This window comes from Heterocephalus glaber, unplaced genomic scaffold, assembly GCF_053883595.1.
Source record: "Heterocephalus glaber isolate CG9 unplaced genomic scaffold, H.glaber_assembly_v1.0 deba00001561, whole genome shotgun sequence".
NCBI classification, from domain to species: Eukaryota; Metazoa; Chordata; class Mammalia; order Rodentia; family Bathyergidae; genus Heterocephalus; species Heterocephalus glaber.
The window spans coordinates 9362144-9650501 of NW_028258349.1; the positions used below are offsets into that span (position 1 = coordinate 9362144).

Consider the following 288358-nt stretch of genomic DNA (forward strand, 5'->3'; position numbering starts at 1 on the left):
GCAACTTAGGGAGACTCGGTCTCAAAATAAAAATTTAATAAAGGGCTGGAGAGGTAACTCAGTGCAAAGGCCCTGGGTTCAATATTCTATTAAAAAAAATCTCTGCTCATTGAGAGCATAGATAATCCTAAATTTTTTTTTTTTTTTGTACCAGGGATCAAACTCGGGTCCTTGTGCTTGCGAGGCAGGCAGCAGAACCACTGAGCTAAATCTCCAGCCCCCTAAAATTTTTTTTAAAACAACCCAACCTAGATGCAGCCTACCACCCTGACTGGCCCAGATAACAGCCCACCCTAGGAAAAGGGGTCAGAAGCACATTCTCCTCATCCTGCCTATGCTGTGTGTCAGTTCTCCCCTTTCTGCACTTCCACCACCTGCTTTGTGGTCTAAGAAGAAATATGAGGAGCTGCTTTTTAAAAATGAAAATGCACTTGTCTGACCAATAAAAAGCATTCCTTTATGGAATCCCAGCAATAGATTTTTTAATCCTCTGCACTGACACGCTGTTATGTGTTCACGGTTATTATCTGTCCACTTCCCAACCTTAAGAGGTTAGATTGTTTAAAGATTTGTTAGCTATGAACTGCTTAAAGAAGGCCAAGTATAAACTCCCAGCTAATTGAAAAACAGCATTTTATCAGATTCTCCTCTGATATTATATTATAATGGTTGTACTTAGAGTACTCTCAATACTTCAATAAGTGGTGAAATTAAAAAAATCACATCTTCAGGGCTTTGCAGAAAATGTGGCTGTTACCAATTTATACTGCTTTTTTAACCATTATTTTCTTATATTTCCCACAATGCCTCAGATCAGAAGCAAACAGAAACTGAGTGATTACCCCAAAGTGTGCTAGATGAACTGGAAAAAGTCTATTCAAACAAAGCTCATTAGTTCTGATACCTCCAGGGCTATGACAAATTAAGCTGCTGGTGTGTGTGCTTGCAGACAAAAGGGGGATGCCGAAAACTAGGGCTGAGCTAGGCACTGTGTCAATAAATTCCACTGAAAAAGGTAAAAATTACAATTGGAGCTAAAATGGAATCCCTTTAAGGAGCATGTACAAAATACATCATCCCTTCTTTCTTAAGTACATTTGTGAACCCGCCTGTGATGAATTATTGCAGTGGGAAGTGGCCACTCCAGAGGGGCTGCTTGGCCAGGTACACATAGAAGGTGCTGGCTGCATCCACCCTCAGTCCTCTCCAAAGACTTGGCCCTGCCCAGATAGAAGTGATTCCCAACCCAGCAGGCAGTGCACATACTTTCAGAGCCGAAAGTCCAGAGCTCTGAAATTGCCTCTGAGATCCCCAGTGAAAGGATGTGTGATTCTCAAAGCCAGACCGGCAGCCTTCCAGCTTTGAAGAGTTCCAGGCCTTAAGATAGCCTTCCCAGCGAAAAGAGTACTAAGCACTAAGCACTATAGCCATGGGCTTTCTTTTTCCAGGTTTGTGAGTCAATTTTGAAAAGGAAGCTTTGAAAATTATCAAAAGTAGTTGTAAGAAATCAAGCACATGGGCTTTCATAAATATTTGTTGAATAAATGAAGGAAGGTGAATGAGAGAGGTAATTGGGTAGGACCACATGTTGAAAGAGAAGGCCTAGATTCTCAAGACTGTTCTTGGATTTTTCTAGAACACACTGTGGCCACATAGTCCCAATGACTAAGGGATTTTTGGATCCCTCGCAATGCTTTTCTTTTTTTTGGTACCAGGGATCAAACTCAGGACCTCACACTTGCCAGGCAGGGGCTGTGCCAATGAATTACATCTCTGGCCCTCTCACAGTGCTTTTTGACCTCAATGGCAGAATTTCTGTGCCACAAAGAATCATACCTTAGTAATTCCCAGACTGTCAAAGTGATAAAAACCCTGAGAACCCAATCCCTAGGAGAACATGGACCAAGTTCTTTTTGCCCCCTACTGTGTTGCTTTTTCATTTGATCTGCAATATTTGCCACATAAAATTTTGGATATTTCCCATCTATATCCAATGTCCTCGCTCTTACGGAAATTTAAAAGATCTGGTCGAAAGGGGCTGATTTTGCCACATGGCACAAATATCCAGGACAGAACTGCAGATCCCCCATGCAACAAGCATGTGCACCCCAGTTTGCCAGGGGGCCCCTCACAGCCCTCTGCATCCATGTTACCAACCTCATCCCTGTAGCTCTCTCAATCCATAGCCTCTGGAGTATTTGACCACCAGTCTAACAGACGTGGGGAAAATAAGTCCCTGAAAGTAGGGTGGCTTGCAGGGGCCACAGTGTGAGTGTGGCAGCTCTAGAATTAGACTCCATTTTCTCAGGGCCCTGGTCACTGAAGCCAGTGAATTCGGTGAATTCAGTGAATTCTTCTCTCTTTTGTTTTTACTTCCATGCCTTGTTCATATTTCTCTCAATCCCACTGTCTAGCCATCAACCCACCCAGGCTAGGCACGAGTCTGTGGGCCACAGGATATCATGTAATCATCTGTTTACAGTTCTGATTCTACCGCTAGAATATGAGCTCTCTGAAGGCGGAGGGCTGTGGTAATTATTTATGTGCAATGCCTAGCACACAGTAGGTCTCAGTGATATCTTGTTTCCCTTTTATCACACTGTTGTGGGATATCCTTCAGGCTCTGGATCCTTGTAGTAACTAAGCCCAGCACCACTGTGACCACCAGTCTCATCAACATTTAATTAAACATCCACTTTGGGCCACACTTTGGACACACAGACCACCATATTCTGACCCTCTCTAGGTCCACCAGAGTCACCAGGAGAAGCACCAGGGGTGTCTCAGAAGGTTCATTCCACCCAGGTAAACAGGAAGTTAGTGCCTTCTTTATCCATCCTACCACCAGAAAGCATGTCCAGGACTGCAGGCACACATGGGGAAACAGCAACACTATGAAATCTGGACCCCTTTGTACACACACACACATATACACATGCACGCATGCACACATGCACCATCTTCTACTGTGCAGGCAGCGCCAGGCAAACCACCCACGGAAAAGTTCCAAGCAAGAGCACTGTGTCAGGTTTCTGACTTTTCTCAAGTTGAGAAATAGCAGCAAGGAAATGTGAAGTCATGTGCAATCTGAGTGTTCCCATCACCCCTTCCAAACTGGCCTGTGGGAGAGGAGGGAGTCAAGGGGAGAACACCGAAAAGTGTGTGTTGGCAAGAGTATCTGAGAATGCCAGGGTCTCTCCACAACACCTAGCTTAGCAGGATCCAAGGTTCTGCAGGGGAATGAGCCTTTCGCTGCTAATGTTCTGATGTTTCTTCAGCAGATTGTCACCATTTCAACATGGCACCCTTGAGCAGCCCATAAATGGGGGTCTCTACTGGAGGATGGGCACAAGGAGAACATTACTCCCTCAAGGCTGTGCTTCTATGACCCACCACACTCTACCCATGCTTTCTTCTTCTGTGTCTGTTCACATGTCACTTTCCCCAGGGCAGGCTGCCCTGAGTGCTAGGACTAGGTGAGTCTCCTACTGTATACTATCTTTCTTCAAAATATTTACCATGATTCTGAGAAAGCAATGATGTGTGCAATGATGAGTCAAATGTATTCCCTCCTCCTGCTGAACTGCAAAGTTCTCAGCAGCAGCAGTTTGTGCTCTCTGGCTAGCGCAGTGTCCACACAGAGTGAGCACTCAACAAATGCTGGAAATGAGAGGGTATATGTATTCATCCAAGACGGGTAGAAACTGGCCACAGGTATATTGGAATTTTTATTATACTGTGTGAAAAACTTGTATTCAAGTCATCTATTTGGGAATATAGCAGACTAGACATATAGGCCCCAGATCTTCTAAAAAGACAACCATGTCTCCCACCAAGCAATTCTGTTAAGCTCTCTGCCTGTTCAACCCACACCCTCAAAGAAGAGCTCACCAAGGACCATATTTCCTACTCCAGTTTTAAGGTTTAGACCCCGAGGCAAACACTAATGAGCAGCCCAGAACCAACACCCCTGGATTCAAAATAGCTGGGGGCTCCAGAAATATGGCAGACCTGCCTTTGTACCCATCAGTGACAAAACTCAGCAGGGGAATGGCCTTGCTGTGCCTAGGAGCACCCCGGTGTGGCCAGCAATGAGCACCTCTTAAGAAGCCATTTCTTTCCTCTGATCAGTTCTTTGTCCGCATATTCACCCATCAACATGACAGTATCTTTGAAAAGTGGACAGGTTTTTCATTGCACAAATAATAGGCTCATTCTTCAGACATGTGTATATATGAATAAGCAAAATGAAGCCACCCATAATTCCAGGTGTACCCACTTAAGCCACCAGCACTGTGGACATTTGTGTTCAACACTTCTACAACTGCACAGTGGTAGTCCTTCAGTTTGGCTTCCCTCTCCATAAACTCTACATCTGGGAGGTGCATGAGTATATTAGTCCATTTTCTATTGCTCCAATAAAATACCCAAATCTGAGTTAATTTAGCTCACAATTTTGGAGGATGAAGGTCCAAATAGCATACCACAAGCTCTGCCAAGGACCCTACAACTTCATTATGGGGGGTGGTATCCTGTCAGGAAAGCTTGTAAGAGACAGCAATCAGCTAGGAAGACAGGAAGACAGAGAGTAACACAAGCATCGGCCCACTATACCAATTCACTCTCTCAAGAACTGATCCTTGAAGGCCGGGGATTTAGCTCAGTGGTTTCGTCACCTGCTGCTCAAGAACTGATTCTCAGAATCCCAGGAGAATTCCTTTCATTCCCTCTGAGAGCAGCTCCCCCAGTGACATAACCAACTCCCACTAAGCCCCACCACCTCTTAACATCACCGCTGAAAACCCAGCTTCCAACACATAAGCCTCCGGGGGACACAGGCAGATCTGAGCCAAAGCAGTGAGGCTCGGTCTTTGGACTCGTTTCCAGCTGTACATCCACCCTTGATGCTTTCTCAGCCCCACAGCTTTGTTCCATCTGCTCCCTGGTGTGCATCTCAGCCCAGCCTTTCCCACCCAGCTCCAGATGCTATGCTCCTGCTGACCGGAATAAACAAAATATCAACATTTTAAATGAAGACAGGACCCAGACCTGCACTGGCACCTTGCCTGCTTCATCTTAATCTCTTCCCTTAAGTAAAGATCTTATCTTCACTTAAAATGATATTTTGTTCATCACTAATTTTTACTTTATTTTCGACTTGATAAAATATTGCATTAAAATATGATGTTGCTTGGTGGCTGAGTTTTTTGGCACTTCCATAAATTTTGCCCTGGAGGTACACACATCGCTCCTTTCACCCTCTTGGCCATGCCTGTACAACCAGCAGCCCCACCAGGCTCCTAGCCTTCCTGGCACCTCCAGTGACTTCCAGACTTGCAGGGAACCTCACCTCGGTACAGAGCTGATGTCATGAGGAGCTGCCTGAGATGCAGGCCAGAAAACGCAGTGAGGAAATGGGAGAGAGACCCCTACAGAAAGAACTTGGACCAGTGGGAAATGAGAAACAAGGGGGGAGACATGAACACAAGTTCCTCTTCCCTCTCACCTACTGACCACTCTGAGACAAATTCTGATACACAGCCCATGTGGAAACGAAGGTCTGTTAGGGTTTAAGTCTGGAGAACCCCAAAGCCTCATGTGTTTGGAAGGTGAATGGATTATGGGGAAGCTCTATCTGACTTACTGTTAGGAGGTGGGGTTGCAGCAGGAGAGGTGGTCACTGGGCCTGCTACCTGAAAGGGTGCTCTTCCCTCCTTGGCTCCTCCTTTCTCTCTGTGCTTCCGGCCGCCATGATGTCAGCAGCTTTCCTCCACCCAGATCACTCCACCACCATGCTATTTCTGTGTTTGAGCCTGCAAACTATGGACTGAAACTGTGAGCCAAAATTAACTCATCCTCCTTCAAGTTGCGGGTATCATGTGTTGTGTCCCAGTGAAGAAAAAAGTAACGATGACAAAGTGACATGAAGCATAGACACCTACAGGGCAACCTCCTGTGTCTCTCCCCAGACAGCAGAGCCCATGTCTCTTTGCTTTGCTTCCCTTTTCCCTCCATCTCTCTGCTTATAGCTTTCACTTCCTAAATGAAGCATCTGCACTTTAATCCTTGCCTCAAGCTCTGCTTTCCAGAGAGCCGGGGCTATGGCAGTTTTGCTTCTGGATTTTGTGTTTTATCATCTTGAGCTATTTTGTGTCCATAAAAGGTATTTTAATATCTGATACAAATTTTTTCTTGCTCTTATTGTTTCCCAAAAATTTCTTTATTGCTGACATGTATGAGCATCCTAATGGACTTACCTAGAAGGTAAATTCTGAGTAAAAGAGATGACTTTGTATCTTTCGAATCATCTTCACCTTTACTCTCTTTTTCCAATACAAAACGAATATCAGTTAACAGCTTAGACATAAGCATAGTTCTGGGCTCTACATGACTCCAAGGAAACTGGACTCTAGCTGAGAAATGAAAGAGAATAGCAGACGCCCTTTATGTAAGCCCTCAGTGTAGGTGGCAGCATCTCCAGTTGGCACAGAGCTCAAATCCAAAAGTCTCATAATGGCTTCAGCCTGGGAGGAGGCTGAGTGGAGATTATAAAGTCCCGGTCTCCCTGACCTGAAAGCCTATCCTCTGTCTGCTCCCAGCCTGGGACACTGATGACCACAAAGATGTGAGCACCAGAAGAGCTCAGAAAAGAAAGAAAGCTCATGGAGGTAGAGAGGTACCATGCCAGAGGAGGCTCCAAGAAGCTTTCGGCTTCTGGGTAACCCTTAAAGAAATGAGTCAAAGGGACATCATTCCAAGGAGAGAGAAAACATCTACAGAAGATCACAGAGGTGACTGGAATTGAATCCCAGAAAGAACCCCGATGCATCCAGACCTAGCAAGCAGGGAAAGTATACACCAGGCACTCATAAGTGCTTGAGGTACGCATCTGGCAGTCAGCTGTGGCTTCCTCCTGCCTCTGAGTACTCACTTTTGCACTCTGAAAATGTTACTCTACACACCCCTATGTTGCATGGAGTGGGCAGAGCCTTCAGCTTACCCCCACTGCTTGGTGCCTTATGCCTTCTTTCCAAAGGGATCTGGGGACATGGCCTGAGGCCAGGCCCATGGAGCCCCACCCTTGTTTTGTAGGGTTTTTTAAATTGTCTTCAAATGTTCTGTTCTCTCAAATCTTTCAAAACAAATTTTGACTTGAAAATAACATCCCTGACGGTGGTGGTGGTCTTTGTGCTTTTCAAAATTACTCCAATCAAAATCAAGGCACGCGATCATAACGTGTCACCTACTAAGCACAGGACACCTTGTGAGATCCCTGCCTTTGAGAAGTTCATTGCCTGCCTCCCTTTCTAAGCAGAGGTGTCCTCTCTCGCTTGGGGCTACATCCTGAGCAGGTATCACAGTACCACTGTGATTAAAGCGGATACTTCATGGAAAAAAGGAATGGAGAGCGGAAGGGAGGGAATGCAGAGGGAGGGGGGACTTTGACACCACGATGGCCGCATCAAGAAAGTGTTACAGAAATTCAGGACATGGAACATCTACTTGGAGGAGTTGAGGGGTGGCACTGTTGAATTACCAACCACCCAATTTCTGCTCAGCTGCCTGGATCCTGGGATTGCCCGTATTGCCCAAGGAGCAGGAAGAATGATTGAACAATTCTTTCTTTTTTAGCATCTGCTTGTACAATGCTCAGTCAGCATTTGAGGCAAGTATGTGTGTCACTCAGAAAAGAAATGCAACTTAGCAGTGGTGGGTATGTATTTAGGGGTGAGGGGATGGTTGTTGTTGTTGCTGCTACTGCTGCTGCTGTTGTCATTGTTGTTGCTGTTGTTATTTTGCAGTACTAGAGATTGAACCCAGGGCCTTCACACTGAGCTACATCCCCAGCCCTTTTTAAATTTATTTTGATACAGGTTCTCACTAAGTCACTATGTTGCCCAAGCTGGGTTCAAACTTGCAATCTACCTGCCTCAACTTCCCAGGGCGTGCTGGGATTACCAGCATGAGCCACCATGCCCAGGTAGAAGGCAGGTACTTGAAAGAACATTTTTAGAGCCCTCTGATAGACCCTGATCTTCATATCATGCAGGTGAGAAGTGTGTTTACAACTGCATGGGACTAAAGCTCTGGGGATGTTTTGTGCTTGAAAAGGAGTCTGTCATATGGTGCAGGGAGGGGGAGCCAGGAGGAAGGCATGGGGGCTCTGGCACAATCTTCACGCCACCCAATCTATGGCATTTTGTTATGGCAGCCTGAGATAACTATGACAGAAAGACAACGTTGCAGCCTGCCATGGGGAAAGGGTACTCTGAAGATATTCTGAGCATCTCTGTGTCTTTGAAGTCCCTGATATTCCTGAGAAAGACTCAAAGAGTTACATTCATTCAACAAATACTGAGGGTGCACTTCCAAAAGCCCAGCTCTGCTTTGGATGCTGCGGCCACAATAACGAACAAGATAGACAAGGTCCCTGCCTTTGTGGAGCTGACATCCTAACAGGGAAGACAAAGCTTTCTGGTGATAAGTGTTATGGAGAAATACACCACTGTGATGTGACGCGGTGACGTCAGGAGCCAAGGAAGCTGTGTGATCAGAAAGCCCAGACCCAAATGACAAAATGCATTGCAAGTAGAGGGTGTAGGATAAAGCCTGAATTGAGGAATCAAAACAATGCCAGTATCTGGGGAGTTCTGAGCATCGGGGAAAGTAACATGAGGTCAGAAGTCAGGTAGGTTCCAATGCAATGTGGAGCCACTGAAGGGTTTCAAGAAGGGCAGAAGCAGGACCAGAACCAGATTTCTATTTAAAAGATCACTCTAGTTGCTGTCTGCAAAATTCTGTAGCGGTGGCAGGGAGATGCACAAGGAAGTTACAGGTGAGAAATGATGGTGGTGGCTCAGACCAAGGGGCAGTGGAGGTGCAGCAGTTAGCCCATTCGGGGTCTGTTTTGGAGGAAGAGCCAATGCCATCTGGGGTTGCACAGATTTGGAAAGGGAGCAAAGGAAGGAAATTGAGAATGATGCCTGGTTCAACCTCCTCCAGTACCCCAAGTGCAGGGCACACAGCCACTCAATACCCGCCTATGCTCTAATAGTACTGGCTCTGGGGCTGCTGTAAACTGATTTTGTCCCTCACCCCCTATAATTTATATATTGAAGTCCTGGCTCCCAAAGTGACTGTCTCAGGAGATAGAGTCCTGATATAGAGTCCTGAGATAGAGGTAAATAAAATTAAATGAGGTCAGGAGAGGGGAGCCCTAATTCAACAGAATAGAAATAGCCATGTGCTAGTCAGGAATGAGTCTTCATTGGTACTTGGTCAGCTGACACCCTGACCTTGGAATTCCCAGCCTGAAAACTGAGAAAATAAATTTCCATTGTTCAAACCATCCAATCTGTGTGTTTTGTTATGGAACCCTGAGCTAAAACAGGGCTTTCACTGCCAAACTGAGCTTTGTCCTGGTCTCCTGTCTCCCAGAGTATGCCACGGAGTGCTAGGGGCTGAAAGGAGAAAATCTGGAGAGTGTAGACTTCCCAGAAGCCAGCAGCCCTGACCTATACTTAATACTCTGAAGGCCAGGGCTTCTTACCCTTCCTGGCTCTACCAGCTCATTCCTATCACTTACGGTCACAAAGCATCAAAAGCTCTCACAAGTGTCTGCTCTAAACATAAGAAAAGCATTTCAGATAAAGGGATAATTGGTCTCTAATACTCCAGCAGGCTCATGTAGAGCAGTGTCAAGACCATGACTCTTGCCACTTTAAGTCATCACGTAATCTGACCGTGCACACTAGGCACGTACATGGTTGGAGCGCTGCTCTTGTCTGGTGATGTGGGAATCCACCCATGTTCATATGCATGGCATCAAAGTGCAGGAATAAACCACATAGGACTGCAAATCTGCCTCAGCCCTCTAGACACTAGAAGTGGTCAGATAATACCCATAATCCTTGTGCAAGACCCCCAAATTTCCTCACTGTTACTCAAGATGAAGAACTTTCCTTTATCCTCCACTCCCCAACCCCCATATGCACCAGTACTGGTGCTGGGGACTGAACCTAAGGCCTTTTCCCTGAGCTAAACCACAACCTTTTCTTTTTTTAGACAGGATCTTGCTAAGTTACAAAGCTATCCAGGCTGGACTGGAACTTGGAATCCTCCTGCTTCAGCCTCCCAGAGTCCTGGGCTTACAGGTAAGTGCTACCTGTGCAGAAGAGGCAGGCAGATGTTGGCACCAGGCTGAATTTACCACTGCTCTCCCTTCAAGTGCTCAAAGGACAGCACCACAGTTCCAAAGCCTGTAGTAAGGGGAAAAAGACCCACGCTGTCCACAACACTTTGTTTGCTATGAGAGACCTGACCAGCGCCAAAAGGCTTTATCCCAGGATCTGCGAGGGAAGGCCCCAGGTCCTGCTGGCTGGCATCTTAAGGACAATGCATGTCCTTCCCTGCAGGCTGTTTGCCACTTCCTAGATCCGAAGGACCTCCATGTAGAATGGCTTTTAATGTCAGCCCAGTTTTCCAGATGCCATCCTTTCCAAACACCAGGAAAGATTTTCTGAAAGAAGTGATGTAATAAAACAGGATTTCTCCTTGGTGAGCCAAATGTTTAACTCTCCCTTCCAGCTGAGGATCCTGAGAGCTTCTGTGGTATATGCATGATGACACAGCAAGTCGATGAGTGAAGCCCATTTTTGGGTAACGCTGATACTCCTCACACGTTGCACTACCTCTCCTGGAAATCCTTGTCAAAGCAATCCTTGAAGCTAGCTTTGTAATCCCAGAACTCTGGGAAGCTGAGGCAGGAGAATCACAAGTTCAAGCCCAGCCTCAAGAAGACCTTGTCTTAAAATAGAATATAAAAAGGGCTAGGGGCGTAGCTCAGTCCAAAGGCCCTGGGTTCAATCACCAGTACTGCAAAAAACAATCAAACAAACAAGGAACCTTGGGATCTCGTGTGTCACATCTCCAGTACACCACACCAGCCAGGGGTCTTTCTGGAAAAAGTGACATCCACTGGCTGCACATAAAGCAATGTCCACCCTGATGTTTAAGGATACCACATTCTCCCGGCTATGGGCACTGCCTTTTATTTCACCCACCAGGACCCCAAACTTCTAATGGGCAATCAGTTAGCAAGGCAGCACTTGAAAAGCAGTTTCTTAGTCTGACACTGTAGTAGCGAGTTCTTGGTCCTTACATTGACCATTTTTCCACTACTAAGACCACTAAGGAGAAAATTCTAACATGCGTCCTCTTTTACAGGGGCCCAAGGACAAGAGGCAACACAGCTCTGCCAGGAGGCTCTTGTAGCCTTAACTTTGGTTTCTAACTCTGAGGCCTGTGATGTGCAAGACAAAGAGGAAGAGTGGGAGCAAAAGGCACAGGTTTGGTTTGGGGAAACCCCAATGGCCAGCTCAGTTGACCTTCCCCAATGAAGGTCACTCAGAAAACATCCTACCCTGCTGCCTCCAGGACAGCCAGGGACACCTCTGCCCTTCCAGCCTTTCTGCAGCCAAAGAGGCAAGTTCTGGTTTAGGCAGAGCATGAATTGGGCCCCAGGAAATTGGTCACCATGCAGAGGCTGGGGCCCTGTCCTTTTTACAAGCTGTTCCTGCTCTCAGTGAGCGGTCCTGGGACACGGGCTTCCCAGAGGAGAGAGATGAGTCCAGGGAATGTCATTTTCCAATGTGAAGTCATTGCATTGCCAATTCATGTTTCAGCAAGTAGGGCCTGAAAACAGTTGGCTAAACACTCAGGACAGCCGTATGTGCTCTTTCTGCCTGCACCCAGTCCTCTGGCCCCACTCCCCCTCTCTCTGCCCAGAGTGAGACAATACTCCCCCATTGCTAGGAAAAATGCAGTGAAAAATCTCTGGTCCAAAACTGGATCATCTGGATAAATCAAGTACATTCACAGAGTTCAAGGACTGAAGTGGAGCTGGGCTTAGCAGCATGTGCCTGTAATCCCAACGCTCTGGGAGGCTGAGGCAGGAAGGTGCCAAGTCTGAGCCCAAATTGGACAACTTCATGATTTAACAAGATGCTGTCACAAAATAGAAAATTTAAAAGACAGGCTGGGATGTTAATCAATGTGAAGGCTCTAGATTCAATCTCCAGTACCACCACCAACACCTCCCCCCAAAAGGAAAGAAATATGACAGTGCAAAGTGCAAATAAAAAAATCTATAGTGACAACCACTCAAAGCAGGGTTGGGGACAGAGCAAGGGGGATGCAGCCAACTAAAAAGCACCCCCTTCAGTCATGGTCATGTAGAAATGTCCAGATTTCCCTAAAAGATGCCAGAAATGTGGTTGTTCATGGGTAATCTGATTTTCAAATGCTAACCTCTAATTTCTGTTCTGTTAAAACACCACACGGAACTGAAGACAGCCCCTGGTCCACCTGCTGCTTCTGTTCCAAGGAAAGCTGGCCTGGCTGAAGGGGTCCCAGGCAAGCTCAGGCTGGCCCAGCCCGGGGGTTCCCTGCGGTGAGCATGGCTCCCCTTCAGCCCTGGTGGTAGCTTATCCACGTGCAGCACAAGCAGGAGGGAGAGGGTGCAGGGCTCCTGCTGCCTGTCACCCTGGTGGAAAAAGGTGTTTGCACAAATTAAACTCCCCACCGAAGTTCTGTTTCCCTGTCAAGTCAGCACCTAATTCGCAGTGTCTATGATTGACATGACTCTTAATGTGTATTTCTAAATGTGAAACCATTTTGTGTGCAAATATTGCAGGAACAAGAATTCCTTGCTCCAGTGATCCCAAGGCTTCCTCTCTTGGTTAGACGCCCAGAGATGAAATTGCCCTTGAATATTATCCTCTTCTATTATTTTTATCTTGGGTTCCAAATGAAGCACATTGGGAAAATAAGATTCTGCACAGCTTCTGGGCCAGAGGCCCCATCAGATGGCCTGAATTCTCACCGAGAGGCATTTGGATGAGGAGTCATGGAGCACTTTGGTCACAGGCAGAGACTGCAAATGGTTTGTAATGAATGAAATGGCTTTAATTTAGTGCAGAGGTTAGGACGGCCTTTTAGGTAGGGGGTGCTGGCCTCCTAAGGCACCCAGCCAGGCCCGCTGACTGGGTAGGGAGGGAGCAGCAAGGTGACGTTGAGTACGACAGCTCCCTGAGCTCAGTGACAACCTAGGACCACAGCTGAGTGACAGGATGAAGGGCCCAGGAGAGAGGCAGAGCCTGCAGTGGAGCGGCACCGGATCCACCCAGCACCAATCGGCACTGTTGCCAGCTCGTAGAGAACCCAGTGCAGTCACCAGGGGGCGTCTTCTTTCTGGCCTTCCAGCAGGCCAGCTTTATGCACCCATGACTGGTGACATGCTCTGCCTGCTCAGGACCCACACTCCAAAGGGCCCTGCTCTGGGTTTAATGCTCTGCTGCCATGACTTGAAAATCCTTTTTTTTTTTCAGCACTGAGGATTGAACCCAGGCCCTTAACGCTGAGCTACATCCCCAGCCCTTTTTATTTTTTATTTTGACACAGGGTCTCATTAAGTGGCTACATTGCTGAGGCTGGGCTCAAACCTGTGATCCTCCTACTCAGCTTCTTCACTTCTTCACTTAGCACTGGGTGCTACAAATCATGTAGCCAGCCCTACCCCAGAGTGATCAAACTCTGACTTCTGTACTGCCACAGGGCTCATTTCTTCAGGGAATTCTTCACTAAGGGAAGGTGAGCTGACTTGAACTTGGGGCCACCTTTATGGTCAAAAAAGTCTCATCTAAAGCTGTTCACACATGGCCTCAGAGTGCCCCGCCAAAGCTCAGGCAGGGCTAGGAGGCTGGCAGGAAGCCCAGAGCACGCAGGGAGGGAGAACAGCAGACACAGAGCTGGAAGAGCAGAGAATGGGTGCTGGGTGGTACAGGCTTTTGGAGGACAGCCTCAAACTGGGACTGGACTGAACACTTTGAAGAAGCCACTGGCAGGGTGGATATGTGGAACCCAGTCAGCAGAAATGGGATTGGAGGAAGGGGGTCCCAGGGCTACTTGGCCACTGCAGAAACAACCTCACTCACCCACCAGGGTCACAGCACCTGCTACCTCCTGGGTACCCCAGCCCACATCTCCCAACACAAAGGCCGCTTGAATTCTCCTTGCAGCCTTGGTGAGAGGCAGTCAGCAAACAATGCTATCTGCTCCTGGTGGTGCCCAAAATATGACTGTCATTTATTTTGTTCTATGAAATTAGAGTGCACCTTGTAGCCATAATGAATCATTTCCTTCCTGCCTCAGCCACGGTGTCAGGCAGGGGCTCAGCACCCCCCATTCAGGGCCTTTCACTCCATTGCAGGCTAATAATAACCCACCCGGGTGAGCAGATGTTGTCCCCAGACAATGCAGGTCATGGACGGACATCGTGGGCCAAAGAACAGAGTCCTCAGGGTCAGGGCCAGGGCCAGGCAGTGTGGCAGGAGAAAGACAATGCCCTTGTGGCAAGAGGGGCAATGTCCTTCGGGGTGGGAGCCCAGTGGGAACGGGGGATGCCAGGCCCCTTTTCCACCTGATGGGGGAGGAAAACAGTCCCATTTTAGGCTGCTCTTCTGCTGGACCTTCTTGCAAGTCACTGCCAAGTCCAGCCCAGAAGCCATAGCCACAGATCTCCTGACACAATCTCATCATCCCTACAGGGGGCCTCACTCTCTGCTCAATGCACAACTTTCCAGGTCCTGGTAATTTGCACAGCCTCATGGTAGCCTCCACCTGAACTAGAGCTCCCAGGAGCCAGCTTCATTCCCTCTTCTGGCTCTACCCTCTGTAGACTCTGCAGTAGCAGCTGCTCAGCAAATGAATAAATGTGTCCTAATAGCTATGGTTTAGATCTAAAATGTCCCCCCAAAGTTTCATATGTCAGAAGCGGGGCTTTTGGACAGTGATTGGAGCACGGAGGACTTCTACTTACTATATTCATCAGTGGATTGATCAATCCATCGATCAGTTCATAGCTTAATGTGCTGTTAGGAGGTGGAGGCTGGTTGGAGGAGATAGGTCACTGGGGTGTGACTCAGAACTGTGTATTTTTGTCTTCAACTCCTCCCTTCTCTCTGGCTCTTGCTGCTTTCTCTGCTTCCTGGATGCCATGGGTTGAGCATCTTTCCTCCATCAACTTTTTCCACCAGGCACTTTCTGCCTTGGAGCCAGCTGACCATGGACTGAACCCTCTGAAATCATGAGCCAAAAAACACCTCTTCTCTTTAAGTTGCAGGCATCAGGTATTTTGTACCAGTAATGGGAATGTGACTAATTCATGGATGGAGCCAATCCTTAGATGTCTTCTTCTGGAGCTATCACCTAGGAGCCTCATCTAGCCCTGCACAGGGGAAGCCAACACCAGACCCTGTCCTTAAGAATCTCACCATCAGGCAAGAGGCAAAGCCAGCCCAGAAGAAAACTAGCCTGTGAGGCTGTTCCCTGCCTGGAGCTGCTTTCTCTCACACTTTTCCCATGATCCTCACCACCCAGCTCATGTCATCCCTCAGGGAGCCTCCTAATGTTCCAGTCTACTTAATCCACCCTACCTCAATGACCTCATGGCTCCCGCACTTAACATCAGCACTTGATTACACACTCCAGCCAGTGTGTGTAGTCACTGCTGGGAGACTCCATCTCACCAATCTCCCCAGCCATAAGCTTTGGGAAGTAGACCCTGTGTCTATTTTACTTCCACTGTATCTCTTACAACTACCACAATATCAGCCACACAGACGGCCCTTCTGAAATGCCTTCTGATTGAGTGAATGAATGAATGAAACCATTCTGTTTTGTTACTTTATAAGTTAACACCAAAAAATGAAAACATTAAAATTAATCCATAATTTTTTAAAAATAAAATTAAAATGTAGATAAATAATATTGATATTTTTTACATTGCCTTTCAGTTTTCTCTAGAAAATTCTAACATTATTCATATCCTGCATGAGATGGAGCTTTCTATCTTCTTTATTCTACAACATAATACCATAAGTGTTTCTAAAGTCAACACAACTTAATAAGTATTATTTTAATGACTATATCACTTTTGTTTTGGAGAATTGGGGATTGAATCCAAAATCTTCACACTAACCTGCATCCATGGCTCATTTTTTATTTTGTTTTGAAACAGAGCCTCACTAAGTGACTAAATTGCCCAGGCTGTGGTTGAATTTGTAATTCTCCTACCTCAGCCTCCCAGAGAACTGGGATTAAAAGCCTGCACTACCAGACCCAGTTATTTTTTCTTAATGGCTCCCTTATTTACCATGCAAGTTGTTTGCAGTATTTTAGTGTATTAAACAATATTTCAACTAGCATCTTTTATTTTTCCAGTGCTAAAGATCAAACCCAAGGCTTCATGCATGCTAAGCAAGCTTTACCACTGTGCTACATTGCTAGCCCCTTCTGTGTTTTTAATTATATTATTCTGTTACATTTTTGAAGCGGATATCCTGGGTCAAAGCTGATAAACACATCAAAATGTATTTATAACTATTTCTAAAGCACATTTTTGGAAACTTTGGGCCAATATACAATCCCATCCACAAAGTGCAGGCACCCAGTTCATCACAGGCCTGCCAACACTGTTTATGACTTTTAATGTTTCCTAATCAGTCAGGGAAATGAAGAAACATAACTTTGTATCACATACCTTTATTGTATGTGTTTCTGAATTATCTCTACACATATTTTTCCCATCCTAATTGAATGAGCCATTCCCTGGCATGCAGCTCTTTCTGAAGAGATTCACCCTGGACCATGAAGCAAGTGAAGCATCCCCCACAGCTCCCAAGTCCACAGGGCCTATGCAGGCCAAGCTGCTCACCTTTCCAGGGTGAGACTAATTGCTCAGCCCTGGTCTCAGATGACATCCTGGAAGATGCTAATTGCTGTTCCTTCCAGCTGTCTTCTACCTCAACATCTGCATGGGACACCGGAGAGGTCCATTCCATGGGTAGAGAATATCAGTACAGGGGCAGGTACAGGGACAGATATTCCAAGGGTCCAGACCTCACTCTGTGCATTTAGGCTGATTCACCTCAAGTCATCCCACAGAGAGATGCAAAAAGTCTCATTTCCACATTCTCAATATCTATTTTTGCTTTTGTTCTTATTGCAAAAATAGTACACACTATTGGCAGAAACTCTAGATAATACACCAAAGGAAGAAAATTTAAATAATCCCTAATTCCAGTCTTTTTACTAGGTAGATTTAACAGAGATGATATTTTTAAAATTACTTTCAATACATTTCCATTCTCTATAAGCCATGACTTATGCAGCATGGAGATTGATGTTTTAAGAGGTGGACAGACCCCACTAGAACTGGTCCTCAAAACATGTGCAGGGTCCTGGGGTACCATGGTGAGCTCAAGGATACAACAGGAAGTTTTAAATTTTTAAGAGAAACATAGCAACATCTGGTATACAGCACACAAACTTCCTTCTTTAAGTTGTTTTCACCCATGGTAGCTATCTGATGAACTGCTGCGTGTTTGCTTAGTTTGTTTGTTGTTTGTTTGGCCTAAGAATGCTATTTCAAAAGACTACTGGGACATTGAAAGTAGAGGGATCCCAGAAAGTTGGGGGACTTTTGCATCACAATAGCGCTCAGCAGTGACTTCCATGTTTTTAAAGTCAGCATATTTGATTTCAGGACGTGTGAGAAAAGAATATAAATTCTTTCTAGAATTCTTTTTTAGAACTTTTGGAAAAAGTTCTAAATTCCTTTTAATAAATCTAGAGCATACAGTTGTATCCAAGAAGGAAACTGGAGAAGACAAAACTCATTTCTGGCCTTAAGGACTGTGGGAAGGAAAAGAGACCCAAAGGAAGGAGAACAAAGGTGATCTACATGTTCTATTTGCTCCTCTCCACACTTGACCCAGAATGGGAAACACACAAGCCACGCCTGAGGACTCAGGGAGGCTTGTGTTTTCTTCCTAGGAACTGGAAACAGCCTCATGGGCTTGTCCCACAGACCTACAGGTGGCGCCACACCCGTGCAAACTCAGTGGCACCTTATGGGTAGGCTGACATGGATGAGAATTTTGTTTTCCCAAACCACACTCAGTTCTCACATGGCTTGAGAGAGCAAAACAGTTCCTGACAAAGGACAGAAAGGTGGCCAAGCTGAATTCCAGAGACCTTCATGGAGATGTTTGTGACAAGGACCAAAATCCAAGATCCAGTGGTAGCACATTAAGGGCACAATATATTATGTGGGCACCAACAGAAACAAAACACAACCAGAGAAACTGAACATTTCAAAAGAGGGGACTTTGAATGCTCCCAACACAAAGAAATGACAAATGTCTGAGGTGACAGTTATATCAAGTATCCCAGTCTGGTCATTACACATTACATACATGTATTGAAATGTCACACTGTACCACATAAATACACGCTATTTCTATGTGTCCGTTAAAAACAAAAATACATTATAAAACAAAAAACAAGAGCAGATCAGCCAAAGAATATTGATGGTCCCCGCCCCACCAGTAAGTTCAGATCAAAAATGTCTAGTCTTCGTTAGGCTACAGTGAAAAAAACCCAAATCCAAGAGGGTCAAAACAACAAAGATCTGTCTATCATTCCCACTGAGAGTGGCTGGAGGCTCTACCCTCTGTTGTTCTCACTCAGGGACACAGGCATAAACCCCATCTATGTCTCAACTGGTCACCATGGCAGGAGAATTGTGGGCACACAAAAGCTTCCACAAAAGTGTCAGTCATCATGTCAGCTCATATTTATGGCCAACGTATGTCACATTGCCTAACACCACAAGGGGGAGATGCATAGTGCTACCATGTGGCTAGAAGAAAGGAACTAGAAATATTAGTGAACACTAAGTTGTGGTAGATGTCAGCCAATCCTGGAAGGGACACTCATGTTTGGAGTCCTCTGGTGGGGCATTTTAGCCAGTCACTCTGCCCCAGAGAACAAGGAGGATTCTGAGGTTCCATTTTTCTCCCTTTGTCACCATGTCCTGTGAACTCCTCACCCCATTTCCTGAGTCGCCATCTTGAAAAGGACTAGAATGAGGAGATTCAAGAGCCTGCCCTGTAATCTTCTTCAAATTGTACTAAAATTTAGAGATTTTGTACCCATGGGGCTTGTGGAAAACAAATCAGTTTGTAAAATGAAGCAACTGTTTCTTACACATTTGAGTAGAGAATTAGTAAATTTGTCCTTTCATTACACACAGACTTTTTGTGTTTTTACAAAATGGGATCATACTATATGTACTACTTATTAATTAACCTGGGTTTTTTTTCTTGCTTGTAGACAGGAAACTTTTCTGCTAATGTTCTTAAACATTCCCAGAGCTGAGTGTAGACTGGTGCAACCTCTGTGGAAATCAGTATGGAGATACCTCAAAGAACTAGGACTGGAAGTCCCATTTGACCCAGCTATTCCCCTGCTAGGTATCTTCCCCAAAGAATTAAAAGAATCGTACCACAGTGATATATGTGCACCCATGTTCATAGCAGCACAATTTGTAATAGCTAAAACTTGGAAGCAGCCCAAATGCCCATCAATTGGAGACTGGATAAAGAAAATGTGGGGTTTTTTATAAAATGGAGTACTACTCAGCCATAAAAAATGAGAAATTAGAGACATTTATAGCTAAATGGATGCACATTGAGGCAATACTCTTGAGTGAAACAAATAGGACACACATGTAAATACTGAATAGTTTCTCTAGTGTGACAAACTGAAAGTGTAAATAAAGACTAAAAGGTATAATAGATAATGTGAAATAGGAAGAAAAGGGGCAAAAGGAAAGAGGAAGTGGGAGGGGTAGGGGAAAGGAAAGAAGGGAATGGAATTAATATGAGAAAATGAAAAAATGGAAACAAAGTCTTTGTAAATAGGGAGGGATAGTGGGGTTGAAGGGAGGGCAGGGGAAGGGGGAAAAATAAGAACCAAGAGAGATTATGTAAAGGTGAAAATTTCCAATGATGAATGTCATTATATTGTAGACCTAAAATATACCAATGATTAAAATGAATAACTGATAATGTGAAATAGGAAGAAAAGGTCCAAAGAGGTAGGGGAAGTGGGAGGGGTAGGGGAAAGGAAAGAAGGGAAAGGAAAAATTATGAAAAATGGAAACAAAGTATTTGTAAATACGGAAAGGTGGAGGGGGTGAATGGAGGGCAGGGGGATGGGGAAAAAATAAGAACCAAGATACATCATGTAAAGGTACAAGTTCCCAATGAGAAATGTAAATGTGTTGTATACCTAAAAGGTACCAATAAAAGAATTTAAGGGGAAGAAAAAGATTCCCAGAGCTCCCCATTTCATAAGAGATCCAGGGGTCTCTAGCCCTTTCCCTCCTGTTCACAGCAAAAAAATTAAATTCCAGCTGTGTGTGGTGGTGCACACCTGTGATCCCAGCACTCTGAAAGACTGAGGCAGAAAGATTCCAAGTTTGAGCCCCACCTGGAAAATTTAGCAACCTAGTGAGACCCTCTTGTCTCACAATTTTAAAAACAAAATAAAAAGAGTCAGAGATGTAGCTCAGTTGAAAGACTTGGGTTCAATCTCCAGAATTAAGAAAAAAACCAAAGAAAAAACTTAAATTCCACTGGCTCTTATGCCCATCTGCTTTTAACTATCATTTTAACTTAATATTTAATATTTGAGTACTTTCCAGTTTTTATGTTAAAAATAATGTCTGGTAAATTTATGTATACATTTATGTCTGACCCAGTAAGCCTAATTCTAAGGTGATAACAAAATATAGCAAAACATGCAAAACTTAATAAGTTAAATCCTCTTCATTGAAGTGTTATTTCTACAAGCAAAAGACTAGAAACAACCTAAGTGTCTTTCAATAATAAACTAGTTGAACAAACAAGTAAGTGATCCACATCTCAAAAAGTGGATTACTACATGGCTTTGAAAGTACAACTTAACAAGAACCTGTCTCAAAAAAAATGGGGGCTGGGGAATGTTGTGGTTTTGTTTTTGTTTGCTTGCTTGTTTGTTTGTTGTTTTGGCAAAGACCCTGGGTTCAGTCCCCAGTATCACAGAAGAGGAGGAGAAAGAAGAGGCAGAGGAAGAAAAACAAAGTGGAGGAGGAAGAGCTCTGCCTGCTCAGAGGAAGTTACCTCCAAGATATATTAAGTAAAGAGCAAGGCAGCAAAAAAGTAAGTTTATATAATATCACCGATCTAAGAAATTAAGAGATGCAAACAGACAGTGTAGATACTTATTTTTAAAATTTAAAAAATAAACCACAACTTTAAAAATAATTAACTATTGATGCAGAAGGAGAGAACAGTAGAGAACAAAGGGGTAAAAGCTAGATTTCTCTTAATATAACTTGTGTTATAGATTTTACTTTGAGCCCATAAAATATTTTACACAATTATAAAACAAAAACTTAGTCCCCTCTGGGAAGATGGAATAGACAATACTTTTCCCTGTTCTTTGTGTTGAGTACAACTAAAATTCCTGGATGTGTTTATCAAACGAACATAAGAATTCTCTGAAAGCTGGAGGCACGTGGCAGACTGGCTAGGGGCACAGATGTCCAAGGGGTGACATGGTGATGAGTTCCTGGGAGTCTCTTTCTACTTCACATATGCCAGGCTTAAGACTAAAGAAACCTACAATGGGCATAGACAGAACAGATCCCAACAAAATCCTTTTCTCTCTAGCCAAAGGAGCAGCAAAAGGGCAGCCTAGTAAAACAGAACATTTTTAGACAATAATGACTCTACTCTAGCCAAACACCATAGGGAAATAACCATGGCCCAACCCACACCCACACCAGCAAAAGTCAGGTGGAAAGTCTAGACATCCACCCTCAGGAGGCTGTAACAAGAAGCACAACATTCCTGCCTTGGTGATGTCAGGGAAGGTCAGGTTCAGAGACTCCATCCCCCTGGGCTCCCACAGCGTCAGTGGTGCAAGCACTGAGGTCTTCTTCCTGAGGTGCCAGCAGAGGCTGAGTGGGGAACCTGGAGGTTGATGACATTCTTTTGAGATAAAATTGACTTCAGAAAAAAAAGACCGTTACCAGATGCAGAGAAGGATACGGTGGTAATGAGAAAAGGGTTAATCCAATAACAGGAAGAACTAATCCCAAATTTGTGTACACCAAATAAGAGAGTAAAATGCATGAGGAAAACTGATAAGCAGTCTCTCTCATCCCCTACTGGAGCAATGTCAGAGAAAAGGGACATACACAGCTTACATAGATCTATAATATAAAACAAGGTCCCAGGTTTCAATTTTTTAAAAACCACTTATCATACCATTAAAAAGTAAGGTTGCAAGGTGGATTTTAAAAGACAACCATATTTCAACACCAATATGACAGAGGTGATAGACTAGTCCAAGAAAGTATTTAAGGCAACCATCATTAAAATGCTTCAGTGAGCAATTACAAACACCTTTGAAAAAATGGAGGAGAATTCTCGACAAAGAAATCAAAAATGTAAAGAAAAATCAAATACAAATTTTAGAGCTCAAAAATACAAAAACGAAAAAAGCCCTCAGTGGATGGACTTAAGAGCAGAATGAAGAGGACAGAGAAAATAATCAGTGAGCTAGAAGAGAGAACAATAGAAACAATCCAATTACAACAAGAGAGAGAGAAAATAGACTAAAACATGACACAGACTCAGGGAACTGTGGGACTATTTTTGAAGTAAAAGGTGTAACATTTGTTTCATCAGAGTCTTGTCATGAGAGAAGAAAGAGGCTGGGAATGAAAAGTACTCAAGAAAACACTGAAAATGTCTCAGATTGGGCAAGAAATATAAACCTACAGATTTAGGGAACTGAGTTTATCCAAACAGGACAAATACAAAAAAAATTCATACCAGGACGTATCATTATTAAGCTTCTGAAAACCAAAAACAGAATCTTAAAAACAAAGAAAAGCAATTAGAATAACAGTAGATTTCTTATTTATGGAGGCCATGGGAAGTAGCACAGTGTGTTGCCAGTGTTGAAAAAACTGCCTACCCAGAATGCTATACCCAGCCAAACTCTCCTTCCATAATTAAAGAGAAATTAAGACATCTCCAATTAATGAAAACAGAGAATTTGTACATAACAGACTTACTCTAAAATAATCTCTAAAGGAATTCCTAATAGAAAGGCTGTTAGGAAAAAAAACTTGGAACATTAGAAAGGAGGAAAGAAAACAATAAGCACAAATGTGGTAAATACAACAGGATCATTTTCTCTTGAGTAATCTAAATTATGTTTGATGGTTGAAATAAATTATACATTTTCATGTGGTTCTAAATATATGTAGAGAAAATAAGACAATGACACTGAAAGTAGAGAAAATAATGGTACTTAAATAGATACAATGTTGTTCTTCATTCAAATTTGTGAAATCACAACACCAGAACTCTGACAAACTATGTAAAAATAATGTAATATCTAGAGTAACCACTAGAAAATTATACAAAAATATACAATCAAAAGCAGTACAGATCAATAAAAAACAGAATTCTAAAAAATATTCCAAAAAACTATCAAGAGATGGGAAACAAATTATAGAAAGAAAACAAAAACAATAGCAGAGTTAATCTCTAACATGTTAATAATTATATTAAATGTAAATGTTTAAACTGTACCAATTAAAAGACATAGCAGAGATGGATTCAAAACCATGGCTCAACTATATGGTGTCTAAAAGAAACTCACTGAAAGGTAACAAATGGATAGATTGCAAGCAAATGAATGGAAAAGATACACCACACAAACATTATCAAGGGAAAGCAGTACTTATTTATTAATGTTAGATAAAATAGACTTCAGAGCACAGAAAATTACCATATAAAAAGAAAGACAATGTATAATAATAAATGTGTGTAAGCCAAACAAAACAGCTGAATAATATGACAAGCAAAAACTGACAGAATTGAAAAGATAAAAAGATAGATCCACAGTTATATTTGGGTACTTTAAGTCCCCTCACTCAGCAGCTTGATAAAAAGTCATCAAAGATACAAAAGAATTTAATAACACTATTAACCAACAATAATTAATTGACATTTATAAAACAATCCGCCTGACAAGGTAAGAATATACATTTTTTCAACTGCCTATGGAATATATACAAAAATAGATTATATCTTGGTCCATAAAACAAACCTCTAAAGCATGAAAGAACTCAAATCATACAATGTGTTCTCCAACTGCAATTGAATCAAATAAAAGTCAATAACAGAAGGATAACAGAAGAATCTACAAACACTTGGAAACTCAAGTACATACTTCTAAATAACCATGACCTAAGAAGAAAATCTCAAGAGAAATAAAAACAAAACTATATTGAATGAATTAAAATGAAAATACAATATATTGAAAGTTGTGGAAGACAGCTGACACAGTGCTGAAAGAAATTTACACTAGCAAGTGCATAGATAAAAAGAGAAAAGACTCCACTTCAAAAACATAAGCAAGGAAAGCAAAATAAACACAAAGTCAGTGGAAGAAAAGAAATAATAAGGAGCATAAATAAATTAAATTGAAAAGAGAAAAATCAATAAAACAAAGAATTCACTCTTGGGAATTGTCAATAAAATTGACAAATTTCTGGCAAAACTGACCAAATAAAAAAGAGAAAACACAAATTTCAATATCATGAAATGAAACAGAAGACATCATTACAAACTGCAGATATCAAAAAGATGATATGGTAATACAATGAAAAACTCTATACATACAAATTTGACAACTGAAACAAAATGGACCAATTCTCCAAAAAACACAAGCTACCACAATTCAACTAGTATGAAAAAGATAATGTGAATTGTCCTATAGTGGTTGAGAAACTTGAATTTATACTTTTTAAACTTTTAAAGAGGACATTTCTAGGCCCAGATGATGTCACTGAAATAAAATTTACAACTCATATTATGAAGCTAGTATTACTCTAATACCAAAACCAGATTATTATGAAAAAAAAGAAGAAAGATTTAAAAGGAGGGAAGGAAGACAAATGCAAAAATCCTTCACAAATATTAGCAAATAGAATTCAACAACATATAAAAAGAACTACATGTGAAGGCAGCATAACTACCTATGTAGAAGATCCAAAAAATTCTCCAACTAACAAGCAAATTCAACACAGTTGCATGATACAGTATAAGCATACAAAAGTAAGTTTTATGTCTATATACAAGGTGTGAACACGTGAATATATACATATATAAATGCTAAAAAATGAAACACTAAAGTGTAAAGCTAATAAAACATGTACAAAAGTTGTCCAAACAACCACACAATGCTGACAAAAGAAATCAAACAGGATCTATATAAATGGGGAGAGATATTATGTAAATAGATTAGAAGATTCAGTATAGAAAAGAAGTCATTTCTCTTCAAATTGATATAGACGTTTATTAGAATTCCTATCAGAAAAGCTTTTCCCCATATGTACAAATGATACTATTCTAAAATGTACTTGAGAAGCAAATAACTAGCATAGATTCTCTTGGGAAAAGAGGAATAAAATGGAAGGGTTAAGTTTATCCGGTGTTAAAACTTAGTATGTAACTGCAGTACTCGAGACCATGAGGTGCCGGTGGAGAGATCTCAGCATGCAGACCAAGGCAGCCAAACAAATAACCCAGAAATAGACAGCCACACAAAACGCCTCAGTCAATGTTTGACAAGGCACAAAGGCAATTTAAAGAAGAAAAGACACAGGCTTTTCAGTCATGGTGTTGAAGCAATTGTACCTCCACAGACCCAAAAAAAAAGAACCTTGATCTAAGCCATGCACTTTATTTTTAAAATTGCTGCAAAGTGATCACAGATTTAAATATAAAAGTCTCAGTAGAAAACACAAGAGCATGACTGGGGATTTAGCTCAGTGGCACAGCGTCTGCCTGGCAAGCGCGATGTCCTGAGTTTGATCCCTGGTACAGAAAGAAAAGAAAAGGAGAGGGAGGGAGGGAGGAAGAGAGAGAGAGAAAGAAAGAGAGGAGGAAGGAAGGAAGGAAGGAAGGAAGGAAGGAAGGAAGGAAGGAAGGAAGGCAGAAAGAAAGACAGACAGAAAGAAAGAAAAGAAGGAAGGAAAGAAAGAGAAAAGAAGGAAGGAAAGAAAGAGAGAAAGAAAAGAAAACATAAGGGCAAATCTTCAAAATATAGAACAAGGCAAAGAGTCCCTAGACTTGGTACCAAAAGCAGGATCCAACAACAGAAAAAATTGATAAGTGTACTTTATGAAAATTTAAAAATTTTGCTCTGCAAATGACCATGTTAAGAGGATGAAAAGCAAGCTGCAAACTAAGCAAATATTTGCAATCATGTATCTGACAAAGAGCCAGCATCTAGACTAGAAAGAACAATTCATAATAGCTAAATCTTGGCAGCAGCCTGTATGCCCATCCAAAGATGACTGGATAAAGAAAATATATTTACAAAGAATGGAGTACTGCTCAGCCATAAAGAAGAATAAACTGGGGTTATTTATAGGAAAATGGATGCACCTTGAGACCAAAATGTTAAATGAAATAAATCAGATGCAGAAGGTTAAATATTGCATGATTCCTCTTACAGAAGAAACCAAAAATATAAATAAAGAGAAAAATAAAAGATAGATAACAGGAAGTAGGGAGATAGATCTTACTCAAATGGAAAAGGGATCGAGAGATGGGGGGAAGAGGAGGGAGAGAAGGGGAAAGGGATTAAAAAAAAGAATAAAGATGTATTATGTACATGTACCAATTGCTCACAAGAAACATAATCCTTATGTATGGCAAATATATATTAATAAAAATTAGAAAGGAAAAAATTTACACAACAATCCAATTAGAAAATGGGCAAAAAACACTGTCTTAGTTACTTTTCTTGTCACTGAGACAAAATACCAGACACCCAGAGTTAAAGGAGGAACGGTTTATTTAGCTCACAGCTTGTAGAGGTTTAAATCCCTATTCAGCTGGCTTCAAGGCAGGGTGGCATGGCAGAGGAGAACAGTTCATGGTAGACATAAGGTAGCAAAGCAACAACCAAGGACAACCACAGCTCTTTCTACCCCTTATCTCTTACTGAGACTACTTAGGGTGGGTCACACGCACATCTGTAACCCTAGTGCCTTTGATCCGAGCATTGCACCATGAATCAATCCCAGTCTCACACACTCTAGGTTCAGACACCTCTGAAAAGTCCCAACTATAACTGCATGAGGCTTTGGGAGGACATCTAGACACAAACAATAACAAACATGAAGAGATCTTTCACCAAAGAGGAACTTAGATGGTAAGTAAACATAAGAAAAGATGTTGACCATCATTATCCACTAGGGAAATGCAAATAAAAAACACAGTGAATAATGTTACACATGTGTCAGAATGTCTTTTGAGTGATAAACACCAAATATTGTGAAGATGCAGAGAAACTGGATCAACCTACTCTGTTGGAGAAAAGGAATCCAGTAGACCACTTGGAAATTTCTTAAAAAGCTAAATAATGAAATATAAAATTACCATACAACCCTTATTTCCTTTCTGGGCACTTATCTCAGAGGATTAAAGTCTTAAATTCACACACACACACACACACACAAAAAAAAAAAAAAAACCTGTACATAAATGTGTGAGGTTGTGTATAAGAGCCCCAAACTGGAAAAAGCCAGATGTCCTTCAATAGATGAATCACTAGACAAACTGTGCTACATCTGTATTACAGAGTCCTACTCAGCAAAACGGCGCAACAACCCAGATGAATCTCCGGAGAATTATGCTGCCTTTAAAATGCCAGTTCCAAAAGTTCATACTGTAGGATTCCATTTACACAACATTCTTGAAATGACAAAATTGTAGAAATGAAGAGCAGATTAATGGCTGCCAGGAGTTAAGAAGGCAGAAGGTAGAGGGAAAGAGTGTGGCTCTAAAAAGGCAACACAAAGGGCCGAGGATGTAGCTCAGTGGTTCCGCCGCCTGCATCGCAAGCGCAAGGTCCCAAGTTTGAAGCGCAAGGTCCCAAGTTTGATCCGCAGTACCAAAAAAAAAAAAAAAGGCAACACAAGATGCCCTGTGGAGATATGTTGACTTCTCTGAGTCTATAACCTAACTCTGACACTGTGCTTCCTCTTGCAAGGTGTTACCATTGAGAGAAACTAGATACAAAGAATCCAGTAACTCTCTATACTATTTCTTATAAATGCACAGGAATTTACTATTATTTTACAATAAAAGGACATTATTTTAATCCTTAAAAATCAAGGTAACCAAATAGTTGATGATGGGAAACTTCCTCTTATAGGAGCAACCTAGCTAATGAATGTAAAAGGAGTGATAGAATTAGAATATAACCATTTTGCAGCCCTAATAAAAGTCTTATTATAAGATAAGTGGGAGAAACTGATCCACATCAGAAGATTGGCCTCGCTAACGATCTGAAAGGTTTGGACACCTCTCAGAATAAAGAAATGAAATGCATAGGCTACAAACTGTTAAAATATAGCTATCAAAACATTGTATGGTCCTGAGGAATGAACCCAGGGCCTCCGCACTGAGGTATGTCCCCAATCCTTTATGTTTTTACTCTGAGACCGAGTCTCACCAAGTCTCTAAGTTACCCAGGCCAGGCTCAAACTTGAGATTCTCCTGCCTCAGCCTCCCAGAGTTCTGGGATCAAAGTATTTTATACAAATAAATTTGCACCTGTTCGGCTTGGCCTCTCCCCTCTATCTCCTTGCCCTTTCCGGTCACTGTTAACCACTGCTCTATTCTCTGCTTCTATGAGATCAACTGTTTTAAACTCCACATATGAATGAAATCACATGGTACTTGACTGTGTCGGGCTTATTTTATTCAACATAATGTCTTCCAGATAGACCGACCCACCCATGTTATTGTGAGTGGTAGTTCTTTTTGTAGCTAAATAGTATTCCACTATGCATATATACCACATTTTCTTTCCCCATTCCTTCTATGGTCAACGATAATGCTTTGCATACTTCTAAATAGCTGCAAGTCTGGATTTTGAATATTCTCCCCACAAATAATAAATATTTGAGGTGATGTATATGCTAATTACCTCATGTACACACGTATCAAAGCATCACACAGTACTCCATAAATGTGTAAATTATTCTGTGCTAACTCAAATTTTTTAATAAAATACAAATTTGTGCCAATACATGTGTCTTTATTTACTTATTAAATAACAAGCAGAGGGTTAATAATTTTGAAGTGGACATGATCACAAATTCTAATTCAAGATATCTGCAATCGCTCTAATGGTTTGTGGAAATAGAGTGACAAAGTCATAGTACATACAAGATGCCGAGCAGCATGACAATGTAGCCTGTGGGAAATTCAATGGTGTTTGGAATGGAACCCAGTTCCTTCAACAAATTCCAAGAGAAAAAGAAGATTTGAGTGGGAAACTTGAATTTAAAAGCAATGTGCCGCCAGGTACAGGGATGCATACCTGTAATCCCAACACTCTGGGAGGCTGAGGCAGGAGAACCACAAATTCAAGTCTTACTTGGGCAATTTAGGAATTTATCAAGACCTTGTCTCAAAATAAAAAATTTTTAGGGGCAGGGATTTAGCTCAGTGTTTCTGCCACCTGCCTCATAAGCACAAGGACCTGAGTTTGATCACTGGTACCAAAAAAAAAAAGAGAATAAAAAATTTTTAAAAGGGCTGGGCACACACATAGCTCAGTGGGAAGTTTCTGGGTTCAATCCTCAGTACCAAAAGGAAAAAAAAAAACCAAATGAGCCAAGTCAACCAAATGCAATAAATAGACCTTAACTGGTTCTAACAATGACATAGTTTAAAAGAGAAAATAAAGATTATAAGATATGCAGGATATTTGAATATTGACAAAATTTAACAATATTAAGAAGTTTCTGTTCATTTTAAAGTGAGATAAAGCTATTGTGCATATGATTTCTTAAGAAGTCCTCATCTTTCAGAGATCCATTCTGAATTACTGATAGGTGAAATAACATGATAGCAGGAATTTGCTTCAAATAATCCAGGGGAGGGGTGGGCACCCAGGAAGTGAGAGATATGGGAGATGGAAGTTCTGTCTGTGGAGGTCCATTTTTCTGTCCAGACTACTGTGGTACATTTTTAAGTACGCCATACTAAAAAGGCAAAAATAAAGCTGTGATAAACATCATTGTATGGGATCCTTTGTTTTCTTCTAGGAGTATTTCCTGAAGATGATTCTTAAAAGTGGAGTTGTGGGATTAAAGGATGCGCATACTGTACAATTTTTTTTTGGTACCAGGAATCAAACTCAGGTCCTTGCGCTTGCACAGCAGGTGGTGAAACCACTGAGCTAAATCCCCGGCCCTGTACAATTTTTAAATGCGTTGCTCAAGTGAGCTGATGGAACAGGAAGAATAGTCACCGCTTCTGGCGGCTCCCAGTAGGGAGCTGAGGGCCTTTCAGAGTGAGCCTTCCCAGCTCTCCTGCACGCTGTCTACACTCGTCCTTCCACAGGACAAACCGGAGCCTCCAGACCCCAGCGCTCACTAGTCAAGCTGCCCTGGTCCTCCCACCTCTCTGCTGGATGAAAAATCGTTTATTCATCTAAACTCAGTGTCTGGGTGTGGACATCGTGTCTCTTTCTTCAATGCCATGTTGTTACACATGCCTGTAGTAAACTGCTGTGGTCACTGTCGTTTATTATTATGGCATAAATGCCTAGGAGGGTCTACCTAGGTCAGAAGAAAGTGGCCTTTGTGCAAGGGGTACTGGCTCTCACCTGTGATCCCAGCGATTAAGGAAGCTGAGGCAGGAGGTTGGCAAGTTTGAGGTCAGCCTGGGCAACTCAGAGAGACTGTGTCTCAAAAGCAGATAATTTTTTTAAAAGACAAAGAATGTCAGTGATAGAGCACTTGCATGGCATGAGTAAGGTCCTAGTTTCCTTCCTCAGTATTTCAGGGAGAGAGAGAGAGAAAGAGAGGGAGAGAGGAAGGAGAGGGAGAGGGAGGGAAGGGGGAGAGGGAGGAGAAGAGAGAAAGAGAAAAGGAGGGAGGGAGAGAGGAGGAGGAGGGAGAGAAAGGGAGGAAAGGGAGGGAAGGAAAGGAGGAAGGGAGGAAGAGAGGGAAGAAATGAAGGAGGGAGGGAGGGGGAGAGGGAGAAAAAAATGCAAGGAAAAAAAAGAAAAGAAAAGAGAACTTGATCCTCCTGGAAACTGTCTCCAGTTAGTCCAGTCAGCAACCACTGGGCTACTGCCTGCCTCTAACCAGATATCATCCAAGTTACAAACGCCAACCAATTTGGCGAGTTAGCATAAGGTCACTTTGCTGGTAACACGAGCATCTTTTCTTAATAGGAGGTCGAATGCTCTAATCTGATCAACTCTCAATTCCTTGAACTCCCTGGAAAAACAAGGCCTGGCCCTCAGCCTCCCATGGGAGAGGAAGTTTCCAGCCATCAACCCCTCCGCAGCAGAGATTCCCAGGGTGCGACCCCCACACCGAGGGTCAGGCCACCTGAAAGATGCCAGCTCACAGGCCCCGACCCAAATCTACAGCAGGAATCAGTCTCCAGTAGTGGAGGGGGGCATCGTGTGGCCGCCTGTTCAGATCCCTGACCTAGGTAGAACCATCCCATCTCTCAGCCTTAAAAACTAGGATGGATGATTCACAAGAGCCAAGATGTGGAAGCAACCCAAGTGTCTCTCAACAGATACATGGATAAAGAAAGTGTGGCAATGCACACCATGGAATACTATGCAGCCATAAAGAGCTAAAAACCGTATCATTTGCAATAGCACCTTTCATGAACCTGAGGGACATTACACTAAGCGAAAGAAACCAGACACAGAGTGACAAATTCTCATAATCTTATTTACATGCGGGATCCAAAAAAGTGAAAGTCAAAGGACCAGAGAGTAAAGTCGTGATTTGCCAGATGCTGGAGGATGGGCAAATTAGGAAAATGGTGGCCACAGGATACAAAACTTGAGATCCATTGTTCAAGATATCCATTTATATCATGATGACCATGGTTGATAACAATACACTGTGTGCTTAAAAATTAGTAAAAGAGTAGATTTAAAGTTTTCTCACCACACTGAAACAGTAGATATGGGAGGTAATGCATATGGTAATTAGCTTGATGCAAACTGGACAGGGTGCCACACACCCATAATCTCAGCACTCTGGGAGGCTGAGGCAGGAACATCATTTATTTGAGCTGAGCCTGGGTAACTTAGAAACTCAGAGAGACTCTGTTTCAAAATAAAGAGGGCTGGGGAGTGTAGCTCAAGACGAAGGCCTTGGGTTCAATCCACGGTACCATACCAAAAGAAAACTGTTTTAGCTTGATGTAGCCATTCACAGTGTTTACATGCAAGACATCATATTGTATATCATAAATAAAGACAATTTTTATTTGTCAATTAGAAGACAAAACAGAAAAACTGAGCTGGGACAGCAGTTGGAGATTTTTTTTTCCCCAGGAGACAACCATAAACAACTACTGAATGAACCCACAGTGGATGGATGGATGGATGGATGGATGGATGGATGGATGGATGGATGGATGAATGAATGACTTAAGTAACTGGCTAATTCATGAATGAACAAATGAGTTAATTCATTATCAAGTGAGGAAATTAGTAAGTGGGTTAACACATGAATATCTGTGAGGACAGACAGAGCTGGTTCTGTGCAGGGGGTGTGGGGACAACAGAGGACACCTACCAGCCTGCCTGCTGTCCTCCTGCCAACCCAGGCTGCATGAAGCCTTCGGAGGAGGCAGACTCCACATCCTGCGCCCACCTCCCCGTGGCCTCTTGGGGAAGGTGACCTGTGTACTCCAGGACAGGAGCACCCACAGCACCTCCAGACACAAAGTAAGTTTTGTGGCTCATCCACATTTTACAAGGAATGTTTGCATGCGTCCTGCACTTACAAATAAAATAATTATTTGCAGGGACGTGAAAGCCTTCAGCATGTGAAATAAAATGATCCAAGCTGCTGAGCCAGCTTGTCTTCCGGGTAAGCTGCCTGCCTTCGTGGGGTCTCCGCAATCAGAGATGTGTGTGCTTTGAAATGTGGAAGTCTCTTTCTTCCTCTTTTCTCTCCACTTCCTCCCCTTTCACCTTTCCTTCTTGGCCTCTGGAGTCCTTTTCCTGAAGAGGGTTTAGAGTCGCAGGAAGCCACTGAGAAGATGAAAGCTGACCACCGCCCCTACAATCCCCTCCCCTCTCCACTGGCCCTGTCCCTGCCACGACTCTGAAGGAGCCAGCCCTGCAGATCGTTGCCTGGCGATCAGAGGGCCCAGGACAAGCTGTGGTCCCCGGGCAGCTGCACAATGACCTCAGTGCTGGCGCAATGCTGTCCATCCTGGAAAGGGTGCTCTAACCTGATCCTCAGCTTCCTCAGGGTCCCCTGGGCAAGTGAGACCTCAGACTCAGGACTCAGGGCTCAGCTGGTAAAGAAAATGCCCTTTGCAGGACGTCGGGTTTGGGCCGCTGGCCACAGGCACACAGGAGCACAGCGCTCCACAGCAGTGAGGCCCAGCTTCTCAGCCACACACCAGCCCTTGGCTGTGGAGACTTTGCCATAGGAAACCCAGGAATGATTCACTTTCATTGTCAGTTCTTACGGTCCGAGTGGAAGCGGGTTCCCAGATGTTGGGCAGCCTTTCCCAAGGGTTTCTTGGTTCCTCTACTGGAACACCCCTCACAGCCGGGCATAGCTTCTGCGGGCTCTAAATCCCAGGAGAGGCAGGAAATGCCCAAGACTAGTGACTCTTGGAGTTTTATTTCTAGTGTACTGGCCGGAGCAGCACCACCTTCGAGCATTTTCTCATTCTGTGACCCTTGCTTGTCTCCCCACCTTAGAAGGCCAACAGGGTGGCAAAGCTCAGGTTGTCCTCAAGCCCTGAGAGTCACATGTCGTCTCGGCTGAGTTACCACCAGCCCTGGGGTCTGCCTTGCCTCCCGCCGGTCCTGCCTCCCCTTTCCTGGGACTCTCCAACTCCCTTCCTCTTCTCTCCGATGTTCTTCTTCAGGTCTCGGCATAAAATGGAATGATGCAGTGTTAACGCTTCAGCTACATTTATCTTTAAGAGCAGGATGTTGAGTGTAGTTTTAATGGTGAAAAAAGCCTTCCAAAGGATAACTTACTGAAACTCATTATGTACTATAAAGGCCACTATTTAAAGATTTGGTAATTTCAGTGATAATCTTTTTAAAGCAGATTTATAGCAGAAAATAGTTAGATTCTTTGACTTCAGTGATAATTTTCCATTTTGTAATTTAATACTCCTTTAGTTTATATTCGCACATTAAAAATATAGCATCTAAAAGTCCATCATTAAATACTTTTAATAAGTGCAATAAATAAGTTTTACAGTGTGCATAAATCTAAAAACAAAACCCAGCATAAATTGTTAATCTTACACTTTTTCTCATTAATTGCAATACATAAACATATGTTTTATACAAAGATATTTGCTACAAAATAAGTATAATAAATACAGTTTACCACGTGTATTAATCTTAATAGTTACAAGCTGTTAATCTTATATATTAGGTAATAATTTGCAATAAATAATTGTTTATTATCTTGATGTTTGCTTGTCTTGGGTTTTAGCAATATGCAATAAAGAAATGCAATTTTGAATAATTTGATTGTAAGACTGCTGGGAAAATACTGTATGTTATAATTAGCTAGGAGAAGATTCTGTTCACGAGAAGAGCCATAGAAAAGGGGTTCAATAACCCAAACATATGTTATTGAGTCCATAAATAATTTTAAAAGTTAAGTTCAGTTTCAAACAAAACAAGAATTTTGAAACTTAAATACAAATGCAATTAGTGAAACATTTCGCATTCTTGAGTGCTTTCGTCTGTTTATATCCAAAGGAGAGGAAGAAAACCGGAAGCCCCCGCTCTGAGCTGTGATAGGAACATGGCCATCCTGGAAGGAAGCGTGGATGCCCAGTCCCCAGACACCCTCGGCAGCCAGTGGCAGCCCCTCCAGAGCCACCCTCAGCTGCCACTTGTTAAACTGCACACACATGCTTCAGGGAGGGGTTGTCACCTTTTCTAAGCCTAATAGAAGCCACTAATCTTATATGTAAAGGTAATAATTTGTCATAAATAATTGTTCGTTATCTGGGCATTTGTTTGTCTTGAAATTCGGCGGTATGCAATAAAACTGTGCAATTTTGAGTAATTTTATTAAGGCTGCTGGGGAAATACACTGGATTATAATGAGCCGAGGGAGGGTCCTGTGGGCCAGAGACACTGCAGAACCACACCACTGTCTCCAGCAAAGATAAAGCAGGGACCCCTGCCCCAGGTACCATGGAGTCTTTATATAGTCACTCAAAGCCAGACAGAATCAGTTTACCTGGTCAGGTTTCTGGGGGAGGAAACCTTGCAGGGAAAAAAACAGCTCTGGCTAAACTGAGACCCAGTCCCTTTGTGAGACTGAGGTGGCCCCCAGGAAGCTCAGTCCTACACGTGGGTGCTGGGGGCACAGCTGCCAAGCAGGGTCTCAGCTGACACCCACCTGCAGGCCAGGTGGCACCAAAGACTCTCCTATCTGCCTGGGAAATGCAGCACAGAAGGGGTCACTTCCTCCACAGAGTGCCCAACCTTCTCACCATGTGGAGTCCCCTCCCTGCAGGCAGGGACAGTGGGACAGTTGCAGCCAGGAGAGGCTGCAGAGGGCCCCCGGCCACTGTCTTCATGGAATGGCAGGAGCATAAAGACCCACTTTCGGAAAGACTCCTCCAGCCAAGAATGGAAGGAAAGGAAGCAGAAAAAGAAAAAGGAGAAAGAAGAAAAAGAGAGAGGGAGGAGAAGGAAGTGGGAGAGAAGGAAAGAAGGAAGAAAGGATGAGGGAGGGAGACAAAGAACGAGAAGGGAGGGAAGGAAGGGGGAAGGAGAGGCACAGGGAGGGAAGGGAGGGGAAGAGGGAGAAGACAGAACACAGCTCTTCTCCATGGAGATAACAGCCACTCCCCACAACACAAGCACACACACTGATGTGCACCAAGAGCTGTGAGGTCTCCACATGGGCAATGTGTCCATGTTGCACGGCCTGTGGTGTTGTTAGCATCCCATTTTACCCATCTTCTGGTGTCAGGTGCACCTGTGGAGAAGTCCGGCTGTCCCTCCTTTCAGGTGGCCCCTTCCACGACTCCACTCAGGGCACAAGCCCCTGGCACCCCCTCCGCCCAGCCTCAGCATAACACAACTTCCAGCTTGCAAGGGGGGCTGTTCAGCAGGGAACTGAACCACTCTGGTTCCTGGAGGAAGTTCTTGCCTAGGGCTGGGCTTCAGGCAGACCTGGATCCGGTCCCCGAGAACAAGTTCTGGGAGCCTGAGGCCCAAGGGATCTGAAGACACAACAGGGTTTCCATCCTCTCCTCTGTCAAGGCAACCCCTCCCGCATCATCAGGCCTCAGACAGGGGCCCTGCTCTCAGGCAGGCCGGACAGGGACAGAAGCCTCCCTCATTTCCTGCCTCTCCCACAAAGCAGGGTCTCCTAAGAAGTCCTCGGCCCCTGGTTTCCCCTTCCTGGGCTGGGAGACAACAGGCACAGGAAGCAGCTGGGGTCTCAGCATTAGGAACTCGCTCCCCCCACTCACACTGGCCATAGCGTGACCTTGGTGAGGGCTCCCTCAAGGTCAAGAGGGTCCCCAGAGCCGGGCCCCCACCCTGGTGACTGAGGGCAGGATTGTCACTCAGCACAGCCCGGCCCAGACTCCTGGAGGTGGCTTTGGGAGCCTCTCAAATTCAAGAGGAAGAAAAGGGACCTGGAAAATCTGCGGCCCCAAGGTTACTGCCACACCGAAGCCCAGCACGATCAGCGTCTGAGAGCCGCTGCTCCCGGCAGATGGAAAGCGCCTTCTTCCTCACCGGAAGATGCAAGGAGCAATCGGAGTCCCTGGGCAGCGTCGGGGCAACTGCGGAAATCACGCAGCCAGATGAAGCTCATAAATTTCCCCTATGAACAATTGTTTTCATTTCCCTCCCATGCCACTAGATATTATAAGTGGAAAGCAAAACACAAGTAAATATGTTCATTCCACTCTTGTGATCAGTGATAAACGACAGGCTGCGGATGCTGACAAAGGTCAGCGGGCTGCGCGCGGCGGGTCTGCGAGCGGACACTGCCACCCTCCGGCCCCGCGCGGGACTGCACCGGCCGGCGCCGCCTGACTCCGTCTTACCCACCCAGGGGCTGCAGATTCATCTGCCCCCAACCCCACACCCACCCCGAAATGCTACCAGGCTCCAGTTAGGACATCGATGCCTGTAAATTGCAGAAAAATTTAAAAGTACAAAAAACTCAAATTAAAAATAACTATCATCCATAATCACCTCCGTCCCAAAGATAACCACTCGTAACATTTCAGTACATTTTTCCCCAGTCTGACTCCCCGTGCATTCTCTAATGGGTCTAGGCACCCTCTCACGGGCTCTACACACAGGAAACAAAGCTGTTGAAAGTGTCAAGCCCTGATCTTTGCATGTAGCATCTCAAGAAAGGTAATTTCCATAAATATCTCATCAGCATCTTTTTAAGGGCTGCATAATATTTCAATTTGGGACTATGATCAAAAGATAGTTAATCATCCCGCAAAGTTTTTCTTCATTTTGAGTGTTTCTAATGAATGCATCATGGTAGATCAAACTTTACCAAAAAATCTTATGAATAAGGGGCCAGGGATTTAACTCAGTGGTTTCGCCATCAGCTGCACAAGCGCAAGGACCTGAGTTCGATGCCCAGTACAAAAAGAAAAAAATCTTATGAATAAACTTTTGTTCACATTGTTTAAAATATCACTAAATGGAATTACTAAATGAAGGAGAATCAGCATAGTCATGGCTCAATAACATTGTTATTTAGATGTATAATATGTACATGAACACTATTACAAGAACTGATGGAAGAACTGAAAATAGTGCTCAAATGAATAATGACAGGCTACTGGCAACTGGACAGGAAGATTCTGTATTGTCAACATATCAATTCCCATGTATCCAATCTTTCAACTTAAGTGCAATTCCAATCAAAATTCCATCAAGACCTTTTAGATACTTTGTTACATTGATTCCAAATTTCCTTTTATTTATTTTTTTATTAGTACATGTTCGCAGTTCATAATCATTACATTTATCATGGGGAATTGGTACACATACATAACACATCTTAAGTCTTCTGTTTTACCCCTTACCCCCTCCCTCACTGATCTTTCCAACTCTTAAACAAATTTTATTTTATAAATATAAGTAATAAATTCCAAGAAATATTTTTGCTTTAAAAAGAAAGGGAAGAAAAAAGAAGAGATGGAAATTTGCTCAACCAGACTTTAAAATATATCAAAGAAAGCAATAATAATTAAAATAGTGAGTTACAAAATAGTGCAAGAATAGGCCCAAATAGACATCTATATTTTAATGCAAAGGCATTAAAATAGCAGATAAAAGAAACCAATCAAAAAAGATATAGGTGTAATCTGCCATTCATCCGAAAAACAAGTAAAATTAGTACACTACCTCATATCACTTATTTTTAAATTGATAGGATTTAAAATTTTTAAATTTAAGTGAAATGTAATGATATTATTTGCATCACTTTTAATAAGGAAGCTCTTTCTATGCCAATTCCAAAGGCAGAAACTGGAAATAAAAGATAGCTAGATTTGAGTTGTACAAATTAGAAGATTCATATGTGAAAAATATAGTTTTAAAATTGAAAAGCAAACCAAAAGCAGGAAAAAAATATTTTCCACACATAACTAAAAGAAGATTAATGCCCCTACTGTATCAAGCTTTCTTACAAATAAGAGACAAATATTTCAGTAAGAGAAAAAAATGGCATGAAGTCATGAACAGCAATTCACAAAAGAATAAATACAAGTGATAAATACTCATGAAATATGCTCAACTTTATTAGTAATCAAAAGATATGCAAATTAGGGCCAAGGAATTAGTTCAGTGGTTCCAGTGCCTGCCTTGCAAGCGCAAGGTCCCAAGTTCAATCCCCATACCAAAAAAAAAAAATTTTTACATCAAAAGATATGCAAATTTAAAAACAAATGAGAGATCACGTGTGTCACTCTATCGCTAAAGACAAAAACAATGACACAGAATGTTGCACAGAATGAGGAAATGAACCCTTTCGACACCACTGATGACAGGGCAAATTGAGTAACCTATATCAAGGATAATTTGGAAATCTTATCAAAAATCCTTAAAAATGAACGATCCAAAGATTCCACTTCCAAATGAATCAATCTCAGATGCATGTAAAGATTCAGCTGGGTGGCTGTTCATTGCTATGGAAAACAAATGAAATGTTCAACAAGCTAAGAATATGTATGCATATATATGTGATGGATAAATAGACATGTTGTTAAAATGTACTTGATAACAGTTAAAGATTTTTATAACATATCACTTTGTAACAAAAAGCAAGTTACAAGCAGTGTAACCTTTCCATGCACACAGAAAAAAAAGGACTGTAAGATATTCCTCCAAATAAGAATAATTGCAGATGAAATTACAAGTCATTTCTAATTTTTTTTTCCTGATTGGTATTTTTTTAACTTTTAACAATTTCCTATTAATGGTTAATGAGAAAAATAGCTCTTAGTGGTGTTTTCGAAGCATCCTACTGAGTCTGCCACCACCAGCAGAGCGGGGTCGTATTTGCTGTTCCTTCTTCATCCATCAGACCCTCTCGGAGCAAGGAACATTCTAGAAGCCTGGCGAGCGCTGTGAACTGGACAAAGCCCATCCTCATGAGTGCCTCCAAGGTTAGGGAGACAGGGAAGAAAAGTAAGAAGCAGCGATCGGGTGCTGTTCTGAGGCCTGCTGCAAAGTAGGGTTGGAGAAGGGAGCTCTCCTAGGAGACATTCAGGGAAGGTCACCTTGAGGAGGTGACACTGAGGAACCTGAGTGAGGGGAGGTGACCTGTAAGGAGCAGGAATAGGGTGAAGGTCCAAGGAGAGAATGAGCTGAGTGTGTGTGAGAAACGCCAAGGATACCTGTGCTGCTGGAAGGGACAGAGCAAAGGTGTGGTGTGGTGGGAGGCAGGGACAAAGCAAAGATGTGGGGAAGGAGTGGACACCTCCTGGGCCACCAGGGAGGGGATGGATTTTCTTCTGAGCATGATGGGAGCCATCAGAGGATTTTGTGCAGGGGAATGAAGTGCTCTGATGTCACCGTCCCAGCATGCCAGTAGCTCGAGGTTGAGAACAGAGTACAGTGGACAAGGAGAGCAGTGGAGAGGTCACCGCATGCGCTGGGCCTGGACCTGAGGGTCCAGGTTCGAGGAAACCTGGCAGCGCTGGCTGTGCACACTGGCTGATGTAGTCAGCACTACGAGTACACCATGAGGCAGAATCTTGATGCTTTTCTCCTTGAGCCCTGGGCAGCAGGGATGTCCAGACAACTATCAGTAGATCTGGACATTCCTGAGGGGCTGGCCATGTGCTGTGTCCTCCCTCGTGCCTCCCAAACCCCCAAAACATGGAGAGTTAGCAGCCAAAAGGAGAACATTCTGCTTAGTGATGATCGTCCTCACATGGCCACATGTGCACTCACAGAAGTCACATTTGTCTCTGGAAAATGGACCCCAGATGTTCCTGTGTCCACTCCCCCAGTTATAGAAGGGAGCATAAAATACGTGTAATCAAATACATTCTGTTCAGGATTAGGAAATGACTCGCAGATTTCCGAGGCTTGTTGCTCTTGGATTCCAATTCTTTATATGGAGAAGAAGAAAACTATGTTTTTCCTACTAAATAATGTTTAATCATTTGCCTTTTCCAGCTCCATATCCTCATTTACTCATGCACTGGGTCCTGTTTATGAAGAGACCTGTGCCTGCCCTATCCCTGTCACCTCTCTTGAGGAAGCTGCTTCTTTGTACTCATAAGGACCCTATGGGTCACTGGAGGACAGAGGAATAGAGCCAGACCCTGGGGTGCAGTCTAAGGTGCGTCCCGCGGCTTCCAGGGGCTGAGACCCTGGAGTCCACACCACTGTGAAAACATGTCAGGGATGAGTTTGAGACTTCTGTCATCCTCACCCAAATCAGGATCTGGCTGCTCTGTGTGTACGTAGAGGACCATGTGCTCAGGACAGTGGAACAAGACCAGTTGGGAGCCCATCCAGTGTGCTAATGACCAGGGCCACCCCCCGCTGAGCAGACCCAAAGGCACCAGAGAAGGAGGCACCTGTGTGACACAGGTAGCAGGGACTGCAGACCGCGGTCCTCTCAGCATCTATCTGTCCCGAGTAATGTATGTGATCAGAGAAGGAAATCCCCCAATGAGGACGCCGGGCACTATGCTACCTTCAAAACCATAGGGCCACTGGAAGTGACATCCAAAGCTGACCAAGGATATCTTAGTAGCAGCAATCTCTGAGGTCCCCGAGGTATTCATGGCCCAGTCCAGAGGCAGCATCACAAACCCAAGACAGCCACAGCATCAAGGCAAGTGGCTCTTCTGGTGTGACCACTCCGGCAAGGCAGCTTGTCTAAAGAAAGCAGTGAGGATGCACATCTGTGAGCACTGCTCCTCTGGACTTGAACTCCTTTGCTTCACCCTGGCACTGAGTGTGATGCTTAGCACAGCATAGGCACATAGCAAGTGTCTGTTACGTACAGCAAGGAACAGGGGAGGGAAGGATGTGTGGACACAATGTAGTGGCCACGCAGAAGTAACGCATTTCTGGGTAAAGCTGAGATCCTATCACTAAGGCCACACCGAGAATCAGCTATGGGAGAGAAGAAGGACATGCCCAGAGCCTGGATAGCTTCTACCTGCCAGGAAACACTCCCCAACTGCTGCCAAGGAGGATACAGTAGGAAGAAATGACACCACCCTGAGACAGCCTGCAGCATCGTTACCAGTAGGCTTGAAGTGAAGTCTTTGCTACCAGCTCACAGTCAGGTGACACTGGACCAAACCAGGTCTCTGTTGCCCCATAGGGAAGAGGGTGCTAATCACCCAGGCTCTAATGAAATATTGAGCACAGAGGGTCCCAGGAGCCGGGGGCTAGAGGCACCATGATGCCATGTTCAAGGAAGGCAGAGTTTGCTGCTGGCAAGAACAGGGGAGGGACCAGAAGCCTACTGCCTTGGCCGCATGAGACTGCACCTTCACCCTGGGCCTCCTGCCCCTCCTCTTGGGGCTCTGGAACCCCGAGGTGAGTGACATCCTCTGAGTGCACTGGTGTCAGCAGCTCTGCTGAGCCAAGGAGCGGCCACTGTGGGGTGGCAGTAAGACAGCTCATGGCTATGAGGACGAGGGCAGACGGCCCCCAGTTTAAGGGTCTACACAGAGTGATCTCCGTGTGCAGGAAAATTTGGCCTGTCAGACACCATGAGACGTCCTGCACCCTGGAGAGGAGCATTTCATCAGGGGTCGACATCACCGCCACCTCTGGGCATGGACGTGGTCTTCGGCAAGGGATGGAGGCAAAATAGTTAGGAGGCAGAGGACCGTTCCTAACCAACACAGACACAAGCTACTCACTTTGGGATTCCCCCATTAGATTCCTAACACATGCTCTGCCACGCCAACCCCACAGTCAGTGTGGGACATAGCAGGAAGGAAGGGATCCCCCACAATGACCCTCTTTCTCCCACCAGGCTGACACTCTAGGGACTGTCCGTGTCACCGCGCCCGTCACTAGGGAAAGCCCCTGAGTGGGTTGTGAAGAGGAAACAGAGGTGACACCCTGTGTAGGAGCCAGAGCTTCCCCAGATCACGGCTGCCTCCTACACCCCACTGGCATGTTGTGGGGCTGGCTGTCCCTGTCAAAGGTACCCCTCAGTCACCTTCACTGCACTCAGTCTCCCCAAAAAGAGACACTTTTTTTGTTGTTGTACTAGAATGGAGCCCAAGGTCTTCAAGGGCCACGTGTCCAGGCCTTTTTTAATTTTTCAGTTTGAGACAGGGTCTTGATCAGTTGGCCAGGTTGCATTTAAACTTGCAATCCCCCTGCCTCGGCCTCCCAGAGTGCTAGGATTACAGGCACATGTCACCACCCCCCAGTGGAGATGACACATTTTCAACCAAGGGTGCTGCTTCCCCTCAGGCTAGTCATTTAAGGGACCCAGAAAGAACCACACAGTTGGAATGGGCAGCTGTTTCCTGAGAGCCTGGCCCACTGCCAGCCTGCTCAGGGCTGAGGAGATCATCCAAACCAAAAGACAGAGGAAGCTCCAGGAAGTCTGGAGAACTAAGAAAAAAGACAGCAAGAAAATACTATACTGGAAGTGGCCAGTGTGGAATAAAATCCCTGCACCATGTGGCCCCCACAGAGCCCTGGGGAGCTGAGCAGAGGGTCACGTGGCTGGGCAGGCAGTGAATCAATCCTCTGGGAGCAGGGCTTAAACTTCCACAGTGTAGAACATGCCCTTTACCGAGTGAAGCTTCACATTCAAGGGTGCCCCCAGAGGGATCAGCATGTAGCACCTCCTGACCCAGCCTATGCCTGATGGCCTAGGGGAGAAGGCTGAACCTTCTGAGTGTCTCCTCAGAGAGGGACATGAGAACTGCAGAGCTGGAGCTTCTTCCACCCTGGGAACGCCGTGAGGAGTGCAGGCCTGGGACTATCCCCGAGTCCCTCCTGCAAAGCTGAGCCTGAGCCCTGCTTGTGTGCTCTGGCCTCTGGAAACCCAGCCAGAGGCACAGGAGACAGACATGGAGCTGCTTTGCAGGAAGCTGCAGGTAGCAGTAAAGGAGCGTTTTGGGCTCGGAGTAATAAGTTAATTATCCTGAAGGTCTAGGGTAGACTTTCACACTGCTCCCAAAGAAACTCAACAATCAAGGTGAATACAATCTTTTAAAGATCAAAATGAATGCATGTTTTAAAACTCATAATGAGTAAAATTATCAAAATATTAAATCAAGGCAGACTCAGACCATGCAAGGCACAATCTGGCTGTTTCATTCGCTGTGGCCCCGAGCACGCTGTCCCCCTTGCACTGATCACTGCTGTCATTAAATATTCACTGGGGCGTTGGCTGGATTAGTCTCTGACCCACAAGAGTGCGGGCAGTGTGCTTGGTGGCCTTTGAGCGCCTGGCCCTAGCTCAGAGCATGGCTCAAGGAAAAGAAGCACCAGAGCGAGCGTCAGGGCTGGAGGCAGACACCTCTCTAGGCTTCTGGCCCAGCCTGGAGACTCCTCACCAGCCTCCATCACTGCCACCTGCCAGCCCTTACCTTCCCACGGGCAAGGGCCAGACCTGGGTTCCAGTGACCCCGCGTTGCCATTTGTGAAAAGATGGATGACATGCCAAGCTGACAACGCAGTGGAGACTCACAGAACAATCAGGTCCAGCGACAGTGACAGACGGATTTCCCGTGGTTCTGTGACTGTTCTCCACACGCTCCAAGGGCCGTTGGGCAGTTGCAGGGTGTGTCCTGCTGTTCCACACACTTGGGTGTCTGGGCTTCCGCCCCTTGGGAGCCAGGTTGGATCCATTCCAAGACAGTTGTTCTCTGTCCATTTCTTCCCAGAGAGCACTTCTATTTTGAGGAAGTTTAATTTGGGGCCAGTCGGAATCACAGTGTATGGGTTTGCCTGAAACATGCTAAGATGCAGGCAGCTGCTAAATAAAAATCCCCAAATAGCCACACTCTATTTCTGCATTCTTATAAGTTCTTTGAAAGGAAAAAGAGAAAAAAAGAGATTAGGAAATACAGAATTTCTCCCTTTGCCACTTACCCTCCCAGGGGCAAGAGAAATAGGAAGAGGGCAAGGGCAGGTTGGGGGATCTCCACGGACAGCCCAGTCCAGCCCAGGCTCTGCCTCCTCTGCAGGTGGGCACTGCCCCTCCTCCATATGCTCCTGTCTTGTCCCCTGTGGTGTGCAGGAGAGGTGGCTGTGCTTTCCTGCCTCAGGGGAGGGCAGAAGGGAGAAGTATCCCAAGTCCTCACCATCTACTCCCCCAGCTCCTGGAAAGATGCACTGTGGCAAAGTGCCCACAAACAACCCCAGTGCCAGCAGGCCCAGCGTGGCAGGCTCTGGGGGACCCAGGCCAGACTGGAGACCACTTGGGCTCATTGTTAAGGGGATGAGGATGGAGGCGGTAGCAGCATGCTGTTTTGATTCTTTGTTAAAAACTCACAAGCCACAAAGGCTCTGGGTTTAATTCCTAGGACAGGAAAAAATAAATAAATAAACCTCACACCCCTGCCACTGAGGTCAGTCTCCCTTCTGGAATGGACATGAGGTGCTATGTTCCCCCCAGCAGCTCTGTAAATCCCCACATCACCTCCATATACAATTCAAAAGAGGCCTGCAAATTGCCACTGCTGCCAGGCTAAGCATTGGAAAGTTCTGCTTGACCTTTTATTAACATTTTTCTAAACCAATATGTTTGTTGGTTTTCTTTTTTTTTTTGCTACAAGCACCCTGAGGAATTATGAAAAATACTTTTTTCTGTAGTTTATCCCATATGCACTTAATAGGCTCACAAATATAATACCATTATAAAAAAGAAAAACTGCCAACTCTGCTAAAAAAATTGTCATAACACTAAATTATTATATAAATATAAAAGGAGTGTGTCTGTAAAATATTCACTCAATGAACATCCCAAGGTGACGGTTTTGCTATGTTGTTTTTATTCCTGAGAGATCCATAACACATTTGGATATGCCACATGTCACCACATGAATCAGGCAGTTAATGCATGTGCTTTTTAGAAGCAGGGATGTCTTCCCAATAGAATGTGCTATAAAAAAATGTGGAGATCTGGCTGCTTTGTCTGATAGGCATAATTTAATGTCTTGCTTATAATACTGCATCTTAAGGAAAAATATACACTGTCCTATGTAGTTATTTACAATATATTGCTAAGTCTATGCAAATATGTTTCCCGGAGCCCAGGATTATATAACAAAGGTCAACAATGTTTGAAATATTTTGAAGCAAATTCCCAATATGCTTAGTGTATGGTGCTAATGTCCAATATATGCACATATATCTTAATATATTTCTGTTATATTTCTGTTCATTGTTCTCTCCAAAGCTTCCCACAGAATGCTATTAGGGGAATGTTTTCTTCTGAAGAAAGCCAAACATTGCCTATTCATCTTGGAAAAATTTATTAAGGTGGCTAATTATGCGGTCCTTAATATTGCATTAGTATGGAGGTTGCTCAAAGCCAATGCAAAGAGAAAAAGATAGAGCCAGCTCAGTAATCCTGGAAGCAGAGATTCAACATCTGCAAAAACAAGTGCACACCTATGTGATCGTATTTTTCTGTGACAGATTTCCAAATCAGGCCATTATACTCAGACACTTGTAGGCCTGCGTACACACACATGCACACATACACAAGTGTTTGTACACACGTGGTATACACAAAACCAAAACTACAAACCACACATTCTACTTCTCCCTTCCAAATCCTGAAAATTTTGCCCTTATTTTACTGAGGGCAATTTTCTGATCATACGTGAGTTCTACTCAGATTACTAAACTTTGGCTAATTGCAAAAAAGATTGGAGGAAAAGGTTGTAAAACCCAGACCTTCAGTATCCAAGCCATGCCCAGGAAAGAAGGTGAAAGACAGGTTTGTATGTATCAAAGGTATCTGGAAGCTGAGTCTTCAGTCCTTCCCCCATTCGAAATCTCACTATTCTCTTCTCTTTCCCCAGTCACTAGGCTGGACAAGATTAAAGAAGACTACACACCCATTCAGACACAAAACAAGCAGCCGAGGTCATTACCAAAAGGGCAATTCCAGGAAAAGGCATTCACTCCCAGTGTGTGGACCAGCCTGGACTGGTCAGCTGGCTTCTCATTTCTATGCTGCTGTGATGCTGGAACTGTCACAAATGCTGGGCCACAGTGTCACTCTAGAGGTTCACTCTGCCATCTTTAGGCCACCCTGGTTTTTAGGGTCCTCAAAACTCCAAGGCAAAATCCTGCTGACCAGTATGGTTTTTAAGACACTGCCAAAATCACCCCCTTTCAAGGGCTAGGAAGTATGTCTAGGTGTGACTGAGGAACTAGTGCCATTAATTCAAACCTTTTTCCATGTTATTGGTTCAGCCCAACACAGACTGACTGAGGAGGGCTTTGAAAAGGACCAAAGCTGTGAAATAGGCTTTTCTCCAACTGATGCTTTGCAGCCCTGTTCCCACAGGAATGGAGGGTAACCATGGACACAAAGGCAGGTGTCCTGTTGAGAAGTCCAGCTCCCCTCTTCCTCCAGGAAGGAACATCATTACTGGACAGTGCTCCAGATGCCTTCCTTGCTTTCTCTGGCTTGGGGTTTCCTGAGCCCCAGGAATGACCGCCCCCCATCTGTGGGAAGAGGGGATGATGGAACAGTACACAGGTACACTGCACACAGCCCCTATTTCCTCCTAAACCACAAACCACTTCATAGAGCATTCCAGAAAATTTTGAAAAAGGGTTTTCATGAGAGCCAAGAGAGCTATGAGTATCTTTGTTCTCCCACTGGAAACTCAACGGTATATATAAGAGAGAGCAAATGTTAAATCATTTAAAGAGAGCTATTTTTCATAGTTTCCAGTACATAAATGTGTTTCAGTACATGTTATTGTAAAATAGTGTTTCTACTTATGTTCTTATACATCTGTTGTTGTGTTTACTCATCTCTAGTTCTGACTTTTAGAAATAGCAATAAATCTATTTTTTAATCCCCTGTCCTGATGACTGATTATTCATCGCTAAAAGGGATGGAGGGAAGTCCATGTGAGGAGTGATCCACCCTCCTGAACAAGCTCCACTTTTACAAGATAAACAGGGTCCAGGGAGATTCCTCTCCTGTCCTGGCTAGTTTATGCAAACTAAATAAGGAGTTGGTGGCAGCTCAAATAAATGTGAATTACCCTCCTGTGGAAAATCTAACCACTTGTTACAGTCAATTTCAGCAAGGAGGAGCCAACAGTGACATCTACAAAAACAATACAATTCATTTTTATACTGTGTCTCTAATACAAAGATCACAAATGGCTTTATGGAGAGTCAGTCATCACCAAGCTAAACCAAAGAAGATGGGAAGCCAAAAAGGCAGAGGAAGAAGGGAATAGAGTTGCTACTTCTAGACCCTGGCAAGAGCATAGGAGTTGCCAAAGCAAGGGTTTAACGAAGTGTGTGAGTCAGGAGAAGTTAGGCTTACTCTGCTGTCACAAACAACTGCAAAATTGTAGCAGTTTGACAGAGCAAATGTTACTCTCTTGCTCCCAAGAAACCAAACTCACAAGGGCAGCTGTCTGTCCTACATTCTCTGGGTCCCAATGGCCAGGTTGTACCGATCGTGTAGCTCCTGCATCTCACTGCAAGGCCTCTGTGATTGCCTGGGCAGAGGAAGTGAAAAAGAGCCATGGTTCGCCACACAATGGCCCTGGGAGCATCTCTTTGAACAGAGTAAGACATCACTTCCCTTTCTAAGAGATCTAAGCAATTTTGGAGAATAGAAGGAAATGTTTGGTGAACATCTCTGCCTCTGTCATGAGCAACAAATCATTCCACAGTGAGTCAATAATTGCATGGCCAAAGTGAAAAGGAAGACAATCCCCAAGCAAAATGCATAATAAAGGGCCTTCTAAGTATTTTTCCTAAATGCTTTGTGTTACATGTTTGTTCTCTTTGTCTACAACTAACTGCATTTTAACTGGCCTCCTCAAGCTATTTCCTCATCTCTAAAATGGGGCAACAATGTCAGTCTAACAGCTTACCTTCAAGATCCAAGACTGTGTTTTTGTAAATGCACATCCTCAGCGCAGAAATATGGGTTGGTGCGGATAATAACCACAGCTATCTGGTCAGCATCTCAGCATGCTGGGTCAGGGATGGTCTTGGTTCCAGGGCTAGAACTATAGTGCCCAGAGCAGTCACCCAAAGGTGAGGCCCACCAGTTCTATCATGTCCAGCTGATTGCTTTGGAGTCACTTCTGCTTTTAGTGCCTTTCAAATTTACATTTGCTTTAGCATATCTGCTGGTGATATAGACTTGCCTGTTTCATATCTACTAGATATCTACTTAGACCATTGGATAGAAATTTTTTAATGAATTCCAACTCTATCCCAGGATACTTTACAGCTGGAGTCCCTAGAATATTTGCACTTAGCACATGGCTCATCCTGTTTCTTTTCCTACATTCAAAGGTGAATTATAATGTATCTACGAGAGGGCCGCCACAGGGTCCAGTTATTTTTCTGTGGTGTAATGCTGATTTTCTTATTTGGGTCCTAGCTGTGTATTGGAAACTATTCTTTCTAAAGCTTCTTGATACCTTACCATCTCTGGGTCACAAGAGAAATGATGAGTTGCAAACAAACTGAAAGTTGATGAAAGGAAAAGAATGAGTTGGAACCTTTCTCAGGTTCACTTGGAGAGGTATTGCATGGCAGAGTGGAAGACTCTTGGCTCTGAAATTGAGTTCCAATCTCAACTCTGCCCTTTCCATCCTTGGCCATGAACAGATGGCATCTTCTCTTTGGGCCTCTCCTGGCAAGAGAAGACAGCAAAGCAAAGAGGTTGCAATAAGACAACACAGAAGGACTGTAGCTTGGTGCATACTGGGCATGTCAGTGAATTTTAATTCTTCTAAGTTTCAGTTTCCTAACTGTTTCAATTTAAGTCTCCCAAGTTTCAGGTGACACACTTGTTACTGGACACCCAGGGCAGGACTGTGCCCCAAAAAGTGCTGTATGCAAGTTGGAACAAGGTGTGCTTGTGACTTATCTCCACTTTATCACTTTCTGTTGATAAAATAGAGCCAGCTCCAGACATGAGGCTATAAGACACTCTTTGTGGTGTAAACTATGATCTCCAAAACATCTGACAACAAAGCTATCTGACTGTAGGTTTTCCTCCCCAATACTCCGAGTTAGAGCCTGGCTTTGTTCATTGCTGCCTCCTCCAACACTATGGTAAGTGACCTTAGGAACGGGATTAGAATCATTCCTGAAATCACTGCTCCATTCTCAACTATGTCGACCAATGCCCACTGTAGCTTTCTTAACCAGCTATTGGCTATTTCAATCAAATAACAAAAACACAAAGACAAAATAATTAGAAATGCTAATTTGTCACTGAAAATCTGGCAAGCAGAGCCCATATTTTGCAAGAAGTTTTAATATTATACTTTTGTTCTTTCCTAAACTAATTTAGCCTACTAATTTTCTATAATTACCTGAATGCTCTTAGCTTCCTCTGGTCAGCTGAATTCCGAGACACTTACATAACCAGCATTAAAAAGATGCATTTAGCAGCTTAGTGTTAGAGTAACAAAGCCTATAGAATCCGGAGGTTATTGTATTCTCCCAAAAGTACTTAAATAATAGCCTAAAATCTGAAGAATTACTTTAATACTTCAATAAAAATAACCCAATTCAAAACATTTTCAAGGAAACATAGTTCTTTGCTCTAGGCTACCGAGTAATGGCTGAGAGAAAGTATATAGCCTGTCACTTCTGATTAGAGGACTGTGCCTCTGTGCTTTGAATGAGGGGCATGTCTGGTAATAGGAAGTGCAGATATTAAAGTTAATAAAATAATGTGGAATACGATATATATGAAACTTGACCAAGTATAGCACAGAATATAACATACATTACCCTGTTCAGTCAACTCCTGTGGCCCAGCATCTAATGACAAGCTTAATTTCTGTTTCCAATGAGAGTACAGCTAAAAATACAATTTCCAGATTAGACAAATATTTTATCCGACTCCCTAACAAATGTAACCAAGAATGGCTGACACGTCTCCATAGATGCCCAGCGACCATGAGAGAGAATTATTAGGATTGCAAACTGCTCAGCCTGAAAAGTCCATGAAACGCCATCATCTTTGAGGTCATTATAAATAATTAGTTGCAAACATGGCAATGTTGAGGCTTCACAACTGGAAAGGGACAAGGGCAGATCCATTTCTCTCCTGCCCTCAGAGGCTTTCGGTTCCCTCTCGGCACAATTAGGCCTCCCCAAACAACTGGGCACAGAGGCCCCTGCACACCCATTATTGCCTCTTTAATCTAAAACCCCAACACCAACCATAATGGTTTTGTTTTTCAATACATTAACCTTCAACTTGTATTTTCACTATTAAATAACCAGCTTGAGAACCTCCTAGAATTTTTTTTCCCAGTCACCTACAGGAAACCATGCAGTACCCATGATGTGACCCTCTTAAGGGATTTAAAAGCAATTCAATGAGCTAATCTCAGTAAACCTAGAATTAAAGTTCTTGTTTCCATATTTCACTTTCAAAATATTTAGAACTTTGACAGATATGACATTATGTTTTCATTAAAACAGCTGATTTCAAAATGCTGCACTGTGCAGAAACGCCATAAACAGTTTATGATGAACTGCCACACTCTTAATTAAAACAATAAATCCACCACACAATATTTGCGCAGCCTCCAGTCTGACCTTTGCCTCTTGCTATCCACCACCAAGCCGCGGCTGCGTTCCCAACGCCAGACGTGGAAGGTTTTAAAACATGATCTGAAAGGCACTAAAGATAAAATAAGAGAAAACGTACCATTAGTCTTCGCAGTTATGATTAATTCAGTTCATATTTTACAATCTGGTTATGGAGTAAAACTGCAGACTTTACATCAAGTATTTGCCATTCACTATACCTAATGTATAAAAATGCTTGATATTTTAGAAAATGGCACTGAGCTAATTCACCACAACCCCATGAAGGACAGGAATTGAAATAATAAAAACAGAGAGTGATTCCCTATCCATCTGAAGTGACAAACGGAGCTCACTCATTGGACAGTCAGCTTCGGACAATAAATATATCGATTGCAGCAGCCCAACCTTGCCATGCCACTCACAGCTCTGTGCTGCTGGATTTCAGATTCAAATACTCCCTAAATTTCTCTCATCTGCTCCTAGATGTTAATTACTAAGCAGTAATGAAAAAAAAAAAATTGTTCCAATGGACCAGAATCAGCAGGCTAACCTTGGGTCCAACCAGCTCCAGAGCAAAAAACTATTCTGAATTGGGTCTTTAATGGACTCCTCAAAGAGAAGATAGTAGATCACTGGGGAAGCTCATGCTGCAGCTTCTCCCTGGGTGGCTGGACAACAGCATCTGGATTCCGGGAGAAAATGACCCAGCTGGGGTTGGAGCAGAGACTTGTATCAGGAAGGGGAGGGAATGTCCAGTCTCCTTAGTGGGTATGGAGACTAACATCGTAGTACCTGCAGCAGGGTGACCTCCAGCCACCTCCACATTACCTGACATGAGCCTCTGTCTCTGATTCCTTCTTCTGCACCCCCCTCTGTCCTTCTTCCATCCTTCTGCACCAATCCTCTGTCCTTCAAACCCTCCCCACCACTGAAACCCATTCCACATCCACATGACAATCACACGCTCAACTGTATGTGGACACGAGCAGAGCTGGATAGAGCACATGGACATAAACACAGCAAAGTCTTTGAGACTGAAGGACCAGAAGGTGACAGTGAGCTGGCCCCGCACTGCAGATCTTTGTCCAAGTTATGATTAAAGCCATTCAGAGTTCTAGAAAGAGAGAGGAGAGGGAAGCAATCCTGGCCAACAAGGACATGTGAGCTCTCAGTGGAGGACCTAGGTCCACTCTGCCCACTCAGAGAGGAGTGGAACCCCCGGTGGGCTACCTCCCACTGTGAGGACAAGACTCCCACCTTAGCTTACATAGTTCTCATCTTCACACACCTCCAAAGCCTCATCAGGTCTAATCTCCTCTCCAGGCACCTGAGTTCCCGCCAATGGCTCCTCTCAGCCACCTAGCATATGGATGTACAGCTCTCACCCAACCCCTCAAGGGCACCAATGCTACTCACTCCTGGGCATGGGGTCCCCCAAGGTGGTCTCCAGGGAGGGATGCTAGGCTGAGCTCTCAGGGCCTCTTTCCCATGTGGGCCCATGCATGTCTCAACCCTTATTTGGTTGGGGGAATCTGTCCCATGCATCCTAGCAGAGGAAGAGTCCTGCAGGAAGGCTGGACTCTGAGGTTCTTAAGCAGCATGCAGGGTGCCTGTGCCCACCCAGCCCTGCCCCAGGGCCACCATGGTCCTCTGCAGAAACTGTCACTCAGTGTTTTCATCCTTTGGATCAAGGATGAGAGTCAGGACAGGCCCTGTGTATCTCTCCATCTTCACAAAAGAGCAGAATGCCCTACAGGACTCAAGTCCTCTGCTTTCAACCAGCCACTCTCATACTTGGACACTTGGACCAGGAGGAGTAGCCCAGACAATGGGCACCCGGCTCCCTCCACTGGCCATGCCCCACACCAGCGTTTTGTGTAGCCCACCCTGGTTGACAAAGGTCACAGTGCTTGTGTCTTTGTGGTCACATTTGGCCCCACCATCTTGTTGTTTGTTGTTGTTGTTGTTGTTGTTGTTGTTTTCTTGGTACAGGGGAATGAACTCAGGACCCCCATCATCTTGTGAACACTATTTTTTTTTTTAGAAAACTGAGGGCCTAGAGGAATAAAATCTCCATTCTGAAGTCGTCTGGCTAGTGGTGGCACCACAGAACGCAAATCATTACCCTCTGCTTTGGAAGCTAGTGCACCTTTGTGGCAGCACTTTGCTATCATAACAGGCACCACCTCCTCTGGGAAGACTGTCTGTCTGTCACAGGGTTTCACTATGCAATTTAGACTGTATTTGAACTCACTATGTAGCTCAAGGTGGCCTCACACTCAGAATCCTCCAGCCTGCTAGCACTGGGACTATAGGTGTGTACCACCACACCCAGCTTTGAGCAGACTCTTGAGTTTCTCAAACCAAGAACCATAGATGTATATATTCTCAGGGGGTTACAACTCATCTGCTAATTTTTAATGTATCAAGAGTTCTCACGTCATGAAAACCTATCTAAAAGATTCAGTGAGTTGGGCACATGCCAGGTATTTAAGAGTAGTCTGGGCAACATAGCAAGACCCAGTCTTAAATTTAAAAAAAAAAGTTAAAGACAGAGTGAATATAAAATCTAGAGCACCTGGGTATCTGATCATTGTGTGATTTTCATGCCAAGTTTGTGTTTTCCATCATGAGAGCGGCAAAATTCACTCTTCTCATGAGGGACGAAAGTGGGCAGAATATGCAACCAATGCACGAAGGCTGAGGAAATATCACATGGTGCTATGGAATTCTGTTCATGGACCTACAAGACCTGGTTCACAGCAACCTCAGGATGAGGATACAATGGCATATTCTCCAAAAGACTGGCCTGGGATATATGAGGGTGTGATCAAAATATATGGGGAATGTTTAAATTCTTTAAAATTTATTACAGTAAATGACACATTGCCATTAATCCTCTTCAAAATACTCACCCTCATTTCAAACACACTTCTCCCATCATTCTTGCCAATTTCTGAAGCAATTCTGGAAGTCTTCTTTCATAAGTGTCTTTAAAGTTGTATTAAAAATATATAATGAATGCTGCTGCTGGGTGCTATTCAAAGGAAAGGCAGGTTTAGAAAAACTTTATGGAGTGTCCTTGTCCACCTTATTCACTGGATCTGGCACCATGTGATTTCTGGCACTTCCCCAAAGTCAAAATGTCCATGAAAGGGAAATATTTTGAATTGATTCAGGATATTGTGGCAGCCACAAGAGCATAACCAAAAACACTCACAAAAGAGGACTTCCAGAACTGCTTCCAAGAGTGATAAGATAAGTGTGTTCAAAGAGAGGAGGGGTATTTTAGCAGGATTAATGGCTATGTGTCTTTTACTGTCATAATTTTTTAATTTAAACATTCACCACAGTTTTTAATCACACCTCATATAACACATCTATACTCTCCTCCAATTTTTTCCCATTGTGTGGACTTTCAGGACATGCAGGACCCACCAACGACACCCAGAACATTCTCTTTCTGGTCTCTCTCATCCTCTCAGTTTCTTGCCATCCCTATGGTCTCCCTCTGGATGCACGCCCCAGACAAGGGTCAAATCTTTTAGAGCCAGTATGGAGATTTTTAGACACGTCAAATTCTTTATGCTCTGCCAGTGACTTTATCTAGATAATCTCGACAGCACTCATAGCATAACTTTATGTGCTGATAAATTATCTTCCCTTTATTATTGGCTCTTCAGCAAGGAATGAGAGAGGTAAAGAAAGAAGAGGGCGAGGAAAGACAACATCCCTCTCCTGCCACCACTGATAGTAACAAGAGAACAAAGAAATGAAAGAATTGAGTCAGCCTTCCCCAACTTGACCCCTAAGAAATGTAATCGCACCAATCTGGAGAGAACCTGGGATGTATTTGTAAGTTCTGGATTCGTGCTGTATGTCGTGACTAAGTTTCAGCAAAATAACATCATCCTTTCCATTAAACGAATGATGCTATTTTAAATTGTATTGGTTTTATAATTTTGTTTGTGTTTAATTTGCAAATGTGGCTTGGTTTTATAGTTGTATAAAGGCTATAAAAAAGGAGCTTAAATTTACTTTTGTATGATCTGCAGTCAGGAATGTTACTATCTTCTTTATTGAGTGGTTATGAGGATTTAATGAAATAATGCAGGGGAAAGTGCTAACACAGTGCCAGGCACATGGGAAGAACTCAATAAATGTTATTGAACTTTGATATCATTTTATACTAATAAAACAAAAATAATTTAAATTATTATTGAGGATTTGCAATATTTTTTTCTTAATAAACAACGTTAATCAAGATACTGGAATACTGGGTGAGCCATTGGGTCTTCTGGAGCCCCAGGGAGGGGAGAAGTTTTTGACTTCTCCTAGAGAGAAGTATCCTTTAACTCTTGAATGCCCACTACACATTGGGACCACATGGAAAGTGCAAGAGAATGGAAAGAGATGATAAAAGCAAGTTGGGTGAGGCAGGAGCTTTCTCACTGCTTCTCATTGCTTAGACATGGCTGGAACTCCTTTTCTGGGAACTGATGAACCTTTACATTCAAAACTAGACTTACCCTGAACTGCTCTCAGCCTGGAGATATTATTAGGAGAACACATCTCCTGGAGTATTGGGATAGGAAAGCAGGGTTTTCATCTCCACCAGCCAGAAACTCTACCTCTATTTCCCATCCCCACATTCCAGATTAAATATTACCCATCTTCCCAGATACTTCACATGGGCAGAAAACAGTTAGATGGACTTGCAGCTGGTGTGGAAATCTCCCCAGGCTGGTGGTTGGTGGATTATTATTACCGTTTTCCACTCTCCCCTTCCTGGTTAATGTAACAGATTATACGTTGGAGGGCTAACACCCCAAAGGATGCAATCTTCAGAGTGGAGGACTAGAATCTGCAGGAGCCAGGGCAGAATCTGGCTCCATGAAGAGCTCACTACACTCAACCATGGACTTGCCATGCACTGAAGGCTTTGAAAGAAGCAGAAGGAGGGAGAAATGGAGATGAGAGCAGAGGGGCACTGGAAGAAAGTGGCGATCGCTAAGGGACAGCTAGGCTCCCACTTTCCCCTGACTCCATCCTACCTCCCCTCCTGCCAGGGGAATCTTTAGTTTCAGAGTGAAGGGAGTGAAAGTTGAAAGTCTTTTCCCTTATTTTGGATGTCTTCTAAATCTTTTGTTTATGTCTTCTTTTCTGAGCTAAATTGCTCCCTATCACTGCCAGATAAATTCATATGTTGAAATCCTACCCCTGACACCTCATACTATGACTCTATTTGGAGACAGCATCTTTAGAGGGGTAATTAGGCTGAAATGAGGTCACTAGAATGGGTCTTAATCCAGTATGACTGGTCTCCTTAAAAGGAAAGGCTGAGACACAGACGCAGGGAGAAGACAGCCATCTACCAGCCAAGGAGGAAGGTCTCAAAGGAAACCAGCCTGTCAACCCCTTGATCTCAGACTTCCAGCCTCTAGAAATATGAGAAAATAAATTTCTGTGATAAGCTGCCCTGACTGTGGCACTTGGTTATGGTAGCCCTAGCAGACAAATGCGCCTTTGAACACCAAAAGCCAAGAGCTAACTGATCTGCACTTCCCTGTGGTCAGCAGTGCCATGCCTTCTACCGGGCCAGTCTGTGAGGAAGGTGGAGAAATGATGAATGAGAGAGTTTCAGCCCATGTGGCAGCCTCCTTCCCCCACTTTGGGCTTTCCCGCCAGGCCTCCAGGCCCCCGACCTGTACCACCTTTTGTCCTCCTGAGACCTCCACTCAGGGCTGCAAGGGGGACCAGGGGCAGCACGCACACCTCTGTACCACGTTGCACACTCCCAAGTTGGAAGTTGACATTTTCCCACTGTAGCTGTACTACTGACTGGCGCCCTGGTGGGTGTGAACGCCAGTCTCCAGAGCCCCCGAGCAGCCTGCCATGACCCCACTACTGCCACCCTTCCCTGGACCACCTGGCTTCATGACTGCTGCTCCACAGCTGAACCCAGCTCTTGGGGGCAGGGGGACTAGCAGCACCAGCAGGAGAGCAGCCCGGCTTTACAAGGGGACAAACAGACCATTTCATTTCCCAAAATAGCCTTCCAGGAGCACTCCCATACGAGGCCATAAAAGAAGGTTTAGAACCAAGAACTTTTAGAGGGGTTTTTATCTCTGTGCGTGTCTATTGAGTTTTATGCCCCTTCAGGGCATCCGTCGACTGTGGGCAGAATAGGAAAAGGCCTTTCATTAAATGCAGGAAGGAAGGAACGGCCAGAAATGAGTTGGACTCTTCCCACTCTGGTTTTAAGGTACTGGTTCTTAAGCAGTTTTTAAAATACGAAACTGTAGATCAGGCAGCAAACTGAACGGCGGCGCCCCCTGGTGGTTGATAGTGATCTGAGTCATAGCCAGAGGCCCAGCCAGAGCCTGAAGCCCCAGACTCTGCCCAAAGGCCCCTGAGGGACGCACACGCGCGCGCACACACACACACACACACACAGACAAGGTTGTTGCCAGCCTCTGAGGATCAGGGTCACCCACAGGGGCCCAAAAAACAAGCTTCTCCTTACATTGGACCTTTCCTCCCCAGCCTCCGGGCCTGATGGCCGATTCCACTGTAGTCCCTCCTGTCACTCTTCACTTTGACTCTCGTCCTTGCCTTATGCTCACAAGTGCCTCTTTTAGCAAAGGCACTGCACTGAGCACACATGAACAAAGCCCCCCCAGGCACAAAACCCCAGATGTTGGTTTTCCCCGGGGCGGGTCCTGACTGTGGTGGGCAGGTGAGGCGTGCCTCTCCTGAGAGAGACATCCAGCGGAACCCGCCCATACCTCCCTGCCTGCCAGCCACACCTCTGATGCCCCAGAAGATGTGGGAGGGAGCAGAGGGGTAGCAGTTCCAGGACACATGCCAGGAGGCCCCCCAACCTGCCATCTGTGCATTAAAGCCACACTGTGAACCTCCAGGCCACAGGAGTAGACACAAGGCAGAGCTTAAAGAGGCAGAGGCAGGTCGAGGGGTCTTGCTCCATATGCAGGCCATACCACCAGCATCTGTGACAGCACATAGAACAGGTGCTTCTGGAAACACAGCTTGAGAATTCTGACTCCAGCTGCTGCCTGACTCATTCAGTTGATCCAAACTTCAGCTTCCTCATCTGTATAATGGGAGACCATCGCAGAGGGTGTTTCACAGGACTGTTGTAAGAGCAAACTGTTCACTATGGAGACCACTGAGCAACATGCCTGGCCTGTGATGTGGCTCTAAATGTTAACCAGCATCTTTACCAGCATCATCCTGCCTGTTCCTTCCTCACAGACAGTGCGTAACCAAGCCAACAGCTCAGAAACCCACAAAGGGCCCGAATTTTCTCAAGAACCAAACAATCTACATTTTCCCACCAGCCCTGGGAGGAGGAAGCAAAAGCACTGGTCTGGGATAGCTTGCACACCCCTACCACAGGATCCTAGCGGCATCAGGCCCCAGGCCTGGCTGGCCCCCATCTGTCTGCAAGACTTATCAGGTTCTTTCTCCCGCTCTGAGGTCCCTGCTGTCCAGCTTCACTGTCACATAATCATGGAGGCCAAGACAGCCAGAGCTGAGCTCGAGGAATAGTTCCAGCCGGTGTAGAAAGGACCTTGGTGTCCCCAAGCTTTTTCCATCTCAAGGTACAAAACTTCTCTGGAGACCCCTTGGCTCTGCGATGAAGGCAGGTCACTGCCAGAATAGCACCCACACCCTTCCCCAAGCCCCGTATCCAGAGCGCCCAGCAAACACAGGTTGTAACTTTTAAAGTATGAAAATCAGGAAACAGAACGTTGCTAATTCTCACGGCAGCATTAACTCATTCGCTTGCACATATGGGGTATTTGGATCCCAGTAGGTCTTCTATATATATAACTTATTATACAGTAGGTGCAACTTGGGAGAATTAATGTTGCTATAGGAACATTCGGATCAAGGCTGGCTTCCAGAGGGAAGAGAGAAAAAATAAGTTTTCCTCCTCAGTGCACTTCTCTGTTTTGAGTTGCAAAGAGGAAGAAGCAATGTAATCTAGTCAAATGAGGCAAGGAGGGGCTTCCCCTAGTGGTTTGGGGAAGGTGAGAATTCCTGGAAACCACTCACTAGGGAAAGAAGACAGAAGCTCAAAGCCTGAACCAGATGCCTGTGTGGCAGAGAGGCCCAGAGAAGAGACTGTGGGTGGGGGTGGTCAGGAGCCAAAGATGGAGCCTTGCCTGGGCCAGGCTGAAAGCCCCCTAAACTCTAAATGCCCTGTGTTCACTTCCCCAAACCCACACTCTGTGTCTTAGTCCCCGAATGTTTCATCCTTCCCAGGGACAAGGTAAAGACAAAGAGGAAATCAAGGGGGAGTTAGTCATCCACACTGGTTCCTGGGGAGACACGCCACAGGGACCCATCTCAGGCCAAAGAGCTGGAGCAGAAAATGGGTTGGAAGTTTGCTCCAACCTTGGTGTGCCTAACAGCTCTCCTATATACAACAGTGACCCTGTGTCCACCCATGAATCCCCCATTTAAACCAAACTATTTATTAATAATCCAAACATTTGGCTCACCCATTAGTTTTCCTGATTAATAAATGTGGATATCCATGGAATTCTCCATGTGGTCCAAAATGCATAAGCCTACTGTCTCCTTTTGGGAAAGCAGGGCTCCTGTATCTCCCATCTCACTCTCTTTCTTGGGACACCTGGGGACCCTAACAGGCCACAGATGCTGAGATGGCCATAGCACAATCAGACATCCTGCCCACGATGAGGGAAGCCCCATAACACCCAAGACACACGCCCCAGGTGGACTAAATCACACAGGCAGCTGCATCAGCTCTTACTGGCAGCCTTCAAATGTAGCCATGTGCCAGGTATGAAGAGATGGCTCAGAAAAAGCTCACTAAAAGAATGGATAGGGATAGTGAGCCCAAGATGGATGCAAAGCCAACAGGTTCAAAGGAGAGAAGAAAGATTAGCATTCCTAACATTATTCTCCAACTCAGCATTCAACAGATGCCCACTTTGTACCAGGTGCTCTATCATGCCCAAGGGGATATGAAGATAAGTAAGATGTTACCTCTGTCCTCAACATGCTCACAGTCCACCTAGAGGAGGAAGAAGGAGAGGCATGGGAATAAATCACCAAGGATGGTGTATGACTCTGGCGTCCCCATGAACCAAGCTGAGGTATGTCCAGAATAGGCACCTGCATGCGTCTATGGGATGAACAACAAGATGGCAGAGGGCAGGGACCTGCCCAAGGGGCGTGGGAAGCATCAGAAGAAGCACAGCCTTAGAGGATATTAATTCTGCATCACCCCGCAGGCTGTGGCCCACACGCCCACTCTCAAGGCCACCAGATGGCCAAAGCCTCCCTCGCCATTAGGTATTTCTGACACGTTCCAAATACTGTGACAGGGAAAGGGGCTGCTGCTCCCCAGAGCTGTTGTTTTGCATTTCATTTGAAGCTGTGTCTACTTTTAAAAACATATATAATAGTGAAATGGAATATCTAAGTGCTTCCCAGACCACTCAGCGATCTGCAGTGTGCTGCGCATCCTAACCACTTGGAGGGCTGAGCCCTATGCAGGGAGGGCATTAGCATTCCCCCTTCACCCCTCAGATCTCCTACACGGTTAAAGTAAAGGTGCATCTGTCACATCCTTGAGCCAACAATTTGCCAAATTTCATATGACAGACCAGCAAGGGAGAACCCGAGCCTAATATACTCATAGATATTGGTTATTTTCAGATAAGGACAGGCAGGTGCTTAAGGGTTATCTGTTTGTTTAGTCATCAAAAGTCCAATGGGCCCCCTGGGCATCTCTGAGCGAGACCCTTTTCTCCATCCAGCACATTATCACTCTGCTCTGTGTCAGAAATTTTTCTCTTTGTTCCTTTCGCTCACTTTAACTCAAGTGTGGTGTTTTTAATTCTGTCTGTGGCATGATTTTGAAACTAAGGAGTTTGTGCACCGACAGCTGGTGTTACAACTGGCCTATTCCCTTCCGCCCCCACAAAGAGGCAACTTGGTGGGTGCGCAGCCTCAATGGAACTCCTGCAGGTCCCCAACATCCATCTCCTCCACATGGGGGTAAGGGGGCGCTGCCAAAGCATGGAGAGTTGGCCTGGAGCTGGCAGAGGCCAGGTACAGGACAGAAAGCACCCATGAAACCTTATCCTCCACTTCCCAATACACCTTTCCAGGACACAGTCCAGATCTTCAATATACCTTCACGCACACCTTACAGGTCAGGCCACGGGCTCCAGCTAAATGTCGTCCAGTGCGTGTGTCCCATGAGTATCAAAAATGAGAATTCTGAGCACATGAGATACACTTGGAAAGGCCTGTTTCTCTTATTCTTTTTTTTTGCTTGTCCTTTTGTCTCCCCACAGGCAGGACCACTATTAGCCTGACCCCCTAGATAAGGGAGGGGAAGGGATTTCCCAAGCAATGGGCATTTCCAAATTCTTGCACAGACCAAGGTATGAAGAAATAGGTCGGAAACACAGAAGCAAATCTGGAAAGGCAATGCCACAGAGACTGATTTTATGGCACACTGAAATAATCATGTACACTTCCTGATGCTTATGCCCGCCATACCTCAGGCCTCTGGCAACCCTAGGCATTACCTGTCATATCTGATGGTGTCATGATTATTTTCTCCCTGAGGCATTTGTATCTCTCTAATTTAGGCCAGTTTTTGAAACCAAGCATGTTTCACGTATCCTAGACATAAAATGGAAATCTTGAAAATGATATTTTTCCAGTGTTGGGGAACTGAACCCAGAGCTTTGAGCATGCCAGGCAAGTGCCTTGACTCTTAGCTACACCCACAGCCCCTTGAAAAGGATTTTTAAGTGAAAAGTATTCCAGACCTCAATCTGTAAATAAATCAACCACTAATCTAGGTATCTAATTCCTTATTCATATGCACGCAGAATTGATATTTCTGTGTAAGAAAAAGTATGACGTTATTCTTTTTGTAAAGTTCAGTAAATTGTTCACAAAGGCCTTCATCCAATGAAACTTTTCCTTGGTGCCTATTGCTCTAGGGATAACACTTCAGCTCCCACCAAAATCTCCAGAGCCTGCCGCTGGCTGTGCATCCCATCAGCGCCTGTGCCCCATCCCACCCAGCTTTCCCACACCTCATCCATGCCAAGTTCTCCTGCCTCTCTTGGTGGTCTTTGCATCCACTCCCCTTTCACTGTTCGGCCAGCTCTTCTTCATTCTTCTCATTCAACATAAACAATGCTCCTTCAGGCCTTTTTAGACGCTGCCATAATTTGGATCCTAAATGTTCCTGAAGGGCCATGTGTTGAGGGTTTTGTCCCCAGGTTGGTGCCATCGCCATCGGGAGATAGTACAACCTTTAACAGGTGGGGCCCAGTGGGAGGTCTTAAGTCATTGGGGGCACTGCCCTTAAAGGGATATTGGCCCTTCTCTCTCTCATCGTGACCATGAGGTGAATGGCTTTGCCACCTATGCCTGCTCCTTTTCTGGAGAGCATTTTTCTCCACTGCAATTATATAAGTGAAATTATGTCTTTATTCTCTGTCTAAGTCCATACAGGCAAGAATTGCACATTTTCTCACCATGGCCTCTCCCATCCAAAATAAATCCCTTGCACTTAGTGAGAAATATGTATTTTTAAGAGGACTTTGGTTCTCATTACTGTTTAAAAGTCAAGTTTAAAAGTTTGGTTTAAAAGTCAAGTGGATGACATTGACAAATTTGGCCTCACCAAAATTAAAAACTTTGCTCTGCAAACTCCTTCTGAAGAAAATAGATAAGCTATGGATCAGGAGAAAATAGTTGCAAACCACACAGACCACAGAGGCCTAATATCTGGAATATATAAAGAGTTCTCAAAACTCAACAGTGGAAAAAAAAAAAAGCAATTAGAAAGTAAGTAAAAGGCCAGGGATTTAGCTCAGTGGTTTCGCCGCCTGCTGCGCAAGCGCAAGGACCCGAGTTCGACCCCCGGTACCAAAACAAAAAAAAAAATTAGAAAGTGAGCAAAAAACAAAAACTCACAGACACCTCATGGACAAGAATGTACAAATGACAAATCATTGTACGAAAAGTAAAGTAGATCTTGCCATAAGCTTTGAAAAGTTTATATCTTTATAGCCAGAGAATCTACTTCCACAGATTTCTCTGAAGGAAATAGAAATGTGCAAAAGATTTCAGGATGCAGAATGTCAGTTGCAGCATTATTTACTTATGGTATTGAACCTTCTAAATCTACAACTATCAGGCACTGGTTGAGCAAATTGGGTTTCAGCCAAAAGTACCCAGAATTAAACTCCTTGGGGCAAGCATTTTTGTTTGGGCACCGGTGCATCCCAAATGCCTACAATGTACTTTAATAAATATTATCAGATTGATTTGAATTGAATGATCAAATACTGGGCTCCACAAAAAAATCATGACATGGGGAAATGTTCACAGTTCAAGTGAAAAACAAGGAACAGATCTTAAAGTTATATGTACATTGTAACCACAGTTTTGTTTAAAGGAGAAGAAATGTATGTATTATTGCATATTAAAGGACTAATGCAAAATAAACCAAGACATTAGCAATGGTTATCTCTAATGGATGAGATCTTAGAGCATTCTATATCCTTCTTTCATTTTCTTTATTGTGCGTGTGCGGTGTGCAGGTGGATGTGTGTGTGTGTTCTATTATTTCAAATTTTACACAAAGAATATTCCTTTTACAAACAAAAAATACACTTTAGTTATGGTGGGGTGTTTTGTTTATTTCTATTTTGGGTTTGTTTTGTTTTGTTTTGTTTTTGAGGTAATGGGGATTGTCCGTCCCTAGGGCCTTCACATTGAGCTATATCTATAGCTCTTTTTTTTAAATTTTTTTATTTTGAGACAGAGTCTCTCTTTGTTACTAAGTTGCTGAGGCTGGGCTAGAGCTTGTTATCCTCCTGCCTCAGCCTCCCAGAATGCTGGAATTACAGGCATGCTCCCAGCTAGAACAAAGGTATTTTTAATGTACCCATAATAATTGTTCATAATTACAGATCTCAGTTTGATACTTAAGAACATGTATGTATTATAGAATGATCAAACCAAGATAATTAACATATACATCTCTTCAAATATATTTACCTTTTTTTAGCTTTTGTTTTTTGGAGTTTTTTTAATTGACCCATAATAATTGTTTTTCAAGTGTTTTTTGTTTGTTTATTCCTGTTTTTGTTTTGTTTTGTTGTACCAGGGATCGAACTCGGGACCTTGCACTTGCAAGGCAGGCAGTGGAACCACTGAGCTAAATCCCTGGCCCCTATTTTTAAAATAGTTCAGAATTCAGGCAGAGTTAGTGATTTCTAAAGCAATGAAGGAGTTCCAGGGAGAGGGGATCAGCCCTGGACCAACAGCCCCTCCCAGCAACCGGGCCGCTTCCTTGGCTACAGTGATCACCACGTCAGCCTCAGGATCCATCACAGGAGACAGCATGACTTGTGCTTCTGCTTAGTCAACATTTTCCTTTAAGTTGAGTCTTTTTATTTAAAGAAATGTATTTAACAGGAATCTTTATCTCAACCATAAAGAGAAATCAGTATCATTTGTCATAAATAAAATGCATCTGTACCGTAAATTTCATTATTTTAAAGTGGCATTATTTAGCTCTAGCTGAATACTGTTGCTTGAAGAAGGTTCTGAATCCGAGGCTTGCTTTCCCTTTTCTTTTTTTTTAATAAAAAAAAGTAATAAGGAGGCAGGTGTTAAAGTCATACTTGCACCAAATAAGCCTTTCTTCTGACAATCAGAAGGCTTGAAAGTGGATTGAAGGAGGAATGGCATTTGACTCAGTATCATTTATTCCCATGTACTCACCAAAGGTATTTCCCAAGACACCAGAGGGGCACATCTCCTGCTCTGGGGCTTACTGGGTTTCCAGCACAAAGCTTAAAAAAGCCAAGGGTGTACAGTGCAGAGGTGGGCGGTGGGGGACACAGAGGCTCAAAAGGGCCCTTGACCTTCATCAATCCCTACAAGTCTCCACAGGGCCCTGTGAGGCTGTAGAAGGGTCTTCTTCCACTCCACAGAGGAGTCGTATGTGAGTGCCCCTCTTGCTAATCCATTAAAGGTATGTGATGTACAGTTCTGGGGTGCTGGACAGGGAGAACTGGGGTGAATGATCTGCAGTCATGTTTGCTAGATACTGAATTAGGAAAAGTGGTCCTTTCTGCCCAGAGCATTATCAAGCACAATGCAGCGGTTCCATTAGCGCTGGAAGCATCCACATGAAATTATGGAACTTGTGATAGCTTTATCTGGGAAACTGTTCATTTCTGATTGGAAGTTCTATTACACATGAATTTAATTCTAAACAGTGTTACCAACAGACCCAAATGATTTACATTTAAGCAATCTTCTTTCATTATCTCATATCTTGTCAGGTACCATAAGATGGGTTTTTATGGACTTCGATGATGAGAAATGGTTAATGTTCCTAAATGAGGGCCTATCCCTACTCCAGTCACTCTGGCATGGGGTCCTATCCCTCAGTCTTGCTTCAGTGGGCACATGTGAGCTCTGAGATCAAAGAGAAAGCATGCAGAAAGAGCATTCTTAAATTGAACAGAAGGAGGGTAAATGTTACCAGTTAGGGCACGAAACACCACTTGGTACCCAACATTCTCTTTCATTCAGGGAAAGAATGAGAGAGAAAGAAGAGAAAAATATGTGAGAGAAATGACCTGATTTTAACCTTGTAAAATGAGACAGAAGTTGAGGGGCCAGGCTTTGGAGAAAGAGACACTCAGCTCCAGGCAGCAGCAAATACGAAATTTTTTAACAAGTCGTCTCAAAGATGGGGTCAATGAGAAAAGCCGGGTTTCTAATTCACTTTGCGTTTGCTTTTGGGTTTCCATGGGGACAACCAGCCCAGAAATACCGTGAAGATAAGATTGTCAGATGAACAGCTAAGAGGCTACTTTTCCGAAAACCTGTCCACACTATAGAATCCAACAAAACAGTTCTCACTGGGCAGACGATCTTCTCCAGTTTCTTACAGTGAATTTCTTCTCCACCTTCCGCCAAGAGAAGACACTTCTGTTTGAGAAGGTGGCTTGAAGGAGCCCTGGGATGGAATGGTTGGGTTAGAGGTTGGGTCAACAGCAGTGAAAACAGAATGACCTGTGCCTGCGGCTCTGCCCCACAGATGGCAAGCAGCAACTTAATCGCCACTTAAATCATAGAACAAGTTCCAAACGCAAAAGTTAACGAAGCAAACAAAATAAAACGCACAAAAGTCCTCTGATTTGAGAAAAGATGCAAAAGAGGCTCAGAAAAAAATCATCTCTGCAGCTTCAGGGATTCTGCTCTCCTTTATGACTGTATGGCTGGGGTAGCCTTGGAGACACTACCCAAAGTAACCTGCAGCAAGGCCAGGAGCCAGACAGCAAACTGAGCTGCCGAATGTGAAGTGCCCCCACTCAGGGAAGGGGGGGCATGTCCTTGAAACAGGGCCCATGGTTACCCTGAGCCCCGTAGAATGTTCCTCCCCCCCCCACACAGTGCATGGTATCTTTAGAATCAAGGCTACAAACTGCATGAATGGCGAGTAATTCAATTAACTCTATAGTCTGTGATGAAAAAAAGAGCCATTTTGCTAGCTCTAGTGGAGCACTAGTTTAACCCTGGTGCTCAGGAAATTCCCAGGCCAGACAGCATATTAAACCGGCTCTTCAACTTAAGAACAATTACTGTCATTTATCAGCCTGAATAGCAATAATGCACAAATCGACAGCTTTCAGGAGGCAAAAAGCTAGCTAGGTGTAATGATATGCAAAGCCACAGCACTCTACATTTTGAACTGTCTCTATCCCATCAATACATCTCCCACTACCTACAATTTATCAATACAAATGTGGTACCCAATGAAGGCAAGACCAAGAAGATAAATATGAATGGGGTGAGGGGAAAAAAGGCTCAGGAATGTTTGAATTTTAAAATGATGAAGTACAGATCACATTCTTAAAGCATTTTACATGCAATGACCTGATCACATCAAGTTCTCTCCAGAAAGAGGAAACAGAATAAGGGGATTTTTCTATCCCAAGGTTGCAGTCAGATGCAAATCTTATTTCTTTTCCTGTCTCAGACCATGTCTTTAGCAGAAGCGTGTGATTACGGAGGGCTCTAACAAAAGTAATAACGATCGTGCGTAGAGCTTTTCTCCTAATTATTTTCACATCTATAATTCCATTTGAATTTTACCATGTCTGCAAGAGGTAAGGAGACAAATATTATTATACCCATGTTGAATGAAGGGGAAACTGAGGCATGCTGTGATTGAGATACCTGCTACATCAGTCAGGCACTGCAAAGCCAAGGCTAGAATCTGAGTCCACACCCTCAGCCTGTCTCTCCAAAGTTGCAGCACACCCAGGGGTGAAACAAAAGCTGCCCAGAAGTCTTCAGAAAGGATTAGGAGAGGTGGAGGAGGGCAAGACAGGAACAGAGAGAATTTCACGTTTCAAACCCAGATAAATAGAATTTAGAGTCTGCAGCACACACCGATTGAGCCCCTAGTGTGGGCCAGATGCTGGGAGGGAGGAGGGACGCACCTGCCCAGACCCAGGCTCGTGGTCCTGTCCTGCCAGCCCTCCCCACCACACACTGACATTTTGCTGGGCAGCACCACTCAGCCTGAAAGAATAAATTTACTTTCTGTGGAGGGAAGCCAGGGAGGGTAGTACCCAAGATAGAAAATATTCCTACAAAGACAACAGGGATGGAGTCCCACGGGGGCTCTTGATACAAGCCAGGCAAACAAGGGGCTCTCAGCCTGCTGCCTCAGGGAGCGTGGGGATTGCTTACCACTGTAGCCATTTTTATTCGGCACCTTCCAACTATTTCCACAGACCTATTCAGGCCTTCCCAGCTGTTTCAGGCCCTGAATTTTGCAACGTCCACCAGCTCTGGCGGACAAACTTATGCTCCCCTATAAGACATATTTTTAAGCCATTTAAAAAAGAAAAATCGTGATTGGTCTAAAATTGAAGGGCTATGTTTGTTTGAAAGATTATGGGGTTTTTCCCATTCTTCTTATCTTTGTTTTAATACCTACCAAATTTAAAAATCACACCTACAAAAATACGATGATCATGTCTCATAAAAGCACTGAGATATTCATTTGGTGAAATGACATCCTATGTCTTAATGTTTAAATGGGTGGAGAAAGCCCTGAACAGATTCTCATTTTCTGACATCAACTAAAGATGTGGGTGTACTTCCCTCCATTTATAAGAAATTACACCTTGCTCTTACTATTAAATTAGAATATCCTCTCCTCTTCTCTGAAATTTGGCTGCTTTACAATAAATACATAAATCAAAGAGGCAAGGAATCCAGACGCCAATTGGCAGACAGCATGATGAAATAAGCACCAGGACACAGGCATGCGGAAGTGTTACAACCTGTTTCAATCTGCTCCCTGTTCTCTCCCATAACAAAAGAGGAAGAGAGTCCAAGCCCTCCTACACACGTGCGTGTGCACATGCACACTCACATACACACAGAAAAGTTTGAGAGGTTTAAATAGAGCTAAAGCTGCTAGGAAGAAGAGCCACCCAACTGCTTGGGACATGGGTTTCTCACTCTTACCGCTGAGCTACAATATTTGCCACATCTTGCCAACAGAAGATGGTGTGAACTTGCCATACAACTGCTGAGAAGTTTGGAAAAGCCTGGGGTTTTGCCAGTATTGTTATCATCATCATTACCAACATTATCATCAAGCCAAAGAAATTTTCCCAGCATTTGAGCTATTAAGATTTTTCTCAACAGCCACAGGAGGGTGGTCATTACAATTCACACCATCATTCATGTAATGAAGTAAATCTGGTGATACAGAGGAGGCAGAAAATAGGTGGGCATAACAGTTAGCACAGTTTTGTTTGCAAATAACAGAAAATCCAACCTAAAAAAGGCTTGAAGAGAAAGAGAATATATTGGCTCATATAAATGAAAGGTCCAAAGGTCGAGCTGATTTGGGGCAGAAATGAATCAGAATCTTCTATGCCATCCCCTCTCACACTATCTTCTGAGATAAACTTCTTCTCCAGCAAAACATTTGGACTAGCAGGAGACAGTCCAAACCCAAGTTCAGAACTGAGACTGATTGGTCCAGATTGCCTTGACTTAGGTCATGAGTACTTGCCTGAACCAATCACTGCAGTCAAAGAAGAGAGTACAGTGATTGACTGAGACTAAGTCACATGTCCTTCCCTGGAGCATAAGGGCAAAATCTTCACCAAAGCAGACGGGTGGAGAAGAGTAACCTGTGAGTGCCACTCAGCTAAACTCAGAGGAGCAGATGTTAGAAAGTAAAACTCAACCAATATCCTCTTCAAAGAATCACAAGGCCTAACAAAAAAACCTGTCCATTCCATCAACCAAGAAAGCATGCTCAAAGTTCACTCATAGTTTGATTAAAGAATCTAGCTATTTCTTGTGTCAAGTGTCCTGTACCTTTCATATTCAGACTTTGTATCACCACTGTGTTACCAGAATCTGATGGATTTACAGAGATGACTCCTGGAGATGAGCTTTTCAAGCTTGAATTATAAAGCTCAAGCCAGAAGATCAGGCACCTCTTAGTGAAGAATAAAGGCAATGAGCTGAACTGCAGGACCACAGTGTACTTTATATGTTTTTTTTAAACTTTGGATGAACCTCACAAAGCAGATTAAGTAATTGCTATCTATAAGACACAGATAAACACAGACAACTACATCAATTTGGTAAGAAAATAATTTTTCATTTAGTTTTGTTCTCTTTTTCTCTTCATTAAACTTAATTTGTTAAAATATAACATGCCTATGGGAAGATGCACAAGTCATAAATGTTTACCTCAATTCATTATCCCACAGTAAACACATTTGAGTAACTACTATTGAGGTCAACAAATAGACCCAAAACTCCATTTGTACCCCCTGCTAATCAGTCCCCTCACTCATCCACCTACAGGTAATTGATTTCCTGACTTATAACAAGAAGTGGAATCTTTCCTATTTGGGGAACTTTATGTAAATGAAGTTACAGGGTGTATTCTTTTGTGCTTGGATTCCTTCTTCCAGAGTCACCCAAGTTGCTACATGGAGTATAGTTCTTTAATTTCTTTCTGCTTAATGGATCTTTACTGAATATACTGCAATCTATATATTTGATCTATTCACAGTGATCATTTGGATTATCGTGTAAGCACTCTGGTACATATGCAGACACTTCTGTTGGGTTTATATCTCGGAGGAAAACTGTACTAAATAAAGGCAAATAGTCTTCAAAATGGATACATCAATTGTGCTCCAAGCAACAGTAACACCTTCCTGAATACTGCCTTGATCACTTTTGTTCTGTTCCTAACCTTGACTCAACTAAAGTAGTCCATATGTAGAGCTTTGAAAGCAGCCAGAGATAAGTTTAAATCCTGGCTTCACCACTTACCAGCTGTGTTTCTTTGGAGAATTTCACTTAGCCTCAGATGCCTGACCTGTGAAGGACCCATAATCATAATGCTCTTGTAAGAATCAAGTATATAAAAAATTACAACAATGTTACAGATGAGGGGAGAGAAAAGTGGGTCCCTTTGAGTAAAATCACAGTCACCTAATGTTGGGATAGAATTCTCCGAAAAGCATTAGAAATGTAAACAATAGCAATTTACAATGACCTAGTTTACTAAATTACCTTTGAAGAGTCACTTAATCTCACTGATCCTCAATTTTTTTCAATCTGTGAAACGAGAATAGTAGGACTCCTTTGAGATAATTGTGAGAATAAAAAGACATAATGTGTGAAAAAGACTGGGAGTAGCAGCAAAAATTGGGAGGGGGAGAGAGAGAGAGAGCGAGAGAGAGAGAGAGAGAGAGAGAGAATGAATTGTCAGTTCTAGTACCAGGATGACAATGATAGACATCATTAGTAAAAATCCAGAAAATATAGTAAACATCTGGTTTTGTAAATTCTTTTTGTTGATAGTTTTAGCTTTCATAATGAAAGTTGGTTATGTGTAAAATTATCAGTTAATGAAATTTGGCTTTTCTACCTCAAGATCCCCTTTTTTGTTTTCTGCCTATTCCAGTAGTTCAGAAGTTCAGCATGCCCAGGACCTCTGTCATTTACTCCCCTAAGAAAAGCTTGCTGTCAAGAAGATTAAATGTCACCACTACATATGACAGTCCGAAAATGTCAAAGCAAAAAGGGATAAGGACACACAACCCATTCAGCTTATTTTACAGACAGTGAAACTGAGGTCAGAAATCTAAGGTAACACTGCTGGTTAGTGGCAGAGCCAAGGCCAGGGCCAGCTCTCCAGACAACCAGCCCAGAGCTCATTTGTCTTAGTTACTTTTCTCGTTGCTGGGACAAAATACTCAACACATAAAAGAGGAAAGGTTTATCTAGCTTACAAGTTGTAGAGGTTTCCATCCATAATCAGCTGGCTCCAAGGCAGCATGGCTTAGCAGAGGGGCAATGCAGAGGAGAAGTTCACGGTAAACAGATGACAGCAAAAGCAAGAAGGGACCTTAATAGCATCTTTCTCCCCTTTTTCTTATCCAGACTACATATGACAGGCAGCACTCACACTCTTAACCCTAGTGCCCTTAAGCCTAACATCGCACCATGAATCAATTCCAGCATCACACACTCTAGATCCAGCCACCTCTGAAAAAGCCCCACCTATGACTTCATAAGGTTTTGGGAGCACATCTAAACACAGCCATAACATCACTATTTAGTAGCTTGTATAAATGTTAATCTGTGTCTCCAATTGTAACCAAAATACTTAGTTCTTTATTAAAGGCCTTTCAAGAATCAGAGAAAGTTAAAATACATCTAATCTATCCATAAATTAAGGAAATACTGATAAAATTTAAATCACAATCCAAACCCAAAAACAAATCAGTTTTCATGGTTTAAATAACATTTTTCCCTTTTAAAAAGATACTTGGGAGAGTAGCCAGGTCCAGCACTCTGGGAGGCTGAGGCAGGAAGATCACCAAATCAAGCCCATCCTGAGCAATTTTGCAGTTTAATGAGACCCTATCTCAAAAAATTAAAAAAGTCCCCTGCTGGGTATCTTCCCCAAAGAATTAAAAGAATCATACCACAGCGATATATGTGCACCCATGTTTATAGTGGCACAGTTTGTAATAGCTAAAGCTTGGAAACAGCCCAAATTTATAGCTAAATGGATGCATATTGAGGCCATCCTTTTAAGTGAAATAAATAGGACACACATGTGTAAATACCAAATCATTTCTCTGGTGCAAGAAACTGAAAGTGTAAATAAGGATTAAAATGATTAAAACGAATAATTGATAATTTGAAATAGGAAGAAAAGGTCCAAAGGGGTAGGGGAAGTGGGAGAGGAAGGGGAAAGGAAAGAAGGGAAAGGAAAAATTATGAGAAAAGGAAAAAATGGAAACAAAGTCTTTGTAAATAGGGAAGGGTGGAGGGGGTGAAGGGAGGACAGGGAATGGGGAAAAATAAGAACCAAAATACATCATGTATAGGTACAAGCACCCAATGATAAATGCAAACTTAATTGTATACCTAAAATGTACCAATAAAAGAATTTAAGCCAAAAAAAAAAAATAGAACCCTGAAGGACCAGGGATTTAGCTCAGTGGTTCTGCCACTGCCTCACAAGCGCAAGGTCCTGAGTTTGATCACCAGTACCAAAAAAAAAAAAAAAAAAACAGAACCCTGAAAATAATGCAAAAGTATTCAGGAGAGGAAGAACAGATAAAAACAAATAAGATGGAGCAATTAGAAAAAGAAATTGCAAGGTGGTAGATTTTGAGACTATCAATCATTACATTAAATATAATGGACTAAACTCTCCAATCCAAAGTCACAAATTGTCAAATGGGATTCAAAAGCTATGTCCAACAGGGGGCCAGGATTTAGCTCAGTGGCACAGCACCTACCTTGCAAACGCAACGTCATGAGTTCAATTCCTGGTACCAAAAAAACCCAAAAAAAACAAAAAAAGAAAGGCTATGTCTGACTATACACAATCTCCAAGAGATATTTTATATGAAAATAGATTAATTTAAAAGAACAAAAATGCAATAAGAAAACTATTTCGGCTATATTAATATCAGAAGTCAGAATAAAAATATGTATTTCACAGTGATAGTGATTTCATAGTGAAAAAAAGATAATTTATTAAGAAAACATGACAACCCAAAATATGTATGCACAAAATGACAGAAATATTTTTTGGTACCCCGGATCGAACTCAGATCCTTCCATTTGTGAGACAGGTGGCAGAACCACTGAGCTAATCCCCAGCCTCTAGAAACTGAAGTCATCTGTATGAAAATGGATTGGCCTCAAGGCCATCATGTTAAGTGAAATAAATCAGACACATAAGCTTAAATAACATTACATGCTTTCTTTTATGTGAGAAACCCAAATTACAAATGAACTGAAAAATAAAATGAAAGATAAATGAGAGGAAATGGGGAGATACAACTTTTGGAAAAAGGAAGGGGACCAAGAGATAGAGAAAGGTGAAAGGGAAGGGAAGGGGATAAAAAAGGATTAAGATGTGTTATGTACATGTACCAACTCCCCACAAGGAATGTAATCACTATGTACTGCAAACATAGACTAATAAAAAAAGAAAAGAAAAAAACAGACAATGAATGAATTAAAAAAATAAATAAAGGGCCAGGCATTTAGCTCAGTGGTTCTGCTGCTTCCCTTGCAAGCGCAAGGTCCTGAGTTCTATCCCTGGTACCAAAAATAAGAAAATAGAAAATAAATAAAGGCCTAACAAAATTAAGGGAGAATAGATAAATGTACAATGGTTATTGATGATTTTAACATTTTGATAATTGATAGAAAAACTGGGCAAGAAATTAATATATAGAACACTGGAAGTTGATTGTCAATTAATTTGCCCTAGTTGACATTGTTAGAACACTATATCCAACAACTGTAGAATGCACATTATTTATAAGGAAGTACACCTGAAATATTCACCAAGATAAGTCTTTTTTTTTTTTTTTGGCCAAATTCAAGTCTCAATATATTTAAAAATACTGAAATTTTAAAGAGTATGTTCTCTGACCACAATCAAAATGCTACAAATGTGTAGAAATTCACATCACACTCCTAAGAAATCTGTAAATCGAAGAAGAAATTATAAAGAAAACTGTAAAATATTGAAATTGAATGATAATAAAAACAGTATACATCAAACCTTGTGAAATAATGCTAGAAGACAAGAGGGAATTTATAGCTTTTCATAGGTATATTAGAAAAGAGGTAAGTTTTAAGATCAATGATCAGAAACTAGAAAAAAGATTCAAGTACATAGTAAGCACAAGAAAAACAGTCATGAAGATGAGATGAAATATAAATGAAATTTAAAATAATGTAATTGGGCCAAGGATTTAGCTCAGTGGTTCTGCTGCCTGCCTCACAAGTGCAAGGTCTGAGTTCAATCCCCAGTACAAAAAATGAATAAATAAATAATGTAGTTGAGAAAATTAAAGCAAAGTTGCATTTTCAAAAATATTAACAAATGGTGAATGTAATCATTATGTATTACAAACATGCACTAATAAAAATAAAAATTTTCATAAATGTAAATGTATTATATATCTAAAATGTAGCAATAAAAGAATTTTTAAAAAATAAAATAAAAAATTTTTTAAACAAAAAAATTAACAAAGCTAATACATAATCTTTAGAAATACTAAGAAAGAAAACACACTAATTTATTAATATCAAAAATAAAAAGTGGGACATCTCTACAGATTCTACAAACACTAAAATGATAATACCATATTATGAATTGTATTGCCATTGTATTTGAGAGTTACTATGAAATGAACGAGTTTCTTGGAGATTTCAGTTAATCAAAACTGATTTTTTTTAAAATAGAAAATCTGAAAAAGTCTATTAAAGAAGTTAAATTTATAGTCCAAAACAAACTTGAAACTCAAATGGTTTGACTGGTGAATTCTATCAAATATTTAAGAAAAGAACATTCCCAGATTATATGAACTCTCTCAGAAAATAGATTAGAGAAAATTCTTCAATAAGTTTTATAATCAGGAAACAGATTCCAAACAGGGCAAAGAAATTACAACCAAGGACAGCTACCAACCAACACCTCTTATGAACACAGGCATAAAATTATTTACAAAATATTACCTAATAAAGTCTAATAGTATGTAAAAATAATAGTACTTTTGACCAAGTAGTGTTTTTTTACAGAATGTAGGTTGTTTCAACAGTTGTAAATAAATTAGTGTAATGTACTGCATTAACAAAAAAGTGACAGTAAAAAATGAACTGACAAGTTATTAAAAATTAGTGAGATTTAATGCCCATATATCCAAGAAAAAAGATTTAACCAAGAATATAAAAGGAACTTTATCAATTTGATAAAAAGAGCCTCTGATAAATACAAAACTAAAATCATACTGAAAGGTAAAATATTAAATGCTTTCCCATTAAGATTGGAAATAAGGCAAGAAAGTCCTCTCTCATTATGTCTATTCAACAGTGTCCTGGAAATCATAGTTAGCATACTGAGGGGAGAAAAGACATAAATTAAAAAAGAAGTAAAACTGTACCTTAAAATCATATGGTAGTTTATATAGAAAACCCTAAGAAATCTACCAAGATTTATCAGCAAATTTATCAAGATTTTGAGGTAAGTCAGTATAAAAAATGAATATTTGTATAGGCTAGCAGCAGCAAACAATTGGAAATGAAATTTTAAAACAATGCCATTTGCCATAACATGAAAAAGTATAAAATACTTAGAAATAAATACATTAACAAAGTATGTGCAAGATCTTTTATCTGAAAAGGTTGACAAGCAAAGTTAAAGAAGACTTAAGCAAATGGAAAAGTGTACCATGTTCATAGATTGAAAGACGTGATATTGATTTCTAATACTGGAAATGTATAAATGAATTTTAACCTTTCTATGCAAATTAAAATAACCTGTGTGATGGTTGATTCATTGTGTCCATTTGAGAAGTTCAGTTAAGAGACGCTTAGCTAAATTGGCCCAGCAATTCCGTGCCCTAGGACATGGGAGATCCACCCTAGGGCGGCTCCTCTCCTGAATGTTAGAAAGGAGAAATGAGGAAGGATATGGTGCTTCTGTTCCTTTGGAAGAGCTCCCCTCTTCTCCGTGGACATCATTTTCTGGCTTCTAGCTCCTGGCAAGAATCCTTCAGCCTTCCAGCATAGGCTCTTCAGCCTTCCATCACAGACCCATCAGCCTCCGACACTGCAGTGAGCCCCAGACCTTTGACTAAATACTTCTGTCTCCAGTGTGCAGACAGACCCTATGCACTCTTCCACAACTGACTCTGTGGGTGCCCATTGTGAGCCAATCTTGTAAATTCTCATATATATTTGTGTATCTTGTGTTATATCTGTTTCTCTAGTAAACACTGACTGATACACATGTAATAGCTAGAATGATATTGAAAAGGAAGAATAGCATTGGAAGACATGCGCTTTAATTAATTGCTAAACTATGTATATTAACATTAAAATGACTAAAGATCAACGGAACAAAATACAGAGTCCAGAAATAATCCCGTACACACTGATTTTCAACAATGATAGCAAAGCAATTCAATGAAGAAAATGAAAGTTTTTTCAATAAATAGTGAAAGAACTTTATAAATATATAAAGGTGAGCCAGGGATTTAGCTCAGTGGTTCCAGCGCCTGCCTCGCAAGCACAAGGTACCAAGTTCCATCCCTGGTACCAAAAATAAATAAATAAATAAATAAATAAAGATAATTGAACCTCAACTCTTACTTCATGCTACACAAAAAAATTAACTTAAAATAGATTGTAGACCTAAACATGAATGTTAATACTATAAGACCTCCAGAAGAAAACATAGGATAATATCTATCTTCGGGTGTCAGAGAAAATACAGAAGTCACTCTTTTTAACAGAAAAAAGAAAAGATTGGCAGCCTGGAATTCTTTGAAATTAAGAATTTCTACTATTCAAAAGTCATAGTTAATAAAACAAAAAGACAAGCCATAGATGAGTAAAATTATTCACAATTAATATATCCAACAAAGTACTTGTATCCAAAATACAAAAGAATTCATATAAAAAATAGTAAAAAGTTTAATATCCAATAAAAATGAACTAAAGACATGGAATAGATTTTTCAAAAAAGATAATATGGATAGCCAATAAATACATGAAAAAAGCACAACCTGAGAAATGCACATTTAAATCACAAGATAACACTTTATAATGACTAGAATGACTAAAATTAAAGACTGAGAATACTAAATGCTCGCCAGAATGTGAAATAACTAGAACCCTCAAACATTGCCAGTGGAGGGTACAATGGTACAATAAGTTCAGAAAAGCAGCAGTTGCTTAGAAATTTAAGCATTCACTTACTATATGACCCAACAATTTCATTTTAGATATTCACCCAAGAAAAATGAAAATATATGGCCACACAAAACTTGTCCACAACTGTTCATAGCAGTTTTATTCATAATAACCATAGAACTAGATATAACCTCCCACAGGTCCATCAATAGAAGAATGGACAAACCAATTGTGATGTATTCATACAATGTAATATTGTTCAGTAGATACACAAAATAACATGGATGAATTACAAAAACATGTCAAATGAAGATGTCAAATACAAGAGCATGTGCTATATAATTTCATTCACCTGAAATTCAAGATAATCACAATAGTCTGCCATAATAGAAATTACACCCGGAGTTGGCTATGAGTGGGGGCATTCACTGGAGTGGGGCAGAGGGAAGTTTCCAGAGTGATGGAAATGGGCCATAGCTTGATTGTGGTGTTGGTTCCAAGCATATACTTTTGTCAAAACTCATGGAATTACACACTTAAGATATAAGTATTCAACTGTATACAAAATTTTACCTCAATTTTTTAAAAATTTAAGTACACATTCTACTTTCTCTGAAGCTAGTTAATGTAGAACCTTATTGAGTCTCTCCAATATGTTCTGAAGTTCCTTCAGAGTATACTGTGTGTGCTCATGAGTAGGTCTTCTGTTTCTCATGCAGGTTCCTGGGACTTCCCAGGCAACCTTGACCCTCCTGCTGCTCCCTCCCTCCTACTGGGTGTTGGATCTGGCTCCTTGAACCATGAAAATTGCCTGATTATTTATTGGTGATGATGAGCCCCTACCCAGCACCTCCTAACACCTCAGAAGAAAGTTCCAGAGCAACATGACTGTAGGAAAGCTGCCACAATGCCTTATCAGGTTTTTTTGCTAGTAAAACTAGCTTTTCCTTAGATCCACTTTCCCTCCCAGGAGGTATGGGGGCTGGACCAGGACCAGAGTTGAGCAGGTGACCGCATACTGTCCTCAGGGGCTTATCTCCTCCAGGGTCTTAGCAGCCCAGTGTTACTCTGCTCTCAGCTTTCCAAGGTTTTCCCCACCATGATATCCACGTCATGCCCCACATCCTGAGAAGACAGGCAATCCTGGACCCTCTCCCTTTCTTGTGTCCCACCATCGATATCCAGGGAGAACTGATGTGTTCTTATCTCAGGCTGTTGCTCTTCCCACTTAACCATCCCTGTGAGCACTCTGCTCTTGATTAAGAAAATCTCACATTTCCCTTTCACTATTCCCCAGTTTTTAGTGCTAAAAACAAGTTTATGTTATTGATACTTTGGGAAACGAGGAGAAACCTGGAGCCACATCACTTCTAGTCCACTTTGTCCCCAGAGTGAATACCAGCCCTTGCTTCCCAAAGCCCTGCTAGCATGCACTGAGTATTTAACAAACTTTACTAAAGACTGAGGATAATAGGAGAGATTATAAGGTAGAAGAGCAAAAGTTTAACATTGCATATCAGATCTCTTGATCCCTTCAGATAAGATTCTGTTCTCAAGGATCCCTTCGCTCCCAACCTGTTGACACAATACTAAGACTCTCTGAAATTCTCTCCCCCCCCCTTCTCTCTGCTTTATTCCAAGATCTCATTAGAGGAATCTGAAAGCAATCAAAGTAAACAGCAACAGAAAAAACTGGGTTAAAAAGGGGATGGTGGTGGACACCTATAATTCCATCACTCTGAAAGGCTGAGGCAGGAGGATCACAAGTTCAAGCCCAGCCTGGGCAATTTAGTGACTTAGAGAGACCCTGTCTCAAAATATAAATAAACAAATAAGTAATAAATAAATAGGCTAGGGATATGACCTAGTGAGAAGACTCTGGGCTGAAACCCTAGTATTGAAAAAAGAAATTTTTTTAAAGGCTGAGTTAATGTCACAGTAACCTCAGTGTGAGGAGGTCCTGAGGAGGCCATCTAAAGTCTCAGCATAGCAATTACACCCTATGCTTAGGACCACCTCTAGGACAGATCTCCACCTAAGGGATGCAGACACAGCTGCTGTGAATTCTGAGTGGACACACTGAGTTTTCTGCCTCGCTTTCTTAACTTCCCATTTCCAGCCATCAGTAAAGTGAGAAAATCATGGTCCTTTCCAGTTCACCCCTTCATTTCCCCCCAAACCTTGCTGGGACTGCACACCCTCTCAAGTTTCACTGGTCTTTTCCAGGAAGCCCCTTGCTTTGTTATGCCAAGAATGTCTGCAGAACGCACATTGCCTAAGCTTGATCTTGGACACTCAATGCCCCTACCACAGTAAGTATTCTGTCTTTCTTTGCCTTGCTGTTGCTACTTTTTTTCACCTCACAATCCATTTAAGATGACTGCAGAACAAAAGCAAATGATCTTGGGCTGGGGATTTAGCTGAGTGGTTTCACCGCCTGCTGCGCAAGCGCAAGGACCCAAGTTCAATCCCTGGTACCAAAAAAAAACCAAATGATCTTCACAGGGATGATTCAAAGACTCAGTTTGGGTTCCAGAGATATGATCTATAAAGTTGGGTTTTCACTTACTAGGGATACTCCCTTGGCAAGTTATATCAATTTGCTTCTATGTTGCTTGGGCAAATTATGCTTCTGTGCCTTGTTTTCCTCATCTATAAAATGGGAATAATAACAAGTTCTACCTTGTGATATGGCATGAGAGTTTAATGAGTTACTACCACAGATGAACTTAGAGGAGTGGCTGGAACAAACTGCTATTTAATTAAATATTTGTTAAATAGATTGTAAACATTACATTAATTGTCTTTGTCAACTTTAAGAGGAAGATGTTATCTAGAGAAAGAAAACTGGTAGAAAAAGGCAACACTTACTCAGATCTCTTTGAATACACCACTCGTGAAAATCTGTAATTCAGCTAAGGAGAAAATTATATACACATATACATAAGGTTGCTTTTAGCTTAGTCAACAGGAGCAGAATCTTCAATGTGGTAACATAAAATAACATCAATGACAATGTTGAAAGAAAGGTGAGTGATAAAATTGGGGTCAAGCAGTTTTAAATTGAGAGCACTATCTTGGCTCTACTTCCACTCACAGTGAAAAATACAGTTGGAGAAATTCATAAAAGCACATGGACTCAGAAGCTTCCTGAGTGGTCAGAGCTGACACTGTGGAGGCTAGCTTGTGAGCCACATCTCTGTATCTGGGCAGGCCCGGGCAGGGGAGGCACCTTCTTCAGTGTCCTCTTATGAGACAGAGGGGACTAGACTATCCATCACAGAATCATAATGCTTAAGCAGCATGAAGTCATAAAGCCAGCAGTAAGTAGGAATGCTCCACTGCCAGCCAATTCTCTCTCTCTCTCTCTCTCTCTCTCTCTCTCTCTCTCTCTCTCTCTCTCTCTCTCTCTCCCCCTCTCCCTCTCCCTCTCCCTCTCCCTCCTTTCCTCCTCCCACTCTAACTCAATGGGAGAATCAAAAAAGCCTGAGCAGCAGCCCTGCAGGTGAGCCACTGAGAATCTCCTGAGAATGGACTGTCTACCTAGACTGCAAGGCTACAAAATCCAGGAGAAAGCCACATAACTCATTCATTCATCCAGTAAATATTTATTGAGTACCTACCATGTGCTGGGTGCTGCCCTAGGCATTGGAAACATCTAAGAATTAAACCAAAAATTATCCTATCCATGAGGATTCCAACTTTTCAGTGAAGGGAGCCAGACAATAGCAATAAATATAACAAATAACTTTATTACATGGCATGTTAAAAGATGCTGAGCACTTTGGAAAACAGATCAGAAGAAGAGGAGTAGGATTACTGGGTGGGAGATAGAGTGGGCTGAGGAATTTAAGAGGGTAGCAATAGGTCAGGTTAGGGACCAAAATGAGGAGAAAAAGAAGATTATCAGACACCAAAATGTAGGCTGGTGCAGAGGAGGTTTCCAGGCTGCTGTACCCCCACTCCCAGTGCAGAGGAGGCTTCCAGGCACTGTACCACCACTGTCAGCACAGAGGAGGCTTCCAGGTGGCCGTACCCCCACTCCCAACACAGAGAAAGCTTCTGGGCCACCGTACCAGTTTTAATCTAGTTTTAATCTTTGGCAAGTTGAAACCCAATTTTTCCAGCAGCATTTATCAAAGAAGCTATCTTTCCTCCAGTGAGGATGTTTGACTCCTTTGTCAAAGATGAGGTGGCTGAGTGTGTCTGGAGTTGGTTCTGCATCTTCTAATTGGTTCCACTGATCCTCTAGTCTGTTTCTTTGCCAGTACCATGCTGTTTTCATCACAGTAGCTTTGTAGTGTAGTTTCAAGTTGGGGATTGTGATACCTGCTGCCTTGTGTTTGTTGCCTAGAATTCCTTTTGCTATTCTGGGTCTCTTCTTGTTCCAAATGAATTTTTGGATTATTTTCTCAAGGTGTGTGAGGTATGCTGCTGGGATTTCAATTGGGATTGCATTGAATCTATATAGCAGTTGTGGAAATATGGCTATTTTCACCATATTGGTTCTTCCTACCCAGGAGCAAGGGATGGCTTTCCATTTTCTGATATTCTCTTCCATCTCTTTTTTCAGAGTGTTATAGTTTTCAGAGTAGAGGTCTTAGATTTCTTTTGTTAGGTTGATTCCTAGGTATTTCATATTTTTGGATGCCATTGTGAAGGGAGTTGTTTCTCCAGTTCCTCTTTCAGTGAGTCTGTTGTTCATGTACAGGAAAGCTATTGATTTTTGTGTTGACCTTGTATCCAGCTACTCTACTGAATTTGGTTATTAAGTCTACAAGACTTTTGGTGGCATTTGTGGGATCTTCTATATAGAGTATCATGTCATCTGCAAATAATGACAATTTAACGTCTTCATTTCCCTTTATTTCTTTCTCCTGTCTAATTGCTGTGGCTAATGTTTCCAAAACTAGATTGAACAGGAGTGGTGATAGTGGACATCCTTGTCTTGTTCCTGGTTTTAGTGTGAAGGATTTCAGTTTTTGAGCATTTAGTATGATATTGGCTGTTGGTTTTTCATAGATGGCTTTTATCAGGTTGAGATAGAGACTGTTTCTCTGGTGTGAGAAACTGAAAGTGTAAATAAGGATCAAATGGCATAATAGATATTGTGAAACAGGAAGAAAAGGTCCAAAGGGGAAGGGGAAGTGGGAGGGGTTGGGAAAAGGAAAGAAAGGAATGGAATTAATATGAGAAAAGGAAAAAATGGAAACAAAGTCTTTGTATATAGGGAACGGTGGAGAGGTTGAAGGGAGGCAGGGGAATGGGGGAAAAATAAAAAACAAGATAGATTATGTAAAGGTACAAATTTCCAATGATAAATGTCATTATATTGTATACCTAAAATGTACCAATCAAATTAATTTTTAAAAACAAATAAATAAATTTAATCTAGGTGTCAAGTGCATAGAAACAGGGTTTTTCTTTAAAAAATAAGCAGCCATGCTTCCTTCTATTGTACCATCATTCATTTAATTATAAAATAGTATTTTGTGTAAATTAAAATTGGACAAATGAAATAAAAGTAATGATTGTGAAAAAAAAAATAATAAAGGTGATGAAATAATTGACCTGGCAGAGAAAATTTCAAGGCAGCCCAACATAGCCTGTGGCATGGGCATGGATGACTGCTTTTAGCTAGATTTATAGTAACAATCAGAGACAAAAAGCAGAGCAGAAAAACTTAAATTGTAGCCCAAAAGAAACTATGTGTAAATCTGGGGCCAAAGGAGGTGGGGTTGCTAAAGAGATAAGCACCATCAGAAAGAAACCAAGTACTTTGGACAGGGACAAATAGAAAGATGCCTTATAGGCATCTCAGAAATCAGCAAGATCCTCACCCTTCACAGGCTTAAGGGTGTAAAAGTGTCAACTTTTCATTTGAGAAGAGAGTCCCTGGGATCTCTGCTCAAGAAGGGCCTCCTTCCCAGGAACAGAAAAAAGAGAAGGGCCTCCTACAAAATTGGTTTTCTGGGATTTATTTCATTGTGGTCAGCCATCCAGGCACTCAGAGGCCACTGCAGCCATGGTCCAAGGGGCTCTGGCTACAGCTTCCCCTGACAGCAGATGTTGGCATCATCCATATGATGCTGGTTTTACCATTGTTAAGAATGCAAGAGTTGTACAATCAAGAGGGCTTCCACCTAGATTTCAAAGGAAGGCATGGGAATCCAGGCAAGGAGCCCCTGAGAGGACAGTGTGTGAAGCTCTGGGAATAAAATGAAATATGCAATACAGATCTCAGGAAGTCAGAGATGCCAGGAATATAGAACATCTGCTGAGGAAATGTGCCAACCAAGAGCAGAGCCAGCCCAAGAAAGAGGCCATGTGGGATGCAAACAGCAAGATCAAAGGGGTGGGGCCACCCAACCCCACTAAAACTTACATCTCGCCACTATGTACCCTGGATGCTGGACAAGAAGGGACAGAACTTAATGCTTGCCCTTCTGGGTTTTAGTCTTGCTTTGATCCTATTTTCTATCCCCCATTCCTCCCTTTGGAATGGGAATGTTTACGCTGTGCCATTGTACCCTGGGATTATGTAACTTACTTTTTATTTTAACAGAGGTTCAGTTAAGACTTTCCTTGGGTCTCAGAAGAGATTATGTTCTTTGTCTTTTGAAAACTTTCAGAATTGCTGAGTCTTTGGGGAAGCAATTATTTCCATTTTGATTATACTCAGGATAGTTGTACCATGTTAGGTAGAATTGTTTACTTGTTACTGTATTTTTTGGAGATTAAGTGTGGCTTAAGGAGATGTGTTTTTGGGTCTTTAGTTACTTTCTTGTTGCTGAGACATAATACGTAACACTCACAACTTAAAGGACTTATGTCTTTCAGAGGATTTAGTCCATGTAGTTGGTTGGCTCTAAGATAGGAAGGGTATGGTGGAAAGGTGTGGCAAAGGAAAGCTGCTTACATCATGGCAGCCAGGAAGCAAAGAGAGAAGAACAGAGCTGGGGAGAGAGGTATACCCAGGCCACACACTCAATAACCCACCTCTTCCAACCAGCCCCCACCTCCTAACAACACATTTAGCTATGGATTTGTCAGTGGATTAACCCATTGATAGGTATAGTTCTCCATGATCCAATCACCTCCCAAAAGCCCCACTTCTGAGCACATGAGAGTTTTAGGGGACATCTAGATCTGTATCATAGCAAGTATCAAGTTGACAATAAGTTGAATATGGTGCTTCAACTTAAATGTGTCAATTAGATTGGCTTGGAAGTCACTGAAGAAATTAGTAAAGCACACTTCTGCAAATGTCTTGGTCATGGATGCATAACCTTGGGGTCTATAGCTGGTTCCTTGCCCATTATTCTCTGGTGCTTCTTCCTTGCTCTGCTTCTTGGCCACCATGAATTAAGTAGCTTTACTCCTCCATGCCCTTATGCCATGATGTTTCTGCATTGGAGCCAGTCGTGGTCTGTACCCCTTGAAACTATGAGCAAATATAAACCCTTCCTGCTTTAAGTTGTGTATTTCGGGTATTTGGTCTCAGCAACAAGAAAGCTTACTAATATACTACAGCAATGGAAATCAAAACCACAATGAGATATTGTTTTACATACATCAGGATGAACTGTGGGTAAGAATGTATGATAGTACAGCTAGTATGGAGAACAGTATGGAGGCTCCTAAAAATATTAAAAATAGAATTACTATATGATGTAGCAACTCCTCTGTTGAGTGTCTACCTAAAATAATAGAAAACAGTATCTCAAAGAAATATTTGTACTCCCATATATTTACACAATAGCCAAAACATGAAAGCAAGCCAAGTATCTATTGACAGATGAGTGGATAAATAAAATAGCAATACATCCATACAATGCAATACTATTCCACTTTTTAAATGGAAGAAATTCTGACACACGCTAGAACATGGATGAACCTTGAGTACATTATGCTAAACAAAAAAAAATCACAAAAGGACAGATACTGTCTGATTCCACTTATATGAGGTTTCCAGAGTGGTCAATTTCATGAGACAGAAACAGGATAATGGTTGCCAGAGCCTGGGGGTAGAAGGGGATGAGGAGTTATTATTTAATACAGAGTTTCAGTTTTGCAACACACAAAAAAATTCAAGAGGATAGTGATGATGTTTGAATAACCTAATACTGAACTATACACTTAAAAAGGAACAAGACAGACCCAGGTGTGGAGGCACATGCCTGTAATCTCAGAAGACTGAGGCAGGAGAATCATAAGTTTGAGCCCAGCATGGGCAACTTAGAAATTTAACAAGGGTCAAAATAAAAATAAAGTGTACTGGATATGTAGGTTAATGCAAAGTCCCTAGATTCAATCTCATTACCACAAAAAAAGGAATTAAGATGGTAAATTTAATGTTATGTGTTTTTAAAATATGATGATGATGATGATGATGATGATGATGATGATGATGATGATGATGACAGAGGAGGAGACGAGGTTGGAGTAAGCACTTAACGGAGTTGAGGAAGTTAGCCAATTAGACATCTGGAGGAAGAGCAGACCAGGCAGACAGTAGTGAAAGGCAAACGTCCTAAAGTACTGTCACTTGCTTGGTGTGCTTGGTGTGGTGGGACCACAACCTTGGTATGGTGGAACCACCTGACTGTACACTATACCCATGACATTGCTTGCATACAGCTGCTGATATCTTACATCTTAGTTCCTCTGGACAAGTTTCACTTTATTGTCTACTTGTTTAAGCTCCAGCCTACTAAGTCAGGTTTGAGAGATAAGCATTTTATAAAGTGGGCCCAGGTAGCACACGTGTCTGCAATGGACATTGTAGACCATGTGCCCCACAAGACCAGTTCCTTGTTCTCATTTGCCCCTTAATCCCTGACAAGGCAGTACTGGCCCAACATCGAGGCACCCACAGCTGCTCACCAATAAGTAACATGCTTGAAACAATAGCATGAGGAGGTGGAGAGAGAACAGCATTTCATGCTCCACAAAGGAATAAGGTCCTTGAGATATAAGGCCCTAGAGACTTAATGGATTATGTTGATTCACCAGCTTTGGTGATAAATAAGCTTCATCATTCCCCAGTCTACTGATAATGAGGTCTCAGACAAACCAGTGATCAAACTTTAAAAGATGGTCTGTGAACTGCTAATCTCACAGAAGAACAATTGCACAAAAGTTTACTCTAGCCATATGAAAGGAATTTTTATGAACCTTTTAAATCTGCTGATGTACTTGGGGAGCGAGTACATCAGTGGTGCATTTAAAAGTCTATGTGGAAGTAAACATTTTACTGCATGTTTGGGAAGAAGGGAAAAGTTAGCCAAGATTCATATTTTTCCAGGGCAAATGAGGTCATTCACTCATTTGTGGCTGGTTTTCCCTCCCACGGGGTCCTGTAAAGATTCACAAAGGCCTCAAATGTTGCTGCTTTGCTACTCCTGGAGATTTATGGGATTTTGGCAAAATGCAATAGTAAGTATTCTCTCCAAGACAGTCCAGGAGGCAACAGATGGAAAATGGTGTCAAATCTAAGCAAGCCAAGACATACATGGCCCCCCTCAGCCCAGGGACTGAGGACCCAGAACCTCAGGCAAACACATTCAAGACTAAGGTAGGCCTTAATGTATAGCCTGGGTTTATGAGGAGAGCAAAGGACAACCCTTCTGCCTACTCCTGCTCCCCAGAGCTATCTACAGCTTCTGGCAGGGTCACAGTAGGATTCCAGAGCCACTGTGTACTGTCATGTGGTCTCAGTCAGGATATTTGTGATTTTGGCTGCAGAACATGCATTGCCACTTCTCCTTAGGTCCCAGTTTCTTCAAAGGTCCTCACCCCTCTTGAGTGTCCTGCCCTCTCCTAGCCAAGAGGCAACCCTTATCTAGGTTTGACCAATCACTCTCCTTTCCCCAGGCAAAGTGGTGCAGGGAGGGAGCCCTTTCATTCTGCCCTGGCGCATGGATTTGCTGAAGTGTCCAGATGTTCATCATTGTCTACAACTCTTCCTAGAGTCTTGAGCCACCTTGCTTCCTCTCCTTTTCCCAAGCCTGTTCTCCAGCCTTCCCATTCTCTCTTGGGCTGTCTGGAAGCCTTCCAGGAATTTCCTAATGTGCTGGATTTTGTTTCGGTTGCCTGTCAGCAAAGAAACCCGATGGGTACAGATGAATATAGCCTCAGGGTGCGCTGCTTAGACAAACATCAAAAGTGTTTGCACCCACACCTCTAGACAAATGCTCATTCTGCCTCCAGAGGCCTGATCTTAACAAGACCAGTCTAGGGGTTCAAATAAAGGCCTGAAGAGCTGGGGATTCATTATTTCCATAGCCAGAAATAGACCTTGGAATTCATGGCTCTGGTAAAGACAGGGGATAAACCCAAGTTCTCCCATGGATCTTTTCCCAACAGCATTCTCAGGTTGAAAGGGTTAGGAGTCACCATGAACCAGAAGCACAATGCAGAGTCCTGAGTTTACTTCTATTTTAATTCTAAAATACACATAACATGAGATTTTATTGTTTTAACCATTTTTAAGGGTACATTCAGTGCTAGAGCATTTCTCTGGCATGTGCAAGGCCCTGGATTCAATCCCTAGCAACACACACACACACACACACACACACACACACACACAGAAATAAATAAATTCATATTATATGCAATCATCACCACCGTCTGTCTCCAGAACTCTAGACTTTTTTCCACTTGAAACACTGCACTTATTGAACAATAATTACCACTCTACTGCCTTGTCAATTCTTCAGCCTCTGGAAACCACCACTTTCTTTCTGGCCTCCATGACTACAATAAGAACCTTATGTAAATGGGATCATACAATTTGTCTTTTGGTGATTATCTTATTTCACTTAGCATAATATTCTCGAGGTCCCTCCATGTTGTAGCATGTGTCAAAATTTCCTTCCCTGTCCAGGCTGAATAATATTCCATTGTAAGGTTATAACACATTTTACTTATATACTCATCTGCCAATGGATGCTTGGGTTGCTTTCATATTTTAGCCGCTGCAAATAATGTTGCTGTGAAGGTCCTTATTTCCAGGTGGAGGTGGGAGAGTCGGAGGCATTTCTGTTTGTGTTTAGCTAGATTTACTTTTGAAGACAGCCAAATGTGGGCTGCATGACCTGGCCTTTTTATAAGGATCAACTATTCAAACAATATATCTTTACCACTTGCTATGTGTAAAACAATGTGCTAGGTTCAAGGGACACAAAGATGAATACACTGAGACTCTTCCTTGGCACCCACCAGAAAGAAAAGTGGCACCAGTATTGTTGCCTCCCTCATACCCTCAAGGTCCCAGACGTGATAGTCCTCTAGGAGCTCTGAAGAGTGGAGACCAGGGTAGATGATGGATCACCGGGTAAACCATGAAGAATGCCGGGATATGGAGCAGCAGTAGTGACCACACCTACTGGGACAACCCATCTTGTCACTGTCCTATTAGACAAGGTCCAAGATAGGCTGTTTGAAAGTACCTCACCTGGGAAGGCAAATGCACCCCCATGGACAAGAACTTCACATGAATTTTCAAGATTGGCAGTGAACTTCACAGTGGATGTGATCTCACGTGAGTTTCTCTTAGCATAAGTTACCTGAGCCTCTATAACCTCATTTGAAAACTTGAATTGTGAGAATTGAATGGGATCATTCATCTTTTTAGTCCAGTGCCTGGCCATAGGGAATAAACTCCTACTAGATCTATCTAAGCAAGAATCATGTTTTTCTCACTGCTTTATAACCAGGGCCTAGAGAAGTGCAGATGCTAAATCAGTACATAGTAATTATTTGTCATGTTCTCTTCTCCTCCTCTTCTTCCTCTTCCTCCTCTTCCTCTCTCTCCTCCTTCTCCTTCTCCTCCTTCTTGTTCTTTTTGCAGTACTAGGGATTGAACCCAGGTCCTCCATACTTAGCTACATCTCCAGTCCTTTTCATTTTGAGTCAGAGTCTCAGTAAATCACTAAGTTGCCCAGGCTTGGCTAGAACCTGAAATCCTCATGCCTCAGCCTGCCATAGTACTAGGATTACAGGTGTCCACCACCATGTCCATCTTTAATCTTCAAATCCCCCCGCAAAAAAAACCCCATGACAGGCAGTATGCTATCTCTCAGCAAATAACCACCCTTCTATGCACATTTCTCTAGCCCTGGGGCTAGATGCCTGCAAACTGCATCTTCTACCCCACTTTGCTAGCTGGCTGGCTTCAACTAGGTTCCACCAATAAAAATCCCCGGGGTAAAAAGCATAAAGAAAGAAGAAGCCATTTTTCCTGGCTTCTCCAGCAGGAGTAGCAGGAGCAGCTGTGGAGGAGCCCAGCCAGGGAGGGATCAGCAGCCAAGACAGTAACAGTGGCAGCAGCAGCAGGAGGCCAGAAAATGTAGGCCTAGGCTCCAGCTCAGCCAGCTTTTTCTTAGCAGCAACAGTCTCGGTGGCACCAAACCATGGGTGCTGGCTAACTTCTTTTTCCCTGTTGTTCCTCAAGCCTTGGGAGTGGTAGACACTTCCAGTAGCTGTTTATCAACGAGTAAACTCACCATTCTTTTTTCTCCTTGCACTCTTTTAATGCCTCTACAGCCAATTCCCTGTATTACATTCCCTGTTTTGTAACACCTGGGAATGTTTTACTGAATAGACTCCAAATGATACAGTTAACTTATTCTTGAAGCAGGTATCTAAGGACTTCAGGGTGGCCCTTCTCCAGGGTCTCTCTAGATATAATGGCATTTCTTCATCTTGGCCCAGAGAGGCTATGATAAAGAAGCCCCAGGTTCTCCCTAGCCTCACCTGAGATATGGGTGCTGGTCACTGTGAAAGAGGCCCTGCTAAAGGCATCTGATATCTGTTTTCCAGGCCCTGTGCCCAGATTGCTGCACTCACCTGGGGGATTAAATACATTGGTTGATGATAACCTTGCTAAGATATCTCCAAGCCCATGTGTGGCAGGGAGAGGGGCTGACTCTTGGACAATTCAGAGGATCAATCTTTCCATCAGGATCAATGGGCATTCCCACTCAGGGGGGGAGGCCAGGCCAGACCCAGAAAGATTCAGGACCCAGCAGAGTTCTGAAGCAACCCCAAATATGACATTAAATTGCACAAAACATGCTCTGGCCTTCATTTCATTTTGGGTGGCTGAGCTGGGAAGCTGAAACCCCAATCATCATGAATCTTTCTCCAGGGATCCTCTTACTCCATGAAAACTCCCCAAGGCTACTCAGGTGATCTCCTGATCACCAGCAAACTCGGCCACATCTTAGTGCCACCAATTCCTTCCAGGCATATGTGTCAACACTACAGGCTTGAAGGGTTTCAGGTGCCTCTGACCACAATAAAACAAAACAAACCACCCATCTCTGGGCTCCCCAACCCTGCAGAGTTCCATGCTTATTTTTCCTATTGCTGGGAAGCCACCCCACCCCACCCCCACCCCCCACTTCACTTTAATCGAGGCTTCCACATTCCTGCAGGAGAGTGCACGTATGCTTAAAACCCTGAAACAACCCCTCGCCATATGTGTTGATTTAAATGGAAACCAAACGGGGAAGGATTCTGACGACAGTCTGTCACTGACTGGAGCGTTGCTTCCTCCAGTTAATTTATGTCTTCCGTAATCAAGTAGATGCTTTTTAAAAGGCTCCACCTGTGACGGCACTTTTTTTGCCCAGACGCTCACATTCAAAGGTCCCCAGCCCGTGAGTTAATAGTCATTTTAAGATATGACACTCTCCTAGCACTTTATCTTCTGAGCGCTTTACCTGTATTAATTAATTAGTGCTATAAATACAACCAGCACATGACTATTCTAGACCTAATCAGTCACTGACTCAGCTCAGGACCTGGAGGGAAATTAAGAAAATTGAATCTTTCAAAAGTTAGGCCTACACAAGGTAAGGCAGTCAATTCTGTCCTGAGGGTCAATGAGGAGTAGCTGAGTTAGACTCCAGTGGGGAACAAAAGCAATTTCTAGAACAGCAAGAGAGCAACCCTAGTTGAATGATGTTTTCTTTCAGATTAAGCATCCTAGGATTCAGTGAGGGGCCATTACATGCCTCTTTCTGGGCTATCCGATAAGTATCCATAAACAGCAGCAAGTCTTCCTCACTTTTTGAACTGTTATGGTGGAGTGAGGCAGACCTGGAAACAGCCCAGGATCATAAAGTTTAATCCCAAAAATCAAGCAAAGGAAATCAAGGGACTTGGGGTTGATGTACAATATTACAGATTTACTAAGCCATTCAAACAATATATTAGGGCTGGGAGTATAGCTCAGTGGTATAGCACGTGCTTAGCATGTGCAAAACCCTGGGTTCAACCCCTGCACCCAAAAACCTATATATATTTGTTGAAAATTTCCAATGGATTTCATGCCAGACATACTGGGAAGAACACTTGTCTCCATTCTTAAAGGGCTTATAGCTGCTGAAGAAGATTGACATGAAAACAAGAAATGTACCCAGGATTCCAGGATACTCAATCCAAGATGTAAGGGGAAGGAGAATCCAACAAAAGGATATTCTCAAGTGTCCAATTCACCTGGCCGCTGGTGCATCTAGAAAGAAGGCTGGAAAAAGGAAGTGCTATTGATTGAACCTTAAGTCTCAGGACTCCTTTTAGTGCTGATGCAGAACTTCTGTTTCATTTTGACCTTAACTCTGAGTTTCCATATCCAGTTTTGCTTCTGATTCTGGGTTGGACCCAGTGGAGGTCCCCCCATGCTGGGCTTTGGCCTGGGCTTTGGCAGGCCTCACCCTAGGTAGAGCCTTTCTCTGCATTACAGGCAAAATAGGTGAGAAGGGCACTCTGGGTCCCTATAGCCAGCCTAGGAATGTCATTTCTCTAGCTCAGTTTCCTTAATTTCTTATTCACTGGAAATTATAGAACTCATCCCACCTAAAGCCTTACCATAGATAGGTGAGTAGATGAATTGCTATGGTAACCTTGAATCCAGCCATAATTACACACAGAGCTCTGTGTGAGAGGGATTAAGGATGCCAAAGTCCTAGACACCAGTCCAACGAAGGGGAAAGGTTCTCTAGGGCTCTGTCTGGGAACTTGAGTCTTGTAGGATGTGAGGATAAACAATGTCAAGTCCACAAGAAGCCCTGGATGTACAGGATGGGTCAGCTGGACTCTGCCTGGTTAGAGTAGAGAGAAAAGATGAACAGGAAGTCAAGAGGCCACTTCCTGTATTGGAAGGGTACTTCCAACAGGGAGAGTAAAGTAGTGAGGGAGAAAGAAACATTGCAGGGCAAGGGAAGCTTTTGGGTAAGGGCAGAAATACGCAGGGCATGCCAAGGAGTGGGGACAGCAACCCTATGTCAAACACCCATCCTGAATATGCTCTTGGACTTCTCGAATTTGTACATTTTATTTCCTCCTTCAGTGTGCCAATCCCTCACCCTTCACTTGGTTGAGCATATTCCAACAGTAGCAAAGGCAGGGACAGTTTCCCTCATAGCTGCCTATATAGAAATACTTGTATGTCTCCTATACTGTCCCTCCCCACACCTTTGCAAATCAGTGATCCAGCTCTCTTCCAAAGTGGCCCATCTGGGTTGGAAAAAATGTGTTTTCTTCTTGCTTCCTCAATACAACAAACTGCTCCCAGATATTTTCCTTCTGCTCCTCATGAAAGAGTCCAAAAGGTCCAATGACAGATGCTTTGCCCACCCACATAGAAAGAAAAGAGCCCTATGATTGAACAAAGTCATTCTGAGCAGCTATAGATTAAAGATTGAGAAACTGAGAAAGGAAAATAACAATTCTCATTTTCTTAAAGTTTTTTATTCAATAATAAACTCTCAGGCTGGAGGGGACCCTGGCCATCTTCATTATTCCTAGAGTCAGTGAGAAAATCATATGAGGATTTACTGAGACAGACACTGCAACCTGCCTGTGGACACTTCCTCAAATTTTCCTACTTGAGGGAGCACAGTTTGATGATGTCTAGCCAAGGTCTTCTCTGCTTTCAGAAAGGTGACTCTATTGTCAGGAATCTTTAAAAGCACCAAGTAGCTGACTCTATTCCAGGCACAGATTCCAACATCCCTTAGCATACAGAAATCCTGCTACCTCGTAGCCACTTTTGTTTCCAGCTTCAAGGGTTAACAAGTTTAAAAATGGTATATATTTAAGGTATACAGCATAATCATTTGAAATGCATACATAATCATCCTGTGGTGTCTGTAGAAAGCTAATTCCAGAGTCCTCAAGAATATCAAAAACTGCCAATGATCAAGTTTCTTACAAAAAGTGACCTATTAGTTGCATCTAAACCATGCACAACCTCCCGTATCCTTATCTCTACATCACTTATAATGCCCAATAAAATGCAAATAGTTGTTATATTTTATTGTTTAGGGAATGACAAGAAAAAAAGATCTGTTCATATTCAGTACAAATGCATTTTTTTCATCCATAGTTGAATCCAAGTATTTGGAAGCTTCAGATACAAAAGGCTGACTGTGCATTATGAAATGATGACCACAACAACCAAGCTAGTTAACATATCCATCACCTTCCATAGTACTGTCGTGTGTGTGTGTGTGTGTGTGTGTGTGTGTGTGTGTGAATGTGTGGTGAGAACACTTAAGATAGATTTACTGTTAGCAAATTTCAAGGCTCTGCTAACATAAACTACAGCCACTATACTGTCCATTAGATCTTCAGAACTTATTTATCCCACATAACTGAAACTTTGTACCCTTTGACAAACATCTCCTCATTACTATGGCCTTTGGCTCCTGATAACACAATTCTGCTCTCTCTTTCTACTATATGTGGTTAATTTTTTAGATATCACGTGTGAGATCATGCCACATTTGTCTTTCTGTGTATGACTTATTTCATTTAGTATAGTGTCCTCCAGATTCATTCATTTTATGGCAAATAGCAGGATCTCCTTTTTAAAGAATGAATAATGTTCCTCTCGTGTAGGAAACAGGGAAAGGAGACGTTACTAGAACCTCTGCAGTAAGTCCTAGTCTCCTGCGAGCCATGGCAGCACAAGGCGAATTAACTTATTGTACAGGAAAGGTAGAAAAAATGAGACTTGGAGAAGAAGCTGAGCTTTGGGCCTGATCAGTGCTGCTCTGGGCAGCAAAGAGGAAAGCCCCCCAGAGCTTGCCACACCTTTATTCAGTACATCAGGAGAAACAAATGTAACAAATGACTCAGGACAGAGAGTTAAGTACATCGGGAGAAACAAATGTAACAGATGGCTAGAGAGCCAGGGAATTCCTAGATCAATGAGGAACTAGGCAGCTGAAGATTTTGTTCCTCCCAGGGTGTCTTCAACTGCTGTAATCTTGTCCTGGAGCATCACAGCATCACCGGATCATTGAGGTCTCAGTTGTGACCAGAGGCCAAAATGGAATTATGTCTCGAAATGCCATAGCTGGCCTGTAGGCAGGAGAACTAGGCCTAATCAAATGATGTTTCCCCAAAATTATGTAGCATTGCTCCCGACACTCTCAGAGAGAGAGAGAGAGAGAGCGAGAGAGAGAGAGAAAGAGATTGGTTTCTTTATCCTTTTGACAGTCATTGGACACACAGATTGTTTCCATATCTTGGTTAATGTGAATAAAGCTGCAATTAATATGGGGGTGCAATTATCTCTATGAAGTGATCATTTCATTGTCTTTGAGTATATACTTAGAAGAGGGATGGCATGGTCATATGACAGTGCTACATATGTTGTATTTCTTTTGGAACCTCCATGATGGCTACACTGATCTACATTCCCACTGACAATGTAAAAGGGGGTTTTTTCCTCTACACTCTCACCAACATTCGTAATCTCTTGTCTTTTTTATAATAGCCTTCCTAACAAGTGTGAGGGATAGCTTCTTGTGGTTTGGCTTTGTATTTCCCTGAGAATTTGTGATGCTGAGCACTTTTTTCTATGCCTATTAGCCATTTTTTAGTCTTCTTTGGAGAAATGTCTACTCATTTCAATTTTACCTGTCCCTTTCTAATTGGGGTGTGTTTTATATCTTTTTATTGCTTAATTGCTTTGTCCAGGAAGTCCAATACTTCTGAAGAAAGTGGCTACAGTGACTGTCCTTGTCTTATTGCTTGTCTGAGCGGGAAATTCTCTACTTTTTATTGTGGAATATAATATTAGTGTGGGTTTGTCATATATGGCCTTTATGTTAACAATCATTCCTTCTGTACCTAATTTGTTGAGAGTTTTATCATGAAATGGTATTGAATTTTGTCAAATTCTTCTTCTGCATCTATATAGATGGTTTTTATCCTTCATTCTGCTAATGTAGTGTAGGACATTTACCAATTTGCATATGTTGAACCATCCTTGCACCCCACAGATAAATCCCATTTGAATAAGATATATGTTTTAATGTGTGTTCAAATTCAGTTTGCTAATATTTTGTGGAGGACTTTGACATCTACGTTCATTAAGGATATTGGCCAATAATTTTCTTTTCTCATAGTGTCCTTTGTCTGTCTTTGATATTGGGCTAACCTAGGCCTCATACAATGAGCTTGAAAGTTCCATCCTCTTCAATTTTTTTCTAAGAATTTGAGGATGATTGGTATTGTTTCTTTAAATGTTTAGTAGTATTTACCAGTGAAGCCATCTGGTCTTGCATTTTCTTTCACTGAGGAATTTTTGATTACTGATTCAATTTCCTTATTTGTTGTTGGTCTGTTCAGATTTTCTCTTTCTTCATGACTCAGTACTAGGGTGTTGTATATCTCAGGAAATTATCTACTTCTTCTAGGCTATCCAATGTTTTACATAGTTAATAGTCTCTTGTGATCCTTTGCATTTCTGTGGTATCAGTTGCAATGTTTCCTCTTTCATTTCTGATTTTATTTGTCCTCTCTTTTCTCAGTCTGGCTAGAAGTTGTCAATTTTGCTTACCTTTGCAAAAAATAGCTCTTAGTTTCATTGATCTTTTCTGTTGTTTTTCTAGTCACAATTTCATTTTCTTTACCCTGATCATTTTTACTTCCTTCTTTCTGCTTACTTTGGGCATTATTTGTTCATCTATTTTTTTTAGATCCTTGAGATGTGAAATTAGATCATTTGAGGTCTTCCTTTTCTCTTAATGTAGGCATTTGTCTATACAAAATACTCTGTTAAACTGCTTCTGCTGTGTCTTGAAGGTTTTTATATATTTGGTTTCCACTTGTGCCTTAAAGATTTTTTAAATTCCCCCTTTGATTTCTTCTTCAACCCACCAGTCATTGCTTTGGTTGGAATGTTTGTGGCCCTCTTGAAATCCTAACTCCCAAGGTGATGTATTAGGAGATGGGATCTTCATGAGGTGATTAGAATTGCTGCTCTTAAAAAAGAGACTACAGAGCAAGCTAGTTGCTTCCTGAATGTGAGGCCACAGTGAGAAGACATCAGTCTATGAAGAAAGCAGGCCCTCACTAGACCCCAAAATGGTTAGCCTTGACCTTGGACTTCTCAGCCTCCAGAACTGTGAGAAATTAATGTGTATTGTTTATAAGAAAACCCAGTTTATTTTATCTTTCTAGGTCCATTTGATATAAAGCACAGTTTAAATCCGATTGTTTTTATTGGTTCTCCTGTCTGGCTGATCTATCAATTGTTGAAAATGGAGTACTGCTTTTCCTGTTATTATTGTATTACTGCCTATTTCTCTCTTCAGATCTGTTAATATCTGCTTTTTACATGCCCAAGTACACACAGACGTGTGCATGCACACACACTCACATACACACACATATAATTGTTATATTCCCTTGATGAATTGACCCTTTCATTATTATATAATGATTTTCTTTGTCTCTTATGACAGTTTCACTTGAAGCTTATTTGGTTTAATATAAGTATAGCCACCCTGATCTATTTTGGTTACCATTTGCCTGAAATATCTTTTTCCATCTCTTAAATTTCAGCTTACATGTGTCCTTGAGGCAAAAGTGAGTCTTTTATAGATAGGAGATAATAAGGTATTGCTTGGTTTGATTTAGTTTGGCTTGGTTTGCTATTTAATATTCATTCAACCACTTAATATCTTTTGATTAGAGAATTTAATCCATTTACATCTAAAGGGATCATTGATCGATAAGGACTTACTATCGGCATTTTGTTGTTTTCTGTGTCTCCAGTTTGTCTGTTCCTTTCTTCCGCTCTTCCTTTCAATCTTTCTGATATAATGATTTTTATAGTGGTATGTTTTGATTCCTTCCCTTTATCTTTTGTGCATCTACTATAGATTTTTGCTGTGTAGTTGTCCAGGGTCTACATGAAACTTCTTACAGTTACACTATCTATTTTAGACTGATAACAACTTAACTTTGATCACATACAAAACTCTGCATTTTTGCCATTCCTCCTGTATTTCTTGCTTTTAACATCACAATTTACTTCTTTTTATATTTTGCATCCATTAATAAATTATTGCAGCTATAGTTAATGTTTTTATCTTTTTATCTATACACTAAAGTTAAAATTGATTTAAAGACCACAATTACAGCATTAGAGTATTATGAATTTTCTTTTATATTTACTGTTACCATTGAGTTTTATACTTTTATATACTGTACTTGGATATCCATATCCTTCTCAATACTGGGGAAGTTTTCAACCATTATTTCTTTAAATATGTTTCCATTTCTTTCTCTCTTCTCCCCATGAGATTCCCATAATGTGCACATTATTTCACTTGGCAGTGCCTCATAAAGCATGTGAGCTTTTTTATTCCTTTTCATTCTTTTTTTTCTCCTCCAACTGGATAATTTCAAATTACTTGAATTCAAATTCACAGATCCATTCGTCCACTTGATCAAGTCTACTCTTGAAACTCTCTATTTCATTTTTTCATTTAAACCATTGTTTCTTTCAGCTTCGGAATTTCTATTTGGTTCTTTTTTCTGATTTCTATCTGTTGAATTTCTCATTTTATGCATTGTTTTCCTGATATTGAATTGTCTATCCATAATCTCTTGCAGCTAGATGAGCTCCCTTAAAACAATTATTTTTAATTCTTTGTCAGGCAATTTTCATATTTCTCCATTTCCTTGAGGTCAGATACTGAAAAATACTTTTAGTCCTTTGATGATGTCGTGTTCATGTTTCTTGAACACTTGCACTGCATTTGAAGAGGCAGTTTTTACTGTCTAGCTTCAAGAGAGAAATGCCTTTACCAAGCAGCCTGGCTAAGGATTTGGAGACCCTCTCATATCACTTCTATGGAAGTGCCTGCTTTACTCCTGATGCTCCCTTTTAGGAGGAAAATTATTAAGACCGTATACCCTCTCTCAATCTTACAAAGCCAGGCTGGGTGATGAGAATCCCCGCACACCTTGGATAGTGTCCTGAGATGCTCAAGTCTGTGTGCCTTCTCCCAATCCTGCAGAGTCAAGCTAGCTGACTACACATGCTTATAAGCCACCTGCAAAGGCTCCCTCACAGTTCAGGGACACACACGGAGCTGGCCATGAGAGGAGTGGTGAGGAGCATGAAGCCCTAGGTTATCCATGGACCAGCTGGACAAGGGGATCTACACACAGATGAAGCATCCCAGGCAGATTTTAGGAAGGCATCCTGATGGAGCCCATAAAACAGTTAAGTCAGACTGTGGCACTTTTTTGGGATTCAAACCCTTGTTGCTTTGAGTTCCTAGCTGTCTTCCCGGCTACCAGCAGCTCTCAGCCACTCAACTGTGCTGATCCTCCAAGAATTGTAGTTGGACAAAAATGAGGTGGATCACTTGGGTAGCACCTACACAGTTGCAGAAGCTAGACACTCTTACTTTCCCCACGGGGGCAATTGCAGGAGTCTCTCTTGGTTGTGAGCTGCAACACCTTGTGGGACAGAGGATACGGATTTAGTAAAACTGTTCCTACCCTCTATATTATGCCCATCCTAAGATTCTACAATCCTATTGTGTGATGGAACTTCGCTGGACTCCTGGACATCTACAGTTGCTCTCACCCATGGGTGGTTATAAAAATCATTGCACTATGGAGTTTGGTTTGGTGGCACACACCTGTAATTCCAGCACTTGGGAGACTGGGGCAGGAGGATTGCCATGAATTTGAGGCCAGCCTGGGCTACATAGTGAGTTCAAGGTCAGCCCAAACTACATAGTGAGACCATGTCTGAAAAAGAGAAGAGAAAACTATTTTTAAAAATCATTGCACTATGGGAAATGTTGGTAGAATATTCATAATCTGCCATCTTGCTGGCATCACTCTGCTCCATTTTCTTTTCTCTTTGAAGTTTCCTGTGCTCTCCAAGGTGCTTCTCAAAGCCACCCACACATGCCATCAGTGTGTCCACTCTGACCTTTCCACAATTTACAGGATCACCCATAGAATAGTTTTGTAACCCAGGTCTCTGAATGAATGAATGAACCATCACACTAGATCTTACTGTGTGTGCTCTCAGAACGGAAGACCTAAATGAATAATAGAAGTATAAGACTTAAGACTAGGATGCAGGACCACTTCAGTAGTTTTCAGATCTTCCAATTTAAGAATTCTAATTATTCACACCCACTCTTCCTTGAAACAGCAACATTCAAAAAAAGAAGTGAGCAGTTCGTCTCCAAAGATGTATAAGCAAAGGCACAGGGAGTATCTGTTCAGAACCGAAAACATTCCAGCCTTGGGATGCTACCAATGTGGTCCATGGTTCACCTGTATCAGCACAGCCTTGCTTGAAATGCCTCATTCCAGATTTACTGAATTTAACCTGTACTTTAGCAAGACCCCTGAATGATTCATGTGGAACATTAAAATTTGGAAAGTGTTGATTTCCAAGCCCAGCTGCACATTAGAATCACCTGGGCAATTTGAACATTTAAATACCAATTCCCAGGCCCCATGCACAATCAAATGAATCAGAACCTCTGCTAGCAGGGCCCAGACATCTGCATTTCAAATGTTTCCAAAGAGATTCTCATGTGGCATGAGTGAGAACGTCTCTTGAAGATTCCTAAACTTAAAATCCAGATGGACTTGAGAAATTTTTCTTCTCTTCCGTGTTATTTTTCCCCCACAGGTAATACATAAACATAACATTTTTGGTGTTTGTTTAGTTTTTTTGTTTGTTTGCAATACTGAGGATTGAACCCAGGACCTTCCCACTGAGCTACATCCCTATCCCTTTTCAAATTTTTTTTTAAGACAAAGTTTCTTATCTCCTTCCAGAGCTTCACTAGACATGGCCATACACATCCATGTATGTATGCTCCTCTTCTTTATATATGCAAGGTTATTCTACTGTACACACTATTTTGCATCTTGCTATTGTCACTTAGTAGTATATCTTAGACATTGTTATATCACAGCAAACATAATTCTCTCATACTTGTTGACAGCTACATACTATTCTACTGTATAAATTTAATATAATTTAATAACCAGACTTCAATTAATGGACATTCAGGTTGTTTCCAATTTTTTTTTACTAGAATACCATCTGCAATGAGTAATACATAAAATAGCCGATACTTTAGTCATTTCTTCCCTCTTTTCCTAATTTTTTCATACACCATCTTAGGGTGACGACATCATTTATTGGACTGACTAAGATACTTCAAAGAATAGAAGGAGACACTAACCATTATAATAGGACATAAATATAACCATCTCTGGCAACTAGGATATATGGTCACCCTGCCTGACTTACTATGTATTTCTTATGTATTTGTTTATCATCTCCTCCCTCATTAGAATGTAAGTTCCTGGAGACTAATTAATAACTGGTCTGTTTTATTCACTACTATTTCTCCAGTGCCTTGAACATTGCCTAGAATCCAACAGAATCTCATTAAATATTTGATGAATTAATTAAAAATGAATATCTCTGAAGATCATCATTGGCAGATGCGTTCAATTCCTAGGAGTCTAATGTCCCTATCAAAGGGTATGTGTACCTTATAATTTGATAGATATGGCTGTGCTGTACTCCATGGAGAATGCACTAATATTCTCACCAACAATGACAGCAGGACTTCTGCTGCCTACACAGCTTACATGTATGCCCATGTGTATGTGTGTATTTGTGTACTGTGCACCCATATTTCCTGTGCTCCACACACAGAGATCTGCTGCCACAGAACTGCCAGGACTCAGCATTGAAGCTTGCAATTTGGGGAACCACACAGTTTGATGCCGGGGGAGGAAAAAGAGGCCCTCCTTAATGCCCACCCATGAGGATGTTTGATGCATCCCCTCCCAGGATTCTTTGCAGGCAGAACCAACATTTGCAAAATGCCTTCCAGGCCCCTGACTATCAGACACAGCATGGCACACCTAGTGTAGGCCTGGCTCAATAAATGTTTAATTAATTAATCAATCAAGCAAAATCAAAGATTAGGTTGATTATCTAGGTATTTTATCCATACGGAACTAGGCAACTCATTAATTGCTTTTTCTCTTCTTTGAAGGTTTTGTACTGAAATAATATGTTTTGGAATTATGTAGATATAGCCTGAGAGGTCAAAAATCTGATAAGTATGAAATATTCCCAGGGTATCCTCCAGAGCAGATTGCTAAAAAAGCAATAGTCATTATCCTAGAAGTCAATGCCTTAGTGTTACCATAATGCTGAGGTATAAAATACTCCAACTTATGATGGGATAACTAAAATCCACAAATATAGTCCTGCAAAACAAATTTAAGGCCAAACTCGGAGATCCTATATCAGCACTATTTTCCCCACTATGAATGTCCCTGAATATGCTGATCATAAAGACAAAAGAATGTGGTATTGCATAAGATTCTTAATTGTACCTTTCCCTGTGGGATTCTGTCAGAAATCTCTGCATGCCACAGCTCTGTAAGAAAACGTTATGTTGAATAAAATGTAAGAAAGTGAAAATCTGATAATCAAATAACCACAGTGAGGAGAAACACTTTCTGGTTCCTGTGCTTAATAAAGTTCCCATGGATAGAGGAGATTTCTAGGAAACTCCATCCAATAGCTTCGTGGAGTTCCACATTGGGTTCCATAAGTGTCTCACATATTTAGTTAAACTCATAAATTATCTCCCTTTGTTTCACTTACAGATCACAAGATGCTGAGATTTTTCCACTGCTTATTTTTAGCTATAAACAGTAGACACGGCCTTCCTAGATATTAACTTGTTTGTAGTTGTGTTCTTAGTGGATTGGGGCAGAATGCAGGAATGTCATGTCGGGGGTCTTTTCTGCACAATCCATAAGCAGCTCCCAGGATGGATACACCTGGCACCTGCCACTGCTCCATCGCTGGCAGCAGCTCAGCCCATACAGGACCAGAGCCTCAGAAGGATGCAGTGCACAGAGCAAGAAACCCTAATAGGCTCAATGCAACTAGAAATTTCCCATACTTCCAGGAGCTGGAAGAAAATTCACAAAAGCATTTCCTTTTCCTTTCTAAAGATTTGTCTTTGATTTTTAAAAAGCTGTTTGGGGTTGAGTTAGAGCACTCACTCACACATTCGTCTGGGAGGCAGTAATCTGGCAGAAGCCCATGCCTCAGAAACTGCCAGGAGGACTCCAGCTACTCGACAAGGCCTCCGATTCCTCGCAGTCTGAGCCTGAGCACAGAAACGCGTGATCCCGACCATAAGCGCTGCCTTCACAGGCTGTCGGGGAGTGTGAACTTGGGACAGCAGAGCTGGCAGGGAGCCCCACAGTAGCCACTTCCTCCTCCATTTGCAGCAATGCAAACACTCAGAAAGATCAAGGCTGTTGTTTCAGAATCTCCCCCTTTCCAACTTTGTCAACACACGTTCAGCCACACATAGTGTATATATAAGTCCACAAAGGCACATGCCAACACACACATTCCTCTCATGTCAATCTTCACAGTCAACTCAATACCTTTAAGTGGTGGAATACACACCAAAGGAATGGCCAACTCAGGGCCGGCTGAGGACTGACTCCCACTGGGCCTCAAAGGATCCAAAGTCTGATCAAGGTCTACCAAGACCTTGGAGCTGTAATCTTGGGATCTCGCAACCGTGCAGAGATATATATATACCTTCTTCAGGTCTGGACCACTCTTCAGGGAAAGGGAAAATACCTCCGGAATCTGAATGATCATCACCTACCAAAAACTACAGAAGTAGTGGCCAGAGGACAGCACTGTGAAGCATGGACCCCAAGGCAGGTATTGAACTTCCCATGCGATTTTCATTTTTTCCTATGACTCATCTTCCATTAGGTATCAGTACAGGATCTTAGCTCTGGAACAACTAAATTCCAAATTACTTGTGTCCACTGTCTTAAAAATAAAAAAGAGGCAGCATTGTCTTTCCCAGGAGCTCACCATCCAAACTCTATGGAAAGAACACAGCTTTGGCAACAGGTTGACCTAGATTTAACTCAGTCTCTGTCAGGAGCATGTGAGTGACCTTGACCAGCTTTCAGAAGCTCTCAGATCTTTATTTGTGAATCTTTAAAATAGGGACAACAGCATCCACTCTCTCAAGTTTGCTTAAAAACTTTGTGAGGATTAAAGCTCTTACACCCCATAGAAGTGTGGCTCATGGAGAAGGAGGAGGAGGAGGAGCAGGAGAACGAGGCAAATAGTCAACTCAGCAAGAAAATTCAGTCTTCTCGTGGTATTTCATCCTGTGAGGCAACCTTACCCAGGACCCTTGGAAGCAGAGATCGGATGAATGTGCTTCAGCTAAGGTTCATAGCTTTGGGATAGACCACAGAAAAGGTGAATGAATCAGGACATTACCAGTAGGTGCAGTGAATAGACTAGTGTGTGTGCCGAAAGCACAGGAAGCCTGGGTTTAGAAGAACAAGAGAAAAATCCTTGTGCTAGGTGTGCCCTTCCCTTCCCACACTCCCAGGTAGAAGAGGGAGAAATTGATGGGTGACCACCTCGAGGGACACTATTGAGGGACCTAAAAGCTTCATAGGTCTGTGTCCTCACCCATAGGTGCCCACCTTTCTGATCATCATACCCACATTGTGGTGTGGACCTTTAGCAGCAAACACACACACACACACACACACACACACACACACACACAGTCACCAGGTGAGAAATGGCCTTATGCTGGTCACCAGCCAACTCTTCCCAAAATAACAATTCCTTGCAGTATCTTCTACTGTAAAATCAGTAGAATCCCCTGAAGACCCAGTAGGGTCATGAAGGAGAGCTTCACTCCAGTATAGGGATGAATTAGGATGTGGGACATACACATCCCATCATACAGGAATTTGAGAATGTTGTCTATGTTATCATTGTCCTGGTCCAGAAGGTCATATCTGAAGACACTTGGGGAAGTGGCCAGGCATATTCCAAAAGAAGAAAAGCAGAGGTTGAAAGAGGACATTGGAAAGTCAATTTAGGAATCTACATAGTATAGTAGAAATGGGACAAAAGGGAGAAATTTCATTTCAGACTTCTTCCTGGAAAGAAATGAGGTTTAAACATGATAAGTTTGATAAGCTGCCTAGGGTATGGGGGGTAGCACACCAGACACATGTTCAAGTAATAAAGGTGTCAAACAAAACTCTACAGAGTATCCTATAAACTGGAAGGTGCTTTGTTTCATTTGGGTTTGTGAGTCTGTTTCAGGAGCTCTGTGCCAGGAACTGGGGCCTAAGACTGAACACATTTCTTATTATATCACAGACCTTCTCTTCTACCCTAGTGATTATTAATGGTCTGGGGGTAAGGGATTTAGGAGGATATGAAAGCAATGTCTAGGTTGACACTGGAGCACAGCACATACAGAATACATAGACACAGGACCCAGGGGCTGGAGGCAGAGATGACATCTGTGCCACAGAAAGAACACCATGTAGGAGTCAGAGGCTTGGGTGCTCTGATCAGCCACATTAACTCTGTGGCTAATGGTTTTTGAGACTCTAGAAAAGCTCCTTCCCCTGGCCAGGTTTTATATTCAACCCTAAAATATGCACACGCCCTGCCAACCCTAACATTCCAGTACTCTAATTGTAGTTCAGCTCTCTCCACAATGCAACATGAGATGGTGGTTGTGATTATTAACAGAGCATTTGTGCATTTATATGGAGTGTGCTTGCTGACACAATATAATGAATTTTCTCACAAATTACATGTGCAAAGAACTGCTCAGATTGAACTGTAAGATCACTTCAGATGCACTATTGATTTTCATTATTTTAGTTTTCTCCATCCCTGAGTTCCTTGCAACCATCCTCCAATTTGATTTTATCCAGCAGAACAGTCTCAGACTCTCTTTCTAATAATCAGTTCATAAAACCTCAGGTCTTGGAAGTCTGAAGAAGTAGGCTGGTTTGGATAGGATGTTTATCTTCCAGAGAGATGGTGGTTTCTGACCTCCTAGAACCAGTAAGGATTTCTCTGGCTAACATAGCAAGTGTCTTTCAATCGAAATGTGGATCACTGGTCATGCATCTATACACACTCTTCTTATATAATAAAGAAAGCAACTTCCATAATGAAAAATTATCCTTCCAGTGCACAAATGCCTTATGCCTCTGTGGCCATCCATTCAAGAGCTCTGAGCACCTTTTCTGCCTGCGGTCTCTTCTAGTGCCCACATTCCCACCCATTTTTCCCGCCTTACCTTACTTTTTTTATACTGTATCTTCTATGCAGAACTAGTTCCCCAAAAGGGTAAGTAAAGTAATTTTTCCAGCAAAAGGGGCCTCTTCTGACTCTTCAAGAGACATCTAGGAGGCTGAGATCCCTTGGGTGTCCTTTTCAGCCTCTCTCCTCTGATTCATTGTCATCCCAAAACAGATTACCCTTGCATACAAACACCCAGATATTAAAATTGGACACTGCTCTGCCTCTGATATTGGGGAACAGTCACAGATAGCTCTGTGTAGAATGACTTCTATGATAGAGTAACAAGAGATACAACTCCACGACTATTAAAAATAAAGCAGGATAGGGCCAGGGATTTAGCTCAGTGGTTCTGCCCCCTGCCTCGCAAGCACAAGGACCCGAGTTTGATCCCTGGTACCAAAACAAATAAATAAATAAATAAATAAAGGAGGATAAAAAGTAAAACTGGAAGGGATGCCCATGCACAAACTTTCAAGAGAACAGGAAATAAGTCAAGAGCCTATTATAGAGAAAAAGATCACAAAGAGAAAGGACTCAGTGGTTTAAGTGTGTTAATCTTGCAAGGAGATCATTCATCATTCACTTGTGCAAAAAGCTGGGGGCTGTCCCAGGTACTGAATCCCCACACTGTGAGAATAGTCTAGATCTCTTGTTATTTCCAAGCTAGCAAAGGGAGATCAAAAATTGGACTGTATGCATATCAGACAATAGGATTTCAGGAATTTGTAAATACCGTGAAGAAAACACAACAGGATGGAACTATTGAGAGACAATGGCAGAATCAGGGGAGTCATTTCTAACACCTCTCTGAGAAGGTGATTTACTTTTCAGAGCTTTGGGAGAGTTTATTGAGAATAGGTTTTGCTTACCAAAAAGATGCTGGGCTTTTATCCGGCTCTGGCAGGTGTCACAGTGGGTGGTCCTTTTAATGCTATTAGTTGGTTGGCCAGACTGCAACGACCACAATAGCCATGAGCAGCAATAAAATCACCATTATCATCCCACATGAGGTTGACTTTCTGTCTACCCAGCCCACATGCCTAGTTTCAGTGTGAAGCTTTTCATCTGTGTTCTCTACGAGGTTGGCAAGGTCATCAATTATCTCATTTTGTTCATCCAACTCATTCCCGATTTCCTGCCGCATTTGCTTTTGGTGACTTATGATAGAGGAAAGGGCATCAAGGCCTGCATCCTGTTCTTGGATAATTTTCTGTTGCTGTTGCCAGAGTTCATCAAATCCCAAGCCCCTGGTCTCCTCTGGCTCCTCAAAGAGCCAAGGGTTGGGGGCTCCTCACTTAACCTCTTCCCTCATCAGGCTGGACCTTGGGTGTCTTTTCACCTCTTCTTTCATACTGATTTCACTGTTGAATTTTCTCAGCAATTTCTTGGGCAGTTTGACAGGTGGAATCCTATGTGGAGAACCAGGGGTCCGGTGCCATCATGCAGTCTTCCAGGAGGTGATATTTAAATGTAATGTGAAGAAACAAAGAAACTCAGAACAACTCCTGGAGGTCTTTTGTGGATTTTTGTTTTGTTTTGTTTTTTCTTGAACAACTTGATGGAGGTGAGTATTCAGTGTGTCATTACTAGCAATAAAGCCTTTCCATCATTCTTGAAAAAGACAGGTGGTATTTGTTTGGTTGCATAGTTGGTTTTGTTTTTGTTGAGTTTAGAAGCCAACTCTTAAGAGATGTAAGTGGTAGGTAACACCCAACTCTATAGCATGAGAAATGTTTTAGTTCTTCTTTTCATATGATGATTTTAACCTACTTCTTCAGAAAATAAATGCCAAGCAGAGGTTAGAAACAAATGTTGGCATAAATATAAACATTCACTTTGTGATGACTCAACCAAAGGCAGGCCCTTTTCCTGCCAAAAATTTATTTCTTATCTACAAAGGTTAGGAGAGGCCTTAACCCAACTGTTTGGTTGGGGATCCAAGCTTCAAACTTAACCCAGGGGTCTTGAAGCTAACCTAATGGAGTGGCTTTGATGAAGATCCTCATGTGTTTGGTAGAAGTGAAAGGGCAAAAGCAAAAGTTTCAGGAAAGGAATGAAATTTTAGAAAAGGCAGAATATTGAGGAAGAGAAACTGCAAACAGATTAGTGAGAATCAATTGGCTGCCTAGCAGCAAATATCACTTGTGTGCTTCCTGTAAAGGAATCATACAACTATTTCCAAGTGCATTTAATGGCTGTATGGATGGCCTCTAATAAGACACAGTTTCTAGCCAATTGGATTTTATATTGCTCAGTGCCAGCTTGGCAATTTGTTTTGCATTAAACCCTTCAGTCTGTTAGCCTGGTGAGTAACTATTCTGGGAGGGCAGTCAGAATCACTCATGGGACTTCACTTTTTCCTTAAAAGCAAAAAGAAGGTAGAGATAATGGTGGTGGTGGTGGTGAGTAGTGGTGGTGATAAAGAAAATGAGTCCAGTTAGGTTGCTGTCTTGAAAAGTTGAGCTCATCAAGCTAAAATGACCCAAGTAATGGCCCTTTTAAAAAACCTTTTCTGGATCATTCAAAGGAGGATCTCGGTCCTTCAGCATTTCTCTGGGCTCTGCTCTTGTTGCAAGGACTAGGCCTTCTCATGTCTTTGCTTTGAGATTCAGGATAATTTACAGCCCGGGAGGGAGCAAGATATTTTGGGACTCTTGTCTAGGACAAGAAAATGAGCCCCCTCCCCAGTAGAAGCAATCTGTCCATGGTCTCTTTCCAATTGATCCAAATAAAGTTAAAAGCCAAGAATCTGAATCCTTGAGTAAGCTCACTGGAGATCCATTACAGCCCGTCATTTACCTTGAAAAATTTGTGGTCACTTTCCTCACATTCCTCCTACTTCTTTCCAGAACAGAAGGGAAAAAGGCATGTTAGCTTTGACACTAGGAAGCATTCAATAATGTGTTTCACTGATCCCTCTACAATTAGACATTTGCTTTCAAACTTCGTTCCTATAAGGCCAGGTAAGACAGTCATGAGGCTCAATCTCTATGGATGATGAAAGCTACACTCCCTCAATATATACAACTTGATTGACAAAAACAAAAGGTTTGGGTGGGAATAATAACAAATGCCTTTGATTTGCAATGAAAAGGAAAGGCTCTGCTTAGAGAAGTAGGGAAAAAATGTGTACAAGGGCACATGAGTGTGTGTTTGTACATGTTATTGCATAAGTGTACATGTGTGTGTGTGTGAGAGAGAGAGAGAGAGAGTCTGTGTGTGGCTTTCAAATTACCAGAAGGCAAACTGCCCATTGATTTTCTGACAAGCTGCATGATCCCTTTCAACCACCAAAAACAGAAAGATGGCCATGAGCAGATGAATACTGTCAGGAAGTTCAGGAAGTGCACATAAGGAAGCCCTGAGCACTTGATTCAACTCAACGCTGGCAATTGATCACAGCAAAGTGTCTGCTCCCAGCATGTTCAAGACAATCCTCCAGGCACTGTGGCCCTTTAGGCCAAAACCAGAAGTTGCAGAGTTCATTGGTTTTATACCAACATGTGCTGATTGAAAAGTTGCACCCTGGAGAGCTACAAATTGTTTTTTTATGAATTTTGTCATCTAATCTCCTAAGATTTCAGACAAAGATGATCAATTTCCAGAGGTAGCTATTTCCCCTGTTCCTCCCTCAGTGTTAGCAAGCTGTTTGAGATATATCCATTGTTTGACGATATATTCGTGAGATAGTTCTGCAACTTATAAGCTTTATCAAGGCAACCTGTGGCTTTGCTAAAATTAACAAAACAAATAAGAGCTGTTCTAGAGTCCAATACAGTAAGAAGACTAGGTCATAGCCAGACTCCAAGCTCCAAGAAGGTGACATAGTCAGCACACAAAGGAGCAGCCAGAAGGCAAATCAATTTAGAAATGCATACATACATGCTCTTGTTAGTGCAATTCAAAGAACTTGTCTTGTTGGGCCATTTTATGTAAACATCTCCCAACATATTCAATCAGCTTCCTCAAATTGACACTGTCACCAAAGTTAAGTCAATATTTTTTGTGAGGGAGGAGTAAGTATTTTATCTAATAATCAAGTTATTTGAGATTTGCAATTCTGGTTGCCATTACCAAAAGGCACCTCTCAAGTATTTACATTTAACTCTGCATTACTTTGATCTTTGTATCAGTTGCATTCAGACAAAATGTGAGCCTCTAATTTAATTTTGTTTTGGATTTCCTATGACATATCTATTTATGTCAATTGCCCAGGAGGGAAAGGCCATCAGTAATAATGATAGTTATAGAAAACACTTATCAAGAACTTTGAACATGCCAGGCCCTGGGCTTGAGCCATTGTTGGGATTGTCTGCTTTAATCTTCTGACAAGTCTATGAGGAAGATATGGATTGTTATTCCCATTTTATAGAAGATAAACTGGGGCTCAGGCACTAAGTGTCTTATCTCTGGGATTTGACCCAGGAAGTCTGACTCTGGAGACCTTCTCCTAGTACTTTATGACTCAGTTCCTCAGTGGCATGAGTAATTTCCAGGGGAAATTTCCATAACATTTCTTCCCACTCTGAGTCCGCAAATAATCCAAGGACCAGAGACAATTGTGCTAAAATGGACCTAACAGAAGGCTCAGTCCCCTAATAAGGTCAAAGTCACTTCTGTTTGGTATTCTCTGCACTTTGATTTCCTTCTCTCTAAGATGTTTGCCTCTTCTCTAGGATTTTTATACAAAAGATGGTGCGTCAGTCTAGTATACTCTTCAGGAAAAGAGTATTTTCTGAGGAGGAATGATAGAAAAGAAGAGGAGCATGTAGATGTGGCACGGCATGTAGAAAAAGAATGCTGGTATAAAAAAAAATCTCAGCTTGAAATCTATTAACTTTCTAAGTAAAGTCAAATTCTCTGTACCTAGGTTTCTTCATCTGCAACGTGGGGTCATAGAGAGGACTGTAACAAAAAACACATATAAAGTAACTCACCATGTGCCAGGTACAGGCAAAGCTCTCAGTTTTCAGTTATGCATGCTATGATCTTCCACTGGGACCCTTCCTCGACCACACCGTGCATGAGGCTTCCTATGAGGCTTTTATTCAACACCTTTCTCCTCTGTACATGAAGTAGCTTGGGGCCTGCACTGTGTCTCATTCATCTCAGGATTACCAGCCCCCAACACTGTTCCTGATTCATAGTTGGCATTTGTGAGCATCTGTTGATTGAATGAACCATTTCATATATCATCCAAGATTGTATCAAGATTGTATACCTACTGCAATCCCAGATCATCATACAAACAAGGTAACTAAAGGCCACAGAACTAGATGGTGGTGGAGCTAGTCGGGAACACAAGCCACCTGACTTTCAATCCAACATCTGCATACCATAGCAGAGTGCCTCAAGTTTGCATTTTCTTAAAAACATTTTATCAAAAGTCAATATGATAATGAGAACATCATTAATATTACCAAAGTAGGGACACATTCAGAATCTATTTTTCCAATTTCCTATAACTTACATGTCAGCAACTCATCACTTTAAAAAAAAAACTTCTAGGGCCGGGCATTTAGCTCAGTGGTTTTGTCCCCTGCTGCACAAGCGCTAGGACCCGAGTTCAATCCCCGGTACCAAAAAAAAAAAACCAACCAAAAAAAACTTCTAAAAATATGACTCTAAAAATGTGTCTTCCTGGGCGTGGTGGCACACACCTATAAACCCCACACTCAGGAGGCTGAGGCAGGAAGAACACTGTGAGTTCAAGGCCAGTATGAGCTACATAGCAAGTTTGAGGATAGTCTGAACTACAGAGTGAGACCCTGTCTCAAAAACAAAACAACAACAACAATAAATCCAAAGGAAATAAAAATAAAAATTTTGTGTCTTACATCTTAAGTAATTTCACAGTAATATTATGATAATGTAATAGCAATTGACAAGATAAAAATGCATAGTAATCATGTATTGTACCTGATTCAAGCAATATTACATCACCTAATACCCTTCCTTTTACACAACTATTTCATTACTTCGAAGCTGCCTGGTAATGAATATGCCATTAAGTAGTGTGGTTTTTTTTAAGTTACATGTTTCCTTTCTTTCTTTTTTTTTTTTTTTGGTACCTGGTATCGAACCTGGGAACTTGCACTTGCAAGGCAAGCAGCAGAACCACTGAGCTAAATCCCCGGCCCCTACATGTTTCTTTTATAGTAATTCTTCAATAAATTTTTCTGACTTTTTTCATAAATAAGTTTCACTATTCCTCATTTTTAAAAAAAAACAACCACATTCTCCTTTCCTGAAAGGATGTCATATATTAGATGACCCTTCTATATAAAATCATAAATGAAAAGGGGCCAGGCAATAAGAAAATAAGTAATTAGACATTAGGGCACTAAGTACAGTTGGGTAGATCTAAGACATTATGGTATAGTTAAAAGTCTGCAAAAAGAATATTTTACAATGCAAAAGCTGAAAAAAAAATTTCATTTTACTACAGTATGAGACAAATCCCAGCTTTTGCAAAATGTATCACGGACACATTTTGTATCCGTGATACTCATGGATTTCTTCATTTTGTTGTTTTAAACATGCTTTTAAGACATACTAAATAACTAGTAAAAATTGTATACAATTCAAATGACATTTCAGATAAGTTTTATTGGCTTAATGCTCTGATAATAAAATTATAACAATCAGTATTATTCTGATTTATTGCACTTTTTACTTCCACTTCATAATGGACTGGGTGCATCACAGAATTGAATGTAATGTTGCTGCCACCTCAAGGTCACTCACTGAAAATGAGATGGCTCACTTCAGTCTAATGCACTAAAGCTAGTGAGTAACGAAGGGCTTTATGGATGAAAAGACCACTTTGTGGTCACGTCACAGTAAATCTAAACTTTTATTTGCAATGAAACAATGGGTTTTATATGCAATTTCCAATGAAAACATACTCCAATAATGCTAGTATGGCACTGTGAGTACTAGGTCTGTGAGAAAAAAGGCTTTTATACTGCAGTCCAGGGGAAGAAATGTCAATTCATCAAACTGAAAAACCATCTGTGCATAAGTAGCATATCGACATGGCATAATTCAGATACAATGGTTTCTTAAACAAAAAAAAAAATAGTCCTTCAGTTTATTTTCCTTTCATAAAGCTTACTTGGCTGTTTTCTGCTCCCTCTCCAATCTTTCCCACTTAGTGACCTCCATAAACCTGACACTCTTCCATCTGGATTTATCAAAACTACCCCTAACGTGAACAAACAGTTCCCAGAAAAGGAAATGCCAATCAGTCAACTCACTCAAGGAGATGGATGTTTTGCCTAACAGATTGTCAAAGATCAACTTTTGATAACACTGGCTTGGCAAGGTAGAACTGTAAATTAGAAAAGAGGGAAATGTGGTGATATTTTTCCAAAGTTTAAAATGCATATATCTTCTAACCAGCAATGCCCTTTCTAAAAATTTATTTTTCAGATATTCACATATATGTGCACAAAGATGTATGTGCAGAGAAACCTATTATAGCAAAAGACTGGAAACAAACTAAGAGTCCATCAATAGAAGACTTGTAAATTATGGACAATCCATAAAATAGAATGCTGTGCAGCCTTTGAAATAAACAAGGCAGCCCTATATGTACTAAGATGACACAATTTCCTATATCATATGGTTAAATGGAGGGGAAAGCAATGGGCATAACAGTGTTATAATATGCTTGGTATTTGCATAGAATCTCTTTGGAAAAAATACAAAAACAAGGGTTCTTTTGTAGAGGAACTGGGGGTCTTAATTAATTGTAGAAGTAGGGGAGACTTAATTTTCACTCTACACCCATTTTTGTCTTGAATTCTATACTGTATATACACATTAACTACTTGAAATATATAAATAAAAAACATTTCTAAACTGCTTTGGATTGTAATTCAGACAATGTAAACGACAACAAAGGGCTGGAGGAGAAGAAATAGAAAGAAAAAGACACAGGAAGGGAGGTAAAGACAAGGCTGCCCTGGGGGCTGGGGGGTTGCTGCTAGCACTGCCTCCCCTTTGAAGGTTCCCCCAGCTCTAATCCACCTCAAACCCACACTTCTTTCCTGGTCTCCTCATTTCCTCCACTCTCCTCTGACTTCCCATTCATTCTCCTCACCATTCCCATTCATTCTCCTTCTAGTCGTCAATTCTCGTTTCTATTTCCCTGCTTCCTTGGGTTCTGCCCATTGCTCAGGATCCTCTAGAGTCCCCTCCAAACAGAGGCCCAGAGCCAGTCCTCCTGTTCCCAGTGCCAGGCTGTGGCCCCGCTTGCCAGGTACGTACCCTAAATGTACAAACAGTATGAAGAAGCAACATGGTGGTTAACAGACCAGACCCATCTGCCATCCGCCACCTACTGGGATGCAAAGAATTCAGCAGGGGGTGACCTGTGTTTTGCTTCTTCTCTGAGCCCAGATACCACAATGATAAACAGCGCATCTGGCCAATGAACAGCACCTGACAGCATACAGAGGAAATGTATTTGGGGGATGAGGTTTGCAACCTGGAGAAAAACCACAAATTGAGGAGAGGTGAGCAGGATGGGGAGTCCACCCACAGTGTATCACATGTGGACTCAGGGTCGCACAGAACAAACTGGATGTCCGTGTTGAACATCTCTGCAGAGGAGTGGGGAGCCCCGAGCACAGAGGAAAAGAGGGAGAGGAAGAAGGGTAGTGAGAACCTCCAACTGTTCAGCTTCCTGTGTTTATTGGATTTAATTTGCCTTTCCCTTTTTTCCTCTTTTATTAAAACAAATCTCTCGCTATAACTCCTTTCAATGACACATCATTGACAGTGAAGTCAAAATTTGTCTGTGTGTGTGTGTGTGTGTGTGTGTGTGCGTGTGTGTAGTTCTGGGGACTGAAACCAGGGTCTTTGCACTGAGCTACGGCCCTAAGTCTCCCTAAATTGCCAAATTTCCCAGGCTAAGCTTGAACTTACTTATAATCCTTCTTCCTTAGCCTCCCAAAGTGCTGGGATCACAGGCATGCACCACCACACCTGGATCAAATTCTATTTGACATTGCTTAATAACTGAAATTCCCTCAAACATCCATGCAAATACTTTTAAAAGCTACTGATACACAGCATTTTAAAAACATGTGTATTCTTCTTGTCCAAAGCCTCCCACAGACAGGTGGATTTTCTTCCTGTATTAAAATCCTACAATTCAACAGATAGGAGTATTCCTGCACTGACCTAGTGAGTTTTGCAAACTTTATCCACTTTGAAAATAGACACATCAACTTTACTGAATTTGAAAAGTATTGAAAAAGTTAGAAGCAAACAATTAACAATTTATTTCCTCTTAAAGATATGCCTTGGCAGATTTCTAGCATATGGAAATCCTTCTCCACTTCTTTTGGTAAGACCCTACTAGAGAAGGTGAACACGCTAAGCCTGCCACAAACTGTTAGAGACATTTCTACAAAGGAAGGTGGTGCAGAAGCTGTGCCCACGGCAGGTTTGCTGAGTCCAGACTTCAGCTCCATGCTTGGGGCCCCAGCTGCAGCTCCTCACTGCTCTGCCCATCTCTGAGAGACTTCCAGCTCTAAAATTCTAAGACATTAACTCTGACATAAACTGTGAAAGAAAAGCAGAAGAGCAAACAGAAATAGCAATGAAAAGAAAAGTTTGGAAAGTTTAAATCAAGCTTGGAGCCCACCCTGAGACAGTGACAATTCTCACTCATCCTCATCCTCTCTTTCTCTCTCTCTCTCTCTGTCTCTTCATTCATTCTCATTCCTCTCTCTCTCACTCTCGCTCTCTTGCTCTCTCACTCTCACTCTTTCCTCCCTCCCTCTTTTGATTTTACACAGCTATGAATAAAGAGCTGATTTTACTGAGCATTTTGCCCCCAGGTCCCTTCTTCTACCTTCTGTATAATTACGTGCAATCATCTACCATGTATAAATAGACACATTTAAAAATACCCCCACCTCATCAGATGATCCAAACTTGGTTTTGAGATGGCATTCTAGAAATCCAAGATTTCCTGAGGAATCAAAGTGTGACAGGACAAAAGGAGAAAGGGGGCAGATCCGGTCACCGAGTCACAGCTAGAACTTCAGGGAATTAATGCCTGAATCTAACAACAAGCATGGTGGCTGCAGAATGATGGACACGTGAGAGCTGAATGGTGGGATTAGGAGATAGAAGGGCTCCTCAAGACAGTACTTGAATGGGGGAAAAACTGAAGGAAACAACTTATGAAGAGGTCCAGGCCTCCTCAGCCAATGACTGAGATGAAGCTTGCCTGCCATTATTAACACCAGTAATCGCCAGTCTGACGCAAGGTCTCCCTGTTGTCTCCATCCCAGTGTGGTACCAAAGTAGATTGGACAGAATTACTACAACCTCCCATGTTACAGAGTTTCGAAGATTTTTATTCCACATTTAAGAGATTTACAGGAAATCTCCAGGCAGTTAAGCTGAGGGGCTGAGCTTGTCTTTCAGCTGGCTCAAAGCCAATCATTTGGAGGGTAGCTTTAATTCCTGGGATATGGAGTCATACAGTCAGGAAGCAGCCCTGACCCCAGTAAGGTCAGTGTCGTGGCCAACTACCCTGGGCTCAATTTAGAGACATAACTATGGCAACGACTGTGCCCAATCGGTTATTAGAGGAGATTTATTGACGGATATGCTTGAATAGCAGAGCCATTAATTGCAATTACCAGACAAGACACTTTGTTCATCTCAGAGAACTGAATGCCAAAATGCCCTAACAACTTTAAAATCCCATTTGCTCCTGGGCTCTCTGCTGGCCTCACAGCACCTGCTTCAGCTTCTCAGTCCTGAGAGGAAGAGGGAGGCTTAGCTTGACACAGCACCAGCTAGAGAGAAGGCAATGGCTGGGCGTGGGGGCATGAACTGCAGGAATCCACCCAACCTCCACAATGGCCTTCACAAAGGGGACGGAGGCATGAGCAGCCTCACTTCTCTCACTGCTCTTCTCTGGGTCCCATTAACAGAGCAGCAAAACACTTCTGTCTTTGGGGTTCCAATCGACATTAGTCATTTGTGTCAAGACGTCCTGGATCCCCACTTTGCTTGGGGACCTTCCTGTGCTTGGTGTTGCTCAGTCCAGGTTCTATTCTATTTAAAACCTCCAAGGGCTGGAAAACTCATCCCTGGATTTCATCCTTTTGGTCTTGCTCAGGGCAACCTCCTATCACCCCATTTCTTTAAAACAGACACCCCCACCTCCTGCCTTTACTTTCTATCTGCTCTCATTTCTCCTAGCTTGGAATTACACTGGTTATCAGTCTCTCTATTTACCTACTCATTTCGATCTCCCTCACTGGATTCTAAGGTGTGCATGAGCATAGATTTGGCCTGTTCTTTGCACCACTGTGTTGCTACTGCCTGGCACAGCACAGCATCCAGCACACAAGAAATACTTGTCGAATGAATGAATTCCATTCATTCTACAATTCTGCTTACAGAGACCTTTTTCAATCCAATTAGAACATAACTTCCCCCAAAGCAGGAACAAAACTTCCCTATTTATGCTTGTAGCCTCTTCAGCTTAAAAACTTTAAAAAGTGAATGAGAGAGTTCATGAACTGTAAACCATTCCCATACATTGGAATAAGTAAAAGCACACATCCCTCCCACTTCTTAAGAAATAATAAGAACTAACATTTAAATAGTGCTTTTTACAAGGACACTGTTTTAAGCATTCTCCAGTGTATTCATTCATAAAATTGACATGGTGACACTGTGAGGTGGGGAATGTTATTCTCCATACGTTAGAGGAGAGCAGCTGGGGTTAGACAGTTACAAAGTGACAAAGAAAAGGCCAGGAAAAGATTCTGGCTGTCCAGACACAGAACCTGCATCTTAACCTCTATGCAATGCTCTTTCTCTTGACTCTGGATACTAGTATAACCATAAGAACAATTTTTTAAATATCCCAAAGGAATGGACTTAGGACAATAAAACTATGTTCCCCTGAGTTTACTTTTTATTTTTCCTTTCAAACTAGATTACAAATTACAAATCTCTGGTCCAAATTGAGATGTCACTTGATCAACTCTTCTCTACGGATAAAACACCAAGGTTATACTTAACCTGAGGTTAGTAAGGTAAGTAATTTTTTAGGAAAAACCAAAGGAAACATTAGTGCACTTTGTATTTGTTAGCATTCCCATTGCTGGGATAAAATACCCGTCACTCACAACATTTTTTGTGATAATGAGATTGAACACAGGGCCTCTGCACTGAGTTACATCTTCACCTCTTTTTAAATCTTAAAACAGAATCTCTCTAAGTCCCCAAGTTGCACTGGCTAGGCTTAAACTTGTGATCCTCCTTCATTGGCCTCCCAGAGTGCTAGGATTAAAGTGTGTGTCACCATACCCATTATAACCTGCAACTTAAGGGAGGAGAGGTTTATTTTAATTCGTGGTTTTAGAGGCCTACGTACATGGTGGGCTGGCTTTAAGGCAGAAACAGCATGACAGAAAAGCATGGCAGAGGAAAGCTCAACCCATAGCAGCCAGGAAACAGAGAGCAAGAGACAAAGAGAGCCCGAGAGAGAAAAGGAAGCTAGGGAAAAGAATATACCTTTTCAGGTTGTGCTCTCAGTGACATACTTCTCCAGTCAAACTCCATCTCCTAATAGCACATTCAGCTATGAATTCATTAACCAACTGATGAGTGTAGGGCCTTCATGATCCAATCACTTTCCAAGAGTCCCATATCTGAACAAATGAGCTCTTTGTGAGACATTTTTTAATCCAAACTATAACATACTTCTTCCCTAGAGCTGTGAGAGTGCAACCCCCACTTCCTAAACTGTCTGTCAAGGATGGAGATGATAAGAATTCTCAGCTAGATGAACTTCTCATTGATGCAAAATTGGCATGCCAGGTGCCCTTTTATACTACATCATTTTCATGTTAATAGGCAGGAGGACTTCAATTAATGAAACTAATCAAGCAACTGAAATTTTCCATACACAACACTGATGCCCACTGATGTTAATTAAGAATTCATTTAAGTCACAGCTTATGGTTTAGATCTAAAATATTCCCCCAAATTATCATATGTGTGGAAGATGATTGGATCATGGGTATACCACATTCAACAATGAATCCATCCATTAACAAGTTCGGAGCTGAATATGCTGTTTGGAGGTTGGGCCTTGTTGAAGAGGTGGTTCACAGGAGGTATGACCTGAAAGGGTATATCTCCCTCCCCAGCTCTTTCCTTCACTCTTTGCTTCCTTAACACCATGATGTTATCAGCTTTCCTCCATCAGACCCTTCTATCATGTCCTCCTTGCCTCAGAATCAGCCAGCTATGGACTGAATCCTCTAAAAACATGAGCCAAAATAAGCCTCACCTCCTTTAAGTTGTGGGTGTTGAGTATTTTGTCTCAGGAACAAAAAAGGTGTCTAAGACAGATTTTGGCACCAGAGAAGTGGGGTCACTGCTGTGACTGAATCTGATCATGTGGTTTAAAAGCCTTCGGAACTAGTTCACAGGAGAAATTTGGAAAGGTTTAGAGATGCCAATTCAAGAAAGCGTAGAATGTTGTAATCTGAGCTTCGTGGGAGATTCTGGTTGGAGCTAAGAAGACTAGCAGAAATGCAGACAGTAAAGGCTAGGCTCAGGAGGTACAGGGACTCCACTGGCAGTTGAACTTGAGGTCATGCATGTTATGCTCTGGCATAAAATTTCTCTACATTTTGCCCATGTCCTGAGATTTTGCTGAAGTCTGAGATTAAGGGCAGTGAACTGATTAATCTTGCAGAAGAAATTTCAAGACAGCCCACATTCAGGCTGTGGCATGGGCACTGCTGATGGCTTTCAGCCAGATCTACAGTGAGAAACAAAAAGCTAATGTAATGTTTTCAATTTCCCCAGAAAGGAATCACCTGCAAAGTTGGGGCAAAAGATAGTATGTTTGCTGAAGATTAGCATGAAAAAGAACAAGGGCCAGGGATTTAGCTCAGTGGTTTCGCCACCTGCTGCGCAAGCACAAGGACCCCAGTTAGATCCCCGGTACCAAAAAAAAAAAAAAAAAGAGCTCAAGTACTTTGTATCAGGACAATAGGAAAGATGACTTGAAGGGATCTCAGGAATCAGGGAGACCCCACCCTTTGCAGGCTCAAGGGTGTAGACTGAAAAGCTTCCATTTGAGAAAAGAGTCCCAAAGCTCCCTGCTCAAGAAGGTCCAGCTAAGAGAATTGATTACCCAGAATTCATTTCGAAGTGCTCAGCCGACCAGGCACTCAGAGCCTGCAGCAGCCATGGTTCAAGAGTGCCAGGATAATGCTCAAGCTGGTGGCAGACCTTGGCATCATCCACATGGTACCAGTTTTACAGGCATGCAGAATGCAAGAGTTGTGGGTCAAGGAGGCTTCCACCAGATTTCAGAAGGCCTGGAAGACCAGGCAGTGTGCCCCTGAAAGGGCAGTGCATAAAACTGTGACAGTGAAGCCAAAAGTACAGCAGAGATCCCTGGAAGTTAGAGATGCCAGGAATGTGTAATATCTGCCGAGGAATGTGGAAGGCAGTGAGTGAAATCACCACAAGAAAGAGGCCATGAGGGCTGAAATCAGCCAGGCCATGGGGGTGGGGCTGCCCAAGCCCTCTGGAATTCTCATTTCTCTGCAGCTTGTCCTGGGTGCTAGACATGGAACTACAGGTTCAAATGCTTCCTCTAGGGAGTCTTTGTCTTGCTTTTGTCTGATTCCTTTCTATTCCCCTATTTCCCCTTTTTTGGAATAGGAATGTTTATTCTATGCCATTGTATGTCAGCAGTGTTTACCTATTTTTTTAAACAGGGACAGCTAAGAGTTTGCCTTGAGTCTCAGAGGAGACTTTAGACTTGGACTCTTCAGCAATGCAGTAACTGTGAAGACTGGTGTCACTTAAGGATGGACTAAATGAGATAGACATGAGTCTTTTGGGGGCCAGGGCTGAAATGTTATGGTTTAAATCTAAAATGCCTCCCCTCAAATTCTCATGTGTGTGGAATGTGACTGGATCATGGGGCCACTATATTCATTGATAGATTCATTCATTGATGAGTTCAGAGCTGACTCTGCTGTTAGGAGATAGGGCCTTGTTGGAAGACATGCTTCACTGGAGGTGTGACCTAAAGGGGTATATCTCACTCCCCAGCTCCCTGCTTTGTTATTTGCTTCCTGGCTACCATGACATGAGCAGTTCCCCTTTACCAGACCTTTCTACCATACCCTTCTTGCCTTGGACCCAGCCAACCATGAACTAAATCTTCTAAAAAGCTGTGAGTGAAAATAAACATCTCCTCCTTTAAATTGGAAGTGTTCTATATATTGTCCCAGCAATGTGGAAGTGACTAAGACATTACAGTTTTCTCAATAGGTCCAATAACTTGCATAAATATAAGCCATAGTGTCAACTGTCCGATTCGATATTGGGATGATTAACCTGAAGCACTATAATAATCCCAATCACTTAAGACAAACTTCACCACAATCATCATTCATTTGTTCTTCATTGTTTGTTTTTTCATTAGTATCTACTAGGGGCCAGACATTATGGTGGCACAACATGAGACCTCTCAAAATTCATATTTTATGAAAGCAGTTGGCATTGGTCCAATAAGAACCCAGATAAACTACAGCTATGGAAAGAGCTGTGACCAAATAAGGGAAAAAGGTCACAGAGGTCAGCTAAGGCCTTCCTGAGAAAATCGTTCTTTTGTTAAAACCTGGAGAAAAAGAAGTAAAGGGAAGCAGGAAGAGGTAGGAAGCACATGGAAGTTGCAGTAGCTGGGAAACCAAGATGCACATCACAGGGGCTGAGGCTAGGGCAGCAGTCAGGGCCATCAAGCTGTGCCTTGATAGATGGATAAAAGGTCTGGGTCTTTATTAGAACCCATTGGAAATGTTTAGACCCCTTTAGACAAGGAAAGAGTCAAGGACTACTGCTATGGTTTGGATAAGTATCTCCCAAATGTTATTGGACACTGGAGTGTCCAGCAGTTCCAAGTTCTTGTCCCATCCAAACAACTGGATGGAGTCAGCTGATGAGCACAAAAGTTTCATTTATTGATAAAAGAAGGAAACAGTAGAAGTGAAAAAGAAGAGCAAAAAGAAGAAACAGTAGAACTGAAAACAAGGAGAGAGAAAATATGCCCTGTATGCACAGCAGGTCACTGGAAGAGTAAAAAGATGAGACCAATGCCCACCATCTTTTATATCCTTCTTCTGACCTCAGATCCAAGCAGTCAGAAGTTGCTCTGTGCTATGACTTGACAGCTCTCTGTGATTGACAAGTCATACCCTATTGTCCAGCCTCCCTTTTAGCTCTCCATGATTGACAGGTCATGCCCTATTGTCTAGCCAGCTTGCCATGCCCTAATTTCCTGCTTCACAAAGAGCCACGTGAAGACCTGGTGGTCAGCCTTGGTAGCACTATTTAGGGATAACAGATCCTTTAGAAGGCGGAGTCTAGTGGAAGGAAGTTAGTTCACTGGGGGCATGCCCTTGAAGGAAATATCGGGTCCCACCCCCTTCATGTTTCTCTCTGCTACTTAGCCACATGAGGTGGTCAAGCCTCCTCTGCCAAATGCTCCTGTCATGATATACCGTGCTACTACAGGGCCAAAGTGACAGGGACAAGCAATCGTGGACTGGAACTGATGAAACTGTGAGCCAAAATAAATCTTTCCCATTCCAAACTGATAATGTATCTGAAAGCATAACCAGCCTATTTAGAAAGTAAAATTGAGGGCCGGGGATTTTGCTCAGTGGTGCCAGTGCCTGCCTTGAAAGCACAAGGTCCTGAGTTCAATCCCCAGTACCAAAAAAAGAAAGTAAAACACACTAAAGGGAATAACAGAAAGATCAATAAGAGTTGAAAGGGAAAGTATTTCCTGGTCCATCTCAAGATAATCAGAAAATTAGACGATCAGGGTAGACATCCTGATAGTGGTACAGTCTTCACCACCCTCAACTAACTCTGCATAGTTTGCCAAATGACCCAGAAACAACCTCAGAGATTGACAGCATAAGTAGTCAATTCAGTCACCCATGGACACAGGTTCAATTTTGCTTTGCTTTCACTAAAACATTAAAAAAAATCTGTAGGCTATCTATTATTCTTGTGCTGACACCAACATTATTATGTATCAGTATAGCAGGTGCTAATTTTAATCTGCACAAAAATCATGGAATTTTCATGCTGAGAGGAGCCTTAAACAGCATCTGAATATTTGTACATTTTTCCAATATGTTCATAGATGCTTTCATGAATACTTTATTTCACGCTAATATGTATGTTTGAAGTGCTTTAAATAAACTGTATGTTTTTCAAGGACTGTAGATATATATACATAAATATATATAAAATCTTTAAGGTCCCCCTTACTCCCACCTGAACCCCAGCAGGAGGAGAGAGAGAGAGAGAGAGAGAGAGAGAGAGAGGAGAAACAGACATAGGATTTTACCCAGATGGTGCTTGTTCAGTGCTATTATTTCACTGACTTACTGGCAACAGACCAAAGGCTGCCTCTGACTCTGATGGTCAAGGTCATACAACTGAGAGGTTGATATCATCTCTATTTAAAAGAATTTTATTAAAAACAAAATATAAAGATGAGGTGACTTACCAAAACTTGTTCCAGTGGCTCTTCAAATAATGGAATAAACTAGAAGGATCTAGAACCTGAGGCCCAGCCCCTCTTCAAGCAGGCAAGCAGTTCTGCTATCCATGAACAGAGTGGTCTAGGATCAAATGGGAGAGCTAAGGATACCACAGAGCTGATCACAAATTCAAGCTCAGTCTTAGTGATATAGGGAGACCCTGTCTCAAAAAAATTATTTTTAAGGACTGGGGATGTACCTGAGTGTGAAGGCCCTGAGTTCAATCCCTAGTATAACAGGAAAGGAGGAAGGGAGGGAGAGAAGGAAATGAGTATACTAAGCAAACTGAGGGAGGTCACAGTTTGAGAAGGGAAATGGTTCTCTTAGACGATAGCCAGAGTTACTTCCAGCTTTCTCTTTCTTTGATCCGTCAGTGTTGCCCTGGCCGCAGACCAAGTTCATGTAGTCCAAGCAGGCATCCTGGATTTCACTGGCTTGTTAGCACTTTTATTTTTCAAGATGTAGAGGATATCTAAGATTAAACCTGTAGAAACCAACCCCTAGATGTCATTGTTGCTGCTAAAATATCAACTCTTGAGTCTTTGAAACTTTAAATCTGAAGAGATGGCAGTGTTAACCTGAATAAGCCATTTAAATAATGCAAATTCAATTCACTTTTAATGTTTCAAAGCCAAGTCCAAAGTCTTCTGGACTTAACCAAAATGTAACTAAATCTTAGGGTGTTAGCATGCATTCAGTTGCCAACAAAATCCGCATTTAGGAAAAATAGGCTGAAAACCCACATAATCGTATGTGACATTACTAAGGAGCTCACATCATATTCTATAATTCATAAGCTGATTACAGAGTAGAAGAGTGATCCTGCCCCTCTTCTCCTTTCCTCTGTGTCCTCTGATTTTTATGCTCGCTTCTGTCATTGCTAGGTGCACTCATGTCTGGAGACCAGAGCTTCAGTTCCTTGCAAACAATAGTTCTAGTCAAGGGCATCCTGAATGAGCACTTACCAGCGCTCAACTTCACACATGTATGTATGTATGTATGTGTGTACGTATGAATGTTTGTAATTCTGGGAGTCCAGGGACTTATACAAGCTAGGCAAATGCTCTATCACTGAGCTCCATCCCCAGCCCATTTTAGATTTTATTTTGAGATGGTATTTCATGAAGTTGCCCAGGTTAGCCCTGAACTTGTGATCTTCCTGCCTCGATCTCCAGAGAAACTAGGATTACAAGCATGTACCATACGCCCCAGCTAAATGCTCCATATTCTTTCTTCTCCTGTGTTTTAGCTCCACCATTTCCTTCCATTTTGTATAACATCAGTCTGAATTTGCAAATGTGAATCAGGCAAATCGATGCTTATATTAAGGAAAATTACACTAGGTCACACAGCAAGTGAGTACTAGCAGGTTTTGAGGCCCTGAGTGAAACCCAGTCCATGTGCGGGATTCTTAGGTCCTCTCAGAGACCAGCTCCCAGCTCCCCAGCTGGATGTCATTTGTGGTAGTTAACTGTTGTGTCAACTTGGAAATGTGCAACTAATTGGATTAGTACAGTTTTGGGTGTGAGTGAATGGATTTACTGAAGGTGGAAGACCCACCCTGGGTGTGAGTGGCAAAAACCAATAGGTTTTTGGCCTGAACAGAATAAAAAGGGAAAGAAGAAGAAAGCCTTGCTTCTGTTTCTTTGGAGGAGCTCCACTCTCTGGGCTCCCAACAGACTCTTCAGCCTTACACTGCACTCTTCAGCTTCCAGATGCATACTCTCACAGGACTCCATAGTGAGTGCCAGGCCTTGGGCTTTTGACTGGACCCTTCAGATCTCTAGTGAGCAGACAGCCCTTTGCACCCTTCCACACCTGAGCCTGCAGATGGCCATTGTAAGCCTACCTTATAAATCCAGATAGATAGATAGATAGATAGATAGATAGATAGATAGATAATCATATTAAATCTGTTTCTCTAATGAGTACTGACTGATACATCACCTTTATTCTCTCTCCAAGCCCCCAGCCTTCCATGTGATATCCTATCTTCCCAAAAGACTGCTTTGGGGTAGCTCCTCCAAGTAAGTCCATGGCTAGAAGATTGTATGCCAAATAAAATCACTTTTTCATTCAATCACTGAGTATTTATTAAATGTAGCTACCTTCTAGCCCCTGTTCTAGGCTGGGAGGAATAAAAATGAACAAGACTGACAGGCTCTCTGGACCCATGGGGAGTACATTCTCACCAGGGAAGACAGATGCTGAGTCAGTTAAAGCATACATAATTAAAGACTATAGAGCTAAGTGCCCAAAGATCCATAAAACGACACAAGAAGAGCCCCTAGCACAGGGCCCTCCACCAGCAAGGTCCTCAATAGATGCCTACTATGAGTCTCTGCCTGGTCTCACCCCAGCATTAACATGCCCTTCTGGGTGCAGCTATACCTGCCCCCCCACTCCACTGCAAGGTAGAGGGGTCTCTATCGTCCAGATAGATATCCTGCATCTTAACTTCACACCTGCATTCATGTTGGTCCATTTTTGTTATGGCTTGTATCTAAATGTCCCCCCAAAGCCTCATGTGGTCATAGGTGGGGCTTTTTGGAGGTGGCTGGACCTAAAGTGTGTGATTCTGGGATTAAGTGTATAATGCTGGGATCAAGGATGGGTTACTGAATCAGTCCACTGATTGGTTTGGCATAGTTCTGGGTAGAATTAAGGGTGCCCCATCCTGGGTGTGACTATTCACCCCAAGGGCAAGTAGTCTGGATAGACTATAAGGGACAGAAAGAGTGTCCCTGTGAACAGCTTGCTGCCAATCACTTGTTGCTTGCCACTTGCCGCTTTGCTATTTCACTGCTTGTTGCCTTCTGCTTTGATGCCCTCTGCCAGCCATGAGCTGTTTCTCCTCTGCAGTGCACCTCTCCCATGTCACTCTGTCTTGGAGCCAGCCGATTATGGACTGAAACCTCTACAAACTGTGAGCTAAATAAACCTTTCCTCTTAATTTTGGGTGCTGGGTATTTTGTCTCAGCAATGAGAAAAGTAACTAAGACAATTTTCTTCCACATAGCAAGCTGACTTTTTCTTAAGCTTAGCTCAGGCTTCTGCCTACCATTAGTTCATCAGAGGTGTCTCCTCAAATGGCTCAGAGATGAGACCTGAGGGAGAAGGGCAGGGATAAGAAGGATGGAAGACACAGGAGCCTGGTCACTTGTGCCTTACTCATGCCCAATACTGAACATGCCACTTCCAGCTCACAATAGATTTCAGTGGGGCCCTCCTACTTCATGGCTCAGGGGAGCTTATGATGAGGCTAGAAAGGGCGTGAAAATTTTAGCATGGACTTTCTCTACGTATTACATGCACTTTCCCTTCCCTTTCTCATTCATGTCCCTTTTTCAGGGAAATGTCAAGTACTATACAATGTTTCCTGTGCTTGGTTTTCCATCGCGCGTATGAGGAATTCACAGCTGGAGGACCTTAGAAGGCAGGCTGTTTGCTACTTCTTGTTATCTATTCACTGATGTCTTCAAGAAGCAAGAAGTAGAACCCCTGGGCAGCTGATGATGATGCTGGCTGCTCCTCTTAGTCTATCACCTCAAGAGGAGCTGTCAAAATAACAAATGACATATTTTTAAACCACAATTACCCCTTAGCTAGGGTCTCTTGGTTTGATTAGCAGCTACTTCTCCACTTGGTGTTTTTCTTCATCATCTTCTTCTTCTTTTCATTTTCTTCCACTGCCCCTTTCATCAATAAAGATCATGACTTTAAGGAAAATGCTTCTTCTCTGGGAAGTACTTACCAGTATCCTATTACAATCGGATTGTCTTGTTCAGAAGTAGGTGGTATTACCTGTCAACAGAGCTTGGAGAATAGCAAATAGCCACCACCCAACTCAGCCAAGCTACTCCCTGGCTCCTGGGCAGATAAAGTGGCAAAAGGAGAGAGCCTTTTGGAGGCCTCGAAATCTCATTTTCATTCCCCTTGCAGAGAAGAGACTGGCTTTATTGACCAAGACGACTGAAAATTGCTTGAGCGTTCCAATAACCAGTCTGCGTTGAAGCAGAGAGACAGTCTGGCGGAGGTGAGCTCCCTGCTCCATCATGCAGCCCCGCTGAGCCGCGTTTTGCTGCAGCACAAGCCTGTGGCATACGCAGACCAGACTGAAAGGAGCCTCCTGTCGTCCTCCAAAGCAGCCCCTCTCCACCTCCACTCCCAGCCTGCCGTAGGGTTCCTGGATCCCAATCATAAATTAACATGTGTTCAGGGAATCTCTGCCAGAAGCCAAACTCTTAGACTGATTCAGGGACCTGGGGTCAGTACTGGGTTAACAGGACCAGGCAAACATCCCACGTCCCACTGGACTGCTCTGTGGCCTGACTGCACATTCCAGACAGGCCACTAGATGTCACCATCACAGATCCTTGTTCCTGTACGGAGGTCCTGACAGAATCGCAGATTGGATAGAACTCTAGACTGGGTTCCATCACAACCTTGAGGGCAGGGCTGTGGTAAGTGCTGTGACTGCCTGAGCTTCTTGGGGGCCCTTTTCAAAACCAGTTAGCATTTCAGATCCAGAACAGCTGAGCTGAAACGTACACAAGAATAGTGTCAGCGAGAGCAAACCTCAATTCTCACAATCAGGCTCCCTACTCCTTCTCCTCTCAGTCTTTGTCACAGACAGTTGTCATGTATTCTGGCTTGTTTGGGCCCTCCACAAGAAATGGATTAATATGTGAGCATCGTAGCACCAGGGGTTTTAAATGTCTATGTTCTGCTGAGATAACATAGGTCTGTGGCTTTTAGCAGAGAATGAATGACAGATGGGTAATATGATGATTCTTGAGAACTGAACTATAATTATGAAGTATTTCTAGGTGTATATTCAAGATGCAAAGTGTACAGAATCCAGAGCTAATGTTAATTCATTATTGACAGCTGTATATATAATAAAATGTCATGTCTCTTAATCTTATGTTCCTTCTGAATTACATCAAGCAATCTTTTCAGTCATTAATAAAATCAAGTCTGGCCATTATTCTTAATGATGAAATCCATTTCCAGCCTGGAGGGCTCCTATAATTAAACCCCATATTTCTACACACCAGATAACTGAAACTCAGAAAAAAAAAAGGATACGTTGAATTTCTTGTTTTATAAGCAAGGTGAAAATGTCAGAAAGATGGGACCCACCTGCTCATAGTCCCATGGGAGCTAAACTGCAAAGTATGGAATAATTTTTCAGTTTATCTTCTCAGTTCACACTACTGCATCCTTTTTCCTTTTACTCCTCCTGCCTCCTCTCAGACTTCCTTGATCTTTCCTTTTTTGAGGCAGAATATTTTTAAAGGTCATGATAAAAATTATAGTTAAAAGAAAAACAGGTCACATGTCTTATCCAATTTTCTGCACTATGCCAAAGACTTACATGATTAATCCCTTCAAAAAAGAAATCTAGGGCCAGGGATGTAGCTCAGTGGTGCTGCAGCCTGCCTCACAAATGCAAAGTCCTGAGTTGGAACCCTGGTACCAAAAAAAAAAGAAAAAAGAAATCTAGTCTAAGCTTACTACAACAAAGGCAAAGTGTCCTTCATAAGTATCATGGCTGGAAACAAGGTCTTCTTCAACTTTCAACTGTGTCTCACTCTGTTTCTAGCCAGTCATCACTTTACAATTTACTGTACTGTCCTAAGAGTTCCTCAAATTTAAAAAGTGCCCTGGTTTAAGTTGTAAAGCACTATGTATCATCAGACTCCCTGGCCACTTTAGGAGATACAGACCCATGATACTTGTAGAAGAAATTAAACCTTTATCAACTAATTAATGACCCTAAAGTAGGATAATGAGGTGAGCAGAGACAGGGGTTCAGTTATCTAGGTCATCTCTCATCTGAAAATAGAATCAGATTCCACCGAAAAGATGCTAGATAATGGAGTAAGCAAGTTTCCTATCTGTAACACTAAATCTTACTATGATTGGTTAATTAAATCATGATAAATAGCTTTCCAACACAGGTGGAAGGTGCTGAGAAGAGTTTAGACGAGATGTCCACAGGTTCAGTGGAATTCCACCTGAATGACTTTATATTCCTCCAACTAAAAAAAAAATGTTTACTGTGATTTTCTGGAAAGTTTCTTTAGAGGAAAAATACTGAGATATTTGTGTCAAAGTCATTTTGAAGTTGTCTAAGTTTTTTTGAGATTGTGCATCTTATGCCTTCTCTCCTAATTCTTCCATTTCTTCTTTTCTGCCTGTAATGTTTACTCCTATTGGTGCTACATTACACTCCCAGTTAGGGAAGAGTGTAACAGTAGCAATGCCGTGTTGTTGTACCAAACAGCTCCAAAAGGTCATGGTCTTGTTTGCTAGAAAGACCTATGGTGGGTCAGCTAAGGGTTCGGTAACTCTGTCACTCTAAGACAAGGTGGCCACTATTTCCAACATGGCAGTCATCAACCCAGGGGAAGAGTACTCTGGAGTGAAACACAGTGGCAATAAAAGCTCCAGTATGGGGACCCTATGACCCTCTCCTCTACACATAATTCATTAGCCCATACCAGTCACAAGCCACACCCATGAGCCACAAGAGGACCAAGAAGTTCCATCTAACCATGTGGGAAGAGAAACAAAATAGCTGGTAAATACAGGAATGAACACAGGAAATTCAAAGATACGTTTACTTTCTTCTGGTTGTTTTAGAATTCCCTTGTTTTCTCTAAATTATATTTTCTCTACCTTTTAATCTATTTTATTATTATTATTACTATTATTATTATGGTGCTAGGAGTTAAACTCTACACCTGTCACGTGCTAAGCAAGCACTTTACAGTGAGTGGCACCCTTGCTCTCTCCTCTGACCAAATAAATTCCTGATTTCGGTTGTGGCTACTTTCAGATTAGTTAAGACATTACTCAAGAAAAGCCTCTCTTCAAATAGTTATAAACTAGACCTGTTTTTACCAGTAGCTCAAGGGGAGGAAAGAAATTTTCATATTAATTATTTGTTTTTACTTTCACCTTCCTGTATTTCCGGTTGTCCTTGGTTATTTTTTCCCTCCCACTCAAACCTGCTAATCTCCTCCTCCATCTCTTACCTTTTATTGAAAACAATTATTGGCCCTTTGTTTTTATTTCTTATCCATTTGGTCCGACGGATAAAGGATTCTGTGGAATAGCAGAATTCTTTCTTGATTTCTCAACACCCAAATTCATGGGAATTTGTATCTTGAGATATGTAAGTAAAATTATAGCTCTGTCTCAACAGTGAAAATAAATCTTATCTTGTATATTTTGTATCTTCCACTTAAAAACAGACAGCCCAACCCCTTTGTAAAGCTCCCTAAATATACTGGACAGATACAAAAGATAACCTCACCAAACAGTCAGTCCACTGCTATGACCAGAATCTTCAGTTTGCCTTCCTTGCTCCTGTCTTCCGCCCATCTACTGAGTTTAACCCAAGTACTAGGCTGTGTAGTTCCTAATACACCAAAACTGTCCAATACTCTTCGTGACACTGGAATTCTTCTCTTTGCACATCACCAAGTTAGCCGAGAATGAACAGCTCCAATAGACAAACACTACCTTGGCCTCAGGCGACAGGTTTTGTGTTATTTGGGTCCCTTAATAGCCTCTCAAGCGAAAATATTTTCCCAGAGCCGCCCTGAATTAAAACCATGACCCTAGCTACGACATCTATATTTTAACCAAGAACATCTCAAAAAGTGTAGCCCAACCCTAAGAAATTACATCAATTCACACAGGGATGACAAGAATCTCAATGATCACTATGATAGTCAATCATGAAGAGGGCGGGGTGAACGAATTAGCCCACAGCAGATTTAGGCGACGTGGGAAGACTCCAAAATGAACAGTCATTGCCTTCTGGACCTAGACTACCCAGGACAGAGCAATACTATACCCTGGCCACGAAGCCCAGACAACTCTGCCAGACGCCCGCCGGGGTTGGGAGCTGCAGCGCACCAACTTTCCTCGCGCCCGCCCCGCCCCAGCTGGCCCGGATGCCTCTGGGCGTGGCCTGGCAATCGCCCCGCCCCTGCCGCCAGCCACTCGGGTCACCTGACCCGCCCGTAGCTCACGTGATCTGTTCTTTGCGCCGCCATCTTGGAGCTCCGGATGAGGAGGGGGAAAGCGGGGGGTAAAAGAGGAAAGTATCCGGGAGAGAGGTGGGCGAGGACGAGGGCGAGTACACGCCAGGGTCCTGGCTGGCCAAAAGAGGCTAGCGGAAGCAGCAGCCGCCGCCCGACCGCAGGTACCGCGCCCCGGGGCCGCCCCTCCTTTTGCTGTGAGCGCCGCCGGCCATGTGCATCCTTCCCTCAGGCCTCAGTCGGCGCCTGGTTCCTCCTCAGACGGCGGACAGCCGCCCGGTGCTCGCCACATGCCCTAAGTTCCGTGTCCCCTTTCTATCCGCTGTGCCTTTCAGGGCAAGGCTGTGGAGACTCCGGGCTTGCCCAGCAGCTAAGGGGTGGGGGAACCGCCCCTCCTCACACACTGTCACCAGTTCGGTCCCCGACCAGGCCCGCCGGAGGCATAGCTGCCTTCCCGTCTGCAGATGTGAATCGCTCAGGCCAGTCAGGATAGACCTAACAACTGTGTTCACTGCCCACCTCTTGATTACTTTCCTCAACGCCCATCGCGTCGGCCCTTTAGCCTCTGCTTGTTGTAGAAGAAACTGGTACAGAAAAGCAGACCTGGCCTTTCTCACACTTCACCATCCTCCTTAATGATTTCGCCAGAGATCACCGACCAGTGAGGGCGTCTCCAGGGAATGGTTTCTGTGGAGGGCCCGGATGATGAGGCAGAGGCAACCTTCCCAAACTCGAAGGTGGTCGGTCTTTCAAGTTTCTACAATGGGCTGTAATTTGCTGTCAGTCTGTATCGTTGTTATCAGGCAGTTACTGCATCTGTCACCACCTTGAGTTTGTACTTTCTAAAGCACTCCACTTTATATTGATTGAAAGAGAAAGTCTGGCCCTTCATTTCTTTGCTGCAGTAACTGGTTGAAAATTAACTTCAGAGGAGGCCCAATGACTTGCTTTCAGCCCAGCCAGTAATCTATTTTGTTTAACCATTACCTATAATAAGTTAGTTACTTTCTAGGTGGAAAGAATGAACGTTCTTTTGATCTTTTAAACTCATTCTTGGCTAGTATAAGAAACGGTAACAAAGAAATGTAGGACCAGGGCAGGAAACTGCTTTAGGAGATATATAGGTCAAGCCACTGTCCTGTCTTTTCATGTTGCTATTCTGCCCACTATGCTTATAAAATTTGCATAATCACTCTTTAGATTGTATTTTTGATTAACATTAAAATAGTATGTAATTTACTGTTTCATACTCATTAGAAAAAGTCAGTAAAACCCACTGTGTATTGAGCCAGTTACATACATTCTGAGGTAAAAGAAAAGGCACAATTATTAGAAGTTTCCAGAGCTATTTTTTCCTTAATTTTTCAAAATCCTCAGGTCTACTTGTTAGATAAATTATATGAATTTATATCAGCAATTACATTGCATGAAGATTCTTCTGAATTTCTTTTTGATATGAAGTATTGGAAAATTTTTCACTGCCCAAATGAATCATTACTTTGTTTCACCAAGAAAGAGAAATGTTTGATACTGTGTACTTTCGTTCTTGGCCACAGCTGGATTTTGAAGATTGATCCAAGGGACTGTATTAATTTCAGGAATTGGTTTGAAAGACACTGGCTCTGCCATTTAACAGCCATGTAACCTTGGGTAAGTCACTTAAACCTCGCTGAGTTTCCTTATTTGTAAGATTGTATAAACACCACCTAGCAGATCCCAGAGAGTTACGAGGATCAAATATGCTGACATTTTATACAGCTTAACTGTAAAGGGCTGTTAGTCTTTTCATTATGTTCTTGTTCTCACTGAGAATTGACAGGAAAATTGGTATATTAAAGTATCATTTTAAAATCATTGGTTGGATTCCACTTCTTAAACTGCTTTATATCTTTGAGATATAGCTTTCAGATGTACTACTTTACATCTGTGAGGTTCCTCACCTGCAGAAAAGAGGCTACTATTACCAGGAATTACATAAGTATTATATAACATCTACTCAAGCAGCACTCCCTGGACTTGCATCTCAAGGGCAAGGATTTCCTCATATTCTTTTTTGTAACACTGTACTTGGCACATTATAGGTGCTCAATAAATTATAGTAAATCTGAATATCAGTTAATGTTAGTTAGCCCTTATGTCTTAACTGCAACTGCCAAATTAAAATATTCTCTTAGGCTAGGTGCCAGCTAAGAAATTCTAGACTATGAAATTCATACACTTCTGATATTTATGCTTTTTTCTTAGTGGCAATTAATAATTACATTGAGCTAAGGAGATTTTATATCAAAAGAATTATAGCTTACATTAGTAAGGTAAACCTACAAAGTGTAAGCAGTTTCCAAGTAACTCTATATAGACATTTTGTAGTTTAGGGACCTGAAAGTTTACCCAGTCCCACCCTCTCAATTTTAATCTGAAGAACCTAAAGCTTACAACAGGTAGTGACTTGCCTAAGGTCACACAGCTAAATGAGAGCACTTGGGAGAGACCTATGAGCTTTTGTCCTTTGTCTTTTTTTTTGGGCTTAAGAAAAATAAATGTTTTGTACTTTTGAAGTATGAGAATCTGGGAAAATGGAGAATTAATTGGCCATTACTTCTGTTGAACAATTTTTTTTTTTCTAGTTGAAAAAAAACAAATCTTTTGGGTGAAAGATCTTGAGTTCTTTTTATCATATTGTGCTGTCTTTGTATATACACAGAAAAATTACAGTCTTTCTCCAGCCCCACATGAATTGTTCAGCTTGATACACAAGTGAACCAAGTACCAAATTATAAGGAAATAAAGACAACTGAAATAATTTGGCTCTTAACTTTTCTTTCTCTTTTTTTTTCTTAACTTTTCTTGGGAAAGACATTAATTATAAGCTTTGCCAGAGTATTACTGTTATCAAGGAAAAATTTAAGAGGCAACGGAAAAGGTTATAGAACTTTGCTGGTTTGGGATACAACTTTTGATTATTTCTGTGTAACAGTTTGATGTAATGTTATGTCTAATAATTCCAAACAAAAAATCTCGTTTCACTCATGTCTCTTGCCTTCTCTCTTTCTGTTGAACTTTCCTATTCATCCATTTTGATCTTTTCCTTGACCTCTAAATATCATGTTTATTCTCACTCATAGGAATATAATGATGTTATGGCAGCCTTTCTTGTCAATCTTGCCCTTGTATCAAAGTATAACAACAGTATTCCAAAGAAGCAAGTGGCATACTCATATTAAGATAACTCAAGGAGAGTATATTTACAGAATTACTGTTGTAAAGGTTTTGGATTTGTATAGGCAGAGCACGGGGGAAATGCAGTTGGCATCTAGTGGTATCAGGAGAAGGGAGAGGTGCCAGAACCAGAAGCAAAGTCTTGTAGAGCAGCCCCTCTGGAAAGAAGTGGCTCTCTTGAGGAATGCAGCCAGTCCAGGGTGACCTAGAGGTGAAGTGCTCGGACAATGAATATCGTGTTCTCAGTCTGCCATGTCCCTCTGCTCTGTCATGGCTCTCCATTGGCGGATCTTAACCAGAAACCAGAGGGCAGGGGAGCCTGATGATGTCATCCCTCCTGGGACGGGACCAAGAGTGGACTGAAAAGATTCAGGGAGTCTAGAGAGCAAATGGATGATGTCTGGCATGCCACAATCTTTTGGGGTCCATCGCACAGTCTACCTCTTTCCTTACTTTCCTAACCCAAGGGAGCTCTTCAGTCTCTTTTAGGATTTGGCCATTGACTCCTGCTGTCTGATGATTTCACCTTGTATATTAGTTATTCCATTATTCAAAAACTGTTCAATCGTTTTAGCTTCTAAATGTTTATCTTATCCACTCAGTTTGGTTTGCAGGTATCGGTATTATGAATTTAAAATGTTTTCATTTTTCCTGCTACTTCCTCGGTGCCTTGCACATAACTTTTTTTTTTTTTAATAATTTTATTATGAAAAACTAAACATTTACACAAGTACAACAGTATAATGAATTCCTAGGTTCTCATGCAACTTCATCTCTTTTATTCAACTAAGTTATTCTTCCCTTGACGTATATGTGTGTGTGTGTGTATATATATGATTGCATATATAATGTATAGATTATGTGTAATGTATAGATATAGGTATATCATATATGAGTGCATGAATAATGCCCCAGTGTGTATACTTTCATATGAGCTGTTTGCCTAACCTTTTTTTAACAGAGGTTTTTGTTTTAATGAGTTTTAACTTGTGCATTGATTTTGCATGTGGCCCCAAACTGGTTTTTCAGGTGTTTCTTGTTGTATTTTATGTTGTCATATCTGTTTTATAGCTGCCATTACTGTACTTATCCCCAAATGTATGCAGCCTCTAAAATTAGATACTTACATAAATGTTCGGGGAAAATTGGAACATCTGCTGCAAATTTCCATTAGTTCCTAATGCCTGAGCAGGCACAGCTTTAAAATGTGTTTTGTCAGATTCTTTTGTATTAGTCTTTTTCTTGAGATAAGATGAACTCCTCCCCCTTCTCTTCATTTCTTCTCCTTCTTCTTCTTTAAGGAATACATTGAAATATCCACAGGGAGTACTTTGCACTGCGCCATCTCTCTCCTATTACATCATTAAATGGAAGAGAGAGATAACATGAATCACCTCTGTAACCCTGTGGATGTGCAAAGTCTGTTGAGCAAACATTCACTGTTAACCTCCAGGTTATCAATCAGCCACATATGGATGTTGTACTTTCTGGAGGAAGAGACCTTAGATCTACAGTGGAGAACCATAGTTTTTTCAAGAAAGTGAATGGGGATTCCTGTTACTAAACTTCCTGTTTAACTAATTTGCAGTTAACAGCTCAACTGAAAGAAATAGAGCATTAAGTTAATGACCCTAAAGGGAACTCACATAAAGAGCCACAGCTCTCCTTGACCTAAAAGTGTGGAATTCTAAAGCAGTAAAGTGATTTAGGAAGTGACAAAAGGGTTCTTCCAAAGAAACATATTGTTCACCCTTGATTTCTTCAGTGACTTGAAGTTGAGTGTAAAAGTATAAAGAGACTTTTGTTCTTTCTGAGAAAGATGAAAAGAAACTAATTTTTAAAAAGTGGTCTGGAGAAAGAATGGCTGAAGGACCCCTAGCCTTTGAGAGCTAGAATAGCAGCAATGTTGTAGTAGTTGTAGAACGCACTCCCTGCCATGAGGACAAATTAGAGGCATGCCCCAGAAAAGAGAACAAAGCTGATCTAATGGGACAAAGTATTAGAAAGGAGGAAAAAATTAATACAATAAAAGCCAAGAGTAAAATGTTTGCATTTTTACCTACTGTCAACCAAGACACCGATAGCTAGTGTGCCAGAAAGAGGAGAAAATCAGAGGGAAAGTCATAATTGCTGTCAAAAGATGATATAGGTTATCTAGCACTGAAGCAGGTTTGAGTGCTGATGGAGTCCAGCAGGATGGTTTAAGTCTGATCCTGCAAAGGAGAACCCTTACATGTTCATTCAGCTATGTGGGGTAGAGGAGCCATGATTCACTGTCTAAAATAAAAATTCAGAGCCTCTGATGAAGTTTCAGAATAGTATGGTCTTTGGTCTATAGCTAGTGCCACTAAAAATTTTGTTGGCTTTTATTGAATGTTGTGAGTAAGATTCCAGAATGCACCTAAAATGTGGAAAAACACAACTTGTTGCTGGAAAGAAGCCTGAACTTAAAAATGTGATCCAAGTCAACAAATTAATCTCACTTTAAGCCAAATGAAATGTTTGAAATGAAAGTGCTGCCAGGAAATATAAAGAGTATTCAAGACTTTGGAGAAAGATTTATGAGTATTTTATGTTTGGTGACTTTCATGGCAGTAATGCATTATTAGAACCTACAGATAACCCCTTCTAAGGATTCTCTTCATTTCAGGACCTGAAACACAATGGGAATATCAACTTTTTCCTTCTCTGATGCACTTTCAGAAAAAAGTATTTGTGGGTATGAGTAATAGTTGACCACTAATACGACTTCTAAAAGAAAACCACAGCATAGTTTGTGGTTTATTTTCAGGAAGACAAACCAAAGGAAGTAAAAGAAGGAACTGGGTCATTGCTTTTATTTAGTTTCATTTGGATATACATCTGAAATTTACTGTGTCTTTTATAATAGATTACATGACTGTATTTTCACAATTGCAAAGATTTAGGGAGGAAAAAAAATCTGTGATTTTTGTAATCTGTAGTTGTACTTTTATGTAAGAAGTACTTTCTCAATATTTTCAGGGCTGGGGGAGTGGCTCAGTGGTATAAGCTTACGTATCACTCATGAAGCTCTTGCCTCAGTGCCCAACACTGCAAAACAAACGAACAAACAAAAAGAATTGTATAAAATCATATTGGCTTTACATGATGTTGTTTCACAGTAACATGGGCCCTGAGAGTGGCTGTGTCTCTTTAAATCAAGGAATAGAAGGTTTTGTTTGTTTGTTTGTTTGTTTTGGGCATTCTACAAAAAGGGAAGAGTAATGAATGGGTTCAGCTAGATGTCAAGAGCAAAGACACTGAAGAAAAATGGAAATAAACATGGTTAAAGTCATTTCCAAAGAAATAAGTGAAGGACAGCAAAATCTCCATCATCAAGTTTTACAGGAGATTGCATTCCAAAGAGAAATGCTAAGAAATTTAAGCCTTATTTTGGGAATAGCCAGGTAGCTGCTAGCTTAGAAAATACTTAGATGAGCTTAGACACTAAAATTAGAATGTATCTCAGAATTGTGTAACTGTAATTATCCTTTAATCTGGTGTGTCTTTCTCTTGTATGTTATCCTTTTTTAGATATGGAAGAAAGCAGTGGTGTGGCAATGTTGGTGCCAGATACCGGAGAACAGGAAGCTGTATTGACTGCCGAAGGTGTGATCAGTCCTTCATTGGAAGTTGATGAACAAAGAAAACTTAAAGCAGATCCATTAATCCATGTTATCCAGAAGTTAAGCAAGATAGTAGAGCATGAAAAGTCACAAAAATGTCTTCTAATTGGGAAAAAACGCTTGCGTTCGAGTGCTACAGCACACTCTTTTGAAACCCAAGAACTTTGTGAAATTCCGGCTAAAGTAACCCAGTCACCTGCTGTTGGTATTAGAAAGGCTGAGGTGTCACAAACAAATTTTATCCCTGACTGTCTTGCCCAGAATGATGGGAAGGCTATGTCTTACCAGTGTGGCCTTTGTAAGTTTCTATCATCATCTTTTTCTGTGTTAAAAGATCACATCAAGCAGCATGGTCAGCAGAATGAAGTGGTATTTATTTGCTCAGAGTGCCATATTACATCCAGAAGCCAAGAGGCACTTGAAGCTCATGTGGTAAATGACCACAAAAATGATGCCAACAGTCACTCCCAATCCAAAGCCCAACAGCACAAAAGCTCCTCGAACTCATTATGTCAGAGAACCACAGAAAGAAATATTGAAACCATTCCCGACACCCCAGTAAATGTGGACAGTCCACAAACTCATAACATCCAAACTGCATCCATGGCAGAAATGGGTAGAAGAAAGTGGTATGCATATGAACAATATGGTATGTATCGATGCTTATTTTGCAGTTATACTTGTGGCCAGCAGAGAATGTTAAAGACACATGCTTGGAAACATGCGGGACAAGTTGACTGCACCTATCCAATCTTTGAAAATGAAAACGAGCCCCTTGGCTTGCTGGATTCTTCTGTGTCTGCTGCACCGGGCGGGGTCGATGCAGTAGTTATTGCTATTGGAGACAGTGAACTGAGTATTCACAATGGGCCATCATTACAAGTACAGATTTGCAGCTCAGAACCATTATCATCATCATCTCCTTTAGAACAGACAGCAGAAGGCAGAGTACACCTAAGTCAATCAGTTACCCTTGAACCTAATGAGGAAGAAATACTAGAAGTTATGTCCGATTCAGAGGAGAATCTGATTGCTGACAGCCTACTTTCATCAGCACAGAAAATCATTAGCAGTAGCCCAAATAAAAAAGGTCACGTTAATGTGATAGTGGAGCGTTTACCAAGTGCTGAAGAAACACTTTCACAGAAACAGTTCCTCATGAATGCTGAAATTGAGGAGGGCAAAAACCAGAACCCAACAGAAGTCCAGACTGAATGTGAAAGAACAGATGATATTTATAATGCTGATAAATGTACTGTTGATATCGGGGGATTGATTATAGGCTGGAGCAATCCAGAGAAGAAAGACAGTGAGTTAATAAGTAAAGGCCTGGGTACTGACGAGAATGCTCCTCCTGGCCGAAGAAGGACAAATTCTGAGTCTCTTAGACTACACTCGTTAGCTGCAGAAGCCCTTGTCACAATGCCTATTAGAGCTGCAGAATTAACAAGAGCCAATCTTGGGCACTATGGGGATATAAACCTTTTAGATCCAGATACTGGACAAAAGCAAGTAGATAGTACATTGGCAGCATATTCAAAAATTATGTCGCCTCTTAAAAACTCTTCAGATGGATTAACTAGTTTTAACCAAAGCAACTCTACCTTGGTAGCTTTCCCAGAGGGTAGACAGGAATTGTCAGATGGCCAAGTTAAGACAGGTATCAGCATGTCCTTGCTCACTGTCATTGAGAAATTGAGAGAAAGGACTGACCAGAATGCTTCAGATGATGACATTTTGAAAGAGTTGCAGGACAATGCCCAGTGCCAACCCAACAGTGATACAAGTTTGCTAGGGACCAATGTGGTGGAATATATCCCAAATGCTGAACGGCCTTACCGTTGTCGCCTGTGTCACTATACAAGTGGTAACAAGGGTTACATCAAGCAACACTTGCGAGTCCATCGACAGAGACACCCATATCAGTGCCCTATCTGTGAACACATAGCTGACAACAGCAAAGATTTGGAGGGCCACATGATCAACCACTGCAAAACTAAAATATACCAGTGTAAGCAGTGTGAAGAATCTTTTCCTTATAAGGTAAGCAATACTTGATAAAATCTTTCAGAGGACTTTAGATTCCGGAGGGAACTTCGCAGATCTAGTGCAGTCACCTCATTTTGTAGATAAGGAAAATGAGTTCTGGCAAAATTTGATAATTTGACCAGGGGAATCTCAGCTAATTAGTTAAAAGTTGGGACTGAAATCTGGGGCTTGACTGAGAATTCTATCCCATGACTGCTGCCTCCTTACTAGCCTCAGTATTTAATGCTTTAGTGTGTTATTGTGTAACTTTGAAATTATTACCAGGGTTGGAGGCATACGCTTGTAATCCTAGCACTTGGGAGGCTGAGGCGGGAGGACTGCTCCAAGTTTGAGGCCAGCCTGAACTACGTAGTGAGGCCCTGTCTCAAAAAAAACTTGATTTTCAATCATGAGAATTTCAAAGGAAGGAATAGTGGATTGACATACACAGATTTAACTGTATATTATCAACACAAAACTTGTATTTCTCATATGCCCCCAAAATTGTAGTCAGTCTTCTCAGCTGCTGTATAACCAGCAGTGATTTCTATCAGGAGAAAAAAATGGGCTGTCTTGGATTTAGTAAAAGCCAGTACAGGGGAAATAAAGCCACATAAGCTGTGTTTAGTGAGCATCTGAGGGACTTTGAAAGGTTATTCAGACTAATTTTCATCTTGTGTACTGACTATAAACCCAGCAGCCAGTATCAACGAGGTTTATTCTTTTGTAAAGGAAGCCCACCTTCATTAAATCATTGGTTTAGAACTTCTGTGTGCTAGGTGACTGAAAAATTGTTTAAAATGTATCTTTATTGGCTAACTAGAATATAGACGTTTTTTCTTAGATTTCCCAGAACTGTAAAAAAGTAAATAGTAAGGAAGGTGATCAGAAACAAAATAGTCTTTCTGTCTGAGAGTCACTGCTGCTTGGATTACCCTCATGAAATTCTAAGTAGTACATCCAAATAGGCTGCAGAGCAGGTTCCAGAAGTTTCTTTTGCTGCTATAAGAAATAGCCGCTGATTTGAGGGGTGGAAATAGATAAGGATCTGTCCTTGGGGAGCAGTCGACTTCTTAACACATCTAATTGATATTTAAAGGCAAAAAGTAGCAGGAATCCAGTGGTTACTGATTGAATTTATTTTCATAGAAGTATTATCCTGAACACTGCTCTTTTCCTGCCTCTAGGCCGGCCAGTGGTTGGTAAGCATGTACATGTTGTACGTTAAAACCTTCTAACACAGATGACTTCCTTTCAGAGAATATAAGAGGAACTACCTTTTTGATGAAATTATAGTTGTCCTACTGTATTTCTTTCTGTAAATTGTCAAATATGTCAGTCTTTTAGAGGATTTTATTTTAAAATATTGATAATATGTTCTAGATAGTAGGACATGTATATTTATTGAAAATTACATCATAATTTCTCTCAATTTTTTTAGAGTAATCTGAGGAATCATGAGAGAGAGCAGCACAGCCTTCCAGATACCTTGTCAATAGCATCCTCCAATGAGCCAAGAATTCCCAGTGATACAACTGATGGGAAGTGTGTTCAGGAAGGTATCTGTGTATTTTTAAATATAAGCTGCAGTGACTGATGTATGCCGTGAAAAATACCCTTGGTTGTTGTGTAGATTATTTTCATGACTAAAGCATATATTCTCTTCTACTTTTATATTGTGGATGTCAGTGAACCTTAGCTTTGTTCCTAAGGAAATTCTGAGTACTAAATGCAGTACATTTTTACTAGGTCCTAGTATACTTACTAGTACAGTACAAGATTAGTAAAGACTCAGCTTCCACTATGCAGGTAGATATTGCAGTTCAAAATTAACTGTCTCCTGGAAGTGCCAGGCTACAGCATAGACCCTTAGAAGGTGGCATACCCACGAGCCAGAGAAGCTGCAACATAGAAAGAAAGCCCCCTCTCCCTCTCTTCCTGCCTGTTTACCTGCAGAGAACATAACTTTTACTGGCAAACTGCCACCTCAAACTTTAACTGAGGCTTTCTGCTGCAATCTTATTCAAGTATGACTGCCAGATTTCATCTGCATTCTTTGAAAAAACACACAGATCCTTTTATGTACTAGTTAGTTAGGTACCAGTCAGTTGAGTTTCTGATAATAGGAATATTAGAATCAAAAGATTTAATTAGAATTCCATGAAAACGCGGATGCCACATTCAGAGAATTAGGGATAAAGTGTAATAAGCTGTGCTTCCTTGTACCAGCTCACTTAAATTGATAAGCTTTAAATGTCTCGAGTGTGGTACATAGTGTTTATGGGAAATAAAACATATTGGGGTGACTTTCTTTTTTAGATTTCCTAAGAATTAAAGTTTGAAACGACTGCAGAGTGAAATGTTTTACCGTAATGTTTCATTAAATTATACCCCAGAAAGCATAACTGATTCTAGAATGTTTCTGAAAGAACTGAATTTGACACCACTGTAGCACCAAAATTCCTTTGTCAAACAGATGTCATCCCTGTAAAACTATCCAAAACAAAAGGAGTTTATGACACGGCATCTGTTTCAGCGATAGATGGCTGAGCTAAAACAGTTTTGTTTCCTTTTTATGAAATAGCTCTAAATGCCTCCTTTTATTTTAATTCATTATGTTTCCATATCCCCTTTAAAGGAGACATTAAAACATTAGAAATGATTGGACCATAAATCCCTAATGAAGGAATAAAGGGCTACTCAGTAGCACCACCTACAGTTAATATGTGCTGGAATATATCTTTTCCAGCACCATTTTAAAAAGCAAAAATTATAAATTGCTCAACTAGTTAACAGATTAAAAATCACTGTCTTAATAAAAATATTAAAATTTCAGCTCAGAATTAAAATAATCATTCCAAACTTCACAGCGTTAGCATCTGTCCACTATATTCCACTTTGCAGCATCTATCTTTGTGGATTATGTTCTTATTCTTAGGGTTAGATGCATAGATTTTAAATTGCTTACCATGCATTTGGCCCCTCTTGTCACTATTTGCTGTTTTATCATAGTAGCATAACATTTCCAATAGCTGATCTCCTCCTGTATACTTACACCTGGATGGGTATTTTATTTATTAGTTCAGACTTAGGTATTGTGAACTCTGGTTGACAGGCCAAAGAACAGATCTTTAGCTCACAAAGAAGGTAAAACTTCATGCTTTGTTAAACCTTCTTTTAACTACTTAGTAAACTTATTAAACAAGAGGGGAGAGATATGCCTTTTTTACCATTATTGTACTACTGATACCTCCAGGCATGCTTTCAACACAGGTCCATCATAACTATATTTAAGGCATTCATTCAGCCAAAAAGCCTTGTGTGCCTGTCTTGAACTGGGTACTGTACCAGGTGCTGGGGAGTACAGTGAAGGGTATCACTGGCCCTTGAGGAACCCAGAGTAGTGGAGAACTTAGAAAGGACTAACGGGTTTGTTAGCAAACTCCATGGGTCTTCTAAGAAGAGCCATGGGCAAAGCACTCCCTCTTACATGGTGTTCCCTCATGAAATTTAATTAATTGTCCTTTCTTGGAACCTACAATTTGTCAAGCCCTAGGGGGTTCAGCATAAACAAAACAGGCAGATGCTTACCCTCAGAGAATCTACAGCTCAGTAATAGGGCAAAGAGTTTACCCAGACAGGTAGGCAGTGTACAACTTTGATGAAGAAAAAATTTAAGACTTCCTAACATGCTGTGAGGTTCTAATATTTCCATTTTGTAGATGATAAAACCAAGACTTCTAGAGGTAAAATAATTTAGCTATAACCATACTAGTAGTAAGTTGCAGAGCAAGGACTAAGCCCAAGTTTTTGAACTTTAAATCTAGTCTTCCCAATGGAAACATTTGTTTGAAGTAGCACAGGCTCTCATTCTGTGCTATATTAAGTTTTTCCATCTGTCAGTTTTATTAGTTGTCATTGATCTGTAATATTTCTCACACAAAACCATTATCCAATATTTCACACTTCATTTTTTAGGGTTTTTTTTTTTAAACTATATTTGGAACAGTGCCATTTATAATCAAGTCCAAGTTTTTACCCTACCAATTAAGAGCAATACTTAGATTATAATTATGATTAGTGTATATATTAATGTTATAGATTTATACCAGGAAATTAGGACATTTTGTTCTGCCTGGCAGTGTTGTTAGCGAAGGAAGATTTCAATTTTAGAAAGCTTAAATTTAACTTAAGGATTTTCTTTGCTGAAATTTCAGTGTGGGTTTTCTTTTGTACAACTAATTTTACTTTTATGCTTTGTGTACTGATATTCTCCCTAAGCTTTCTTCCTGACAAAGGACACACAGCTCTTCCTGCTCCACCTTATTTTTAATCTTCTATGCTTGCCTTGTTTCTGAATATAAAGCAGTCAAGGTGGGAATAGCCATGCACTTTATGCTGACAGAAGAATAGATAAAGCATCAAATGTCTTCGGGAAACAGTTTCATATGATCAAGTCATTCATCTTGTATTGTCATGCTTGAACTACTCAGCCCTGTTGCAGAATGAGTAACATTGCCTGTTCCCATCAGATCCATGTTTTCCTAGAGTTGCATGCTGTATTCATAACCTTTGTCCCTGTAACTTGCGTTTTACTTGATAAAATTACACTACATTGTAGAGCACTTCATAATTTGCAGTTGCTTTTCTTCCCATGTTGGATTGATAGCTGACATTAGTTGCAAACCAAGGAAATCCACAGGGTGAAAAACCTCTGTGCTTTTTTTTATTGAGTTTGCTATATGTGTTTCATAGCTGTACTTTATAATAGATTGTAGTATTAAATTGTAGCTCATTGCCAAATCAATGTTTCTTTAAGACAGTATATTCAATATTAATCAGACTAACACCTTTCAAATTAGCAGTGTATCTCTGGTTAATTTAGCTGCCACACAATCACCAGGGCGGCTGGAAGCAAGTTCATTATACTTTAGAATTTTGTACAAAGTTATGCAGAAACCAGCCCAGCCTATCTAAATTCACAGGTCAGATGATGTTCAGTTTATATTTCCTGATAGTCTAGGTGCCAGAGAATCTGTAAAGCCACTTCAAACTTGTTAAATTTAAGCAGTGAGAAAGCCTTGATTGAAATGTTAATACTGTGTCATATAAATATTCATTTACTATGGAATGTAAATGCTATCATTTGAATCTTACCAATGCATGCTACTAAAACTCTGAAATACCTTTTCTAGGGAATAAGTCTTCAACTCAGAAACAGTATAGATGTGACGTGTGCAATTATACAAGTACAACATATGTTGGTGTCAGAAACCACAGACGAATCCATAACTCTGATAAACCATACAGGTAAGTAAGATAATCCTAGAATTTTAATGCTTGTATTAAAATATTGGTAGTAAAGAAAGAAAATAGAAATAATTGCAAATTCATACCACTTCTTGAATCACAGGTTACCAGCTAACAGACTTTCACTTACTGGTCTCCCAAGCCTTTTCGTGTGTTAAGGAATGTTAACTTTAAGCTCAAGTCTCAATATCATAGGCATTTTGTCTAGTTGAAATGCAGGAAAATAATCTGTCAGCTAAGTGTTTTCATCTCATTTAGGTATAAATTATAGCAGGTTTTGGTGGTTTAGAGTACATCTCAGTAATTTGGTGGTTAGGTACTTTTACTTCCAGCAAAAGGTCCTTAAAGGTTAAAGGCAATAAAATTTCCTATAAAAGTTCTACTTGAAAATTAACCTATAATGTGGAACTGTTATGTATAGAATATGGTTATTTAATTCAATTTTGTGAATTGATTTTTTCACAAAGCTCATTCTAATTGCGTTTAGAGAAAATCTAGGCATTCTCAGTTGGGATCAGCTGATAAACATCATTTCTTAAGTAAACTTTGCCTTTTATGAATAAATGATTTGTTTTGGTTTTTGTTTGCAGCACTGGGGATTGAACCCAGGGCTTTTGCACTGACCTACATCCCTAGCCCTTTATTTTTTGTTTTGAGACAGGGTCTCATGAAGTCACTGAATTACCCAGCCTGGCCTAGAACTTCTGATCCTCCTTCCTCAGTCCCCCAGAGTGCTGAAATACAGGCCTGCACCCCTTTACCTAGCTTGTGGTTTATATGTAATAAAGGTACAGATGTTTTGCAAAGAAGTTATCCATCTGTCCTAGAGCAGTTTGTTCTACTTGCAGCCATAGTAGGACATCAGGTTCCTACATCAGAGCTAAGCCGGTCAGTGTGACTAATAATGTTCATGGACATGAACTTTTTTTTTTTTAATATGGAACGCTTCAAGAATTTGCGTGTCATCCGTGCGCAAGGCCCATGCTAATCGTCTCTGTATCGTTCCAATTTTAGTATATGTGCTGCCGAAGCAAGCACGTGAACTTTTTTAATCCCTTGTCAAAACATTTTTTCAGTTCTTAACTCTTCTCAGCTTTTATAGGTATGACACAAATGAGTATGGGAAAGTTGCTCTGTTAATTTAAATGATAACCTAACAAACAGCATAAAAGTTCATTATGTGGCCCATAGTATGATGCTGTCTGTATAACTATGTATGGCTTTAAATATTTAGTATGTGCTTAATTTGCTAGTCAACAAACTTATTTGTAATCGAGCTTCAGACAGTGCATCTGTTTGCAAAGTCTTTTAGCTTTGTGGAAGATGTTTGAACTTGCCTCAGTATTTGTAATTCTTATTTGAAATATTTTCAAAATTAGGATCCCTAAGAAAGATTTTTTTTCCCAGAACATAATGAAGGCCATGACAATATTTACTTGGTGCTATAAATTCTAGGTAAGGAACGATGAGTAGACTGAACATGTATCATTCATGTTTTATACTGGGAATGTTTATTTAGTAGAACATGAGAGAAACTGATAGTAGTTTTCCTGATATGAGGATAAAGCTTTGCCTTTTTATTTTAAGTGCCTTTATTCTTGAATTTAATGATATGTCATGGCAAATTCATGTGATTTGAGCGGTAATGTTTTCTGGGTCTAGAATTAGATTTCTCAGCCATTCATTGAGAAACATGGAGCAGATGTGTTCCAAGAACCGTTCTTGGACAATTCAAAACAAAAAAGGCATTATCTTTGCTGATCTTGGGCTTGGAACAAATACAGATTGAGCATCCCTCATCCAAAAATCCAAAGGTTGGAGATGTAGCTCAGTGGCACAGCACTTGCCTGGCATGTACAGGGTTTGATTCTGAGCACCACAAAAACAAAAATTTTTTGAGTGCTAATATGATGCCACAAGTGGAAAATTCCATACCTGACGGCACATGACAACTCACAGCCAAAATGCAGATGCACTAAAATGACACTGTATAATATTACCTTCAAGCTCTGTGTATAAGGTATTATGAAATATAGACAGATGTTGTGTTTAGACTTGGATCTCACCTCCAGGATATGTCATTGTGCATATTCCAAAATAATAAAAAAATTCAAAATCTGAAACACTTCTGGTCCCATGCATTTTGGATAAGGGATACTCACCTTTTATGTAATTATAACAAATTTGTGAAAGAGGTTAATGATTGATTTCTAATAGTACACTGAAGGGTTTCGTGTCTACCTGATTATACTAGTCTTACAGTGTAGACTCATTTTGATAGCTATTGGTGTCTTAGAGATGCTTTCTTACGTTCTTAAAAATATTTACAGACTCAGGATTAGTTGTAGTTTTCCTAGGATCTTCCTGCTGATGGAAAACATCCTATGAGAATCCTCTTCATGTAGCATCTTAAAAATCTTATTTTCTAATCTTCTGACTCTCCTTTCAACCTCCTTTAAATACTTAAAATGCATATCCTTTGTCTTTGTGAGCTAATACAGTGCAGAGCATTATGGATGAACATGTTCTATTCCAATATATTTCTAGGACTTTGTCTTCATTGTCGTATACTTTTTGTCAGAAATTGAGCTAGTAAGCATAGCCTCCTTGATGTCTGATCTAATGTAAGGATTACCATTTTTCTGGCTTATTTAATATCTGCTTCATTCAGTGCTATTACCTGGCACACTCAGGATCAGAGTTTGGGTTTGGTTTTCTCAGAGTCCGTACACTATGCAATTCTGAGTCCCTGCATTTTGTTGAGAACATGTAGCAGTGGTGAGTTTCTGTCAACAGCTTTCTCTATAAGTAAGAATGTCTTCTTCAGCAACTAACTGATCTTTGTACAAGGGCATAAAACCAGCTTCTTGTTCACCTGTTAATGTAATAGGTTTTCCGTGATGTTGATACCTTTTCCTTTTTGGTGACTTTGCTTTCTGTATTGCCATTCTAGTCCTTCACTGAACCTATTTGTGTGACCTGGGCAGTACAACTTTGTGCATAAGAGTGCAGGCTATGGGGACAGATAGTCTTGTGATTAAACCTGAGCCCTCTTATTTACGGGATTTGTGGCCTTGAGCAAACTGTCACTGCTCTGTGCCTGGTTTTGTCATTTATAAGCAAGGATAATTAAGGTTGTGAAGATATAGGAAGTGCTATATAAAGTACTGTCTTATAATAAGCAGCCAGTAAATGATAGCTGTCTAGTAGTTATCGGAGCCAGTCTTTAACCTCATCCCTTCTCAGTGGCTCATTGGCTAACCAGAAAAAGAAAAGACAAGAAAGACTGTTGACCTTTCATCGCTTGGGAAACAAAGTAATCCTGTTCGTGGGTGGGCAGGGCAGGCATAGTTTATTTCAGAAGAGAGATGTGCCCACATAGAAATGCCATCACTGCTGGGGTTCTCGCTCCTGATTGCCTCCTTCTAAAACTTTTTAAAAACAGACTTTTTAATTGAAGTTAGTATCCCTGGTACCAAAAAAAAAAAAAAGAAGAAGTAATTGAAGTTAGTATACATCCTGAAAATTGTATAAATCATAAATGTATAGCTTGGTGAATGATCATCAATTAAACTTGTGCTTTTAATATAAATCATGGGACTCCCTCAGGAGCATCCCCTTCTTGGGCCTTCCAGTCAGTAATTAACCTTACTCCATTCTAATTACTATTATCTTGACTTCAAACATCATAAATTAATTTTGCCTGTTTTTGAACTTAACAGAAATGGGATCATACAATACATATTCTCTTTTATGTCTAGCATTTTTCACTCATGCACTCAACATCACTGTGGGGGGGGGTGCGTGTGTAAGGTAGCTCTAACTCATTTCATTGCAATGTAGTCTAAGACTATAATACAGTTTATGATGTGTGTAATATAGCTCTAATTCATTTCATTGCTATATAATATTCTAAGACTATAATATAATTTATTCATTCTATTGATAGACATTCAGTTATTGCAATATTTTCTTCCCTATTATGAATAATGCTACTTTGAACATTGTTTTACATGCTTTTGGGTGCATATATAAAATGAGACCATTTCCGTTGGATTTTTACCTAGGAGTAGAATTTCTGGGTAATTGGGCATACATACATACATGTATTAATCAGCTTTTTCATCCCTGAGACACAATACCCAACACCCACCAGTTATAGGAGGAGAGGTTTAATTTGCACAAGGTTTCAGTCCGTGATGATCGGTTTCAGTTGGTGGCAGGGTGTAGCAAAGCAAAGCTCATTAGTTCAGGGAGGCCAGGCAGAATAGGGGAACAGCACCAGAGCAGAAGGGGAGAGGGACCAGACATAGACCCCAAGGCCGCATCTCCTTGACCCACCCAGACACACCTATAAGTGTGCTTCACCAGTTTCTGGGCAGTATCCCAAAGCCAGGCTCATCAAAACTTCACTCTAACCATCACAGTACATGTTTAGTTGGAGTAGACATTATCAAGTGGTTGTACTAATTTATATCCTCACTAACACTTGTGTTGTCAGTCTTTGATTTTGGTCATTCCAGCATAAGTGTAGTGAGTGGGATGTTACCATGGTTTGAATTTGCATTTTCCCAATTTATGAGGTTGAGCACTTTTTCATTTGTATATGAGGTGTTGCCCATTTCTTTACTGGAATATCTGCCCTGATGGATTGGCAAGTTCTTTACTCTGAATACAAGTCCTTTGTTATATGTGTTGTCAATATCATCTCCAATACTCTAGCTTGCCTTTCTACTCTCTCAGTGATTTCATGAACAGAAGTTTCTACTATTAATGTAATTAAATTTATAATATTTATAATTAGGATTTTTATATCTATATTTTGAAGTGGCTTTGATTTTTCTGGTAAGATTGATGATGCAGAAGTAAAAATGTATGTTGGTTTTCAGAGATGGCACATTAACTCAGTCAAAAAATATTGGGTGCTTAAGTAGTAAAAGTCTGATTTTCTATGGCATAATAACTAAAATATAACCCCAACCCCCACCTCACAGACACACACACACACACACACACACACACACACACACACACACTCTTCCCTAAAGTGTTTAAGCAAGGAAATGATATTTTGGAATGACAATTTCCTTTCACTATGGCCAGTCATTGGTCTTAATACACATGTGTTAGAAATAATAATTTCCTGGGTGTGGTGACACATGCCTATAATCTCTGCACTCTGTGGGGCTGAGGCAGGAGGATCACAAGTTTGAGCCCAGCCTCTGCAACTTAGACCCTGTCTTATAATAAAAATGTACAAGGGTTGTAGTTCAATGTGAAGCCCCTGGGTTCAATTGTTAGAACCAGAAAAAGGCGAGGGTAAGGGGGTTAAAAGGAAATGATAATACCTAACATTTTTGAGAACACCATTGGCCAGGCAATGTGCTGAGCACTATGTGTCTGCTCACTTAGTCCTCACAGCAACTCAGTATTTAAGAATATTACTGTTCCAGTTTTGTAGATTTGAAACAGAAGCTGGGAAACATTGTCTTTTCCCAGAGCTCATAGTGGGCAGAGCAGAGGTTGAGCCTTGATCCCAGCAGTCATGCCGCCCTGCCTGTCTATATTGTGCCGGGGAGGTGCCCTGCTGCTGCATCCAGACCACTATCCAGTGTGCACCAGCAGCCCTGTCCTTATGCTTAGGGATCTGTGGGTCAGGAATTTGGAAAGAAATACAGACAGCATGTCTGTCCCATACAGTCAGAGGCCTCTGCAGGAAAGACTTGAAGACTGGAAGTGACTCAGAAAGCTAAGAGTTTCGGTCATCTGAAAGCTCCCTCACCAGTCTGATGCTGGTTATTGGCTACAACATATACACATGGTTTGTCCTTTGGTCTTTGCAGGTGTGCTAGTCCCACACTCTACACCCGATGCAGGTCCATTGTATAAAATAGCATAGTATTTTCATACAACCTATGTATGATCTGTATTTTTGATCATCTCCAGATTACTTTTAATACTCCATTTCTAGGTTACTTACCATACTAAAAAATGTAAATGCTATTTATGTATTTTTTAATCTATCTATGGATATAGAAGGCTGACTGTGATGTCCTTTGTGCCCTACCCTTGAAAGTCACATAGCATCACTCCCACAATTACAGAACTAAGTCTGTTTTTATCAGTAGTCATGCTGGATTTGTAGTCTATAGTATTGGTGTGGGAGAAAACGTAAGTCTTTGAAAGCTTGAATTTGTTTTAAGGAGCATAGATTAGCAGATAGTATAATTTAGAGGGGGAGATATATGTTTTGCTTTAAAGGAATGACCTGAGTTTATTTTTCACAGTGACATAAAGACTTTCAGGTTCATCATAAAACTTGAAGTGACCATTCTTTTCAGAATATGTATTTCTTTAAAACCATAGAAAATGAGTGTAATAAGACAAACCCTGTTGCAAAATTTCCATTGAAATATTTATATCCATGTTCAAACCATACTTAAGACACCCCACATCTTATAGGCCATCCACCTTCCGCTTTCTTCCACCTATCCTCCCCCACAGCAGTTGTTTCTAATTGACTAACCAAGTAAGGTCCAGACCAGGGAAAGAGGGTTCTTTTAACCAAAATCCTTATTTCCCTGGGGCTCCAGAATGGACCTAACTGACATATTTGCAGTGGAAGAAAGCTTGTAGAAAAAAATCAGACTTGTGTTTTTAGCTAGGGTTTGAGAAGCCTTGGGTTTCTACACTGGCTTTCTTTTGGCTGCTAGTAGCTTTCTTCCATCAGGAAGAAATTGTGTTTTATACAGATATGGATGGGTTGACATGAAACTGGGTTGATTCTGACATTACAAAGCTTTGATCCAACTGTGGCCTTATTGACAGGCTACTAAGAATGCCCAGCCGTTGAGCTGTTTTAGGGTATTCTCCTGTCACACACGTGGCTCTGCCTTGATAGGCCTGAATACTTGAAGTATCAAATGGCTCTGTTAGCAGGAGTATCAGAAAAAAGGAGCAAAATAAAATCATGACAGGTGATGTTATGGTAAATGTGCCCATGCTGCTGCTCTTCTTTTTAGTTTGATTGTTAGTTTGGTTGTGCACTCCGCCCCCTAGTGGACTAGGTAGGGTAGGAAGGAGTAAGTTATCCTAAATGGAAATACAGATGTTGGTGGTCTCTTGCCGTGTTAGACATAGTCTCTTGTTTTGAAACATATTTTCTGTCAATTCTCCTTTCTCTGAGTACTATATGTATTTTAGTCAGATTGTAATAGAGTTAGCACTTCACTTTCTGACACAACAAAACACATGATCATGGAATTTACATTCATTCATGAAAGAAGATAGTAAAGAGAATATCAAGAAGTAAGTACAGGGCTTTAGCTCAGTGGTTCTGGCGCCTGCCTCACAAGCTGAGGACCCAAGTTCGATCCCCATTACCAAAAAAAAAAAAAAAAAAAAAAAAAAGAAGTAAGTACAATGACAAATAAAACTGGATGATGCTATAATAATGGTTCACTGTAGGTTTTGTTTTGTTGTTGTTGTTGTTTTGACCCAAGAAAATTTGGTTAACTTTGAGGTTGAGTTCTCCTGTAACAGGCCTTCTCTAATGAGTTGAAAATCATTTTAGCAAGTTTTTAGACTTATCAATTTATTCCCACATTTTTTTCCATTCTTACATCCCTCCATGAATATTTGCCATTGTTGGTGTCCCTTCAGAATGGCCTCCATACCACGCTAAGGACGGTATTCATGTAATTAGAGCTTGGTTGTTAAGCACATAACTCCTAATTTATGCCTTCCTTTTCTCTTCAAGAAAAATTTAAGAACTTCTTTATATTAAAGGACACTGATTAGCCAAATCAGCAGAAGTTTTATAGTATAAGTCTTTGTCCAAAAGGATGGGAAAGAGAAATTTTTGAAAAGTTTAGAACAAGAAAGTGAAAGACTATATCTATATACATTGTCTACACAGGAGAGCTAATGAAAGTGAGAGTCTAGGTTAGCATGTAGATTGCTCTGTTTAAATTATTAGGAAAGAGCATTTCTGATCATGAATATTTCCCTGTAAAGTTTAGCTATTCTGAAACTCTTCTTCAGTTTACTTGTCCTTAAGGAACTATTTTAGAAGTAATTCCAGCATTTACTTCTAAAAATGTGTGATTCACTACTTACATAAATAGCTATTATTAATTTAAATGTACTTATTTTATCATGCCTAGTTTCTCCCTAACACAGTAAATGCTGACAGATATAGCCTTAAAAATGGCTGTCTCCACAGTCCAGAAATGTTCTTACCTCTGGGAAAGAAAGAAGAGGCAGTCAAGGTGGGGCACACGAGGACTCAAGGGTATATTAGGAACGTTCTGTATCTTAGCTGTGAGTGTTCTCTATCTTTTTATTATCCTTAAGGACTCTAGAAGGGAAATGAATTTTATCCTGAAGAGTAATCAGAAATGCATTTTGTGTGATGTGCAGGGTATTTATTATAGCACAGTTTATCGTGCCAAAAAGATCATTCTAGCTCTATCATGCTAGTAAAATGTTTAAATTATGATACTTTTAGAGACTGGAACATTACACCCCCATTAAAATGCATAATTTTGATGAGAAAATACTCATAAACATTCTCTAATATAGATTTTTAAATCTATAGTATGATTTTATACACACACGTACATATACCCACATATTTATAATGATTCCACTTATGCTATGCATCAGATCTACGTATTTACATTTAAAAACATTAGGAAGTTATAAAATACTATTGTAGGATTTTTGTACTTGTCTGTATATTCCATTTGTGTACAAGGGAAATAGGTTATATAATCAGAAAAGGTTTTAAATATAGACATTTGCCAGCCAGTTGAATGGGACAAAAATTGGCTCAGCAATTTTAGCTAAACTTCTATAAACAGAAAGTGAGCATCATACATAGCAGACTAGATCAGCTGAACCACTCTCCCAGTGAAGATAACTAAAATGCTGAAAACCACTTTTAAATGTGTTTGTTGCAGTTTCTGTTAGGAAAACTGAGAAACTGCAGAAGTGAAAAATCAAAGTAAAAGGAGGTACCTTGTCAGTTAAATAAGCTACACCTATTAACATGGCTGAATCTCAGAAATATTGAACAAAGATAGAAGAGCAAATCACGGAAGAATACATAATGATCTACTTAGGTACTCCAGAACATGCAAATAAACAATTGTTCAGGGGTACATAAAGGTAAAACTAAGATAAAGAAAGCAAATCATACAATAAAAAAATTCAAGGAAATCAATACCTCTTTTCAGGAAGAAGGGGTATGAGAATTTGGAGGGACACACAGAGCTCCTGAGGTAGTGATATTATTCTTCTTAGCAGGTATAATATATAGAATGTTGTATGAGAGAAATAGTGGCAAAGAAATGTATTTGTAGTATATAGATTCTATAGTAGTTGAGTTTCTTACTGTTTCAAAGGAGGAACATACATATGTACGGAAGTTTTCTTTATACTATTTTGTAAATGTCTAGTTTTATATGTGTGTACACATACACATGTATGGATGGATGTATACAGATAGTTTCAGTAGCATGGGATCATAAAAATTACCATGTAAGGTGAAATTATCCGAAGCAGTTTAATAATAGAGAAAATTGTAATTGTTCCCATGACCTTTAAATTTTTTTCTTCAAATATTAGAACTGTCATTTACAAATGTATGGAAATGATTAATAATACAATTGTTTTTGGTACACTGTATTTTGTCTATTCAGGCTGTAACAAAATACCTTATTGGGAAATTTATAAACCCCAAAAATTTAGTGCTTGCTGTTCTGGAGGATGGGAAGTCCAAGATCAGGTTACCAATAGATTTGATGTCTGGTAAGGGCTTGCTTTCTGCTTCAAAGATGGTGCCTTCTTGTTGTATCCTCACATGGTGGAAGGGGCAGAAAAGCTCTCTCAGACCTTCTTGTGAAGGGTACTAATCCCACTCAAAAGGGCTGTAGCTCATGACTGTCACCTTGCAAAGACACCACCTTTCCATACTGTCACCTTGGGGTTAGGTGTCAACAAACGAATTTGGGGAGCTACATAGATTCAGACCATGGCATGCTGTAACTTAAAAACTTAGAAATTTTGAAGGTTAAAATGTGTTATCTCTGTATAAAAAAAACTATTAAGAATAATTGAATAGTGCTTACCTTCTTCCTATGATAGCCCTTAAAATAGGAAGTGAACATCTTTTTTATGCCTTGGCAAATTGTCAGTTGTCCTAAGTATGGATCAGCTTTCAACGTTTTATTCTTGGCATTTTCAGTATCATGAAATTTCTACAACAGTTCTTTTAATGTGAAATTTTTGCCAACATCCCTTCCTGTAGAAGTGCCATTCCTCATTTATGTCATTAAGATCACCTTTCCTAAAATCCTCTGGCTGCATCTCCAAAGTTTCTTCAGAAGCAGCAGTGTCAACATTCCTGTGGTCAGCTGTCTGTTCTAACTCCATTTGCCTTTGTTCTAATTTCAGTTCCAGGGTTAACACTTTGAATTTTTTACTGCACTTCCATAGTCCCTATTTTGATTATCCATTTTTGTAAACTACTGTTTGAGTTTATCACTGGGAGACAGCGATGTAACAGAGTTACACGATTTGCTGCTTGTGAGTGAATTGAATGGAAGCAGTGATCAGTGGCTCACAGACTTTGAAAGGACCCATGTGATTGGTCACTCATTATGATCCACTTGTTTAATTCCCTGAAAATTAAACTCTACAATTAGTATACCTACACTTGTTAGTAACTGATACGTGAACTATGCTATTGGGAGACTTGTAATGTTTAACTAAGCCATAGTAACTGAAATTGATATACATTAGAACTACACAATGTTATGACTATCTACATATACACACATTCATTCTTAGGTTAGCTTATTAGTAGTAGTAGTAGTAGTAGTATTTTATTTTTCCAATGCTATTAATGTATATATTTTACTTTTGCCCAATGTTTGTGTTAATTGATAAAGTTATGTTTTTTTATTTTTTCCTAATTTTCTGCAATGAATCCTTGAAATCAGGAAAAAGTAATTTACAAAATTAAAGCAATCACCTGGCACCCAAATCTTGGTTTCTAATACAATGCCCTAATAAACAAAAGTATAGAAATGATTGACAGAACCTAGGACAAGGGCAGAGGATATGCAAAGTAATCCTGGAGCATCTTGTCGGACCAACAGGTAACACAGGAGACCCTTGTTCAGCAAGAAAGATGGGTATATCACCATGACAAAGAAGCTAACCAAGAGAGTCCCCAGTGGTCAAAGCTAGAATAATCTGTGCAGTGTACTTTTGAAATGGATCCCAAAGTATGATTAATTAGCTGCATGTCTATACTGATGTAAATAAGTGATTGAGTAAAGGAATGAGCAAAAATAGACAACCTGTGTAGAAGAATCCCAAATAATATAGCTATTCTACCCTCAAAAAGATGAATTATATTCCCATTCTTTAAATATGAGCTGCACATAGTGACATACTTCTGAAGTACAGTATATACAGTGTGGAAAGAGGGATGATAAGAGTCACTGTTCTGTGGAGGAACCTGACCTTCGCCAGGTGGTCAAGATCAGTATCAACAGCAGTGAGTCACACTGATCTTGTGTTATGATGAGGTCTTTGTCCCAAGAACCCAGAACCCCAGTCTCACCATGAGAAAAACTTCAGATAGCCTTAGATTGAGGGGTGTCCTACAAAGTGCCTGATTGGTGTTCCTCATATCTGTCAAGGTCATTAGAAACAAGGGCAAGTCTGAAAAACCGTGGCAGTCTAGAAGGTGGTAAGGACACAGGCCAGCTAAATCTAATGCAGGGTCCTAGATGGGACTCTGGAACAAAAGAGGGACATTAGGTAAAAGCTAAGGAAATCTGAATGAATAAAGTGTGGACTTGAGTTTGTAAAATAACAGTGGTTCCTAATATGGGGCAGATGTACCACAGGAATGCAGCATGTTAACAAAAGAAATTCAAATATTCTGTAAATCTGTAACTGTTCTAAAATTTAAAGTTTTTATTTTAAAAAAGGAAAGCAGTTACATAAGTAGTTTATGACTTATTTTTTCAAGGTTTGAGTAACATTGGAGATGTTCTGTAGGATAAATTTGTAATTTCTGCTGTTTCTTTTCTGACCCAGTTTTCTCAAAGTATGAAATTCTGGTTACATAAGACTGCCTTTTCATTTAGGGGACCTTTCCTACATTCAGCATTCTATGCCTCATTCTGGATAAAGAATTTTCTAGAGAGGCTTCAGGGCAACAGTCTGAATATATGTGAATAATCTGAAGACCTAGGATTCACGTCTGTTTCTCCTTTACATAATACGAACAGGAAGGTATTCATATTATACATTTCCATATAAGACATACATAGGCATTGTACTTGCTTGAAATACTAGGTGGAAATGCATAGGCATCTCTTGCCTGGTAGCATAAGGCAAGTCACTCTTTCCAATGGAGTCATCCCAGAGGTACTTGAAGAGGATGCTGTAACCACATTACAATACACACTACAAAATAACAGTACTGTAGAGTAAGAGATGCAGGCACTGATTTAATGCCTTCAAAGTAGGAGTGATTGCCATGATAAAGATATTAGTGAAAAACAAGTTTTGCGAGATTTGTGGAAAAGTTGGCGTATTTCAGATATAAATGGCAAAGTAAATTTGAATTAGTGTTAGATCTTTTTTGTGTGGCTAATAACAAACTCTGATCATTTTGCTTTGTTATGCTAAGTATAAAATTGCTTATAGTATTAAAGACAGCTCAAACTGTAAAGTCAATGAAACATTTCAAACATTTTGAAAAATTAAAACATTGTAGATAAAACTAAAATCCTTACTCTATTCTTTACCTCTTCCTTCTCAGAGGTAACCCATTGTCTTGATATTAATGTATCATATCCAGGCATTTTTAAATGACTGTATAATATTTGTATATACAACATATAAGATGTATATATGTATATTATACATATACAGTATACAGTTTTTGGTATTTTAATAATTTTTATTTAAATTGTACACCATACATATTTAATGTTGCTTTTCATGTTCACTGATCATTACTGACATTGGTTCATGATTATAAGTATATATCTAGTTCTTTTTAACTATTTTATAATGTTTCATTGATATAAAAATAACCAATTTGTTTTCATATCCTTGTGGAAGAACAGCAGTTGTAGGTTGCGTCCTCTTTTTGCTATTCATGGCTACAGCGGTCATTTTTGAACTGTGTGTGTTCTTGTCTTGAATATCTTCAGAGTACATGCTTAGAACTAGATTTGTGGGGTTTCAGGTTTGTGCTTCTTCGGTCGTAATAGATAGTACCAAACTGCTCTTCAGAGTCCTTAAACTTATACATGCAGTGTGTATTTACTTTTCAACATTTGTGAAGACTCATTGCTCTGACTAGTCTTACTCATCTTTTTTTTTTTTTTTTTTTTTGGTACCGGGGATCGAACTTGGGTCCTTGCACTTGCGCAGCAGGCGGCAAAACCACTGAGCTAAATCCCCAGCCCTAGTCTTACTCATCTTTGCTAGTTGTGTGAGTGTAATATATTTCCTGGATTATTAGTTAGATCAGACATCTCTTTATTTATATTTCTTGGACAGTCTATCAAGAATTGTCTACGAAGTGGGCCAGTATTTCTTAAGGTCAAAGACCCTTCACCTTGGACCCAGTCCTCAGGACATGTAATGAAAAAATATTGCTGCATGCTGTAAACTTAAATTGTGTGGGTTAGAAGTGGTGTTAGAAGTCCTTGTAGAAGTCCTTATTTTATTTATTCTTAGGCCATTTGATTTGCTGACTGTGTCTCTTACTGGTATAGGGAAGAGTTCAGATGAGTTATCCAATTTGTTAAGTATTTAACAAAAATATCTTTGTAAGTATTTAACAAAAAGTACACTTGTAGATTCCTAAAAAGATAGGCATAGTTTTACAATACAGTTGGCAATTGTACACTAAGCTATTTACCCAAATAATGAAAACTTTTATTCACACAAAAGTTACACATGTATGTTTGTAGTAGCTTTACTCAGGAATTGCAAAAAAAACTGGAAGCAACTGCAATATCTCTTAGTAGCAAAAAAATAAAGAAACTGGTACATCTATACATACAGTTATCAGCCACTGAAAGCCTCAGAAAAACCCTAATGCATATTCCTGTGATTATAATTATAGGATATGATGTTTAGGAAAAGGCAAAACGTAGAGATAATAAAAAGACCAGTGGGGACCGGGAATTTAGCTCAATGGTTCCAGCACCTGCTGGTGGCTGCCAGGAATTCAAGGGCAGGAAGAAGTGATGAGTAGGTAAAGCACTATTCAGTGTGACAGTATAGTTGTGATTTCGTGACATGCTACATTTGTCAAAATATATAGGATTGTACAGCACAACCGTGAACCCTAAAATAAACTACAGACTAGAGTTAATAATAAATACCAATACTGGTCCATCAGTTGAAACAAATATACCACACTAGTGCAAGATGTTAAGATTCAGACCTTGTTTTATTTGTGAAATTGAAATTGTAAAAACTTTTTCAAAACCACTTCTTTTCTGTAGCTCTGTAAATAAGTGCAAAGTATGTGTTGAAAATCATTTCTTTTTTGCTTTCTTGATTAAGAAATGGAGTGGTATAGAGCATTAATTTTATGTTTTTCTTTGTGTGTGTGGTTAAAGAATTCAGAGCAAAGATTTTGTGTATTATTGTTAAATATCTTTCCAGATCTTGTAATTGCTAATCTGTAATGTTTGTCTTGATTCCTATAAATTTTTAATAATATAAAAGGCCTTCTTTCATTGATTCTGGTACATCTGTTCTGAGACTTCTGAAATCAGTGTCTCTCAGACTCTGTGATATCAAGTCAGTGAAATATATCTAACAAAGCTTCAGAAGAAGGAATGTAATAATTACTACGGGATCATTATAATTTTTTAAATGTTGTAGGATTATTCTGATTCTACTCATCCCTGCCTTCTAGATGTTCCTTGTGTGGATATGTGTGCAGCCATCCTCCTTCTTTAAAGTCTCATATGTGGAAACATGCAAGTGACCAAAATTACAACTACGAACAAGTAAACAAGGCTATTAATGATGCAATCTCAAAAAGTGGCAGGTATCTGATCCTACCCTCAATCTTCCCTTTATTGCTATATATAAATTAAAGTTAGGGTTAAATCTGCCAGTCCTACAGTATAGCCCACTCATGGTTTGGTGTGTTTTGTTTTGGTTTGGTTTTGTTTTTAAGAGTTCTGGGGAAATCACCTGGAAAAACTCTGTTAACCAGCAGTGAAGAAAGAGCTGATCCTGTCACTGGAAGTTCAGAAAATTTGGTGTCATCCTCAGAGCTGATTTCCCAGGTACCCGGTGATGTCTTAGATTCCCACGAGAATGAGAAACTGAGCCCTACAAGTAATACCTCATACAATTTAGAAAAAAACTCCAGTCTGGTCCCTCCAGGGATGGAGTACTGCGTTTTACTCTTCTGTTGTTGCATTTGTGGTTTTGAGTCAACCAGCAAAGAAAATCTTTTGGATCATATGAAAGAGCATGAGGGTGAAATTGTAAACATCATCCTAAGTAAGGACCATAACACGACTCTAAACACCAATTAGCCAGACTGATTACTTGAAGAGGATTTCCTTAAACCACAGTTTCACCATTGTGCTGTCAAATAACTAACTTACTAGACACAAGAAATAGTAGGTGTGACTTTTGAGGAAATGACAGATGTGACTTTGAAACCAACTTGTCATGTAACAAAATGAATTCCAAATGGAGAAGCAGTAATGGAATTTAAATATTTTGAGTAAAAGGAAATGGGTTGAAGAGGAAGTAAATATGTACCTTCTGTATTAACCCTCTGTTACTGCTTGTTAGTGTTGAGTATGTTTATTATTAAAAGCTTACTATCCTTTAGAAATGCAAGCAGCAAGAGTTAAGAAAGGGCTTTTCAGGAACTGTTATAAAAGTGTCAATCTTAAGCTAAGCTTAGTTCCCTTCATGCTCACTTTTGCCATACCAACACTAGAACAGATAGGTCTTCTGGCAGCTCCTGGAAGGGCCTTTTGGGTGTCACCAACAGAATCAACAAGGAAATAGGTAGAGGGGTTTGAAGTGATCTTCTTAAGTCTTTCCCTAACTTGACAGAAATTTTTTAATACTAAATGTCAATATATGTTCCTCTGTTCCCTAAAATAGAGATCTCTAAATCAAATCCAGAATGTAGACATTCAAGAAGTAAACAGTAGCCTTAAATTTACAGTGAAATTGTGAGCAGAGGAAGAAATAGGTGCATTCCCACCAGACTGAAACCAGATCTGAAGCTCACAGAAATTTTGAGCACAGTGTACTTCTCAAAGGCTCTTTTCAGTGTTTGAAAGAACACAACACATTTCTCCATAGTTACATGGACCTTCTAATTCTTCCTGCTGTGAGACACGCACACACCATACCCCCACCACCCCACCCCCTGCTTATCGTCTCAGAGGCTCTTAAAGCAACAAACTACAGAAATTTGTATTTGATCATCAGGCTTTGGAAATAGTTTGAACTGTAAGATAAAAAATCCAATGTATGATAAGGGATGAAATTCAAAAGCCTCTTAAAATTAGTACTGCTTTTGAGATTTTCCTTCCTGGAGTTTACTAGTTATATTTAGCAGAAGAGAAATAACCAGAAGTAACTAAAATATAATAAAAGTTCAGGTTGTTTATACAAATCTTAATAAGCAAATAGTATTTGGCAAGATTAGAATTTCTGTCTAAAAAATTCCACTGATAGAAGGTGGTAGGACATATGGAAACCAACTAAAAGTGCTTTTACATTCAGACTTCCCTTCAAATACCTGTAATCTTATTAATTATACATTTTATAACTATTTCAAAAGGTGTTTTTGTTGTTCTGATCACTTATTTATGCATTGCTTTGTTAAAGTAAGTTTTGCCCACAAGTCAAAAGGCTGATGTACCATTCACTGCACCTTTTTCACGGTGCTGTTTCTGAATATCTGAACATTTTTGAATATTGACTTCTAACATCTAGAGTTGAGGCTGGGACCCTGATAAATTTAGCACGTCAAAAGCAGTTTCATGAAGAGAATATTGGGTAGACATGTTTTAAGAAAGCATTTTGTTCCCAAAGTCCAGGTATAAATTAAATGAAGTATTTCAAAGATAGCACTACAAACTATGTAGGCGAGGCCAGGCATCTTGAAACATTTTCTGATTTTTTAGAAAATTTGTATCGTTTTGATAATGATATTTAAGCAGATTACTATAACTTTGCAGCTGTTTTGATTTAGGTAGTTTAACTTATTTGTAAAAGTTAATCCATTTCTGATATATTGTCTTTAAAAAGATAAAATAAATTTATACATACTAAAGTATATTCCCCAAGTCCACTATATGTGCATTGAAAGAAATCTTTACATTTAACTTTAAATTCAAATAAAATACTTAAATAGTTCCATTTTTATCCCTCCTTTTGTTGGCACCTACATTGTACATCAGTTTTTCATTGCCGGTAAATATGATTCATTGTTTCCTTATAAAAATCTGTTACTCTGAAAAGCAACAACCTTGGCTTTTAATTCTCCTTGGCTTCAATTTTATGTAATCATTTGGAAAATACTGATAATCAAAAATTTCAACAGTGTGACATTTTAAATTACCTTTCTTAATTTCTTTAGACCATTTCCATTTATTGTTATTTAAATTTTCCATTCGGAATCATGAATTTAAAATTCTCCTACCCAACGGCGAAAAAATAACCCAGAAGTTCAAAGTTTAATCTGATTCTGGCTTTAGTGCTTTAGTGTATCCTTAAAATGTTCTCCTGGGCAATAGGAGGAATCATGTACCAAGGACATTCTGTATTTTCCCATTACATTTTGTGGCAAGCCTTAAAGCAGTGTCTCTACCAAGAACAATTGATTTTTTAAAAGTAATAATGAAGATTAAATATGCAATTGTAATTATAGAAGAGATTAGTTATTAAAATAATTAGTAGGAATTCTCTTTATAGGAGTTACACTTTATTAGTTGCTACTAGACCCTTTCTCACAGAAAGCTCATACTATTTGTTTTCTGCTCTGAACACTTTCACTTCTAAGATTTGATAGTGAAAATAGTTTTTAAAAGAAAGTTACTGAATTCTGCAAAGGTAAGAATGAGAAGATGATGCATCCTGATTGTTATAAATAATACTTTTTAGGGCTCATCATTTTCTCCCTTTCTCTTAACAATCCAGAATATGATTGGTGACCCCAGTGTTCCAACCGTTCCATGCTTATATTCCATTTGATCAGTAGACTAAGAACTGTGGCTAGAGAGTGCAGTGTAGTGACACTGGCTGAAGCCTTTGTGACATATCTTTCATTCTATTCAGGGTAACTGTTGGTAGCTTTGTAATTATTTTGTCAGTTTTGTTCTCACAAAGCAAATGGTGAGCATCTATGTTTACACTGTATCTTCCTGTAGTGTACTTGGCTTGACAAAGACAAGCAGGCTTCTCTATTGAGACATATATTTTTAGTTTTCATAGATACTTATTTAATCATTTTTTGTACAGCAAGGTGCTCTAAGTAATATTCTATAAAATATATTTAATAGAAATTTGAGTTTGATATTCATGGACATGAATACATGTATTTTTTTAAGAAATAAGTATTGTGTAACACTATGGCATTGCTTCTATAGCCAAAGTATAAAAATTTCTGCAACACTGACATGTAAAGACTACAGTTAATTCTGACACTGTATGTTATTAAAATAGGATAATTTGCATTTTGTAAAATTATCCTGCACATCAAGCTGCATGCCTTAAAGCCGAAACCCTAGAATTGTGTTCATGATAGAACAGTTTATCTGTTCAGACACTGAAGCAAGGTTTATAGCACTTCTTTAACTACCTTTGGAAATACTGTACAATGTTAGAATAATTTATTTTGCTTTACAGGAGTTTGTCATGTATTGACTTTAATATTGTATTTTGGTAATAAATTTTTTGTTAAAAACACTTGCCTCTAAGTTTTATTAACAATAGGTTTTGTCCATTCTTACCTTGGAAATGCTGATTCAATGACTTAGAAAGTTGTATTTAAATAATTAAAAGCTTCTCAAGGATCAAACGAAGGCTTGCAGTTACCCTCTGGTAACTCGTTAAACTATTGCCAACTGGTATTAGACTATGTTATACAAAGATAATTGAAGGGGCACTTAGTTTTTTAAACTGTTTCAAAGACTCAGTCTAAGTTCGAAACCTTTTCCTTGCTAAACAGTTCTTCATTTTATCTTCCAAATCACATGCTTATATTATATGGCTTTCAATTCTGATGTAATCAAAGTGCTAAGACTAGCTGTGCTACTGATAATTAGCATTCTTTACTGCATGCCAAAAGATTTACAGTAATGACCTCATACCTTTGATCATGTTGAGAGTTTATATCAAATATCACTTCAAGCTGAGGTGGCTAGGATTCTAAGGCACAAATTCACAACCAGTGATACACTCAGACAATATTAGCTTCACTTGCCAATTCAAAAAACCTGACGTCAAAAGATATTTCTTCCCAACTGCTGTAATCCCTTGTCCTGTGCTCCCCTGTGGCAACATAATCATACCCCTCATCTGTCAAGAACCAAATCTCGGCACTGCCATTAAACTCCAAATTAGTTGTAGAAATACCAGCCTTAAAAGTCTAGAACATGTGGTCCAATTTGGTACCCATAGCCATGTGACTATTGAGCACTAAAGAAATACAACTAATATGCTGTATGGGTAAAATACATGATATTTACAAAGATTTAATACAAAAAGAAATTAAAGTATCTCAATAGTTTTTATATTGATTACATGTTCAAATGACATTTTGGATATATTGGGTTAAATAAAACATTAAAGTTTACATGTTTTCATTTTTTAATGTGACTATACTAGACATTTTTAATTACATAAATTTCTTTTGGATAGTGCTGGATAGAAGAGATTAGCTCACTTCAAATCCAGCCTGCCACCTGGTTTTATAAATTTTTATTAGAACACAGCCATGCTCATTTGTTTATGTCCCATATTTGGTTATTTTCAAGGTTCAAGAGCAGTATTGAGTGACCGAGACTGTATGATCTACAGAGTCCAAATTATTTTGTGACAAAGTTTGCTGACCACCGAGCTATAGAATAATGGTATAATCTGTGCTTTACCAGAAGGAACTTTTCATAAAGAAAGCTTTTTGTAGCAGTATTTTATAACTAAATTACATTGTTTATTCTGTAATTTTTATCATCTACCTGTTTTCTACAACTTACCCATATTTTATGACTTTAATATAACTCAGTATTTCATCTCTGCTATTAAAAACCAATTTATTTACAATAAAGTGCATAATTAAATACTATATTAAACAATGCTGTTATGAAAAGTATTGTTTTCCTCCCAGCAGCCTTAGAGTGTCCATGTTAGCCCTGTCTTTGTCACTCTTTCAGTGCTGTGGGTACTGCATTAGGTCATACCATCTGTGTGTATATTGTGACCATGATGCAAGATGACCACAGTAACTTATCCACTTATTTGGGGTGAATTGACTTGAATCATACAGGGTATAAAGAAAAGAATCTTAGATACACTCTTTATAAAAATGAATAGCATATATGACTAAAGCCAAATTCATGGGTGGAGAGGGGGTTGTAGTTGGCTTTGAAGTAAAGCTGTTGATTAAAAGAGCTAATAAAAAGTCACAGTACTTTCCTACATAGATTTCTTCCAAATCAATCAGTAAAGATATAAAATGAGAACATACTTGGCCTTGTAAATTCTTAGCGATGTCTCTCTTTTTAATTGCTGCCATATGATAGGCTTGCTTAGGTAATGTGTTTTGGTGTATATCTCAGAATCCAAATGAGGATAAGATGCTTAAGCTATCTCCAGAATCCTACATAGGTAGAAAAAGCCAGTTTGCCTACTGTGTTAGGGTATTATGGACCTCATTTTTCTGGCAGTACATAATAAATCTACTGTATCTAGTTTTATTATTTGAACCATGAAATGTCTGTAAAATTATGCCAGCTTCATTTTTTATTAATTTGCTTTTTTCTAGTAACAATCACTATTTAAATTGTTTGCCTTACAAAAGATGATAGTAGATCTTTTAATTTAAAAACCTTAATTTTAGCCATCTAATCTAAATACTTTCTTCTTCTTTTATTTTTTTTGGTACCAGGGATTGATCTTGGGACTTTGCACTTGAGAGGCAGGCAGCAGAACCACTGAGCTAAATCCCCGGCCCCATCTAATATAATTTCTTATTTCCATATGACAAAATTGTTGTGTTAGTCTCTTGGTTCCTAATTTAACCATATTTACACTGATTCTGATACTGAATCCAGATAGTGAAGGTGCCATTCTGTTACAGTTCACCAACTGATTATCAGATGGGTACCTCTGTGGTAATGCTGAGGTACATAAAGCCTTTGGGTTTTTTGGGGGGGGGTGCGGGGGGTTCCCATTAAGTTTATTGGTACATTTTAGGTATAAAATAGTTACATTCAATGAAGCCTTTGTCTTGAAAGAACTCTACACATTAGGTAGATGAAATTTTTTTTTTAAACAAACCATAAAATAATGAATTCCTTGGCCATGAGCTCAGACTCAACTATTTCATCTGATTTCTCAGCTTTGTACTTTATTAAAAGGAAAAATAAAAAATATTTACAATTGTGTCATTCCACTGGTATCAGTAATAATCTTATATGGTTTGTAAAATTAGAGATAGAACCAGAACTGGTGGTGCACTCCTATAATCTCAGCTGCCTGGGAAGCTGAGGCAGGAGGCACAGAAGTTTTAGGCCAGCATGGACGACTTAGTAAGACCCTGTCTCAAAAAAGAGTTAAGGATGTAACTCAGTTGTAGAGCACCCCTGGATTCGATCCCCAATACTTCAGTAAGATTAGAAATATGTCTAGGGTGTAACTCAGTAGAGTACCTGGCTAGCAGGCATAAGTACCTGGGTTCAAGCCTCAACACCAAAAATAAATTAAGTTAATAATAAAATATCTTAAATGTGTACACATAAGAAAATGGTGACCTGAAAAGACCCTCGCAAAATAAAATTTTCAGATCTTTTTATTAGTACCTACTAGCATTATTTAAAGTGTATTGTCACTACAGAGCACATCTCCAATATTTTTTCTACTTGTCATTTTATTTTAGAGTCCATATTTCAAAAATAATATGGCTGCATTTCACCGAAATAGGCACATCAATCCACACATCTTGCTCTTTTTGTTTATATTTGCAGTCCTATTTAAATTCAAAATATCCAACTACAAAAGGTGTTAGAAAATTCTATTTCAGGCTTATGAGAAAAAGTACAGCAGAATGTGGTTCAAATCTTAAGCTGTATTTATTTCTGTTCTTCTAAAATTTTATAAAAAGTTATCCTGAAACAACTGTAGGAAAGTAGTGGTTGCAAGTACCCCTCACTTTCTAGGCTCCTCTGTGCAGGAAGCGTGAGAACAGTTGCTGAGGCAGTGCCCCTGCAGTGATAATACTGGGGTCCATACAGAGTGCCGCCCTACAGGGAAAAAACCAACATCTGTGTATTATCTGACAGTTTTTAAGAAATTTCTTTGTAATAGCAGAGGCGGAAAGCATGAATCTTCATAGTGCAAAAGCAGCCACCATGTCTTATCTGACTCGAGGAAAGACAAGCCTGGCATCCAGCCCACCATCGTCAGGCTGCACACAGGGTGTGTAGTTCTTAGAGAAGGTGGAAATGGCGTGTCCCAGACTATGCAAGGCTCTCATGTGTAAGTCGCTCTTCTGACCATCTCACCGGGATGTTTCATTGTCAGGACTCTGGTGCAAAGCAGTCCTGACTCTCAAGTGTGCCCACAAGCCAGTCCAGATGCCAGCCTGTGTCTGTCATGTGCTGGCCTGTGGCTCTGAGGTATAGCTTTTTGGTTTTACCAAGTGGTTTTGTGATTAGGTAGGAAAATGGCCAAAGTAACAAAAATAAAACCAGATCAGTACTTGTGTTTAACCAGAATCCACTGATGTTAATCTTAAAAGATTAAGGGAAATGAGCTTGGTAGCTATATTTCCAGCTATGTTATTAAGCTTACAAAACAAAAGGAATAAGTATGGAAGTGAAATACAAAGGGCATGATATGTAAATAAAACAAATCAAAATGCTGAAAATTAACATTGTATCTCCTGTGAGTAGAAGAGCCAGAACTGATGTGTACCTGCACCCATGCCTTGTATTAGATACCCTAAGGATTTTTAAAGTAGAAAATACCAAGCCTGATATGGTGATGCTCACCTATAATCCTAGCACTCTGGGAGGCTGAGGCAGGAGGATCACAAGTTCAGGCCTAGCCTGGGCAACCTAGCTACTTTAGTGAGAGCATGTAGTTCCTGGGTTCAATCCCCAGTACTGCAAAAAATAAAAAATAGATGGGGGGGGGGAGAAACCAAATCTTGCCTACACAATAATTTACATTTACATAGCCCCTTTCAGCTGATAACTCAAACACTTAAACATGTACTGATTGAGTTCTAAATGACCCTGAAGGAGCTCTTGTGGTGAAATCCATCCAATAAAATTCAATTTCTAGAATTAAAAAGTCAAGGACTGGAGAATGTAGCTCAGTGGTAGAGCACAAACAAGTATGAGGCCCTGGGTTCATTCCCAGCACTGGAGAAAAGAAGGGGGAATGTCCCCTTGAAGTAGAAGGGAAAACTTAAAACCAGGGTATCTGCATTGAGTACCAAATGAAATAATCAGACATCTTTTTTATTGCTTTTGGACTCTTCACAGGTAATATTAACTATAAATTATTCTCCTATTTCTCAGGTCTAAGCCGTTCCCCCACACTAGCTTCTGTATTAAATAATTATTATGGTACCTGTGCTTAGAGTTTATGATCATCAAAGAAATTAATAGTGTGCATGAAACAAGATACATTCAACCTTGACCTTCAAAAGAAAGTGCATGAGCAGCATTAGCCATGTGACTAAATTATGACTGAGATACAAATAAAGATAGATGAAACTTCTGGGTTGTGCCTTTAAGATTAAACAGAGTTCCATGCCTTCCTTTGCTTTTCTGTTGCCAATCATGTGAAACATAATGAGCCTCACTGACTACAAGAACAGGTGTGATGAACTTCTGAAACACCAGAGAAACCACCCCATTCAAAAATGGGCAAAAGACTTAGACATTTTTCCAAAGAAGATATACAAATAGCCAATAAGCCCGTAAAAAGATGCCAAACATCACTAGTCATTAAGAAAATGCAAATCAAAACCACAGTAAGATGCTTCCTCACACCTATAGGATGAAAATAATGACAAGTGTTGTGAGGATGTGAACAAAATGGAACCCTTGCACACAGCTAGTGGGAATGTAAAATGGTATAGCCACTATGTACGGCAGTTCCTCAAAAGTTACAATTAACCAAAAAAACCCGTCATTAAAAAAATAAAACTAATATATGAGCTAGGAATTTCAAAGGTATATACCCCAAAAAAGTGAAAGCAAACTCTCAGAATATCCATGTTCATAGCAATATTATTCACAATAGCTAAAATATGGAACAAACCCAAGTGTTTATCAGTAGATGAATGCATAAGCAAAATGTAGTATACCCAAACAATGGAATTTTTTTTTTTTTTTGGTACCGGAGATCGAACTTGGGTTCTTGCACTTGCGCAGCAGGCGGCAGAACCACAGAGCTAAATTCCCAGCCCCAAACACTGGAATATTATGCACCCTTACAAGGAAAGGAAATTCCACAATGTGCTACAAGGTACATGAACCTTAAGGACATCGTGCTAAGTGAAATAAGTCAGTCACAAAAACACAAACACTTAGAGGAGGTACTTTATATAAGTCAAACTTACAAAGACAGAAGGTAGAATGGAGGTTGCAGGGGCTGGGGAGAAGGTGGGATGAGGAATTGTTTAATCAATAAAGAAGTTGTGTCCTCAAAGTTACAAAGATGGATGGCAGTGACAGTTTCACAAAAATATCATTCTATTTAATACTGAAGTTACACTTAAAAATGGCTAAGATTTTAGGTCACTTTTATGTGTATTTTCCTGTGGTAATTTTTTTCTTTTTGGTGGTACCAGGGATTGAACCAGGGCCTCATGCATGCTAGACAAGTAAGTGCTCTATCACTACACATCTCCAGCCCTCCACAATAAAAATTTTTGAATATGACATCCTGGTTAGGACTCTGGGTCCATATTACCATGGAACTGGACTATTTAGGTGACAGATAAATATCTTGTTTAAACCACTGTATTTTGAGTTATTGTTTCAGTAGTGGAACCTACAGCCTAGTCAAGGCCAAATCTTCACTGTGATTTCTAGTCTATCTGTCCATCTGTATATAGAGGAAAATCCTTAAGAGAGAATTTCTCCGTGGGGGGAGGATATTACCATTGAGAATGTATGCTTTTATATATATGAGCTGATTGAGACAGTTGTGGGGAAAGAGACTTCAAACTTCATTTCCTGGTATCTTGATCAAAAATTCAGAGGTCATCCAGAGATTATTTTAAAACCTTTAATAAGCTGAATGTGTCAACCTCCACGCTGTGGCAATTGCAGAATTAAAGTACTCAATCCACCTGCTACAGTCTCCACATGGCTTTTGGGCTAGTGTAAGTCCTAGCAGCTCTCAGGCCTGGAGAGTAGCAACCAAACCTAGGAATTCTGATGCACAAGGGGTCCTTCAGACTGTCCATGGGTGGACTCAGAAAGACTTGAGGAGAGCACTGACAGGTTAGAGTGAAGTATGTAGCCCAGCACTAAATTAGCCATGATTTAAGACATGATAAAAATGAATTGGAGTGTTAGAAACACACCCGTTTCTGGGTAAAAGTCCTACTTCCTACAGAAAAACCAAAATCACCCAAGCCCGAAAATTTGCCTTGGAATCTATTACCAGGGAAAATCTGCCTCTGGGATTCTTATACACCTGGGTATACACCTGTTGTACAGAGGATGACATTAGAACAGTCCAAAGAAAGAAACTGGAAGGACTAGTGAGGCCACTGATCTTGGACTAAAACAGCTAACATTTAGGCATCTTCAAATTTGGCAAAAAGCTTGTGTGATAAAGCATCATCATCTGCTTTAGTTAAATAGCTTGACAATTCGCATCCTCTTTCAAAAATCTACAATTACAACAGTTATTCTAGCCACGAAAATTTAAAAAGTGTAGGTGGTAACCATGGTAATGAAGAAAGTACAGGCAAGTAGAGGTAAGAAGAATAAATAGTAGGTGTTAAGAAAGAAAATGAAACAAAATTGATCATGCTTAAGTACTTTGCTAACTTTATGTACAAGATCCCTTAATTGTGTGCCTATGCTAACCTGCCTATGAATTTCACTATTTTAAACCACTTCAAATCTAGTTAATTCAAAGTTGATCAAAGGAAGGGAAAAAATACAGTATTTCAAAATGCCTTTTCTGAAGAAAACTGTCACAGGGAAGGAGCCATTAATTGACAAATATTTTAAAGGAGGGGAGGAGGACTGCAGTAGCGTCAGTTCCTATGCAACTCTGGAGTGATCTGGGAGCCCTGAGCAAGCTGATCCCTAGGACTTGGCATGGGTTCCCCAAGAACCAAGTGTGCCAAACCCAACTCAGATGAATGCCATAGATCCACTCTACCTATGGCCTCTGACATGAGTCATACATGAGTGTATAAAATAATCCAATGGGATGCCACCACAAAGTATTAGGATTTCCATTCACAATTACTCAAATTATGTTTTTATGTATACAGAAAGAAAAAAATTACTGCCTGACAAAAGCTTTGAGATCACTGCTCTTTTATCAAAATAGTCAAAAGTCAACCTTAGTGGACAAGATGAAGAACTAGGAATTGAATGAACATTCTGTTGGAAAAAATACATGTAATAGGCCACACTGTCTTTAACTGGGTACATGTTCCTGTGACAGACTGCTTGGTATTGTAAAGATCTCATTTCCCACAAGCATTTCTCCCATAAACTCTTTTTTGGAACCTGGAAAATAATTGTAAAGTTTACCTGATCAAAGAAATAAACAAAATCATTGAGATATTTGCTGTGTTAAAGAAAAAAAGTATAATGGGGGCTGGGGATTTAGCTCAGTGGTTCCACCACCTGCCTCGCAAGTGCAAGGTCCCGAGTTTGATCCCCAGTACCAAAAAAAAAAAAAAATTGAAGTGTCAATTGGTCTCTCAAATACTGAAAAGCATTCTATCAAGAAACAATAATTAAAGACGTGGAACTGTTTTAAGACAAGGTTTTTTTAATCATTTAAACATAATGGTCTATAAATAGGCCATACATATATAGGAAGTTAATTTGTGGTACAAGGAATTCAAATCACTAGGATACGGATGATGACATAATCAACTATCCAGTTAGAAAAATATTGTCAGATTGCAAAAGATACAATATTTTTGAATGCTAGATTATAAAAATATTTAGTCTTGAAGAAGCCCAATGGAAAAACCTATAAGCTATAAAGGAACGATAATAGATTTGACGATATAAAAATGAAAAATCACTGCATAATAAAAGATACCATAATAGATACGCAATAGTCTGCCACATATATGACAAAAGGTTAATACATAACCTATAAATAATCCCTTTGTATCAAGATTAAATTTCAAAGAACATTAAAGATAAATCATAGAAAAAGAAATACAAAGAGCCAATAACCCCCTGATATTGCCTCCATCTCATTAATAAAGAAAAACATATAAAATACTAATATTTGTCATCTAAGATTAGCAAAGATTAAAAACATTTATTCTCGGCAAAGGCATAAATAAGCATTGTAGTGTACATTATTAGTAATTTTAAAATAAAGTAACAGAATTTCTAACCTTTTTGGAATGTAGTTTTCCAATGTTTATCACAATTTAGAATATGAGTTCTAGCAATTCTATTTCTAGAAACTTTCCTAAAGAATTACATATATGTAAGGATGACCTTATATTCTTACATTATGCTTAAAATAACACAAAATCAACCCAATGTCCACTTAGGTAGGAGTAAATAATAACACATCCATATGGGTGATTGTTATTGCATTGGTTAACTACGTATTGTGTAACAGAATTACCCCAAAACTTAGTGGCTTACAACAATAAACATTTATTTTCCTCGTGGTTTCTATATGGCAGATATTTAGAATTAACATCGATAGGCAGTTCCAGCTCATCATCTCTTGACATCAGCTAAAGACTGACGTGGAGCTTGCCAATCTACCTCCAAGATGGCTCACTCCATGACTGACAAGGTGGCTGGCTAGAAGCCAGGTGCTGTCCACAGAGTCTTCTCCACTGGCTACTGAAGGGTCTTCACAACGTGGTAGTTGGCATTCTGTCTAAGTGAGCCATTTAGGAGAACCTGAGGCTAAAATAGGGATGTTTGTCATGACAGCCTCAGAAGTCCCACACTGTCACTTCCAGAGCATTCTCTTGGTCACATAAAACAGCCATGAGTCAGTGTGACAGGACTATACAAGGATATGAACAACAGCAAGAATCATAAGCTGACATCTAAAGGCTGAATAGTAGTTTGTAAGGTAAAATGAGTACAGGAAGAATCACAAAGTCATGGGGCAAAACTTTGGAAGAAATTTCTATGACTAGGAAGTAGAGATGAGGCCAGAAAGGCAAACAGAACTTGATTTGAGGCAGTCCTTGCAAGCTCAAGAACTATTAAGCTATTAAGAGCTTAATAATAAGCCAGGCATGGCAGCCTGAGAATGTAACGCTAACACTCTGGGAGACTGAGGCAGGAAGGAGGAGTGCAAATTTGAGCCCAGCCTGGGCAACTTAGCAAGACTCTGTCTCAAAAAAGGGCTTGGGATATAGCTCAGTACAAAGGCCCTGGGTTTAATCCACAGTACTAAACAAAAAAGAAAAAAAAAGCTTAATAATAAAACCACTAAGCCACCAAAGGATATACTTGATCCGTGAACTTAATTAATTATTTTCCGGTCGCAAACTGAATTGAACTAGAACCAAATCAGATTTCCCCATAAGGTCAACACTGAATCTAACCAATGAATTTTATTCAGTTCTTGTCCAATTCAGTTTGTGACCAGAACTGTGGAAAGAATTAAGTTCATGAACAGAGGCACCACTGTACATTTTAATATGACCATTCATTACATAGAGAATGGGCTGAAGGAACAAGGACCTCAGGGAACAGGAATGAAGGTAAGGAAATCAGATTATTAAAATGATCTAGATAAGAAATAATAACACAGATGAAAAGTGGACAAGTTCTGAGATATTTAGGAGATACACCCAGGACTCAGTGTTTGATTGTATATATGGAGTACACAATAGGAAGGAACCAAGACTGGTTCCTACATTTTGAATTTGAGCAATTAGGTAAATAGGACATATAAAAGGAAAAACAATTTGGGGATTTGGGGATTCCTTAAAAAGCTTAATTTTTAACGAGTTGAATTTGAATTGTTTGCAAACATAGAAATGTCCAGTAGGCAGTGGATATATGAGACCTGGAGGTCAGGAGATGTGCTTGGATGTAAATTCTTATGACTTAATCAGAGTATCAGTGAAAATGGAAGCCATGGGCCCCCCCAAAAAAAAAATCACTGATTTTTTTTAAGGGGAAGAAGAGCTGCAAGAGATTGAAAAGGAATGTCAGAAAGGTAAATGAAGAAATGCCTGGATGGTGTAGTCACAGAAGGCAAGAAAGATCAGGAGTGTTATACTGAGTCAAATGACTATAAATGGAACATTCTGAATGAATGAAATAAGGGGATAAGCTAATGAAATGAGAGCGCTCACCCATGGCGCCGAGGCAAGGTACTTCTATAGGAAGGCTGTGATGAATGGCATTAATGTCTTCTGGTGCAGTGCTTCTTAAAGTGTGATGTATACACAATCACCTAGGGAGCAAGTTAAACTGAACTTCTGCCTATATAGGTCCTGCTTAGAGTCTGAGAGTGTACATTTCTAAGGTCCCATGTGCTCCCTGTGTGGCTAGTCTACAGACCACATTTGATTCTGCTGTAGTTCTCAAATCTTATTAGTGAATAATCACCTGGGGGCCTTCAAATAGATGAGTGGGCTGCCATCCCTACAGATTCTACTTCAGTAGGTCTGGGTGGGACCTGATCATGTGCATTTCTTACAAGTTCCCAGGGGATGAGTGCTAGTAATACGACAGGTCAGATCCACAACTCAACAACTGCTGACTCTAGCAGAGAAACAGCCAGGGAATCCATTTGGGCTTCCAAACACATTCCAAACAAGCATTCCTGGACATCAGGACAGTCATGTCCATTACCAGAGCTTACACTTTATGATCAGTCTCTCCCCACCGCCAAGCTTACATGGCCAGAAGGAGGCCAGGACATGTATTTATTATCCATCACTCCAAGAGACACTGTTTCAGACCTCAGACTCATTTTTAATTAGTTTATTCATTCTCAAGACTCTCAGCAGTGAATACCTAATTTGTAAAAAGTCTCAAAGCTTTATCTTGCTTATGAAAGCCATTTCATATTAAAACAAGCAGCATCTGATAAGTAGTTTCTTTTATTCTAGGGATGCTTGTTTCACCAGTCACATTTCCCCCCAGAGTGAGACAACTGAAAAGTCCTCATCCAATAAAAGAGGAAAATTCTACTTGAGGAATAAATTCACATATGTGTTTATTAAGTATGGAAATAGATTTAATGTAAGGCATCTTCAACTCCATACGAGAAAAGACACCAACCACCATGATGAAAAACGACGAATATCATCTGAAAAAATGCATTTGTATTAAAGCTAACCCAGCAGATACTTCAGTCTAGTGGCACAGAATGTGCTTGTTATTAATCGTAGTGGATACACAAAGGAGGAGAAAAATATTAGCAGGCAGGAATGACTAGGAAAAACTTCCTAGATGAAGTAATTTTTTTTTTTTGGTACCGGGGATCGTACTCGAGTCCTTGCACTTGTGAGGCAGACGGCGGAACCACTGAGCTAAATCCCAGGCCCTAGATGAAGTAATTTCAGGTTAGAATTAGATGGATGAGCTGCCTTTTCACAGCTATATACAATATAGTGTGTACAACATATACAACAAAGTTTATACTATATACTGTATATATTATATATACTATTTATATAGTATATTAATATAACGATGTATCTATTATGTATATTATAGACATGTTACTATAGTATGTAATGCAAAATATATATCACATATATGATGTACATTACACGTATCATATATAACATGTATTTAATATGTAATTTTGTTGTCAAGTAAAAGATTTTGTTTTTCGCAGTGTTGAGAAAAACATCTAGGTAGAAAGCACAATATGTACCCTCAAAAAAAGCTTACAATCTAGTTTGAAGACGGAATAACAGGAGATTCAACACTAGAGCATATTTTGGAAGAAAAAACTAACAAGAAAACAGTGCAGGGGGCATCAACACTAGAGGAGGGCGTCTGCAGAAAAGTGCTAAACCATCTAAGCACAGATCGGAGGAAACTAGGGACCTGCGATGGTGTAGATGATGTCAAGACCCGGGGAGGGGGAGCGCCAGGCCTCGCACTATGGGAAACTGGGTCTAGTCCAGCTGCTCGGTCCTTTACACCTTCCTTTCCCGAACCGTCTTCATCCAGCAGCACAGGTGTACTGGAGAGGATCGGCAGGAAGAAAAAGTGGTGGGGTTTTGTTGGTTTTTTTTAGATGGGGTCTCCCTGGGTAGGTAGTCCAGGCTGGTTTTGAACTCACTATGTAGTCCAAGCTGGCCTCGAATTCGTGGCAATCCTCCTGCCTCTGGCTCCCGAGCGCTGGGATCACAGGCGTGCGCCACCATGCTAGGCAGGGAGAGTTTTTAAAATAACAGCCCACTCCGCAGCCGCAGGCCTTCAACGGCTCCCAAGCCGGCACCGCTCTCAAGCCCGGGTCGGAGTAAAGCCGCTTTTCCCGACCGTCCGACCTGGGACGACCCTTCCTCCGAGCAGCCAGGCCCCTCCTCCCCAGGCCTTGGCCCTCGTCCTGCCTCTATGTAAGCGAAGGAGGACTCCGTGACCCACTGACCACGGCGACTGCCCCGAGGATCTGGAGCCAAGAGCAATCGAGGCGGGTTCGAAAGCCGGAAGTGCACTGCTTCCTTCCGGCCCGCGCCGCACGAGAAGGGGCGGGGTGGCGGAGAAGAGGGCGGAGGCTCACGTTGACAGACAGCTCCGAGAACCTATGGGTGCAGCGGCGGCGGCCCAGCCTCCTCGGCGCGCCCCTTCGCGGGGTTGTAGACGCCCCCTGGACCCCCCATTCCACGGTGCTGCACAAAGCTCCGCTGCCGCCTGGTCCTTCCTTTTCCCGCCGCGCTGCGGACCGTGTGCGGCCCCGCCCCCGCGGCCCTCGCGCCGCCTCGCCGGGCCGGCCTCTTTCCCCGCTCGGAGCCGCGCGTGAGGACTGCTGAGGCCGCAGGTCTGTGGCTGCGTGTCGGGCAGCGAGGGGAGTGCGGGCGCCGGGTACCCGAGGTTCCCCCGGGCGTGCGGACGCCGGGTGCGCGCTGCCTACAGGCGACCGCCGAGCCCTCCTCGGGCCGCCCTGCCCGGACCCACCCCGTCCCGCCCCGTCGCGTCGCCGGGTCCGGGAGGCGCCGCCGCGGCGCTCCCGGCGTTCGAAGGGTACAGCGAGAGGAATGGGGCCAGGCTGGAACTCGGGAGTGGGCAACTTTGCGGAGCGCCCTCTCGGCAGCCGGCCGCGCGGGCGGAGGGAGGGCGTGGGCTCGGACCCCGCGGCCGCCACTCGGCGTCCTGGTGAGCGAGTGTCCGAACTTGCTCGCCTGCCCGCCTCTCCACCGGCCCCCGACTGCCGGCGACGCGGGGCCTGGAGGGGTGCGGAGCCCAGGTGAGCGGAGCACAGTGCCCTGCGACGCCCGAGTGGTGCGCAGTACTGTACCAGACCGTCTCATTAAAAAAGCATCGCTTGCAGGTCCCTTTGCAGATGTGTCGACTGGTGTTCCTTTCCGTTCGCCGGAGGAACTTTTGTTTCAAAGTTCGTGAGACTACTGCAGTCTAGACGCATAATTTGCACTTTTAGTGTTTGCTGACTTTTCTGTCTTAACCTGTTAGAGTGTATGCATTATGGGGTCTTTAAAACTCTTTTTCCCCATAGAGCGAACATGGCTGTAGGGTTATTAGGCCATTTGGGGGAGAAGCTCATCTCTAGTTGGACCACTCGGCTAACACGCCTTTTCTCCTTCGCTGTTGCAGCTTCTCCGTCTCCTGTGCTTTGAAGGCACAACATTTAAAACTCAGCCCTCAAATCTTTTCCTTCTCACAATTCTTTGAATGAGTAAATGAATAAACAAATTGTATCATGTAGGCTGGTTGGTCTGTTCTACAAAGCACATTTAACTAGGAATTAATATACACATATAATGTTGAAACAGTAATGCCAGGCCACTGATCAGATTTAATAAATAATTAGTAAAACGCTACTCCTTGTTCAGAGGAGTTCAGCAAGATGTTCCGGGGGACGGAATTGGCTTACTCACCGTCACCACACCCCCGCCTCCCACTTGCAGCTTCCAAACTAGGCGCTTGCACCCTGCTGGTACTCCCACTATTACTCCCCGGGATAGCAGCTGCCCTGATAGGCAGGCTCACCCCTGCTGTCATCACCACCCAGGCATAAAGCTTCCAGTGTGAATTGTTTTAAAGAGCACAGGTGTTAACATTCAGATACCTGAAACAACAATGTTTTGTTTCTTCAAAATCAGGTTGTCAACAAGTTTACTACTGAATCCCTCCTACATGGTCAGTTATAGAATACTTCCTACTGCATAAGGAGCTGTAGAAAATAATATAAAACTTTAATTATGCAGCAAATTGCGTGATACGTGGTATGGCTTATGGGAGGAGAAAATCAGCAGGCGTTGGAGCATCCCAGATAGCTCTCTGGGAAAGGGGCAGGGGCTTGTCCATTTAGCTCACCTACCTGGCAGCGCCTGCTGGAGAACAGGTGCACCAAAAATATGATTGAGTTAAATGTTTGTTTTGTATCTTGAGTATACTTTAAAGACTGATTAAAGATTTGGATGGGAAAATAGAAGGGGCTACTAAGCAGGGGACAACAGCCCAAGTTAAGTCACTTAAACACAAATGAGCAAAGGGTATATTGGGAGGATACTGCGGTATAGATGGGCCATTCACTGTATTTTTACTTTGTTTGTAGGAGTGGTTAGAAAAACAATGCATGTAAGTCTTTGACATCATGATGTACATCCGGCAAAGAAAAGAGATAAAAACCACCACCGAGGTTTCTGAGGATTTTCCGGCACAAGAAGAAAATGGGAAGTTGGAAAATAAATTGCCATCTGGTAGGTGATTTAAACTGAAGCAGCATTTGGGATTGCTTTTATTTCTTTGGAATAAAATAATCATTCTCCAATAGGGTAAAAAGTTAGGTGAGACAACAGTTGAGGAAACTTGTTCTAGTGCCCTGATATTCTGACTGCAGTTTGATTATTTTGGTTTCACAGTTTCAGGTAGATAAAAGAGCTTTGATTAGAACACTTCGTCAGTTTTTTGTTCATTAACTTAGGGTTATGCCAGTCTAATTCTTTTACTCTCGAGAGTAATACTTTTCCTCACCATTCATATTGTAGTCTAATTTTTCTGGTTTATGTCATTGACACTAGACAGCCTTACTTTCGGTTTCTCATTTTAGTAAAGTACTGAAAGATGAATTAAGATTTTTGTATTCTTTATTTTCAGTCAAATCAATGAAATTTTTCCTTTTATGGGGGAGGCAGGAAAAGTGGTCAGAACTTGGTAAATTGTTTATATAATGCTTATGACTTGCTAAATGACATATCAGATGGCATTAATTGCCAACTTTGTGTTTTCTGAATTGCTTTCCTAAGAATGGTCAGGATCTTTATGCATGAAAAATTCCAAGCTTATCAGCCATTTTGGATATCTGACAGAATTTACAGTCTTTGCAGACATGCAAATTCTTACCAGTCATAACTAAGGAAGCAGTTTAATTAAAAAAAAAAAAAAGGAAATCTGTTTTGGGAGGTTATGCCACTGGGCTCAGCTATTAGCAACTAATGCATTTTGGACAATGCATAGTAGTTTCTGAATACAATGCCAATTCAAGTTTGTTTCTTTTAAATAAATATAGAACTTTGGGGATTGTTCATTTTACCAAAGCACTATTTATGATATCAGAAAAAACCTGAAAACTACAGAAAATTAAAAAGAAAGAAGAAATACTCCCTTGAATATCCATCCTAAGACTACCACAGATGACTCTGTCTTGCTGTTTCAATGTCATTCTCTGAACTGTACTCCCCACCAGCGTTCATATGTAGTTTTACAAAATTGAGATCTATGTGTTGGTTTATAAGTTGCTATTTTTCTCTTATGTTATGAACATAAGCCAGTTGATATATGTATTTAAAAATATTGTTGTTACTCAACTCAGGGGCCCAACAGACCAGGCTTGCTACTCTTCCCAAAATGCCAGTCAAGAACAGCAGTGATGAAGGGCAGGAAAGAGCCTTAGTCAGCATGGCCTGGCTAAGAAGCACACATAGAGGCTCAAGATTTGTCTTAGAGGTTTTGGGGTTTTATAGAAAAAAGGGAACAAAGGCAAGGGCTGAGGGTTTGCAGAGCTGGAGGACTTTGCTCACAATTTAAGCTATCCTGGTCAGGTCCTGACCTGGTCAGTGGTCTCTCAGGACTTGGTTCCCTGCAGTCCTGGGAGAGACAGCATTGCTGTCAATTTCCCTCATGGGATGACAGCCCCTTCATTTCCTGTCATGTGGTAACTGCTCCTCCTTGGGGGGTGACCTCATTATGGCGTGGTCTGTGAGGCTCTGCTTCTCCTGGAATCTGAGGTGGCTACAAGTTTAGGACAGTGTCTCTTGAGACTTCTAGGGACTGCTCTGGGTGTCAGGAACAGGATGTTGTAACAGCTGGCAGTTAAATGTCCCTGCCAATCCTGAAAATTACTTGAATTAGTCTTATCTTGGTGACCTGATTCTTGAAGGGAGATGAGATAGGCTGGGTAAATTTAAGGTTAACAGACCTTATAATCCATTCCCTGAGTGATTAGCATGCCTGTGTGCAAACAGGAGCGGGGATCTGTCCCACAGTTTTAAGGTAACGAGGGAGACACGTAAAATAAGACAGATGCCAGGCTTTGTCCTGCTTTCAGTTACCTGTTGAGACTCTGCAGACCTTGCCTCTAAGTCCCTGTTCCATTGTTAGTATATAATATTACATGTTGTGGCTGTAGTATAATTTAACTAATTACTGGTGGAAGACCAAAACCTTCTAATACAACCTTCTAATACAAATAGAACTGTGATAAATACCCTTGTGACCAAATGTTTGTTTAAAACTTTTAATTATTCCCTTGTGTTATATGCCTAGACATGGAATTAACAATCAGATGGTATACTTATTTTGGTGGCTTTTCCTCCCGTTGCCAGGTTGCATTTCAGAGAGGTCTCAATTTCTTTTTCTTTTTTTTTTTTTTCAATTTCTTTTTTTGCCATCAGGATTTAAAGATGTCTAATACCCTTTCTAAAATAGAGTACTAATATTTTTAAGCTGTCAAATTAGCCAAGATTTTTAAAGTACAACTCATTGCTTTGATTTGCAGGGGGTTTTCGTGTTTTTTTTATTGTTTTTTTTTTTTTTACCACTAGTGATTTTGAATGAATTTAAACGTTTTTTCTTTTGTTACATTTATTGGGTATGTTTTTCTTTTGTACATTGCGTATTTATGTCCTTAATCTGTTTCCTACTGGACTGTTCATCATTATTTATTATCTTGAAAGTATCCTATGTTAAAAATATTTAAGTTTTCTCCCTGGTACCAAAAAACCAAAAATATTTTAAGTTTTCTTTCTTATGCTGTAAATACTTTTTCTAGCTTGTATATCCTTTTAGTTATTATGTTTTATTTTTCCTATGAGATTTTTAAGTAATCAAAGTTTTGGTAGCTTTTAATGAATAAACCACAAATTATCAGTAGATTCTCTAAAAGATTGTTCACATTTTAGACTCATAACCCATTTCTTCCTCTATTTAGCAAACTTCATAAAGTCTAGTTGTTCAGTTATGCCTGGATATTAAAGGTGAATATGACAATGTACTTGTCGAGGAGCTCACATTCTGGTTGTCACAATGAACAAATGAAGAGTTAGGAACATTGGAGTAAAAACTTATAAGAACTGAAAATAAGGTGAGTATGGTGGCACTTACCTGTAGTCCCAGTTACTCGAGAGGCTGAGACATGAGGATTGCTTGATTCCAGGAGTTCATGACCAGCCTGGGCAACATAGCAAGATCCTGTCTCCAAAAAAGTAAGAGAAGCTGGGCCTGGTGGCACATGCCTGTAATTCCAGTACTCTGGGGGGTAAAGCAAGCAGGCAAGTTTGAGCCCAATGAAGCAATTTAGCAACTTTGTGAGATCATCCTCATGACTCAAAATAAAAAACAAAAAAGGCGGAGGATATAGTTCAGTATGAAGGCCCTGGGTTCAGTCCCCAGTATGAGAGAGAGAAACTGTTTGCCGGGGACAGGAAATGCTTCACCAGTGACAGGCAGCTGAAACTCAGGTTACTTGATAGCCTGAAATAGAACTATGAAATTCTAAAATTTTCACTCAGTCATTTATATTTTCCTTTTCTCAAAGGTTGTACCAACACAAGATTTTGGAAGATCCTATCATTTACAGTTGGTGGAACCACTGCCCTTGGTATTGGACTTCTTACATCGGTCTACCTTGCCACCTTACATGAGAATGACTTATGGTTTTCTAACATTAAGGTATGGGGTTTCTATAACAATTGTATGATGTATTCATTGACATCTCCAATAGTTAGCCATGTAGATGAACCAAGACATAGTTTTGCCATAAAGAATCCAAGCTCTGGAAAGATTTAACTCGAGTCAAAACGAAACAAAGAACTTATGTTTATTATTTTTAAATAACACATCAGAATTTTCCATTCGTTTTTTCTATCAGTTTTTCATTAACCTTTTCATCAACTTTAATTTTTCTGCAGTTACTGTAGAATTTTTCAAACTATAGACTATGAAATCGGTGCTGTAGGTCATAAGTAACATTTTTCTTAATGAAATCAAATAGAGAATACTATCTATCAATATAGTTGAGAATTGTTTTGTGAACTTTTCATTTTGATTATATATGTCTGTACAAACTGGGTCATAGTAGAAAATGAGGCATTGTTTTGTTTTGGTTTTTTCTGTTGGCTGCAATAGAGAAAAAGAAAGAAAATTGAAGGCCACTGTTCCAACCCATGGAGTCTCAGTCTGGCTTCACAGATGGACTTCAGCATGCTCATATCTTTCTAGTACTATTGGTTTTTTGAAGTGGGGAAGCAATACTTTCTTTGGAGAAATAAGCCAGAATTTTCATCTGATTTTCAAAATGGTCTGTGACCTTTTAAATACCTTTTTTTTTTTTCATTTTTTCTTTCAACATTTCTAGAACTTATTTTGGCAGTGTTTGCAGAACAAGTATATGAGTTCACAGAAACAAGCTTGTACATTGCCAATGTTTTGATCCAAATATATTTTGTTTTTGATCTAATATATCAAGATCTTTGATCTTATTATCCATGGCTTCTACTCACTAATTGCTTGCCAAGGTAAATACTTGCCTTCAAAACTGAAAATTTATCATATTTGAAAGAATTTGGCATTTCTCAAAGAGAGGTTTTATTTTGTTTTTTATGGAACTAAGGGTTAAACACAGGGCCTTCACACTGAGCTGTATTTCCACCCTACCTACCCTTCCTTTCTTCCCTTCTCTTCCTTCCCTCCTCTCCCTTTCTTCCTTCTTCCTTATGACAGTCTAACTGAATCACCCACATTGGGCTTGAATTTGGGATCCTCCTGCTTCAGCCTCTCAGTGTTTGGATTATAGGTGTGCACCACCACTAAAGAGAGTTTTCTAAAGCATTTTGAGGTTTAGTCCAATTTTGAGAATGAGTCCCCAAATGAGACTACTTTGAATGACAAATCTAAATAACTTCTATTATGCTTATTTTAAAAACCTAACATATTACTTCATGAGTATAGCACATATTTGTATAGATATCTTTATACAGATTATCATGGTAACAAAGAATAATAATTCTTACCCTTCAGGAACATTTGGTGAGTTTTTGTGCCAAGAAAATTTTTACTCATCTCTTTTTACAATGAAAGCACTTATAAATAGATTCTCTAGAATTAAGCAATGTATGTCTATTTATTAACATTTTGAATAAAGGCTGAAATATCCCAGGGTGGGCATCTAGCTAAAATTAAATGTTAGTAACAGTGTAGCAAGGAGAAGTGTTGAAAGAGATCATATAATTTAATTATAAACTGTAAGTTTAGCTCTTTAATTTAAAACTTAAAAGTAGCCTTTCTAGTATCCTTCAGTAGGGATACATCATCATCAAGAAACCTCAGCATCCTTGAGTTTTTTCTTTTTTTACTTTCACTGGATTAGGAAAATCATTATACTTTTACCCAGTATTTATCGAGCACCTCTTGTTTGGGTAACATTGAATTAAACTCTCTGGGGGACATGGAAAGAATAACAAAGCCTTCTGAATTTGCAAACATACTTTCTAGCATAACAAAGGAATTCAGAAAATACATACTAAGTGGCAGGCCAGCAGAATGCCAACAAACACTGCTCATGGTAGCAGTACCACTAAATAAGACATGCTCCTGTTCCCAAGGAGCCTACCCTCTTGATAAGGATACAGACAGGTATCCAGACGGTCCTAGGGCATCCAGGTCAGCACTGTGTGTGATGGGGTGAGAGAGAGTACTGTGGGAGTAATAGGAGGGGAGCCGGACCTATTGGGAGCGATGGCAGAAGGTTTCCTAGAGGAAGCCATGGTTGAAGCCTACAGGATGCGTTAATGAGGCACACTAGGGAAGAGAGGTGAGTGTCATAGGAGAGGGACATGTACTGGAAATTCAAAAAGCAAGGCTGCCTGGAGCATTGAAAGTACCAGTACCGATGCAGGAGAAGGGACTCGGAGTAGAAATAGGCCAGATGGTGAAGGGCCTTTGCTCCATGTCTCAGAGATAGAGCTCTCTGTGATATAGTACGGATCCTTGTTTTCAGTGGGGCAGTGTTTGAGTTTTAAAAAGATGGCTCAGGGGGCCCGGGATTTAGCTCAGTGGTTCCGCCACCTGCCTTGCAAGCACAAGGACCTGAGTTCGATCTCCAGTACCAAAAAAAAAAAGATGGCTCAGGCTGTAGTGTGGAGGAACAGATTTGAGAAGGGCAAAGCTAAAGTCAGAGAAAACCACTGCGATAACCCAGTTCAGTAGATTCAGTAAGATCTGAACATCCAACTAAGATATTCAATAAGTGATTCTTTTCTGTGTGCCAGGCACTCTGCTAACCCCTGGGAATATGACACTGAATATGATAATGGAATTTTATTCTGATGAGGAGGAAAAAAATCAAAGACAAAACAAAATTTTGGTAAAAGTAAAAAAGGATGATGGGATAGTCATTAGAATGCCACTAGGAATTGGAGAGCAAAGCAGACTACTTTGAGGACAAACCATGTACACCAAGGCCTAAATGCTAAGAAGGAACCGGTCAGGCTAAGATCTGTGAGAACAGTCAGAGCAGAAGGAACAGCAAATCCAAAGGCTCCAAGGTAAGAATGAACTTGGCAAGTTGAGAATGAGAGAGAAAGCATATTTGGCCAGAATTTTATGAGCAATGAAAAGAACGGTGCAAGAGAGGGGAACATCAGATCGGCCTTGTATGCTGGAAGGAATTGGAGAGAAGTGAGCAGAGTTAGAACTTACAGGAAGCAGACTTGGAAAGATGTATTGATGCCCTGTTTGTGTGGAAGGTGAATGACAAGAACGATCAGTGTCCACCTGCTTTGTCCCATGAGCTGTTGGGTAGATGGAAGCACATGCCATTCACTGTGACCGTGAACTTAGGGGAGGAGCAGTTCTGGAGGGCGCAGTGCCTTTTGACCTCACAAAATTCCCATCTTGAGGGTACAGTTTTCCACAAGACTGCCTTCATTTCAGATACCATTTTCAAGTCTAGGAGTCCCCAGGTGACCCTCACTTCTGTGCCCACTGCACAGACTGATGTTCCCAGGTTCAGGTTCACTAGAACAACTTGTCACTGGCAAGCATGGACCCTTCCTTTAGTGACAATGGAAATTAAAACTAAAGCAACAGTATGGTTTACAGGCAAAAGCAATAGTTAATAAGAAAATGGTAAGGACTTCAGCCTAGGTACCTGACAGAGATCAAGCGGGCCCCTTAACAAAGGGAAATAGAAAATAGGGAAAGGACTCTGGTGCAGATAGCTGGAGGGGGCACTCTGATGAAGAGGATCAGACTGGCCCATTCACAAAAGAAGGGAGGCCAGTGTGATAGGGTGCTGTAGTGGGCTGGCATCTGATCGATCATCTCAGTCCTGGTTTTGTAGCTTTGGAGGATTCCTCATGATTTGGGGGCAGTTTAGTTTCTGTGAGATAGTTGTCTGAGGCAGTCTCCACCATGAGAGGCTCTGCTGGAATCCAGGATGACTCTAGGTGTAGGGCCCTGGAAACTTCTGGGCATAGCTGAATGTCCTTGTAAATCTCTTATCCTGGTGTCCTAAGTCTGAAGGGTGAAGAGATAGGTAGATTTGGGGCTCATAAACCTTGTTTGGCCAACTTTTAGATAGACACTCCCTAAATGACTAAAAGACCTATATACAGAGCTGATAAGGACTTGACTCTGAGTTTCACAGAACAATGGTCAAGCTTTATTCTACTTTTAGTGACCTGTTAGACATCTTTCAGTCCAAGTGAAGAATCACCGTTTTTTTACCAAAAAACACTTTCAAGTCCCTGACTGCCTCAGAAGAAAACATGAATCATGGTTTTAATGAACAGGTTAAGGACCTAGGAGTTTGTTTGTCCCCTGTCCCAGTGGTGTGAGAAATTCACAGAACTCAGAAAGGACCATACTTAAGATTGCAGTTTTATTACACCAAAAGGGTGCAAATGAGAACCAGTCAAAGCAGGAGATGTGTAGGGCAGAGTCCGGGAGGAAGAGTCACACTCAAAGCTTTCATCGTCTTTCCTCATGGAGTCAAGCTGTTAGGCTCCTGGCACATCTGATGTGATAGTATGTGGAGAACTGACGATCCAGGAAGCTCACCTGAGTTACAGGGGTCCAGTGTTTACTGTCAATTGTGTAGGCACAGTTGACTGAATCATTGGCCATGAGGTTGAACTCAGCCTCCAGCCCCCATCCTGAGTCATCTCTTCAGAGACTGGACTGGAGAACCATCCTGCCTCAGTGGTCAGCACCACTGTCAGATGTGGTCTGCACAACCTTTGTCAGTCTGTAAATGACAAACACACTTAGCACTCAGAATTTTAAGAATTTAGAGGCTACCTCCCAGGAGCTGAGGACAAAGAACACCTAAATGCTTTCTTTGTTCCTAGAGCTAATAGAGGTTACCTACCAGGACCCAGGACAGAGGCCCACCAAATTCTCTGTTACACAAGAGGCAAGACAGAAAATGATGAGCTGAGACGTGACTGTACAGGGAAGTGCTTTCAAAGTCGTCCAAGTAAAGCTAGGGAGTAAGGAAGTTGGATTTGCTGCTCCAAAGGCAGCACTCCTTCAGTGTTAGAAATGGACATTTTTGTGTTACCAGCTTTTAGATGTGTGGGCGAGATTGTTTCAGAAGTGTGTAGAAAGAGAAAAGCAAGAACCCAGGCCAGTTTCTATCTGTGCCTCAGATACTATCTGGGAAGCTATAAACTGGCATATCCTCTAACAGGTGTCTCCCCACCCACCACCCCGTCCCCCAAAAGCCACCATGGAACTCAGAATCTCATTTAGCTTTTTCCCATTATTTAAGGAGTATTTCATAGCACAGACCCTGTCACAAAAGGAATCTTCTGATGGGGTAAGCATTTTTCTCAAGCCTGGTGACACCCTTGCTAGGCATTTAGGTTATTTTTTATTTAGATTATCTAGATCGGCACCATCCAGTAGAACTCTCTGGAATAAAGGAACTGTCCCTTATCTGTGACATCCAATATAGTAGCCATGGCTATTGAACATTCAAAGTGTGGCTATTGTAAGATGGGAATTTTTATTTAATTTTAATTAATTTCAACTTTAAGTTGAAAATGTGTATTCATTTCTGTCAATAAGCAATCGAAAATTATAACTGCTATTGATTAGAGAACCTTACTTAGCCGAAGGAAAAGTTCATTTTCAGAGCAAGGATGATGTCATAAAGTAAGTCCTAAAATTTAGACCATTTTCATATTGAGAAATTAGAAAATATTTCAGAAAGGTGAATGTTTTCCTTCTGTATTTATGGCTTGTAACTTATTCTTATCAAAATTGCTAGGCCAGTTTATAATGAAAATACTTTGATCTTATATTGAATACTTAGAATTAGTTATAATTATTCAGGGGGTAAAAATACTCCTTATAAAATAGACAATTGCAAGTGCAAGGACCAGAGTTCGATCCCCGGTACCAAAAAAATAAAATAAAATAGACAATTCATATAATGACTTTGTACATTAAAAATTATTTTTAAAATATTCATTGAAATGTTAGTATTTGAAAAGTGGGAACCCTGAAATGGCAACTTGAAAGTTATAAGAAAAAATACTAGTCATAGAAAATCTCTATGTTATCCTTTGTCAATATATTTTTTTTAATTAAAAGTTATTTTCCTACTGTCTTATCCATTGTGTTTGCTGGAAAGTTGAAAGTACTAGATATTTTTTTTTTTTTGATATTGGGGATCAAACTCCCTAGATACTTTTTTAAACACCCTTTATCGAATGTCTATTATGTACTCAGGACTGTGTTAGGTGCATTTTAATACATATTTTATTTAATCTGGCTGTCTGCAAAGCCCAGACATTTTAGCTCTAAATTGTTCTTTAAATGTAGCCTGTTTTCTTGCTGCCCTTTATTATAAACAAAACAAACTAAAAGGGCAAAGCCCAGGTTTCTACTTGCTTGGTTGCCCTTACCACCTGGCACATTATTAGTGCTAAGTAAATAATGATCTGTTTGGAGTAGAGTTGACCTCTGGGGTTGTGGGAAGTAAGGCAGAGGAGCAGGGGAGGCAGCTGGTTGCTGTGTAAGGTTGCGCTTTGGAACTAGAGCAGATGAGTGAAGCTTGGAGAGTCTGCTCTGCGGAGAAGATGTCCTTGGTACTGGCAACCGGGGAGCCATGCAGTGCGCTGTAATGATTCATGTTTAGTAGTTTCTGTCATAAAAATTAACTATATGGTCTTGATTCTTTTTATTTATTAAATGTGTATCTTGTTGTACAAACTATACTGTGAGAGTGACACAATTTTTTTTTTGGTACCGGGGATTGAACTTGGTTCCTTGCACTTGTGCAGCAGGCAGGAAAACCACTGAGCTAAATCCCTGGCCACGAGAGTGACACAATTTTAAAACCAAGAATAATAATCAGTATTCATTATTCTTACCAAAAAGTTTCCAGGCCTGGGGATGTAGCTTAGGGGTAGAAAGCTTGCCTAGAATGCATGAGGCCCTAAGTGCAAATCTCAGGACCACGAAAACAAAAGCTTTTACTTTTTCCCTTCTGTTCCTCAACTTTCCTACGTATGTATTTTACTTACTTATGACTCTAATATAGATAACTTTTGTAACTGGCCTTATCTGGTATTACATGTTTTCCCCATATATATTTACATGTCTTAACAAAACATCCACAGTTATTCTGTAAATAATTATGGTTATACAAAGGGAGATAAAAAAGTACAGTGAATGTTTAAATTTGAAAATGGGGCCAGGGATGTAGCTCAGAGGTGCCATGCCTGCTCAGAAAGCAGAGAGTCCTGCATTCGATTCTCAGAACCAAAAAAATTTAAAAACTATTTTACACTACAGGACACATTACTGTTGGCCAGGGATTTAGCTCAGTGGTTCCACCGCCTGCCTCACAAGTGCAAGGTTCCGAGTTCTATCCCTGGTACCAAAAAAAAAAGTTCCAAAGACGCATTACTGTTAATACCCACAAAATACTCCCTCTTGTTATGAACACACTTATCCCATTATTCTTGCCACTTTCTGAAGCAGTTCTGGAGGTCATTTCTCATGTTTCTATGAAGTATGATTTAAAAAAATATGGTGAATGTTGCTACTGAGTGCTATCCAGTGGAAAGGGAGGCTCATGAAAATATTATGGTTGTGTCCTCATCTTCCCCAAAGTCAAAATGACCTTGAAAGTTAAACTTTTTTTTTCATTCAGAACATCAAGACAGCAAGCACCATGGCTAAAGGCACAAAAATGACTTTTAGAACTACTTCAGAAGGTGGCAAGAACAATAGGATAAGTGTATTTGAAGTGAGGGAGAATTTTTTTTTCCCCCCAGTACCGTGCATCAAACTCAGGACTTTGCACTTGCGAGGCAGGTGGGGTGCCACTAAGCTACATCCTTGGCCCAAGGGAGAATATTTTGATGAGAATTATAGCAATGTATCTTTTCCTATAATAATTTTTAAAATTTAACCACATACTGTATTTTTATCACTGTTGTAATTTAATATTTTTGAAGTTTTTATATTCTTCATTATTTTACTATTTCCTTATTGCCCAATTTTGGTGAATTAGATTGTTTGTAATTATGTCATTCAACTCCTAAAATTTCTTCTCACTTTAAAGCAGCAATGTAAAAATGTCAATTCCTCCTTTTCTTGAAATTAAGTTAGAACAATTAAAATGAAGATAGTCAAAATTTGTCTTTTTTTTTTGTACTGAGTATGGAAACTAGGGCCTCATGCATGCTAAGCACATTCTCTGCCACTGAGCTACACTCCCAGCTCCCACATTTCGTCTTTGATGAACCTGAGAGGCCCGTAACCTGAAGGGTATCCAAATCTAGTGAAACTGAAAGGAGTGTAAAAGATACTGAGAGAAGACTCTCCAGGATGCAGTTCTCAGGTGGTGCTGGCAAAGTACAGCCAAACCACCCCACCCCACCCTGGCATGTCCTGTTGGGTAAAACCACCAGTGGGCTGATTGGGACCATGGGAGTGGGAATGAGGGGTGACAGCAGAAGCGTTCCTGGATATGCTGGTCTGAGAAGCAAGCTAAGCAGACTAAAGGTGTCACACAGAAAAATGCTATAGGAAGTGGAGTTTAAGAGAATAGGAATAGAGACAACTTACAATTTGAACAATCCTAAAGTCTCTGTTAACTAATTCAAGGAAAAAAACTAAAGAACACTCTTATAAACCACCGTGTATCCTAAGAAAAATTTTTCCAGCCGGAGTCAGGCCTAGCAGCTCTTCCCTGCGTGAACTTGCTACAAGCAGCTGGTGTAGTCAGAATTTGCCATACTCAGAAATGACTAATAATCAGGAAGGAACTAATGCAAGGTCTGTAGAGTGATATTATGAGAAAAACAAGAACAAATGGTTAGTGAAGAACAGTCCGCAGAAAAATTGTATAGCAGAGACATGAATATTAGGACCAAACATTCACCATAAGAAGTAAACGCAATGAAGTATTTGCGACTGTGGAAAATGAATTCAAAGCAGAGACATATAAGAAGAGGTATAGAAAGCTCACAAAAGGAAATGAAACATGAGCTAGCAGAACTTAGACAAGATTTAGAATTAGAAGATACAACCATAATAGAAATGACAACCATATTGGATGCAACACACGGGAGATCAAAATCTGCAGAAAGCATAGAAAGAGAAATGTTGGATCATTTTAATAAAAGTAAACAAAATGAAGTGAAATAAAATAAAGCTAAATGTATTAGTGAGAAAATGGCACCCAAGGAAGACAAAGAACAGCAAACGTATAATTTATGTGTCCCAAAAGAAGAAAATGAAAACAATGAAATGTGTGTGTGTGTGTGTGTGTGTGTGTGTGTGTACGTGGGTACACAGAGAAATAAGGAAACTTTCCAAAAATAAAATTTGAAACTATATAATAAATTAAAAGGGTACAGTGGGTCTCAGGAAAAAGTGGCTTAGAAAAATCATCAGAGGATAGCTCAATGAAATTGCAGGTACTAAATATAAAGAAACCTTTGGGCGTTACAGACAAAAAGATCAAGTCACCTTTAAGAGGACAAAGGCCAGTCTGACATCCAACTTTTCCATAGTCACATAATGCTCAGGGACTATCAGTGATGCCTACAGAATATTCAGAGTGATTTATGCAATTTAATGTAGTATTTCATCTTGTATAAAGATACTACTCAAACTTTCCTGTAAATTTAGAGTTATAAAAGCAGTCCCTAAACTAAAAAATGTAAATCTCTCAATTAAAAAAGCACAAACTCATACACAGAGAGAAAAGCAAGCAGACAGATCATGTAGTGAAATGTGTTCCAAAAAGTACTAAAAAGCCTGACAAAAAATACCTTAACTCCAAAAAACTTGTCCTTTTAGATTCTATTTTATTTTACAAAGGAGAAATTGAGGTTATGATGTGGCTTGCCTGTGGCTATCGTGACTTTGAGAGATTTGGAATTCAAACCCAGTCTTCCTAGGGCTGTGCTCCACTGACCCCAAATGTGAGCACCCTCTGGTCATCTTTGAGAGTTGAAAAAAGGCTGAGCAGAAGTGGGAACTATACACATTGGACAACTTGAATTTTTCACCACTCTGTACATGTCTGTTTGAAGATGACTGCAAGTATTGATTTTGTCAGTTATATTGTTAAAAATTTTAGTGAGCAGGCAAAATTGCATATAAGGAATCTATAAATAGTGAGGGTGGACTATATGTGATACCACTCCACGTGGTATTTTAAAAATGAAACCCAGAGGCTAGTCTTACCTAGGTGTTTGGAAGAAAACAATCCTATGACTAGAGGAGAGAATCCAGTACCACATTTAAAATGTCATCACCATGAATGAGACATTTTTATGGCAAGAATGCAAAGGAAATTGTTGGAAAATCTACTAATATTCTCATTGGCATATCAGTACTCCAGAAGATAACCCCCCAAAAAAGAATTTGAAAACATCTAGTGTTATTTCCCTAGAGCATATATAATTTGAAAAATGAATAGATCAAGTGAGCCCACTACATCACAAATAAAGGATGACAGCCATATTGTTATCTCAAATGACACAAAAAACATTTGGCAAAATTCAATACCCCTTCATGTAGATGTGTAAAAAAGTACAAAGACACTCAACCAACTAGGAATAAAACAGGTCTTCAGTCTCATGAGTGGCCTTTGCCAAAAAAGTCACAAGCTAACATACTTAGTGGTGAAAGGCTGAAAGCTTTCCCCCTGAGATAGGAACAAGACAAGGATGTCCATTCGCAACATATGTATTCAGAATTTTTTTAAAGGTTCTAGTTAGGGAATTTAGGCAAGAAAGTAAAATAAAAGGCATCTACATTAAAATGGAAGAAGTAAGACTATTTGTATCTGACATGATCTTATGTATAGAATCCACTAAAAATTTATCAGAACTAATAAATTCAGCAAGATTACAGGATACAAGAGCAATGTACAAAACTTGTGTTTCTATATAGCAACAATGAGCAAACCAAAAAAACCAAGAGAACAATTCTGTGTGCAATAGCAACGAAAAACTCAAATGCTTATGAATAAATTTAACAAAGAAAAGATAAAATTTATACCATGTTTGTGAATTGGAAGGTAGTGTTAATTATTCCTCGAGTTGATCTAGAGATTCAAATGATCTCTCTCAAAATCCCAGGTAGACTTTTCACAGAGATTGCTACACTGATCCCAAAATTTATATGGAAATTCAGAGGTTCCAGAATAACCCAAACAATTATAGAACAAAGTTGGACTCACACTTCATGATTTCAAAACTTAACTACAAATCTATAGTAATCAGTGTGATAGTGGCATAAGGATAGACATACAAATCAATGGAACAGTTCAGAGGCCAGAAAGAAGCCCTTGTGTTTATGGCCAATTTATTTTGCTAAGGGTGCCAAGACAGTTGAGTGAAGAAAGAAGTCTTTAAACAAATAATGTAGAGACCACAGGATATTCACATGCAAAAGAATGAAGTTGGACCCCAACCTCCCACCATATGCAGAAATTAAATGAATGGGTCATAGACCTAAATGTCTAAAAGTAGAAAACTTAAAACATATAAGTTAATTGTAATGGCCTTGGAGTAGGCCAAGACTTACTAGATATAATGTCAGAAGTAATCAAATGTGACTAAAATAATAAATTGGTCTTCATCAAAGTTAGAATTTTTGGGGCCGGGGATTTAGCTCAGTGGCACCCATGCCTGCCTTGCAAGCGCAAGGTCCTGAGTTTGATCCCCGGTACCAAAAAAAAAAGTTAGAATTTTTTGTGCTTTAAAATACACAGTGAAAAAAAAAAAAAGACACCAGTTAGAATGGGAGAAAATTTTACAACTTACACATCTGATAAGAAAATGGTACCTGAAGTATATAAAGAACTACTATAACTTAATAATGAAGAGAGCTCAGTTTTTTCAGTGGGTACAGGACTTGAATAGACAGTTCTCGAAAAAACAGTATATTGATGGCCAGTAAGCACAGGAAGATATGCCCACCATCATTAGCTATATGAGAAAGGCAAAACAAAATAAACAAAGATTCTATTTCACCCCCACAGTGGGGTTATTTTAAAAGACAGTATTAACTGTCAACAAAGATATGGATGACTTTGAATGGTAAAAATTTAAATGGCAGCCGCTTTGGAAAAAAGTCTAGTATCTCCTCAAACAGGTAAATACAGAGTTACCATATAATCTTTTGTGTTTTTGTTGAGACAAGGTTTCACTGTGTTGCCCTGGCTGGCCTTGAACTCTTGGGCTCAACCCATCCTCTTTCCGCAGCCTCCCAGCAGGGAACTACAGGTGAGAGCTACCATGTCTCATTTACCATATAATCTTAGCTTTTATACTTTGGTGGGGGTGCTGTACTGGAGATTGAACCCAGGGCTTTCGCACTAAGCTACATCCCCAGCCCTTTTCTTCATTCTTTATTTTGAAAGGTTCCCTTTGAGTCCCTAAACTTCCCAGGCTGGGCTTGAACTTGTGACTTTCCTGCCTCAGCCTCCAAGAGTACTGTCTTCTACTCTTAAGTGTATACCCAAGAAAATGAAAATGAATGCAAAAATGTGTAAATAATTGTTCATAGCAGCATTTCATAATAGCCAAATGTCCTATCAGTTGAATGAATAAGTTGTGTTATATCCATATAGTGGGATAATATTTGGGCAATTTTTAAAAGAATTACTAATACATGCTTCAGCATAGATGAACCTTGATGATAAAATGCTTAATGAAAGAAGCCAGGCCCGCAGGACCATATAGTATATGACTCCGTTTGTATGAAATGACCATAATAAGTCAGTCTAAAGAGATAGAAAGTAGCTTAGTGGTTACCTAGAGCTGGAGGGCATGAAGATTTTAAGAGTGACCATTCAGTGGTGCGTGGTTTCTTTTGGGGGTAATGAAAATGTTCTAAGATTGATTGTAATGATACATACGCAACTTCTGTGAGTACAAATCCATTGAATTGTGCACTTTAAATTGGTGAATTATACGGTATGTGAATTCAATCTCAGTTAAGCTGTTAGACAGATGTATTTTTTAAAATACAGTCTGCACACATCTCAGACCAAATTCTAAGACCTCACTTAATGGGGAAACAGGGATATCTAATAAAACTTTCTGTGAAGAGGCAAAGTTCTTTTTCTGTGTTCTGCCCTCTGATACTCGCCACTAGCCAAATGTGTTCAGGAACTGAGGAAGTGGCTTTTTCATTTCAGTTAACTTTAAGTTGGGACATAGGACTACAGGCTAATGCATGGGATCACACAGCACCAGAAGCAAGGGGCTATCCATTATTGCTACTTTTACTTAACACTGCCCAAGAAGTGCTATCAACACAACATGTGAGGAAGCAAAAAGTATAAAAATTGGGAAGGAGGAGGCAATTTACTATTTGTAGATGAGGTGATTATGCCTGAAAACTCCAAGAGAATACAGAAGTCCCCGACTTACAAAGGAGTTCCATTCTGGGAGAACATTCATAAGTCAGATTCATTCATGACTCTGACAGAGTGAGTTTTACACACATTTGACACAAATATACAATGTAAAGCCTAAAAAACTAAATACAAAAATACTGTAAATAAGTTATTTTTACTTTTACAGTTACCTTAAAGTGGTGACACAGTACAGTACAGTACAACTGTAAGTAAACTATTTCTACTTTTATTTTCTACTTTTACAGTTACACTTTTGTTTCCATGATTATTGCTTTGTGCTTCCTAGCAGTCCCCCCCACATCACCACTGCTTTTCTTCTTGCTTTGGACATCCTGGGTTCTGATTGGTCACTGTACTACTGCACACTGTCACGCTGTAGAGTAAGCACACGGCAGCACAACTATGACAATGTCTGGCAGACGGGTGAGCTACTTCCGCAGTTTGTTCGCATCTACAAGTGTTTATAATGCAAGGCGTGTTGTACCTGTGAAAGTTCAAAACTTGAATGTTCATAAGTCAAGGATTTACTGCAATCTGAAAACTCCTACAAACAATAAGAAAATTCAACCAGTTACAGAATACAAAATTAAATATACAGAAACCAAAATATTTTATTTTTAAATGTGTCAGGTTGAAATTAGAGAAAGAAGAGCTCAAATATGCCCTTTAGAGCTGCCTGGCAGTCCTATTAGATTTCTTTCAACCATTGACTCCCCTCCTTACTGGAATACTGTTGTGACTTTTTCTTCCTTCAGACCTTCGGGAGCCCTTCCTTAATCTTCCCATTGGCAGTGACACCGTATCCTGTTTCACGGAGAAAGTAGAAGAAGCTGAAGACATGTTTCCACATCCTATCTGATTCCTGCCCATATGTGCAGACTTTTCTTCTTGCCACTTGTGCCTGAGATCCTGTCTCCTGCCTTCTGCCAAAGCATGTTGCTTGAGCAATTGGTTCCCTCTCTCTCCCCACCCCCGGGGTTGGGGGGGTTGAAAGGAGGAAAGCTTGTTATTATAACCCCATTCTTATCTTTCCAAAAAACTTTCCGAAAAGTTATTGACCTGTAATTGCTGTTCCACTTTTCTGATTCTCTCTTTCTTGAACCCACTCCAGTCAGACTTTGTGTGTAACATAGCTGTAAAAATGTCCTTGTTAAAAATCACCATTGACCTCCAAGATGCTAAATTTAGTGGTCAGATCTCAATCCTCATTTGACCTGGCCTGTTAGCGTTTTTTTTCTTGGCTTCCAGGACACATTCTCCTGGATTTGTTCTTGCTTCTCCAGCTCATCCTTTGGCCTCTTTGTGAGGCTTCTCCTCACCTCCTGACCTTTTATTGGCATAGAACCCCAAGACTTCTCTGTCCTCATTTCTAAGAATATTCCTCTCTAGTATTAAGTGCTATGCTGGTGACTCCCAAATATAGATCCCTACTCCGACTGCACTCTAATCCTTTATATCCAGCCACTGGGCCACCTTTGTGTGGATGTCTTGTAGACAGTTGAGACTCCACAGATACAAAATCAAGCCACTGACTTCTCCATCTCTAAATTGCTACTTCATCCTTCAGTGGCTCACGCCAGAATCCTTGAAGAATCTTAGATCTCTCAAACCCCACATAAAATCTCTCAACAGATCCTCTCAGCTTTACTTTTACAGAATCTACCATCTGTCTGATCATCTCTCAGTCTCCACCTTTTTCTCTACTGGACTGTTCCAGCCTCCCCCTTTCTGATTTCTCTACTCTGATCTGTTTCCAGATTATCTATTCTGAACACAACAACCAGTGGAGACTTTTAAATCTACATCAGTGTGTATCTCTGCTCAAAACTGCTCACATTCAAACGTAGCAGGTCTCAAAACAAACTCCTACTTCCATTCTCCTCCACCCCTGCTAGCTCTCAAATACAAACCCAGAGTCCTCATCATCTACTAGGACCGAGTGATCTGTCTCTTCCTGCCTGGCCACCTCCCTGACTTTATTAACCGCTCTGCTGTTCCTCCATCAGGCCCCTGCTGCCCTCCTGTTCCAGGTTCCTGTGGTTTGCTCTGTCTGACTGGCAGGTTCTTACCCCAGGCATCTGCCTGGCTCCCTGCCTTGGTTCTTCCCCTTTCTATTCAGTTTCCACTTCACCAGTGGAGCCTTTCCAGTCACAGCACCTGCCCTTGCTGCCCTCCCAGTCCTTCTCTGCTGTACTTTTTCTGTATCACTTTAAACTGTCTTACATAGTAAGGATTTTGCTTGTTTACTTGCTCTCTTCTCCCTCTACTCTTAAATTATAAATTTGATGAAGGCAGAGATTTTTCTCTTGTATTCACTGTTGAATCTCCCAGTAGAAAAATGCTTATCACTTGATGTGGGTCAATAGGTATTTATTAAATGAATGAATGAATGAATGAATGAAACGGGGAAAGTAGATTAAAGAAAGAAGCCAAAGGTGATTCATTCTTTACCTTTGATATCTACATTTCCTCATTCATTTTCCTTTGTTAACAGTGTATTGCATTCTCTCCCTCTCTTCATCTGTATCTATGTGCGCATGCAAACGTGTGTGTGTGTGTGTGTGTGTGTGTGTGTGTGTATTGTTTGTTTGAGTACTAGGGACTGAATAATTCAGGGCCTTCACACTGGACACTGCATTCCCAGTCCTTTTTTATTTTGAAAGAGTCTCCCTAAGTTGCTAAATTGCCCAGACTGGGTTGGAATTTACAGTCCCTGCCGCAGCCTCCCAGAGTACTGGGATTACTGGCATGTGCCACTGCACCAACTTGCATTGTTCTTTCTTGTTGGGGCATAAACTCCTTGGGGTCAAGGACTCACTTTTTACCTCTTTTTGTTTCTTCAGCCAATAAATGTTCCACTAAATGATGGAAAAAGGTAATTGTCGTTTGCTAGAAACATTTAGGTCACTTGTTTCTTCTTAGTCTTTCCTTGTGCTAATATTTTGCACTGTTGCTCTGTTATTTATTTGACTTTGTAGAGTGTGCATATCTTCCTGTTGAATACTCCTGCAAAGCAAGGAGTCTGTGGAATAAGTAGGGTTAATACACACCGTACTTGCATCAGTAGCACAAGACTGCTGACTGCTTCAGTGTAAGCCTAGTGGAAGTACTGTCACTTCAGCTGCAGCCTTCCTTCCTCACAGACACCGCCTGGCAGCTCTTGTGTCACGGCTTTTATCAACTCTAGGGCAAGAATCCTTCCATTCTAGCAGATGGACATGAATTTAACCAGACAATAAACCATGTATGTGCCATAAATATGTTTGCTGAGGGCATGATTCCCAGTACAGAACTTTAAGAACAGCTGTCTTATCATGAGCTACTGTTTCTTGGTGAGATGATTTGTTAACACAATTCTGAAACAGATAGCATTCATAAAGTTAATTGCACATTGGATACCCTACCACCAGCATGCTAATTATTTGGGGGGACAATTTTTTATAAACAGTTTTTTACATGAGATTTTAAAGGCTAATTTGATGCATTTCCTTACCGCATTGAGTGTCATTTTCCTAAAAGGGCTTGTTAACCTTTTGTGCGTTGCCAGCAACTTGCCTTAATGCCTGTGAGGGACACAAATCATTAATTGTGAACAGCGCCTTTTTTTTCCTTGATGCTTTGTCCTTTTAGTACTTAAATTACTATATAAACTACTAGTTAAATGGTATTATTTGCACAGTTCTTTAGAAATACAGTTCATCTTTTCACTTTTTTTTCCTGTCATTATCTTCAGAGAAGATGTTTTCATTCTCTCCACAAATACTGCTTTCGCTGTGGAACCTATGCAAATTAAATTGTGGAGTATTTGTTCGTTTTGCATCCTGTAGACGGTAACTTCCATTGATGTACATTTTCATTGGTGTGATCCACCAGGCAAAGTATAAATTGCTGTAAAACTGGAAAAGTGTTTGAGTAAAGCAGATGTTCTCTTAGCATGAAGCAGATGTAAAACTTGCAACTGTCTGTCTAATAAAGTATAGCATTTGGTTCTATACAGCTGGTGCCAAGATTACTAATTAATCATGTTTGAATGCATTTTTACTAATTAGATCCCCCTCTGTTTTTATTGTGCTGGGTATATTGAAGAGAGGGGTGGGGCACAGAAGCTTTCTACTTTTAGAACTTTAAACAGTGTTTTTCCCCCTCATTTTTATAAGGTGCTTTGTTTTATTCTTAAAACTATAGGAAGTGAAACCCATAGATGGAGATGAATAATTGAGTTCTGCAGCAGGAGTTCCAGGTTTGATGTCAGGCTGTTCCACTGAAGGCAGTAGTAGTACTTTGAACATTTTAAGGCAGAAGTGAAGGGGGAAAGGAGGATTAAACTGAAAGGTATTTTTCCCTCTCGTTTTCATGGACAAAAGCTAATATTTGCTCAGCTAAGGTCAATTCATAGCCTCTATGATTATATGACCAAGTAGGAATTTGAACATTCCAGAAACAGGTGATGCCAGTTTGGATCTTTTCTATAAGAAGTAATAGAGCAGTTTTTCTCCAAGATTAAAGATGACTGGAGGTAACATAATGACAAAGAAAAGCTGCCTTTACTCTTGTAAAAGACAGCACACATCAGTAGCAACTACGGAAACTAGAAAAGCTGTCCTATCCTGTATTGTCCTTTTTAAAAGCAAGTGTGCTAATTAAATTTCAGAACCTCAGGGGCCTTTTAAAATGCTCAATTCCCCAAGATAAATTTGTTTCTGTGAAAGGAAATTCAATATATAAAAAAGTTTGCTGCCTCACCCCTCCCCACCCATGTTTCTAATAGGAGTGAATTAATAATTTGTTTTTTGGAGCCAGTAATTGGATGTTTGCACTTTTAAATAATTAAGAGAATATTTCTTCAATGCTTTCTTTGTGATTTATAATATCTTTAAAGGACAGGAGAAATATTTAAAGGGTAGGGGAAATACATGAAATAATTTCCAGGACTGAAGATGAATAGCATGAGTAGTTCTTTTAATGAAATGTTTATCACTATTTGAAAACCATGAGAGGAAGGGGAAAACAAAGATGTGCTAAAAGGAGTTCATTGGTTCAGAAGTGGGATGCTCAGCGTTTATCGTCCTCCCTCAGTTCAGTTGTGTTTACGGAGTGTGGATCTGCTGTGATAGGAAAAGACATAGAAGACATTACATTTAGACCGTGTACTAGAGATTCTAGGACCTGGTTTTTGGAAGAATTGGGTAAAAGAATCTATCATGACAAAGATTATAGCTTTTTATTCACTAATACTTTTACATGTGTATCAAATATACCGTCTAAGTATGAACAGAATTCTTCCAGAAAATCCTCTTCATCTTCATTACCCATTGCCTCCTTATTTGGTGTTAATAAAGGCATCTTGCAACCAAACTGACTCATAGCCATTACTTTAAGTGTTTAGTCCCTATCCGAAAGCAGTTGAAATATTTCATGTATCCATTTACCCACATGAACATCTTTCCAACAGGGTTACACTGGTCAAAGTAAAATTCATGTGGAAGGTCTAAATACTTTATATTCTTAGAATAAAAAGAAAATTATTGACCTATAATGTTGCTACCCTTTATACAGGTATCGAATGAAATTATAGTACTTTTCATTTGGGAGGTTTTTTGTTTATAATATGCCTGTTTGGTGTGTCACTAATATTACTTGAGAATAGTGATGTGTTTTCTTTTTAATTTCTTAAAATTTAGTTTTCTGTGAAATAAAAGCAAAGCACTTACTTTAAAACAACTTAAATGGAATTAGTTACTAATTATCTCCACTTTTTAAAAAATTGTTTATTATGGAAAATGTAAACATTCACAAAAGTAGAGAGAATAGTATAACATGCTCTCAGGTATCCACCCAACTTCAGCAGTTATCCTGCTGTGGTTCTTGTTTGTCAAGATTTCTTGAGAGCCAAGTTGGTAGCACGTACCTACAACCTCAGTGCTCAAGAGGATGAAGCAGGGGGATCACCTCGACAAGGATCACTGCATAGTGAGTTCAAGGACAGGCTGAACTATATAATGAGGTCTGTCTTACAAACCAAAAATAAAATGGATAAAAACCAAAAGAAAAAAAAGATTTCTTGAGACTATATTCTTGAAACTGTAAACTGTATTGTCAGCTTTTTCTCTTTTAAACTGTAGTTCTATATCCTGTTTCTACAGTAACAATACATATTGAAATAAAACTAGGTCATGTAAACCCAGTTGATCTAACTCTGTTTCAGGAAGTGGAGCGAGAAATCTCATTCAGAACAGAATGTGGATTGTATTACTCCTACTACAAGCAGATGCTGCAGGCTCCAACCCTCATGCAAGGTAATTACAACTAATAGTTTCATTTGGGCTCTCCTTCATTCTTTGGAACCTTTTAGTCAGAACATACTTTGCACTAAAATATTTTCAGTGCTTTGTAGAACTTGTGTAGTTTTTGTCTGAATTTGTGTAGCTTTTCCTTGTTAACATCTAATCATCCCATAAAAATGTTTCACTCTGAAAGAAGTTATATAATACCTTGTATAACTCTCCTGTCCTTGCTTTCCATCTCTATCCCATCCCCTAAAGCAATCTCTGTGATTTCTTAGTTTTGTTGCTATTTTTCTCATGATCATTTTGAAAGAGATTTTTGCAGGTAAAAGGAGAATTGTCTAAAAATACTGGGTGTTTAATGAAAATATAATAGGCCCTCTTGTCCTCACTGTGCCCATTTATTCCTTTTTCTAGCAATTGCCCATTTTCCTATATTTTCACTTAGGAAGTGGTTTAGAGCCTCCTTACCTTTCCTGCTTCTAATGGAAGCCTCTCAAGGTTTCTTCTACTTAATATGTCCTCCACATGCTCAGCCTGTGCACACATGGCAGACAGTTGTCCTTTTCTAGGCTTTCCTTGGATTCAGCTATATCTTTGGTGAGAATTCTTCATAGGTGATATTTTGTGCTTCTACATTTATCACAATAGGAGACATGAAATTTTGACTTTGTTTTTGTGCCATTAAAAAGTAATCACTTGGTTCTTGTGTCGATAGCCAGATTCATCCATCATAAGGCCACTCTGCCTTTCACTGACTGGTATCAACAACCATTGATGATTACAGTGGACCCTTGAGTTATGACCAGCCTGACATACAGACAACTTGGGTTATGTCCAGAATTTTAGTTTTAACTTATGAAGAAAGTAAAATTGACCCAATGCTGCTGGACACTCTTGTGCTTCCAGATGGTTTCAGATACAGATTTAACCCTTAGAAAGTTCTGGAAGGAACATTACAACATCCTTTCCTGTGTGGGGTTTTAATTGAGAAATCCTTGGCCAATGTCTGAGGACACTGAGATCTGCCTGTATACAGGGAAGAGACTTTAAAGGCTGTGTAGAGGAGCCTGAGCCTTCAATTGACCAACTTGAGTTACAATCAGCCCTTGTGAACAAATTGAGTTTATAAGTCAAGGGTACATTGTATTGCCTGTATTCCTTATTTTTCAGTAAGGCTGCAAAATAGTGACATTCTTTCTAAACCTTTCATTCCTCCTCTGTTTATTAAGTGGAACTTTGTTCTATAGAAAACCTTTTTCTCATCAATTGATTGGTTAACCTGAGGTACAGTTTACACAAAACAGGTAGGCCAAGTAATGATTTTTCCCCTATATGGGCCAGTCCTACTCATATGGATTTCAAATTTGCAAAATCATGCACTGACTAAAATTTATCTGTGACACCCAAATCAATAATCGTAGTGCTTCCACAGCATTCATGGACATATCCAGAGCTGTTAAAAAAAGTAACCAACTCTTTGCCTCTATTCTCAGCAGAGACTAAAGCAGAGGGAATACTCTATCTCAGTTTAGCTCTCATATTACAGTAACTGAGATACTTTTCTTGTTACTGAGACAAAATACCTTACACCTACAAGTTGAAGGAGGAAAATTTTATTTTAGCTCACAATTTGTAGAGGTCAGTCCATAGTCAGCTGGCTCCAAAACAGCATGGCATGGCAGAGGGGCATCATAGAGGAGAAAGAGTCCATGGCAGAGCAGGCAGAAAGCAGCAAGCAGTAAGCAGTGAAGCAGCAGCAGCAAGCCTCCCTTTCCCTGTTATCTATTTAGGCAACAAGTCTTTTGGGTGGTACCACCTACATACACCCAGGGAGGGCCTTCCCATTATCCTCACCCAGAACTACACTAAACCAATCAGTGGACTACTTTAGTTATCACACTCTTAATCCATATTCACACATTCTTAATTCCCATTCACACACCCTAGATCTAACTACCTTCAAAAAGCCCTACCTATGAGCACATGAGGCTTTGAGGGAACATCTAGATAAAATCCATAACAGTATCCTTTTCATAGTCTATTTAGTGCCATGAATTTTTACATTTTTATGGTGTTTGCTGGTTTTATAGTTTAAAATGGCCTCCACAAATGGTGTGAAAGTGCTGTGTAGTGTACCTGAGTGCAAGAAGGCATTCATATGCCTTACAGAGAAAACACATGTTAGGCTTTGTTTAGGTATGAGTAATATTGCAGCTGACTACAAGTTAAACAATGTAAAGAAAATGTTTTAAACAAAAACACACATAGAGTGAAGTTATTTATTGGATAAAAGTACATAATTATAAAGTTGCAAGGACCTAAGCTATTATTTTCTATTAATTCAGAATTCAGTATTTCACTTTTTACTGCAACTTTATAGAACATAATTACTATGAATAATGAGAATTGGCTCTGTTTGACAGTTCACAGAATTATGAGTTGCTTCTCTAGCATCCTCAAAGCAGTATTACTCATTTGATTGAGGGAGATACCCCTAGAGGGCCAAAAATATCTGGAGGCATTTTGGTTGTTACAACTAAAGGGGGTGTGGTACTGGCATCCAATAAGTAAGAGGCTAGAGGTGCAGCTGAGCATTCTAGTGTGTACAGCTGCCCCACAACAAAGAACTGTCTGATCCCAAATGTCAGTAATACTGAGGTTGAAAAACTGCTCTATAGGTGCCTATTTTCTTAAGTATTGTGACAAACTCAGGGGTTGACATGGTTCAGTTCGTCCATATCATTCATTAAGAATATTCTTTTAGAAAATTTTAAACATATAAAAAGGTAGAGGGAATCCTCTAATAGATTTCCATGTAACCACCATCCCAATAAAACACTGATTAATCGCAACCAATCTTATTTTGTCTGTGTCCCTGCCCCAAGCCTGGATTATTTTGTAGTAAATCGAAGGCCTCATGTTTCTTCATCTGTAAATATGTCAATATGGTTCAACTGTGTTCTCATACCCACTTGTCTTATAGATTTTTAAATTTTTAAAAAAATTTTTAAAATAAATTTTATTTTATCCTACTCCCCCCTCAAGCCTCCTTCCCTCCCTATGTACAAAAGCTTTGTTTCCATTTTTTTCCTTCTATTTTCACTTTTTTTCTTGTCACTTCCTCCCTGCCTCCCTTATTCCTCTTCCCATTTGAACACTTTCTTCCCATTTCCCAACATTCATTATACATCTCAGTCCTTATTTCCACATTCAGTTTCTCACGCCAGAGAAACAATGTGGATTTAAACATTTGTGTCAAATTTATTTCTCTTAAGAGTATGGACTCAAGGGCCATCCAGTTAGCTATAAATAGCTGAAGCTCATCCTTCTTTATGGCAGAGTAGTATTCCATTGTATAAAAAAATCCACCTCTTCATCCACTCATCAGTTGATGGGCATTTGGGCTGTTTCCCAGATTTAGCTATTACAAACTGTGCTGCTATGAACATGGGTGCACATATATTGCTGTGGTATGGTGTTTTTAATTCTTTCAGGAAGATACCAAGAAGAGGTATAGCTAGGTCAAAAGGAACCACTAGTTTTAGTTCTTTGAGAGATCTCCACACTGATTTCCACAGTGGTTGCACCAGTCTAAACTCCCACTAGCAGTGGAGAAGGGTTTCTTTTTGCCCACAGTCCCTCCACCATTTGTTATTGGTTGATTTCTTGATAACAGCCATTCTTTGTGGGGTGAGGTGGAATCTCAGCGTTGTTTTAATTTGCATCTCTTGAATGACCAGTGATGTTGAACATTTTTTCATATATTTATTTGCCGTTTCTAATTCTTCATCTGAGAAGTGTCTTTTTACTTCAGATGCCCATTTTTGCATTGGGTCTTTAAATTTAGAGGGTTTGGTTTTTTTCTTTTTTTCAGTTCTTCTAGATAATAATCCTTTATCTGAATAGCTGGTAAAAAATTTTTCCCACTCTGTGGGTTGTCTCTTCACTCTGTTGGTGGTGTCTCTTGCTGTGCAAAAGCTTTTTACTAAGATGAGGTCCCAGTTGTTCTTTCTAGTATTTCTCATGCGATCTTGGTTTTGTTCTTGAAGTCTTTGCCTATTCCTATGTCCTCAAGCATTCTACCTATTCTCTCTTCCAGCAGATTTAGTGGTTTTGTTTTAATGCTTAAATCTTTGATCCATTTCATTTTTAGGTTAGTGCATGGTGAAAGTTAGGGGTCTAATTTCAATCTTTGGCAAGTGAAAAGCCAGTTTTTCCAGCACCATTTATTAAAGAGGCTATCTTTCTTCCAGAAAAGGTGTCTGGCTCCTTTGTCAAAGATAAGGTGGTTGAGTATATCTGGAGTTGTTTCTGCATCCTCTAGTCTGTTCCATTGATCCTCAGGTCTGTTCTTTTGCCAGTACCATGCTGTTTTTTATCACCATAGCTTTGTAGTATAATTTAAAGTCAGGGATTGTGATACCCCCTGCTTTGCCTTTGTGGCCCAGAATTGTCTTTGGTTTTCTAGGTCTCTTCTGGTTTCAAATGAATTTTGGGATTGTTTTTTCTAATTCTGTGAGATGTGCTGTTGGGATTTTGATTGGGCTTTCATTGAATCAGTATAACAATTTTGGAAGTATGGCCATTTTCACTATATTGGTTCTTCCTATCCAAGAACAAGGGATATCCTTCCATTTTCTTTTTTCTTTTTTTTTTTTACGAGTAGGAAAAATTTATTGAGAGAAAGAAAGCTTCTGGTCTAAGAAAGAGGGGGACTGGAAAGTGGGTTGCCTCTATCCTTCCATTTTCTGATATCCTCTTCAATCTTCTTTTTCAGAGTACTGTAGGTTTTTTTGGTAGGTGTGGTACCACTGAGCTAAATCCCTAGCCCTATAATTTTCAATGTAGAGGTCTTTTACTTCCTTCGTTAGATTGATTCCTAGGTATTTCATTTTATGGCTGTTATTGTGAAAGGGATTGTTTCTCTAATTTCTCTCTCCATGAGTCTGTTATTTGAATATAAGAAGCCTATTGACTTTTGAGTGTTGACTTTGTATCCAGCTATGCCACTGAATTTGGTTATCAAATCTAAAAGTCTTTTGGTGGAGTTTTTGGGTTCTTCTATTTTCAGTATCATGTCATCTGCAAATAATGATAATGTAACTTCTTCCTTTCCTATCCTTATTCTTTTTGTTTCTTTCTCTTGTCTAATTGTACTGGCTAGTGTTTCCAGAACTATATTGAACAAGAGTGGTGACAGTGGACATCCTTGTCTTGTTCCTGATTTAGCGTGAAAGCTTTCAGTTTTTGTCCATTTAATATGATGTTGGCTAGGGCCGGGGATTTAGCTCATTGGTTTCACCCCCTGCTGTGCAAGCGCAGGGACCTGAGTTTGATCCCTGGTACCAAAAAAAACAAAAACAAATATGATGTTGGCTGTTGGTTTGTTTAGATGGATTTTATCATCTTGAGATAAAGACCATCTATACCAATTTTCTGTAGGGTTTTTATCATGAATGGGTGTTGGACCATGTTAAATACTTTTTGTGCATCTATTGAGAGGATCATATAGTTTTTGTCCTTGGCTGTTAATATAGTGTATTACATTTATTGATTTGCATATGTTGCACCATCCCTGAGTCCCTGGGATGAATCGAACTTGGTCATGGTTTATAACTTCCTTGATGATTTGCTGCATTCTCTTTGCCAGTATCTTATTGAAGATTTTTGCATCTGTGTTCATTAGGGAGATTGGCCTGTAATTCTCCTTTTTGGTTGGATCCTTCTCTAGTTTTGGAATCACGGTAATGTTTTCTTCTAGGAATGAATTTGGGAGTATTGCTTCCCTTTCAATTTCATTAAAGAGTTTGAGTAGTAGCAGTATTAGGTCTTCTCTAAATTTCTTGTAGAATTTAGCAGTGAATCCATCAGGGCTAGGGCTTTTCTTTGTGGTAGTTTTTTAATTACATATTTAATTTCATTGGCTGATATTGGTTTATTTAGAATTTTATATCTTCTTGATTCAGCTTTAGTAATTCATATGTATCTAGGAATCTGTCCATTTCTTCTATATTTTCCATCTTATTAGAATACAGGTTCTTGAAGTAGGTATTGATTTTCTGCATCTCCACAGGATCTGCTTTGATTTCACCCTTTTCATTCCTAATTACATGGATTTGAGTCTTTACTTTTTTTGATAAGGCTGGCTAAGGGTTTGCCAATTTATTTAATCTTTCAAAGAACCAACTGTTCAATTGATTGATTCTTTGTATTGTTTTCTTAGTCTCCATTGCATTAATTTCGGCTCTGATTTTTATCATTTCCTCCCTCCTATAAGCTTTGGGCTTGACTTGGTCTTCTTTTTCTAAAAGCTTGAGGTTCAACATTAGGTTGTTTATTTGAGCCTACTCTGTTTTCCTGATATGGGAATTCACCACTATAAATTTCCCTCATAAGACTGCTTTCATTGTGTCCCATAAGTTCCAGTATGTTGTATTGACATTATTATCATTTAATTGTGAAAATCGTCTGATTTCTTTTTTTTTTTTTTGGTACCGGGGATCGAACTTGGGACCTTGCGCTTGCGAGGCAGGCGCCGGAACCACTGAGCTAAATCCCCGGCCCATCTGATTTCTTCTTTAATTTCATCTGTGACCCATTGGTTGTTCAGGAGGGTGTTATTTAATTTCCATGTGTTTATGAGGTTCTTGTGGTTTCTTTTAATGTTGATTTCCAATTTCATTGTACTATGGTCTGATAATATGCATGGGATTATTTCATTTCCTTTGCATTTAATTAAGCATGTTCTGTGAGCTAGTATATGGTCTATTTTTGAAAAAGTCCCATGTGCAACTGAGAAGAATGTGTATTTTGATGTTGTAGAGTGGAACACTGGGTAGACATCCACTAAGACCATTTGTTCAAAAGTTTGGTTCAATTGTAAGATTTCATTGTTGATTTTTTTGTCTAGTTGATCTGTCTATTTGTGATAGTGGGGTATTGAGGTCCCCCATTACAACTGTATTAGTGCTTATATGATTTTTCATGTCCATTAATATTTGTTTTGTATAGTTGGGTGCGCTGCCATTGGTGTATATATTTAGGATTGTTGTCTTTCTCTGGGATTGTTCCCTTTACGAAGAAGTAGCGACCTTCTTTGTCTCTCTTAATCAGTCTTGGCTTGAAGTCTACTGTATCTGCAAATAGAATAGCTACCCTTGCTTTTTTCTGGTTTCCTGTTCCATGGAATATTTTTTCCCATCTCTTGACTTTCAGTCTGTGAATTTGTTTTTCAACTAAATGTGTTTCTTGTATGCAGCATATTGTTGGATCTTGCTTCTTTATCCATTCTGCCAGTCTGTTTCTTTTGGTGAATTGTGATCATCAACATTGATGATTATAACTGATATGTATTGTCTTATCTCTATCGTTATTTTCCTGCTGTTGGCTTTCTTCTTTCCTTTTCTGTTTAATTCCTTGCCTTGCCTGGTGGATTCATTCTATTGGGCTCATGGAGTTGTAATCCTTATTGTCTCTTTCTAGAATATCCTTCAGAACACTTTGAATTCTGGTTTGGTGGTCATGAATTTCTTCAGGTGTTCTTTGTCATGGAAGTATCTTATTTCTCCATCAATTTTTTTGGTACCAGGGATCCAACTTGGGACCTTGAGCCTGCAAGGCAGGTGGCAGAACCACTAAGCTAAATCCCCAGCTCTCTCCATCAATTTTGAAGGTTAGTTTTGCAGGGTACATCAGTCAGGATTGGAGGTTGTTTTCCTTTAGGGCTTGAGATACCTCACTCCAATCTCTCCCTGACTTAAGAGTTTGTATTGAGAAGTCTGCTGTGATTCGAATGGGCTTTCCTTTATAGGTGATTTGTTCTGTCCTTGTGTTGAGTTTCTGGAATCTTAACTATTATATGCCTTGTGGAAGATTTTTTTCGATCATGGCTAATTGGAGTCCTATATGCCTCATTATCTGTATGTCAAATTCTTTTTCCCTGTTTGGGACGTTTTTCTGCCACTACTTCTGAGAACAGGTTCTTTGTCATTTGCGCTCTCTCCTGCTTTTTCATTGACTCCAACCAATCTTATGTTATTCTTCTTTGCATCATCTAGCAGCTGCTGGATTGATTTCTCATGGTCCTGTACTATTTTTGACATATCTCTTTTTTCCTGATCACTAACCACAATCCTGTCTTCTGTATCTGATACTCTGTCCTCGCATTGGCTCATTCTGCTGTGTATACCTTCAGTGGAGTTTTTAATCTCCTGGATATCTGTTTGAACCTGTTTCATGGATTCCATTTCTTTCCTATGCTGGGCATTCATGGCTTCCATCACATTCCCGAGCTCCTCTATTTTTTTTATCTGTATCTTTAATTCTAGTCACCATCTCTGTAGTTACCTAGGAAATTATTTCTGCTTTGATTTTTTTCTAGAGCCTTGTTCACCTTCTTTGTTACTTCTTCTGTTACTGCTTCAGAGAATCCAGGTGGGTGGCTTTCGGATTGTTCCACTTCATTGCCCCTGGAATTTGCCTTTGGTGAGCTGGAAGTTTGAGGGGGTTGCATCTTGTTTAAGTGTCTTCTTATTTTCTACTTTTTTAAGGCTGATTTCTGAGTTGATGCTTGTAAATTGTTTATGGCAAATAGCTTTATTAACGGTATTCAAAACCCTTAGGAAATGGCTACTTCTCAGAAGCATCTTCCAGGTGTAGCTGGATTTTTGGTTTTGAGTCTGTTGCAGGATCCTACCTCTTCAATTTATTGGGGATGAGAAGTTTCTGCCTACTTGGCCCAGCTGCCAGTTATTTGGCACTGGCCTATAGGTTGTTTTTTTTTAAGACCCTTAGGCTGTCTCAGTCTTGATATACCAGGAAGAACAACTGATTAGCACAATTATGTCACCTTGGCTAAAGTAGTACAATCAACAATACCAATAGCATTAAATACAGCCTAGCAAATGACAAACTGTAGCCCTTAATATGGCTTATTTTACCTTTAGGGGAGAAGATTTAAAATGGGTTGGGGGTAGAAAACAGAAATAGAAGAAGAGGAAGAGGTCAGATGCAAGGCTGGAGGACAGACTTTAGGAAACTGGTAAAGAAGACAGGTGAGAAAGAGAAAAGGAAAAAAAAGATTAAAAACCCAAAAATGTCCAATTCAAGGTGTGTCTCTGCTGTCACTGTTAGTCAGTGTGGGCAAACAAAGTCCAGAGCCAAATTGTCTCATCCCAGCAAGCTAGCTGCAGCTTCACGGTGGGGAAGTGGATAATCCCAGCCAGCCTGCCCCTTTAGTTCCTCTGAAGTTCAGGCCCGTATCTGGTATGAGGCTGGAACTGGATTCTTTCAACCTACAGTAGTCTGTGTGTCTCCTGCCAGCTTAAACTCTGCTCCCTGACCTCCTGTTGACTTGAACTTGGCACCTGCACCAAGGCACTGGAAGTCACTGGATGGAGTCTGCCCACAAATGTTCTGAGTTCCAAGCTCAGTTGGCCCCTCTCCAAGATGGCTACCAGCCGGTCACCCTGTCCTGGGTGAGGTCTAAATCCAGATATCTCACCAGCTGCTGCGGTCTGGTTTGTCCACTGCTCTGTTCCACTGGTGTGTTTCTCTGTGGAGGCCTCTGGAGTCATGGTGCATCTGCAATTTTGGCCTGCCATTCCCTCTCTGAGAGCCCGGGCTCTGGGAGAGATCGCTGCTTGGTACCTCCCTCATCTTCATTAAAGTCTCTCTCTTCACTCTCACTGTAAACTTCAATTCTTGCCTCAGCTCCTTCCTAGGTCCCAGGGACCCACTTCCCTCCTCCTTCTTCTCCGTGCGCTGCTATATTCCAGTGTAACCACACCAAATCTCAGAGAAGCTCTTCTCTGCCACTCAGCACTCTGCCATCTTCCCGGAAGTCCTCTTACAAATTTTTAATGCAGCTTTTTTTTTATTTGTTTTTGTTTTTTGCAGTACTAGGAATTGAACCCAGAACCTTTGCACTAAGCTACATCCCTAATCCTTTATTTTCATTTTATTGGGACAGGATCTCACTAAGTTGCCCAGTCTGGGCTTGAACTTACATCCTCCTGCCTCAGCCTCCCAGAGTGTTAGGATTATAGACATGTACCACCACACTCAGCTAGATTTTTATACAGTTTTTGAGATGCATATAAAGCTTCTACATTGAAATCATTTGATATATATGTATTTTCTTAAATATATCAGTATCTTTCGTCTTTTCCCCTGTAGTTTTTTGTCAGATACACTTATTTCATAGAATTTCCCACTTTCTGCATTTTTCTGGAGCCCTTTAGTGTTGTTTAATATTCTTTCCTGAGGGCCAGGGATTTACCTCAGTGGTTCTGCTGCCTGCCTCACAAGCAAGCGCAAGGACCTGAAATTGATCCCGGTACCAAAAATGTATATATATATATATATTCTTCCCTGAATTTCCTGTTAATTGTTAAGTAGCTTGAGGCTTGCTTGGATTTAGATTCTACTTTTTGATAAAAATACATCCTAGATAGTATCATGTATTTTCACATCAGAGGGCACACAATGTTTGGCTGGCTGTCCATCCGTTAACTCCTGATTAGCTTTTTACCTAATTGTTTTAGCACCATTGATGATCATTTCCTAAATCCATTAAGTTCATATACTGTAAAATTATTATATTCTATCATTCCTTCCATTATTATTGGAGAGAATTTTTTTTTTTTTTTTGGTGCTGGGGATCGAACTCAGGACCTTGCATTTTCGAGGCAGGCAGCGGAACCACTGAGCTAAATCCCTGACCCTGGATAGAATTTATTTTTAAAGAAAACCTTTTTCTCAGTAACTACTTGGTAAGCTAGTTTAGTTCAGAAGGGGAAAAAGGCAGGTCTTTTCCTTTTATTATTTTTAGAGTGAATTGCCTTTCTAGCATGCCCTTTAGATTGTTTTTCTCATCTACTGGGGATTGAATCCACAAGTGCTCTACCACTGAGCTATATCACCAGCCCCTTAAATGTTTCCTTTTTAGGTGTTGTAAACTTGCAGATTTTTAACATATTTGATGTGTTTCAGTCCTTGGCATGCTTACATTCAGTTGCCCAGGTCTTTTCTGGTGGGTTGCCCACTGTCTTTTTGACATGACCTCGGCAGTCTTGGACAACTTCCTTTGCCTTTTGGTATCACAAGATGTTTGAGGCCCATTTTGTATATTTTCTTCTGCTGAGCTAGAATCAGCTCTTCTTCCCAGGAGTTCTATTTTAGTGGCTATTTAGAGACTACAATTTTGGTGCTGAGGACAGTTAATGCTGCTGGATGGGTCACTGTTGCCAGGTCTTTTTAGTGAGGGTAACTAGAAAATGTGATTTTTTTTTTTTTCCCCTACAGGAAAATGCAAAGGTAAGTATATTCAGGGCAAAATTAAGATAAAAATTTCTACTTTTTTAATTTTACATTTGCATCCATTTTTTTTCTTAAATTGAAAAATTTGGTACCTTGTGACTTAACCTTGTCACTTACTTGTTTATGCTGCCATTTACATAATACTTTCAAAGTAACAGTAATGATATTGCTACTAACAGTATGATTACCTGAAAACAGTTCAAGCTGTCTTTGCAGTCCCTTTTCGCCTTAAGCTGTAACCCATCAAGGGGTACACAGTCACATTCCTCTGTTTTCAAGTCAACTTGAAAGAGTTCTTTCTGTATAACCAAGCCACTGACTCTGTAGGTTTATTTGTTTTATCTTGCTTTTGATTTTCCAGGGTTTTAAATTTTTTATGTTACAAAACAGGGAACATTCAGAGAAGTCTACTTCATCACTGTTCCTTCCACTCTGTTTCCTTCTTCTGGTCGGGGGAAATTAGACCCAGGGCCCTGTGCTTGCTATACTCACCTTGTCACATTTTACTCTTTAGATAGTCATTTTTATAATTTTTGGTTTATTCCTCTAGTGTTAATGTTTCAAGATAAGGAAATCTTTTAATATGTTCACATTTCCCCTTTTGTTATAGAAAAACTGCCTTCTGTATATGCTGCTTCCTGTTTTGCTTTTTCCATTCAACAGAGTATCTTGGGGTTCATTTTACAGTGGAATACGAGATGATCCTTATTCCTTTTTGCAGCTGCACAGCACTCTTTTGTGTGGATAACCACACTTGATACAAATAGTCTCTTTTTTTTACTCTGCTCAGGATGCTATGACAAAATGCCATAGACTGGTTAGCTTCAGCAACAGAAATTTATTCTCTCACAGTTGTGAAGGCAGAAAGTCAGAGATGGGTTGGGGGGGCAGTATGGTCAGGCTTTGGTGAGGACTCTTCCTGCTTGCTGTGTGTGTTCACAAGGCAGGGAGACTGGAGACAAGCTCTCAGATGTGTCTATTCTATAAGAGACTAATCCCATCATGAGGGTCCTGCCCTTCAACATATGAATTATGCGGGGACACAAAACATTTAGGCTGTAATATTCCTGCATTAGTCTTCTAGCTCTGCCATAAATTACCACAGAATGTGTGACAACAGAAATGTATTTTCTTGCAGTTCTAGAAGCTGGAAGTTTAAGATCAAAACATCACTAGTGCTGCATTCTAGTAAACCCTCTCCTGGTTTATAGATGCCCCTCTACTCTTTGTCCTCACATGGCCTTTCCTCTATGTAAGTAGAGGGGGAGCAGAAAGAGAGATTGTGCAAGCACCAAAGCAAGCAAGTGCAAGCTCTTCTCTGTTCCTCTCCCAGTCCTACCGAAGACCCCACATTTGTGACCCCACTGAGCCTTTATTACCTCCTTCTATTCCCTGTCTCCAGGTATAGTCATTGAAGGATTAGGATTTCACCATACAAATTTGGAATATGCCAGTGTCCTGGCACACAGAGAGACTGAGAGCTGGTAGAAATACACATTTCTTTAAAGTCACTGCTCAGACATGGCACGTGCGTGTCCGCTCTTGTGCCTTTGGTCAGAGCGAGTCAGATGGCCAGACTCGGCTCAGGGAGTAGGAAGGCTGTGTGTACTCTCCCAACGCAGCTACTGCTGGCCACATGGAGGAGGGCAGACATGGAGATGTAAAATCCTCTTGCCTAAATTTCTGTAGAAAAATGATGTGGTCCCTTTTTACATTGCAATCACTGAAGTTTTAATTTGCCTGGGTTTATATAAATGTTTAAACAGTGTGCATCTAGTATATGGTAAGCTCTTTGAGGGTAGGACCATGTTTTTGCTTACTGTTATGTCCCTACTGCCATCTACATTCTCTGACACATAACCAAAGAATCTATGAATAGTTTTGATTAAATAATGATAATTTTTCCCAATTTTTAAAAATATCATTCTTAGGTTTTCATGGCTTAATATATGATAATAAAACGGAATCTATGAAGACAATTAACCTCCTTCAGCGAATGAATATTTACCAAGAAGTTTTCCTCAGTATTTTATATAGAGCTCTACCCATACAGGTATGTCATGATCTGTCCCATTGAACTGGTACTGTCAGATGAAAGTCAAAAATCTCCATTTCAAACTGAAAATTTCACATAGTCTTCTGATCTTGAACTGCTTTGATAGAGAGCAGAAATACCCTAATTTTCTTTTTTCTTTTTTTTTTTTTTTTTGTGGTACCGGGGATCAAACTCGGGTCCTTGCACTTGTGCAGCAGGCGGCGAAACCACTGAGCTAAATCCCCGGCCCAGAAATACCCTAATTTTCTCCATTGTACTGACAACATTATTTCATTACTGTAAGATACTGCTTTTTATTTGTAAAAGTTGTAAGATTTTTATATATAAATGCTTCTTGTCATATCACAGTATTTGCAGTCTAGAAGCTGATAAGTATTTCATTTGTAAATATATAATGCTCATGATTTATCTTTGAGATTAAAATAATTATAAAATTAGCAAATCACAATGACCACTTCTTGTGTGATAAGGCAAATTGGACAAAGGTAGGTACAAGCTTATCTAAAGAATGAAGGCAGAACTCCCAGACCTTCCCTCCTTCCTTTCTTGCTTGTGAGAAGAAAGATTGCTAGCACACTTCTGGATGGGAAGAAGTGGTATGGTCTTACCGCTTCAACATGCTGCATTTCTACGGACATATTTTTTAAATGACGTAAGGAGAGTTAGGCCTTCTCTGACGAACATTTTTATTCTCCTTTACAGAAATATTTAGAACCAGTTTATTTTTATATTTATACCTTATTTGGGCTCCAAGCAGTCTATGTCACAGCTCTTTATATAACCAGCTGGCTCCTTAGTGGTACCTGGCTATCGGGACTGTTAGCAGCTTTCTGGTATGTCACAAATAGGTGAGTTGGAATCAGTATGTTTCTTTTCCTTTCCACAATGTAAGTAAAATAAAGTTATCTTATTTTCAGTTCAGAGACATTTCTTCTCCTGTTTGGTCAACAGCATTTTGTCTTTGGTTTAGCTAGTGTTTGACTAAATATTTCTTATTTAATAAGGTAGAGAGTCCTGCTTTACAGCTGAGGAACAGAATATTGAGTTGCAGATCAAAAGAAACATCTAGTAGTAGTAATCCCAGTTCTCTTACATGTTTGCTGTATAATCAGTATTTTTCCAGTCACATTTCTCACCTCTTAAAGAGTTGTAATATCTTCACCATTGATCTTAATAGGTTTGAATACTGTTCTCCATTAGCAAAGCATAAAGCACTGTACAAATGCAAAGAAATTTCATATTATTTAATACCTATTAATTTATAAACATTAGAGCCTTATGAAATAGTTTTTTTGAATAGTATTTTAAGATATGCTATTTTGAAATAGTATTTTTTTTAAAATGTATTCAAGATATATTTAATTATTGCCTGACATACAGTGGCAACACCAATATTTAGTAGGGGTCCTAAAACTTAAACATGAATTCTCATACAGATTTTATTTTCTAATTCTAAACAAATTACTTTTTATTATGACCCTTTGTGGTAAGTACTTTACGAAGTGCTTTATAACAACTCTATAAGGTAGGCATGATTATTAGCCCCATTTTAGAGAAAAGGAAATTGAGGTTTAAAAGGTTATGTCATATGTACACGAACACACACATTTATTGAATGCCTGGTATGTTCAGGCACTGTTCTTGGTACTGAGTGTACAAAGATGAAAACTTACCTATACTTGTCCTCTGAGAGTTCAGATTTTGGAGAGGAAGAATTATTATTATTAAATTATCACCAGTGGCAAATTTAGGACTCAGCTATAAAACACTGAAGAACTACAGAGGAGAAGAATGCACAACATTGCCTATTGACATTTATGAAGTTAGAGAAAAAAGTAAGGAGCAGTTTGGCCTGATACCTTTATGGGTTTACCTGTCAAGCTAACATGGGATTGAACCCCAGTTCTACCACTAAGCTAAATAATATACCCATGGACTGATCCTTTAAATTGTCTCAATGCCAATCTTACGTTATGGGGATGATGATGATGATGATGGTTAATGATAAGGATGATTATTAAGAGCTAATGACTAGAATCTTAAGTATACTTGTATGTAATGTAATTATCTTTCACTTTAGAAAATCTTTGAGGCAGTTATTGTGAAAATGATCATTTTGGCCATTTGTGTTTTCTTTGTGCAGAATAGATACCACAAGAGTTGAATTTACCATCCCACTGAGGGAGAACTGGGCACTACCATTCTTTGCAATCCAGATAGCAGCAATTACATATTTCCTGAGACCAAACTTACAGTCTCTTTCTGAAGTAAGTTTCTATAAAACTTCATATAAATTCCTCAATTTCATATAAGAAGCTTTGAAAAATATGTTGTATGTAATATCCCAATCCACGTGAATAGTTCGTATTCCTTGACCAGGTTTTTAACTGGAGTTTTCTTTCTCTGAGGTTTTTCCTACTTTGCAAAGAAAATGTTTTCATTTTTTATGTTAAAAATGTACTCTACATAATCTACCCTTAAATAGTTGCAGCAAGCCCACACACAATTTCTGTGAAACTGTCAGAATTTTTAAGCCATTGCTCTTGAGATGTGATTTGGTGCATTATCGCCTCCATAATAGTGTGGAATACACATACCGTATGTGAATATTTATATGCAGAGTGTCACTTTAAGATATTTAAAGCTTAAATAACAAATGCAAGGGTTTTTGGAGCAACAGTTTATGGTTTTTCTATTTGGTTTATAGAGATATTGGCTGCTCTTGAGAAAACTTGTCTGCAAGATTTTTTATTACTAGAGACATGTAAATTATACAAAGGTTTTCTTTTTACAGAGGCTGACACTTCTTGCCATTTTCATATCAACTTTTCTCTTTAGTCTGACATGGCAATTTAATCAATTTATGATGCTGATGCAAGCTTTCGTGCTATTTATACTGGACTCCTTGGACATGCTGCCAGCTATGAAGGTAAGCTTTGCTTTTCTTTCTCATTGAGATTTGCATTGTTTAGTGTTTCATATCCTGGGATGAGATGAAAATATGCAAGTACTTAATGACAAAGCTGAAGCTCCTTTCTAGATCTAATGTAAACATGCCATGGTCAATTGAAGCTGAGGAATGTATTCAGCACCATTTAACAACCTTAGCTTTTATTCTGCTTACTTTATGTTAAAAAATGGATCTATTTGGGGCATAAATGCCTGAATCAATTGTCATTTATAGACATGACTTAAATTTTAAAATATAAGGTAGCTCTGTTAAAATTTCTTATTTTGGGGCCGGGGATTTAGCTCAGTGATGCCGTGGGTGCCTCACAAGTACAAGGCCCTGAGTTCAATTCTCTGTAGCAGGAAAAGAAAAAAATTCAAAATAAAATTTTTTATTTTGTATTGCCTTTTTTCCCAAAGAACTCAATGGGTATTAACAACTTTCCTGTAGTATTCTATAATAAATTTTCATAATAACATTTGACCAGTATGGGAGGAGAATCCATTGACTGGCCAGATGTCACATGTGAAATAAGGAAAGCCATGTCTGTCTCCCAACATGTGCTGCTGTCATTTAATTCCTTGGTGGTTTTGTTTTTCATATGCAGAAATGTTTTTATGTGTTTTATACATTTTTTAAAAATTGCTATAGCTAGTAACTTTAGTATTTCCAAGTAAAATAAAATAAAATATCTCTAAATCTAAGGCAGCAAAGCAGCCCCACATAGAAGAGTTCACTCAATTACTCCATATCAAAAGAAATAAATAATCTTTGGGAACTGACTGAGTCTAAATTAAGAAACTTTCAAGTCAACTAACAAGTAAATATTGTTGCTATAGTAGGATGGATGTCTCTGGGAATGCCAGCGTGCGTAAGCCATTGCCCCATCCACAGGGAGTACACCCTGTAGCTTGGAAAATAAAGCAGATACAACCTAGGGAAAGGATAGACGTCAATTGGTGGTAATAGTGAGTGTTAGAAGTTGAGGATAAGAAAAGTATTTGGTGGTCAGGAAAGGTTTCACACAAGTAAGAGGCTAGAGCTGAACCACAAATGAGGGGAGAATTTGGTTGGAGTGTGTGGGGCAGGAGAGGAAGGAAAGCAAGTGGGTAAGGCCAAGTTTATATATATTTGTATATTCTCTCTCCAAAAGTGGGGGGGGGGGCGGCAGTGGCTACTCACTGCAGGTAAATTATATAAGTTCCTATAATCTTTCTGTAGTTAGTTCCACAATAGGTATCAAAAGGCTGCAAATGTGTTTGTCCTCTAGAAATTTGTCCTAAGTAAATAACCATTCATATTTATTTTAATTGTATTGTAAATCCAAAGAAACTGAGACTGACTTAAGTCAGTAGCAGCAAGGGTTAGTGAAATGAATTAGTGTGTCTGGATAATGGAGTATTATACGGTCATTACCCCATAAAACATCATAGAGAAAGTGAGGAAATTTCATGGAAAAATAAACATTAAAATATTAACAGCCAGCTCCATGGTAGATGCTCTGTTGGGGATTTTTGTTATTGTTGTTGTTGTTCTTTAGATCTTCTTAATTTTTTCTGTAATGACTGTGTATGTCTTTTAAAATTAGGAAACAGAATATAAAGTACTGTTTGACCACACACACATAATTTTAAAATGATACAGCTAATTTATTTTATATTAAGTTCTAAACTTTGTACAACTTTTATACTTCTCTAACTAGTATCCTGAGGAAATGTATTCATTCATTCATTCAGTCCTCTCTAATATTTTTTGAGTGGCCCTATGCTAAGTGGCCATTCTTTTAGGAATTGGAGAAACATCAGTAAATGAAACTAGTCAAATATAATGATCTGAGTACTTTTTAAAGGGATATTCATAGTAACATGTTTTTGTGAACATTTAAATTTTTAAAAATTTATTACAGTAAAAGACACATTACCATTACTACCACTCAGAATACTCCCACTTGATCCAAACATAGTTATCCCATCATTCTTGCCACTTTCTGATGCAGTTCTAGAAGTCCTTTTTCATGAGTATAATATTAATTAATAACACACAGTAGAAACACCAGTGACTCAGTGGCAGAAAAGTTGCAGTATATGGTGAAATATTATATAGTCGTTTAAAATGTAAGTTTTCACAGACTAGTTATTGATTTAAGAAACTTCTATAATATGAAGCATATAAAATGCTGTATATTTAAACTATTATAGGCCTGCTATGAAATCAGTATTATTTCTGTAGATAATGATGTTGGGTTTTGATTCTTGAACTCTTCTTTATTGATTGCTGTTTTTTATTTTTCTGAATTTCATAAATCTCTTACAATAAGATACATTACCATATCTTTATAATTCTAAAAACTACCAGCATCCATTGCTCCAAGTTACCATTAATACTAAACAAAAGCACTGGGCCTTTCATACTTGATTGTAGGTTTGGTTTTTTTGGAGTTAAAAAAAACACCACCATGGGAGAAATCAGGTTGGCTGCTGAAGAAAAACTAGTATTTTTCATGTGCCAGAAGGAGTTTAGAATTGTCTAACTTGAGAGAAGAGGAAAACTGACCAAAAAATTTTCATCTTTATTCAAGCCTGCCTTTCTTCCCCTTGTAGGACATTTTTGTGTTCAAATTGGATGCATTTTGCTTTTATTGTCAACAGGGTTTTATTACACCAATAATGATCCTTATTGAGTGCTTATATGTATTGGGTTTGTTAATACATGTTTGCCGTACATAATGATTACACTCATTGTGGGGAACCGGTACATGTACATAACACATCTCAATTCTTTTGTTTATTTCGCCTTCCCTTCCATGCCACCTCCTCTTCTTTGCTAGCATCAGATTCATTTATTTCTAAATCTTTATAAAGTTAATTATCATACATACAGATTAACAGCCAGACTAACAGGCCAAAAAACATGTAAAACACATAAAACAGTTATACTAAATCAAGATACACTTTATATATACATATACATATATATATATATATATATATATATAGTTTCTCATATAAGAAAAGCCATGTGATCTTTTAAGCTTGTGTGTCTGATTTACTTCACACTTCACTTAACATTATGGTCTCAAAGTGCATCCATTTTCCTACAAATGACTCAAATTTATCTTTCTTTATGGCAGAATAGTACTCCATTGTGTATAAAGACCACATTGTCTTTATCCATTCATCTGTTGGTGGACGTATAGGCTGCTTCTAAGATTTAGTTATTATGAATTGTGCTGCTATAAGTATGGGTGTGCGTACATCACTGTGAGTACTAGCATTTTAACACACCTTCAGTCCCTTTATCAGACCCTAACCATTTCTGGCACATTAAGGTCACCAGAATCAGGACTACATTACAGGTGCTGTTGATTCCAGAGCTCAAGTTCTTGGCCACTGTACAGTGCCACCTGCTGTGAACCAAACAAGTAAGAGTAGAAAACCTTGCTGCAGGGGGAATTTTCAGTCTGTCCTGGAATTAGGGACACACAGAGACAGACAAAAAACAGTGTATGATACAGCCCTAAAGTGTATGGTCAAAAAAATTAGGAAATAATAGAATGTGATATTTATTGTTGGCTGCAGACAGTAAATGCAATGAGTAAGGTTAAGTTTCCTGTTTTCAACTGTGTTACTTAAAGCTGGGTGTGTTTTCTGCATTGCTTCACCCTCTAATCTTTGGCTGTTGCAGGCAACATGGCTTTATAGTATACAGATAACGGGCTTGCTCCTGGTCTGCATTCTTCAGTTTTTCAATTCCATGATTCTTGGATCATTGCTTATCAGCTTCAACCTTTCAGTATTAATTGCAAGAAAACTTCAGGTAGGACTGTGTGTGTGTGTGTGTGTGTGTGTGTGTGTGTGGTGTGTGTGTGTGTCTCTGTGTCGTGTTACTGGGGTTAAACCTAGGGCCTTTACACTAAGTTCCATCCCCGGTCCTTTTTCTTTTCTTTCTTTTTTTTTTGAGACAGGGCCTCTTGCTAAGTCACTCTGTTGCCTGAGCTGGGCTCAAACTTGCAATCCTCCTGCCTCTTTTCTTTCCTTAGTCAAAGTAGACATTTAAAAAAAATTGTGGTTCATTAGACCAGACTCTAATATAGTATCCAAAGGAAAATGTATGACCCAATTAAGTGGCATTATTTGCTTTTTTCTCGTTAAGTGCATGTTGTGTTTGTTTCCACCTTTCTGATGCCCTGTGCCATGCCTTCATTTTGGCAAGTATTGTTTACAAAACTGAAACTTTAGTTCAACTCAGAGATTAGCCAGAGATGTTTAGTTGAGTCTCATTGATTTAATGCTGAAATAAAAGAGAAAAGTTTATAAACTTTGTGTGATGTGAACTTAAGAGTGAGAAGAACCTAGGGGCCGGGGATTTAGCTCAGTGGTTCCACTGCCTGCCTCACAGGTGCAAGGTCCGGAGGTCGATCCCCAGTACCAAAAACAAAAAGAGTGAGGAGAACCTGCTTCTTGAACTCCATAGTAGTTCAAGGTGGTCGACTCCTTGTGGTTAATTTTAGCAATTCTGCTCTTTCTCTTGTCCTTCCACACCCTTTTGTTGCTTTTTAAATTAATTCTGTTTTGAGAATTTTAAGAATCTAAATAAGTACCTTTTAGGAATGAGATATTTTCTAAGGTATTATGAATCATGTTTGAAAGCATCAATCTGGGGCTCGGATATAGCTCAGTGGAAGAGCCCTGGCTTGGCATGCACAAGGCCCCAGGTTCCATCCCCAGCACCAGTACAAAAAAGAAAGAAAACATTGACGTGATCTTTTGGCTTTATTATATAATTAAATTTCTTTAACTTGCAAAAGATTTGAGAGTCACTTGTTTTTCTTTAGAATTATAACAAGTCCTGTTTCCTTTCTCATAAGCTATAAACATTTCTATACCAAAAAGCCATTTTGTCTTCACCTTTGGAAAGTGTAGATAATAAGTTTTCTTATTAGTCTTTTGAGTGAGAATCGCTGTGGGCAAACTGTAAGGAAGATTCTTTTAACAAGTTTTTAGTTTATTATTAAGAGCAGTAGTCCTTTTAACCTTAATTATAAATAAACATCACTCATACTTGAACTCTAGGTATTATTATATTTGACAATACTAGGATTACATGAAAACTATTATATGTCAAAGAGCACAATTTACTTTTTTATACTGATAGGCCTTTTATTTATTTGGGTTATGGCTATTTCTGTGCCATATGAATTAATGGATAAATGATGTGATGATTTATTCAGTCAGCATATCCCAAGTACTTCCCAAATGGCAGAGCCCAGTATTCTAGTTATGAAGATCTCAAAAAAAATAAGAAAGAAAAAGAATAAAGCACATTTATGTATCGTATGAAGCTCATCAGTAAGGAATTCATTTAGTAGTAGAAAATTAAAAATAGTAAGAGTGTAACTTCAAGAAGTATAGGTTATGTTTTCCACATATATTTTTCCTATATGTTTCATGAGCCAATGTTTGAAATCCTTAATTCTTAAGTGTTTAGGAAGTTATATAAAAATTTAAGAATTAAAACAACTCTTTTAATTTCTAGAAAAACCTGAAATCTGGAAACCTCCTTAACAGGATCAGGAAACTTTTGTTACATTTGTTTGTAGTTTTCTGTTTGACACTTTTTCTCAACAATATTATTAAGGTAAGTTAATAAATGACATTTAATGTATTTTTTTAAATGTACTGATGGAGACAATTTTAAAAATTTCTGTTTCAAGTAAGTAAATTCTTGCTTGACAAAGCATATCAGCACACTGAATGTTTTACTTTGAACAGGCCCAGTTTTAACTTTGTCCTGAGAACAGGATGGTTTTGTTGGGTTTAACTATTCATCTATATTTGTTCTTCTTTACCATGTTCTATCTTCAACTCGCGAAGTTAATAAACTTTTTTAACACTCAACTTTAAAAACATCAAATAAGTATTTCTTTAAACTTAGTTTTCTACACTATGGTTCTTACTAGGTTCAGTTAATAAACAAATTTCTCTTAGAAATTCTAATTTCTCTTGGAAAGATGAGCTCATTGTTGCTAGATGTTCCTTAACATTTAACTGACTCAAAATTAATCACCCTATAAAACAGAGTAACTCACTTATTATAGGCCTATACTTGTTATATGTCCAGGAGCTTTGCTGAGATTTCTTTTCAAAGTGCCCTAGAGAATGCTTAATTTTTACAGTATCTTTTCTAGCTTTCTTTTTAAGTGAAGACTTTATTTGAGGACCTTGGTGCTGCATTTCCTCTTACGCAACAACAAAGCTACAGTGATCTCATCAGATGATTTTGCCTCTCCTAGAATGCTGCTCTCAGCATAGAAGGCATCTGCAAAACAGTTCCTTCTCTTTCCTAAGAGTGACAGTTCTCTTGACTGTCAAAGGAAAAGGTTCTTCATTCAGCCAGCCACAAAAAATACCTCACTGCAGGTCCTTGTCACTACAGCCTTAAACTTACACAGTTCAGTGCAGTCAGCCCTCCATATCCATGAATTCCCATCTACAGGTTCCTTATTCCAGTATTCAACCAACCACAGATCAAAAATATTCTGGAAAAAATTGTGTCTGTACTGACTATGTACAGACTTGTTTTCTTGTCACTGTTCCCCAAGCAATGTGACTCTGCAGGTGGAAAGTTTTTTTGTTTTTTGGTACTGGGGATCGGACTCGGGTCCTTGCAGCAGACGGTGGAACCACTGAGCTAAATCCCCAGCCCCCAAGCAATGTAGCCTAATAACTCAGGTCCTTGCACTTGAGGGGCAGGCAGCGGAACCACTGAGCTAAATCCCTGGCCCAATACTATACAATTTTATGTAAAGGACTTGAGCAGCCTAGGATTTCTCTCTCTCTCTCTCTGTCTCTCTCTCTCTCTCTCTCTCTCTCTCTCTCATTTTAGACTTTCTGGAAGATTGGCTGAAAAGTATGCAGTTCACCCCTGGTCTCTTTAGGTGTTCAGTGGTCTGTTTTTAGGTTAAGTGCATACCTGAACCTCTGCTTTTTGACACCCCAAAGAGTAACATCTCTTGGTTTGCAGCCTGAAAGGAGAGGAATTAGAAAAAATAGTCAGTGAAACTCCTTGCTATTTTTATTGTATCCATGGGAAAATTTCTCATGAGTCCTATTTCTAGGGCTGTTAGGATCTCTTCTGAGCAACGAGTTAGTTTTAATCTTACAACCTGTAACATAAATGTTTCATCTTTCTCTTTCCATTTACTGCTGTAATGCATAAGACTAGATTTGTGGTTCATCTCTAATGAATATATTTTGTGTAGTAACCTCAATTCTGGCTTCATTTTTTTTACTGTCATTTTTCTTTTGATACTGCTTCTTCACCATTTATGTTATCTAGATTTTGTAAGTTACAAATTAAAACTAAAGTTACATGAATTAAAATTACAGTCGCTAATGATGAAAACTGCCATTTGTTCACCCTTGAGGGCTGCTGTTGTCTTGTAATGTCTTTGAGTGAATGAGTCTTATGTCAGCTGTATCTTCAGATCCAAATTCCTAAAGCCAAGTGGGCTGTGTCTCTATTTGAAGTTTCAGATCATCCTATTGTTTGTTGTTATTGTTGTTGTTGTTGTTGTTGTCAACGTCATCATTGTCATTGTGATGATGATGGTAGTGGTACTGGGCATTGAACCAGACCTTTGCACAGAGCTGCATCCTCAGCCCCTCCTCCCTTTTTTTGAGTCGGGGTCTTGCTAAGTCACTAAGTTGCTTAAGCAGGGTTCAAACATACAATCCTGCCTCAGCCTCACAGAGTCCTGGGATTACAGATGTATACCACAACACCCGACTCATACTGTTTGTTTTTTGATATAAAAATTCTAGTCACTGTGCCTTCTCCCTCTTCCTGAAACCAAAAACAGCCATCTTTTATCTATTTTCTGTGTTGAACGTATGCATCAGATGTTTGAATAAAGGATTATCCTTATGAAAGTGAGGTGTAAGGAGAGGAGGGAGTTTGAAAGTCTCTGCTTTAGCAGTTCTGGGAAATATTGTGAACATTTACTAATTTTATACACATACCTCCTATTAAATTGGACACTGGATATACATATTCATTGGGAAATTATCAGGAATCCATACCTAAGGCACTAATAACAATTTTTGTTTTTTCTCTCCCTGATAGAAAATTCTTAATCTGAAGTCAGATGAACACATATTTAACTTTCTAAAGGCAAAATTTGGATTTGGAGCAACAAGGTATGACTGAATTAAAATCTGCATTTGCTGTTATATACTAAAGCAACAAGGACTTTAAAGCTTAAATTACCATTATCCCCTCCATTATTAATTGCAGACTTATTTTAAGGAAAAATATAGTGTTGGTTCCTTGCCTTGTATTTAATTTAATACTTTGCTTTCCATTTGTTCCCCAGGGATTTCGATGCAAATCTGTATCTGTGTGAAGAAGCTTTTGGCCTCCTGCCTTTTAATACATTTGCAAGGCTTTCAGATACTCTGCTCTTTTATGCTTACATATTTGTTCTGTCCATCACAGTGATTGCAGCATTGGTTGTTGTATTTCATAATCTCAGGTATGGAGTGTTGCAGCATGTTTTTGTGTTGGGGGGGGGGTTGGTACAGCATGTTTAATGCTCTGCTTTCATGAAATTGTTCTGGGTGTTGTAGAAAAATTACTAAGTTGAAAATCAAAATATCACACTCAGAACAGAGTGGTGCTGTGCATCTTAAAGGGGAAACATACATAGGTTAGAAGTGAAGTCTACTCTCTGTAGTGAGATCCCACGGAGTGGTGGCCACAGTTCAAACTGCTCTGGGCTTAAGTCTCGTCTTGCACACTGGGAATGATATGATCTTTGAGCCAGTTATGTAACTTCTCAGTATTTCTGTTTCCTTACCTGTAGAATGAAAATATGATGAGTACTTTCTCTACATGGTTTTGTGAGGAATAAGTAAACTAAAACAACATAAAATACTTAAAAATAGCATCTCATTCCTAGAATATTCTGTAGGTGTTTACATTACCTAGTATATTATTATGGACTCATGGTTCTCTAGCTTGTCTCCATTATTAGTTTTTGACATCGTTCTACTTTTTTCTACCTTCGTTTTCCAGATAATTATTATATTTCTTGTGAAATATAAAGAGTTAATAATTATTCATTTGCGTTCTTGCATCTTGTTTCAGAGCTCATGAAGTTGGAATGGGTCATAATTATTAGTATCAACTAAAAATCTTAAGTAATCATTGCTAATTTTTTTAAAGCTTGCATACCTACCAGTCTGTTGAAGAAAACCAGGGAATGTAAAGGCTTTTGAAAAACCTGTAAAATATCTATTAAGCTTGTGGTGGGTTTTGCATTTGATATCCCTGTTAAATTGAAAGAAAATCAAGTATAAGAAATTAAAGCTACTGTCATTTGTGAAAACTTAAACTCCCAAGAAAGCGCTTTTGCTACATAGTGACCTGGCTAGTTAGCATGGTGGTGAACTGTGATTCACAGCCACGAGAGAGCTATTGTGAAAATGAGTCCAGATCAGTTGAGGTATTTTATGAGAATTAAGAATGAAGCCACATTGAACCATCAAAATACTTCATTAACTGTAAACTATTTTAGTATCTTTCAGAAGTGTTCTTTTTATGCCTATGCAAGATAAAATTTAGCTGTGTGAAAATTATCTACATGTACAATGTAATTACCTAGACAGTGTAATTTAAAATTATTCCAGACGCACCAAGTGTCAATGACCTCTAGACTGTACTCAAAGCAGGAAGTTCAGTTGGCCTGCAGTATCTTTGTGAAAATGTCAGCTGTGCTCAGTGTGGGTCTCTGAGCCGTCTCTGGAAGCTGATTTGGTGTATGATTAGAGATAAAGATTTTAGAGCATCCGCCAAGTGGGGAATTTAGATCTTTCTTAGAGAAAAAGCACTACATTAAAGTAATTAAAGGATGATAGTATCTTAATTCAAATTAACTTTCATGTTATTTGAAGGATGTCTGATTTAATACCAAGTATGTAAAGTATCTCTACCTTTTTAGTACTAGGAAGGTTGATACTGCAGTGGTAATTCTTAGTTTATGAACTTAATTTGTTCTAGATTTTGGGAAAGATGGCTGCAGTGGTGTTTGTCACCCAAAGCAGAATTTGCAAACAAAAACAAAATTTTACCAGATGCTTCTGTTTGTGAACCAAATTATTTGCAAACGAAAGCATTCGTGAACCAAGGTACCACTGTACTATGTTTAAACAACACATCTGTATTAGTGTGAAGGATACAACTGAAAGGGGTGCAGTGTTCTGTTTTAATTTTATTTATAAAATTTTTTATTTATAAAATTTTATTTATTTATTTTTTGTGGTACTGGGGATTGAACTCAAGACCTTGTGCTTGCGAGGCAGGTGCGGTGACATTGAGGTAAATCCCTGGCCCCAGTGTCCTTTTTTTAAAGGATTGGTAAGAGCCTGCCAGCTTGCCTGGGGTAGGAGAAAGACATTGTAAAATTCCCTTAGGTATTGAGGGAAGATAAGAGCAAATGTTTTTGCCATACGTAGTGGCACACACTTGTAATCACAGGATTCTAGGAGGCTAAGCCAGGAGGATCACAAGTTTGAGCCCACCCTGGGCAACTTAGTAACTAAACAAGACCCTATCTCAGAATTTAAAAAATTAAATTAAATTAAAAACTTGAGGTGTATCTTAATGGAAGACCCTGTATTTAACCCCAGTTTCAATGGAAAAAATACATTGTTCTTGTTTGAAAGAATCTCATGGTATCAATATAGAAGCCAATGTTTGTGTTCTGATATTTAACCTCTAAGTTAAAATTACTTCAATGGTGAAAGCTCCCTTAGAGTAAGATTTTAATAATCCTATGAATCTGTGATGGTGAAAAATGATTTCTTAGAAATAAAAGTCCTCCAGTTATATAGAGAAGCATCATACATACCCAGTTCTGTTGCATTTGTATAAAGGGTCAGTAGGGCCTTTATGAAAGTATTGTTTTTGTCTTAAACTTTTCTCCCTGACCACAAATTGTACAACATTGGAATTCACACATCAGTCTTAACCTCACTACAGTGGAGACAACAGACAATATGTACTTCCCAGTATGGTGGAATATAGAATAAATCATTTCCCCATGAAGTGTTCTTGCCCCCCCAATAATAATAATAAACTCTAATAAACCTCTAGATTTGATTACAAATTTACAAGAAACATGAGAATGGAGAAATAATATAAACATCACCATAAGGAGGCAATCAGCGAAATCCAGAAAGTGAAAAGAGTTATAGTACAAATAGTACATTTTCCTCACCAAATAAATAAATGGCTTTTAAGAGGGGGTGGGGGTAATTTTTATGCATCCAAAGATGTTTGAAAAGATGTATCCAAAAAATGCAATGTGCAAGCTTTAGATTCTACTTCAAAGAAACTGCCTGGAAAAAAAATACCAATTACTAGAAACAGGGAAAATAGAACACATACTGTTAGATGATGTTGAGGAATTGCTGTTAACTTTTTTTAGGTGTAATAATCTTAATGTAGCTATATTTGCTAGAAGTCGTATATTGGACATATATAATGAGGTCTTAGATTAAAATGTGTTCATTGTTTCATAAAGGAATTCCAAGTTTATTGATACATTTCTATTTTGGCTTATTAAAAAACTTTGCAAAATATTCATAAAACAAATAACTCATAAAACATCTTTAAAGATCTCAAGTTTCAATTATTTCAAAAGAAATTTTTTGCTGTTCTCTTTTAAATAATTGAATCATTTTAAATTTTTGCTAAGTTCACATCTGAGATTTTAGTTATTATAATTGTTTCTGCATTCATGTTGTGATGGTTTTAGCCTCAACCTCAGAATTGATCACTAATTCATTTCTTATTATTAATTTAATTATTATTAAATATTTTATTATTATTAAATATTATTTCTAAGGGAAATAATATTTAACTAAATACAAATTATTTATCCAGCTCTTTATATTTATTCAGTATATTTGCCCTTTATTCAGTGATTCTACAACTGAACAGTCCATGGGTAAAATGGGAAATTGCACAGTTGACCTGAAACCAGGAACTGCTTACAACTTAATGCACTCCATTCTGTTTGGATTCTTGGCACTGAGTACAATGAGGTACTTTTGTCTTCTCTGATTTATTTCTTTTTTGACCACTGGTTATTTGATATTTAGCAGTAAAATTTGGAGACTGACAATCATCTTCATTAATGCTTGTGATTCCCATAAAAATGTCCTTAAATATTGTCTCCCACTACAAATTATTATTCATAATCAGTTTTTTTCCCAATTACAACCATTCTTCTATATTTTACTTATGTGATAGTTCCCAAAAGGCAATAGAATTAATGACTAACCCTTTAGCAGATGATTTCCGAATAGTTCAAAGTAACATTTTACTGTCACACACTGTAAAGCTCTTTCCCAGCTGTTTCAGACTCAAAGCATGTACACAACTAGGAATTGCTGTCTTCCACCCCTTTCTGTCTTTGCAGAATGAAGTACCTCTGGATATCACACATGTGTGTGTTTGCATCATTTGGTCTGTGCAGTCGTGAAGTATGGGAGTTACTTCTAAAGTTGCTCCATCTTTATAACCCAAAGAGGGTCAGTGCTGTCCCTTTTTCCATTTAGTTGTTAATGGTTTTTAGTATTTCATTTATACCAGATCTCTTTTCTTCAGTAGTTACTCATGAATCAGATAAAATGGATTCTAAAATTGGAAACTAGAAATAGGTAATTGATAAACTAAGTTTTCATAAGGAATTAATTTTTTTAAATGTTACTGTTAATTTTAGTTTTGCTTTTTTTAAATTCATATTTTCCAAGGACTCTTAAGTTAGATATGTTCATTGTACAGAATTTAGAAATACAAAACACACACATACACATGTATAAAGCAGAATTAAAATTTACCAGTGATCCCTCTACCTCTCATTATAAATGTTACTACAGGGTATTCACCCAAGAATACTTATTAACAAATGCATAATAATATGCAATAGCCTACAAATACAATTCTGTATTCACTAGCTGGCAATACGATGGAAGCTAGAAATACCACATAAATGATTAGAACCCCAACATTGACTCGGTTGTTCTGCTATTGGAGAACGCATGCTCCATTGAATTATATTTTTGTTGTTTTTTATAAAATGCATATATTTATAAAGCAAAACGATAAGGCAAAAATGTTCAAAATACTTGTAATCTAAATAGTATCTTTCTTCTATAGATATGTGTAATGCGATATTCGGTACCAATATTAATACTGCTGTATCTGTGCTATAAGGTAAGTCTAATTTTCCTCGATTTTGTCATTAATCTGTTTAGCAGAATAGTTGCTTTGACTCAATGTATTTTGTGTGTTTTTTGGCAAATCAAGATGGGTTGGTGGAGTTTATAAATATCTCCTTAGCATTTTACTGCAGTTGGTATTGTTAGGAAAATGTTTCTCAAATAGTGTTTAACAAAAGCATGATAGCAAAAACCCACTGGCATTTATTCATTGTAATTAACTTTGTTACTATTCAGCAAATTCCAAAAATGTTTTCAGACCTATTTTTCGAGCAAATAAAGTAGAAAAATTATTTTCTCCTGTTACCTGATCTATATAGAGTAAGTTTAAAGATGTATCTCATTTTAATCTACGTATCGTATTAGGTGCTTTTCTTTATAAGAAAACTAAACATATCTAAATAAATACAGGTCTAAGATTATTAGAGTTTTTTTTAATCCTTTTTTCACTTTTAGTAGGAAGTAATGAAGTTTTTGATGTTCTTAGTTGACTGATTTCTGAAATTGACTATGCCTCAGTTCTGAGAATGCCGGAGATGGTGACCATTGATCAGGTTGACTACTTTTTGGTTCTTTTGTCACATCCTTGAGATTTACATGCCTTGCAGTATGACTTAGGCACCTGGCACAGATTCCTTTATCCAGTTGAATTCTTGCCTTCTCTTTAAAATCCTAATACATATTTACAAAGTTTAGGTGCTTTTTCAAATTTTTTTAAATACTTGAACAATGGATTTCAAAATCTGCTGGGCAGAGCCTCTCATTTGGGAGGGTGGTTGGAAATAGAGTTGAGGGCCTCATCTGGAGAGGACCTGCTATAACAGGCTCAGCTTGTGGTTTTAATGCTTCCATTTTCATGTAAACCAAAGATCTTAGGGCTTAAAAAGTTAATAATCACTATATTGCAAATATTTCAGAAAACTATATTCTATCTTGTTCCTAAGTACCAGAACCTCCTCAGTGCTAGAAAACACAGAAGTAGATTTCTGCCTTCTGGTGTCTGAGAATTTTGCTTTTATATAAATAAGTAAAACTTTAAAACATCTGGAAAGCAGTGGTTAAATATTAAACAGGATATGTTTAATGAAGAATAAGATAACTTTCCCATTATACATTGGTTTTGAGGCTAAAACCCCCTCCTAGAAAAGATGTAGCTTTGTCTCCCTACTAAAGATCTATGTAAACTATGATAGTCTTTCCCATCATTTGTATGTATGTAGGCTGAGTTGTTTTATGTCTCGGGAACTTATTGAAGTTTTATGGATTTTAAAAAAAAATTTTAAAAGCTATTTGAAGATGTAGGTCTCGTGTTCTTGATAAAATCGAGGAAGGATGTTATAGAGGAAATAAACCATGCTGTACAACCGTGGCTCTTAAAGCATAGTCCTCAGACAAGCAGCATCAGGCCCTTGGGGAAATACAGGCCTTGGGTCAAAGTTTAGCTGAGCCAGAACCTGGAATCACAGTCCAGAAGTTCTTGTTTTAGCCATGAGGCTGCTGCTGCTGTACTGTCAAGTTGAAGTTCCTACTGTAGTGTCATCGGGATTCCTAACAGTGCAGGTTTCATTTTCTGGCAGGATGACTCTTTCGTGGGGGCTGTTCTGTACTTTCCACCCGCTTGATGGCAGTAGAACCTCCAGTGTGACAGCCAATGAAGTCTCCAGAGGTTGTCAAACTTCCCCTGAAGTCAGGGTGGAGGTGGAGAAATCTCTCTTCCCCTCCCCTCGAGAGCCACTTTTGTAGAGGAACAAGTGAAAGCGAGAGTGCTGGGAAAGCCATCATTCCCAGGAAATCCTTGTAATTTTCCCTAAAGAGAGCTGGTGTCTTAAAGAATCCTCCAAGCCAGGCATGGCGGTGCACGCCTGTTTTCCCAGAATTGTGGGAGGCTGAGGAAGGAGGATTGCAAATTCAAGCCCAGTCTGGGCAACTTAGCCGCTTAGCAAGAGCCTATGTCAAAAATTAAAAAATTAAAATGAAGGGCTGAGGATACATACAAGTCAGTACACAGACCCTGTGATCAATCCCCAGTATGAGGGAGAGGGGGAGAATGGAGACTATTGTCTCGGTTGTTCTTGTCAGTTTGTACTGTATAAAATAATTTAGCTATTTCATCTTCTCAGATTTGTTGAATATCAAATCACAGAGATCCAGAATATAAAGATGTTTTATATATATTCAAAGTTACCCTGAAACTGAATCTATTTTTCCTGTATCCCAACTATTAGATTTTATATCTGTGATGTGAATTCATATATTTCAAAGCCTGATTTGAGTTTTACCTAGCAACTTTAATCAGGGTTTCAAAATTTTTTGATAATACCAAATTTTGCTTTCTCTGTCTTTAGGATTATCTTATTAAATGGAAAAGCCCATACTAGTCTCCACTTTGAAATCAAGCAAAATTGACTGTCATCTTGATTAACTTGAGTTGATCCAATCCCGTATAAATTATTGCTAATTATTTAAAACCAGCCTTTAGTTTGTTCAGCACTTTTATATTATTTAAGAAATTTTCCACAAGGCTCTTAGTAGATTTTAACATTCTTAGCATTAATAATAGCAACTTTAAAACTATATATAATGCCATTGGATTAACATATATATAATATTAAAAGAATTAGAACATCTCATTAAAATGTTTGTATTTTATTATCAAACTAATAGGGAAATGTTTAATTATAATATTACAAAGGAATCATTTAATCAGTAATTTTTACAACATCTCTTCTGAGAACTAGAACCCAAAGTGCTGGCTCCTGCTTGTCCATGCTGCACAGTTTTCCTGATTCCCTGTCCCAGGAGACAAGATGGGAATGAGCAATAAAAATGACCTGAGATGGAATGACAGGATAAGAAAGTGGTAGGGCTAAACATCCATAGACAAATCAGGTGTTTCTTTGATTCTTCTTCGTGGTTCTTAAAGACAATTATTACATTTTTGACATTAATGAAACATAGATACATTGTCGTGGGTCTTCAGTGCCAATATATTAAATGAATTCGGCAGTTAACCTTAGCATGTATATGGATGATCAAGTCTTCTTGGTCATCCATCATTTGATGAAACAAGATTAATTGATGAATTAAACAGACTGATGTTATATCGGATAAGTAGTAGACTCAGAGTGTCATTTTTGTATTTATACCTACATAACCTTCAATAACTCAGGTTGACCAAGAGGCACCAGAGGTAGATGTCTTAGATTTTCCTGGAGTGTCATACTTTCAAATATTCTCTCTCAATTGTACCAGTAATTCTATTAATATATATTAATATATTAATATTAATATTAACACCATGTGACCAGATTTCTAGTACCAAAAATACATTATTCAGTGAGAAGAGGCTGGTCATACAACCACATTCCAAGTCATAGTTCTGCCACTTGTAACCTGGTCAACTCAGGTCCTGCTTTGAGCCACAGTTTCCATATTTATAAAATAAAACTTCCATTGGTGATGCTTCCTACTGCATCATAGCATGTGAGTTGCTATAAGAACAAAATGAGGTTCTATATTTAATAAGAGTATTTTCTGTAGCTATAAAATGGTGCTATCTCCCACAGATGTAGTCTGCTTTTAAGGATAGATTGTATGGCATTAGTTAATTACACTTTTCCAATACACTGTGAGCATTCTCGTGGTTGGTATTCCTGTCTCATCAAAGTAATGTTTTACTAGTATTAGCACCACGTAGAATAGCGTTTTTATGCGAGTAAGATAAAAACACATTTTTAAAAGTTGACAACACCTCTGGTCCTAATTGGCTTCAGCTCAGGATAATCTGGGAGACTTTTCTTAGGCCTCAGCCCACATGTGCTAGAAGGGCCAGCAGCTGAGGGGAAGCAGTTCTGGATCCAGCTACCTCATCTGTTCAGCTCACAAGTGAGGCAGTTTACCTTTTTTCATGTAATCCTAGTGATAGGTGTCGGTATGGGGGTGGATTTTGGTTTTGTTTTGTTTTCAATTGCAGTTCTGGCCAGGAATGATGGATGAACTCTCCGAGTTGAGAGAATTCTATGACCCAGATACAGTGGAGCTGATGAACTGGATTAAGTAAGAGGAATTTTTTTTAACCTTTAAATTTTTAAGTGCCTTTTTAGAGTTATTGTACATCACATTAGTTTTGGGGTGGGGTGATTGTTTGGTGGTTGTGAATCTAATTGTGAAGAAACATTCATTTTCATTAATCTTTTCTTCTTTAAAATTCCATATTTGGAAATAACTTTCCACTCAGAATACCCTATCTCCAGGTGTATCCCTTAAAGAAAGGAAAATAACCATTTGGAGAGAAAAACAGGATCAGGAAATAAATTTCAAACACTGATAGAAATGGGAATGAAATTTTACTTAGCTGGGTTAACACAGTTTTCTCTTCTTTGCCAATTTTATCTTTATTATTTTCACTTTAATACCATTCAGATTTTCTGTCAATGCTAACACTTGAAAGTATTCCTTGTTAATTATTTTAAAATTACAGTGTAAACTATAGTTAATTAGAGTCATAATGGCTCGTTGCAGATTTCATTTTTACTAATCATTTTCCCTAGGCCTTGGCCAGGGAAAATTTAAAATATAAAAAGTGGAACTTTTCCTCTCTTGAACATGGAAATACTTTAGCATTATGTTGGTTTCTGTTTCTGCTGCACTTCGTTGCTCTGCCTCAGCCTTCAGCCTCAGAATGGAACTCGTGGCACTTCAAAGGTTTGCTCGTGAAACCTGACTGTCACTGACAGAAATAAACTTTTCTACCCAGAGCAGCATTCCCACACACTGTAATACTGTATTTCCCTATTTTATAACCAAAAAACAACTGTGTAATTACTCACACACAAATAGATGTTACAAATCTTGTGTGACATATTGTGAAAGCCTTGGCTGTATTGTCTCCACCGCTTAGAATTTTACTAGCCATATTGGCACTTGCTCATGACTAATGTTTACGAACCAGTACCATTTAGCACTGCTTGTGTATTAAGAGATGGTAAATGTTTGATAGCTTTGGTCTCTTGTGTGCAATGCATAGATTTTATAGAGATTTATGTCTAAAATATGTATGTGGCTTTGGTGCCAGTGTTGGACTGGGTTTGACTAGATGCAGTGAGTATAATTTTTCACATATTTCCAGTGCTGAGAGTGGTAAGCAGTGCTTTGTCTTTATTTATTTATTTAATTTTAAATCATGGTAGACAATTACAGAGTAAATAATTCGCTCAATATTTATTGTCTATAGGAAAGGAAGGCTATTCATATATAGGAAAGCTAATTACTTTTGCATTAACTGTAGTCAGCTGGGAATTTATGACACGTGCATCTGAAGGTGAGGTTGAAATTTTGTATTTTTAAGGTTATACTTTTGAAATTCATGCTATAGGAAGCATCCTAAGGATGGTGGACCTGCTGCATCAACCTGGGTTAGTGTTATAAATATCGCCACTTGCATTCCCTTATCTTTTAGGAATTAATTACAAATTATTTTAGCTGAGCCCCAGCTTGCCTTTGGCTATCTCAAAATGAATGTGTTTATTTGTAGTACCATTGTTTTCCTGCTTCTTCCTCCAAGAAAATTACTTAAAGAAACATTTCTCACTTGCTTGGAAAAACTGACTGAGAGATCACCCCCAGCGTAAAGAAGACAGTGTGTTAGCCTGTTGTTCCTTCCTGTTGAGGAAGCAGCTCTTGGGCCTGAGATTCTCCTTTTGCTGAAGGCTTCTCTCCCCGGCTAGTCCCCTTGTAAACACACTCTTTATGCTTGATTGGTTCGATTTTTAATTCTCAGCAACTGAAAAATTTATATTGTTCTAAAAAGTTGGCTCCATTGTGATCTAATCTTGCCTATTTTCCCCTAAAATTCTTTAAATTATCATTTTTGTAGAAATAGCTGCTAGGCATGTTTGTAAAATAAGCTTAAGTGATGATGAATATATGCCAAAATAGGGTTTATTTAGACACAAAATATGTTTGTTTAAATCAACATTCAAATCAGTGCTGGTCTGTAGGCTTTGATTCCAAACACAAGGGGATGTATTTAGTATTCTTTTATCCTTCCCTGATTTTTTTCTATCTTTGAAACATAAAATACAACCTTCAACTTTGACTTCACTGCTTTGATTAGTCGCACAGTGTCCGTGATGTTAGTAAGTTTGAGCTGCCCTAGAGAAAAGGCTGTGGCCTGAGGATCCTAGAGTGGATCTGAGAACAGCCCTTAGACTCCTGGACACTCAGCCCTGTCAGTGAGGAATGTCTCAGCTCAAGCCAGTTTGTCTGTTCTGTCCTGAAAGTGGCCACACTCAGATGTCTGCAGCCATGATGGTGTTACCAGGGCAGGGAATGGTCACTGTGACAGGATGGCTATCCTCAGGGACACCACAGCTAACCCTCCAGGTTGGCACAGGGTGTCTCCCTTGCGAAGTGTCCAGTAGCAGCCTACCTGTCATTCCCAGTGTCTGCTCAGTGTGAACCATACCCTCCTCACCGTTATGCTTCAAGGCCTTTGAGCTTCTATTTGAACTTGGACTTCTCAAGTATTTGCTTGGGGCTTCTCTGCTGTGAGGGTAAAGTGAAAGTTGCCATCACCTCAGCGAGAATTCTCTCTCTCTCTCTCTCTATCTCTCTATCTATCTCTCTCTCTCTATCTCTATCTCTATCTATCTCTCTCTCTCTCTCTCTCTCTCTCTCTCTCTCTCTATCTCTATCTCTATCTCTGTCTCTATCTCTATCTCTATCTCTGGCTGGGGATTAAACCCAGGGCCTTCATGCTGCAATACGTTCCCAGCCGTTTTTAAATTTTGAGGCTGAGGTTGGACTCAAACTTGTGATTCTTCTGCCTCTGTCACCTAGAGTTTGGGGATTACAGGTGTGCACCCCCATGCCCAACTTTTTCCTTTCTTCTTGAAGGGCCTTGTTATAGTCTTTTAGAAGTAAAGTGGTATCCTGAAGAGAAACTAAAGGTTATTACTTCGGGATAACATGAGACAGGCCATGCCAAAGGGCCTGGATTTCTGTGAAAACGTTGAAAGCTTTAAATTATAAATTTTTTTCACATCTGAAGTTGCACACTTGTTAACACAATTTGACAGATATTTGCTGAGCACCAGCTGTGAATATGAGTGTATAGGACACTGTGGTAAACATGTCAGTGTTGACTAGTAACCCATTAGAACTCCTTCTTCATTGGCATAAAGCACTGTTCTTTTCTCATGCATTCTTACTCTCTGCTCCATGTTACAATTTTCAGAGGCTCAACAGGTTTAATGGCAAGTGGTTTTAGAATCTTAATTTTTAGTCACAGAAAAATGTTGTTTTAGGCTTTCCTATCTTTAGTTCCCTTAAAGGTACAGAGATTTAAGTTTAAATATAAAACCAAGAATATTTAGGGATTAAACATCTCTTTTTTTACCAGGGACATTTTTGACATTTTAATTAAGGACATTTTAATCTGCAAGGACTTCCTGTTGAAGTCAGGCCCTGGATGTGGCAGCTCAGGCTACTGTTCCTACAGGCCCTGCCCTGCTCTCCTGCCTTCCTGCTCCCACCTACACCAGGTTCTGCCTGACTCCTTTCCAAGCAGATGTATATGCCCATGTTCACATTTGCCCTCCTTGGTGACACATCCTAGGTGAAAAGATTAAAAACCTGAATCTTTTTACCTCCTGTTATCTCTTTAAGTAAAAGCCAGGTGAGACTTTTACATACAGGCTTTCTGTGCGATTAGCAAGCCATTTACTGCAGCAGAGCTGAATGCCCCAGCAGTCTGGCTCATGCCTCATTTTTCTGTGTCCTTGAGCTGTTCTCTGTGTGTGTGTGTGTGTGTGTGTGTGTGTGTGTGTGTGTGTGTGTGTGTGTGTATCTCTGTCCCTCTCTCTGTGTGTGTGTGTGTGTGTCTCTGTGTCTCTGTGTCTCTCTCTCCTCTCTCTCTCTCTGTGTCTTGGTTCCTGAAATTTGTGTGATTAAAATACACAGATCTTTAGATCTGAATATTTTGAGGTATGGCATTTTAATTACTTGGCTTTGGGAGATTTTCACTAGAAATCATCACTTTCCAGTAATGAAGCCTGCATGTGCAGCATTTTCTCAGTGGGACTGAAAAAATGCTCCAAATTTCCTTTGCACTTAGAGTAGAATTGCTGTATATTCTAAAGATGATTTAGGCTAAGTTCAAACTTTAAATGCCTATAAACCTCTTTTATGTTTGATGAATCATTTTTGGTATATGCATAATTCTATAAATTTTTCAAGTGTAGATAAAGCAAATGTTCACACATTATATTATAATTCTCAAGTTTACCCATTAGTTCAACAGTAATTAACTTGTTGAAGCTTAGAATTTCAAAAATAAATGAGGTTATTTGTTCAAAATGCCATCAGGTCTTCCTGGAATGACATTTAAATTATATAATGTAAATCCATTTGACCTGTGAGTCCTTGTCATTATTTAATGACATTCCTTACAGAATAAATTGTTTGCAGGTTGGGCAGCCTGCTATGGAGTTGGTAGAGAGCTATAAAAACAAATTATCCTTTCATTTTATACATCATTTGTTCAAACATTTGTAAAAATTGCTGTTTTTGTATAATAGAGGAGTGTCGTTCAATAGTTAAAAGGACATTAGCTGTTTTAGATTCAGACCAGAGACTGCATCAGGCACAAGTATCTGTGAAGGAAAATTGCCCAGTATAAGATCTATCATTGTGCATATTTTAAGTTACAAAGAATCTCTTTTCCCTTTTCCTGCAAATTCTACCACAGAAAGTATATAATACAATGAATATAGGGTTTCTTTTTCCACTTTGCTTGTTGCTTTGACTTTTGTCATTGCCTTATCGGTAAAGTTAAATATTTAAAGTAGCAGTGAATTATCCCAGATTTACCATGGGCCCAGCATTTAAAACTAAGTCAACAAAATAAAGTTAGTGAACATCAACTCTACCAGCCTTGGAAGTCAGTAGTTTTCAAAGGAGAATTTTTTCTAATTCATTTTCTAGGCATTGGATTTCCTTATTTTACAACACTAAAATAAAACTAAGGGCTTAGTAAGAGTAGTTCAACAATCCAGAGACTTACACTAATAAACAGAGTGCATTTCTTTTAAACTTTTGGACTTTTTGGTAATAAGGCCAAACATTAAGACATGATACAATTTAATGAGCTATATTCCGTTTTTCTTCTCACTTCCTCTCAGCACCCATGTGACATGGCTTCCTCCTCCTCTGCTGATGTCCTGCTGCCTGGGGCTGCACGGAGGGCAGGGGCAGGTGCATTTAGAGCCTCCTGAGCAAGGAGAGCCTCATTTAGAGCCTGCATAGCTGAAGGCCTGCAGTAAGCATTAGAAAGTACACTATAGACTAATTTCTGGTTTATTTTCAATTATTTGCCTGTAATAAAGCTGAGCCTGGCTCTATTGACCAGTAAGCTTATCAAAAACAGGTTGTCCAAAAAAAATAGGTTGTCATACCGTGCTTACCAGCCCAACACATGGTAGGTCCTGGGTGATACATCTTGAATAAGTAAAGAATAACTTTATAACCCCCCACACAAGCAATCTAGGACTTTTTGACATTTAAACCTTTGTGAACTCCGTAATTCATCAGAGTATTACAATTAGAGTCCGAGAAGTAGGCTGAAACCCTGACCGTTAGCTGTGAATAGATAACAGGGTTCATCTTCTGTCTCTGCCATAATTATACAGTGCACACTGTGAACAGCTCTGTGCATCATCTTGGTGCCTGTTCCTGCTGTGTACTCAAAACGGGGATGCTAAGACAGGCCTGTGCTTTGAATAGATGTTGGAAGTTCAGCGGCTGGATCTGTCTTTTGTGTAAAAAGACAAGTTTGGCATCTTTAGTCAGTAAGACCGTGCCAACCAGGATCATTTCCATCTACCTCAGGCTCTGCCAGACATGGAAACCAGACTCCTTTCTTCCTACATTGGAAATCTGTCAGTTCAAAGACAGCTGCTTTTCGGCATTAATATGTGATGTTATTGTATGATTTATTGCAGTGTAATGGCTTATGCCATTTGAAAGTATACAGAAGGAAAGAAAATTGGCTTGGAAAAATGATGGCACTTTCATTAATTCATATTTATTCTCTTTAGCAATTATGGCAATATACTATAAATGACAGTAGCATTGTGTACATGGCCCAGAATAAGTATTTACTAAGTTTTAACTGAACCAGTGTACATGCATGACTGGCCCATTGGACGGCTTGTAACACTGGTTGTACAAGTGGTACAGTCATGCATGTGCCACTAGTAGTTCAAGCCACCCTGCACCAAGACATATGAATTATGACCCCATCGTGAACATATTCAACCCTTCTATTCCTCTGACCACATGAGACAAATGTCAGACATCCCCTATTGTGCCTGTAGGGTGACAGAGCAAGCATCTATCTGTTCTTGTGTTCCTGGGTCTGGTTGTCAGAATGAAAACAACTCATCAAGGGCAGCCAAGCTCACATAAAACTTCTTGGAATCCACATTCTAAACTCTGGCATGGGTGCGGAATAAGGCAGATTATGTGTTATTCCTTGTGTGCTCATTGTAATTCCATCCACTTTTTCCCCTCACTTAAGAAGGCTTATTGGAATGCAAGCGAATGAGTGTCATCGTTAGAAAATCTTGAATTTTTCAAAAGCAAATTATTTGTAAATGTCATCATTTGAATAGTAGGATGTCTTGCTCATAGACATCTGAAGGCCACTGTTGGACGGCATTCATGCTGCAGTCTTGGCATTAGGTTGAAATAAATAGCACATCCTAGTGGGATACATGAATATGACGAGGCTTCTCTTAGAAACCTCAGTATCAGAAAGCTTCATGCCCTGCTCTCCAGAAACATTATGAGCAGCCTGCTATAGCTTTTTCTGCAAAGGATGTAGAATTTTACTGATTTCAGATAGACTCCTCAAAACTGTCTCCATCCTTTTAGCCCAGTGCAGCAGTCACAGACTCCTCTTTCTTAACAAAGGAAGGATAAACATACCTTGCAATGCTCTTAATGGGCCTGTATGGGAAATTCTGTACTGGGGAGAATACTGTACCTAGAAGAGCTGTTGTTTTCTCCGTGGTAAAATAACCCCTCATCAGTTTGCACCTTCCAGGTTTCCAGAAAACAGAAGGAAATTAAATTAGCTACTAATACTCCTTTTTTGCCGTCGGGCACTGAGTTCTTTGACTCTTTCCTTGGTCCTTCATCATTGTTCTCAGACCCCCTGGGAGGCACAGAATCATAGACTATCCATAATCAGAAAGTGAGATGTGATTACTGTTGGGGTGCCCTGTGTTCCTAAAGCCGCAAATGCTTTTCCCCAATCAGGACCAAGGAGAAAGAATGTTCCCCTGCCAGAAATAGTGTCGATCCCCACATTGAGAATAAGATATTTACTATTTCAGAATCTTCTTCCCATTTTCTGTTTTTATTATGTGTTTTTCTTAATTTATAGTAATATCTTGGAATTGTTTTGCTTTACTTTAAACAAAGATCCTTGGAAATGATTTATAATCACCTGCACTTCCTGACTTTGTATTTTGTTACTTTTATCTAGCCAGCACTTTAGTGAAGTTCAGTACAAAAAACAGAAGCCATCTTTTGAGTTCTTTCTGTTAGAATCTTGCCTCTTTGGAACAATAGCAAGAGGAAATTGTGAATTTTAGCCTGGAAATTATAGACTCGAAAAGGAGTAGTGGTGCCAGGTGATGACTTCAAGAGCAGTGTGGGGACTCTGTCTCAAAAGGTTTGCCATCAGACAGAGCCTTACCCCAGGCCAGCTCCTGGTCTGGTCTAGTTTTGCTTTGCTCTTAATTCCTCTCTCTCTTAACACTTCTTAACATAGTTGGATAATTCTGAAGGCGTGATGTTGTCTTCTTGAATGTCTTTGAGGATATCTCAGCAGTAGGGTTGATTTGGACTCTTACAATCTTTTAGCTCTAACACCCCAAGAAAGGCAGTGTTTGCAGGAAGCATGCAGCTGCTGGCCGGAGTCAAGCTGTGCACGGGAAGGACCTTAACCAACCACCCACACTACGAAGACAACAGCCTGAGGGAGCGGACCAAAGCGGTGAGGCCCAGCTCTGCCTTTTCACGCTTCTTCTGGGCCAGCCAAGGGCTCAGCTTCTCTGCATGGAGAAAGATGGGCTTTGGGCTGCTGCCTCCAGTGCGCAGGGCAGGCACGAGGCACCAGGCTTGCATCTCCTCATCCTGACAGCAGCCTGCCCCGTTCGTTAAAGGCTGTTTGGGCAGCAACCTCCTCTCGGAGGAATAACAGAAAAAAACACCCAGGAGTGTACAGAAGACAGTATTTCAGACAAAGCCCTTAGAACTTTCGAATTGGAGAGGGAAAGAAAAGGAGTAGAAATGGTAACGTTTTTATAAATCATTTCATGGGCCATTTGTAATTGTGGGAGTTTTGTTGTTGCTGGGTTTGGAGGTTTTATATCTTTTGTTTTTGTGATACTGGGGATTCAACTCAGGGCCTTTACATTGAGCTACTTTTTTATTTTGAGACAGGATCTCGCTAAGTTGTCCAAGCTGGGCTTGAACTTGGAATCCTCCTGCCTCAGCCTCCCAAGGCGCTGAGATTACAGGCATGCACCACCACACCCAGCTGTTGTTACTGTTTTTTAAAATAGGTAATATAGTCACATAACTCAGAGGTCATAAACATATGAAAGGAAATGTAATGAAAAGTCTCTCTCATCCCTGTGTCCCAGCTAATAATTCTCCTCCCAGGACGTAGGCAGTGTTTCCAGTTTCTTTTTTTTTTTTTCCTTCATATGGTATTTTATGCCTATACAAACAAATATACACGCACACATATTCATACTCTTTTCTACCTTTTTTAAGACTAAAGAAGTAACAGTGTACCTTGCTTTTTTGATAATATATTTTGGAAATCATTCTCTTAGTATATTAATAGCTTCCTTGTTAATTTTAAAGCTATATATTATTTGTGGATGTAGCATATTTTATTTAACCATGTAGGCTGTCTCCATTTTTTGCAATCATACAATGCTCCAAATAATAACCCTAATATGCACCTGTATAGATGCAGTGGTATCTGTGTACATCAGATTCTCAGATCCGAAACACCTGAGACAAGGAGTGTGGCACTGTCCCATCACCCTCTGTGTGGGTGACAGCTCCTTGCCTTCCACTGACCAATGCAAGAGCACATCTGTTACCCATAGTCCTCACCAACAAGGATTCAATAGGGATTTTTACTGAGTGCCCTATTTTTTTTTTAATGGAAATAATCTCAACTTAAACTCCTGCTAACATGGGAGTTTGGCAGTTGACCCAAGTGTCCCAGACAGCTCCGGGTTCAATAGAAGGGTGGAAAGTTGGGGAGGAGGTGCTGGTTAGGCTGGGGAGCTGCAGAAAGCCATGCCTTTTTGTGCACCACACTCTCCAAGAGGGAACTAGTATTGCTCCTAAAACAGGCATCGTGAAGATCTTCATGCTGGTCTTTAGTTGTGACCTTCAAATTCAGGAAGGCCTTTGTCAGAGCCTTCTGCTTGACTGTTGGATGACCAGCCACACAGTGTTCACAGTAGAAGCAGCTCGCCTCATTCCCATTTCACCAGTGCATGTGAGCGTACTGAATCAGGCCCTCCCACTCAGTCCTAGAAGTTAGGACTCCATCCCTGGGAATGGGGGCCAGCACAGGAGACACTTCCTCTCTTAACAGTACCCCCCACCATACTCCACACAGCCTTTCCCAATTCCAAGTCCCAGAACACAGGACACTCAGACCAGGCACTCACATAGGGCACCTCTTGGGGACTGTGCAGGGGGCAGCACAGCTTCCTTGTGCTCTGGAAGGATGAGAGGTGACGAACACTAGGGTCTCCGGATAAAGTGATATGCAGTGTAACAGCCACAGGACAAGTGCTGCCCCAGGGACCCCCCCACAGCTGTGCCATTGTCAACAGCTGGGTCTCTTCCTTACCAGCACATGTACCCCAGGCTGTACCATCACCTGCACTGGATTATTCTTGTTTTGGATCCCCTTTGTTGTCTTACTCAGCTGTGTTATTTGCCTTGGTGAAGCATTCTTAGAGTTGACATCTACTGATGAATATATTCATAAGTCAAAAGAATACATTCCCAATCCAAGTGTATTTGATGTCTGAATCCAAATGCATTCAGCATGACTCACTCTCCCCCCCCTTCCTACAGCTAGATAATTAAAGTATTCTTTTGGAAATGTCCCCTGCATGCCTCTGGATAAAGATAAGTGATTACAGCAGTGGCCTCAATGGGGTGGGGGGTTTGGTCTCAGAGTCACCTCCATGGGAGGCTACAGCACATTCCTCGATTAACTCACAAGTGGTTGAGAGTTATTTTCCCTTATTCTATTCTTACTGCATTTTGAAGGTTTATCAGATATATGCAAAGAGATCCCCAGAGGAAGTGCATGCCCTCCTGAAGTCCTTCGGCACTGACTATGTGATCCTGGAAGACAGCATCTGCTACGAGCGCAGGCATCACCGGGGCTGCCGGCTGAGGGACCTGTTGGATGTTGCCAATGGACACGTGAGCATGTTGCCTTACACAGCAGGAAGCCCTTAGAGGGAGTGGGATTCCAATCAATTTGAATCTTGAAATCTTTACTGTGTGTGTGTGTGTATGTATACATGTATACTTCTTACACTATATATCATCTTTATATAGATATAAAAGGCTCAGGATTTTGGTACTGAGCTACATCTCCAGCCCTCTTTTGTCTTTTATTTTGAGACAGAGACTCACTAAATCACTAAACTTCCCAAGCTGGACTTGAATTTAGAATCCTCCTGCCTAAACCACCCAGAGACTGGGATTATAGGTGGGCAGCACCCTATTATAATGGTATCATAAATGAAGCCCTCTGTCCTTTCCATTCTGTAGAACCCCTGCCTTAACACTTTAGTGACTGCCACAGGGGCCAGGGTGAGGGGTTAGGGGACCTCCAGGTCCCCAGGTCTGTGTCACACAGCAAGTCTGTCTTTGGCTGGTTGCCATCATATGGCTTTGCATAAAATTTATTTTGGGGAGACTCTTGTTAAAAACAAAACTTTAACCTCTTAAAGTACTGCTCCCAAGCCTCCTGTTGGCTTGTCCATAGGCACCTGGCAGCAGGTCACTCCCTCTCCCAGGCTCAGGGTCTGCTCTTCTTGCTGTTTCTTCTCCCTCTGCCCTCTCAGGGTGTCCTGTGTCCCACATGCAGAGCCGCAGAGGTGGCCTTCTGTGGCTAAGCTTGCACTCCAGAGCTGAAAAACATGCTGTGTATCTTTCCTTTCTCCCTCCAAGGAAAACGTTTTTGAAGGTGTGCTGGGTCTCGAACAGGAATTTCCCCCTTTAGAAGTAGGGCTTATAGTGGGTATAAAAGCCGATGGTTGTATGTAAAGGGATGGGATAAAATGACAAACCTAGCCTAAACCTGAAAACAAATCAATGATTTGAGATTCAAACTTTTGCCTAAGAAAAATAATAGTAACTTTCTTGAATTCAGAGCCAGTAAAGACTGATGACGTGAATTTAAATTTTGCTTTGTGTATGACTTTTTCTCACTTGTGCATCTAATGAGTTGGAAAACTTCCGCTGGTCAGAATAGTTCTGTGTATTTCACTTGTGAGAGAGACAATATGTAGGACATTTCTAAGAACAAGGAGATCTAAGTTCTAGTTCTGACTTTGCCTTTAATGGTGACCATTGTGTGATACTCAACTCTCCTCAGCCTTGATCTGCACTTCTGAAGAGGAAGAAAGATGAACCAAGTGATATTTAGTACCCACTGACATTGAAATAATATTCAGTTTCACTAACATATTTTTAAGGAAACATAGTACTTGTGAGGTATGATAAAAAATATGGTGAATATTGGTTATTTTAAAAATTCATTATAGTAAAAGATACATTGCCATTAATCCTTCGCAAGATACTCCCCCTTGCTTCAAACACACTTATCCCATCATTCTTACCACTTTCTCAAGGAGTTCTGGAAGTCTTCTTTCATGAGTCTTTGGTTGCACTGTTGTGGCTGCCTCAATGTCTTAATCTACTCAAAATGGACAGTTTTTATGGTCAGTTGACTTTCATGCTCAGTTTCACTTTGGGGAAGGGCCAAAAGTCATATGGTACCAGATCTGGTAGATAAGGTGGATGAGGACACATCATAAAGTTTTTGTTTTTATTTTTTTGGTAAGGTTTTTATTTGACAGAAATTACCGTAATTGGTTGATTGCAAAAAAAACTAAAGTGAATGCTTAAATGAAAAAAGAAATTATTACAGTAAAAGATACATTACCATTAATCCCCTTCAAAAAACTCAAAATATTCTCCTTCTCTTCAAATACACTTTCATTCTTGGCAATGTGTCTTTTCCTGTATTTTTAAAAATTCAGCGTTCACTGTAGTTTTGTGTTCCCACTTCTGCTGTCTCTTGCAAGTATGTTTTATCCCCACATTGAAGGTGGGTTTATCTTGGGTTTAGATGATGGATGGCCCAGGAGAGAATGATCCTGACTTGAAGCCTGCAGACCACCCTCGCTTCTGTGAAGAGATCAAAAGAAACCTGCCTCCCTACATGGCACACTTTACCAGGGTGTTTCAAAACAAGACCTTTCACGTCTACAAGCTGTCCAGGAACAAGTAGTAGACATTCCTGCCCTTCTGTGTTTTGGACACAGTGAAACTGCATTGTCAGGGAAGTTGTTAGCTGATGATTCTGGGGTGAGTGGGTCTCTGGTACCCAAAAGCTGTGACGTGCAGACATCCTGCAGCTGTTTACACGAGTGGCACCATCTTCCACAAGCTGAAGTCTTTTTTGTCTTGTCTTTTATCTTTCATATGTTCTATTGTTCATTAGACTAAATGTTCACAACTTCCTAAGATTCACCTAGAATTTGGCTGTTGAGTCAAATCGTATGTGTTCCGGGATGACCCGGACATACCAAGCTGAGGAAGAGAGCCTGATCGGGATCAGAAATACTTTAGATTTTCAGTTAACTTACAAGGCAGCTCTGGTTAAGTGGAATAGAAAGGATGCATATTTAAATTATTTAATATTATTTCACTAGTGAAGACCAATTGGTGGCTTTTTAAAAAAGCTCTTTGTTGTCCTTTTTCATCTTACAATTTTATAATGTTTTCCAATTTTCCTGGTTTTAACATGAACAACAACAAAAAAATCATGTTAGGTCTTTGTATGTATCTTAAAAATCACGTTGCACTGTCTCATACATTATATATCCAGTAGACTGTGTGGTACATTGACAGTATTTTAATCTAGGCACAGAAAAAGTGTTACAAGTTCTGTATGGTTCAGTCCTCAAAAGTCTATGTAGCCAAGTAGAATTTGTTACTTTTTAGTCTTATTATTTTTTAAAAACCTACTGATATTCTTTAATCTCTCATGCAAGTAAAATAGTTTGCTTCATTTTTTACTCATTTCAATTTACTGGGTTTGCAAAATTTTGTAAACTTTTTGTGTTTTTAGCCTTTGTATTTTTTACAGCCTAGATCCTTGCAAAGTCTGAATATTTTTTAAACGTGTATCTTGACTAGTTCACTAATGCAGTATTTTTGGCAGACAGCATTTTCATACCAAGTTTGACTTTGGTCTCCAATCTTACACTGTGGGCCCTGGTAATGTTACTCTTTTCCTCACTGAGAGGTAACCAAGTGCCTCTAAGTCATGCTTATTTGTAACAACGAAGAAGATTATACATAACTGCTCAGAATTTTTGATAATTGCTTTTATAATTCATTTCTAATGATTAGGGACATGTAAAAGTTGCTGATAAAAGCATATTGTCCATTTAATTAAATCAAGCTGGCTAATGAAATTAACTTTCTCCCCTGTTCTTGCCAGTTGGAAATGATTTAAATGTTTCTCCTTGCAGTTGTATTGAAGTAAATTGCCATCACCATCAAGATGGATAACATCACATGTTCGAATGATTTTGTGTTCAGTTACTCCTTATTAAGCAGCATTCAAAACCATTTTTACACTGTCTTGTTGGACACAAGGATATTTGGCTTAAACCAAAACTTATTTAAATAAAAAATTGGCAGTAGCTGGGTTATTAAATTATGCAACTGAAACTCCTGAATTATATCTTTCCTGTATTCCTTAATAAGGTTGGAGACCACTGCAGTTTAGGATAATACAATAATAAAACATTTTAATCAGTACTGAAACTTTAATTAAGCCAGTAATGATGCATGCCTGTTGTAGCTGACAGCATGGGTCAGTACATCCTTCGGCGGTGCCTTACTCTAATTGAAACCAAGCACATGTAAGGTACAATATGTTGACACTATGTGATTTTGTTTTTTACAAACTCTGTTACTTTTCCAGCCCTATTTAAATTTACTTTAAATATCTCTCTGTGTATTCTAAGTATTTGGAGTCTCAGTATACAAGGAATAGGTACTTAAATTTGTATGCTCGTCATTGCCATATTAATGGCATACACTGAATTTTTTTCATAGTGACACTGTTGCCAAAACATTTAGTGTTCAGTCTTTAGTGAAAAATATAAAGTGCCAAAACAATATTGCAAGACAGAATCCATATGTACACTCTTTCCAAGACACTGTGACCATGCACAATAGAAGTTTTTATTTCCTGATGACCAAATTTCCCAACAAATCATGTTAGATATTTTTAGCTCTTGTCAGGCTTCTTGTTTATGACCTTCTTGTTGGAGCACACAGGAGGAAATGAAGAGCATCTGGTCTGGCTGTGGCTTCCAGCCTCTCTGCAAGCCAAAGCAAGAGCTCTGTGCCCTAAACTCCCCACCACACAAGGCTAGTGGGCTGTTTCATGTTTGGTAATAACCTCAAATTGTGTCCCTCTCTTTATGGATAAAAACACCATCTCATTTTGCTCCTGGGTGAGCAGTCAAAAGAACCTGTAAGTGCAGCAAAACCGCTTATAATTGGCTCCACTTGGGACTCCCCAGAGCACTTAAGTCCCTATCCCTCCAGTGGGCTCCCTGCCCAAGCCCCACACAGCAGGCAGAGGGCACAGCCAGGCGGCTGCTTGCACCCTCTCAGTGCTCTTGCTCCCTGATTCCACTGGCTACTGGTACCAGAGTTTCACTGCGAGTCCTTTTATTGTAAGTGCACACAGTCAACTGTGTATAAACCTAGGAAATGTAAGTATAAAAAGAAATATTTCTGCAAAAATTAAGCTGAATGTTTTGATAAGATTTGATAAATGCTGAATCGCTAATAAAAATTGCTTTTCAATTTATCACTGATGCCCGGGGATTTAGCTCAGTGGTTTCGCCGCCTGCTACACAAGCTCAAGGACCCGAGTTGGATCCCTGGTACCAAAAAAAAAAAGAATTTATCATTGATTAGGAAAATTTTAAAATATCAGGGAAAAGATAAAAAACAAAATTTATCTAGGTACTCATTCCATCTTTAAAATGCCTAAACCAATAGGAAGGTGTTAAAATGTACCCAGATCATGTTGTTAGTGTGATTTATGCAAGAAGTAGAACTGCAATCACTGGATTGTTATGCAAAGGAAAGTCCTTGGCTTCACATCAAAATATTAGAAAGTGGGCCAGGGATTTAGCTCAGTGGCACTGCACCTGCCTTGCTAGCACAAGGTCCTCAGCTCTATCCCCAGTAGTGGGGGGAACTCTTTTCTTGCCAGGGATGTGGCTGAGTGGTGCTGCGCCTGCCTGGCAAATGTAAGGTCCTGAGTTCCATCCCCACTACCGAAAAAAAAAAATAGAAAATGAAGCGTTAGGGGTGTAGCTCAGTGGTAGAGCACTTGCCTAATGTGTGCAAGGCAGGAAAAAAAATATACATATAGTATGCTTCCCTATTTTAACCTGCCTGCCGGGGATTTAGCTCAGTGGTTCCAGTGCCTGCCTCACAAGCGCAAGGTCCTGAGTTCGATCCCGGTACCAAAAAAAAAAAAAAAAAAACAACTTTGCCTATTTTAACCTACTTAATTAAATGACCGTCTACTGGTAATAATCACAATAAAAATTCTACCCAAGTTGAAAGATCCCCATCACATTTATTACAGGCTTTTACAGAATAACAATTCATTTCAGATGTATTAGTCAGGAGGTTAGTTAATAAGGAGTGATCTAGGCCATTTGCTATCTCTTAAAGATGATTTTCCTGACCTGTGTGAGATCAGTTCAGCTTAGTAAATTTGTGTGTGTGTGTGTGTGTGTTGGGTAGGTGCTGCTAGGGACAAGGACATGTATAGATATTTCATTTGGTCTGCATCTTTATTTCACAATTAACTGAAAATAAAAATAAAAATGTGTATACCGATTCCACATTTATTTTAACTTTGGCTCATCCTTGACCAAAATTTACCTGAAGTAACACAGAAATATTTAATTATAAAAATTTAATTCAGACCTTGGCATTAATAGGAAGATATTAAAAGTTTCCTCAGATCATGTATTTTGGTTAACGTGCCCCCAGATATTTTATACATGACAACCTTTTAGCCTAGGAGAGAGTGTTTGTTCTTGGAAAAAAAGCTTTTAAGATGAGAGTGTGGCTCACTTTCTTGTGGTAGTTGAGGTTCTGTTTTTAAACTCCTAAAATCACAAAGAGCTTTTATAATTTGTTGTATGGAATTGTATGGAGATTATATACTAAATAAAGCTCTTTTAGATTACACAAAATGAGTGTCTTTCATTTCTTTGAAGGTCAAAAACCAAGGAACCTACTTTCCTGGGAAGGAGGGGTTGAGGCAGGGTCTCACTGTGTAGTAGGATCTGGCCTTAAACTCACTATGTAGCCCAGGCCAGCCTTGAACTCACAGTGATCCTTCTGCCTCAGCCTCCTGAATTCTGAGATTATAGGTAGGTGCCACCACACCTGGCAGGAACCTGCTTGTTGAAACACATTAAATATTTGCAAAATAGAGTAAATCACTAAAGATGGGTGTGGTGAGGTTGCAAAATAGAGTAAATCAATAAAGATGAGTGTGGTGAGGTTGTCATTGTATTTATAATGTTGAAGGAGTTCATTTCATGTGAATTTCTGTTTGATAACTACTGATTGATTTTATTTGAATCTAAAGTTAGTGTTAGATTTCTGAAAAGAAGGTTGTTGTCAGTAGAATTTATCCTCAAAGATGTAAGTCCTATATGTTTGGCCTTAACAGTTTGATGTCATTAATATCATTCTTAGCAATTCAGGAAGATGATAGTAGTTCACATTTTGGTAAGAGTGTATAGATAACAAAGGTGCTTGATGTTCAAAATAGAAGTTGAAATTTCAAGCAGAAATGACCAGAAAGATAAATAGAAAAAACTGGTAGTGGGGTCTCAAATATCTGTATGAATGAATGGGTTCTAACACAGGAAGAATCATAAATAATGCAGTTAGGTGCAACTGTGATTGGACTGAACATGTAATGGTCTGGCCTGAAACACCCACTTGGTGGACAAAAGGCTTTTTCTCTGCCCCTCTCTTCAGAAAAGGTATCTGAAACTCATCTCATGAACTTTTCAGTTATTTTAATATTTAGAAGTTTGTTTTATAGGATTGTTTTCAAAATGCAGATAATATAACTAACAGTGTAATGTGAAATCAATTTAGTGAATTGCAGCCAACATTTAAAAGAAAGGCAGGAAAGTAAGATGAGTCCACATGGTAAATGTGTTGTTCAGGGTAATATTTGTTTCAGTTGTGCATATAGGTATTAGTGTACCAGGAACAATACAGAATGTATTTCTTACTGTGAATTAGAGCCAGAGTTAGGAAACCTTGCCTTACAGCACGTGGGGCTTCCAGAAGGATGGCAGTCTGAAGTTGACTCTGTCCTTGTCCAGACTTAACACTCATAGAACTACCTACACCTTGATGATATTAAGGATCTGTATTTTTTTTTTACAGGTATGATATGTACATTTTTTGTTTGGTTTTTGGTTTTTTGCAACAATGTATCACTATGTAGTTCATGTTGGAACTTGAACTCACTATGTAGCCCAGGCTGGCCTGGAACTCACAGCAATCCTTCTGCCTCAGCTTCCAAGTACTGGGATTATAGGCATGTGCCACCATGCCCAGCACATTTTAAGTTCTTTTAAACTATATACTGAAATATTTATAAGAAAATTACATATCCAGGATTTGCATCAAAATAATTCTGGGGGCATCTAGATGAAATAAGATTAGCCATGAGTAAAAAAAGTAGTTTAAACTACTTTGAACTTTTTCAAAAAGAGAGAAACTAGAGCCAACTAAATAAACCAGGAAACTAAGACTTCAAAGATAAAAAAATCTGAAATCAATTAGAAACTGTAGAAAGGGTAAATAAATCAAAACTTCAGTCCTTTTTAAAAGACAAATGAAATAGTTATCTGGTAAATCTAACAAAAAAAATAGCAAAAATATTAGGAATATGAAAAAGGACACAATCCCAGAATCAGGAATGAAAAAAATCACATGAGAATAATGTATGCAATCCTGTGAAAAAATATAACACCTTTAAAAAAAATTTTCCAGACAAAATAGAAATTGCCAGATGACCCTCAAAGAAGCTAAAAATGAATAGATAAAACGTATAGAATACCTGGCTAAGGATTCAGAGGTCACAAAGGACATCTGGACAAGAAGAGTACAGCAGAAGTATTTCTGAAGAAGACCTGGTCACAGGATGTAGGTCAGTAGGAGAGTTCATAGCAAGCATGGGGAAGCCCTAACTTTAACTTTGATCTCCAGCAACACAGGAAGAGAGAGAGGGAGTCCAAGTTTAACCTTTCTCAACCACTGAGTAATAGGGAAAGCATTCAAGTTTGTTTCAGGAAGCTAGTCCAGTTTTAACACAACTCAGCTCAATAATGTAGCATAACATTATCATAAGCTTTGTAGCTTCCAACAACGCACCCTTGAGATTGCGGTTTCCTCGGTCAGAAGTCTGAACACAGGGCAACTGATCGTCTTCTAGGTCTCAGGAAGCTGAAGTCAAGAGTCTCTAGTCCCCACCTGCTCAGTGTGGGATACAGGCCCGAGAAAAAGATACACTAAGAGACAGAACTAAGAGAGAAAGCAGGGTGCCAGTACAACCAATGCCAGTGTAACCGACAAAGTCCCAGACCACTGACTTTTATTAGCAGTCAGTTGGGTTAAAGGTGAAGCGTAATTTCTATGGAAATTAATGTAAACAAGGCTCAGAAAAGATAAGACAAAGCATTCTTAAATTAGGAACAATAGACAAAATATATATGATTATAATTAGAACATTGTCCATCTAGTCAGAAGGTTTTAGTTGTGGGAACAGAATTTGGGTGCAAGTTGTTCTGACCTCAGCATGTAGGCTTCGGCCAGACTCACTTCTCAAAACAGGCCAATTGTGGGGTTAACTCTTCACAGCCTGCCTTGGGCATAATCAATACTACCAGTCCTCTGCAGTCAAGATGTCAGCTGGGGCTACTTTCTCATCTGGAGATTAGGAACCTCTTTCAAGCTCACACAAGTTGGTGGTAGGATTCAGTTACTTATTCTTGTAACATGGAGGCCACTGTCCCCTAGAGGCCACCTCTCTCCAGAGGCAGAAGCTGTGCCTCTTCACAGCCGAGAAGAAGCAGCTCCAGGAAAAGCGCAATTTCCTCTGCTAAGGGCATTTACCTGAGTAAGTCAGATCTACCCCATATAATCAAAATCAATTGGTCTGGGACCCTGAATTGTACCTGTAAAATCCTTTCACCTTGGCTATGTAGCATAACCTAACATCCATCATGTTCAGAAGCCCCACCCACACTCAAGAGAAGGGCATGTTCATGGGGGCCGTTTTAGGGGATTAGAATTCTTCCTGCCAGATAGTTTAAAAGTATTTGGCAGCAACTAACAGGATTATAAAGTGTCAGAGAAGGAAAGCTCACAAGGTGAGTCCCAGTTTCACCCTTGCTTTCTCCCTTAGAGTCTTTTCAAAGTGTGACACAGGAAAATGGAAGCCAAGCAAAATATGGGAGCCTTACTAGAAGAAACAGCTTGGAGTGCCGAAGCAGCTAGGGTTTGGTTGTGGGTGGAGGGACATGGCACTAGAAAAGGGGGCATTACAACAAAGAAAACCTGAGAATTTCCCATTGGACCCATGGCCCTCACCTACACAGGCATGGCTTAGCAGAGAACATCTGACAAGTGGCAAAAGGCTAAACAGATCAAAGGTTACCAGTGCCAAGGAGACATTGAGACTAGGGCCCAGCCAAGACTAAGAGACCTCAAGAATCTCCCAGCCATCCAGTTGATAGTCTGGAAAAGCTATAACTCATTGTGAGATTAGAGACAATTACATTTCCAGCCAAAAACAAAAATAAATCTGCTTTGGTGCTAGTTTTCCATCACTGTGGCAAAATACCTGAGATAATCAACATATGAGGAAAGAGCTTTTTTGGCTTATGGTTTCAGAGGTTTTGGTCCATGACCACATATCCCTGCTGATTTGGGTCATGGTGGCCCAGAACATCATGGCAGGAGCATGTAGCAGAGGATGCCTGTTCACCTCATGGTGATCAAGAAACAAAGAGAAAGGGGGAAAAGTCCAGGGTTCCAGTATCCCCTGGAAGGACACAACTCTGCTGACTTAAGGACCTCCTGCTAGGCCCCACCTCTTACAGTTCCTGTCACCTCCCAATAGGACCACGGGCTGGAAAACAAGTCTTTACCACATGGGCCTTTGGGAAGTAGTTAAGATCCAAACTAGCAACCCTGAAGGATGATAGATTTATCCATGGCCTCAAATTATCTCTAATGTTTTTATATATATTCTGTAGCACTCAATCAAAAATAGGAATAATTTTTTAAAATATTGAACCAGTGGAAATAGAAATGAAACCATAAGCAAATAGAAGATATTGGAGGCTTAAAGCAGATTTTCATATACAGTAGCTATGTCTACTATATTCAAGAAAGTAAATGATGATGGAGAGTTTAGGTAAAGAACTGAAAAACAATAGGAACAAAATGGAAATAATAGAACTAAAAAGTACAATGAGTATTATTGTATTCCTTTAACTCAGTGTTGAGTTAAAAAGCAAATTAGACATAGCTGAAGAGAAAATCAATAGACTGAACAATAGTTTAAGAGAAACTATCCAGACTAAAAGACGAAAAACAAAAGGAAGACCATGAAACATCTTCCAGAACATTCTGTTTTATCCTGTAAGTGTCACTGAAGTTCCACAAGGAAAGAAAAGGATGGACCTATAGGACTTTGGGCAAGGAACTTGTCTTAGTCCATGTTGTGCTACTATAACAACACCCAAGACTAGGTAATTTCTCATGACCACAAATTGTATTTCTTCTTAGATCTGGAGGCTGGAACATCAGGATCAAGTTGTCAGCATCTGGGGAGGTCCTCTTACTGCATCATAAAATATTGCAGAAGGGCTCATGTGGGCCAAGGACAAAGAGAGGGCACAGGAAGAAGAAATGAGACTGAACTTGCCCTTCTATAAGAAACCTTTTCCCATGACAGTGCTGCAAAGCCATTTGTGAGGGCAGAGCCTTCATGGGCTAATCAGCTCTTGCAGTCCCCACCTCCTGGCACTAGCATGGTGGATGTTAAGTTTCCAACACATGCTTTTGAGGGAACAGACTTGAACCATAGTACTACTTATATTCTTAGCTTCTGTGTCTTCTTTGGTAATTGGGTATGTAATAATCTCCCTATAGGTTTGTTGAGTGGACTAAATGAGAGAATATTTAAAGCTCTCGGCCCAATACCTTGCATATGGTAAACACAATAGATGGAAGTTGCATGACAGTATAATCATCATTCAACATCATCAAAACTGGAATGTGAAAGGGAAAAGCATGAAGGACAAAGTTACATGTGAACCAGATCCTCAAGCCCCTTCAGTAATTTCATGTTAACTGTTCTTGCCATAGTAAATATCTTAAAAACAAAGACCAAAAAAGAACTTAGAAGATTAGAAGAACAGCTGATAAGGAAACCAACTTTTTCTGAAGTTTGACCCTTGACTTACTCGATCGGTTCCCCACGGTTGGCTGTAACTCAAGTTAGTTGCAAGTCACTACAGCTGAGATCTGGATGTTTACCTGAGTACACACTATAGATAACAAGAGGCAGATGAATCTTCCATTACCTAATTAACCCAAGTCGTTTGTATGTGAGGCCGGTTGTAACTTCAGGATCCACTGTATTACACTGCAAAGAAAAAAGTGTGTGCATGTGTGTGTGTGTTTGCATGCATGTACATGTGCATGCAGGGGAGGATAAAGAGCCATGGACAATGACTAAGAGAGACTGGTGGATTGATTTTAGAAGAGTTATCACCGTTGTTGAAGATAAATGTGCAGGTTCTGCCAAGGTGCACAAATTCGTAACGGAGAAGTGGCTGATAGTGTGTGAATCTGCTTAAGAAGGAAAGAGTGAAGGAACATGATTTCAGGACTAGCACAGTAATTAGAACAGCAGTGTGCTAATTAAGGCTTGTAAATTTAATGAAACTATTAGCATTTTCTCTTGCAAGAAAAGGTGGATTTCCCCCCTCCAGGAAATGACACCTGTGAACAATTATCTTTCTTATTATTGCTATTAAGATTATTTACGTAAGATGTGCTCACTTAGTACTCGCTGCTGTTAATGTTTTTTTTTTCCTCAACACCTGATCTCACAGTAGATTCTCTCTCTGGTTAGGAAAATGCTTTGGGGATTCTTGATAATTAATAGCATAGCCCAGATAGGCGTGACCACTATTATGGACCCCACTGCACTGTTGTTTTACTGCCTTTGTGGGCAATGTTTTTGTTTTCTTAATAGAAGAATGGGGTTCAGAATCTTTGAGCATCTGAAGGGGCCTGTTGGGCTGTGAACATTAGGAAACTAGCCTTCGCTGATGCCACCATCGGGAACTCAGTAACTTGAGAATTCACCATGTCTCTGCTCTGGGCAAGGGGAAACCTGAGGAAGGTATGGGAATAGATTCATGATACAAACATGAATTTAAAAGATTCTTTTATTGCCCTGAATAAAAATGGCTACAGTGGTCCTCTGAAGATGAGTACCAAATAGAAAATTTCATGTAGTGAGTTACAGAAAAACTAACCCATCAAGAGAAATTTTAAACACACTTAACTGTATCTTAGGCCTTTTGGGAAGGCTTACTCTCATGTCCCTGTGGTTAAACCCATTCAGCTGATGTGTATTGAGACCTGTAGGCACTGGGAACACATTAGTGTGCATGACAGGTGAGCTCCATGTCCCCTTGAGCTGACATTCTAGTGGAGGACTCGGACATCAGGTCAAAATACAAGAAAATGGCAAATGTTTGGAGAAGATTAAACTGCTGTGGTAGCATGTGATTGGGGGTATATGTGGTACGTGGGATTGAACTACACTGAACTATATCCCCAGACCTCTTTATTTTTTTATTTTGAGATAAGGTCTCACTAAATTGCCCAAACTGGGCTCAAATTCATGGTTTTCCTGCTTCAGCCTCCCAGAATGCTGGGATTATAGGTGTGCACCACCATGCCCACCTCAACCACTTGGTTTTAAGTGCTCACGAAGGCTTCTCCAAGGTGACATTTAGGTTAATGCTTGAATGGCAAGAAGCACCCCACCAATCTCTGATTAGAAGGAAGAAGGTCTCAGGCGGATTAGGCTTAGTGTGAGTGAATGAGTGAGTGTCAGAGATACGGCCTGTGGGAAGACAGAGAGGAGAAAAAGGACACACAAGTTCAGACTACCTTGCCACAGTGATGAGGCTGAATTGTTTTCCAATTCCAGGCACATGCCTGGAATCCCAGCACTCTGGGAGACTGAGGCAGGAGGATGCAAGTTTGACACCAACCTGGGCAACTTAGTGATTTAGTGAGACTCCAGTACTGCAGAAGGAAGGGAGGGAGGGAAGGAGGAAGGAAGGGAAATGTAGAGAGATGTCTAAAAAGAAAATCTACAATGAAACTTGTTTTGTTTTTTGTTTTGTTGGCTTTCTGACACAGGCTTTTACTATGTAGTTCAGGCTGCCTTGAACTCACTGTGTAGCCCAGGCTGGCCTCAAACTCAGTGGTCCTCCTGCCTCAGCCTGCCAAGTGCTGGGATTACAGGTGTGTGCCACCACCCCTGGCTTTACAGTGAAATCATCTGTATCAGGGCTGTCTTACCCAAAGAGGGCCATGTTACCATGTTATCCTCTGTATACTTGGACATGTGATTCAGAAGCCCTAATCAGTCTCCACTGGCAACTTGTATTAAGAAGTCGGGGTGAGGGGATGCAGTACACAGAGCAGCTCTGTGCACATCAAAGCAGACAAAGCCACCCTGCAGCCTGCAGTGAAGCAAACACTAAAAAGTAGCAATAAGAGGTTGTGTGGCTCCAGTGAGGTAGGGAGAGGAACATTCATAGTGGACTCATAGTACCTCCTATGTTGGCCTTCCTCGCTGTTCTTGGGTTCCATGAAACATCCCTGTTATATTTCCAATAAACTAGTTCTTTGACTTGAGCTAGTTTGATCAAATGTCTCCTCATAATAAAATGATCCCTGATGAATATAACCCCAAGGCAGAGTTCTCATGAGTTTTGTAATGATCTTTACTCTCAGAACACCACTTCCACAGAGTTATGGTATTTCTCACCTTGAGTCATGATTAGTGTTTCTACACTTCTTGCTATGATTTGAAGTTCCTGAGTGCAAGGACGGTTTCTTCTTCGTGCACAAGTCCCCAGAAGATGCTCAGAGTGAGTGTGTGCGAAGGGTGTGTTGCCTTGGATGCCAAGGTGAGGTCAGGTTTAATGGATGCTCACTGAGCTATCATCAGTGAGTTCCTCCCAAGAAGAAGATGGGAGTGAGAGCACAGACCATCCTGCCTGGAAAATCAACTTTCCTTTCCTGCTGCTTATCAAATAAACCGACTCAATTATCATGACGGTTAAACTGAAATGTCAACTTAATTGGCTTGGGAGCCCCTAGATTGATAAAGCACATTCTAGGTATGTCTGGGTGGCTCATGGAGCCATGACCTTGGGTACTGTGTCTGGCCCTTCACCCCTTTCTCTCTGGCGCTGTTCTACTGTGCTTCCTAGCCACACCGTGAACTAAGCAGCTTTGCTCCACTGTGCCCTTCTGCTATGATGTTCCTGCTTTGGAGCCAGTCAATCAAGGATTGAATCCTCTAAAACCATCAGCCAAATAAACCTCTCCTCCTTTAAGTTGTGGGTGTCAGGTATTTTGTCCTGTGATGAGAAGGCTAAGTAATACACCTGTACATTGTAAAAAGGATATATGAGTACAAAAACTCTACTAAAAGACCCTCAAGTCAGCAACCACCAAAAGAATGTGGTGGTGCCAGCATATATTTATTTAAAGAAATTATAAGGTATGCAAAGGAGCCAGGAAAGTTGACCCATTGGCAGGAAAAAACTCAAGCAATAGAAACTGTCTGTATCACAACCCAGATGTCAGATTTAACAAAAATTTCAAGGCAACCATTTAAAATATTCTTAGAGAAATAAGAAAACAGTGCTTAAAGAACCATAACAATGACTCATTAAATAAAAATATCAGTGAAGAGGTAGAAATTATTTAAAAGAACCAAATGGAAAGTCTGAAGTTGAAAAGTATGAAAACTGAAATTTAAAAAGAAAAAGAAAAAAATAACTAGAGGGGCTCCACAGTAGATTTTAGGCTGGAAGAAGATAGAACCAACAAACTTAAAGATAGGTAAATAGAGATTGTGCAACCAGAACAGACAGAAAGAAAATGAAGAAAGATGAATAGTCTCAGAGACCTGCAGGACACCATTTAGGATACAAACATATGGATAGCTAAAGAATTAGAAGGACAGAGGTATCTGTGTATATAATATATACATATATCTGTGTATATAATATATACATATATGTAATAGCTGAAAACTCCCCAAACACCATGAAAACTATTAATCTACACATATGAAGAGCTTAACAGTCCAAGTAGGAGAAACACATACAAACACATACAAAAGTGAAAAAAAAAAAAAAAGACAAAAAGTCTTGTAAACTGCAAGAACAAAATGACTTGGCACTTGGCACATACAAGGGAACCCCAATTCGATTAACAACGGACCTCTTATCAGAAACAGTGGTGGCCAGAGGCAGTGGGGTGATGATTCAAAGTGCTGAAATAAAGGCCTGGCAGCCAAGAATTCTATGTCCAGGAAAACTACTCTTAAAAACATGAAGGAGAAATTAAGACATCCCTGGAGAAATAAAAACAGAATGCATTGCTAGCAGAAGTGGCCTACCAAAACCAACCAAACAAAAACATTAAAGAGAATCCTTCCAGCTAAAATGAAAAAAACAGTAGACCATAACTCAAATCCACATGAAGACATAAATACCACTAGCACATGTAACTACATAGGTAAATACATAGTGTAAATGTATTTTGCCTTGCAGAGCTTTTCCTCCATCCTGTCTGATTTAAAATGGAACTGGATAAAGGAATAGTTATACATTCACTGTATATACTTTTTGATACTATTGTAAATGGAATTTTTTTCCTAATTTCATTTTTAGAATGATCATTGCTAGTGTAGGCGCCAGTGATTTTTTTATTTTGCTCTTATCTCCTGCAACTCTGATGAATTCTTATTAATTACAATAGCTTTTTTTAGTAGAATCCATAGGATTTCATACATGGAAGATTTATTCCATTTACAAAGAGAGATCAATTGTTTTACTTCCTTTGCAATCTGGATGCCCTGAAATTCTTTTTCTTCCCAGCTTCCCTGTATAGAACCTCTAATAAAACATTAAATATAATTGGAAAAAGTAGCTATCTTTGTCTTTTTCCTGACTTGAGCAAATGTAAAACTTCCATTGCTATACCAAAAACATGAGGCATCAACTTATAAAGAAGAAAAAGTTTATTTTGGCCCACAGATTTGAGGCTTCCATTCATGACTGGTTGGCCTGTAGCTTTTCGGCTGTGGTGAGAAGCACACAGTGGAACAAAGCGGGTCACCTCACAGCTGAAACACAAGAAAGCAGGGGCTGGGGTCCCATGGTCCCCTTCAGGGCACGTCTCAGGGACCCAGAGTCCTCCCATGAGGCCTCATCTCCCGACAGCACCCCAGGCTGGAAATCAGACCTCATGGAGGGTGGTGGAAGGAGTGCATTCCATCTTTCAACAGGAAGTAGGACTGTTTTCATCAGACATACTGTGTTTTGCATGTGTGAATTCCTTATAGCGAGTTTTCTTTTATTCTCACTTTATTAAGCATTTTTATCATGAAAAATGATTGCCTGAAAACGAAAGTGAAGAAACACTAAATGAGGTACGTAAGTATATATTGATTAGTTGGTGATTTCTATCTCCTGTTGAACTGATAAGATGTCCAGAATGTTTTCATCTTGGGGGGGGCACTGGAAATTGAACCCAGAGCCTTCACACTGAGCTACATCCCTGGCCCATTTTTTTACTTTTTATTTTTAAGACAGGGTCTTGCTAAGTCACTAAGTTGCTAGGCTGAGTTTGAACTTGAGATCTTCCTGCTTCAGCCTCCCAAAATACTGGGATTACCACCATGCCTGGCTGGCCAGAATGTTTTCTTTAGGCAGTCAAATGAGCTGCTGCTGAATATATCATTATGAGAGAAAACATTATATTATATATTTTCGCCTCCACTGAAATTTATTGCCTGTCTCTATCTCCTCAAACCACTTCCGCCCTCCATAATTGAATCTGGGATATCATGAGATTACAAATAAATAAGATTTTTCCAATGAAGAACTAGCACCAGATATTCCTTTATTTTTATTCTTAGACTTAAGTGGTGATCATAAACTTCAGAAAAGCTACTTACGTATCATTCGGAAATTGCAAATTAGTGCTCGCTTTGACAGCACATATACTAAAATTGGAAATTCCAAATTAAAGTAGCAAGAAGATATCATGACACACCTATCAGAATGACAAGAATCCAAAACATTGATGACATCAATGCTGGCAAGGATGAGGAGCAAGAGAAACTGTCACTCATTGCTGGTAGGAATCCAAAATGGTACAGTCCCCGTGGCAATTTGGCAGTTTCTTACACATCTAAATACAACCTTACCATACAATCCAGCTCCCATACTCCTTGTTCTTTATCCAAGTGAGCTGGAAACTTAAGTCCACACTAAAATCTACTCATACATAATTATAGATTTATATAGGAAGACCAAATTTGGAAGCGACCAGGAAGTCCTCCAGTGGGACTGAGTAAATGAGCTGTGAAATATATAAGTAGCAATGAAACATTCAGCAGTAAAAAGTGAGCTATCCAGCCATGAAAAGACATGGAAGAATCTTAAACCCATATTACTAAATGGAAGAAGCCAAGATGAAAGGCCACTCCTATGATCTGGATATGGTTTGAAATGTGTCCTCCAAGGCTTTGTGTGTTGAAATTTAGTCCCCATTGTGAGGTACTGAGAAGACAGAATATTAATCTGACTATAGTGTTTAGCGGTGGGGCCTCTGGGAGACGATTGGCATTAGATGAGAGCATCAATGTGGTACACCTATGACTGAATACTGGTGGCTACTTAAGAAAGAATCCAGAGGATACAAACACGCATGCTCCCTGTCTCTTGCCACATGACACCCTGTGCCACTGTGCCCTCCAGCCAACTAGAGAACCATCACCATCTGCAGGTCCTCAAACTTGGACCAGAACTATGAGCCAAAGACTTACCTAGTCTGTGGTATTGTGTTCTTAGCAACAGAGAACAGACTAAGTACACCACATAGTGCATGATTCTTTTCCCATACAGCATTCAGGAAGGGGCAGATTATGGAGACAGTAAAAAGACCACTGGCTCCCAAGAGTTAAAGGAAAGGGAAGGCTGGGGAGGTGGAGCACAGAGCATAGGGCAGTGACGATATTCTATATCATACTGGAATGACAGATCCATGGCATTATACATTTGTCTAAACTCACATGATTTACTAAATAGTGAACACTAATGTAAACTATGGACTTCAGGGAATAATGTCTCAGTGTAAGTTCATCAGCTGCAATTAATGTACCACTCTAGTGGAGGATGTTGACAATAGGGAAGGTCATGCAGCGGGGCACTCTCTGGTCCTTCCTTTCAGTTTTGCTGTGAGTCTAAAACCGCTGTAAAAATAAATTTAAAACTATTCTTTAAGAATAGTTTTACAAAAAAAAAAAGAATAGTTTTACGGGCCAGGGATTTAGCTCAGTGGTTCCGCCGCCTACCTCACAAGCGCAAGGACCTGAGTTTGATCCCCAGTACCAAAAAAAAAAAAAAAAAAAAGAATAGTTTTAGCTTTAATTAGCTCCTTAAGAAGCTAATTAAATGAAAAAATCAGTCATTAAGAGACTGACCTCAAAACTAACAAGAAAAATAAAATGCAGAGTATTTGAGCCATATTGTAGGATCGCAACACTGTAAAACACAAAGAATCACTATTGTCCATAATCAAGGTTAGGTTTTTCCAGATTGTTTTAAGGCATACAGCATATGAGCAGCTGAGGTTTTAACATAAATCATTACCTTTTTAATGTTTCCATAACAGGTTAGGTTAATATGCGATCTTAAAGTGTAATATTTTAGAAATTCTAAGGCAAAATAATTAGTCATCTGTAAATCTAAACTGTTTTCAATCTGACTACCAAAAATCTATTGGTACTTATTACATTAAGATATTTCAAATTAATTTTCCCTTCACATCTATAATTCACTTCATTAAACCTAAGTAATAATGCACATTATTTTCTCACACAGTATTTTCTAATTTTCTTCAAACAGATTTGGAGGAAGGCAGCACATGGCACGGGTCCTGGCCAGACATCGTCACTTGCCCATCTTGTAACCTTGGGCACATTATGTCTCAGTTTCCTGAACTGTAAATAGATTAAATCAATAGTCTTATCCCATAGGGTTTTTGAAAGGATTAAATTAGTTAATAATTTAAAGCTCTTAGAACAGTGCCGGGCACAGAGTAAGCACCTAATAAATATTTATTGCTATTATTAACACAATTTTGACACTTCTTAAAAGGGAGCTTGGCTCGTGTAATTGTTCTTTTTACCCTCTGGTATAAAACTTTTACCCTTGATGTGGCTATACTATATATTAATAGAAACCTACCCCCTCTTTCTTCTACTCTACACCTGTTTTGAAACACTTTGTGCTGTCAGCAAAAAGGCACCTCTCACTTCACGAAGCACTATCACCACTTGAGCATTCCAAGCACAGGCCCTGCAAAGAGCATTAGCACTGGCCGCCAGCCTGGAAGGATGTGTTCTTGTCCCTGACTCCTCCCTCCTCTCTCTGCTTCCTGGCTGCCATAGGTTGAGCATCTTTCCCTCCACCCTGTCCCTCTGCCATTCTCTTCCTGCCTTGGAGCCAGCCAACCATGGAGTGAAGCTCCGAGCCAAAATAAATCACTCTTCCTTTAAACTGTAGGGTAATTGTAGAGTATTATGCCCAGTGAATGCTGAGACACTGTCAGCTTCTGTGATGAAAACTTGGCTTGTTCTGTTTTTTCTCTACTGGAAAGTGAGTTTTCCAAGGGCAAGGGCTTTATCTTGTTCACTGCTCTATCTCTGCTTCTAGATCTCACTCTAATTAAATTTCCTTGGCCTCTCTGTCCCCTTGGCCTGCTTTCCTTTTTTATGGCATGCATTGCCATCTTGTTTACTTATGTTTTTTCAGATCCCCACAAGAACACAGGCCTCATGTCCCCATCTGTCATCTATTAAACAATATTTTTTAATGAATAAATACTGTCTGAGCTGGGCATGGTGGAGCACATCTATAATCCCAGCACTGAGGGAAGCTGAGGCAGGAGGACCCCAAGTTGGAAGCCAACTTGAGCAAATGAGTGAGACTCTTGTCTCAAAATAAAAAATAAAAAGGTCTGGGAGTGTAACTCAGCAGTAGAGCACCCCTTGGGTTTAATCCCAAGCATTGGAGAAAAAGAAAGACTGTCTGGTGCATAATAGGCTGTGGTGGTTTGGATGTACAAGTTTGTCCCCAAAAGGTTTATGTGTTGGGAGCTTGGTCCTCAGTATGCCAAGGAGAGGTGGTGGGACTGGAAAGGGGTGGAGCCTCATGAGAGGTGCTTCGGTGATGGGGAGCACTGACCTTGGAGGAGATTAAGTTCAGTAGTTCTTGGGGGACCTTATTCAGCACCCTAACAGTGAGTTGTTATAAAAGAGCAATCCCTCCACTTCCAGTCTCACCATGTGATCTCTCCTGTCTTCCATGAGCCCCTCACCAAAAGCTCAGCAAAAGGCCACAGATCATAGACTTTCAGCCTCTAAAATTTGAACTAAATGATGTCTGTCTGTCTGTCTGTCTCTCTCTGTCTTTCTCTCTCTCTCTCTGTCTCTCTCTCTCTCTCTCTCTCTCTCTCTCTCTCTCTCTCTCTCTCTCTCTCTCTCCATATAATCTAGTCTCAGGGGTTTGGTTTTGTTTTTTGACACAGGGTCTCACTATGTAGTTCAGACTGGCCTTGATCTCACTGTGTGGCCCAGGCTGGTCTTGAACTTGCAGTGATCCTCCTGCTTCAGCCTCCCAAGTGCTGGGATTACAAGTGCATGCCACCACACTGGGCAAGTAATTTTGTTATAGCAACAGAAAATAGATTAATACATAGACCCTCAGCAGATATGCTAAAAAGATAAATTTTCCTAATGATGTCATGGACAGATTAAATAAGGGTTCTATTTCCCATGGACAATCTAAACATAATAAAAATTTCCTTTAGAAAAAAGTAATAACCTCATCACCTCTTGCATAAAGCAAACTCATTCTACTATAAAACCATGATTGCTCAGCTAAAATTGGCCCTCACAATTTCCCAGAAACCCTACTGGGTTGCCAGTCATTTACACTGTTTCTCACCTTCCACAATAACCATCCAAATTCTTCTCCCCACTATAATAGTCTAGCCCAGTGATGGTAATCCTTTTAGAGCTTTCAGTAATAATGAACAGCCACCTCTGGCACACATGCCATAGGTTCACCACCACAGGTAGCTCTCCTCTTCCTACAGTAAATAAACCCTTGCATTAGTTACCTATTGCCATGTAACAAATTACCCCAAACCATAATGCCTTAGAGCACATATTATTTTATCACTCTACTTGTTCAGGAATCCAGGTGTGAAGTAGCTGGATGCCTCCAGCTCAACCCCTCTGCTTAGGTCTCCTGTGGATGCTCAGCTGGTGTAAGACCCTCTTCCAAGCTCACTCACATGGCTGTTGGCAGGACTTGGTGCTTTGTAGGCTGTTGTTTAGAGAATTCCCTTAGTTTCTTGTCCTGTGAGCCTTTCCACAGGGTAGCTCAGAACACGGCTGCTGATTTTCCTCAGAATGCACGTCTAGACAATAAAACATATCAATTTCCACCACAAATTTGGTGGCATAAAGTGACAGAAATGTATTCTCTCACAATCGGGAGATCAGATATCTGAAATCAAGTCTCCCTCTGCAGGTGACATTTAATGGACAGTTCTTTCTTGGCTCTTCCAACTTCTGGTAATTCCGGTGATCCTTGGTCCTTATGGCTGTATAACTTAAATGCCTTCCTTCCTCAACTTTCACATGTTCTCCTCCTTGTGTATCTTAAATCTCTCTCTGCCTTCCTCTTAAAAGATCCTGGAATAATCCAGGATGTCCTCAAGACTCTTAATTACATCCACAAAGACCCTTTTTCTCAGAAAAGTTACATTCACAGGTTCCAGGTGAACCTGTCTTTTGGGAAATTCAAACCACTATATCTGGCTCAATGACTGACAACTTTAACCATCATGTTTTTCAAGCCAGAAATCCAATAGCTGGTTTGTGCTCTTTTCACTTGTTCCTAGCATCTCATTGCCTCTCCCCCTGGAATCCTAGAGCAGCCTTCTGTCTCTCCAGAGCTGCTCCTCTGTCCTACCATCCACTCTCCACATGGTATAGTGGAGTTGTTTGGAAATCTGATTATGCTACCCACCCACCTTACCCTCACCTGCTCACAGCTCTTAGGGAATGGACTAATAACACTGACATAGTCTGTATTAAAAACCAGTACTATAAGAGGACAGACTTTAAATGGAAGCTTTTAGGACAGTGATATATAGATGGTAAAGAAACATGTAAAGTAACTAAAAAGAGTCACTACAAAAACTAATGAATTTGTAGTCATGAGAATCACTTGAACTACTGTAGTAAAGCAAGGTACAAACATATAATTGTGCTCAATAGATATTAGCCAGTAGGTAAATAATAAAATAGTGAATACCAAAAGTAGAATCCATTATTATTTTAGATTTCAAGTTGCTTAGAGATTGGGTATGTCATTCTTCACTTTCTCTAAAAGATTGGTCAGAAGACCATATGCTACCTAAAATTCTTATGATCGAGGTATCTTTTTGTCTGCAGTTTAACTTGGTTACACCTATTAACCAGTTGTGATAATTAGTTGGTCAGTTAAGCCTGTCACCAATTAGCAGGAAGCAGAGCTCCTGGGATAGGTGTGGAGGGAGAAATAGACTAACAAGACCTCCAAACATAGTTTGTCAAGTTATAATTTTAGTATACATGTATTCCATGTAATATATAGAGTGTGATTGAAAAATACATTAATTGTTTAAACTTTTAAAATGCATTACAGTAAAAGACACATTGCTATTAATCCCCACAAAATACTCCCCCTTGCTTCAAACAAACTTATCCCATCATTCTTGCCACTTTCTGAAGCAGTTCTGGAAGTCCTCTTGACTGTCTTTAGTTATGCTATTATGGCTGCCATGGCATTCTGAATCAATTCACAATATTTACCTTTCATGGTGATTTTGACTTGGAAGAAGAGCCAGAAGTCACATGGTGCCAGATCCAGTGAATAAGGTGGACAAGGACACACAATAAAGTTTTTATAAACCTGCTTTTCCTTTGGATAGTACCCAGAAGCAGCATTCACTGTATTTTTTTAATCACAACTTTAAAGACACTCATGAAAGAAGACTTCCAGTACTGCTTTAGAAAGTGGCAAGAATGATGGGATAAATGTGTAGCAAGGGGGAGTACTGATGGCAATGTGTCTTTTACTATAATAATTTTTTAAAATTTAAACATTCACCATATATTTTGATCACACCTTATAATAACCATAGTTCTACTAAAAAAATATTTTTAATTGATGAGCTTCACCTAGGCCTCTTCTGTACCCAAAGCCATTAATACAATGACTTTCCTAGACCCCTTCTCTATAGTCTATATGAAAATAAAGTCGCAGGAAACTACTGTTAAAAAGCATCTTCCTCCCTTCACTGTTCATCACGTTGTGAATACCAAGACAGCTGGGATGCCTGTGGAGTATTTCTGCCAGCAGCATTTTGAACTTGTCAGACCTGCTTTGCCCATGTTCATATCTTCTTGTAACTCCCCTGCTCCAATACCTGACTGTGAGTTATCCAAATGGTTTCCAAATGATGGGCTTCCAAGTTGCCAACTTCTATGCTCCTGTCACTTCAAAACAATCCACTCCAATTTATGTTCTAATAATAGGTAGGTGGAAACCTTATAGGTCAAACAGAAACAAATCTCTAGCATAAAAAGCTATGACATTCACCATCAATCATAAACTACCTTCTGAGTATCTATGATGTATTCAGCACTGGGCTAATACTACTCTGGCCTTCAGCAAGACTCTTGGCCCCAAAACAGGGTGATAGAGTGAGTGCAAGGTGATTTTATGTCAGTAAAATGTTCCTTTCACAGCTTCTGATTTTTAGGAGAGGGTCAATTCAGCTGCCATAACAAACAGCCCTAAAATCTTGGTGGCTTACAAGAGTGAAGGGCTTTTTCCCACTCTTGCTATATATATATATCCAGCAGCTGAGCTAGGACTTTGATCTTGCTGTCCTCTCTCCTAGACCAAAAGAAGGAGTATCCACTGTCAGGGATGTGCCTGGTCATTATGCAGTAGAAGAAATAGCTCTTGGGGGTCTCACTCCAACAATTAAACGCTCTGGCTTAAAAGTGATACATGCCTCTCCTGTGTACAATTTATTGGCCAGAATAGCCAGATGGCCCCATTCAACCTCCAGGGGGCCAGACAGTGCACCCCACCCTGTGCCTGGACTTGGGGAGCAGTGGAGATATTGGCAAACAACACTAAAGTTTATCACCATCTGCCCTCTGGCCACTAAATGGCTGGAGTACCCTTCTTCCCAACAAACAAAATATATTTACTTCCTCCCCAAGAAAAATAATCTGAAAGTTCCACTCAATGAAGGCATAATTCTTTAAACAGGACTTCTGGGTGGTGCATAAGAATCTCTATACCAGGTCAAAGGAGATACTCTTTACATCCAGAGATGTAGGAACTAAAAGCCAAGTTATCTGCTCACCTCCCAAGAAATGTCACCCTCCCAATACCCAAAGAGAATAGTTGTAGGCTAACTTCTATCAACATATTCCTCAGAAAGGGAAAGAATGTGTTTAAAAGACAAAAGTCCAGTGAATATGGTTTTGCAGCTCTTAATTGGCTTTATCTGTGATCCTAGAATCAAGAACCAATCTAGACCAAAAAATGGTTTAGAATGCTTCTACCAAGTGGGAATGTTTACATTTATAGCCAGAGAAAAGGAAGTAGCATACAGAAAAGGGAAGTGAGGTACAGAGACAGTCCAACTGGTTACAGTTCATATCTGTCTTATTTGAACTTGTCATTAGCTGAGACTCCACTATTTGATACAAGAACAAGTCCTGCCCAGGATCAGTGGAATAGATTAGAAGATGCAGAAACAGCTCCAGACATACTCAGCCACCTCATCTTTGACAAAGGAGCCAATCGTCCTCATTGGAGAAAAGATAGCCTGTTCAATAAATGGTGTTGGAAAAACTGGATTTCAACCTGCCAAAGATTAAACCTAGACCCATACCTATTACCGTGCACTAAACTAAGATCAAAGTGGATTAAAGAGCTAAATGTCAAGATAGAAACAGTAAACTTGCTGGAAGACAAGTTAGGTAGAATTCTCAATGACACTGGCATAGGAAAAGACTTTATGAACAAAACTTCAGTAGCACAGGAGCTAGCACAAAGAAGCAACAACTGGGATCTCACTGTATTAAAAAGCTTCTGCACTGCAAGAGAAACCACCAACAGAGCTAAGAGACAACCTACAATATGGGAAGAAATTTTTAGCAGCTGTACCTCAGACAAAGGTCTACTATCTAGAATATATAAAGAATTGAAAAAAATCAGACCCCCCAAATTCAAAGACCCAATTCAAAAATGGGCATCCAAAATGAACAGACATTTCTCACACAAAGAAGTAAAAACAGCAAATAAATATATGAAAAAATGTTCAACATCACTGGTCATTCAAGAGATGCAGATGAAAACAACACAGGGATTCCACCTCACCCCACAAAGAATGGCTGCTATCAAGAAATCAACCAATAACAAATGCTTGCAGGGGTGTGGAGAGAAAGGAACCCTTCTCCATTGTTGGTGGGAGTGCAGACTGGTGCAACCACTGTGGAAATCAGTGTGGAGATACCTCAAAGAACTAGGACTAGAGGTCCCACTTGACCCAGCTATTCCCCTGCTGGGTATCTTCCCCAAAGAATTAAAAGAATCAGGGCCAGGGATTTAGCTCAGTGGTTTCGCTGCCTGCTGTGCAAGCACAAGGACCCGAGTTCGATCCCCGGTACCAAAAACAAACAAACAAACAAAACAAACTATAGCTAAATAAACCTTTCCCCTTAAAAAAAAAAAAAGAATTAAAAGAATCATACCACAGCGATATATGTGCACCTATGTTTATAGCGACACAGTTTGTAATAGCTAAGGTTTGGAAACAGCCCAAGTGCCCATCAACTGGAAACTGGATAAAGAAGATGTATTTTTTTTATAAAATGGAGTACTACTCAGCCATAAAGAAAGAGGAACTAAAGTCATTTATAGCTAAATGGATGCATATTGAGGCCATACTCTTAAGTGAAATAAATAGGACACAGGTGTAAATACCGAATAGTATCTCTAGTGTGAGAAACTGAAAGTGTAAATAAGGATGAAAATGATTAAAATGAATAATTGATAATTTGAAATAGGAGAAGGTCCAAAGGTGGAGGGGTGGCAGGAGGGGAAGGGGAAAGGGAAGAAGAGAAAGGAAAAATTATGAGAAAGAAAAAAAAATGGAAACAAAGTATGTAAATAGGGAAGGGTGGTGGGGGTGAAGGGCACATAGGTAATGGGGAAAAAAATAAGAACTAAGATACATCATGTTCAGGTACAAACACCCAATGATAAATGTAAATGTATTGTATACCTAAAATGTACCAATAAACTTATAAATAAATAAAGAAAAAAAGAAGAACAGGTCCTGGTCTAGTCGCACTTCAAGTTAGGTTATAGTTCACTATGGATGGAGACACCTTTAGGTCAAACTTAAAATATGTACCAAGATACCTTTAGACTAAAGTTAACAATGGAAAGCACTCAGACACTAACTCTAGTTCCTTTTCTCTGTTGCACTTATTGCACTTAATACTTAAATAAATGTCAGTTTTCTACCAGGAATCCCTCAGACCTGTACCTATATTAATTGATTTGATTCTTACTGTACAACCCTATGAAAAAGGTACTATTAAAATCTCATTTTCAGATGAAAAAATCCAAACAATTCATTTGTGCAAGCATGTGTGTGCTGGAGTAGGATTTTTCTTTTTCTTTTTCTTTTTTTTTGAGACAGAGCGTCTCTATGTAGTTTAGGCTGTCCTTGAACTCACTATGTAGCCAAGGCTGGCCTCAAACTAGCAGTAATCCTCCTGTCTCAGCCTCCGAAGTGCTGGGATTACAGGCATGCACCACTCCACCCAGCATGCTGGAGTGGGATTCTGATCCAGGAATCCTAGCTCCACAGTCTTCTACCTCTGCAGAATGTCTTCATCTTTAGAGATTCATTTACAAGTATGTCTTTCCCAATACTGGGGTAAAATACCCAACACTTGCAAATAAAGGAGAAAAGGTTTCTTTTGGCACGTGGTTTCAGAAAGTTCCATTCATACAAGGTTGACTGGCTTCAAGGCAGAAACAGGATGATGGAAGGGCATAGTAAAGGAAATCTGCTCCACCCATGCCAGCCAGGAAGCAGTGCAAGAGAAGGAGGAGTGTTGTAAAGACACTCATGAAAGTGGACTTCCAGAGCTGCTTCAGAAAGTAGCAAGTACAGTGGGAAAAGTGTGTTCGAAGCAAAATATATCGAGGGAGATTAATGGTAATGTGTCTTTTACTGTGATTAAAATTTTATGTTTAAATACTCACCCTATATTTTGATCACACCTCATACACATTAGTCTTGTATGGAACTGATTTGTTCCTGGGGTTACCAGTGCCTACTTCTCAGTATACCATGTTCAGACTCCCCCGTGCCATTGTCCTCTTCACGCAGGATGAGTCAGGGAGACATTCACATCTTTCACAGTTGGAGTTCCTACTAGAAGATAAAACATCCCTGCTTTTGGCTTTCAGCAAGACTCCCAGCAGAAAGCTCTGTTACCCTATTCCCAGCCAAGGAGACAAACCCATGAATATCAACATGCTGGTGTGAGTGGAAATGGAAACAGAGGTTACAGATCCAAAGCAGGAAGTCTTTTTTTTTTTCATTTAATCCCTGAACTCAGGACCTTGCACATGCAAGGCAGGCATGGTGCCACTGAGCTAAATCCCCGGCCCTCAAAGCAAGAAGTCTTAAGAAGACTGCATCCCAAGTAGCCCCTGTGTGCTGGCTATGAAGGTTTGAGCTCAGGGTTCCCTGTACCCAGGTTCCCTTCAAGGGAAAGGAAGCCTTGCTGCCTGGCCAAAAAAACAAAAACAAAAACAAAAACCTCTGCCTGCATACAGATACAGGCAGGGTAGAGTGGAAGATCTTAGCAGCCTTCAAGTCCCAGTTCTGGTCCTCCCTAGGTATCCTCACGGGGTATAGACACTTGTCTTCTAACCCCTGTTCAAGGTCCAATTCTGTTCCTTGCAATCAAAATGGTAAATACATTCCGATATAGTTAACTGATCTCCTAGCAAGACCTTTGAATTTTTCTAATTTTTGCTACTGCCAGTAACGCTTGATAAACTTTCTTGTTCTTTGAGCCTGAGTGAATATGTCAATAGAGGATGATTCTTAAAGTGGAATTGCTTTCTACATTTAAAAAGGCATTAAGTTTTTATCAATACCTTTTAAAATCCATTGATACTGCTGATTCTAAAGTGCTATGCGAATGCACAGAACTTCCAGTGGTACGTGGGGGATCCAATTTCTCATCCCCCCCACTAGCACTTGCTAAATCCTTCTTTTCTTTATTGATCATTGATACAATTAAAGGTTTAAAATTCAGGTGCTATCAATGAGATCAAATAAGTTGTTCTCATTGCTTTAATCTGAATTTATTTAATGTGTATGATTAAATATCCTTTGATATTTATTGATTATTTATTGCTACTCTTTACATTTAATATCTTATCTATCTGGGATTTATTTTGTTGTAAAAAGAAAGATGAGGATACAACTTATTTTTAAGGGCATAAGTGGCCTTTCACTACCATATTGCTCCAAAAGCTACCTTTATCATAAAATTAATTCCCTAATATACTTCAAACTAATTATGAACTTTGGTCTGTCATTTATTTGACCCTCTGGTCATAACGATTCTTTTGTTTTGGTCTTGGTTTTTGGTTTTTGGTTTTTGATACAGGGTCTCACTATGCAGTCCAGACTGGCCTTGAACTCACTATGTACCCCAGGCTGGCTGCAAACTTGACGTGACCCCCTGCCTCAGCCTCCTGAGTGTTAGAATTACAGACATATGCCACCATGCCCAACTCTGGTCTTATTGATTCTTATAACAAATGAAATAGAATTTTAAAAACCTGTTAAATTAGGTATATTCTGCAACTGGATATGAAGACTAAATTTAATTCTATGATGTAGATATGAGACACGCCTGCAATACAAAAACCCCATTATATTGAAAACAAAATGTTATATCAAAATAAACAAGTAATTGTAAACAAAAGAAAGCATGGTAGCAGTGTTATCATCATAGTCTTGGACAAAAAACACTGAATGAGTCAGAGCGTCGCTTTATATGATTAAGATTATAGTCCACAATGGGAATAGTCATCATATTTTCAGGCACAAAGTAACATAGCTCTGAAATATCTGGAAAAAAAATAGAGAGAGTACATGAGGAGAAAGATGTGTACATGGCAGTAGAGAGAAACAAGTCCAAACCAGTCAGACAAAGTATATAAATGACTATGAAGATAGATGATTTGGCTATACTACTAATATAATACATAAAAGGGATTTCTCAAAGTTTGTGATGATCTGAAGTTAAGGGCTGGTATGAAAAAGTCAGAGTATATTATTAAGTAGTTTTATTTAAGACATTAAATAATAAACTGATTCCCTTTTTGGAATAATAAAGAAACCAACATACTTTCCCCCTTCCATTACTTCTGCTGACACTAGCTTGAACTTTCATGATTTATTACATTTCTCAAATAGCTGCCCAATGTAAAAATAACATTATAATAAGTGAATTCTGGTTTTATGGCCATAAGTTCCAACCATTTAGATCTAATAATTTTGTTTATTTATATTCAAGGCCCACCATAAACTTCATTCTACATACTCTTAAGTCCTTCAGTTTGATTTTCATTTTAATATATATTCCACCAACTAAAGCATGAATTTCAAGAAGCATTTATAAGCTCCTAGCTTGACAATTTTGCCCCACCATAATATACAAGTAATTGTTCCATTATCTGTTGGCATCTGGAGTTTGGGGAGAAAGTCAGAAGCCAACCGAAAATCTCCCATGATCAGTTGACCTTATCCTGCCCATTGTGCATGGAATTTCTATTGGTCCTGATGGCTTCATACTCATTTGTCTCGTTATAGTAAGAGAATCCTTTTACTGTGCAATTTCCAGCCATCCTTTTATTTTTATCTGTCAATTTAGTTTTCTTACATTTGCTCCATTTTCCTCAGTAAAAACCCTGTGTGTTGTATCATTACCACCGGATCCCACATCCATCCCAATTATCTTTGCCTCTTGCATTTATAAATTTTCCCTCAGATCTCCTCTCCATGGCAGCAGTGCAAATTTGATTCTCAGGTGAGTCTAAGGTGGTTTTCATCTTGTATAACCTTCATCTTGTATAACTCATTTTCCATGAGCCACTTTTTCTATCTTTATGTTATTTAATGCTGATGTCTTTGACCTCTTGTGCCTCTGGTTTGAACTCTTGCTTCATAGACATGCCTTCTTTAATTTCTTTGAGGATTTGGGCATGTTTGATCTAATGGTTTATTGTTCCAGTTGCATGATCCAATTCTTGTTCAAGGTAGGGATTTGTTTGCTTGCTTGCTTGCTTGCTTGCTTGCTTGCTTGCTTGCTTGCTTGCTTTGCCATCCTGGGAACTGAACTGTCTTCACACTGAGCTACCTCCCCAGTCCTTTTTACTTTTTCTTTTGAAACAGGGTCTCACTAAGTCCCTAAAATGCTAGGCTGGGCTTGGACTTGCAATCTTGCTGCCTCAGCCTCCCAGAGTGCTGGGATTACCAGGGTGCACCACCTGCCTGGCTTCAAGTATGTATTCTCTTTTTATTTTGGTTGTAGTTATTCTTTTTTTATTAGTACAGTTTGCAGTATGTAATGTTCACATTCCTTGTGTGGAGTTGGTACATGTACATAGAACAACTTAATTTTGTAACATTTGCACTTTTTCTAAATCCCACAATGGCTCCTTTCTGGTCATGATTGAACAGGAATAGCTCTATTCCAGACCACTTGAGAATTGCATAATGACAGCACTCTCTCCTCTTCTTGATAACCTGAGCACTGTTCTAGTTCCTCCCTTAGAAAGAGAGAAAAAGAACTAGACACTAACTATGCATAATGTAAGGCACTTCTTTTTAGAGTGAGCTGGGTCAGATGGCAGGATTTGGTAAAGCCTGACAGCTCTGGTCTAGTAATTTACTATGGTCTTATGGAGGATCCCAATACTTAATAGCATAGAATCATTTATTATCATCTCTTACAGTCCCATGGGTTGGCTGGGTTCAGATGGGAGGTTATTGCTCAATATCTCACGCTGTTGCACTCAGAGGGCATCTAGGGCTGGTGTCATCTCCTTCACTCTCACATCTGACATCAGGCCAGGACGGCTACAGCAGCTACGGGCTCACAGGGTACCTCTTTCTCCATGTGGCCTCTCCACGGGGCCAGTTTGGGCTTTCTCACTGTATGATGATCTCAGTGTACATGGACTTCTTACATGGCAACTAGCTACTGCCTGTGCATGAGTTCTAAACAGTGTAGATCAAGCCAAGTGGAATGGCACACTCATGGAATCCTAGCACTCTGGGAGGCTGAGGCAGGAGGATTGTAAGTTCAAGCTGAGCCTGGGCAAGTTAAGGAGTCCTTATCTGAACATTAAAAAAAAAAAACTGGGGCTGGGGATTTAGCCCAATGGCTCCAGCGCCTGCCTCGCAAGTGAAAGAAGCTGAGTTCGATTCCCAGTACCCCCCCCCCCGCAAAAATTTAAGGGCCAGGGATATAGCTTAGTGCAAAGATCCTGGGTTCAACCTCCCAGTTCAAAAAAAAGAAAAAGAGATGGAAGGGTTGAAGGGAGGGCAGGGGAAAGGGGAAAAAATAAGAACCAAGAGAGTATGTAAAGATGCATATCTCCAATGATGAATGTCATTATATTGTACACCTTAAATGTACCAAGAAAAGGATATACAAAAAAAAAGAAAAAGAAAAAAAAAAGGTATAGGCCAGCCTCTAGACAGAGGCACCTGAAAGCTTTGGCGTTTTGATGTTCTTGTGACCTGAATTAAGGTGACGGACTGGGAGGAACGCAACAAATCACTACTGGAATAAAACCAGTCTCCTGCTCTCTTAGGGCTGCAAAGGAAGGGTGGGGCATTCTGAGTGTGTGAGTTGTGGTCAATCTGTGCTTCCCAAACTTCAAGATGCCCAGAAACCACCTGGTGGTTTTTGATTGATGCATAGCGCTGTGTAACCACTATCACCATTACAGTGTCATAGAGAATAGTGTCACTGCTCTAAGAAAATCCCCCGTGCTTCACCAATTCAACCGCCCACTCAGGCCTCTGGCAATCTTTGATCTATTTAACCTTTGCAGAATGCCACCATGTCCAGCTTGGGTTCATTTTTGTGTATTTAGACAACCAATTGTGCCAGCACGAGTTCATGAAAATACTGTCCTTTCTTGGTCCTGGGATTTAGCTCAGTGGCGCTATGCCTGCCTCGCAAGCTCAAGGTCCTGAGTTCTATCTCTGATACCAAAAAAAAAAAAAAAGATTGTCCTTTCTCTGTCGAATTACTTTTGGGTCTTTGTCAAATATAAACTAACTAAATTTGTGGGTCCATTTCTAGGATTTCTCTTCTGTTAGATTGATACATGTATCTATTCCTTTCCCAATACCATTCTACATTGATTATTGTAGGTGTATAGAAAATCTGGAAATTGAGCAGTAAGAGTCTTTCAACTTTGTTCCTCTTCGTATTGGGTTGGTTATTCTGGGTCTTTTGTCTTTCCAAACAAAGTTGAGAATCATTTTATGGATGTCTTACATAATAGCTTACAGGAATTTTTATTGGAATTATATTGAATCAAGTTAGAAAAATTGATGTCTACAATATTTTAATCTTCCAATTCATGAACATGAAATATCATTTCATTCAGTCTTCTTTCATTCTTTCAACAGTGTTTTGGATTTTTATATCTAAGTATGTATATATGTATTATTGTCCAGTGCTGGAAATTGAACCTAGGGCTACTCACATGCTAAGCAGGCACTCTACCACTGAGCCATATCCCCACCTCTAAATATTTAATATTTTTACTCTTGGTAATATATACTGGTATTTTTATTTCAAATTTCATTGTTCATTGATTCTATTTAGAAAAGCAATTGAATTTTGTATAGGTACCTTATATCTTGCAATCTTGCAAAATTTGCTTACTAATTCCAGGAGGCTTTTTGGCTTTGAGGCATTTTGTTTCAGATTCTTTGGGATTTTCAAGATAGATAATAAATTCTGTAGATTAAAGTGATCTTATTTCTTCCTTTCCATTCTGTATACTTTTTTGTCTTATTACACAAGCTAAGACTTGCAGTATGATGTGGGTGAGAATGGTCAGAAAGCACATCTTTGCCTTGTTCCCAGGCTTTTGGGAGTAAGTGTCTAGACTGTCACCATTAAGTATCATACTAGTCTTAGGGTTTTTGTAGATGACCTTCATCAAATTGAAGCTCCCCTTTATTCCTAGTTTGCTGAGAATTTTTTGTCACAAGTGAGGGTTAGAGTTGTCAATTGCTTCTTTTTTTTTAAGGAAAAAAACATTTTTTTTCACAGTTGTGGGGATCCAACTCAGGACCTTGCACTAACGAGGTAGGCGTGGCACCACTTAGCTAAATCCCCAGCCCTGTGGATTCCTTCTATATCAGTTGATAAGGTCACATATTTTTCTTTAACCTGTTAATATGGTGGATTACATTGGCTTCCCTGTACAGCTGGAATAAATCCCACCTGTTTTCGGCTTATCAATCTATCTATTCATTATTGAGTTGGATCTGCTAATAGTTTGCTGAGGATTTCTACATCTATGAGCATGAAAAACAGGGGCCTATCATTTTTCTTTTCTGTAATGTTTCATCTGGCTATGACATTAGGTTAACATTAGCCTCAAAGAATGAATTATTAAGTGCTTCTTCTGCTGTTATTTTCTGGAAGAAATTGTAAAATATTATATTATTTCCTCCTTAAATGTTTGGTTGAATTCACTGGGAAAAGTTTAGGCAGTTTGAACCTGGTGCTATTTTTTTAAATTGTTGCTTCAATATCTTTAGTAGACACAAAGCTATCCAGATTTCCTTGTGTGAGTTTTTGTAGTTTGTGTCTTTCAAAGAATTGATCCATTTTGTGTAAGATTTCAATTTGTGTGCACAGAGTCATTTATGATAGTTCTTCACTATCCTTTTACTACCACAGGATCAGTAGTCATGATCTTTCTTTTTTTTATATTGACAATTTAAGTCATTTCTTTTTTCTAGTTTAGCCTAGCTAGAAGTTTATCAATTTTATTGATCTCTTCAAAGAATTTACTTTGGGTTTCATTGATTTTTCTCTATAACATTCCTATTTTCACCTCATTGATTTCTGCTCTAATTTTTATTATTTCTTTCTTCTGCTTGTTTTGGGCTTAAATCACTCTTCTGTCTAGTTTTCTAAAGTTGAAACTTAGTTTATTGATTTTAAATAAACTACTAATATATGCATTTAATAATATAAATTTCTCCCTAAACACTGCTCGCACTGTCACAAATTTTGATGTTATATTTTCATTCCCATTTAGTTCAATTTTTAAAAAATATTCTCAAGAGTTCTCTAACCCCTGAGTTATTTGGAAGTCTCTTGCTTTATTTCTAAGTATTTGAGGATTTTCCAGCTGTCTTTCTGTTATAGATTTCTAGTTTCATTTCATTTTGTTCTGAAAGCCGACTATATGATTAATACCCTTTTAATTTGGTATAGTGTGTTTTGTGGCCCAGAATGTGGCCTATCTTGGCAAATGTTCTGCCGTTGTTGGGTGGAATGTTCTATACATGAAAATTAGATCAAGTTGATCAGTGGTGCTCTTCAGGTCATCTGTATCTTTACGGATTTTCTTCTTGATTAATCTATCAATTACTGACAGAAGGGTGCTGATGTCTCCAAATAGTTAATTCATCTATTGCTTCTAAGCTTTTTAATGTCATAGTTAAAACTGAAGTCCCAAGATTTTATTTTTACCCATTCATATCATTGATTAAAAATGTGCACATGGGTTTGTTAGGCAAGAGCAAAAGATTAAAGCACACCTCTGAACCTCTCTGTTACCTGCAATACCTGTTTCCCCACACATTAAATAAAGCTATACCTGAAGGTTATCTAGAGACTCTAGAGTATTAACATACCACAAGTGCATTCCTCAAAAGCACTAGAAATACAAATGGGTGTCATTTCCAGTTTGTTGAAACAAACATAACCTGCAAATAATTGTTGCCAGATATCACTGGACAGATTAGAGTCATAACTATTCTTTACCCTAATTCACAAAAGCTCAGATTTAACTCTGGACAAAGTTATCTGTTGGGGGAAGGGGTGGTCCAACTTCCTCACCTCATAATGTAGATTTTCTCTGAAGCAGCATTTACTAAGTATTTATGTTTTAAATTATATGGTCCTTTTATAATAATTTTGGACATTTACCACTTGTAAACCCTTCCTCAAAACTGACTACAAACAGCATAAAAATCTCTTCAGACTTAGAAAAGGGGGACAAATGTGATTCTCAGTCCCCTCCTACATCCAAGTACTCTTGCCGTTTGTTTATACATGCTATGTAAGCCTTGCCACAGCGCATTTTACAAATAAGAAAACTGAATATTACAACCTAAAGGATGGTGTGAATTTCTCTACTTTTTGTCTATATGTATTTGATTTTTTTGGCCAGAGAGCTATATTAAATCATATTAAAATATTCAATACAGATTTTTTTAAAGTGGCCTAACTCAGGAGATTTTGTTACACTTTTTCCTGTACTCAATGATTGATAGATCAAATCCTTAGGAAGATCATACAAGTTTGTGTTTTTAAAGTAAAATTTTTTTGTTAATTTTTTCTGTTAATAAAGTTGAATGTTCTGATGGGGAGGAGTTGTAAAGGCAGGCTGGATGCGGTGATATATGCCCGTAATTCTAGCACTCTGGGAAGCTGAGGCAGGAGGGTCCCAAGTACAAGCTCAGCCTGGGCAACTTTGCAATGTAGCAAGAACCTGTCTCAAAATTTAAAAAAAAAAAAAAAAAAATCTGAGGCTGTAGCTCAGTGTGAAGGCCCTGGGTTCAATCCTCAGAACTAGAGAGAGAAAAAAATAAAAGTCAAGCAAGGAGGAAATGGGCATTCAACAGAGACCAATGTCCCATATGGTTAACTACCCCTCCACTGATGTCATCTCAGCAGCAAGAGAAGAGACTCAGAGGACACCAGCCCAGATGTGACACTGGACCACAGTCCTTGGGTCATGGCACTTTCTCTCCTAGTATCTCCAGGGAAGGAACTGTGGAGCAGACAGGCTTGGTCAGAGCCATGTCATTGTAGCTTCTGTGCCCTTATCTTAGTTACTTTCCTCTTGTTGCTGAGACAAAATACCCAACATCCAAAATTAAAGGGGAAAGGTTTATTTGGCTTACAATTCATAGAGGTTTCATCCATAATCAGCTGGCTCCAAGGCAGGGTGGCAGACGGGCAACAGTTCATGGGAGCAGAAGCAAAGGCAGCAAGAGGCCTTAACAGCGTCTTCCTGCCCCTTCTATTTTATCCAGACTACTTAGGGCAGGTAGTACTCACACCCTTAATCCTAGTGCCCTTGGGCCTAGCATTGTACTATGAATCAATTCCAGTGTTACACACTCTAGATCCGGCCTCCTCTGAAAAAGCCGCACCTCATTTGCATAGGCTTTGGGGGGACATCTAGACACAGGCCATAACAGCCCTGTATCCACAAGCATGAATGAAGAAGTTAATGAAACTTATTCTCACAGGCCATCATGAGAATTAAATGAAGCATCACCGGGGATTTAGCTCAGTGGTTCCGGCACCTGCCTTGCAAGTGGAAGGTCCCGAGTTCGATCCGCACTACCAAAAAAAAAAAGGAAAGAGAGAATTAAATGAAGAGAAGCATCTGAACTTCACAAAGAACCTAGGGGTTCTCAGAAATTGTTATCTCCCCTACACCGTCCACCACTTCTCACCCAGCCTCTCAATACCTAAGAGAGATTCCCAAATGCATAGAGAAAGGAACATTAAACCTGCATCGAGTATGACTTCTTTCTCATCACATTTGCAAATATGGAAGCCCTGTGTGACAGAGGATAGAATATTCAATATTAGTGTTGGGATGATCTGTACAGAAAAAAAATGAAATTGGAACTCTATGAGTAAAATTCCTTATGGTAATTTATTGGCTAGGGTTCTCTGGAGGAACAGAATCAATAAGGGGGAAAAAGAGCCAGAGGATGCAGTAGCTGTTCAGCCTAAGAAGCTGGAAGCTTCAGAACAAAAGAGATCAAGAATGTGGTGCTGGTGGGAAATCGAAGGCCTAGAAACCCCCTGAGGGTCGCTGGTGTGAGTCTGTATTGAGAGACTGAGAAGCTGGAGTCTGATGTCCTTGGGCAAGAGTAACCATGAAAGACCCACCTGCTCAGCCAGAATGAATTTCCACAACACACAGTGTGCAAGAAGGGAAAAACTAAAACAACAATGGGCCAAAATAAGAAACACAGACTTCAAGGAATTGGCAAATCTACCTCATTAGTGAAGAAAGGTGTTAATACATATATAGGTGAGTCTCATGAAACAGGTTATATTCTTCACATCTCACCTTAGAAGATGGGAGAAAGTGAAAGCCCGTAAGGGTCGTAGCTTGCAGGAGGGAGCAACATGGATACTGGTAGACTTCAAACCTTAGTAGAATCTAATCATGCTGCTGGGTGATTGATTCAGTTCAGTGGAATCACTGATCCCAAGGAAACCCAGAAGGTCACTTACCCAGGACACGTCCCTCCATTCGCCAAAGGGCTGATCACACCATCTGCAAATGGAAGGGGCAGGAGACCTAAAGCAGGTTATTGAAGAGACCCTTGTGCCTTCCCCACCACTGAAAACCCAAAGTGTCTGGGAGACATGGACCTGACACAAAATCTTCTTTTGAAAATTAATCAATGGTGTGCACATTCCTGAGCCAAGGGACAATTCTGACGCATTCAAAGTTGTTTCTGGCAAGCATTGTCTGGCATGAACTGGGTCAAATTCATGTTCTAGTGAGTATGGAGCAAATCCCAGCATGATCCTGCTTCAGCCTCCTCCAGCACTGCACACAAAAGCCTCGAGCAACTTGAAAAACACTTCCCTAATGCTCTTCCCTAATGCTTAGTGATACAAGGTCATTCTTTCCTTTTTAAATCATGATTTTAAAACATACAACAAAACTTCTAAAATTTCTAAAACCTGGTAATTTGTTAAACTTGGAATAATTAGATCTGACCTATCATAATGCCTTACCTCAACCACAGTACAGAAAAAAAAGTGTGATGGCTAACTTTGATGGTTAATGTGTTAACCTTGAATTCCCAGCTTATAAAATGAGTTATAGCTTCATAACCACCAAACAGGTGAAATAATACTTTTAATATGACAAACTGACCTGATAAGACTTCCTAAAATTAAGAAGCCCCTTCCTGCTGTCCCGAATTCCAACATGATACACTAAATGAAAAGAAGATTTCAGTTGTAAGACTGGGGGAAGAATTCATAAAAATCTTTTCAGTCTTTTTATAAAATGGACACAAACTGGCTCTATAGAATTTTAGCTGAATAATTAACATAGGATTCAGTATCTTATTTGGAAGAAGACCGAAAAAGATAAGTAAATCAGGCCTGTGACCACTCTACCCCCAAATACAATTTTCTCATTATAAGGCACAAAACAGAAAAGAAGTTAAAGAACTTCCTTAATAAAAGCATTGAACTGCCACAAGTCTAATGGACTATTAGAGCCTAGATGAAGATGGAAAATTACCTAATAAAAATTGCAATTTGCATAGATTTGCCCCATAATTACAAAACTTATTAAGCTCCATTTTCCTGATCCTGTAATGGGGTTCACCTTTCATTTAATGTGATTTGTGATCACTGACTACTGTAGGCAGCAAACGTTTGGTAAAATCAAATCCATAATTACATTTTCGGTTCATATGTGAAAGACTGAAATATTCATTAGCTGATACATATACTATTTGTTAAAATTAAGTAGAATGAAAAATCCAGAAGAGAGTTTTCCTTTTCCATGGCTTTTGGTCCACTGGCAAGGTGAGGTTACAAATGTGATAAAGCAGCAAGAGAGAATGCTCATTCTGAGTCTGTGTTCATCAGTTTAGTTCAATATGGAAAAAGGTCTATTAAAATCTTCCCAGATGTGATGTTGGCTGAGTTAAGTAGGCAGCATAATGACCAAATGTCTGTTTCCTGTGAAAGCTTGGAACTGGCAACTGCTTTATGGTTTTGTGGTGGACTGAGATGATGAGTAAGGCTCCAATGTATCGTGCCTCCATGTGTCTATGTCCCTTAGTAATGGGATGGTGGGTTTTCCTTACCACCACCTTCAGCCAAGCTGGCCTGTGGCTCACTCTGGCTGACAGAATGCAGCAAAAGTGAGGCTAGGCCTTTAGAAGCCTTACAGCTTCCTCTTCTACTTCTGGAATCATCCTGCTGATTTGTGAGCAAGGCTGGGCCACACTCTCAAGTGATGAGTGACCAGACGTGGGGAGAGACCCAGTACACACACACACACACACACACACACACACACACACACACACGCACACTACCACCAAGTCCCTAGGGCCCTGGAGCAGGCAGATGGTGGCTACAGTTGAAATGGAAGGAAAACCAGAATAAACCCTCCAGTTTCACTTGCTTTTAGTTACTTTTAGTTGATCTAAAAATCTCAGTAGTGCATGCTTCTAATCCACAGCCACAGGAGAGGATAAAGGCAGGAAGAATGCAAGTGCAAGTCTTCCCTGGGTAACTTACACCTCATCTCAAAATAAACATGTAAAACGAGGCTGAGGATATAGCTCAGTGGTACAGCACCCCTTGGCTTCATTCCCAGTATGAAAAAAATAAATACTAATTCTTCAGGTCACACAGCTGAGCCCACTATATTATTAGTCTCCCACTGGCTCTATGGCAGATAACACCTCTGGTGTGCGGGGCTGGTGATAATGGTTGCCTAGGTTACTTTTCAGGGGCTTGACCACTTTTGTTGAAACCACTAACTCTTCTTCCCGGCCGTGAAAGTGGGCAATGGATGTCTTACTGTCTTCAAGAGACCACACCCTGCAACCTCAGATCATGCTAAGTCCGCCATTTTCTGAACATGCACCGCCCTCACCCCGCAGCCAGAAGAGATTGATTAAGCATGCGCACCTCACCTGCTTCTTCATACCGTAAATGTGCTCGAACTCTGTCCTTCAGGGAGATGGGTTTGAGACTTGGCTCTCCTCCTCCACATTCCTCCACACTCAACCACCTGGCAAATAAAATCTTTCTCTTTTGCAAATCTTATTGTTTCGGTGATGACAGTCTGCAGTGGGCAGAACGGGTCTGCTCGGGTAACACAGCTGTGTGAGTAACCATGGCGAGGCCCCACTGAGCCCCCCATG

General features: G+C 40.1%; 2 protein-coding genes, 2 long non-coding RNA genes, 1 other non-coding gene and 1 pseudogene across 12 annotated transcripts; 3 read left to right on the forward strand and 3 right to left on the reverse strand.

Annotated features, from left to right (window-relative positions):
* Positions 1-18223: 18223 nt before the first annotated feature.
* On the reverse strand, positions 18224-132011 carry LOC110344740 (uncharacterized). Of its 4 annotated transcripts, none has more exons than XR_015443059.1 (3): positions 131868-132011; positions 51322-51406; positions 18224-49393 (listed from the first exon to the last, which is right to left on the reverse strand). It is a non-coding gene; the product is annotated as an uncharacterized LOC110344740 (long non-coding RNA). The 4 variants fall into 4 exon arrangements; XR_015443058.1 differs by having other exon boundaries at positions 50506-51406; XR_015443057.1 differs by having other exon boundaries at positions 18224-44564; positions 48621-51406.
* LOC110344748 (uncharacterized) lies at positions 80997-93386 on the forward strand. The gene is made up of 3 exons (XR_002387531.2): positions 80997-81172; positions 88897-89215; positions 92053-93386. It is a non-coding gene; the product is annotated as an uncharacterized LOC110344748 (long non-coding RNA).
* On the reverse strand, positions 101092-131839 carry LOC147823991 (syntaxin-8 pseudogene; annotated as a pseudogene).
* On the forward strand, positions 131863-165085 carry Znf507 (zinc finger protein 507). Of its 2 annotated transcripts, XM_004858793.4 has the most exons (7): positions 131866-132040; positions 133433-133526; positions 138648-140782; positions 142209-142326; positions 145963-146077; positions 161049-161183; positions 161316-165085. In XM_004858793.4, exons 3-7 carry the CDS (start codon positions 138650-138652, stop codon positions 161680-161682), a joined length of 2868 nt encoding a protein of 955 aa, XP_004858850.2. In that variant the 5' UTR covers positions 131866-132040; positions 133433-133526; positions 138648-138649; the 3' UTR covers positions 161683-165085. The 2 variants fall into 2 exon arrangements, with proteins under 2 accessions (XP_004858849.3, XP_004858850.2); XM_004858792.4 differs by lacking the exon at positions 133433-133526 and having other exon boundaries at positions 131863-132040.
* On the reverse strand, positions 147009-147115 carry LOC147823992 (U6 spliceosomal RNA). The gene has a single exon (XR_015443125.1). It is a non-coding gene; the product is annotated as a U6 spliceosomal RNA (small nuclear RNA).
* Positions 165086-178367: 13282 nt separating the features above from the next.
* On the forward strand, positions 178368-252305 carry Dpy19l3 (dpy-19 like C-mannosyltransferase 3). Of its 4 annotated transcripts, XM_087191012.1 has the most exons (20): positions 178368-178558; positions 180314-180458; positions 183188-183340; positions 183794-183927; positions 203364-203454; positions 216696-216817; positions 217523-217668; positions 218964-219087; positions 219615-219749; positions 223455-223586; positions 225306-225407; positions 227895-227968; positions 228145-228303; positions 231755-231877; positions 232255-232366; positions 232995-233051; positions 237030-237112; positions 244988-245120; positions 247439-247597; positions 249537-252305. In XM_087191012.1, exons 5-20 carry the CDS (start codon positions 203427-203429, stop codon positions 249696-249698), a joined length of 1851 nt encoding a protein of 616 aa, XP_087047138.1. In that variant the 5' UTR covers positions 178368-178558; positions 180314-180458; positions 183188-183340; positions 183794-183927; positions 203364-203426; the 3' UTR covers positions 249699-252305. The 4 variants fall into 4 exon arrangements, with proteins under 4 accessions (XP_087047138.1, XP_004858848.1, XP_021095218.1 ...); XM_004858791.3 differs by lacking the exon at positions 183188-183340; XM_021239558.2 differs by lacking the exons at positions 178368-178558; positions 183188-183340 and adding an exon at positions 178859-178984.
* The last annotated feature ends 36053 nt before the right edge of the window (positions 252306-288358 follow it).

What these genes read in the sequence shown, in the direction of transcription:
- Dpy19l3 (XM_004858791.3), top strand. Translation starts at nt 180,353, where the DNA reads ATGATGTACATCCGGCAAAGAAAAGAGATAAAAACCACCACCGAGGTT. An exon ending in TATGGTTTTCTAACATTAAG is followed by an intron (nt 183,928 to 203,363) that starts GTATGGGGTTTC and finishes ACTCTGTTTCAG; the next exon opens with GAAGTGGAGCGAGAAATCTC. An exon ending in TTTGGATTTGGAGCAACAAG is followed by an intron (nt 227,969 to 228,144) that starts GTATGACTGAAT and finishes TTTGTTCCCCAG; the next exon opens with GGATTTCGATGCAAATCTGT.
- Znf507 (XM_004858792.4), top strand. Translation starts at nt 131,905, where the DNA reads ATGAGGAGGGGGAAAGCGGGGGGTAAAAGAGGAAAGTATCCGGGAGAG. An exon ending in CAGCCGCCGCCCGACCGCAG is followed by an intron (nt 132,041 to 138,647) that starts GTACCGCGCCCC and finishes ATCCTTTTTTAG; the next exon opens with ATATGGAAGAAAGCAGTGGT. An exon ending in TGGGAAGTGTGTTCAGGAAG is followed by an intron (nt 142,327 to 145,962) that starts GTATCTGTGTAT and finishes TACCTTTTCTAG; the next exon opens with GGAATAAGTCTTCAACTCAG.